The sequence below is a fragment of the Ornithodoros turicata genome, chromosome 5, assembly GCF_037126465.1.
Source record: "Ornithodoros turicata isolate Travis chromosome 5, ASM3712646v1, whole genome shotgun sequence".
Lineage (NCBI taxonomy): Eukaryota > Metazoa > Arthropoda > Arachnida > Ixodida > Argasidae > Ornithodoros > Ornithodoros turicata.
The window spans coordinates 62892946-63136738 of record NC_088205.1 but is presented as its reverse complement, the minus strand read 5'-3'; the positions used below and the strand labels follow the sequence as shown (position 1 = coordinate 63136738).

The 243793-nt window shown below is 46.2% G+C and overlaps 1 protein-coding gene across 2 annotated transcripts; it reads left to right on the top strand.

Moving 5' to 3' along the window:
- The first annotated feature begins 716 nt into the window (after positions 1-716).
- Positions 717-214734, top strand: LOC135396128 (uncharacterized). 2 transcript variants are annotated; one of them, XM_064627166.1, is made up of 9 exons: positions 155322-155391; positions 164341-164445; positions 172801-172873; positions 177182-177270; positions 184228-184320; positions 191752-191811; positions 195940-196023; positions 199107-199304; positions 213761-214734. In XM_064627166.1, exons 2-9 carry the CDS (start codon positions 164374-164376, stop codon positions 213776-213778), a joined length of 687 nt encoding a protein of 228 aa, XP_064483236.1. In that variant the 5' UTR covers positions 155322-155391; positions 164341-164373; the 3' UTR covers positions 213779-214734. The 2 variants fall into 2 exon arrangements, with proteins under 2 accessions (XP_064483235.1, XP_064483236.1); XM_064627165.1 differs by lacking the exons at positions 155322-155391; positions 164341-164445 and adding an exon at positions 717-807.
- The last annotated feature ends 29059 nt before the right edge of the window (positions 214735-243793 follow it).

Genomic DNA, 243793 nt, shown 5'->3' with positions numbered 1-243793 from the left:
TAATTGTCGCAAAAAAAAGGCGTACGCCTCCTGTTTTCAATAAATCAGGGCAGAGAACGATGTCATTCAAAATGATGGTTGGACTACAAGTAAAGTGACGGCCGTTCCGCTAACGGACTTAGGTTTGCAGTCTGACTAGGGTATTAGATTGGCACTCTAGGCTGCCATTTCCTGTTTGCATATTAATATATTTTGTTGATGTGTGTCTGTCGCGAATTAGTGGCCGTTAAAATGACTGTAGGAACCAATCTCACCTTTGTCTATCAATCCCTATCATGCACACGTGACGCTATGACACCTGACGTGCTATTACCCGTTGCAACAAAATAACACTCTCCTGCTCTCCGATATCCTTTCCCTCAACGTACTCAGAGAACGAAAAATAAAGAAATTCATGACGGGTTCGACTCGAGTGATTTCTTCATGAGTCCTTACCACCAGCTCGCTTGCTTTATCGCCATTCTTCCAAGAGGGACTGTTATGCAGAACCACCGCCTCACTAAAACACTTGTTTTGAAACCATCGTAGTAAAAATACTTCCGCCGCGCATGTTGTGCTTGCTGGATCTCTCCAACCAACCATCAGAGGGTAAACAGAAACCTAGGGAAGCGCGCTAGGGAATGTTTAGGGAAATTAGGGAAAGGGGAGAGAAACGGAGAAGGCCGCAAACTCAGACCTCCAACAGCGACGAAGTGAACACACAGTCGATGAACAGGTGCTCTTCGCGACAGCATGGCTATCCTCAAGAGATGTTGCTGCTGGAAGTCGGTGCGGAAAGGAAGTTTTGCAAGCGGCATCTTCACTCTGGTAATGTGGACAATTTCATTTTATCCAGCGTGTACCCTGGTAAAACGATGGAAACACAACGAAAATTGGGGAAAAGTCAAATGTTCTGAATAACCTGAGCTACTGTTATTCGAGGAAGAAAACTATAATGTTCCATAAAAGACCAGACTACTGGGCAAGTTGGTACAATGACTGTACAATTTTTGTCCCGTCACGTCCCGCCCTCAATGAGCGCTAGTAGTAATAGGTCTTGTCCATTTGACGACATTGCCGCCAGGGCAGCGCCACCGTCGCGTCTGCGCCGACTTTTTTCGCGTATTTTTCCCCGCGCGGCGCCAGTGCGGAGGGTTGTCCGCGAGCTTATAACATGCAGAGACATGCAAAGAGGGGTCATACACAAAAAGTACGAGTGAAAATATATTTATTAATGCCAATTGTAATGCCAATCAAGTTGCGATATATTTATTAAAGCCAATTGTGCTGGGAATTGTGCCAATTGTGATGCCAATCAGGTGAAGGAGAAAAACCCAGCCGAAAAACCTTCACGACTTGTAACAGAAGAAACACAATACACATAATAAAGAACATACTTACTCATTACCAATTTCACAGCTTCCATATGGGTATGACTCAATGGCGTTAAAGAGGTATCTCTACTTCTTTCGTCATTTTCCAATCCACACCGAATTTTTTCGCGACTTTTTCCTGTGCGCGACAGGCGGCGCTCGTGTGGAGGGCTGCTGCAGTGGGTGGAGCGTGGCCGGATGGTTGCGTGAGCGCTTACCAGCTAACATTTTTCATCCTGGGCCGACTTCTTTCGTCATTTTTCAATCTGTGCCGAATTGAATCGCAATTTTTTTCCAGCTACAACAGGTGTGCAGTAGGCGATTTACATGCAAAGGATAGCCGTACACAAAAGTACAAGTGAAAATATATTTATTAAAGTCATTAGTGTCAGGAATTATGTTATGACTCTATGTGAAGGAGAAAAACCCGGCCAAAAACCTGGAGCAGAAGAAACACAATACATGTAACAAAGATTATACTTATTACAGGTATGATGCAATAGCATTGAAGGGGTGTCACGGATCAAACGCAATATTTTTTATTAGTGGTAATCACGCGTTTTCAATGAATCAGAAGGGATAGCACATTTTAATCAAAGAATATATTTTTAATCATTATGATTACAATCAAAATTACAAGTTTTATTATAAAAATTCTGAGACTTCAGAACCTGATAGATGTAAGTAATTTCGAGCACAGTAGCTAACTTTAATATTCCAACATGACACAAATAATCAGTTTCTTATGATTTGAATAGCGCAGACACAAGGAAATAATTCGAATCAGCACATAACATTAATAGAGAACCAATCCTCCAAATGTAGAGAAGTAATAGCTACACCATATCAAAACGAGAAACGAGCGCCACATTTAATCAAAGAAGATATTCTTAATCAATATGATTACAAACAAAATTACAAGTTGTATTATAAAAAGTCTAATTTTCCTATACGTGAGAACCATCAGTGCAATAGCAGGAAGTTCTGACAGATGTATGTGAACAGCAGAGAACCTGGAAGACCATGGGACACGAACACAAGAGGAAATAAAATCTATAACATTACATTGGTTAATCAAAACAACAGAGGAGAATAATCTATCACTTTAACTATCATAAAATCATCATCCTGACTTCCACAATACAATTTTCATTCTAAGAGACACTACAAGCTTTACTTTGTTTTATGAATCCGACACAGAAAATATGTTAAAAAAATTAACTTCACCACATAGCACGCTCCTAGCCAACAATCAGCTCTAATAATATCTGCCCTGATTTGTTGAAGACGGGAGGCGTACACCTGACAGTTATGAACATTTTCGAGCGCAATAGAGAAGATTATTCCAACATTACACAATTAATCATTTTCTTATTAAGTAAACAGCATAGACATACGGAAATAATGAGAAACACGATCAACAGCTAATAGAGAACCAAAACAAACATATCACATAAACAACAGACACATGCAGGAAAATAAATGAAAAAGAATCTATCAAAACGATAAACATGCACGGATGAATGGCAGAGAAACACTTTGAACGCCACATGATGAATAATTTAATACAGCACAGAGCTAACGCTGAATAGCAGAGAAACAATCTAAACGGCGCATCTACCAACGTGTAAACAACAGTCAGGAAAATATTACTGAAACAGCTAATAGAGAGCCAAAATCCAACACGTAAACAAGAGGTACACAAAGGATAAATAGTTGAAGAACAATCTAACAAAACAAGAAACATGCATGAATGAATAGCAGAGAAACACTCTAAACGGTGCATCTACCAACGGTAAACAACAGACACATGCAGGAAAATTGAAAAAGAATCGATCAAAACGATAAACATGCACGGATGAATGGCAGAGAAAGGCTTTGAACGATGCATCTGCCAACATGTAAACAACACACAGGAAAATAATAGCGAAACATTACAATTTGAAATAATATATCTTTTGAACTATCATAAAATCAACCTTGCGAGCTAACAATATCCTACTCAGGCACTATAAACGTTACCTTGACAGAGTTATCCAAACACGCACCACAGCTATACTTTCCACAGTACAACCAGACTCGAGACACGGTGGGGTCACTCTCTCCATCTATGCAGACCGGTGGGGTCACTCTCTCCATCTATACAGCCCAAAAGCGGGGAACCTGTTGGGTGGGGAAATCCTCTCTCTTTTTCAAATTCTTTCCTCCAAAAAGGAAATATTCTTAGGACCGGTGTACAGAGGCGAAATTTTTTATTGATCGCAAATAGACATTGGAATTATTCGATTCTAAAGAACACAATAAGAATTCTATCAAAAAAAAAAAAAATCTAAGAATAGACTTTCTAAGCAAATGAGAAATATTATCGACGCAAACAATACCAAATGAGAAACGATGTATGTAAACGTATTTCAGATCAGACAAAACTATTAGGCATACATTATTCTCAACTCACAAATATCATTCGATTGAATATCTGAAGCAAAGAGAGAAAGTCAAATTTATTCAATGATACAAACAATACTCGTTCGAAAACGAGAATCAAATTTAATTACATCGTTTTATGTTAACTTTGCAATACACGCAGAAGTCGCAAACAACTCATCTGAAATGCAAATTATTGTGTTTGCTATAGCGGAAATCAACGCACACAACTAGTAGAATATTTTTATTAATATCAATCGAGTGATCATCTGAAACAAAGTCAAAAGCAGTAATTAATTTAGGCAAACATTTTTTCATAATCACACAGCGCAAATATACATCACAGAAACATGTCTTTTTTCATTCAGGACCCACTAGTGGAAACGAAGTGAGAGAGTTCCCGTACACATTCGTTAAGGTTACGCCCGCAGGGAGTAGGGGAATCCAAACAACGGTCTATGTATTCAAAGCCATAAAATCGCTCCTACAAGTCAAGTTAGGGAAGGAGGGTCTCTTGCGCTGTCTTGTACATAGAATCACTGAAAGCAAACGTTTTTCCTTTACACATCACATCTTTTTTGTAAATTGACTTTCATAATTCTAACGCCAGGTGGAAGATTATGAACCTGATAATAAAATTTTAATAAATAAAATTAGCACCAATATGATTTAATTAAATGTCGAGGCGCACTACAAAACAGAACAGACAATTGCTATACATTGAAGAGATGGACGGATTTTGTACTCGTTACCATACGTCATGGGAGGACCTGATAAAAAGCTGCTTCGAAAAGGAGGAGCCGCGAAACGATTCATTTATCGCTGCATTTCAATACGTCCTAGACATGGTCGTATTCGGAGATATGGCACAAATTATGGAATTCAAGATGCGAGAACTTGTATGCCGAATCTACAATAGTTATAAAAATATTTGCACGTCATCATCGGAAGGACCACTTGGGTTGATGGTGGAGTTTTTGAGGTTTGCTAACGAAGAATTGAAATACACTAGACCAAATGTAATTGTAATCATTGCAATGGGTATTGCATTAATCAAGAAAGCAATCAGATCAAATTATCATATACAAGCAGTCTATATCGCACGATTCATTACGGATTTGTTGAAATTACACGTAACGGTTGAAATGGAAAGTACATAAAAAATCTTATCACGTGATATATTCCACTAGAGCCTCTACACATTTATTTTATTCTACCAGTCAAGGATGTCGAATGAACAGAAGTTCAATATTGTCGTGCAAGGTCTGATGTATCATCACTTATTGAAACTCAACAAACATATCAATTGTGGTGGGCCACCGGACGATTTTCATCTAATACTCTCTTGTACGCCATTCAAGAATCTTCATACAAAGAAAGGAAGCATCAATAAGAGACTGTGCAAATTCGTCGCAACAAAGTGCAAGTTGTTGAAGCAATACAAACACGGCGACAACATATCACCTGCGTTAATCAACGCTGGATTCAAGTGCCCAATAATCAGAATAAATTACTTGATGTCTTCGGAATTCATCAATCAAGACAACAAACGAAAGCTTCGGAGTTTGGAATAGAATTGTAATTTATCGAAATAAACAAGTGTATAATTGAAATAATAATTGTATTCTTTGTCATAATTCTAATGTATTCTACACAGCGCAACGAAAACAGCTTATGACTAGATTGAAGATTGCTAAGGAGACACTACATACAAGGATCTTCGCATGGAATCAGCGCTGGCAATCAAAGAGATTTTTTTACACGACCACACTCTATACAACACCGACACCCGAAGGAAAGAATTGTAGAAGAATCGATAATAGAAATTTAGAGGCATGTTACATCAATCTTTGTTTACAAAGAGGATCACTAATATTTTGCGAAAGCTTATTTTACGAATTAAATTGCACAGTGTATATATTTTCTCAGACTATTGGGCAGTTGACAATACTATATTGAAAGGAATCTATTATCAAATGACGCGAAGGTGGAGTCTACAATTCTAATCATCATAACATGCGGCACACAATTCCAATAATATTTTGGGAGAATCGAATCACGCAACTGTCATCAGAAATGTTTAACTAATGAAGATGAGCACTATGCATAAGATATGTAATTATAATAAGTAAATATTCCTTTGCAAACATAACCAAAGCAGCACACATAAACGTAGCTTCAATTCACAGAATGTACCCGAGGTTTTTAATTAGCCATACTGAAAAACTATGACTCTATTCGATATGTCACGGCATATGGGGCACTACAAATGGAAGGACATCCATTAATTTTAGAAGATTTTAGCTCATAATGAATCAAAACGCAATCTCCAACACCAAAGGTTCGTGTTTAAATTTTCAAAGTCAAAACTGTACACTCTTTCTTACAATTTTTTTTAAGATGTAGATTAAAAAGCTGTCTATATAGTCACACACTGTATACAAGATATTTGTTTGTACATTAATTGATAAAATTTATCAGATCACATTCCGGAGCAGTGGAGACTATCAGTAAGTGTTTAATTAAAACTGCTGCCGCAATTTACGAACTGAGTTGTAGAAAGCGTAATTTCACAGCTTTAGCTGGCTCACTTTGATACGCGAAGGTTTTAAGAACTCTTTTGCGATGACAAAGAATTTAATCGAGTGTATTGATGTTTTCTATATACTCTATAACGTAATGTGAATTCTCCACGACGTGGATAGTAAAAGTTACGAATATTTTTCGAACAAAATTTACTTAAAACTCGGAGAAAGGGTCACCCGCGTCGACGAACCCGTTTCCGGAAGAAAGCAACACGCTCGCGTTGGGGTGCCGCGTTAACGCGTTGGGCGCCGAATCGCGTTCGGTTTCGGAAGGGTGTCCGGGAAACGCTGCCCGGCGTGTTGCCGAAACGCATTCGACGACGTGAGTGACCCTTTCTCCGAGTTTTAAGTAAATTTTGTTCGAAAAATATTCGTAACTTTTACTATCCACGTCGTAGAGAATTCACATTACGTTATAGAGTATATAGAAAACATCAATACACTCGATTAAATTCTTTGTCATCGCAAAAGAGTTCTTAAAACCTTCGCGTATCAAAGTGAGCCAGCTAAAGCTGTGAAATTACGCTTTCTACAACTCAGTTCGTAAATTGCGGCAGCAGTTTTAATTAAACACTTACTGATAGTCTCCACTGCTCCGGAATGTGATCTGATAAATTTTATCAATTAATGTACAAACAAATATCTTGTATACAGTGTGTGACTATATAGACAGCTTTTTAATCTACATCTTAAAAAAAATTGTAAGAAAGAGTGTACAGTTTTGACTTTGAAAATTTAAACACGAACCTTTGGTGTTGGAGATTGCGTTTTGATTCATTATGAGCTAAAATCTTCTAAAATTAATGGATGTCCTTCCATTTGTAGTGCCCCATATGCCGTGACATATCGAATAGAGTCATAGTTTTTCAGTATGGCTAATTAAAAACCTCGGGTACATTCTGTGAATTGAAGCTACGTTTATGTGTGCTGCTTTGGTTATGTTTGCAAAGGAATATTTACTTATTATAATTACATATCTTATGCATAGTGCTCATCTTCATTAGTTAAACATTTCTGATGACAGTTGCGTGATTCGATTCTCCCAAAATATTATTGGAATTGTGTGCCGCATGTTATGATGATTAGAATTGTAGACTCCACCTTCGCGTCATTTGATAATAGATTCCTTTCAATATAGTATTGTCAACTGCCCAATAGTCTGAGAAAATATATACACTGTGCAATTTAATTCGTAAAATAAGCTTTCGCAAAATATTAGTGATCCTCTTTGTAAACAAAGATTGATGTAACATGCCTCTAAATTTCTATTATCGATTCTTCTACAATTCTTTCCTTCGGGTGTCGGTGTTGTATAGAGTGTGGTCGTGTAAAAAAATCTCTTTGATTGCCAGCGCTGATTCCATGCGAAGATCCTTGTATGTAGTGTCTCCTTAGCAATCTTCAATCTAGTCATAAGCTGTTTTCGTTGCGCTGTGTAGAATACATTAGAATTATGACAAAGAATACAATTATTATTTCAATTATACACTTGTTTATTTCGATAAATTACAATTCTATTCCAAACTCCGAAGCTTTCGTTTGTTGTCTTGATTGATGAATTCCGAAGACATCAAGTAATTTATTCTGATTATTGGGCACTTGAATCCAGCGTTGATTAACGCAGGTGATATGTTGTCGCCGTGTTTGTATTGCTTCAACAACTTGCACTTTGTTGCGACGAATTTGCACAGTCTCTTATTGATGCTTCCTTTCTTTGTATGAAGATTCTTGAATGGCGTACAAGAGAGTATTAGATGAAAATCGTCCGGTGGCCCACCACAATTGATATGTTTGTTGAGTTTCAATAAGTGATGATACATCAGACCTTGCACGACAATATTGAACTTCTGTTCATTCGACATCCTTGACTGGTAGAATAAAATAAATGTGTAGAGGCTCTAGTGGAATATATCACGTGATAAGATTTTTTATGTACTTTCCATTTCAACCGTTACGTGTAATTTCAACAAATCCGTAATGAATCGTGCGATATAGACTGCTTGTATATGATAATTTGATCTGATTGCTTTCTTGATTAATGCAATACCCATTGCAATGATTACAATTACATTTGGTCTAGTGTATTTCAATTCTTCGTTAGCAAACCTCAAAAACTCCACCATCAACCCAAGTGGTCCTTCCGATGATGACGTGCAAATATTTTTATAACTATTGTAGATTCGGCATACAAGTTCTCGCATCTTGAATTCCATAATTTGTGCCATATCTCCGAATACGACCATGTCTAGGACGTATTGAAATGCAGCGATAAATGAATCGTTTCGCGGCTCCTCCTTTTCGAAGCAGCTTTTTATCAGGTCCTCCCATGACGTATGGTAACGAGTACAAAATCCGTCCATCTCTTCAATGTATAGCAATTGTCTGTTCTGTTTTGTAGTGCGCCTCGACATTTAATTAAATCATATTGGTGCTAATTTTATTTATTAAAATTTTATTATCAGGTTCATAATCTTCCACCTGGCGTTAGAATTATGAAAGTCAATTTACAAAAAAGATGTGATGTGTAAAGGAAAAACGTTTGCTTTCAGTGATTCTATGTACAAGACAGCGCAAGAGACCCTCCTTCCCTAACTTGACTTGTAGGAGCGATTTTATGGCTTTGAATACATAGACCGTTGTTTGGATTCCCCTACTCCCTGCGGGCGTAACCTTAACGAATGTGTACGGGAACTCTCTCACTTCGTTTCCACTAGTGGGTCCTGAATGAAAAAAGACATGTTTCTGTGATGTATATTTGCGCTGTGTGATTATGAAAAAATGTTTGCCTAAATTAATTACTGCTTTTGACTTTGTTTCAGATGATCACTCGATTGATATTAATAAAAATATTCTACTAGTTGTGTGCGTTGATTTCCGCTATAGCAAACACAATAATTTGCATTTCAGATGAGTTGTTTGCGACTTCTGCGTGTATTGCAAAGTTAACATAAAACGATGTAATTAAATTTGATTCTCGTTTTCGAACGAGTATTGTTTGTATCATTGAATAAATTTGACTTTCTCTCTTTGCTTCAGATATTCAATCGAATGATATTTGTGAGTTGAGAATAATGTATGCCTAATAGTTTTGTCTGATCTGAAATACGTTTACATACATCGTTTCTCATTTGGTATTGTTTGCGTCGATAATATTTCTCATTTGCTTAGAAAGTCTATTCTTAGATTTTTTTTTTTTTTTGATAGAATTCTTATTGTGTTCTTTAGAATCGAATAATTCCAATGTCTATTTGCGATCAATAAAAAATTTCGCCTCTGTACACCGGTCCTAAGAATATTTCCTTTTTGGAGGAAAGAATTTGAAAAAGAGAGAGGATTTCCCCACCCAACAGGTTCCCCGCTTTTGGGCTGTATAGATGGAGAGAGTGACCCCACCGGTCTGCATAGATGGAGAGAGTGACCCCACCGTGTCTCGAGTCTGGTTGTACTGTGGAAAGTATAGCTGTGGTGCGTGTTTGGATAACTCTGTCAAGGTAACGTTTATAGTGCCTGAGTAGGATATTGTTAGCTCGCAAGGTTGATTTTATGATAGTTCAAAAGATATATTATTTCAAATTGTAATGTTTCGCTATTATTTTCCTGTGTGTTGTTTACATGTTGGCAGATGCATCGTTCAAAGCCTTTCTCTGCCATTCATCCGTGCATGTTTATCGTTTTGATCGATTCTTTTTCAATTTTCCTGCATGTGTCTGTTGTTTACCGTTGGTAGATGCACCGTTTAGAGTGTTTCTCTGCTATTCATTCATGCATGTTTCTTGTTTTGTTAGATTGTTCTTCAACTATTTATCCTTTGTGTACCTCTTGTTTACGTGTTGGATTTTGGCTCTCTATTAGCTGTTTCAGTAATATTTTCCTGACTGTTGTTTACACGTTGGTAGATGCGCCGTTTAGATTGTTTCTCTGCTATTCAGCGTTAGCTCTGTGCTGTATTAAATTATTCATCATGTGGCGTTCAAAGTGTTTCTCTGCCATTCATCCGTGCATGTTTATCGTTTTGATAGATTCTTTTTCATTTATTTTCCTGCATGTGTCTGTTGTTTATGTGATATGTTTGTTTTGGTTCTCTATTAGCTGTTGATCGTGTTTCTCATTATTTCCGTATGTCTATGCTGTTTACTTAATAAGAAAATGATTAATTGTGTAATGTTGGAATAATCTTCTCTATTGCGCTCGAAAATGTTCATAACTGTCAGGTGTACGCCTCCCGTCTTCAACAAATCAGGGCAGATATTATTAGAGCTGATTGTTGGCTAGGAGCGTGCTATGTGGTGAAGTTAATTTTTTTAACATATTTTCTGTGTCGGATTCATAAAACAAAGTAAAGCTTGTAGTGTCTCTTAGAATGAAAATTGTATTGTGGAAGTCAGGATGATGATTTTATGATAGTTAAAGTGATAGATTATTCTCCTCTGTTGTTTTGATTAACCAATGTAATGTTATAGATTTTATTTCCTCTTGTGTTCGTGTCCCATGGTCTTCCAGGTTCTCTGCTGTTCACATACATCTGTCAGAACTTCCTGCTATTGCACTGATGGTTCTCACGTATAGGAAAATTAGACTTTTTATAATACAACTTGTAATTTTGTTTGTAATCATATTGATTAAGAATATCTTCTTTGATTAAATGTGGCGCTCGTTTCTCGTTTTGATATGGTGTAGCTATTACTTCTCTACATTTGGAGGATTGGTTCTCTATTAATGTTATGTGCTGATTCGAATTATTTCCTTGTGTCTGCGCTATTCAAATCATAAGAAACTGATTATTTGTGTCATGTTGGAATATTAAAGTTAGCTACTGTGCTCGAAATTACTTACATCTATCAGGTTCTGAAGTCTCAGAATTTTTATAATAAAACTTGTAATTTTGATTGTAATCATAATGATTAAAAATATATTCTTTGATTAAAATGTGCTATCCCTTCTGATTCATTGAAAACGCGTGATTACCACTAATAAAAAATATTGCGTTTGATCCGTGACACCCCTTCAATGCTATTGCATCATACCTGTAATAAGTATAATCTTTGTTACATGTATTGTGTTTCTTCTGCTCCAGGTTTTTGGCCGGGTTTTTCTCCTTCACATAGAGTCATAACATAATTCCTGACACTAATGACTTTAATAAATATATTTTCACTTGTACTTTTGTGTACGGCTATCCTTTGCATGTAAATCGCCTACTGCACACCTGTTGTAGCTGGAAAAAAATTGCGATTCAATTCGGCACAGATTGAAAAATGACGAAAGAAGTCGGCCCAGGATGAAAAATGTTAGCTGGTAAGCGCTCACGCAACCATCCGGCCACGCTCCACCCACTGCAGCAGCCCTCCACACGAGCGCCGCCTGTCGCGCACAGGAAAAAGTCGCGAAAAAATTCGGTGTGGATTGGAAAATGACGAAAGAAGTAGAGATACCTCTTTAACGCCATTGAGTCATACCCATATGGAAGCTGTGAAATTGGTAATGAGTAAGTATGTTCTTTATTATGTGTATTGTGTTTCTTCTGTTACAAGTCGTGAAGGTTTTTCGGCTGGGTTTTTCTCCTTCACCTGATTGGCATCACAATTGGCACAATTCCCAGCACAATTGGCTTTAATAAATATATCGCAACTTGATTGGCATTACAATTGGCATTAATAAATATATTTTCACTCGTACTTTTTGTGTATGACCCCTCTTTGCATGTCTCTGCATGTTATAAGCTCGCGGACAACCCTCCGCACTGGCGCCGCGCGGGGAAAAATACGCGAAAAAAGTCGGCGCAGACGCGACGGTGGCGCTGCCCTGGCGGCAATGTCGTCAAATGGACAAGACCTATTACTACTAGCGCTCATGCTCAGTATTATGTTCGAATGTGATTTTGTCGATATAAGGTAAAAAAAAAATCACTTCCTTTTCAGATCCAAGTAATCTGTTTTGCTAAGCGCTTTTAGATGTCTTTCAAGTTTGAGCCACTGTGGCGCTCTATCTCAAAACGTAGTCACTACAGCGATAGTACTACTGCTGCCATCCATGCATATATAACGATATTTTATATTTTTTTGCGAAGAACGCATAATAAATCTGGACTTGGACTGGATGACTTTATCGAATTGCGTACTTCGACCTTTCATAATAATAATCCCGCAATTGTAGAAGGCTTTTATTTTCCCTGAAACATAGATTTCTCTTTAGGCATTCAGTGTGAGTGATTTCGCAGTACTGATTTCTCTATGTATGCGAAGGGCACGCCAAAGTGCTATTTAATGGGAGCATCTGCGAGCTGTGGCCGTGAGATTGGCCTCAAGTACCAGCACGGCCTGAACGATAGCAGCGAAAATGTCACGTCTTGGCTGGTAATCCCAAACTTTTCCATTTAACTGATTGAGTTCCCAACTTCTGGCTTGGCTGTGGGTACATTTTACGTGCGGATAACTTAACTAGATAGCCCACTGGATTCGCACGCATAATTTGCCCTAGAGAGCGAAAGCAAATAATAATGCGTTTACCCTCTACTTTGGGATCTATTGTGGCTCATAAAACGTCGAACTACGCCCTAAACACGGGTGCCACGTGCGTAACAAAAATTACCGGGGGTGGCCAGATAATTTAACGATCAAGACCTGCTGTCAGCAAATCGCAAGCATCAATGCAGAAGCCAAGTGGGAACAGGAAGAATGATTACGACTGATAGACGATCTGCGTTCGCGTTTAGTCTTCATTCAAGTAATCTTATTTCAGAGATGCTCGGCAAGCATTCGTTCGCTTCTACTTTTCTTTCTCAATACAAGGAGCTGTTTCTAGTATGCCAAGAGAAAGCTTTGTTTTTACCCCCACACCACGGATTCATTCCCTGAATATACTACTTTCGCTAATGTCGTTACTTTTGTTGGTTATACTGGGCGTATAACTTTGTAAAAGTATGAATACTCGGGACTATTTCTTGTTTAGTTTGTCCGTACAGTTTATATGCAAAAAAATGTCATGGCGGTGAGAATTCATCACGTATGACAACGTGTTTTGTTATTTATGTATTTCGGTTTCCACAGTGTTTGTATTACCCATGCTCAATTACGGATATAGCGTCCTTCTCTCCACTTGCGACACTGCTCGTGTCGCAGAGTTCCTTTAAGTCGCTCGCAGGGAGAATGGCTTGTGCTCCATATAGGGAATTACTGGAGGTATAATCAAGTTAAGATCTGTTCGGTAGAGGCTAACCCGGATAGCGGAAAAGCCCAGACGGTTCTCCGTTGATATGGCCTACAGCGAAGTGTCAGGTGAAGTGATGTAATAAACATAATAATGGTGTTATTGCGATAAGTGACGGAATTTGAAGTCTAGCTGAGATTGCCTTTCAAAATGTCACACACGATTAGCTTGAAATATGGTGATAAAGCATGACCGGAAGTGTACAGTCGTGGAGCGGCACGCGCATCTGAAAAGTATTAAGGAGTATTTACCAGTGTTTCTTACGCTAAGTATATCTAAACAAATACGTTACAAACAAGAAACAAATACGTTGAAAGATGACGATGTAAAGCTGTAAAATGTTTCGCGTGAAGAAATGTTCATTGTGCCTCTTTGCATCGTTCGTTTCCTGCTAGTTTTACTTTCAGACTTCGAGAGAATCAATAATATATATCATACTTAGATGAATGAACGCGGTGTCGATCCGTCACATGCGTCTTGTACACCGTGAGCACGAAATTTGTGTTTTGATGGCAGACGTTCCTACAACAAACCGCCTTCCGACGGCCATGCGGTTGCCAAAGAAATATTATCAGTCATATATGCTAATGTATTCTGCGGCAGGGAACACTCTTCATTGTCTTCGTGCACCATAGCGTTACTACGGAAATCTGTCCTGCTGTTGTATGTCACATTATCTTCCGCAATTGCCTCAACTACGCCTGACAATCAGGCTAAGCACACCAAGATGAATCGCGTTCCATCTTCGTGTCAGAAACTCCTTCCAGGTCTATTGATGTATCTCATTTCTCTAGAAAGCTGTCTCGCATTCAACGATCCACCTAAACGCTTTTGGTTGTTTACGGGTGTCTAGAATGCTACATTTTGTAAACGGGCTGCGCGGTTCTATAAAGAGTATAAAACGCAGTGTGGTGTGTAACGAATTAATCATCTCGGTAGTTTCAATCATCCCTCATGCTTTAGCTGCAAAATGCTGACATGCCAGTTGATTGGTTTTCGCTGAGCGGAAGCATTGAGGGATGCTGCAGTGCAACAACTCTAAGTTTGTATTCGATGAATTTGAAAGATGGTGACTTGCATCGCTGTGACGTGTATTCGGAGTTTTACAGCAGATGGGGTAGTAGACGCTTTCTAGTAGAAAGCGGTCTGTTTTGTGTAATTGCAGTAAAAATGACCTTCTTTTACCTCATTCATTAAGAAATCAAACTTACAACCCTTTGAAAACAGAGAACAAATTGCAGCTTCCCAATACCAATGTCACCTAATTGACATAAAGTGTTATTGTGTGACACTGCAGTCAGGCGGGTTGCCGGATTGGCTACTTTCTGAGTGTTGTAGCGCTGAAAATTTGGGCGATGACGACTTGGCTATTTTCTGGCTACTTTGCGGGCATACTTCTTCGCGCAACGTTTGGGACTTCCGTGCACCTAAAACCGGATAAGAGTGCGAGATAACGGGATAGTTTTCATTGTGGTGACCCATTTAGTGCCGAAGTACATACTCCGCGTTCATTGCTTAAAGGGCAACCTCCATGGAGCGAATGTACAGCGAAAAAGCTGCGAACTTCGCTCAGCGTCGGACGCCCTGCGCGAGGCGTCAAAAATGTGAGCGTCCGCCGCCGATCTGCCCATGCTAGATATTTTCGCCCAGCGTCCGCGATTCCGGAAGCGTCAACTGCAGATGAACCAATCAAAGTGCTCTTCCGCTACGAATCTACGCCAGATCGTCTGCACGTGGTCGTCTGCTCTCGTGAATCATCGTCATCGTCGTCTTCTTGCAACTGGATGCTGTCGTCTGCTCGCTGTTTCGCCAACTGCATCGTTAGAACGTGAGGCATTCTCTGCCAAGAAACATGTTTTCTTTTCACAGTAGTGAATATGCTTTTCGGTACGTTACTGGGCGCATCTTTTCAGACAGATGTTAGATTTAGTTGCAAAATTTGTGACATTAAATGCACTTTTTCGAGCAATTGATTTCACTAAGCTTTCACCTTATACCCTGGCAACAGTGACATCACAGCATGACTTCCCGACGCCGTCCGCTGGTTTTTCGCTCCATGGAGCTGGTGCCGGCGAACAACTGGCGTCGGAACGCGCGTGGCAGTCTGCCGCGCGAACTTCGTTGCAAAAATTCGCTCCATGGAGGTTGCCCTTAATAGCTGGATGACCTGACTTCTCTCGGTCGGTATACGGTGTCCATGACTGTTGTTTTTTGCTGACTGCTGGGGTCTTAAGAACTCGTTAAAGGTCAACCGAGTGGGTGAAATTAATCCAGCTATACCATGCGCTTGTCGCCTCATGAACGCAGTTTCCCCGCGACGAAGAAGCGCGGATTATCCTTATACGAATTATCATAAAGTTTCCCTCCGGTTATGCTCTGGCGACTAGGCTGGTTATTTTTCGTTCTCTGGCCATGTTTAACGTAGGATCTGAAATCATCTAGACACGACCCTGGTCATTTTCCCCCCTTGGAAATATGGTGTACGTCAAGAATTTGACCCGCAGATTTTACTAATTGGTCAACACGTATGACACGTGTTCTTATACAACTGACAGTTACGTATTCACAGTACGATTACATTTGGGAAGCTCTGCTCATTCCATATGATATGATGCCTCGCACCACAGGCTACACAATTGGCTACATACACGGGAAACTGGCTACTTTTGGCTAATTTCTCAGGGCCGCATTGGCGACATTTCAGGATTTTGACCTGGCAACCCTGCCTGCAACGAACATACCGTAAAACATGACAGAACGACGGAGTGTATGTTTGTACACGTATGTGTGCGCGCGCGTGTGTGTGTGTGTGCATGTGCGTGAGTGTATGCTCCTCTGGTTCTTCTGTCATTCTTCATTAGACCCAGCTTCATTACCATAGGTGCTAAATATCATCGGGATGAATGACGAAGCCCTTCCGAAAACATTTATTCAGGTGCCTCTCTCGGTTTCTAATCACTGCCATTCTTTAGCACCTATGGGCGCGGAAAGAAGCGAGGTAACTCTTTTCAGGAGCCTTTTGCTTGGTATACCTGGCTTCATTGCTTAGCATAATGATCTCCAAATTGCAAGCTGTGATGGGTATTTTACTTTGTTCCGGAACAGTTCATTAATCAGCATGCAAATTGAGGCCCAATACCATTACCCAGGGAGTCAGGGGTATAAGGTCATACGTGAAACATCAGGTCACCCACCTCCATCCGCGGCACTCAAACAGAGCACAGCCAACGGTCCCCTTGCATTGGAAGGGACGTCGATAATTTCCAGAACATATACGCGAACAATCAACGACGACTGACCGACCGTGCACAAAAGTATCTCGAGATAGATGCTCTGACAAATGACACAAAAGCTACTGCACTACCACTGCCAAGTCATGCGTAAACGGCGTCAGTATTACTTTTACAAAGAAACCGTACGCCGTTGCGCAGATATGGTCGAATCACTGCAGAACTCTCCATTCTTCGTCAAGAAGAACAGTAAACAAAAAGAATGGGACATCAGCATTCTTTCGCTGGGAGTAGTTATTTTTAGTTTTCCTTTCGTCGTTGGATGGATAGGGAACTTGTTCGGACCTACGCAAACAGATAGACGTGACCGGCTGAGTTGATTGAGTTCCCAACCTGTACGAAAAAACAGTACGAAAAACGAAAAACCTATTTGCACCGCTGAAACCTCGTTACAAACATCCCGCCTTCATACCTACGATGACAGATGCCCTGTCGGATATGGGAGGAACTCCTACGTTGTTTTTGAATGAAGGCTCGGACATTCATGAACTGATACGAATAAGGAGGGAAGCATCCAGTTCAAAATCAATATCATTTTGTTATTCACCGTAGAACACCTTTAAATAAGCTATCCCAGAATAAATTGTCCTTCTTTTTGTTTCCTTTCTATACCGTCTCCTCGTACTGAGGCAATATTCCTATTCCGTTATAGTAGTTGCGGGCACTCCAACAGCAACTACACAATTTGATTATACTAAATGCCCGGCGTATTGCCTGGAAACAGGAGTAGAGAGACAGTCAATCAGAAAGACGTGAGAAATGGATCAGTTGTGTTCCTTGTGGCCGCAGCAGCCATTCTCTGGCACAACAGGCACTGACAGACGTCAGAGTGGTAGAACGTCCAGGTAAAAAAAAGGGGGGAGGGGGGAAGCACCTCCGCAGAAGAACAGGTGTGTTCCTTCCAATGTATGCTAACATCTTCTGGCTGTATATGCATTTGCACTTGTACAATGCATCTTTAGTAAGGTGTATGCCTATACGTATGATGCAATACAGAGACGATATTTCAATGCCGCATATGTATTGCATCGTTCCCTTCACGATTGCCTGTGAGTGCCTGAATGCCGTGTGAATGCCGTGTTGTTTTTTCTTAATTTTTCTCTTTTTATCTTATTTTTTTTTTTAATAGCAAGCCGACCTTTGTCTGGCTGACCTTCCCATTTTCATTTAATAAACTTTCATCCCCTCCTCCCGTTCACGTCGCATGCACGCGACACCAAAACCTGTCCTTCGATGGCATTTGCGACTCCGTTTTAATTCGCAAAGTAGCAATGTCTGAATTAAAATAACATCACTAACATCCTGCATTTGCTGAGTTGTCGATTGAGAAATGAGCAATATCGGCCAGTATTCAAAAACATCCGTATCGGGATTCTACATAATCACGTGCGACTGCGAAAGGATGGGTGGCATTGTTTAAACACGGTAGGGAGCCGTTGGAAGATGACGGAAGATGACACAATCGCAGTAATACCGGACTCTTTCTTGCTTCGGCGTTAATCAGTGAACGCCGTTTGAGCTCGTGCAATGGTGCTTAATAGTCCATGCTGCGCGTGCATGTGCGTGCCACTCCATGGAGCAGTCCCGGTGAGAAACATAGAGCACTTTGCGAAGCGGACTGGCGTCGCTGTCCGAAGGACGTGAAGATAAATGTTGTCAGTAGAACATTAGCGAGAACTGTTGTGGTCTACAATTCAGTGAATCGCTATCAGACTTGTACGTAACGGGTAACGGGTAAATGCGTTACTAGTAACAATTACTTTTTTGAGTAATTTGTAACGTAATCGATTACTTTTGGGGCCCAGTAATTTTTTGAGTAATTCAATTACAATTTTCAGTAATCGATTACCAAGTAATCGATTACTTGGAAACTAAAGAATCCACATTGTTCGGGACGCACACACACATATATGGGATGATTCACCGCCGCGAGAAGACAAAACCAACTGCCCTCTGCAAGTTCGGTGCAAGGCAGCTGTCTTATCTCTAGGACTTTTCCCGCAACAATTACTTACCCGAGGACCCCGAGGTCAATTGCCACAGTGTACCGCACGTGTAGTGTATTTTTGAGTCCACTGTCCTCTCCCCATTCATGTGTAGTATCTATCCGTAACCCGGCCTGTATGCAGTAAGTTGGACTGTAGGTTGTACCGTGAACCTGCTGAGTCATTTGTGGGCGTTCCAGTTGGAACTCTTTTCTGCTTTTGCAATTCTGCTTCAATGCTGACTTCGTTTTTGCTTCGTTTCGCTTCGTTTTTGCTCAGTTTCCTTTTTTTTTTATATATTTTTCTCTCTATCTTTTTTTATATCGTTTTCTCAGATATCGAAAGTAATTGGTAAAGTAACGCGTTACTTTTCAAGGCGTTACTTCATTACTTTTTCCGGCAAGTAATTTGTAACGGTAAAAAATTACTTTTTCGTACAAGGTAACGGTAACGGTAATCAATTACTTTTTTTTAGTAACGTGTACAAGTCTGATCGCTATTGAAATATGCAGCAGCGCGCATCATGGCGCGCATATACGAAACACCGCGATGGGACCCGTTCCAAATCCACACGCCCCCTATAGGTATGCGCGCGCTTCTCCTGCTGTCTCATTGGATGCCACCAATCTTTGCCTCCTGGGGATCAATTCGTTGCCGCCAAGGACGGCTCTGTTTTCATTGCGTTTTTCTTCTAAACGGTAGCGCTGTGTGAACTAATTTCGATTGTATTAGACTGATTGAAACATGACTTTTATTTGAGAGCAAATTGTTTTTGCATTTATGTGGCCATTTAAAAGCGTTAAAAGCAGGAGAATAATAAGTTGAGTTGAGTTTGAATGTAAAAAAAAAAAAAGAAGAAGAAACTGAATTCGTCACCTGATGAATACTGCTTCTCGCATAAAGAACCCCTAAATGGATGAACCCCACAGAAAGCAAAAAAGAAAAAGAAATATGAAAAGAGAAATAGAGGTAGACATCACCCCTCCCGGTCACTGAACTGTATGTGCACATGCGTATAGCTGTCCCCTAAGAAGTGAAACGAACTGCGAGAACCTATAACGAGGATCTCGAAGACATATGCCTAGGACGTGGTCCTAAAATACAGATTCGGCATCACTGCTCACTATGAAGTAGACAAGTGCTGACAAATCTGAAACTTTCTTGTTGGGTTCCCATACACCCAGCACCTTGGCTATACCGAAGGTTGTATTGTCCAAGCAGTCTAGAGCAGACTTCAATATAGCTCTTTGGGATGCATATCTTGTGCAGTGCATGAAGATGTGTTCCGTGTTTTCCACAGACGCACACACTGGACAGCTTGCTGAACTTCCTGCCCACTTTATGGAGAAACTGTTGACCATACGGAACGTTAAGGCAAAACCGACTCAAAAGTGTTTGTATAGCTAGGTCGCAGAATGCTGGACGGAAGACGGAATATCAGCTCCGGGTGTATCTGGTGAAGCAAGGGGGTGGGGGCAAACCATTGAGGCCCCTATCAGAAAGGATAGAAGATCGTGCCGAAAGCAAGAGCAAGAGAGCGCACATACAATATTAACAACTCTTTATGAGGCTAAGGCAACGATCAGGAGAAAAATTACAGTAAATTATTTTGTTTCTGTAGAGCATTCGTTCGCACATGTAGAACGACTGTTCAGTATTGGGAGTAATGTGTGTTTTTTTAAACGGGGCGGGCCATCACATAGCAATTTTGAAAAGAAGTTGTTCCTGCGAGCTAATAAAGCTTTTCGGTAATGCAATTTTCAAATCCATGCTGTTCGTATTTCTTTGAGAGCGAATTTCAACTCTGACGTCAATGTATCTTGAAAGCAGACTTGTACGTAACGGGTAACGGGTAAATGCGTTACTAGTAACAATTACTTTTTTGAGTAATTTAAACGTAATCGATTACTTTTGGGGCCCAGTAATTTTTTGAGTAATTCAATTACAATTTTCAGTAATCGATTACCAAGTAATCGATTACTTGGAAACTAAAGAATCCACATTGTTCGGGACGCACACACACATATATGGGATGATTCACCGCCGCGAGAAGACAAAACCAACTGCCCTCTGCAAGTTCGGTGCAAGGCAGCTGTCTTATCTCTAGGACTTTTCCCGCAACAATTACTTACCCGAGGACCCCGAGGTCAATTGCCACAGTGTACCGCACGTGTAGTGTATTTTTGAGTCCACTGTCCTCTCCCCATTCATGTGTAGTATCTATCCGTAACCCGGCCTGTATGCAGTAAGTTGGACTGTAGGTTGTACCCTGAACCTGCTGAGTCATTTGTGGGCGTTCCAGTTGGAACTCTTTTCTGCTTTTGCAATTCTGCTTCAATGCTGACTTCGTTTTTGCTTCGTTTCGCTTCGTTTTTGCTCAGTTTCCTTTTTTTTATATATATTTTTCTCTCTATCTTTTTTTATATCGTTTTCTCAGATATCGAAAGTAATTGGTAAAGTAACGCGTTACTTTTCAAGGCGTTACTTCATTACTTTTTCCGGCAAGTAATTTGTAACGGTAAAAAATTACTTTTTCGTACAAGGTAACGGTAACGGTAATCAATTACTTTTTTTTAGTAACGTGTACAAGTCTGCTTGAAAGTATAATGAGTTACTTTTAAGAGTATATTTAGTTCTCTATCGTAATTATCAGGATTGGGTATTCAGTATTCTACTCGGTTACTTTTTGCCCGATACTCAATGACTTAACTAACTTAAATAAATAACTTAACTTAAATAACGTCAACGTAACTTAAATACTTTTCGGGTGAGGAAAACCTAATATAACGCTGTGTTAACATGCAAGTATGAATAAGACAATGTACAGTTCAGGATATGTAACCTCTCCACCGGCGAAGTGCAACGGCAAAATATTCAGCCATATATTTACGGCAAGCCTCACAACTATGAAGAGCACAAGCCAGTACATACGAAGCAGACTATATACAGTTCAGGACATGCAACCTCTCCGCGAGCGAACTGCAACACAAAATTGTCAGCCAGTATTTACAATGAAAACAACAAAAAGGGTACACTATGTACAACAAGACATCCACCCAACTATGTGCAACAAAACCGCAACAGAAAGATACAGTACGTACAGCAAAATAACGATTTTCTAACAAAACACCATATGAGGTACAACATGTTCAGTTAGGGAGGAGCGCCTGCCACGATGATACGTCCATCAACGACACGAACAGAGGGATGTGAACACCACAGCCGCTCGAAGGTGACCTGTCCCAACGCAAAGAAGTCACTCTGCAGGATATTTGCAGGATGCAGGACTTTCTGTGAGTCTCTTGTACAAGTCAGCAATTGGGTGTTCCGTGACAATGCTACAATGCGCACATACCAACTTGCACAAGCGACTATGCCAGAACGTGACTTTGCAGTATTAATTCACCTTCCCTAAATTCTTGCAGAGATTGACTTCCCGTTCATTCTTGCCGTTCTTCCCGAAGGGCCGTAGTTGAATAAACATTTATAGCGTGAGGGTTCTTGGACGAAGGACCAAGTGCTCGCGAGGAACGGTAGCTAGAATCATGAGGCCCGTAAATGCTAATACCCCTAGGCCTAACATGGAGATGCCGACGTTGAAGCTCCAGAGCATAAGATAATTATACCTACCCTACACACACTATAGGGTATTATAGGATCGGCTTGTATAGGCCGACGATACTATGTTCACGACTTGTAGATCCCCTCAAGCAGGTAATTACCAATAATGCTGCCGCCCCGTTTAGAAATTACTTACTCAATTATGTTGGGGCTCTGACTTTGGAGTCAGTCGTTCCGAAGCAGAAATTGTTGGCGAAAGAGAAATTATCGACAATAGGCAAGAAATCTGTAATTGTTGACCCCAACAAGAAAGCGATTACCATAAAGAAACATCAGTTGCTAAAGGATGCTTCTGATGTATAGACGAAGAACGCGTCTGCCTACGACAAGGTCGACGACACTGCAAGGGAACTATGGAAGCATGCCCTCTTTGCTCGAGTGGAATCCACCCATCGCACTGTCGTCCTAGAGCTGTACAGTGGAACCACAATCGGCGGTTTGCCCCACTTTATATGAACATCGTGGCATACAAGGGTCTCCTCGCTACACCTAATAGGCCTAAAAATAGCCATATGCCATCAGCAACCAAAACAAGGGAAAGCCGGCGGCTTAGCAGACCTATACGACGAGGAGATACAAACAGAGACTCCCAATTCCCGAAGCCAAAGGTGAAGCCCCATCACCACAAGAGAAGTCATCAGCAGGTGTCGCAGCAGACGTCTCACTGTCGGAACGGAACATCGAATGGAGATCGATGGTCCAGTGCGAGACGATACGGCACCGGAGAAAGCACAAGAGGTCGAGGAACTGGGAGACAGCGTCAATCAAGCAGAGAACGAAGAGGATACAATCGTGAGTGAGGTGCTGGGCTCGCTCCAGCAAGGAAGATGGCAGTGCGTTGCTCAGGGTGAGGCCTATCCGGAGGAAAACGAGTGAACTCGAATGGAATATAGTTGTGAAGCGTCAGAATAAGCGTCTTCTAAACACACCTAACATACTGATAGAATAGTTAGGAAGCAAGCGAGCTGGAGATATATATCTATACTGAAAAAGCCCCGAGACGAGGGACACGGAAAAAAGGTCGTGTTCGTTGTGTTTGCCCTCCTTTTCTGTGTCCCTCGTCTCGGGGTTTCTTCACTATACACCTAACATATCCTGCACGCACGCTAAACATTTGCAAACATTGCAAATATTGAAAACCACAATGTACGGTGTATATATAGTGTTCGTACAAACGTCGTAGCAGTCCTGCGTCTTCACGGAAAATGTTCAGGAACAACGGCGAGTCTCACCATGCCACTAGTTGACATTCGACCACCACATGCAATGCATGTCAACTAGCATGAACGTGTCCAATGGCACTTGCACATTAAAAGGAACCTGCGGTAACCTAATGACATATGTATTTACAAAGATTCGTTTTTTTTTTCGTTTGTTGGAAGACGTCCCAAGAAAAGGCAGCCACATGGCATGAAATAAAGCAGTGCGGCACCCAAGGTGGTGCCTGGTGGATTGCAAATCTGCGCAGCGCTGTTTGTCGATCCGCACCGGTATCATAGACACAGCTGTGCGGATTACAGGTACGTCTATACAGCACCGTTCGGTTAGGTTCTATGAACTTCACAGTTATTTCAATATACCCTCCACCGGTGACTGCTTACAATACAGACCACCTTGGCGCAATGTTGCACACTCTTCCGCATTCTTGCTTGATATGCGAGGATATGCTCACCTACCTTGTGCAGTGCACCGCTTTTATGCAATGCGATTGCAGGTACTCTCCGTGCCAAAGCCCGAAAACATCACCCTCGCCACCCTGCAAGAAAAAAGTCATTAAAAATGCAACAGCCCTATCGCGCCGCGCTAGCAGGATTGCGTGATCACCTCGTGTTTTTTGTACTTCGCGGGCCCTTTTTCTAGATCGTGGGAAAAAGCCACACAAAGGGTACCTCGTTGGAGACACTTCGTTAGGGTATCTGTCAACTGTACAACTCTCAAATCGGTAGGGTATCGCTCTACAATCGCTCTCTGTCGAATTGACGGATCAGCCGTTAGAGTGCCACATAACCGACTAAAAAAATATATTACAGTCTAAACTCGTTAATATGACCAAGTCCGTTCCCGCCGATTTTGGTCATAAAGCGAAATTGTCATATTAACGAGAAACACACGGAAAAACCGACCCCCGACACACACATACACCTGTGTGGATCTACTGCTACATGCTGTACTAAAATGAAGACGATTCAGTTGCTGATTTACAATTTATTTGCGAAAGAAATCCGTTAGAACTGTATGTTTCGTAGCACTTTCAATTTGCAAGCTCTCCACTGTCTCTATTGCGTTACAAATAGCATGCACATTTTGAATGTCCTTCTGCTGCTCGAAGAATTGCAAAGCCATCTTGAGCGCTTGGGTGGCATGCCTTACGTTGACGAGAGCAGGTGCACATAATTCCTCTTCACTGCTTGTGTCTACAGTCGCGTCTCCGGCGTCGTCCTGGCCTTTTAAGCGCTGCTTCTGGACACAATTCGGACAGAACACTGGGGTTTTCCGCTGTTCGTTATCGAAACTTTGTTCATGGTCGACGAGGTCAACGGTCGGCGGTCATAATAACGAGGGCAGAATACACGTGTTCTCCTTTGTCCGTCCTCAAAATTTCGTTCACAGTCAGATTAACGAGTTGTCATAATAACGAGGGTGAGTTACATGGTGTTTCTATGGGGGTGTTTTTTGATGATTGTGCTTATTAAACTAGAGCTGAAAAAAATCATGGCCGCCACTCTTTCATCAGCCAAGCCACGCTATACTAGTGCCCCTTCATCAACTGGCATTCTTTACGCAGGCAACTCGGCACTGTGAAAGTTTTGTGTTCGTCCTATGTTGCCAGAGCTACTACTGTGATACATGAAAAAGCCGTTGTGTTGTTCTCCAGGAGATATTGCATCCTACCCGGCCATTCGAGCTGTTGCTTTCCTTCCTTTCTTTCTTTCTTTTTTTTTTTTTTTTTTCTATCTCTCGTCCTCGTCGTTGCGTCCTCTTTCGGGGACGATCTCATCACCGTGTGGAGCAAGCGCTGATATCATATACAAAAAGAACGAAGAGACAGACAAAACGAGTCACGAACGCGAGAACGAAAAGGCGGTCATTATAGCGGCTACGCCGCAAGGGAGACGGGCTGAAGAAGGTGTTGAGAGAACCATGACGAAGGTAAAGTAAAGACTGCAAGACGTCGAGCAAATGGGGATACTAAAGTGTGGAGGTATATGGCTCTATGAAAGGAGATAGGTAAAGGGAACCGCAACTACGAAATCAAGTGACCACGTGATATCCTCAATCATGGCCTCCGGGAAACTTTACGACACTCAGAAGATTCGTTACACGTAGAATCTTGCAGCATGATTGTTCACGTTATCAACTGCAGAAACGAAACGAGACCGTGACCGCAAAATGTTATTTCAATTCAACCGGTGCTCTAGATGGAACATTATCGTAAAGCCAGTGGCGGATCCAATGGGGCGGTTGGGCGATCGCCCTCACCCCCCCCCCCCAAAATGCAGTTTATACATTGGATTTCCCTCTCTCCCCTCCCCCACTACGCACTTCGGCAAAGGAACCGCCCCCCCCCCCTTCTAACCGAGGGTCTGGATCCGCCCCAAGCGAACTCTACCTCTTGGTATGAACTCTACCAAGCTAGCCCGCCGACTGTGTCGGCTCCGACCAGTGATTTTAACTTGTTGGCTGGGGCACCTTTTGTATAGATGAATCTTATAGGTCCGTATCTTCACCATATGTATATATAGCACGCTGCTAGCCAACCATCATCTCCAATGACAACGTTCTCGCTCCTGATTTGTTGATAACGGGAGGCAGAACTTATTATGTACCATTATGTACGGCATTATGGCTACGAAATAGGCTCCGCCTCACGTTTTCAACAAATCAGGGACGAGAACGTTGTCATTCGGAATGATGGCTGGCTAGGAGCGCTGTGCTATGTGGAGAAGTTGGTTCTGGTTCTTCTGCCGAACGTTCCACCAAAGCAAGAAACCTCATTCTCTTCCTGCTGAAGACAGGCCTTGCTCATCGACCCACCTGATACTCTACTCTCCCCGATGAACTCGTGCGTCTCACCGCCATCCCCATCCTTCAACCTCCTCTATCCTCCATCCGTCCGTCCTTCCTTTGTGTTTTGTTTTGCTTTGCGTTCTTTGTCTTCCTTTTTTTTTTTTTTTTGCTATACACTCTTAAAAATGAACTTCACCGCATAGCACGCTCCTAGCCAACCATCTACTCGAATGATATCGCTATGTGCCCTGATTTGTTCAAAACGGTAGGCATACGCCTTTTTTGTGACACTTATGCTGTTCATAATTGTCACAAAAATGGCGTACGCCTCCCGTTTTCAGCAAATCAGGGCAGATAATGATATCATTCGAGATGATGGTTGGCTAGGAGCGTGCTGTGCGGTGAAGTTCATTTCGAAGAGTGTAGTCCTGACGACGCCCACTTCTGTGTGGCCAACAACGGCGAGCCTATCCTGCTATTACCCCCCCCCCCCCCCGATTTTGAAGAGTGTAGAGCAGAACGTTATGTGTACCTCCGCGTTGGCGTCTCATTGGGTGCTACAATTCTTCAAATGACGTAACAATGGTATCTAGATGGCTGTACGTCTACTCCCTCGTATTCGAAAAAAAAAATGCGTTTTTGTATTAACCTTGCACACACTCTTAAAAATGAACTTCACCGCATAGCACGCTCCTAGCCAACCATCATCTCGAATGATATGGTTATCTGCCCTGATTTGTTGAAAACGGGAGGCGTACGCCATTTTTGTGACAATTATGAACAGCATAAGTGTCACAAAAAAGGCGTACGCCTCCCGTTTTCAACAAATCAGGACAGATAACCATATCATTCTGGATGATGATTGGTTAGGAGCGTGCTATACGGTGAAACTCATTTTTAAGAGACGGCAAGCCCTATCGCCATCACCACCACCACCACCACCTCATTTTTAAGAGTGTATGCGTAAAGTACAGGAAAGTATCGATGCGTAAAGCTAAGGCTCAAGCTGATATTAGAAGTACTCTCACAAAAGTACAACACTCATTTTCTCATAAGGCTTGGCTTGGTATTGCGTTTCTTCATCTCAATTAGAAAAAAAGAAGAGGGAGAAGAAGAAGAAAGGAAACGCAAAATACGCGCGTAATTTCTACGCATTCATGCAAAATCATTTTCCTAGCAAAGTTTTTTTTTCTTCTTCTACTTCTTCTGGGCATCTAGGAGGCGAATACACTTTGATGAGTTCGTCATATATCGATATAAATCGATCATTTGCATGCTTATGCCCAAGGCGTACATTAGTAACCTACAAGCGCCCACAAAGCTTTAAGAGCGAGCTGTTCTACCCATCGGTTCATCCGCTCAACACGCCATCGTTTTTACTAATTATAGCTGAAGAGAAACGTCTGCGAATGAACGCTTCTCACCGACGAAAAGTGCGCGACCGGCACGCAATGCTCAATAGCAGGCTTAGATTATTTCCGCACTTTCTCGCTTCGTTTCCTCTGCAAGGGTGTTAAGCGCGCCGTAGCGTAATTAGCGCATTTATAATGACTACAGCCATATTTATCTGCCCATACATGTATACACGTGTGGCTCTCCGTGTGAAAGTGTTAGAGCTTAAGTTCATTTTTAAGAGTGCACCTTATGAAGGAGAAGTATTGAACAATGAACTGTAATAGAATGACGAAGCGTAGAAGAAGAATATTACACCCGTAACTAAATACCTGCAGATAGAAGTTCTGTTCCGACATACGTAGAGTAGCGTGCTAATATAGCGCTACAAAACAGAGCGTAAAAACAGCGCTTACTGTTATCGGACGGTGCACACGCAAAATGCGGCGCTAGCGCTATAAGTTAGACGAAGTTCGGTAGTCGTTTCCGGTCCCTCCTATCATAGAGCATCCGGGGTTCGACAGCATGCGGACGAACAAGTTCCATCAACTGAATATATGAGATGTCACCAGACATTTTGAATGACAGACCCGCCGGTTCCAATGCGGTCGCCGTGCCGTGAAATGCGGAACCAAAACAACTCCACGGCTTCCGCGACGTCATTGCTGAGGGACATTCTCGTTGGCCAACACGAATGCAGTACTAATATTAGCGCGGAAAAAGTTGACACGAGCTCAACTCCGGCGAGCACCAATTTTTAGCGGTTTGGAGCACTGCGAGGAGGAAAATGTCGGTCTATTTTCGGCGCTTGCTATTTGCTAAAGCGCTATACAGGGTGTTCAAAATTAAGCTTTCACTAGCACTTTATAAATAGGCGAACAAAAGAAAACTGGTGCTATTTTTTCTGTCCCTTGAGTAGGAAACAGGTGCTACATAATTAGCAGCACCTGTTTGTTACACAAGTAGCAAGTAGTAAAGTTATCATCCGGTTTCCTGTCATCGCTGTGTTTGCGTACCGCTCGTGAAAGCTTAATTTTGAGCACCCTGTATAGCAAATCGCTATATGTCGGAACAGGCCTTTAGTGGTTCACTGTAATGCTTAACAATGCCAAGAAATTCGTACGACTGTCTGTAGCCGTACAAAGGGTTGTGACATTGACATTGCGTTTTTTTATATTATTTTCGAATTTTTGAAATATATCTATGGGAGCCACTTAGGTGGATTATGCGGCCAGGTGAACATCCTGTGGGAAAGCGTAGGTAACCACTGGGCGACTAATTACCTAAAATTCACTAATGAACTTATTAATTAGATGCTTCCGGCGGAATGCGAGACAGGAAATTAATTTTGAGTCAGTTTCTACATAAATCTACGCTCTCATTTTTTTAATATCCTAGAACGTGCACCTATACTGAGGTATCAATTTCTAAATTTTGCTATCGAAATGACCTAAACGACGTACTTCTCCAGTCCTGACATAACATCTGCTCTTAAAAATGAACTTCACCACATAGCACGCTCCTAGCCAACCATACTCAAAGAAAAAAGGGTGTGAAGAGGTGGTAACTTGCATAGTTACCACCTAGGTCAACATAGAGTCTGATAATGGGCGTAAAAGGTTGGTAAAAGCAATTATCATATACCCAAATTGCTACAAAAAGGCGTACGTCACCCTCGCTCACCGAATCAGGAGCGGAAACCCTACACTCTTAAAAATGAACTTCATCACCGCATAGCACGCTCCTACACTCTTAAAAAAGAACTTCACCACATAGCACGCTCCTAGCCAACCATCACCCCGAATGACAACGTTCCCGCTCTAGATTTGTTGAAAACGAGAGGAGGAGCCTATTTTGTGCCGCGCATAATGTCACAAAATAGGCTCCTCCTCCCGTTTTCAACAAATCAGGGGCGAGAACGTTGTCATTCGGGATGATGGTTGGCTAGGAGCGTGCTATGTGGTGAAGTTCATTTCTAAGAGTGTAGCCAACCATCATCTCAAATGATATCGTTATCTGCCCTGATTTGTTGAAAACGGGAGGCTTACGCCTTTTTGTGACAATTATGAACAGCATAAGTGGCACAAAAAAGGCGTACGCCTCCCGTTTTTGACAAATCAGGGCAGATAACGATATCATTTGAGATGATGGTTGGCTAGGAGCGTGCTATGCGGTGAAGTTCATTTTTAAGAGTGTACCATCAGCAGGTAGACCTTTGTAACCTTTTTGAACACAACATGCGACAACTATTACTTCCTATAAAAGGTCTAACTGCTCCACCCTTTTTTTCTAAGAGTGCATCATCCTGAACGAAAACGTTCGCGCACGTGATTTGTTGAAAACGGGAGGCAAAGCCTATTTTGTACCATTATGACGTTGCTACATGGTGAAGTTCATTTTTAAGAGCGTGCATAAAACGTTTGATCCAGGACGTGGTCTTCCATCCAGTATGCAACGTAGAGTGTCGTAGAAAGAGGTAGACTAGACACAGGTTGCCGTGAGAGCCAGGCCAGTCGAACTAGAGTCCGAGCTGGCCGAGGCAAAGGTTTTTATTACCCGCGCGCCTAGGTTATTGGTGCGCGGGAATGGTAATGGCGATGCCGCTACAAGAGTGCTCACGACACAGCTCGCACGCCCTTAAAGGAGCAGTGAGACTTCCATAATTTTTTCTTCCATAAATACCGCGTGTTCTTGCACAAAAACAACGATCATAGGTGACGCTGTGGCCCACATAGGGAGCACTTTGACCTGTACCCTACAGTACCTCCAGGATACCTCCTCACTCTCCTTCCTGGATCCCATAACAGAATGAGTAAGTTTGACGCCTCTCCGTGATGCAGCACTACCCGATATACGAGTGCCGATCACCAGGCGTTGATGACGTCACGTGGGATTGGTACGTCACTGCAGCAGCGCCTCTGACGTCGCGCCGAACGATAGACGGCTCATTTTTCAGGGCATTCCTCTGAATTGCACGGTAATAAAAGATCGCTCAGCAAAGATATCTTGCCGCTCCTGTTTCCAATAGACCTCTACCGAAGAAACGACACCGTGGCGTTATGATGACGTTGGTAGAGACGTAGCGAAACCGACACAGCGCGGACGGAGAACACCGCCGCTTCACTAAGCCGTGTCCCTTCACCAAGGTCAAGGGTCGCTTCGTTGTATTAATGGTACACACACTAGGTCACGTTTTTAGTCACTTTGGTGTCTTCATTCGCGTTCCCAGTCCACGGAGGAAAGAAAAGAAGGCTCCACCCAATGGTTGGTTGCGTCGTCTCGAAAGTCAATGTCGTAATCCTGTGCGGAATGTTCCCGCTTGCACGTGCGCTCCGAGAGTAACCGGTGCCCGGTACACTCTTAAAAATGAACTTCACCACATAGCACGCTCCTAGCCAACCGCCATCCCGAATGACAACGTTCTCGCCCCTGATTTGTTGAAAACGGGAGGAGGAGCCTATTTTGTGCCGTGCACATGGCACAAAATAGGCTCCTCCTCCCGTTTTCAACAAATCAGGGGCGAGAACGTTGTCATTCGGGATGGTGGTTGGCTAGGAGCGTGCTATGTGGTGAAGTTCATTTTTAAGAGTGTAGCCATGTTTAGAAAGGCCTTCCGAAAAGACAGGGCTATACTGGTATAATCGAGCAGAACAAGGGCATACAAATGATGCTATGTAAGGAATTACATAAAAATATTACAATATGAAAAGCTATGTCTAAACGGGGCTTTCTTTTGACTTATTTACTTTTGCTATCATACACTCTAAAAACAGAACTTCACCGCATAGCACGCTGTGCGCCAACCATTGCCACTAATGATAGGGTTATCGCTTCTGGTTCGAGGAGATAGGAGGGTGTACGCCTTTTTGTGGCAATTATCGTATATCCAAATTGCCACAAAAAGGCATAAGCCCACCACTTTCCTCGAATCAGAAGCGATAACCCCATCATTCGTGGCAATGGTTGGTGCACAGCGTGCGTTGCAGTGAAGTTCTGTTTTTAGAGTGTAGTTCCAGTCTACCAAGTTGGCGGCGCTGTTGTACCATCTGACGTCATTTGTTTGTAAACAGGAAGAGGTCTATTTAAAGCAATCCTAAATGACACCTCTTTGCTCATTTAAGAAGGGTTTCGTGCCCCGTACCACCCGCGTCTGGCGTGCCAATGGCATTAGGCGTCGGGTCGTGCTCACAGTTGTTGTTGAATAAATAATTCAAAGTTTTCTCCTTCACCTCTCTCTGCAGATGTATCTCAGTAATTCTTTCCGCCGAAAGACGGATCGGTCAACGCAGGGCACTATTGTGCTTCCTCTGAAGTGGTTGGTTCATTGTTCAGATGGTTGTGTCAGCTGCGATCTTTCACCCGCTCGAAATTGGGAAAACAAAGCAGGTCATGCGTGCTGTGTTTGTCTACGTGTCTTTGCCCATTGCTGAGGCCTGCCTGGTGTTTATCCACCAGCTAGCCTTCATCTACGCCATTCTAAGAGATTTTTCGTTCTCAAGCACACCTTCAACAATGTAAGACGTATGTGAGATGGCCACTTGTACGGGACAAGGAAATGTCCTCTAGAATGCGAATTGGAGAATGGATTGTCAGTTTTTTCAGGGTTTTGTGAAAAGAGAGGAACTGACAAGCAAAGCTAAAAATGTACACGTCAGTAATCTACGCAGGTCAAGGAAAGGGTATCAAGAGGACAGCCTCCGATATTTCGAACAGGGACTGTTCTTCGCGTGCTATTCAGAGAAAGGTTTTCATAATATGACTACTTCTAAGACAGATATCTTAGCTACGTATATTCCAAAATTGATAGTCCGCCGTAGACAAACATTGACTGTTACCAACAAGGTATGCGATTAGGCAATTAAAACAATTACGAGAATAGGCGCGCGATATACAAGAGTAGACACTGACGACTGGGAAACAACTTCAATGAAGAATTAAATTTCACAAAAGCCCGTAAATCCAATTCAAAGAGTTACCTGCCTTTTTTTTCATTTTTTCTGCAAACTGGGAGATGCTGACCCAGAGCTCCTATCCATAACATGATAGGAGCTCCACAGATGACATTCCCTGTTGTCCAATGTTCTCGCAAGGTTATCTGAATGCACAATAAATACATTCGTATCATAATCGCTACCAAAACTGCTTTGTCCCTGCCCAAATCCAGCCCACCAACGCTCCGCTCTCAAAGCCGTTTCGATCTTGGACACCATAGGTCTTCTTTCTTTATTGTGAAGGGGCTGATTATTTCATTCCCCACATCACCACCAGCAATGGGGTAGAGTATCGCCTCTGGCGATGAAACTCCGTATTCATCATCTGAAAATAAAGTTGTTGTTGTTCAGAAATGAGCACAAAGTTACCCTCCAACAAGTTGTAGTCATCTGTACAGGGAATCTCAGTCTTTACAGACAGCATAGAGAGTTCAAAACAACGACATCTGCGATTTCGTAGTGACACATATGCAGCAATCCATACTACTCCGACAGCTGCGAAACATCCCACTACATCATCATTACTTATTTGTTGCATTTACTACTTTCCAAATTTCGACCACATTTTAACGACCACGCTGCGCAACCGCACATAAAACATTTGTGGCCAGACACGTGATTCACTAAGCTTATGAGGCGGCTTAGCGATGTGGACTGTTTGTTCCGCTGTGCTCTTCGGAGATGGCTCATCGGACAAATCCCATGAATAAGGGTGAGGGCTATCTGGGCTATCTGGTGAAACTTTGGACTGAGTGAAACCCCCGAGACACGAGTATTCCACATTGAAACCCCCGGGGGGGGGGGGATATGTTTAATAGAGTGAAAGAAAAAGGAAGAAAAAAAAGGAAAACCTGAGTATTTCTCAGATGGGTAGAAATCCAGCGAACCGGTAGAGATGTAGGAAGGGAGTTGCCTCAGGACAGAAGCCGCCGATATTTCGAACAGAGACTGTTCTTCTTCTGGGCACCGTCCTCATCATTGGCGTGGTATTTAAAGGGTTAGGCGTGACGTGTTTAAAGGTTCGTGCGAATTGTGGGTCAACAGCCCGGAGGGAAGAAAAGAACTTTGTATTACAAATATTTAAAAAAAAAACCTTTGCTCGTTCTGGAATTTTCCCCACGTAACCACTAACCTCCTTATCTTTCGCTATGCTTGCCAATTCTTGCCTGTTGTCCCGTTTCGTCCACGTGTTCGTGAACCTTCCATTTTTCTGTAACCGGTCTGTAGCCTAGATCACTACGTTCACATAATCCCCTCCACACTCTAACAAAGCATCCATTCACTCCGGCCGTCGAAGCCCGTACGGAACCTTTCTTCCCTCCGGGCTGTTGACCCACAATTCGCACGAACCTTTAAACACGTCACACCTAACCCTTTAAATACCATGCCAATGATGAGGACGGTGTCCAGAGGAAGAACAGTCTCTGTTCGAAATATCTGCGGCTTCTGTCCTGAGGCAACTCCCTTCCTCCTTCCGAGAATTTCTCAGTATGTTGAAGTGCACGAACACTGCTACGGAAGGTTACAAAAAAAAAAAAAAAAAGAAACAGACAGAACGAGAATGTATTGTGTCGTTATTTTTTTTTTTCGCTCCCGTGTCTCCGGGATTTCACTCAGTAGGACAAATCTCTTTGCTTTCGTACGAGGTCCACGAAAATTTTCGTAGCGCAGACTGCCCTGCAAGCCATACTGGTATTTCTTTGACCTCAAATGCAATTTCTCAATACCACCGGAATGAAAATGTGCTTCAACAGCACCGCTTGTTATCCTCTTCACGCGTCACTAAGCAAGCGAATGCGCTACTTCCGTTTCCGACTTTCAATATGTGTAGAAAAGAAGGAAACGAACCTCAGCCGAGTTTCAAAGGGAGCAGTTTGTACGCCATGTGGAAGCGTACGAACACTGCCGCGGAGGGTTACGAAAAAATAAAAGAGACCGAAGAGAGGGGGGGGGACGGCACATATTACATATTGTGCTGTAGTGACGTTCCCTCTTTCTCTCTCATGAGCTCTCAACTGCGCCGTTCGTACACTTTAGCTTTAAAAGAGAATAGGGAAGGTGAAATTCGCGGAGCTCGTTTCCTCTTCCCGACAACCTCTGCGAACGCAGGCTGTTTTCCACCAAAATCCATTTACTAATTATGTGCTCAGGATGGACACTCTTCTCTGAGCACTTCTACATTTGATCGGAGGGGTCGCCACGTCACGGATGGTCACTCGCCTTCGTGTTGTGTGATTTGTGCTTCGTGTGTGCTGTATGACCTTGTGCAGAGGGTCAAGAATTACTCAGAAAGGCTGACTTGGTGCGCAGAGGTGGTGAGTAATGCATTACAAAGTAATGTATTACCAGTAATCCATTACTTTTGAGTAATGGTAATGCATTACATTTCGACTGAGTAATGCAGGGTGGCATTACCCATTACTTTCATCGAATGTTGATTGTGCCTCGTGAAGGTTGGGCACATCGATGGGGGATTTATTATTGACAGAAAAAGAAAAAAAAAAAAAAGGAAAAGGAAAGATAAAAGGGGGAAAGGTCAACTATGCAGCACGCCGGCTTGCCTAAACAAAATAAACAATTCCCTAAACAAAAATAAACAATAAAATAAAAAACAAAAAATAAAATACACCCGTCTCACAGGGAGCCCAGGAAGCCCATATCACGCAGAAAGCGAAGCACCGCCGTTGTGACACTGCACTGGCTAGCTTGCTGCACGGGGCCAAGAAGTGTTGCTAGGGAAACGTCCGTGAACAACGAGGCTTTCTCAACCCGCCTTTAACAATGAGCTATGAGCAACAAAGACAGTGAAGGGCTCAGCCTGGGGAATTCTGCAAGAGCTCAGCAGTCGGCGGTGTGTGTCCCAAGTGTCCACATGATTATATCTCTGATTACACTGATTTTCTCCTGTACGTATTTGGGGTAAAGGAGAATCAACGAAGAAAGATAGCCTAGCTATGAGGGTAACAATTAAGTGACGAGTCCACTAGTGATTCGCTGTCTTGGTATGGTGCCCTGTTAGTTTCTCTTTTGCTGTCAGAGTCAGTCATTTTTCTGCCAGGACAGAATTGTAGAGCTGGGGGGGGGGGGGGGGGGGGAGTTCGACGAGCCGTCTGCATGCCTAGGCTGGCAGCTGTGCATAGCGAAAAGGCATCATGGAACCGGCGGGTGAAGACTTGTACCATTCGTGGGCCGAACTTGGTGCGTATATCGAGCCAGTTGTTATGGGAAAATTTATTATGAACGTAATACACAAGACATTTTACGGTTCGGTGCAAGTTATAATGATCGCAGCCTAGAATCGGCAGGTGGGTTCCCAAAGATCAAGAAACTGTTCGTGCAGTACAACAAAGAAAATCCGCCATCAGCTTCCGCTGTACGTACGAGTGTTAAGTATTGCAAAAGACGTCCTGTCGCCGAAGCCAGCAAAGCTAACGAATGACAACTTGAGCAACAACTGCTACTACGCTGCAACAAATCGTATCTCTAGTTTTTGCCTATCATCCTCGTTTCTGCAAGGATTTAGTGGCACCGATTTGGGGGATACTCGGGTGTCTATCCCCTATAACACAAAAAAGCAAGGAAGAAAACTCATGCATGGCACGTTACGGCTTATGCCTTAAAACATAAATGTAATGACAGAGTAATGCCATTACTTCGTTAAAGTAATGGCGTTACTAATACATTACTAGACTCGAAAAAGTAATGAGTAATGGTAACCCACTACAAAATAAAAGTAATTTCCACACCTCTGCTTGGTGGCCTCTACACTCTTAGAAAAAAGGGTGGAGCAGTTACACCTTTTAAGAGGTATGTAACAGTTGTTGCATATGTTGTGGCTAAAAGGTTGCAAAGTTCTACCTGCTACCTACGAATGATAGGGTTACCGCTTCTGATTCGGTAAGTGAGGGGGGCGTACGCCTTTTTGTAGCAATTTGGATATACGATAATTGCTTTTACCACCGTTTTACACCTATCAGGCGCTATGTTGACCTAGGTGGTAACTATAGAAGTTACCACCTTTTCACGCCCTTTTTTCTTATAGTGTATACCTGGTATAGCTGGGTTTTCTACGTCGAGCGCGAAACAACCGCCCTATCCTACTTACTTCACACCCTCATCATCCTTTCTGATCATGGCATGCTCGCATCTTCTGCTATAGTCGTGACCAGTCTCCTGAAGCGTATTTCTCTTTCTGCGTGTCTTCTTATCAAGACTAAACGATATGGGCCTGCTATGTAAATTACCGCGTGCCACAGTACGCTACACGTGCAGACACACCACACAGACACGAGTACTCGAACAGCTCTACAAATCGACAGGACGGCCCCATCTATCAGGACCATTCCGCCAGCGCGCACCGTCTTCATATCTTCTGTTTCTTTCTGCCTAGGCATAAAGTTTGCCTTGCTGAGCGAGGTCTCATGGGAACGCTGGCCAATATTTCCTGCTTCGGCTCCAGGGCAGGGTTCATCTCCTTGCCGCATAAAGCAGCATCCAGCTAGAAAAAAAGAAAACGTAATATCGTCCTGGGAGCTCTACAACGTCTATGAGAACAGGGCGACAGCTTGCGCCTATCGCCCTCTGGAAGCAGTCGTTCGATTGGTTTCAATTAAGCGAAGATATGATGCTCAGAGCCTCGGGGTCAGAGGAGCCAGGTTATGGATCATCCTTTGCGCGATATTCATATAACCTGACTTGCAAAGAATGAAGAGGAATGCGTGCGAGGTCGATCGACGTGTCCCAGTATTTCTTTTCTCTGTACTTCACATTCCTTTGAACAAAAGGCCTCAATGAGAATAACATATACAAAAAAAAGTCGAAGCTTTCCTTGGTTTGTTCGGGTATAAGCTTTGTAAGTGAATCTTCAGTGTGTATTTTTGTTACTACTGCCTGTTCCCACCTGGACTAGAATGAAGTAGTGACACCATTGTTGTACACAGCGGTAGCGTCGCTACCGTATTGGCAACTTTTTTCAGTAGTGGAGTAGCGATCGCGCTACATTTTAAATGGGAAAAAGTATTTCCGTTACAAATATGCGTAACGGTGGACTCTTTCTCCGCTGCCGCTGCCGCTACTTTTCGTAATATGGAAGACGTGGAACACAGAGAGGAAAATAAGTAAGATAATAGCGGAGCTAAATCAGAATTTTTTCTTGTTATTCCTTTTAGTTACTTGTTAATCAGACAGACTGCTGTGACGATCTTCTTATGTTTCACTAACTCTCATAAGCTAAGTGCAATATCGAATAGTTAGGAATATAATTTGTGTTAATCTGTAATAATTAAACGTTTTTAGCTCTGATTTGTCAAACACAAACAAGCTGGTGTAACATACTGCATGATATGTGCTGTGAACCTAGTTACCGTCAAAAAATCAGTTGCAAACTATTGTAAGCGTGTTGATTGCACATCTAACACTGTTTTGCAACTCTGTTGTTCGGAGCAGATAAACAAAGCGTCGTGTCCTTTGGGACAGAAAATATAACGGAAACGCAACGAGATGCCACTACAGTTATTGCGCTCCAAACCTACCGCCGAGTTTGTTTTAGGGTGTTTGTGCCACAGGTGAAGCATTTCTGCCAAGATAGAATTACCTTAGCCTACACAGGTTACAGAAGTTGCGACCTAATTATTTTTTTCACACTAAATGCGTTACACGGTAGGTATGTGAGCCACATAAAATGAAAAATGAACAAATAATAATAATATTCGGGAGTCAGTGTATGCCAACATGCTTGTTAATGCTCTTTGGACACTTGCTTGGTAGCGGTACACAGGCGATTAACTTTAAAGCAGTTCGTTGTTTACAAGCGTTTGATATGTTTAGGGAAAAGTTATATGATGTTCTCTTTCTCTCTAAATGCTTCATTACGGAGGTAATGTCACAAGGGTGGACGCTCCCTGAGAAACTCATATCCCGGAAAACAAGCGATTTTATTTGCGAGTCTGCCTTTTTCATCGATTTTAACTCTCGGAAAAAGCGTGTCAAACGTAGTTTATCGTATAGTCAAACGCTCTGTAAGAGAAGTCGTCGTGTGGCTAGCAGAACGGAGGCAGTGGGTAGGGGTAGTAGCTCATATGCACCAAATGCTCATAACCTCCAAACGCCCATATGCAGCGAAAAAAAGTTGGTGGTTTTGAGCGTTTGGTGGAAATGAGCAGGAGAGGGAAAGCTGCTCATAAGCACCAAACGTCCAGAACATCCGAACGCTCATATGCACCGAAAGGCGGGAGACCACAAAGGTCGGGTCTTCCTCTCCCGCATTTGGAACAAGGTCATTTGGTGAGAAAGGTTGAATGAATGGCGACTACCAAGGCCGTTTAATGTGTCAGTTTGGATGTTTATGAAGTTTGAATTTGGCTGAATGGGGTTATCGTGAGTCAACGGGTGTTTGAACGTGACAAACACGTCCGCCGTCACTCTTCTATTGTCATGCGCATGCAGCATGTTCCTAATTGGTGGACTTACGTCGCGAAACAACTGTGATCATGAGCGATGCCACAGCTCGCGTGGCTCACTGGTTAACGTACTTGCCGTGTCACGTCGAGACTGGGAGGTACCCGGGTTCGAATCCCGGTGCCGGCTGTGCTGTCTGGGGTTTTTCCTGGGTTTTCCTCAGACGCTTTCAGACATATGTCGGCACAGTTCCTTTAGAAGTCGGACCAGAATGCACATTCCCCCAGGCCGTCGCGAGACTGGACGCCAGCCATTTCAGTCACAAGCCAGAGCCACAAGCCAGAACGCCTGCTCCGAACATATGTCCGGGCTCACTTACAAATTAGGGAGTGACTTTTTCGGGTTAAACCCGATTCCGCCCGGTTATTCCCGCCCGAACTGACCTCCGACCAATTCGGGTTAAACCTGATTTCTCCCCGAATTCCAGTCACTATGAAATCCTCAAGTGACGTTTCCACTGAAGACGAACAAAGGTCGTCACGTGTAAAACACTGAAGAATGGGTCACTTACTTTCCAAGCAATACACCCAGGTGTCGTGAAGCAACATCCACATGAAAGGAATGTATGAATGAAGGAATGGAATGAATAAAGGAATAAATCTGAAAGGAACGCGTGTTTGTAAAACCCGCTGCGTCGTTGCAGATAATATCTCTTTCGAACACTCCTTATTGGTAAAATTATAGTGGACTACTGCCTTATCTATCTATACTTTTTATCTACAAGCACCAACCGAGCCTAAAACAAAATGACATAACATCAACCTACGGAACGTGTCTGAAGTGGCATGTTGTATGTCCATATCCTCCATGTATCCAGTTGCTCTTTGCGACCTTCTCCTATCGCACCCTAGGCAGCACACCAATATTGGCCCAATATTGGACCAATGTGGGCTGCCAGGTTGGCCAATACTGGTCCCATATGAGCTGCCAATATTGGTTCAGCATGAAATGTGCAACCAGGCTAAAGTGCAAACATTGGCTACCTATATTGGCAAGCCCATATTGCCCATATTGCGCCAATTTTTTCCGTGATAACGCCAACGATGAGTGCGTGTAAAGCATTGTCCGATATAATATCCACCACTAACAGTAATAATATTGCTGTCGTATTTTTCTTTTCTTTTTCTGCAGATCTTTTAATTGATCCACGTTGCATCGCGTTACAAAAACAACAATGCCTCGTCCTAAAATCAAAGAACAGGTGCCATGCCAGTGATGCTCAAAGGTCAGGGCAGTCCCAAGAACTACCAATGGCAAACAACCCTCAGAAACCTTCATTGGGATTGCGTTACTTATATGACCCAAAAAGTTGTGTGGTGGATGGGGTGATGTAGGGGGAAGGTGCAGTCAGCCTGCTCTGTAGAGGCGGCTGGGTGCACCCAGGGGAGGGTGAAAGAGGGAGGGGAGAGATGGTGGTGGCACAGCAGAGGGAGAGGGTGTGCTAACCCTCTTGCTCTGGGATTGGGTAGTCCAAGAGAACTATCCACCACAGAAAACATTCGAGCATCCCTCAGTAGTCTTTATTGGCGAAGTTACCCCATCACCCCCCCCCCCAGAAAAAAAAAAATTGTAGCCCGCTCCTAGAGTACAACGGAGCGAAACATTTTCGTGACGGTGACGGACATACTCCTCAACGACTCGCACTGCTTCTGTAGTAACTTGAAAGCACCTAGCGTTACAGAACAGACACCCCTTCCTATCAAACATTGTGGTTTTTGCTTGGCCTGCCGCTTCCGTTGTCATTAGAGAAACGAACGACATTTTCGCCCGAATGAAACGCGCGATCCGGGTGTCGCGCATGGTTGTAGGACGCGTGATTTCGCTTAAACTACCACGCCCTGAGTCGGTTCGACCAATTGGCATCGCGAAGCAGGATGACGGCTGTTTACAACACGTGTGCCAGTTAAGTTATAATGCATGTTACAGTGGGATTGCCAGATATGTTGACTGGAACGATGTGTGTCATCTGCGGGAAGTTGTTGGATGTAACGACGTATTGAGTTGGGCATTTCACGCGCTTCAACGTCCAATCTTGCCGTGTTGCTTGGGCATTTGGTACAAGTACTACGGGTACGTCCCATTTTCCGCATTTTCAGTCAATATGGGGAGCACAGCCTGCAATCAATTCAAAGCATCGTGGTTTGCGCAGCCGTGGTGTCTTGCTGCAGGACGGAATGCACTCCCCCACACGGCACGTACGACAGCGGAAAAAATCATGGGTCCGCACTTCGAGTTCATTCCGCATCCGCCATACTCACCGAAGCTCGCACCCAATGATCCTCATCTGTGCGGACCCATCAAAAGAGCTTTCGGCTGAATAAAATTCGGTACAGACGATGACCAGAAAGCGCTTGTGTATGGCTGGCTTCGGGGTCAGTCACCGACTTTTTTCCCTCGCGGCGTCCATTTATTGTTGAAGCGTTGGCACACATGCGATGAAGAGTTTTGTATAGTGTCTCATTGTGCAAATAAAGCATCATTTGTGGTTAGTTTTTGACGACACCTCACAATATGCGCGCATCCTTCGCAGTCTCTTTAGAATTAGATTTTCTTTTTCCATAGGAAAGAGACAAATTTCCCAAATTAGCCGGTTTCTCCCATGACCTCCATTTCACACTCAGTAGTGAAATGCAGTGGGATTATCACGAATTAACAAAGACGTCGCCTCATTCAAGCCATTTCGTCCAAAGTCACGCATCCTGCTAGCATTTACAATCGTCATCTTCATCTCTACACAAGTGATGACTTTGCCCACTAATTTGGGGTAACTTCAGCAAAGCCGAGTAGAACATGTCCCCCACCTAAGGGCTGCCATCAATCCCGACCGCATGTGCGTTCTACGTGCGCCGGAAATCTCCGACACATGCTATACTCGAAGCAATGTTACCCTACCCACATTGCTACTGCCCGCAGCCAGGATCGAACTCGCAATCTTCAACTCAGTTAGCCAGCATGCTACCCAAGAGGTCGCTTCGGTAGCGTGCCGCAAGTCGGTCGAAATTTCGTGAATCCCGACAGTACGAATACCATGTCAATGCACCAGACGCCGGTGCGGTAAGCGCCGTTGTCGCTCTCGTAACTGCAAGGACAGCTCGCTGTGTTCGGCGACACTCATCTTGGAGAACAGCGCAATCTACGTCTGCCACTTGACTGCGTCGCAAAGGCCATGAAACAGGCGCATGGCACGTACCGTGGCGCGGGGCGGTACTCGAGCACGCTGCTCATGCTTTCGCTCCTTTCGGTGTCTTGGCTGGTCTCTGTTTCATACTTGAGCTTATTAGAATGCACGGGCATTGATCTTGAACTTTCTCTCGAGTGGTATAACAGGGATCTCATTCAATCTCGATCTACTCAAGGGGAGAAGGCAACAATAAGGTTGTTGTGACCTGAGCTTCTGCATGAAGGACACTTGCTTACGTTTGCAGACTGCTGAAACACATCGGTGGAGGATGGCAGGTTTCGATGACTTCTGCGGTTGTCCCTGTCATTTCAACTGCGATAGCCACCTCGCAGAGGCGGAGAGTTTTCATTTTCCCGGGGGGGCAAAGGTGCACCGCGAAGTAAGTACTCTTTCGGGGGGGGGGGGGGGGGGGGGGGGGGGGGGGGGGGGGGGGAAACAAAAGAAAGGAAAGGTAAGCCAGATGGATGTCGGCTTGTTATTCCAAAAAAAGTGAAAGAGGAAGACAAAAAGGCAAAGAAAGAAGAAATCAAAAGAAAACAAAAAGAAGGAAAGAAAAGGAAAAGAAAAATGAAGAACACAAAACTAAAGCTGAAGAATCACACACTCTGGCGGGATCCTATGAGGTATGCAGAACTGGTATAGAAATAAGAGGAATTAAGGAATAACAGAAAACAGAAAAAGCAGAGAGAACGTAAACAGTGAACATGTGCACAACTGAAGGCATTACACCTTTGAGAACTGAGTGCAAAAGGAACAAAATGCATTGAATCCTCGGTGTTTGACCAGAAATGCGCGCAATATAACGAATATGGTCAATGAAATGGAGCAGCGGGAGTTGAACCCGCTCACAACGGATAAGCGTTCTGAAGATCCTACCCCGTTACACCTCACTGGCAGCTGCTGGTACCTTTTCGACTGCTTCGTTTCATTGATCTGATTGCTTTGGGCGAAATTCAGGCAATGTGTTGTGTCATCCCCTGTGTTTCTTCGCCTCACCTTCTACTGTGATAATGAGTACGGTGGGAGGATACATATTTTACAAATTGCAAGATGCATTTTTGGGGTGGTGCCTCTTCGCTCTGTGGACCCGGGCGCGCCGAGCCCCAAAGGTTGGTGTCAGTCTCTTAGCGGGACTTCCCGGGGGAGGCGGCGCCCCCCCCCCCTCCCCTAGTTCATGTTCCGGCAGTCGGCACCTATGCCACCTCGTATTACAGTCTCCCCGCTGGTTTACTGCGTAGCTTCCAAGTCTTCACGGCCGTGGACTTTTAAGAGGACGAGGAGTTGTGTAAACCATGGCGATGTATAGCGACAGTCCGGTGAGGTGTTGTGTCCCCACCTTGCTGCGGACTGGATACCCATGACTTGTCTGCGCTGCTCATTCGCGATCCACTTATTAAAATCGACTACAGTGTCTATTGGTAGTGTCAAGGTCCACTGCACAACCGGGAACAGCAAACTACCTGTTTTCTCCGAAGTGTTTTATGTCATCTGACGTGTCCAGTCTCATCTCATCTCATTTAATAAGGATGTAGGAGACCCGAAGAGCACACCAGGTACAAATCGATAACTTGTCTCGTGCGAGACTGAACGAGCAAGTCTTCGTCTCCGAAATGTCGTTCCAATAGGTCTACGGCGTCCTTATACCATTTCGTTGGAGGCAGACCCGGTATCACTGCTGTTAGACATTCCCGCCAGATGGTTGAATTTGTCCACTTCCGTTCGTCCTTCCACGTCGTTCTTTGTGTACGAGCTCGAGAACCCAAAACTGCTGCCAAGTACTTCTTTCACCATTGAACTTGGTCAGTTCCAGCTTGGGCAGTCCCATCCTTCTTCGAAGAATGAAAGATGACGACCCCCAATCACGTGTTGCATACTGATGTCCCCCGTGTACTTGATCGGTGGAATATTTATTCAAATTCGGTACTATTACTACCTCTGCACTGTCTGGAAGATGTTCGATTTCGTCATCCACGACGTTCAGCTGAACGTTACGTTTATCTGTTTGTACGTTTCCATCCTATAGTCTCCCTTCTGTTTTCTACTGAATGAATTGTATTGTATTGGGAAAACAGAGAAAAAGTTCACTGAACGAAATGGTGTATTTCCCTCTGCTGCATAGGATAGTACACGCCCGTTATTTGTTATCACGCCCCCTGCTGCCAACTGCGCGCTTCTTTTCTCTTCTGACCTTTTTTTTTTTTTGCATCGCGACACGTCCGGTGGGGAACATATGGAGTAACTGGGCGTATGCGTGAAGCGAACCACGAAGGTATGATGTCGGTAACGGAACGAGAATATTTCCGATACTTACGCATTCCAATGATGTTTACGGCAACGCATTGCGCTAAAGCGGGACTACGTCGATAAACTCGTTTGCTATGCGCGTTCTCGTTCCCGTACGTGCCTCAAACTTTCTTGTTGCCGTAGAACTGCAATTGATTGCCTAATGTAGCACGCCCCTGTCGCGTTCATTGGCATTTTCGTGCTCTTGGATTGCTCTTTGCTGCAAGTTTGTGCGACAGCCTTCCGCATTCAGTAGTGTTTCGGTCTGTCTTGAGGTTTTTCGGCTGGTGCGCAAAGAAACGGTGTGGCTTCGAGGCAGCTCGTCCGGACGGACTCCTGTCCTGGAATTTGGCCTTGCTAGATGAGGGATACAATAAACCAGTTCATTAAAGCCTTTAGCCGTTCAATTTGAAATGACAGGGTCGCCATCGCCACGAGGGGAAATAATAGTTTCTTTGGATTGACGGAGTCCGTCCACAAATTCACTAACGTGCATGCACGCTTTCAAATTTTGCCGTGGTGCCACGTTTTGTTAAGCATTGCGCATCCGCGTGTGATGCGATGCTGAGCGCATAGCCAGTGTACTATTGCTAGTACGTTATAAGTGTCCTTTCTATGAACATATGTAAAGGAAACAAAATATCTCGCTTATATACTGCACCCAACGTACTCTACAGCAGTAATTCCCAATAATGTGGCCCGCCGTGTTCGCGGGAGTCCGCGAAGATCGAAGACCTCGCGAAGACCGTCTATAGGCGAGTGCTGGTCACGTCATCTCTGATGGGGACGATATTGATATATGACGATATATGATACTAAAGAAGGGAGAAATATAATACCTTCTCATTTCCTGCATGCCGGTGCCTTTTTTTCTTTCTTTTTTTCTTCACATCCTTTATTTATGTTAACACGAATCGTACTTAACGGGAGTCCTTGAATGGATCTCAGAGGTTTTGTGGGTCCGACACAACGAGAAGTTTGGGAAACGCTGCTCTAGAGGGCACAGCTTATCCTACACTTCATAAGTATGTCACATCAGTATGTCGCTCTGCACCTTGTGCGATATTAATGGGACTGTTGGTGCATTTTGTTCCTTATCCCATCATCATGCATCTCTTGGTTTCTGTACCATATACGTCATGCATGTAGCTGCTGCGGCTGGTGTTGATGTGGTTACTTCTTTCCTCTGAGTTTTTGTCAGAGCCGAAAGATATTTCAGCAAAAGCCGCTTGGCTACAGACCGTGTTCGTCGTCGTTGCAGCCCGGCAGTGAATACAAATAGACTTCGTGTTGTGTCTGTCCCTTCGTTTCCCTAGTCTCGGGGTTTTTACATTATGCATCATCTTCACCAGCTCGCTTGCTTCCTAGCCATTTTTCATTGACAAATACGTGCTCTGTCTCTTAGATGCGTATCTTTCCAGTCGGAGGACTGCTTCGTACTTTATCAATGCACATTGTGCTGTGAGAGCATCACAGTATGGTTTATTGATCCGTGCAAAAACGAGGGCACAATCTCACTGGCCTCTCGTCGGACATTAAAGAATGCATGGTGCTTTAACGAAAATATTCAGATGGTATGTGGAGCCGCGTCTACCAAACAGCAATAAAGGTTCACCGCTCAGCGACTGCTTAGGATTGAAAGAGAATTTCAGAAAAATTGAACATCGCAAGAAGAGATAAGCTAAAAAAAAGAAAAGAAAAGGGGAAGAAAGGGTCATATTACTGGCGCGCGAGTTTGTGAAACCATAAAACGTCGAATCCGGATAAGTTCCACTTCACTCTCTCGCAATCCTCGGATTGCGATTTCTGCACCAAGAGATTGCGGAGCAATTTCTCGGAAATCCTGTCACGGAAATATTTGAGTAGGAGGCGTAATGCTCGTTGCCTGTCGTGCTGACGCGGCCCTAGAATTCTGTCGACAATGAAGGGTTGCCAACTCCGATCGTAGGCGGCGCGACGGGATTGAGTGTAACGTTCCCTCGTCAAGTCAACCTTGGGGGGGTGGGGGGCACAGAAAAGACACACACACACGCGGACGAGGAAACACACAAAGAGACCGGCTCAACGCTCAACCGGACATCGGCACCCCCCAATGCACAACAACCACAACCACACAACTCGGCGAGCACCGTTTTTTATCAATTTTGCTTTCCAGCCAAGGTGAGACAGTAGCCAGAGCACATCCGCGGAGCGACAGATTCTTTCCTCTCCGCAGACGCAACCGACAGTACAAAGTGAGACTGCGGCGCCCTCTGTGAGGCGCGGGCGAAAGCGCTTCACTGGGTGCTTCAGACACTCTTCCGCCGACTCCCGAATCTCCCCCCCCCCCCCCCTGTGCTCCCTACGTTCCTGGTTGCCGCGGTTTCGGTTTCGGCCCCTTTGTATATCAAAATTTGGTATTTTGATGCATGTGCGTGTTTCAGGATTCGTTCAACGTGGAATGGCTTTCAACGAGGATAGTCTCTCATTCTGCTACCTCGCTTTTGCACGAAATCCCCTAATTAAAGAGTTAATTAATGAATTTTAAGTAATTAGTAATATTGTAGTTGCGTACTTCCTTCGAGAGGATATTCTCCTGCCCGTATAAGTAAACTGCAAAAACGATATCTGTGCTGCTGTCATAGCTTTTTTATATAAAAATTCTGTGAAGGATAAAAATAAACACTCTGCATAGCCAAACAACGTGAGTGTGAACATGATAGACATCATGGAACGTTACAACAACGGCACTCTATTGTAATGTTAACGATTGAGTTGTTTAATCGCGGCAGATGATACTGGAACATTACCTGAAAAAGGCAGCACTCTTCTTCTTCATTTGGACATCTATTATGTTTACGTACTTACAAGCCTTAACATGACGTTGCCCACCTCTGTGATGCCCACAACGGCGAGTCCCTTCATCATCACCCCCCCCCCCCCTCCCAACAGCTTAACGAAATGCACGGACCAATTTAGCCCTTAGTGATCGCAGGTTGCGTTTTGGCATGATCCGTTAAGAATCCTCTACCTAAACATGATACGTACGCGGATATGCAAATGATACAGATTCATTAAAAACGTCAGTTGTCACGTCACGATAGACTGAAATACGGCAGTCGTCGGAAAAGCCAGACACCACTTGATCACAGCTCAAGTGCGTTAACCTTTACGCTACACAGAGACGGTTTACAGAAGACTAGGGCCCTACTTGGTTGGCCTCGTGGTCAGCACACTTGACCTGTAATGGAGAGGCGCGGGTTCGATTCCAGCCGCTGTCCGGCTTATCCATTCATCGCCCATTGTACCTTACTATATGACAGAATATACCAGTTATTCCATTGCTACATCAAGTTGCATGATAAAAGCTCTTATTCCGATGTCACTACGTCCGTTACGCATGACGATCCAGAGACTCCCTCCCCATTCTCTCCCTCCTTCCCTCCAACATTTTTAGAAACATCCTATGCCTCGGCCAAACGAATTACTTGGAAGCTTCACTAAATTTGTCTAGGCTGCGGAACGCTTTCAAGGCCGGATAGCAAAGACGGCACAGCCAAGCCTCATATATAGCCACGAATAGCGAAATACACTCGGCTCAGAATTATTCCATGCCAACGAAAGCAAAGCTCAGGGGGACAATAGCCTCTGGTTGTGTTAATCCCCATGCTTCTTTCTTCTGAATACTGCAGACGAAAGATATATAGTTCTCTACCTCACATTCGAGTGTTCATACTCAATTGTAGTAACACAATGGAAACTCTTTCGTTTTACGCTATTCTTCGATTGTTCCGATAATATTACGTCTTTCTTTAATGACCGACTATTTGTAGAAGGAATTCTTTCGAGATGCGAGGTTTGTTCTTTAAATCACCTTTTCTTATTGCCACGCGCAAAGGAAGATTAATTGTTTCTTTGGTGCGGAACGGGGGAGTGTATCGGGCAGCGCTGCATTCAGTACTCAAATTCGAAATGTACAAAAAGGATGACTTGCGTCAGAGGTTCAATTTGCGAGAATAATGGCTGGTTTACACCGGCGTTCCAGAAGTAGCCACGAAAGCACAATTGCTAACGATGGGTGTATGGATAGACACAACCTATTCATTACGAAACACAGCGTGAAGGTTATACGAATGAAGTTCCAACTGATGATTGACTGTGAAAGATACCCATGTTACTGTCCTAAGGGAACGTGAAAGGGTAAGCTATGACACTTCGCCCCAAATTGCGCCTAGCACACACGGCGTTCTTTTTATTCTTTAAAAGGGAGACAACACCAAAAACGTGTTGAAGTAACAGTGCAACATCAGTTCATACCTTATAATGTTCCAGTGGACACAATTTCTTGTCGACAGGTGGCACAGATAATTAGAAAACGAAGATTTTCCTTTGAGTGAATCGGCGCTCCTCCACGGAAGAGCGGTCCAGCAACACTGGGCTTCACTTCAGCGGTACCCTTCGCGTGTGCCTTTCTGTAGGCTCTGTTCTACAGGTGGAGATTATACTTTACAACGAAATCGAGGAAGCAGGTGACTCGTCATTCATATCCCACGAAGAAGTAACCAAGCGCGTGTGCCCAAAACTAAGCAAACAGCCCGCACGAGAACACCTGTGACGTCACGCGTGGTACAGGAGGCCGGAGAGGGAGCTTCAGGAGTGCCGCGGTTTCGATATGAGCTTCCCAGCTCGTTTGGCAACTAACGAGTCCTCGACCGCAAAACCAACGTTGTTTCTCATCTTTGAAGAATGTACCGAACTTATTTACGCAGTCACTATAAGGATTTTGAATAGTCCCGGAGTCTCCCTTTAAAGACTTTTTTTTTTTTTTAAATTAGGATAAAAAGCCACGAGAGCTGCGTAGATACCGTTTTTGCAGGTGGGTTATACTACCGAGCGGACGGCCTCTCAAAGTGAGTATGTAACTATACACTAGATGCCTGATTAGTTTTCGGGAAAAGTTAGAACGCAGAGTGGGAGACGATCCTCTTTGAAAGCATTTCTATATATCTGGCCAGTAACTATAACAGTGATGAAGGAAGGAGAAGAACATAAGCGAGCTGGTGTAACGTGGTTCAAGGTGATGCTTCCCACTTCCACTATAACAGTACGCTGCCTCCAACACCGTCCTTCGTGGTGTCACACCCCAGATTCGTCCCCTTAAATCAAGGTCAGGGATGCCATCCTCCGATGACATTGTCACTTCCCCCCCCCCCCCCCGATATACACACGCAAAACTCCCAATATTTCCATACATCAAGATATTCATGATCACAGAGGTCGGGCTTTCCTCCGCCCACACTTGTAGCGCTTTTCATCTATCGATCCACATCCATATGATCGTGTCTTTTGGGTGATACAAATATGGACAAACGTGCATAAACCATACGTTTTGTTCCGTGATCAGTTACCAAACTGCCCAAGTTGTAACCATTTTTTACGTGCGTAAACCAGTTACAGCAGACAGTAGGATTCGTCAGAAAGCAAATAGGTGCTAATACTGACAACATGTGATATGGGGCGATGAGGTCCCGTTACACTGGTATCTAGCTCAGCCTCACTTTACTCGTCGACACTATATCACCGTGCATTGTGTCACAGTGCCCCAATGACGGCAAAACGACAGCCCGCAGCTTGGGAAGTGACATGCTTAGGAAAAAAAAAAAGATGAAGAAGAAGAAGAACTAGATGAACTAGCCGGTTTGCAAATGGGTGCGCGTAAGCCATTTCAAGAGGTAACAGATTCCCGATAAGGTTACTCCATTTCGGGGCAAGCACAATTGAGAGGCTCGACCCAGGGGTCGAAAAAGATACGATGGGACTATATTTGTACCAGCCAACAAATGCCATCTTCTCTCTCCAGTTACTACAGTGTCCATTACTTTACTTGCTCTCTTGCACGGGATAGAATCCACTATGAGCAAGAACAGATACGTGGTGACGATGACATCCATGATCCATAATAAGAGAGGACATAGCAATAAATCGAGGAACATGTCGTGTATGTTTAATTTCATATACTGAAACCAATTATACTGATCTCTTTCTCGCTCTCTTCACCCGAACCCTTTAGCGTGGTTCCGTGGTTCGGAAAGTTTTGCTGGTTTCGTGAAGGCTTTGGGTCCTCTTTTGCAAAAACCCTTGTCACAATCGAATATTTTCGATGCTCCGAGAGCTGTGGTGCTGATCTTCCGCCTTGTCTGCTCCACTGCGCGAAATAGGCTACGTAGGTTCAAGCAGTGCCAAGCGCACGATCAGCTCGGCGCTCAACGCTTGGGCCCTCTCGTGACGTCGAAGTGGTTGGCTGTGCGTGCGTGGTAGATGGGCCTTAGTACAAAAGATGGTAGTCCTTCGCCATTGTCTTTGTCATTAAGTGTGTCGAGCTCCCTTTCACGCGCAAAGCTATGGCCAATTTCCCTCTTTGGCTTGGTACAAAGAAGCTTGTGCCGGTACGCTTCCACCGCTTCCTTGGCGTGGTAATCGACTCGGACTTGCGCTGGGCTCGGCACATTAAACACCTTGAAACTAAAGTGCAGCGATGGCTCCCCGCAATTCAACATCTTTCTGGCTCAGGATGGGGCTGTGATCAGCGTTCCCTGCTCGCGGTTCACGTGGCATTGGTGAGGGCGACTGTGCTTTACAGCCTTCCTATTCTGCACAGGATATCAACAACTTCATTGAATACACTTCGGTCCCTGTTTGCTCGAAGCCTTCGTCGATGCCTCGGAGTTCCAAGAATGGCTGAAACACGGGAAGTACTGGCTGAAGCTGGTGAGCTCCCGATTGAGGTTCTCCGTGAACGTGAAACGGCTCGGCCTTCCTCCGGTTGCGTGCTCACATTCCCCGCCACCCGCTCCTCAGGAAAATTTGATACCGCCCTGAAAGCGACTTCCATCGAGTAGCGCAGAGGACACGACAGACTCTCACTGGCTTCATTACTAAGGACACTATACCGCCGGAAGCACCCTGGTCTCTACAGGTACCGCCCACTTTTGTACGCCTTCCGAACCTTCTGGAAAGAAGAGATCAGGTCCCCCCTCAAGTCCTCCGAGCCCATTTTCATGTTCTGGTTGACGAGAAGTTTTCTACGTTTAAGGCAGCATATACCGATGGCGCATCCCGAAACAACAAGTTCGCCTCAGCATTCGTCATACCATCCGACGGCGTAGTGCACGGAAGACGCCTTTTACATCCAACCTCCTCCACAGCTGCGGAACTCTATGCCATCCTTTCCTTTCTACAACACTAGACCGGGAAAAAACACAGCGCGAAAACGACAACCACGGGAGGAACATAAGACACACACGGGCGCTTACTCCAACTAAACTTTACTGCACTGAAGGGTGCGCAGCTACAGGAAAGAAACAGGAAAGAGCAAAAAGGAAAAGCAGGTAGATAAGAACTACCAAAACAACTTAAAAATTTTCACTAGACTTTTGCTCTTTCCTGTTTCTTTCCTGTAGCTGCGCACCCTTCAGTGCAGTAAAGTTTAGTTGGAGTAAGCGCCCGTGTGTGTCTTATGTTCCTCCCGTGGTTGTCGTTTTCGCGCTGTGTTTTTTCCCGGTCTAGCAATGAATTACCAACTAGCCCAACAAAGCATTTTGTTGTTCTGCCACATCGCTGATTTTACACCGCGGGAATGGGCAGTCTTCACAGACTCCAAATCTGCACTTCAAGCAGTTGAAAATTCCGGCGTACGAGGCCCATCCGCACCCCTCGTCACAGATGTGTTAATGACTTACCACACTATCTACGCAGGAGGCCACAGGCTAGTTCTCCAGTGGGTTCCAGCCCATTGTGGTGTCGTGGGGAACGAGCAGGCCGACAGCGCCGCAGAAGCAGCACTCTTGTATCGCAAACGGACCAGTATTGTTCTGCTGAGAGGAGACCGCCGTTCCATTCTGCGACGCCAAGTGACACCCCTGGCTTCCCGCCAATGGACAACCGACATTCTTCCCCCCTCTATGTTGAGCAGAGTTGATCCAACGCTCGCGTTCCGATGCCACGAAACACCTCCCGTCAAGATGGTGCATTAATCCACCGAATGCGGCTCGATGTGGCCTTTACAGCTCAGTGGCGTTACCGCTTGAGACAAGTTGACTCTCCCACCTGCTGCCACTGTGGTGTTCTTGAGGATCTGGAGCATATTCTTCTTCATTGCTCCCCCTACCAACCTTCCCGAACCACATTCTCCGGGTCTCTTCGTCAGCTGGACTCTCGCCCCTTCTCCCTATGGAAATTGCTTGGTCCCTGGCCTAATCCAGCCCAGCAACGCTCTGCGCTCAAAGTTCTTCTGACATTTCTGGACACCATCGGACTTCGATCGTTATTGTGAAGGGGCTCGTTAATTTATTCCCCACATTCCCACCAGCAATGGGGTAGAGTATCGTCTGTGGCGATGAACCTCCCCACTCTCCAAAGCCAAAAATAAAGTTGTTCTTGTTCTTTGTCGTTACAAATATGGACGGCGTTTGCATTTTGATATCACAGTAGTGCCGAAAGCAAAGCCTCGAGTTGCGTGATTTATATCTGTTGCACAAGCCTTCATTGTAGGATGCACCTGAAGGGGTGCTGGATGCTCCTATACTGTTGATGGCGGCTTTATTTTACCGTGTGATCCCTAATAAAATGCTGACATTTTGTCAAATACCGTATGCGTTCGACGCGTTGCAGAACAAGGAAACAAGGAAAAAAATTGCATATCTTCAGAGATTTTAGTGTATATTTCGAAGATTTTAGTGCATAGTTGCGTGCATATATACAAGGAGTTTTCAGTGCATATTTATCCGCGCTCTAGTGATAAAATGCCGCCATAGTTTCAGGATCGATGGTTATGAAGAAGACTATAGCCTGAAATGGCGACGACAGTTCATGACCTTTCATTGACTATAGCTTTAGTAATAGATACATTGATAGAGTGATAGAGTGATTAAGCTTTAGATAGTAACTAGCAAGTAACATTACCTATAGTGGACTCAGAAGGGCGGCAGAGACATGTCTATAGGTACTGCAACAGCAAATCTTTAGTTCTGATGTGCTAAATGTACTGTAGAGCGTACAACACATAGCACTGCCAGTTCGGAAGATTATTTTCGTTTTCGTGTCGACATCATCTGGGTATGTTGTGTCAAGAAAAGTGCTTCCAAAATGTGAACGGCTCCAGATTAGCTTACATAGACCTTAGACCAAGTTTTCTTCGCTAGTGGAACCGCTACAGGGGATATCGCATTTTTGTAATCAGTAAACACCGGCAAGTTATTCACACCGTTTTCATTACCGCCACCTAGTAATCAGTAAATGGAAAGCTTATGAAAAGACTCACACAGGAAAAAGAATCGACTTCATTACTTACAGTGCCCACCATTCTGTATCATGGGTGTGTACAAGCGGGGTGTTGTGAAGCGGTGCAGTCAATATTGACGCAAAGGTAAACAGAGCTATGCAACCGTTTTCCTCAGATGGTCCTGCTCCGTTGCGATACAGAACTACATATACAGCCTTTTTTTTTCTTGGTTACAGTGATGGAGATAAACACTGGTTCTTTGTCACACGGAGTCTGAAACATTGCAATTCTGAAAAAGTGCATGTTGGAAGTATTGCGCGTTTGAAATGCTAAGTTTGGAAAACTGGTAGTGTGAAACAATTGAAGTTACAATGCAAGTTTCGAACTTTGTAATTTAGAAAATCTGAATCTTTTGAATATTTATATATTTAGGTTGAGTCACCATACGTACAAAATCTACTCCCAATTATTCTTACTTCACGGTGTATCAAATACTGGCAGATTGAAACGCTGGATGTTTTAAACCCCCTACGTTTGAGACATTGTAAGGCTGTGAGACTAGGAACTGTGAATACTGGAAGATAAAAAACAGACAGTTCGAAACATTGGGAAACACTGCGAGTAACGAAGATCTGTGTATTTGCCTGTGATCATGTAAGATATATGGAGACATACGGCGAGTTATTTAAAAATTTCGGTAATCAATTAGTTGCAGTTAATTATTAATAAACATACTTAGTCACTAAGCAGTTAATTAACTGCTTGCTAAATTATCAGTTCCAAGATCACAAAAACAGGAAATGCATCACGAAAGCATACCTTATCGAACACATCATGCATGACACATGAATCAATAAACAAACATTTAACCTTAACAAACAGTTGTACTTTTGTGTACCAGCCAAAGAGATGACGTAAACTCGAGGTTCATCAAAGCGCTTTTCGGCTTAGGTCTTCCATGTTCAGCGACAGAGACGAGCTCCGCCTTTTAATTTTTGCACGGCTGATGCGCTGTTTGATCGCAGGAAATTAGTATACCAATTAACGTAAAGTACGCTTTCAAGAAGCGTAATATAAAATGGAATTTCGTGGGTAGCATGTCTGGAGCGCTAATTACGCTAATTATACGAAGCACCGTAATTACTAAAGGAATATTAAAAAGTTGCGGCAAAATTTTAGCGAGGAATGTTTCCGACAAACAGGACTTGTGCACCTTGATGCGTTCAGAGTCAACATTCGTGACGCTTGCGTGGGTTAAATATTTTACCCAGTGTGGAGGGTCCTGTTTCCTTTTCTCTTTCTTTTTTTTCTTTTCGTGCGCACTAAAAGAGACACTTTGGAACTGCCGACTGATCTTGAGATTGGAGCTCCCTACGACTGTAAAAACCCGTTACACGGGCAGTCTGCGACGACCTGTTCAAACCAACCAAAAACGCGCATAGCGCCAGCAAGCGTGTATCGTGTCAACCTGTCAAGCAGCATTGGATTCAACGCCCTTTTAGAAGTTCACACATTACACGCTTGCCGGCGCTACGCGCGTTTTTCAAAAGGCAGTTGGTTTCAACGGTCGTCGAAGACAGCCCGTGTAACTCGGGTATGGTCTGTGCAAGATTTCACCCAGCAGAGCGTTGCAGTTTTTGAGATGAACGAAAAGAACGAACGGCGAGGTCACGTCCGGTATCGTTTTAACTGTGACGTAACAATTATACGCGACTGTCGGAAATCACAAGGGTGTGCGAACCAGATATATGGGCGATTGAGAACTTTTTCGGGACATATGGTAAAACGTAATCAGCAAAGTAATATCTGCGCCATACGGGCAGAACTAATGTCATCGTCATCTAATGCCGTTCAGGTGGCCGAATCGCATTATCCACGGAGGTCGTGCCACACATCTGTCTGCAATGACGCGGAACCCCATGATGTCGATGCCGCCCGTCAACTCACTATAGTTAACTATACTTTATGAGACCTTTTAAAGACTTCAAGGTCATTAAACAAGTCGCAAGTGCACGCAATATTCTGAAATTTAACAATAGTAGCTTTATCTCCATGTGGATAAGCTGTCATGATATAAAATAAAATCAATCAATCAGTCAATCAAAAAATATGATATAATAGATTGTTCACATGAATTTTTAAAAGCCTAGTTTGATTTTACCCATCCACGTACGCTGTTGACATCGAATACCCATGACGCCGTTAACACATCGTTCTTCCAATACCACGTCAATGCTGAAGACGGTGCCTAGAGTTAAGAAGAACAGTCGCTGTTCGATATGACGGCTGCTCTCGTCCTTAGGCTCATTCCTTAAAGTAGCACAGAAGTCATTTTTAACACCCAGTTTTCTTCTTATAAAACTGTTAAGTTTGCCAGTAAGATGCACCATGCGAAGTAATTTACACCACAGAGTCACAATTATCGCAGAAACTGAATTTAAAATATGCCGCAAAAAGCGACCGTGCGCAACGGTGGTGAAGAGCAGTACCAGCCTGTGATCTGCCTAGAACCTCGCGCTGACGCTATAAGGAGAACGCTCGCTGATTGGCCTAGAAAAATGTTGTCTGCTACTCCGCTGTCGTCTGCTACTCGGCTGTTCGGGGTTCTGATAAAGCCTTTCTCCTTGCTCGGTAATGCTTCGGGCGCTCCTTGTATCCCCAATTCTCCAGGAAAACTGGCAAAACAGGTTTACGGCGGCAAAGGAACAATGCGCTGACCCCCACTGATCGGCAAACCAGAACGAGTCTCCTTATGCCGTCATCGGTGACGTGCCATCATACCTCCTCATCCTCGTTATAGCTGGAGTGGCGAGTTAAGGGTGAAGGCGCGGAGCTATGTTTATGTGAGTTTTTTTTCTGGGAAACAAATTGCACACATCAAAACCTTTCGCGCTATTCGGTATAATGACACACACACTTTCATCACATGTCTTAATCTGAATTTTTTTTTTTGATGGCCCTCTGTACTCCTTTAACCCCCCCCCCCCTCCTACTATACTCTACTACAGTCTTTTACCTTCCGTTGTTGACTAAGCGCCGTTAGGATAACGTCAACAATTCTTTTCCACCCTGCCCTCTTGCCTGGAAATCGCCAAGAACATGGTTTCGCCGTGCAGGCATGGATCGATAGGGGAGAACTGCTTTCGTTGCGTGGAGCACATTTGGATCGGAGGCAATTGCCGTCCTGCTTCGTTAGAGGGCAGCGACAAAGTAAAAATTACCAACTCCTGATGTTACAAATCCCCGCTTTAGCCCCGGTAGCTTGTTCTGTCGTGGCTCTTTCCATCATGGGAATGCTACAAACTCTCCTGGGCAGCAGTCGTCCTGAGCTGCGCTTCTAAATTTCGAGGGCTGCGTGATTTAGCGAAAGCGCTAATGCGGTTTTAACGTTGTAGTGGACGAGGCAATTAAGCGCAGAAGGACAAACACAACACAGACTTCACAACGTCCAGTTGCATCAATTGAGTGACGGCAGTTGAAGAAAAGGCACAAGCAGTGGGATTCGAACTCACACCCTCTGAGTGCCGGTTATAGATGCCGGTTAACTTTCCTCTTCCGCCTTCACGCGGGAACGTTGCCGCTACGCGCGTGGCTTCGTGACTGGGGCTTCTGGGCTCCTGGAACAAGTTCAGCTGCCGTATCCAGGGACTGTAACCGGAACGGAACTGAAAACCATCTGGAAGCCTTTTTTTTTTCAAGAATCGTACCCGGAACGTAACCGCAATTCACCAGCGGCAATTAACCGAAACCGTATCCTGAACCGAAAAATGGATTTCGGTTACCGGTTCGTACGAATCGGTTCAAGCTTTAACGCGAAGAACTTTGGATGCGATATTTGTATCGCTTTACATTGTGTATGCTTCTGTACCTCTTCGTCAAGCGTTTTTCATTCAGAAGGTATGTGGACAACATACGATCTTATGCGCTTTTGGACCCATAATCGGATGATATAGGCGTCGTAGGACGTGTATAGCGTGCGTCACTTATGAGTTATGAATTGTATCATTGCGATCACTTGAGATACCATGCGTTGCACGTTGTTTGTTCCCACAAAGAGGGAACCTTTCTGAAGACGCTCGAGAGGACATAATGATGGTTCGTTGTAACCTGCAGTATATGGAGAACGATGTATGGGCTTCCTTTTGGCGGCCTGTTCTGACGTCTGTTATGTTATTTCTGTACGTTACAAAAGTGTGCGTTATTGTATAGATATGATGCGTTGTGCTCTTCGATGGCTACACTTCTCCTCAAAGTAAAGGAGAAACAGTTCAAGATGCTTTCGCAAATATATAGTTATAGTGCCGTCCTGCTAGACTTTTCGAATAAACTTTGCTGCAACAGATAAATACGTTCATTTTACCCGTTTGCACCCTGTAGCTGACTTTGCGACATCCACGCAGCCTGCAGATGCATCATAGAGAAAACTTAAAAAAAAAAAAGATGAAGAAGAAAGAATAGCGGTTCAACTGTTTGATACCGGTAACCGCAAATATTATAACGGCGAATCCCGTAACCGTAACCGAAACCACTTTGAGGAGCTCTGACGCTGAACCGTAACCGTAACCGAACCGATATTCGTTTCGGTTTCAGTCCCTCGCCGTATCTGCACGGAGGAGGAAACAATTAAAAAAAAATGAGTGTAGGAAAAGGATGAATCCACGACCTGTGTGAAGTGAATGTTTAATTAAGAACTGAACTGAATTGTGCTGTCCTGAAAACGAAAACAAAACACGCGCGCAGATGGTGGCCGCAACCTCCACTTCCTTTCTTTTCCGAATCCCTTACACTCCCGGAGGCGAGACGAGGATGGTGGAATCTATGTGCGTGAAACTGTGGAAGGGATGTCGGCGATGCTATGCAGGAGTTGGATTGGTCAGCGAATTGTCTTCCCATTTCCCTTTCCAAGTTTGTTGTTTGAGAGGTGCCACTCGAGCCTTTGCGATGACAAAGATTGTATGACAGGTTCTCGCATTTCTCGGGCATATAACGGAACCGACTTGCGGACTAGCGTCACAGAAGATTCTGTTGTTCAGCAGTTCGCGGCGAGAACCCGATTATCCAATCAACGATACACTGTACGTCTTACATAGAAGGGGAGCATCAAGACTCTGGCTGATAACCTCTCCGGCTCTGAAACGACTCGACGTTCTTACCCGGAAACTCCGTCAAAGGAAAAGCAGAACTAGCAATCAAAGGGCTTGACCTGACCGGATATCTTCTGGGATTTCTTCCAGAGCACCGTCAGAGAAGATATTTTCTTGCCTCCCCTTTCAATACGCTACCTTCCTGTGCAGGGCGGTAGCGCGGTGCCCTTTGATGTTGTTTTAATCCTATTGGGATTATATGCGTTTTAGGTCGCACGTAAAATATATGACGCCAGTGAACCGCCTGTAGGATCGTGGCCCATATTTTGACGAATGCTATTTTCGCTGAGTGATTTTTTAATCCGCACGTCTTGTGACGAGACATCCCAAAAGTGGCTGCATGTGATTATACCTCCTTCGGGATGGACCCGTTGATGACCGAGGCAGCTTTGTGTTGTGTTTCCCTTTGTATTGTTCCCGGTGGTGTAGTATATAGGATGTTTGTTTTCGGAGTGTCGCCGGAAACTAGTGGTGTAATGTACACAGTGTGCATACCTGTTCTTCTACGCTACCCTTCGTATATACTATTGACACATTAAAATCAGTTATGAGAAAAAAAGAAGAAAAATTCCGCTAGCACGGTTGTAATTGGTAGCATCTTTGGCCGGCCACCAGAGGACCGTGGGCTCGAATCCCACTGCTCGTGCCTCTTCTTCAACTGCCATCATTTAATTGATGCGGTTTTGTTTCGAATGACTTTTGGCTTGAATGGCTTTGAGAATGGCTTATGGCTGAGACCACCCGGACATCGTGAGTGAGAGGCATAACCAACCCGTGTTAGGAAAGGATCAAACTTTTTTTTTAAACTGTAAGCAGAAACACTCCGGCACGCCTTGAGAGTTAGTGACAGATAGTTGTAACAATATGCCTTTGATTTTTATGGTAAATACAAATCTCCAACCAGTGTTCAGGAAAACCCGTACCCAACGCTCCTTCCTTCATTTACGCTAGTTGGAGATTACTGCGTGTACCACAAGTCTGGCTTTCAGGTATATATGTTCGCACAATTCCCTTAGAAGTCGTCCCAGGATGCACATTCCCCCAGGGCGTCAGTCGTGACGTTGCCCACCTCTGTGAGGCCGACAACGGCGAGTCTTTCACGACCATCACCACCACCAACCGGAACAACACCTGCGTTGGGGATGTTGACGCTTAAACAGTTATATTGATTCTTAGTTTTCTTTCACTTCCAGTTCCATTCAGCGCCCGTTTTATGAGGCCGTTCATCACGACAATATTAGAGCTTTCTCAATGCAAATGTCGGTTGGTTGCTTGCTTGGTGGAGCGATATTGCCGATGCGCCTGCCGGTGTAGGGACATGTCGTTCTGTTTGTTTGGTTACTATAGTCTAGCTCTTATGCGGCTTCGTAGGAAAGTTTCCTCATGCATCGTCGTACGTGTTGTTGTTGTTGCTCAGCAGCCTATTATATTACCGAAATACGGTAACCCCCCACGTAACTAAATGCAGGCGGCCCTCAAAGTATCCTGATACAGTTATACTGTCTATTAATTATGTGGATTCAGACAAAATAAATGAGGGATAACGAGGCATGTGCGAATATTCAAATTTTTCGATCACAGTATAGCGAATAATTCCATACTCAATTGGATTTCCGATTCGAATGAGAAAGTCTATATTCGAATTTCGGATTGAATCGATGTTTCTTTGAGACAGAATATTTTCGATTAGCTCCGAGGCTGCACACGTAACGCCGAAAACGGCCGTACACGTAAGGCCGTAACACGTAAGGCCGAAAACGGCCGGGCACAAAAGCACGACAGGGCACAAAACAAAGTGAGCACTGCTTTATACTGTGATCTGTGTGAACATATCGCGTATACATGCTGTACACAAATGTAATGCGTGTGTATCCGTTCCGGTTTTATGACTATTCACTTCGTATTCGCTTCGGTTTTCAAATAATTATCCGCACAAGCTTACTAATAACGATTTATTCTACGACATAACCACTGAGATAGAACTTCTTCAGTGCGCAGCTGGCCTGCTGAGCGATGATATAAGAGCAACACAAGCTCATACTCACGCTGCCATGTGCTAATGAAGCCCTACTAATAACTATAACCTACTAATAAATGAAGTCCAAGACCAGACCACCGAACAAAGCCCAGCTTAATGATGTGCTTAGTGAGTCTTTTCTGTATGTACTCTGTTGTCTCATTTTCAATGGATGTCCTTCTCACTGCCTTTTGATGTACAATGGATACAAATTGTTCCTGAACCTTACTAGGACAGATCATCAGCAAGTTATTTGTAGGGCTTTTTGACCACTTTCCAGAACACAATAAGTCCAGGGAATGAAGCACTCTTTGGAATAAAACTCTAATATTCACAATCTTTCGTGCAGATCCTGCACTTCATCAGGTTTTTGTGTTTTCACCTGATGAAGTGCAGGTTCCGCACGAAAGCTTGTGAATATTAAAGTTTTATTCCAAACAGTGCTTCGTTTCCTGGACTTATTGTGTTTTCACTACTACGTGGACTGTCCATTTTTTTTCCTTCGTCGCCCAAGTGTCCAGTTTCCGGGCTATGGCCGAAGTGATATAAGCATGGACTAGATTCTGTATTGTTATAGAGAAATTCATTAAAGATCACGAACACACACATTATAAGGCACTGTTTACACACTAAACACTGTGCGACAGTAACTTCGCTTCTTCGTATACTTTTTCTTTTTACTTGTTCACGTTTTAAATTTTCTGAACTTCCTCTACAATCCGAAGCGGTCGCTGAGCACTCATTTTTAGATAGTGTTATGGAGTAGACATATCCACAATTGTGGATCCACAATTTCATTATTTATTACCAATTCATTATGTATTAATATCATATGTCCAATTCGATCACTATCCACTGTTCTTCTTGTGACCATGCGTGGAATATACGAGAACCTATGTAGACGTAAGATATGTCTCTAGGCGAGACCCTGCTTGGTCTTTAGCATGTTCTCTTGGTCTTCTTGGGGTCGGTTTTTCTACTTTCTTCTCTATTCAGTCTGTTCCGGAGTAGCCTGACCCAACTTGGTCGGGTCTCACATCTGCACGTTTTTTTAATCAGTCAAACAATCTAGGCAAGACGGATGCACAATGAAAGATTACAGATGTGGTGATGTCCTCTTACGGTGGCACGCCAGCAATAATAAGCCAATTTGAGTGGTGACATGCTGCACGTGCGGTGTGGAAAGCGGTCTATCTGCCGACGAATTACACTTATTCCAATCAGCTCGGTCGCTATAAAATACGTGACGCTCCGATGCGAACGTCCTTTCCCTTGAACATGAGAGAACTGATGTGCTGAGGCTGGAACAACATAGAAGGGACAATCACATACAAGGCCTCAAGTTGCCTAAGAAATTAACGATGAAAGATGAAAGTCACTGAAAAGATAAGATCCAGACGATGTGGGTTCGAGTCCTACAGCTGGCTAACCTTTTCAGTGACTTTCATCTTTCTTCATCCTTTCCCTCTTTGCGAGAAGCGCGTCGTTTCAGTTTCGGCCATTTGCGTAGCAAGATTTGGGGATTTATATGTCAAAGTACTTACTCATTTGAGGATAGCTCTCATCGCCCTGTTCCACCTGTATTGAGTAATAATAATAGTAATAATAATAATAATAATAATAATAATAATTGTTACTATTATTATTATTTTCCACAGGAGTTGTGAGAAAAGAAAGGTCACTGGGTGACTTGACGGGCTCACAGCTCCCTATTTCATTATGCATATATAGTACATAATTTTAATATCTGAGGAAAGAGTTGGAACAACATACGCAAATGAGTACTAAGAGACATAGTTATAACGAAACTAGAAGCACATATCGCGAATGGATTTGCTTGACGCGGATAAAGGATCAGCGGGACAATCGTTCAGGATGTGAGGCAATAGGTAATATACTCGCCGCTGTCCATAAACGGTTCTGCAGCGGGGAGAGTTATAAGCTCTCTGGTTTCGGTAATCATATATCAACATATATTTTCCTCTACGTTGAACGTGGACAGTGCATTTGTGAGCATTTCTCCGGACACATTTCGGTAATAGCAGAGTTCTTTGTATTTGTACAGACTATGTATTGGCATAAGACTATGTTATTTGAAGAGTCCCGCGGTACTATGAATATAAGGAAGACAATTCAAGATGCGAAGAAACTTTTTCTGTATGATCAATCAATTGTCGAAGTTTGATCTACCTGAAGTACCTCATACCAAAAAGCAGCAACTAAAATGGGAATAAATTAGTACTTGATAAAATAGCATGACAACACTCTTTGTCATGCATCTTCGATATCTATACAAGAAGCAAAAGATACGGGATGCTTTAGAGTGGATGTCATTAATTTGTAATGACCATGTGAGTGCTACCTAAGGTTCTAACGCTGTCGACGATTTGAACAGTTGAGTTGAAGATGTACTTTGTGAATTGCACAGACTTGTTCGTAGCTTTAAAGAAAACTGCTTTAATTTTTGTAGCATTAATGATTAGACAGTTGTCATCCGCCCACGATTTCGCTTTTTCAAGTACTCGACCTGCGTTCTGAAGTATTGGGTCGGGATGCGACCCTGTGAAAAATAAGCCACTGTCGTCAGCATAGATAATAAAGTGAGCTTCATTACTTGTTAGGGCAAGATCGTTTATGTAAATTAGGAAAAGTAGCGGGCCCATCAGACTGCCTTACTGGACACGATAGCGAATTTTGTACAACGAGGATGAGTAGCCACTTATGACAACTCTCTGGTAACGACTTCCGAGACAGGATGTGAACAGAGAGAGTGGCTACACCTCGAACCCCCCCCCCCCCCCAATACGCGCCAGCTTTGCCAACAGTATATAGTGTAATGTGTATTGTAGTGTAGTGTATGCAGTGTAGTAACCGCCAAGCATGCCGGCGCGGGTATAGACCTTCATAGGGTAACACCCTGTGTTTTAAGCACGTTTTGTGAAATTTATAGACTACGAAGAATACATTAGAAATACATGGTATGACTATTGTTAGCATGAAATCGCCTCGTGAGAAAGGAATAGACACAAGGGAATAGCATGCCGACCTTTGTCTGGCAGACCTTTCCTTTTAATAAATGTATATTCCTCCCCCCCACCCCCCCAAGTAGACACAAAAAGGTAGTTAAGCCGACTTCAGTAGCCATGATGTGAGACTGGTGCGCTAGCGCTTTGTGTGTCATCTTGGCGGCATTCTTCTGTTATTCCTTGGGCTAAAGCGGATTACGTTGTTTGCTTTCGTTCGTCACATGGAGTTTTTTTTTTTTCTTTTCTTTACTACTGTCTCTTTAAGATTTTGGCCGTTGTCAGCTATTGAATTTCCATGTTGACGCAATCTGTCCCTGTTATGTATGGAAACTGCATGCATGTTATGCAGGAATGCTGATGTTAACGGCCGGGACATTGATTCGCAGGCCATGGTTTACAATAAATTATTTCTGTTGTTGGACACTCCGAACAAAAACCATATCGTGAGACCTTTAAAGTAGCACAGAAGTCATTTTTAACACCCAGTTTTCTTCCTATAAAACTGTTAAGTAGGCCAGTAAGATGTACCATGCGAAGTAATTTACACAACAGAGTCATAATTATCGCAGAAATTGAATTTAAAATACGCCGCAAAAAGCGACCGTGCGCAACGGTGGTGAAGAGCAGTACCAGCCTGTGATCTGCCTGGAACCTCGCGCTGACGCTATAAGGAGAACGCTCGCTGATTGTCCTAGAGAAATGTCGTCTGCTACTGCGCTGTCGTCTGCTACTCGGCTGTTCGGGATTCTGATAAAGCCTTTCTCCTTGCTCAGTAACGCTTCGGCCGCTCCTTCTATCCCCAATTCTCCGGGAAAGCTGGCAAAACAGGTTTACAGCGGCAAAGGGACAAGGGGCTGACCCCCACTGACCGGCAAACCAGAACGAGTCTCCTTATGCCGTCATCGGTGACATGCCATCATACCTCCTCATCCTCGTTATAGCTGGAGTGGCGAGTTAAGGGTGAAGGCGCGGAGCTATGTTTATGTGAGTTTTTTTCTGGGAAACAAATTGCACACATCAAAACCTTTCGCGCTCTTCGGTATAATGACACACACACTTTCATCAGATGTCTTAATCTGAAATTCTTTTGGATGACCCTCTGTACTCCTTTAACGTTCTCGAGCTCATAATTTTAACGAATCCGCCGAATCCGAAAATTGGGGAATTCGAAGGGGACGCGAAAACTTCGAGCAAAATATGACACTTCCACACTCCCATTCCAACGTTGCATATCGATAAAAGAAACCGCTCCTTTCTCTACGTCTCGTGTGTCTCCCCTTTCGGAATCATTTTTCCAAGATAGAAGCGGCGGCACCCTGAAATCACGCTACGCAAATTTGTAACGGAAGCACTTTTGCCCGAATACACAAACTGAGGGCGTAACGGGACAACGGGACCGTTCCTCCGAAAGACGCACGAGAAAAGGCAAATACGCAGCGTGCGCGAGATACGGCGCACCAAAGAACAAAACACCGCGCTGTATCGCAAAGGTTATTTTCAGGGTAAACATTGAGCACGTCCTTATGGAATGTGAGCCCTATACGAAACGGAGCGGCTGATACTTAGGCTCAGTTGCATAGTATCGGCAGGAAGCCATTCTATGACCTGGCTATAAATGGAGGTCCTTGTCAGAACCGCGTGCAAAACTGTCGAAGTATGACGATCACCGGTTTGCTCCAGATGCCCGAATGTTAATGCGTTTGTTCATACGACGTCACCCGTATGAGAACGCCACTGTCGCTAGAAGATTTTCCGCCATAATATGGGTACTCAGGTTTTGATCGTCCAGGCCTTCATCCACATCGCATTCACCGTATATTTTGTGTTTCAATGTTATTGTACTGTGTGAATATGATTTGTACCATAATCCAAGTAATTTCCATGTTTTCAACGTTAATATAGTCCTCTAAATAACGTATGGCAGCCAACGAAAACCGAAACCAAACTTCGAGGGACCTATAACATCATGGCGGCCATTTCGCCTTTTTGGAAGTTAGTGCACTCTGGAGGGGTGACGTCAGTGGATAATCTCTATACTGTGCTTTCCAATGCACCGTACTTAACTCATTTCACTCTTACCACTTATGCAATGTTTCACATGTAATGGGATAGAGCACTGCACCCCAGCGAGGTAGAGCTCTCTCGCGTAATACAAGTGGTGTATGTGGCTCTGGAACATGTGGGATGATTTGGCCTTCGTTCGGACGCATAACAATACACGGTGACTTTACAAGGACAATGGCTTTACGCGTGAATACCGAACGGAGTACATCCGAGTAACAGCAGAGATGCCTATATGCACGCGCCCTGCAGTCAATATAAATGTCTAGATATACCCCTGATCCACAGTACGGCAAACAGTATTTTGGCAAACTGAAAGTCTTTTGTCGACCAATATCTAAAAACAGTATTAATTGTTGGCAGTGCGCTTCCTGTTGCATGTCTTGATCTATAGTACCACGGCTCCTATCCATTGTTTGTTTGTTGTACTGGTTCAGTCGAAAGACCTGAAACGCCAAGAGCTTCGTAATCGATGAAGTTCTTCCGGAAGCCACCCATATCCCAGTATGTAGTGAGGAGTAAACTCACTTCGCATCGTTGTCCCGATATGCATGAACTTTCTTCGTAGTCCTGGAAACTTTTCCGGAGTTCACCTGTGTTGGAACTGAGTACACTGTCTATATTCCGCGCAACCGCATACGCCAAAACGCCTACGGCATGCGAAGAATAATGCGCGTTAGAATCACTTAGAGCTCGCAAGAAACCGCATTAGCATTCCACGAAACACAGGAAGGACGCCTGCGCTGGCGGTTGGCGTCTCGCATTCCTGAAGGAAAGCTCCCAGCCTTTACGACTCGTGCACGGCTCCTCCGATTGGTACGACGTGTCGACGTTACTGTTACTGATGCGGCCATACGAACTCAGTAGATCACTTCAGCAGGATGAGGATGTATACACCGTCGACGGATAAAGAGCAACATTGTGTGATAGCATTATATGAAGGGTTTGCGTAGGTCGACTGCAGCGGTTGTTGCATGCAGTTGCAGATATGAAAGCAAAAGTGTAACAGCTGTGGAAAGCTGCAAATTACGCGGTCCTTCAAGCCTCAGGTGTATCGCTGTTTCACTGTATTCCTGTTTTGCGGTATCCGATTTATACGTGACGCAATCGTGACCGTGATTGAAACTCGTGGTCACTGGCCGCACTTCCTATAGCGGTCGTGTATGTGGTCAATTATCGCAAAAGTCGGAACATCATCTGTTAAGGGTTGATGATGCGTGATAGTCAGAGCTGCAGGTCTATTCCTCCAAATTGAGCAGTTCCAGTGTACGATGTGTGCTTGATATACTTCAGGGGATGATCCAGCACCCGCAACCATCTTTCACCAGGCTCATTCCTTTCATTAGCACTGAGAGAGATAAGCTATTGAACGTTCCCAGTATGTAACGACCATGTATCATGTTGATGTGTTCGATCTTGACAACGACACATCCAACAGTCGCAGGTTGTCTGGATTAAACAGTAAAAGTACTTCAATTTAAATAATCATAAGCAAAATTAAAATACTAAAATTCAAGGCATATATTTCCGCTTCTCTCTGTCTGTGTGTATTCGTTTCCGATGTACTTTTCCGAACACAGAAGCAGATATAGCGTAAAAAAAATCACAGTATGCATCACTGCGACGGAAATATGCTTTGGCTCGTACTGACTGTGCATGCAACGGCACCGTTATTCCGTTAGTCACAACGGTTACTCAGAAAAATATACCATGAAGCGCAAATCCGAAACGGGCACATGATATTGCGTACCAAAAACCAAAATACACGACAAAATATGCTGCATGCTAATCACATACAAAGCGATAAAAACCGGGCTGTTTGGTGGTACATCCTAAAAGCGATAAAACCCCGGTGCAGGGGACACAAAGAGACAACACAGACGAAGCACTGACTGACAAACAACTTTAATGGCAGGGACACATCTTAAATATACCAACTGCACACCCGACCCCTAGTGGCAGCCAAGGCCGTCATGCTGTAATCACAAAATTATCACAAAGTTATCAAAAAGCTATCACGCAAACAAGGCACCAAGTAAACGCCCCCCCCCCCCCCCCCCCCCGGAACAGAATTCGCGTTAGTTATCAATAAATTGCTGGATTGTATCCGTTACCAACACGGAAGGCACGCTAATGCAACTATCTCCAGCCTGTTTTATCAACAAGGCTTCCTTATAAAGAAGAACACCTAACTTATGACTTTTAAACAACACTTTAGTGTTTTTGAACAGCGGCTCGCACCCGGAACAGGTTCTTAAGTGTTCCGCCAGCTTACCATACCCCTTTCCTCTCGAAGCTCTATGTTCCATCAGACGTACGTTAACACAACGTTTGGTTTGACCAATATACTGGCACCCACAAGACAAGGGAATTGAATAAACAACACCAACACTGCAAGTCACAAAAGGATCTACGTGTTTTACATGACAACCCCCAGTTAAAGTTGTTTGTCAGTCAGTGTTTCGTCTGTGTTGTCTCTTTGTGTCCCATGCACCGGGGTTTTATCGCTTTTAGGATGTAATCACATACTACAGTTGCGTACTTTTGACACATAATTAAAGTGACCAGACGTCGCGATTTAGGCAGGACAGGTCGTCGTCGGGTTTACAGTCGTCCCGCTACCCCACCAGCCTATCTGTGGGACGGCGTTTTGTCCCATCTGACAGCCAGGAACTTTGAGTGGAACTTTGGAACTTTGAGTGGAACTTTGAAACATTCGGCTGGACAGCAGAAGCGCTTTTGACTTCAATGTGATCCTCTCCCGGCTCGCATCTTTCCACGACCTACCGCACGGAACTTTCGGCACTGCTCTATACTGTTGGCTAGCGAGGCGTCCCGTAGCCAGAACTTTGTCCAAACCAAAGCTCGCTCGCGAACACTTGGCTCATCAAGATCAGGGATCGGGACCGAAACTGAACCCGAACCGAAAACCGCTAAAAACCCGTATTTTTCCCTGAACCGGAGCTGAACCGAACCGAAATATTATTTTTCTCGCGTTGAACCGAACCGGAACTGAACCGAAATAAATTTAAGCGGTTACCGGTTCGCGCAACGGTTCAGACGTAATGTGCGTTGTGAGTGATCGGAAGCATGATTTACGTAGCGGATTGAGCCGCGCTGCCAAACAAATACGAAACCGAAACTGAAGAAAAGAAAACTACCATCCAATTGCGCTATGTATTTCATCCTCGCAGCCATTACGTTCATTCAGTTGTGTTAGGTCTTCCTTTTGGCTGTTGTAGGCTTCCTTCTGTCATCACCACCAACACCTTGTACGCGAATTGTGCGTCCAGCAACCCCAAGTTTTCATTTTGGGCTGTGAAAATAACGGCCAGTCTCTGAGCAAGTTGTAACAGGGTGTGTGCGATGAGTGAACACACAGTACGGTATTACAGTACACTACCGTAACGTTGCACCTGAAATGCGGATCTGTAACACAGCGTTGAGGTCAACCACTGCTGTGTTGGCAACAACAACAAAATTATATTTGTGTTATTTGAGAATCGTAAGGTTCTGCAACTCATGGCAATTTGTTGCAAATTCACTTTCCTGAACCGGCTTAAACCGGTTCAGCTCCGCTGCTGCGGAGCTGAACCCGAACCGAACCAATATGCCTGAACCTGAACCCGAACCGAACCGAAAAAAGTAACGGTTCCGGTCCCTGATCAAGATGCCTCCGTGTGGACATGGTCTTAGTTTAATGCCAAGAAGTAGAATAGAAGTAGAAAGAAAAAATGGAAACGTAGGTCCCACTCTTGACCAATGGCTAATGAGTATAATGAGTAGTCGTCGCGAACGCTGACTATAATACTGAAATCGGAGTGCAAGTTCAGCGGAGAATTCGGGGGGAGAGTTTCCCTCCGCATCTGCAATCGTGACACACTGAAGAGAATACATTATAGGCAAAGTCGTTCATGTGTCCCTGTTCAGTTGTCCCTGGCCACATCCAGCACACCATGGCTCTGCCCTCAAGGCTCTCTTCACCATTCTGGACACCACAGGACTTCGATCCCTATTGTGAAGGGGCTCATTATTTCATTCCCCGCATCACCACCAGCAATGGGGTAGAGCATCGCCCCTGGCGATGAAACTCCCCAGCCATCATCCTGTAATAAAGTTGTTGTTGTTCTTGTTTGTTCCTGTATTCGCTAAGCGGTACCTAAAATACAAAACAGAAAACAAAATAATGGCACAGGGTGTAGGCGAAATAAACAAAAATTTGGTCTGTTAACTGAAAGCCTCTTCTCCTCACCCCCGGATGTCCCGCCTCGGGGTGGGGGGTGGGCGCGGGTGGCTATGAAAGAAATGCGCTCTGCCTGCTGGGAAGGGCGGAGGGGCGGGTGTCTTGGGGTCGGAGAAAAATGGTCACATTACACATACTGCAATATTACACATAACGCACGCCGCATCCCACTCGCATATTCCACAACAAAATGCTTCCCCTGGCCACGTGCGTATGACGCAGCGATATAACACGCAAATAATGTAACGTCTCGACTATATTACGAAACTACATACGTCATGAACTTCGTTCGACGAGCGCTTTAAAATGTTGTCATTCCCTGACCAAACCAATAGACACACCTAAACGAGTGCGCACAAAGGGTGTTTCAGAGCGACGGTGACAGGATATACGGAAGAGAAAAGAGCCATACAGAGAGAAAGGGGGGGGGGGGAAACTGACGGGCTATGAAACAGGCTGCGGCTTCGATTACGCAACTGTACTGATATAACAGTTGAACCAAAGAAACAAGGAAACTGGACAGGGGTTGATTCCACCCAAGGTCTCTGCAGAAGGTGTTGGTTATGAGAGGATAGAGAGGTTACAAGCGAGCTGGTGGTATAGATCCATAACTTAAAAACCCGAGACTAGGGGACGAAAAAAACGACAAACACAGACAAGGTCTCAAACACAGACCATGTCTGTGTTTGTCGGTTTTTTCGTCCCCTAGTCTCGGGTTTTTAAGTTATGGGTGTTGGTTATGTCAAGTGGGCAATGCAACACACATGTGAAATCGGAGCCGCATGGAAGGGGCACGTTTTCCCGCTTTAGACCATGACATGCGGAGAAATTTGAGCTGTTACCACTGCTATCTGATAACACGTTTGGAACCTATGTGCGTCCAAGACGCTCTCCTGTCGAGGTGTACACTACCCGTACGCTCTGCCTTCATCAGTGTACACTTTGCCAGTGTCGCAGTGCTTTCAAAGTACGTGAATCGTATTGCAACTGAGAAGAAGAAGAATGGCACGTTTAGAAGAGGAAAAACTAGATTCAGCTTGCACGAGGGACAGTGCAACAAACGAAGTTGGACTAGCACGGGTGTGCTTCGCCCGTGTTTGCAGACACTATAGCCCGCCATACAGACACGCGATGTTCATTGCTAATTGTTGCTCGATGTTTGAACGCCACGTTGTTTGGTGAACAACTGTATGATCATTATGCTGCGATAAGCGTGCGTATTCGGTAAAATTTCTTTTGTACCTCAGTGCGTATGTTTTCAATGCACGCAATGCACGCCTTCAGCTTCCTTCACGGTTCTCGACAAAACCAAGTCGGCCGGCGTAGTCGCCGGCGTGTACGGGAGATGTCGCCTTAGATTTTGCATATCCCCCGTGAGTTGTGGGCTGACTTCAGAATAGGAAAATTTTTAGTGTTCCTGGATTCGTATATTGCTTTTTTTTATTATTATTGATGCGCAGCAACGCACACTGACTGCATAACAACCTGTCAGGGTAGAAAGCGGAAAATTTATGGAGAGGGCTTTTACCGCAACATTGAGATGGCCTATATAGTATACATATGCGTATGACACTATGCATTGTGAACAACTTGTGCCCTTTACTACTAAGGACAGATAAATTTAGTATAATACACGGTACGTGTTCTAGGTAATACGTACTGCTCATCAGAATGTGCTTGATATAGTATACTCGTGAAAAAACGCAAAATCATCTCAATATCCCCACATATCGTCTACATCGAGCGTGTTTGAAAACTGAACCGATACTAAGTAATAGTAAGAGGTAAGAACTCTGAGTGAATGGAAGAAAGTCATTTCAGATCCTATCCTGTCGCATACGGAAGCCAACAGCAAAGGGATGCACGACCGTACACCAGCAGTTGAGAAAAACAACTTCAGTGAGGACCACTAATTGCGTCTCTAGGTGCAGGACTATCTGCTAGTGGAGAGACAAGGCAAGGGGCTACATAGCACGAATACCTTCCCCCTGGGCAACAGCTCTACACCGGTTGCTCCACAACATATCACGGGCAATAAAAGCGACTAAACAGATAAATTTATCTCTGTGGCGCCTTCCTGGTTCCTGCCAAGGGAACAATTTTGCGCCTTGCCAGAGCAAGACTGACCCTGCACTGCCAATGGAATTCGTAATTAAAGTTTGTAGCGCAGCTAGAACGGAAACGAAGAAAGCAACAAAATATATGCAACAGGAAAAGTAAGGATTTTCTATGAGGGTTTTACATAAGGGGGTAGGTAGCAGAATCCATGTATCATTGCAGAAATTGCACAGCGTGACAGATAATAAGTGCAAGCACAAAAACATAAACATGCATTAGGGTGATCTGAGACTAACCACATTTATGTAACATCAAAAGCGTTGAAGGCGCATGACAAGACTGGAGAACAAATATGTCTGGAGAACTAGAAATTAGGATTACAAGCCCTGGGACACACATTGGCACAAAAACTGCGAGCGCAGCGCGTTATCTTGGAGCGCAGGAGAGCTTTCAACCTCGCGGGTCCTGCTCTTTCCCTGCTCTACTCCCTTCGGCTGCCACACAGGGGTGGCATCCAGTGTATTGCTCCGTAGACGAAAGCGTGCTGGGTGAACGCAATGCATCCTGGACAGGTCCTGGTCGCACGTCACAGCAAACGTCAGGGCGTACGTGACCTTAAAGATGGCAGCGCCCGTGATCGGCGGCCAAACTGTTTGCAAACAATGCGCTTGTTGTTTCTGCGCGACATTTTGGATGTCTCTGGATCACGGTAATTATTTTTATCCGATAATCTCGCAGTAAAACGCGTAGTTTTACACATAATGCCTCATACTGTTGACGACTTCCAAAGATGTGGTGATGACCGCGCGTTAAGACCCACTGAGCCGATGTGGGGCTACCACGCATAATGTAAAACCTCTCGGGGTTTTACATTATGCATCATCTTCGCCAGCTCGCTTCCTTCCTAGCCATTTTTTCATTGTGGGCTGCCAGTCCGCAAGTAGAGCCACTAAATACGGAGCAGGGTAACGACACTGAGCCACGCCGGCGAGCGAGCCCGCCATCTTGAGTCAGGCGCGGCTGCGTCGCCTAGCAATGGGACGCCGATCTCTCCCTTCTCCAGTGGAGAACAACGCGCAGTCGAGTCCGCTCGCAACCCAGGAAACCGGTTTTGCATGAAGGTGGCTCAACGTGGACGGCGAGTTCTTGGAGGAAGAAACCACGTGACACGAACGGCCCAATCGCGGACACTGAACGGCGGCTCCGCCGCGGAAAAGGAATGCGATACTCTCTACCCCTATTTAGTGACTCTATCTGGAACGTCATATGCCTCGCCTATATACTGAGACGGGCGCCTTCTTTTTTTCTTTCTTTCTTTTTTCAGCGCCGCCCATGTTTCGACTGGTCGGTCTTGGCATTAGATCATTCTTGGTGGCCAATGAAAAACGCTATGCCACCTACCGTGACGAGACGCGAGGAGCGGTGGGTGAGGTCGTCGCCCCTGCGCGCTCTCTTGCAAAGCAATTTTCTCAGTAAATTCGCACTTCTCAAATGAGATATTTTGCGTGACGGTTCCTGAAGGTAGTATGCTCATATGACGCAGTAAAAAGAAGTATGTTCCAAGTGCCTTTCATGCTCCTTGAATAGACGTCTACGGGCGGGGGCACAGTACAAAGGGTGGGGAAGAGAGCTAGTGTAGTAGAGTTTATTAAAAAAAGGCGAGGCTCGCAATTTTTCGTCTGGTCTTCAGTGTAGGTAATGGAATATCTTCTTTTATAGGCTTTCACATTGGAATGAGTGCAATAGTGAGTGAATCTTGCCGCTTTGTTTTCCGTATAGCCTCAATTTTGTTGTCTATCACAGGTATGTTTCCGTAGGATTCAAAATAATGACTGCGTACTCCAAGAGGGGACGGACCAATCCTGTATAAGCAAGTTACTTTGTGTTCGGGGAAGCTAAATCCAAATTGCGTCTCAGTAATCCCAACTTTTATTAAAGTTTAACGTCATGAAGTTGATCTGCGGATTCCAAGAAAGGTTATTTGATAGAATAACTCCTAGGTATTTGTACTGATCTACTCTTTCTGAGGAGGTGTGCGGGGCTTTGTAATCATACATATACGGAGAGGTTCAGGATGTAAAAGACATTCATTTACACTTGTCGCTGTTTATCTGCATCCGCCACATACGTAGAACACCATCCAGGTAAGTTTATAAGTCCCAAACGAAAGCGGTGTGGCGAAATGCTGGTGTGGCGACGTTTGGGACTTATAAACATATGTTCAACGTGCAGCCAAAGAGCGTATGCTATTCTTCTTCACCATCCAGGTAAGCTTTCCAGATCGGACTGGAGGACGTTCTGTATGTTCCGGCATATTACGCAGTCATCAGCCTATAACCTAATGCTTGATGTTAACGTGGCAGGCAAATCATTGATATACATAAGAAATAGAATTGGACCAAAAGCGGTACCCTGAGCGTGCGAACCCAAATCTGCGAAAATACAACAACAAGAAAAAAAGAAAAAAAAACTTGCGCCTTTCTTCGTATAGTGAACGCCTTTTATTCGGCTCATGCTTCTCAACGATAGGTGATAGTATCGTTTGTGACCCAACTCGCAAAAAAGGGAACGCGATGTATCCATACGTGTCTTTCACGCTCTGGAGCGGGGATCTCAAACACGCGGCCCGCAATCAGCTATTCTGCAGCCACACAGCCACATTATGTTAGGCAGTACATACCTATGTGAGCACTGGCTCACAAACCTCACCGACAAGTTACGGTCACAGCAACCTGGTCCTGGCGTGCACGTTGGTAAACTCCTATTAACTAATGGGAGGATGAAGATGGGCTGATCTAGGTTGCCTGAAGGGTATTTTTATTTATTTATTTATTTAAATACCTCAAAGAGCCCATTGGGGCGATACATGAGGGGGATACATACAATATATGCAACATTAGTACATGAAACAGCACAAACACTGCACCAAATAGTTAAGGTAATAACAAAATTCACACACATAAAAGACATGAGATAATGCTTCTCCACTAAATGTGTAGATATGATGCCAAGTTCCTACGGAAAGTTTCATGGTTAGGCGAGGTGACTAAGGACTGAGGAAGACCTTCCAATCGGCAATCGTAAGTGAAAAAAAAAAAAGAATACAAAAAGTGGGAAGCGTGACAAGTGATTGGTTCTACCTTACACGGGTGGTCTAATCGGCCTGAGATGTAAGGTGCGGCTGTGATGAAGGATGGCCGTATAGATGGGCTGGAATAAAATTTGTGAAAAAGCGAAAGACGGAAGAAACTTCTGCGAGTTACGAGAGGTGGAAGGTCCACAGAAGAGTGAGATACTAGAAGGATAGGAATAGTCTGAAAGGATGAAACGAGTGGCGCGGTTTTGAACTGACTCAAGAAGGCTGATGAGGTAGCTCCCTGGCTGATGAGGTAGGTAGGTGATGATAGTAGCTCCCTGTGTGTACACAGAGGGACATCCATTAGGCTCATCTGAATCCCCATACTCAGAGTTTACAAGCTGATAGAAGAAGTAGCCTCTCGCGAATCCAGATGTCATCGTCGTAGAAGGAACATTTAGAGAGGTAAAGCTGAACTAAAATGGAGACGGGACAGTTATGCACAAGGGTCATTATATGTATTTCATTTTTTAGGAATCATATTAAAATACAGCGAAGCCGAAACTACCCAGTGTCAGTAAAATCAACGTGGTATTTCTCTTTGTTTTTTTTTTTTTTTATGTTGAAACAGAAAGCCATAGAAATCCTGCAAGCAAAGATAGTGCGCGAATAGCAGGTAGTTTCAGATACTCCTGTCATGATCGTCTCTGAAAAACTACGCAATTTGCTCGAATCTTTTTCATGTTTTCAATATCTCATTTGGAAGAGCAGCCTATTTATTTCTCTGGCTGTGTGACGTGGATCTTTCATTTGGTAACGAATTGTACACGCGGCGTCCGTCTACGAAATAATTACACCGATCCTGTTCTTTCTGTATCTTTTTATGTTATGTCAGGACAGAAGCGGCTTCTGACCTGAGGCAACTCCCTTCCTACATCTCTACCGGTTCGCTGGATTTCTACCCATCTACTTTTTATGTTATGGTATTTTATGCTAATTTGGGTCATTTCTTTTCGATGCGGCCCTCCATTGCTCAAAGGTCAATGCGGCCCGCGACTTCAGTTTGATGCCCCTGGTCCATAGAGCAATCCCCTTCAGCGGTTTCGCCTTCCCCAACCACACCATTAGATTACAACATCGTTGGAGACCGGCGGTTTGCTTTATGAACGCGAATCCCATCACCTGACAAAAGTCATCTCAATTTTTCTCAAAACGTTAACATAACAAAATGCCCATACTCCCGGAGGCTGTGTACATAATGTTTGATGTTTATCAACATGAAACGGCATAGTAATGGCAGTCCAGGTTTCCCATTGTTTATGGATGCCGCCCTAACAAGATAACAATTTCTGCTTGTATATCTTGACGGCTCTCCATCGCCAGAGGGGATGCGTTTCCAGCAGTTATTCGCGAGTTCGATTGGCAGAGGTGGCTCAAAGTTTAGCGCTGGGAAGCTGCAAAAATTGTTCCCTCGGCAGAACTCGGTCACACGCGGAATGTTCTATTGGGGGAGGAGAGGAAAAACGTCTCGCTCCAGGAAGCAAAACTTTTTGATCCCATCTATTTTGTTGCGTTGGCACGAGGCAACGCCAGCGGAACGCGATGGGAGAGGCAGTGAAGGGTATAAGTAAGAAAAAAGTAACTATGTCACAGTTACAGTTAACCTGCAAAAATATAGTGACTGAGTTACAGTTACTGTTTTTGAAATCTAACTAGTTACAGCTATAACTACCACGTTAAAGTAACCAATTTACTTTAGTTACTTTACAGTTACAGTTACACATTTTAAGGAAAAAAGCCGGATAAAAGTAACTCTCGAACGCTTTGTTTTGGCTCTTGTACCATCTAAGCACCGTGTTATAAACAGATCATTTCCCATGGGCCCCAACAGCACGATTGGCATGCCATGCCATCCTGGCTGCGTACGAGATGACAGGATTTTGGAATTCCTGCTTGCCTCAATTGCCCCCCTGCTGCCTATTCCAAACCTCAAACTAAAGGACGCTACAGGGGACAGACGCGTGGGAAATATTCCAATGCCTGAATAACTAACCGGTAGCTAGTTACAAGTTGCCCCTGTAGAAAACTACACTAATTACTACAAAGAGTAACGAGTTAGAGTTACAGTTACAAATTATCTGTAGCTTGGCCACTACGCAAGACTGGGGAAAGGTATGCGCACGACAGGTGAGGGCAGTAACGTTGGAGAGTTTAGCACACAAATTGTTGGTGCGCCAACAAACGAGAACTATAGACCTTTCTAGCCTACACTCGAATCGTGTTTCTGTACCCTCGGCAATAGATGGGCTTTCTTTTGTTCTGGGCTGCTACGAACCGTGGTTTCTGCCGTGTTTGGCAGCGAGCGAGAGTCTAAACTCTGCAATTTCCGACTACTTGGAGCGCAGAGTGTATAGTACGCGTTCAAAAGTGTCAGCAACGCATAGCGCGTTCTCCGTGAAAAGCTGCGGGTGGCAGCCCAGCGTGGGCGAGATGGCGGATGCCATGATTTTAGGAAACGTTTCGTCTACAGTACCTATAATACAGGTCGAAGTTCCGAGTAATCCCCGCGTGTCCACGTCGCTATGTACACGGCACGCTCAATACAATCTCAGTAGAGAGACTCGAATTGCAGCTCTGTGCAAAATGCGAGACACGCTGTCGCTCCCGCGGAAGGGATATTGCATTCCCTTGTAGACTCCAATCCGCACGACATCACTGGGAGTGCGCACTTGACCGTCGCCCGTCGTGGGAGTAAGATTTGTTCTCTCAGTATGGCATATGAATGGCATGTGTTTCGCAGGGGTATTACGACGACGTCGACAATGTCGAGAGAGACGAATTCGGGGTGCCCTGGGATAATCGCAGGATTTCCATCTCAGAGGGCGTTGGAATGCCGCGCTGTGTAAAGCCCACGTTTGCTAGCTTTTTGGTGTCTTTTTTTTTTGTAGGTATTGTTTTGTCGTGCTTCTTTTTTTCTTAGAGGGGGAAGGGACTTGTTGATCTTTGGAGGTCGTTGTGGGGTGCATGCAGACAGTGGAATAGACCTGTACCCGAGAAACGTCATCATGACGTTGGTAGCCAGACTGAAACGGAAACAAATCGGAAGGGGAGGACTTCGGTTCCATGAATGGGCACTTGTTCGCTGCCTCCTATTGAAAGAAAAGTAGGACCGAAGGTCCCGTCCCTTTTAAGCCCGAAACGCATGGGACGTTTTCCCAGCATGAAAACGTCGAGCGCACGCCATGGCCTTGCACACACGGCGAAGAAACGCCGGCGAGGCGGCCAACCGAGACGCATGGGACGCGTACGGAGCGAGTGACGCGCGCCACTGTTGCTATGTTCGTCGACCACAAATGTCTGCTAGAACGTACCGATGCTCTTCTTTTCAGTGGTCCCTGCGTTCATTCATTTCAGATATCATTAAAATGTACAAGTTAATTTTTGCGTAGTGGACAATGTCCCAAAAACTTATGCGAGCTGCTCATACGCAACCTTGTCTCCCGCACGGCGGCCATGATTCTGTCTACTTCTCGGAAGACGCGCCCAGACGCGCGCGAATATCAGTGGTCGACACATCCCGGCGTAAACTCTCCGCGCGCGTTTTTTTCTGCGCGGTTTTTCCGAGGTCACAGAGACGCCGAGCGCGCGCGCGTCCTGGAAATGTCGGAAAAACACTCCATGCGTTCATTTATCCAGACCCCCCCCCTACACCTCCCTAACACCCCCCCAAATCTTCAGTGACACCCCCCTAACTTTTTCAGCTCTGTACCCCCTAAAGGGAGTGTTCTTGCGGTTTCAGCTTTAGACACATGTCGGTAATGATATGTTAAGCTCTAAATGACGTAACTATAATAATGACCCCCCAGTTTTTTCTAACACCCCTCCGTGCTTGGGATTCTGGAAAAACCACTGCCAGTGATTTATCCAGGCCCCCCTCTACACCCCCCCCCCAAAAAAAAGAAATCTAGAGGAGACCTCCCTAAAATTTTGTGAGATTGCACAATATTTCGTCAAAAGCATGTAGATACACCCGCTTGCGGAGCTCCCCAGGGGGCGAAATTCTGGGTGGACCACAATGTATGAAGTCTTCTAGCTTTGGTTAATGTGACGCTTATTAAAGTCTTGAAGACGTCGTCGAGTCGGTCGATGTCTATTATATGTTTAAAAAGCACATGTTTTGGGTATCTTTAGGACGTCTATTATATGTTTCTATGTTGTTCAGGACGTTAACGCAGTACACCTTTCCCCTGCGCAGACAGAAAATTCTGTCAAGTGGATATCCATCAGATATAGCCTTACGGAGATCTGCCACTTTTTCTTTTTTTTCAATCTTCCATGGCCGTTTTCAAAAGGTAGGAAAAATCTTTCCGGGAACAGCACGGCAAGTGATACTGCCCCAAAGACCGTTTTATGGGCCGCGCATTCAAGGAAACGGCCCACCCGGGGGTGGACCGCGCTATCAAGGGACCCTTCTTCAATATATGGAGGTCCGGTTCTGATTCAGGTCGGAGGTCCGGATTTGAAGGGAGTACTTGCAATACTTGGGGAAACAGATACCATCGAGAGTCCACGCTCGCCTCTAAGCCAAATGGAGGGTGAGCTGTGTATGTTTATAATTAAATTACACACAAAAATAACACCGAAATGAGGTATTGCAGGGAGTATTAAATCGCGATCAACACACCGTCGGTGTTTCTTACTGCTTTTGGTTTGAGACAAGCAGTTGGTACCATCGGAAGTTAAGTTACGCAGTGCACACCATCGTCTTCCTTTAAGATACGTTTTGAACAGGGATGACGAAGACTTATTGTAAACGGAAAATCGGTACGTCTTATAATCGTACTACAAATTACGCCTTCTAGACGATAACATCTTGATCGTCTTCTATCCTAATTTGACCAAATAAATACCTTTTTGCGACCTATATCGATCCCGACCGCTTCAGTATGTCGCGTCACGTCGCCGTCTATCGAGCAGCGCCTGAACTGCTCCTCGCAGCACCACCGGTTGCGTGAATTGAGGCAAAAGCCTGAGGTTGGAAGTCGCTGATATTTCGAAGAGTGAGTTTGAGTTTGAGTATAGAAGTCTACTGCAAGGCTTTTGCTTCAATATAACTTCATCGGGTCTCTGGACTTTCCGCTTTACCATTCAGTTCCCGTTGTTTTGACTACGGGATTGTGATGCTTGAACACTTTGAAATTTGCCGCGATCGGGTGGCCTTCAGTGCTTTATGTGCAGACAACACAATGCTCCACCTGCACGTAGTAACTGCTGTGCATGGCATGCCGGCACGGCCACACGTCCATAGGTCGTTACCCTTGTAGACGGCATATTCCGTTCACCCGTCCTGACTCTTCGTGGTATGCTACCTCTCTGCAAACACTTCACGCGTACATCATACTCTGCAATAAAACTTTCGATTAACTTTGGAAACACGACGTGTATATATATCCCGTAAAACCTTTCCATAGTGATCAGTCTAACCCTTTCGCACAACAGAGACGTATGAACGAAACCGCCAATCTATCATCCCTAACTCCCAGCATGAGGGCAGTGACGCGGTCACCGCAGTAATTTATTACCGCAAACTATGACCCTCTTCATGCCACTGGGGCGATAATTTACTAGACCTCGCTGCATCGTTACGAGATTAATGATGCAATAGCACACTTCCCCCAGTCTGTGCTCGGGCATATCAGCTCGCTTAACCCTTTTTTTCATCTTATTGCGTTCACTTATGGGGAGACACGAAGTGGTTCGGCGTGCATACCACAAAGGTGCAGGTAAGTTCATGTTGGTTAAACGTCAGAAAGTTGGTAATCGACTGCTGCTATTGCGCTGTCATGTATACGTTCACAACGGTCAGGTGAAAGGTTTGTTGTACGCATCACTAACGTGGGTCGACCGATCAGCACTAACAAGCATAAAACCGAAGGCGGGTGCCGGCGTGGGTCTGACCTGTTTGGTGGGTTACCTGTAACGCTGTATAATGTACGCCGTTTGTCATGGATGGATATAGAAAGAAATCAAATGGAGACGAAGTGCGCACCGGTGCGACTCCATGACGCTATTGCTGTCTGTTAGCACAGAAAACCTACCACTGTCAAGCAGGGAGCTCGTCTTAAAAGATGGCTTCAGCGCGTCTGACCTTTGTCTGGGGGAAATTAATAACTACACTGTATCCAAGCTCTGCAATACTTGGGGAACGTATTATTCCGTAAATGTTCATATAAAAACTGTCATTCTGTCCAATTTTCTGTTAACAAATTGTGGTAAAAAAAAAGACCAAGAAAAATGATGTCTCCTAACATGTACACGTCACAGGGAACGTTACACTATAGTGTATGCTGAACAGGGGCGGATCTAGGATTTTTCTGAGATTGGTGGGGGGGATCCTGCATTGGACTATGTGACGGCAGAACTTGAGGGTGGGTGCCCCCAGATCCGTTCCTGATGCGGCCAAGTATGCAGCAGAAGATAAGACGGCGATCTCGCTCGAGCCGTTACTACAAGGACATATTAGAGAACCAAAAGACCGATATTGTGTCGACTAGAGTCTCCGAATAGCGTCAGAGTACTGCAACTGATGTACAACTGCAAGTTCCACGCCAGGGGGACCCCATATTGGTTCCGTTAAGTTCGTCTGCTATGATGATGACGGATCCCGTCTGTATAGACGTTCGTTCTTTCTCTCTTCGACCACGCGTTTGCGTCTTCCTTGACAACAATGGATCAAGGCCCTCTAAACAAAATCGAACGTGCTGTTACGGTCAACGCGCTGCAATTCGCGATGTGAATAAGTTTGCCGCAGCATACGGTCGTTTTGCCTGGGCGGAAAGAAACTGCACTCTTAAAAATGAAGTTCACCGCATAGCACGATCCTAGCCCGCTATCATCCCTAGTGACATGGTTCTCGCCCCTGATTTGTTGAAAACGGGAGATATGCGCCTTTTTTATACCGCTGATGCAGTACATAATTGGTACAGAACAGGCGTACGCCTCCTGTTTTCAACTAATCAGGGGCGAGAACCATGTCACTAGGGATGATAGCGGGCTAGAATCGTGCTATGCGGTGAAGTTCATTTTTAAGAGTGTGCGGTTCCACTGGCGTCAGCCATCACTACCCCTCACTGGCGTGCCAACAAAATGCCGCCGAATTGCAGATTTTGTCCAATGGGAGAGCGGCGCTCTCAATGTTGCCAGACGACTGTCGGCATAGTGCCGGGGAAAAGGTATGTAATACTGTAAACATATTTTTATTCGCGATGTATTAATTTTTGCGAATCACGCACTCAGTCATTTTCGAAGTTATTCGCGAGTATTTAGTTTCGCGATTCCAGGGCTGCTGCCTTTCGTGGGATCTCCAAGCTGTGTTCGCGAATAAAATTTTTGGCGATGTTTTAGCGGTCGCGAAATTCGCGAAATTAATACATCGCGAATAAAAATACGTTTACAGTCTGAGCGAGGCTATTCAGTGACTCTAGTGTCGACGAAAGCGAAAGTTGCAACGAAACGCAGCGCCTCGGCGCACTACCTAAAGGCGCGGTCCTTCTAGCGGCGAAACACCCTTCGACGTCGTCTACTTCAAATAGGCAGTATTGACTATAGTCTGTGGCCACTCTGCTTGGCTCCATCTTGCACCCCAACCAGTGCCTCAGAACAAACGGACGGTCCGTAACATTGTCACGTTGTTGTACTCACTTTTCTATATCTTTCTTCTCTTTTTCATTTTCTTTTTTTCTAAGGAGTAGCAAGCCGGCTCTTTGCCTGGCTTTTATCTTTCCCTTTTCTCCTTCTCTTTTTGAATAAACATACGCCCCCTTCTTGCGGAAGCAAGATAGAAAGGATTGTTTAAAATTTAGCAGAACATTCGCTTTCGAAGGGAAATTATCGTATAAAAATTATGGCCTAAATCTCTTGTCTTACTAAAAAAAATCGACCTGTTTTGTGTGATTGTAATCTAGACGTGTCTCTCACTGTATTTTTTTCCAAAAATAATAGGGGGTATTAGCGCATCGTATGCTATCGCCTTTGCGTACGTTAGCGTGGTTGTTATCCGCACTGCGCGGAGCTCTGGGTTTGCGTGTGTTTTGGGCGTGCGCAGAGCCACCAAGGCCATTGATTGATCTGATCTTATTCTAAAAAAAAAAAAAGAGAGAGAATGGAGATTTTGGCTTCACTAGTGTCAGGCCCGCAACTCCACATCACTTGCACCAGTTACTTTGGTAGAAAACTCCTCACTACCAACCAGCCAACCACTACACTACTCTGCACCCAACGCTATTCCTTACGTACGCAGAGGCGATAGCGTATGATGCACTAAAACCCGCTATCATTTCTCCATGTGACAAGGGAAGTACACATGTATTTTGCAATATAAGGGGGAAAATCTGGCATGCGCTTTCTGTTTCTGTCAAAAAATAAAAATAAAATAAACCGCGCGGTTGGCTTTTCAAATTTCGGAGTTTAATTGGGAAAATGCAATTTCTCGTGAATTAAATTCGATAAATGCGCTCAGAAGTAAAGGCAAAATCTCCCCCAAGACAAATAGCGTCGATCCCATAATGTTGAGAAAAGTATGTTTTCATACGATTTTTTTTTTATCACGCTAGGAGAGACACCCTGTATATTATGATTTATTAGACCAGGGACCCGGGGCCGAACTGAACACACACGCCTCGCTATTTTTGTTTTTATCTTTTCTGAATTTGGCGCGCTCCAAACGTCACGTTGCGGGACGTGAAAACCGTTTCGGTAGCTTGATGTTGCACCACTAAGCCAAATCATGAAGAAAAACGTTAGGTTTCCCCTCTTCCCTCCCACGCTAGGCGCTTCGACAAACGACCTTCTACCCCCCCTCCCAAAATGAGTGTCTGCATGTGCTCCGCTCTGCGCTAAACTTTGACGAAGCGTTTCAGGCTCATTCACACATGCGTTTCAAAAAAGTGGCGCCGCCTCAGCGTTTTCAGAGCGGCAGAGAGGAGCCTGTCACACATATGGCCCAGCCGCCAGCCTGCAAACGCGTTTCGTTGTTGTTGCTACGTACCGACACTTCTTGCGCTCTTCGTTCAAAATTACATTGTGAAACATTTCCGCTCGCATTATCAATCGTCGAAACGACAGTCGGCACACAATATAATATACAGATACAACGAGGGAACGGCTCTGGGGAAAGGCAAAACAAGCGAGACACATGTTTTTTACCTGCCGGCGATCAACACACATTATCACACGCAAGTCGTATTTATTTTCGTTTATTCTGTGGTTTGAGTAAATTCCCCGAGCGTCGTTGACAGCTTAGACAACAAAACAACTTTTGCCGACAATACACAGTCACACCAAACACACAGAAAAAAGGACAAAACATCTCCGCGCGGTGTTGCTGTTGTATTGGGAGACCCACCGGCACCAAAGCGCTTCGACTGCCTGGATGACAAGCGTTTGCGGATCCGCGCTCGAGAGCTGCAGAACTGCGAAGCGGACGATACCCGAGACCATAGGTCGGCGCAATCATGATCGCAATGCCTTATCAAAGCCTGATGACCGCGATCACGAGTGCGATCACGAAGCACTGGCAAGGCTGCCGCGATCATGATCGCGCCGACTTATGCCCGAGACACAAACACACAGAACAATTAGATTTTGATAAGATGAGAAATGAGATTTGAGAATTTTTTTCTGTCGTCCCTGTCTCGGGTATCGTCCTCTTCGCAGTCATGCGCCAGCTAGCCAGCGCCCTTTTACTACTTTCAAGCGGCAGCACGGAATGATTCTCGAAAAGCGGCTGGAAACGCTCCGCGTCTCCGCGGACGCTGTGCCGCCTCAAGAAACGCATGTGTGTAGTGCAACACCGTGCCCTCATACCAACGGGCCCAGGCTTCTACGTTGCTTAGGTAGATTTCAGTCGGGATTCACATAAACGTCCCGATTGGCCATCTCGTGAGGCACGTGATGAATCATAGAGAAGCGATGCATTTATCGCGCGATATGGAATGACGAAAAGTTGAGCATCGAACTCCTGTACACAAGCAAGGCTCCTAGCAACGAGGTAGTAGTTCTGGTGGCCGCCGTTTGAGCAACGACCTGGGTCCCGCTTACACTATTCGTTATCACGTGATTTTCAGAAAGTCCGCCACTGTACTACGAAGAAAGGGGTTAGGCACGCGTAGAAAGCAGCAGACGAGTGATGGTAACCAGGATTATGATAATGGAAATGTCATTTCCTCTCCCCAATGTTGCGAAGTAGCACTTCTAGCGGCCACTACGGTACTGACGACTAACCCGCCTTTTTCCTAGAAGAGAACTGCCGCATGTTCAAATCCACATCTGTACTAGAAAGTCGTGTCACTTAGAGATCCGAAGCCCCGGAAAAACCCGGAAGTTTTGGGAAAAACTATTTTTTCGTTTTTTTTTCCTCGTCCCGGGAAAAATTGCCCAAAATTTCCAGGCGACAAAATTCAAAAATGTAAATTTTCGTGCCGTCGATGCGTTCCAACCCGCCAACAGTGCCTTGGGTGCCTCTAATCCGCCCACTACCACCAACTTAGAGCTCCGTCTGGCTGTTCCAAGCGATCGCCGTTGCGTTCACATGATGTCGGAGTTCTGGTCGTAGAGGACGGGATGTTCCAATTACCTATCGCTGAGTAGACAGCAGTCTCATGGGACGCTCTGCTCTGCATTTATGCCTAGAGGGTGAACACTACTCAAGTTTCTAGCTCATTGTATGCTGTGGCTTGGCCTGCAATATTTGACTCAGCAATAACCGCGTTTGCTTCCATTTTTTCCAATTTTCCGGAACCCCCCCCCCCAAAAAAAAACCGTTTTTTTTTCGAACGATTCAAAATTTCCAGATATTTTGCATCTCTACTCCTCATATGCCGGGCTTATCCGCTTGCATCGTAGGGCTTAAGCGCAGTCAGCCATGTGCGCGACCTGCTGCTGGCTTACTGCTGGTACCTTTCCATCAACGAACAATATCTCATTATTGCAGAAATTAATTGAGTATTGGTCAATTTTCGTAAAGGACAGCCTTGAGGATTTTCCTACGAGCCCGCGAGAGTCGTTCATTATGCAGGATGCGACACCATGGGTGCTGCATGAGAACATTAGTCACTTTCTGTTTACATTTCAGTTTTAATGATTAACTTATAATTTTATGACATATCCTTTATTGTTTCATCATTACGTTTCTTTCCGGTGGTTACTATTCGCAGAGCAAGGGGCATCGGCAGTGTTGTTCTTATGTTGAAGACGACTACTCTATGGGTGTACGGTGGTTGCGCTTCTTTCCTGTTGCAGTGATAGGTACCCTCTCCCGAAAGGCACCGTAAACATGCATCACAATATTGAACTACATGACGCACGCTTTGTAATTAACACAAAGGTTTAAGAAAATGGTACAGGTCGTCTGGACAAAAGCTTGCAAGACACGCGAGCGGTGTGCTACACTCTTAAAAATGAACTTCAGCGCATAGCACACTCCTAGCCAACCATCATCTCGAATGAGAACGTTATCTGCCCTGATTTGTTGAAAACGGGGGGCGTACGCCTTTTCTGTGACAATTATAAACGGCATAAGTGGCACAAAAATGGCGTAGGCGTCCCGTTTTTAACAAATCAGGGCAGATAACGTTATCATTCGAGATTATGGTTGGCTAGGAGCATGCTATGCGCTGAAGTTCATTTTTAAGAGTGTAGTTCTTCGACATCCTAGAGGCGGGAGGAAGCGGGTGAGTTCACTGCTTCGGAGGGGCCGAAGAGAGCGCTGTTAGCGACTCACAGCGCTAGCTTCGGTCACATCCCAACAATAGTGCACTCTTAAAAATGAACTTCACCACATAGCACGCTCCTAGCCAACCATCACCCCGAATGACAACGTTCTCGCCTTAGATTTGTTGAAAACGGGAGGAGGAGCCTATTTTGTGCCGTGCGTAATGGACACAAAATAGGCTCCTCCTCCCGTTTTCAGCAAATCAGGGGCAAGAACGTTGTCATTCGGGATGATGGTTGGCTACGAGCGTGCTATGTGGTGAAGTTCATTTCTAAGAGTGTGGAACTACCGCTGTGCTGCTAACAGTGCACCCTTCCACCATTCCGAACCAGTGAACTCACCCGCTTCTGTCCACCTCTAATGTGTCGCGCCGAAGAAAAAGTACGCCGTGCACATGTTCTGTAAGCTTTTTGTTTGTTTGTTTATTTGTTTGTAAGGAAAAAAAGAGAGGAGAAATTGAACTCGTCTCCCGACTTGTTCTGCTACGCCTAACATAAATTCTCACCTCCCCCACCCCCCAAAAATACCTCTCATGTGCTCTACTCGCAGGTTCGCTATTCACTATTCACATGTTCGCTATTCAGAAGTCTGCAAACGTTTGTCCAGAGCTGTTCCATAGCATGCCGTTCTTGATAATAGTGAGTTTTAGTGCATCGTACGCTATCGCCGCGCGTGCTCAGAACCACAAACCTTATCCCTTACGTACGCAAGGGCGATAGCGTACGTTATACCAAAGCTCTCTAATGATGGCCTTCTTGAAATATCGGCGGCTTCCCACGCAAGGCTCTTGCTCCAAACCGCCTTCCACTGGATTTTCAATTCGTCGATATAAATAATATAGGAAGATATTAGCGTCAAGAAGTTAGTCTTGATGCACAGTGTCCTCGAGGGAAAGATACCGACCATCTAACGGTACAATATTGCGTTGTTGATGTAGTACGCCTTGTTCACTCAATAGGAAAATAAGCTCTACCCGGATTCTTTCTACCTCGAAACGCTTCAGTCAATATGTTGTGTTTGCTCACTATACTGTTTCGCATGCTAGATATTTTATTAATGCTTCCGTTCGTACACACGCGTGAGTCGCAAGCTCTGCGTGTAAGTAATCCCGTTTCCAGTGCTTTCGAGCCGAAATGTCAGGATCTACGTTCAACAAAGGAAATGAACTTCGCGATGCATCAGCTAGTTGGGCTCGCATATAGGGGCTTACATGTCTCCCATTCGCAGAATCCTTTGAGCATTTTGCGTGATGATGACAAAGCCTGTAACACGATGCATGAGCTCTGGATATGCGTTCCTTTGGTAGACACAGTGCTCAACATCCACCCAGAGATTACAGAAAATAAATCACCACATAAAAGAGAGTGGGGTATATGTTTATTAATAAAAAGAAAGAAAACAAAGGAAAAGTTAGCCAGGCAAAGAGCCGGTTTGCTATTCCAAAAAAGAGAAGAAGAAAAAACGGGAAAGAAAAAAAAAGGAAAAGGAAAGAAAGGCAAAGGAAACAAAGAAGGAAAGAGACACTAGAACGACCTCACATGCAGTTCGCGATTCCTGAGACTTGGAGAATACCGAGGAGAGCGGCAGTGACAGCCCACTGGTTGGGGTGCAAGACGGGGCCAAGGAGAGCTGCCAACGAAAAGTCGCTACAGCCAATCTGTAGGAGACGGCAACGAAGAATGTTCCTATGGTGAAGGTGCTGCTGACAGTGTAGGAGCTGGTGTGGGATGTCAGCTTCCACGCCACAGATATTGCAGTTTGGTGAATTTAGCCGACCCATTTTAAAAAGAAGTGAGGGTAAACGGGCAACATTGAGTCGTAGGTGGTGGAGAAGGGATTCTTCTTTACGACTGCGGTGGCAAGTAATGACAAACTCCATGAATGGGTCGATAGATGGTAGGAATGGGTTGTAAGTCGTAGTTTCGGCCCGGAACTGCCGAGTGCATATGGCTCACCGACGGCGAATATGTAAACGTCATGTGGAGGCTGTAAGCGGCAGATGTGCCAGGGCCGAAGTGACATCACACCCAGCGCGTCTCGCCACTGCGTCTGCTCGGGTATTTCCATACAGGCCTGTGTGGCCAGGGACCCATTGAAACGGGATGTTGTAACCAGTGGCTAAAAGTTGATTGCATTTCTGAAGTGTCATGGTGTGCAAATCGCTTATTATGCTGCGGCGAGATGACGACAATATAGCTAATGATGCCTTGCTGTCGGTAAGAATGACCCACGTTTCGTGCCCTGATCCGACAGTATGCTCCAGCGCTGCCAGGATACCGAACAGTTCGGCTTCTGTCGAGGAAGGTAACTGTGGCAACAGGATAGCTCACTTGTTGCGATATGCAGAACTGTATTATCTCCAGCGTAGGCAATCCCGTTCACGCCTATGGCAAGAGTAGGATTTCGTACGTCAAGCGCATTGCCAGACCACAAAGTTTCTATCGCATGATCTCGAACGTTGCTCCGCACGCCCATTTCACGCGTTTGATCCAACTTTCAAAGCAAAGTGCGCGCTATTTCAGTTACGAAGAGAGAAAGACATGTGGCATCGGGTTACCGTAAACGGTGCGACCGACCCAAAAATGCCATGCCTGGCCTCGCCGCAGGGGGTCGAGAACAACCCGGAGTACACACCCATAGTTGCGTCGAAGTGTCCGGTTTCTTTACTCGGACTGTCCCTCCAACGCGTCTTACAAAACATCTGGAGGTAGTAAATTCTGGAATCCCCGAGCTGTCATGGCCAGCCGAACAAGTGCCCGTTCTAATTCTTGTCTAAATTAACTCGCAAAAACGGAGAACCGAAACATGTTTAAACGCAAACTCGCACAACAACTGGTTGCCCTGTGACACGACCCCATCGCTAAGAATATTATAACATAATATTCCAAAACCCAAAAAACAGGGCAGACAAAAGTTTTGCGGATAATACCTGACACAAATTCCACACTCCACAAAAATCCACACTCGCAATTTAACCAACACTAAGACAAAGACCGCAGAGATGGAGTACAAGGGTATAATAATCACATGCGATATTAACAATAATTACCCATTCGGTTACATATACAGCAATATGGATACAGAATAGATGCAAACGCAAATCACTGCACGCTGACTATAGCAACAACAACAGTAACACAACCTTTGACTTTTTGGTCTTCACATATGTACCCGTATATTACAAATAAGGCCAAAACAGAACCGCCTGTAACAAACCACTCTTACATGCGGCTTAGATAGTCTGCACCGACATTGTCTCTGCCTCTCACATATTCTACCCGAAAATCATATTCCTGGAGCTGGAGGCTCCAGCGCATCACGCGCGCATTTGCGTGGCGTGTGCGATTGATGTGAAGAAGCGGCTGGTGATCCGTCTGAAGAACAAAGGGCTTGCCGTACAGGTACGGATGGAACCGGTGAATTCCCCAGACCAGGGCAAGACCCTCTCGTTCGATAGTAGCGTACGCCGCTTCTCTGGCCAGCAGTTTCCTGCTTGCAAACGCCACCGGATGCAGCACGCCTTCGTGTTCTTGGAGAAGGATAGCCCCGACGCTCTTTTCCGATGCGTGGGTCCTGAGCACAAACTCCTTCTCTAGATCGGGTAAACGCAAAATAGGGGCTTCGGTCAACAGCCTCTTCAACTCCTGAAACGCATCCTCATGAGTATCTTCCCAGGTCACTTTGTTGTTCCCTCCTTTCTTGGTTAGGCTCGTTAGTGGTGCTGCTATCTCTGCGTAGCGTGGAATGAAGTCCCTGTAATAACCCGTGAGCCCGAGGAAAGACCTCACTTGTTTCTTCGTTACCGGCCGCTTTGCCTCCTGAATCTTTTCTACAAGCTTTGGCGATGTAGCCACCCTTCCTTTGCCCACCTGGTGTCCAAGAAAGTTTACTTCTTCATGCCCGATCTCACACTTGGTAGGACGCACTGTGAGTCCCGCGTCTCTGATTCTTTGGAACACTTCTCGAAGCGAGTTCATATGCTGTTCCCATGTGCCGCTTGCGATCAACACGTCGTCGTAGTAATGACGAACGTCCGGTAGGTCACCCATGAGCTTGCGCATTAGCCTTGTAAAGACGGCGGGTGCGGTCTTTAACCCAAACGGCATATACCGAAATTGATACAGGCCGGATTGTGTAGCAAACGCAGTTTTCGCCTTGGACTCCTCTTCTAGTGGTATCTGCCAGTAGCCCTTACTAAAATCCAATTTCGAGAAGAACAGTTTTTCTGCGATGTCCGCAAACATGTGATCGGCTCTGGGAATTGGCTCAGCGTCTGCCGTTAGCAAGGCGTTTAATCTATACACAGTATGTGCGTATTGTCCGGCTTCCGCACTACGAGAAGCGGTGAGTTGTAGGGGGAGGTCGACTTCTCGATGATGCCCATGTTAAGCATCTGCTGGACTTCCTCCTCTACAGTCTTCCGTACAGCAAATGGCAACGGGTATTGCTTTGTGCGCACCGGGTTTGGAGAATTTAGCTCCACGCGACACGTTTCCAGGTCGGTCCGACCAGGCACGTCCGACATTATCCTCTCAAATTCGTGGATCAACATACTTGCATCTCTCCGCTGCTCCCGAGTCAATCTGTCGGCCAATACGACGTCTCTGGAGTCCTCGTTCTGCTCAAAGTTGAGCATCGCGACGCTGTTTTCCTTCTCACCTTCCCCTATGGAGATGATGCTGCAAACTTTGTCTTGCCTCTCTTCCGCCTGTTGTGCCACTCTCCTCGTACCTTTTTAGGAGGGTGACGTGGAACACTTTCGTTACGTGGCCTAGATCCACAGCGTAATTCATATCCCCTTTCCTCTCGACTACGGGGTAAGGACCCTTCCAGTGGACAAGCAGTTTGTTGTGGTCAGTGGGCAGAAGGATTAGGACCCTCTGTCCCACTTCAAGGCGTCGCTCGCGAGCCTTTTTGTTGTACTGTTGCCTGTATCTATCACCCGCTAGTTCGAGCTCCTCGTGCGCTATCCTGCAAGTCTCTTCCAGCTTGTTGCGCAACTCGAAAACGTGTCCGTACGTAGTCTTTATGTCATTCTCTAGCTCTTCGTTCGTCCAGCACTCACGCAGTACAGACAGTGGACCTCTCACATGGCGGCCATATGGCAACTCGAACGGCGAGAACCCCAGACTTGCCTGAGGCACCTCGCGGTATGCAAACAGCAAAGGGGACAAGTAACGGTCCCAGTCCCTCGGTCGTTCCTCGCACATTCGCTTTAGCATGGTTTTGATGGTACCATTGAACTTCTCCACCAACCCGTTTCCCATAGGATGGTAAGGTGAGCTGTGGAGTTGCTTGATGGATAACAATCGGCTCACTTCTCGCATGGCTTCGGAAACGAAAGCTGGTCCGCGGTCGCTGAGAACTTCTCTTGGTATCCCCGTTCTCGTGAACATTTCCACGAGGCCCTCGGCCACTCGTTCAGTCGTGATACTTGGCAGTGCTACCGCATCAGGGTAGCGCGTCGCATAGTCCACCATTGTAAGGATGTACTGGTTCCCCTTTGAAGTGGCCGGCGAGATGGGTCCGATAATGTCGACGGCAACTCGCTGGAAAGGGGTCTCGATGGTTGGCATCCTCCCCAACGGTACTTTCGCCACTTTGCCTTTCGGTGTCGTCCGTTGGCACTGATCGCACGACCGCACAAACCGTTTCACGTCCGCCTGGACACCGGGCCAAAAAAAATCTGTTAGGATCCTGTCGGCCGTCTTTTGTACACCCTGGTGACCCGACATTATACCGTCGTGTGCCAACTTCATCACAGCTTCCCGAAACCTCTTCGGTACGATCATCTGCTGAAACTCCCTTCCTGCTCCCATTTTATAAATTCGGTACAGGATGCCCTTCTTCACAACGAACTCGTATGTGTGTTTTTCGTTACGACATTGTAGAGTCTGTCCTACTCTACCAAAACAACAGGTCAACGTACTGTCATCTTGCTGCTCTTTCCTAACTTCCTCCGGTTGCGACGGCCATCCCTGTATTTCTGGGACTCGTAGCGGTACCTGTTCTCTCTTTCCACGTTCTTTTTCTTTCGTGTGGCTCCTCGTCTCGACCGCAGCACTCGCATTGCCCCGAGCGTCCCCACTGGCCCCGTGCTCCTCCGGCTTATTGTTCTCGGCTGCACTATCCTCTTCCCATTCACTGTCGGGATCGCTCGGTCCTCGCACACCTGGGATGTTACCCAAGATAACATCATATAGTGGGTTGTCCATGCACTTTGCTATTAGGGTTCCTCTAAAAAACGGGGTCTTCACGGTTATCTTCGCCTCTGGTAGATTCCTAACGGTGCCGTCTACGAGATAAACGGGACTCTTCTCCCCCGTCATCTCCTCTTCTCGGACTAGCCTCCTCCGTGCTATGACCGTGTTGCTCCCCGTATCACGTAACACAGTAACCTGACTTCCTCCAAGCTTTCCCATGACAACTGGCATGCCATCTACCGGGAACACGTCTTTTGGTGATACAAAAGCGTTCACCACTGGTACTTTCACTCCGTTCTTTAGCTCAACGTATCCTTCTTGGATGCAATCCTCTGCGGTGTCGCTTTTGTCTGTCTTCGGAGCCACAATGCACGATGCTTGCGGTTTGACGAATGCCTTTTCGGAACAATTCCGTGATGTGTGCCCTGTCCTCCCACATACGTAGCACGTGATGTTTGGTTGTCTGCCCGGTCGCGATCGGCATTCGGACGCAACATGTCCTATCCTGTTGCACAGGAAGCACCTCTTTGGTCCCCGTGCTTCTTCCCGTTCTCGTGCATGCTTCATGACCGTTCCCCGTCGAGGTTCCTCGGGCACCTCCACGTCATCTCTTCTACTCTTCCCCAGGTGGTTCTGACACTGAGCCTCTAATAATCGATCTGCTAGTTCGGCTAGACCTGTCAAGGAGCCCGCCTTCCTTTCCCGCAGGAACATTGCTAACTTCGGTTGGCAACCTTTCATGAACTGCTCTATCAGCAGTAGATCTCGTAGGCTGTCATAGTCGTGTTTTATTTCGGACAGGTCAACCCAGCGATCAAACAAACTGCTCAGGCGCGCCGCAAACTGAGTACCGGTTTCTCCGTCCATGGGTTTTCCGCTGCGGAACTTCTCCCGAAACCCTTCCGTTGTCAGACGGAACCTCCGCAGAAGCGCCTTCTTGACCTTATCGTAATCGGCAGAGTCCTCTGGAGTCAGCCTTGCAAAGACTCCCAACGCGTCGCCGCTCAAGCATACGCTAAGCGCTGTCGCCCATTGGTCTTTCGGCCAGCGCTGTCCTGTTGCCAATCGCTCAAAACGCATCAAGTACGCGTCTAAATCATCACGCCTTTCGTCGAAGGGTGCGAGCCATCGATGAGGTGTGACAGGTAAGGTGTTCGTCACCTCTCGCACGACGCTAGCGGTGGATGCGGTCGTTCCTTGATTTTGTAGCTCTTGCAACTTCATCTTTAGCTCTAGTGTTCGCTGCTCATCCTCCGCTCTTGCCCTAGCCGCTTCCTTTTCCCGTATCTGCTCTTGTTCTTTGGCAAGCATCTGCTCTTTTAAGAGCTCTCTTTCTCGCGCTCTGCGCTCTCTTTGCTCTACCTCTACCCACTCCTTCAAAGCGCCGCCCTCGAGGCCCAACTCCTTTCCGATCGCAAGTAACTCGTGCAGATCCATTACTCTAACGTTTTTCGCACACTCAACTCCGAGTCTCACAATCAGCTCACTCACCCACGCACGTACTCAGTTCTCCACTGCTACTGCCGAGTCCTGTCGCGGACGCCAGTTAATTGTCACGGGTTCGAGTCTAAATGAGTGGAATAAACCTACACCCGTGATCAATGTATAGATTCGGACCCGGCTAGTGGAGAGACTGTGGCCAGTGCGGTAATGAATGAACCCAGACTCATTTTCAACAAACAATGAAACTTGCACTTTTACTGAATACTTCACGACAAACACAGAAATGAAGGTATATCACACGCTAAAATATTCCACCTCTGCGATCCTACAACTTTCCCGACGATACTCTCTGCTCAATGATCCTAAAATCACACTCGTCACCCAGGCACCAACCAAAATGCACAAAATGTATCCCGGCTTCTTACATTCACAATCAAAACGACTACTCAGACTACTTGACAAAATGCACTACGCCAGTCTCATAGAAATCACTTAGCTGTATAGGGGTGGGGAAGTCCGAAGAAACTTCGAAGAGCCTGAGACGTCTTCTTGTTGTGGCGGCGTGTCTTCTGCGTTTCCCTCGACGTCACACCGTGGCACACACTCTTGCACACTTCACATCGATCAACCACTTTCTATGCAACAACCTGCATTCGATACTACAAACCGATCGTCGACACCGTTACTTGAAACAGAACTTAGTGTCGCCGCCACTCTTCCCAAACTTCCCCGGCGGGAAAACCGCTACTACCCCGTTCGCGTTGTCTTTCTTCTCCTTCCCAAATCGACTACCGGACTCCCCTAATTTCTTCCAACTATCTCCTTATATAACCTCGTTAAACGGGGCTTCCAAAACTTATTTCACGGGGTATCCCTCATTTCTTGGGCGGGAAAAAGGGTCACCACGCCCCTGCCACCCAACACGACTGGCTACTTAACATAAAAAACGATAATGTACTTTTTAACTTTCCAAAAGACAAAGTCTGGAGACAATTCCCAGAATTTGGGAGCCAAAAGATTCTGGACGAAAAACATGTGGCATCGGGTTACCGTAAACGGTGCGACCGACCCAAAAATGCCATGCCTGGCCTCGCCGCAGGGGGTCGAGAACAACCCGGAGTACACACCCATAGTTGCGTCGAAGTGTCCGGTTTCTTTACTCGGACTGTCCCTCCAACGCGTCTTACAAAACATCTGGAGGTAGTAAATTCTGGAATCCCCGAGCTGTCATGGCCAGCCGAACAAGTGCCCGTTCTAACTTTTGTCTAAATTAACTCGCAAAAACGGAGAACCGAAACATGTTTAAACGCAAACTCGCACAACAACTGGTTGCCCTGTGACATCGTGTACTACACTCTTAAAAATGAACTTCACCGCATAGCACGCTCCTAGCCAACCATTATCTCGAATGATATCGTTATCTGCCCTGATTTGTTGAAAACGGGAGGCGTACGCCTTTTTGTGACAATTATGAACAGCATGAGTGTCACAAAAAAGGCGTACGCCTCCCGTTTTCAACAAATCCGAGCAGATGACAATATCATTCGAGATGATGGTTGGCTAGGAGCATGCTATGCGGTGAAACTCATTTTTAAGAGTGTATGCGTAAAGTACAGGAAAGTATCGATGCGTAAAGCTAAGGCTCAAGCTGATATTAGAAGTACTCTCACAAAAGTACAACACTCATTTTCTCATAAGGCTTGGCTTGGTATTGCGTTTCTTCATCTCAATTAGAAAAAAAGAAGAGGGAGAAGAAGAAGAAAGGAAACGCAAAATACGCGCGTAATTTCTACGCATTCATGCAAAATCATTTTCCTAGCAAAGTTTTTTTTTCTTCTTCTACTTCTTCTGGGCATCTAGGAGGCGAATACACTTTGATGAGTTCGTCATATATCGATATAAATCGATCATTTGCATGCTTATGCCCAAGGCGTACATTAGTAACCTACAAGCGCCCACAAAGCTTTAAGAGCGAGCTGTTCTACCCATCGGTTCATCCGCTCAACACGCCATCGTTTTTACTAATTATAGCTGAAGAGAAACGTCTGCGAATGAACGCTTCTCACCGACGAAAAGTGCGCGACCGGCACGCAATGCTCAATAGCAGGCTTAGATTATTTCCGCACTTTCTCGCTTCGTTTCCTCTGCAAGGGTGTTAAGCGCGCCGTAGCGTAATTAGCGCATTTATAATGACTACAGCCATATTTATCTGCCCATACATGTATACACGTGTGGCTCTCCGTGTGAAAGTGTTAGAGCGTTTTGCATGCTTCGCAGATCACGATATGAGGCGCCAGATGAGGCCAGTAAACAACATTATACGACCACAACGGATGGTCCTCATCGACCTCGACGTGCTCGTAAGATGAAATGGGAGGCATTCGTTTCTGTGCCTCGCAGAATGTTAGGTCCTCTGCGAGGAGCACATGTAGAATTATGTCTTTTTCTTTTTTTCAAGAATGCGATGCCTTTTCGTTTTTCACGTTGTGTTACAAACATGCGTACAAAGATGAATTCCATGCTACACGAACTTTTATGCGCATGCTTCTACGAACTCCGATCTGAGTCGTATTTTACCCAAAACATGAAGGGAGTGTATGCTACCTGTCAGCGGTTTGCGAAACACATTAGTTAATTCACATTTGTTCTTGCCGTCCGCAGATTTTGGTCCTCTTCTTCTTCTTCTTTTTGCTTTTTTTTCCCATCGGAGACAAAAAGCATGACTCCGAAAACCATGTAGCTGCAAGCTTGTCTTTCTTGTGGAAAACGCGGTGAAAACGGTTCAGGAGCCCATTGCGCAACTTTTGAATTCACAGCGAGCATCTTTCAGAGTTTCTTTCTCATAAAGGCTGTTCGTCAAGCACAATGAGAAAGGTTGTGTCACGCAAAAAGCAGCGCTCCAAATAGTCAACAGAGGAGCTCTGGTGGGCAGAAGTAAGCTTCTACAAAGATGCCCAAGGAAAAACAAACAAACAAACAAACAAAAACTACCTTGTCGAGCTGTTTTCCCTTGCCATGACCGTCCTTGCGTTTAACGAATTCTGGCGTATAGAGAAGAGTTCTAGCGACAGTTTTAGTGTACCGTTGGCATGGTTAACGTGCCCATCGGAACCAATCGCTGTCGTGCATGACTCAAAATCTTATCGACTGATTCGTTCCGGTTATCACTTATGACGTTATCAACGGTCAGCTAAAACTCTCTACCGTTGAGCGTTAAGATGAGCGTTCAAATGCCCCGAAATCGTAGATTTCGTAGTGCACTTGGGAGAGGCAGGAACGGGGGGTCGGATCCTCCTCTCCCATGTAAGCTTCCCACTGAACCCCTCCCGAAATGTTCTTTGGGAAACGCCACTGGAGTCCGTGACGGGTTTCGAAGGATGAAGGAATGAAGCAGGAAGATAGCAGGAGAGCATGAGGGTCAGTATATGTCTTCTAGTTGCATCACGCTGTATACAAACACCTACTTTTGGAAAAGGATTTCCCAGTCTCTGATGGTTGCTTCTTAGTTCGCGTGCATGACCTTGCGTGGGTTAATTACCGATAGATGAAACCGGTTAAATGCTCTAAAGCGCTATAAATGCACAGAATACGTTTGAAAGGTCTTGGGGAAAATTTAGCAACTGCTAGCACCTTTCTTTACGGCTTGGATACTTTTAGGCACTTTTAGGTGGGTTTTCAGCTCTCTTTTTACACATAGAGTTTGTCAGCACTGGGATGTGCAGATCAAAGTGCTTCGCAAAGTGCTTGCAAAGTGCAGTGCAAAGTGCAGTCGCCCCGCGCGTTGCTGGCATCACCTGAAGATCGCAGCGTCGTAACGCCGCCCGTGCTCGTGCAATGAGCGCCGTTACGATGTTGCGATCTTCAGACGATGCCAGCAACGTGCCCCACTCGCGCGCGCGCAGTACGTCAACTGTGCTCACCGTTCCTTTGATGAGCCCATGTTCCTTCTTGAACAACACGAAATGCTTTTGTTATATTCAGCGTGCACAACAGCACATCTATTAATTGCATTTTAATTAATGCGTTTGGGCTGTAATATCAGCCCGTTTTAGGAAAGCACGTCGCAGCGAAGTATTTATGGCCATCTGATGCACTGCTCCTTTGAGCTACATGGGACACAATAATAATTAAGAGAAAATAACCTTCCACTTACAAGAAAAGAAACACTACGATCGGTATCTGTGTATGCTTAACTGGGAAAATAAAGGTGATAAACGTGAACGAGAAAGGACAGCAATGTTTGAAGGCCACAGCCAACTCCCAGTCGTGCAATGGCGCCGCAATTTTTCTCCCGCAGCAACTTACGAGTATGCCCTGTTCTATGCGTTATATTAAAAACCAGTCGCCCGTCGCTCAAGATTTACATCGCAACCGAGGACCGTAAGGTGCCGTAAAATGAAGCTTCCATGGCAACGTCATCGAATCGCAACTAACGGAAGAAATCCGACAGGGCTCGGTGATCAAACCTTTAGTCAGGATAAAAAAAGCATTCTATTGATTTACAAGCTATTCAGAACTATGCAGAAGAAAGCTGCTTGGTTGGTCCGACGAAGTAGAGAGTACAAATAGGATGCTTTGGACTTTAATGCCCAACCTGCCAACAACCTGCGCTGTGTGCCCTGGCGAACTACCTCAAGGACACACATGCTGAAGTAATCTTTTAAATCATTCAGTGCTTTCACACATCAAGCGTCATGGAACAGCTGGTCGCACCAGTGTGACTTACGTTTTCATGTTTTTCTTGCTACTTCTATTCTATTCTATTCTGGACTTTAATTCCGCAACTGAACAGAAGGAAGAGCAATGCCATCTTTGTTCGTGGGCATCTGACTACGGCATCATCTTCTTCAATTTGCCATTGTTTTAAACGCTCGTGGGAGTTGTGACGTACAATTTACATGTTTCCGATAGGTTACGTAACTGACACTTGAGAAATACCACGCAACGTTTTGGCGCTACGATGCTCAGCGTGTTCCAGAGCATACTGTCAGAAAAGCTGCAGAGCCACCTTCGAACGTCGACGGCTCTTTCACCAATTTCGTCCCAACGCTCTCAAACGCCCAATCGCCAAGCAACAGCCGTCAACGTCGTCTGCGAGCAGCTGTTTCAGAACTGTCAACTATGGCTGTTAGCTCGTTAGCACAATCAAAATCACGATAGTCACCAATGTAACTTCCACGCCCAATATATTGCGGACCTCTCCAACAGTTCAGACCAGTTGAGTTCCCTGTGAAATCGGCCCAGGACGCACGATCTCTCCCCCCACACTTGGTTCTTGGTACTTGGTTCACACTCCATTGTGTACTTGAATTCAGCCCATACGCGACTTGCACACCCGCAAGTTCAGACTCGCCCGCGTATCTGGCGCGCCGCCAAAACCGCTTCCGCAGACGTGCTCCTCTCCGTGCCGTCACCCGCCGCGGCGCGCGTACATTGGCTTCTGCTCCGTGACCTACTTTTCCTGACTCTCAAATCTCCTGCCGCCTCCCTCCTCGCGCGGCGTACTTCCCTCTCCACGTTTTGACCACGGATCCACACCGGCACTTTTCCTTGAAACGCCGCTTCTAATGCTAACGCATTAAAATGAATATGTAAAAAGGGAATATATACAAAATCGCATGACATCGAAACAATGTTGTCTACAACGTGTCATCAGGACAAGATGGTGATTTTGCCACAAGCGGCCTACTGCACTAAAGGTGGCTACAAAAATGGCGGTTGTGGAGTGCATGTGAAATACGCAGAAGCTAAAATGGCGTCCACCTTCTTCTATTTTCTCTATCTCTCTCGCGACTTGTGTTTACCGATCGACCTCCATGTCCAGGCATGCTGCTAGTTGCTGAATTCGTTTTCCTCGGTGCCGGTACTACGAAGAGAAACTTATTTCGTTAGTATAGTGCCGGTGCCACCTTCCGACCACGGCACCATCGGGACTCTAGCAATTTGGCTACGTGCTGCAAATTGCTTCCGTGCGTCGTCTTCCGCGAGGAAAATTAAGCAAGGCTCGCTGTGTTCAGATGTCTCAACACAGGCTGCGCAGCCTGCATAATTTGCAAGTAAGGACTAATTTTCTGGAAGAACCGAGAACATAGTGATAGTAGACGTCAGAGCAAACAAACGTGTTAATGCCTGCTGTAACGATAAACAATTAGGACCACACGGCGAAAGCTTAGCATAGATTATTTTGCCTCCACCTGGATTATTCTATTTCTGAACCAGTGTTAAAAAAGAGCAGCTCTAGCGCTTGATTCTTGATGATGTAAGGTAGTTCACTATGGTGTTCTATACTTATGTGTGCTATCATAGAACACCTAAGTATAGAATACCGTAGTGAACTACATTACATCATCAAGAATCAAGCGAGTTGAAGAAACATTCTGCCGTTCAGTATCACGTAGCCGTCGTCTCAACCTTTTTTCTTGTCTGTCTCATTCATTCAGTGTGCGATGTTATTTTGCTCGACTACTCGAGTTCACCTATACATCAACGTCTGTACACCCCTCACTGCTATTAAACCCATTTATGATTGTTCCTGTTTCGCAATTCCTGATCGTGTCACGCTTAGTACCTCGTCCCAACCTTCAGTGATGGTCGCTTTGACAGGCCACCCTACACAATAACATCACACAGTGTCATGGGTCGATTTGCGTGTCGAATAGGAATTTATCGCTATTAGGAGTGTATGTCAGAGTCTTCATATATGTGATGCCTTACTATACAGGGTGTTTCACTTAAAGTGATAAAAGAATTCTAACTGGCGGCGTACTCGCCCGAGGAATGTGGGACTTTCGGCAATTGCCTTCTAGAAACTTTTACATGCATTTAGGAAGGCTTTGGATAATTTTCAATTGAGGGAAATTTATGTTTTCAATTGAACTTTGAAAATTGCAAAGCGAACCTCACTTTTTTTTTTTTTTCACAGAAATATGAAGTCCTCCACGGATAATCACAGACCCAACAAAAGCTATGTACAGTATCGCAACAGAAATAGTCGAAAAAAATTAGTGAAAATTACGCTTTAGCCCCGCCTGTTTGATTTTCGCAAAGAAGCGCGCGCGACATGTCCCAAGCAGCAAAATGTACTGAAAGACGAGTGCAATAGGGGTGGACGGGTAGGTGGAAGGCCTTGAACAGACTCGTGAAACTAAAGAACATTGATAAGACACATACCGTCCACCCCTATTGCACTCGACTTTCAGTACATTGTGCTGCTTGGGGTGCGTCTTGAGGAGGAAGTGTCCCCACATCTTGTTCTTCCCCAAGCAGCACAATGTACTGAAACTCGAGTGCAATAGGGGTGGACGGTATGTCTCTCATCAATGTTCTTCAGTTTCACGAGAATGTTCAAGGCCTTCCACCTACCCGTCCACCCCTATTGCACTCGACTTTCGGTACATTGTGCTGCTTGGGTCCTTTCTTTCCCCCCTTTGACCTTGATGCTGGTGACTACCGTCTTATCACAAAGAGAACAAAATAACCGTCTTATCACAAGGAAGGAAAAACAAGTAAAGGCGTGGACACTTCCTCCTCTAGACGCACATGTTGCAAGCGGTTCTTTGCGAAAATCAAGCAGGCGAGGCTAAAGCGTAATTCTCACTAGTTTTTTTTTCGACTATTTCTGTTGCGTTGCTGTGCATAGTTTTTGTTTTATACGTGGTGTTAGTGTTCGTTTTGGGTCTGTGTGTCCGTGGAGGACTTCATATTTCTGTGAAAAAGGGAGGCTCGCTTGGCAATTTTCAAAGTGAATGAAAAAATAAATTTCCCGCAATTGAAATTGCCCAAAGTCTTCCTCAATGGTGGTAAAAGCTTCCAAAAAGTAATTGCGGACAGTCCCACAATCCTCTGGCGAGTGCATCACCAGTTAGAATTTTTTATCACCTCAGGTGAAACACCCTGTATGTATGATTTTACAACGTATTTTGCTATTTTATGCATACGCCCATGCTTTACTGTTTGTAACATATTTTTTTATTCCAGTACGCAATGTTAAATGCAGAATGTGCTCATGCTAGGCACTGCTACTAGGGTGCTGTTGCATGCGCGACTTTGCGCTCATTTCCCCCTTCTTGACTTCATCTCCGATGAAGTCAAGGCTCTAACGCAAGGCCAGAGTTCTGTTGGTTTACTTTGGCTTTGTTGCAGGAAAAATAATCCGGAGAATGTGGATTCAAGTGTCTTGTTATTTCACACCGGCTTTTTGCGTGTTCGATGTCCTATCTTAGTGAATAAGAACAATTAAGACTATTCGAAGCTGATGTGAGAAAAAGGACTCTTTCATGAGAACGTCGTCCCAGAACTAAGTGCCAGAAAAATGATAGGTAATAAGGATTGTGAATGCAATTTTCTGTAATTTTACCTCAAATAGAGATGACCCACCTTAAGTTTTAAAGTGTACCAGGGAAAGCCCCCTATTACGAGGAATCTGCAGATAATAATGTAATAATCATCACCTTACGAATCTGATCTCGCCTACACTTTAAAAGTACTTGTTATAGTTATCATGCGCAATGCTGAATCGTGACGTCACGGATTATTATTATTTGTCATCGATTTTTGAGCACACACACCGGTGCATATTTCCGGATGGTTTAATCAACGCCACTTAGATACAGAAGGTCTGCTTATTGCCTCCTCTCCCTCCTTCGCTACGTGGACATACGAGGGGCGTTCAAGTCAAACCGGGACTTTTCATTTTTCGCGAAAGTAAAATGAACTTACAGGCGAGAAATTAGTTTTATTTTTCAACGTAATCTCCAGCTGCACTAATGCACTTGTCCCAGCGTTTGACGAGGGCTTGGATGTCAGCACTGTAGAAATCCTTACCGGCGCGGTGCAGCCATGATCGGACCGCATTCTTGACCTCGTCGTTGCAGCTGAAGTGGCGGCTCTCAAGGAACGCCTTCAGTGGCCCGAAGAGATGGAAATCGCTGGGGGCGAGGTCTGGACTGTAAGGGGGTTGTGACAGCAACTCCCAGCCAAGTTCCTGTAAGGTGCGTGTCGTGAGATGCGCGGTATGCGGGCGTGCATTTTCCTGTAGGAGGAGGACTCCTTTGGTGATGAGGCCCGGCCTTTGCTTCAGCTCCTTATGCACATCCCTGTGAACCTGGCAGTAATATGCACTATTGATCGCACTATTGATATCGAGACATGTTATCCGTTGGTCCTTGAGGATCAGGCGCGCCACAAGTTGGATGTTCTCAGGAACTCTGACACTGGGCTCTCAGCCGCCCAGGCCGGGATCGCCCAGCACTGATGTACGGCCGTCTCGGAACCGTTTGCACCACTCAAACGCTTTGCTGCGGTTAAGTGTATCGTGGCCATGCTGAGCCTGAAGTTTTCTATGAATTTCAGATGACTTTACGCCTTCATTCACGAGAAACTTCATGACAATTCGCTGTTCGATGTGCGCGCTCACATCGCTGTCGGCCATCTTGTCCAGCACGTGTCTTCTGTTTTGCACAAACTTTGGACCACCACGTGGTGAACGCGGCGGCCTGTCGCGTGTGAAAATGACGAAAAAGAAGTAGCGCGAGCCATTTGTACAATCAGGAGACAGAAAGTCCCGGTTTGACTTGAACACCCCTCGTATATAGTCAGAATTCGTCCGCTACTGCGATTCGCCGTTATGCGAATTCAAGAACCTGCAAATGATTGCGGCTTACTTGGAACCCGCAGACCTGAATATTTAGACCAAAAGTGCAACACGCTTTCCAGAAAATCAGTCTTGAGAAAGATTGCGACCGCTTTGCGCTTTATTTCCAAGTTTTCCCTTTTAGTACGCGGGGACGTTCAATCGCCACTCGCAGACGACGGTGGTTCGTCTTATGGCCACGAACAGCGAATGCACGTTCGTGATTGGCTGATACCGTTGAAAACACGATCCTGTTTGGCTGAGTATTAGTTGTTACGTCATGTCGACGAGCAAGCAGGCTTTCTGTGTCTAGGTGGCGTTGGGTTAATGCGCAAACCTATGCTGTCCTCATATCCCAGATATCCAACATAACAACATACAGGTATGCCACTAAACTGCATCCTTCTGGGGGTCTAGAAGATAGACAGGTAGCTGCTTTTCCACACATAACCTCACGAACAGTCCGCGCATGGTGGAAAGCAAAAACTTTCACATGGGATCCCCGCACCGAGTTGGTCTAACAAATCCCTTTCTGTCATCCCTATGAGAGACGGCTGTTCAACTCTTGCAGACAAGTCGCTTTGACACCGGACGTCAAAACAACTCACTGGCTTAAAACGCTCCCAGTATAGTACAGATATACGTCAGAAAAGGGTGATTTCTCGACTGAGCAACGTTCTTCAGTAATCCTAGGCTACATCACAGTAAGGCCCCCCATTAAAGGGGTCCCTCAACGTATATTTTCTTTCAGAATATGACTCCTTCAGGGACTCGTTAAAGCTCACCGTCGTTATGGCGACATCACGCTTGCAGGTTATACGTTATTCATGTAAGAAAGTGCAGTCGGTTCCGGCCTCATGCACCATAATGCGTTATGCCATGTTCTGTGTAGTTATGGAACTTGTAACTTGAGCGTTAAATTTCAAAATACATCGACTCTCGTGGGTAGCGGTGATTCAGCTGAGTGCCGATAGGGTTGCGATCGTTAATGGAACGCAGGGAACGTGGTGTCGAATGGCGCATTTCACAAAAGTAGGACGAGCGTGTGTGGGTTGAGATTAACGTTTTGTGTGGCTGTTGTGACAAACATTTCGTTCGCGTACATTACTACGTCGATTGGAAGTATAGGGCTTGCGCAGGTGGGTGTGAATGACGTCACCGGTTAAACTTTTTTTAATTTGAAATAGCGAAGTGTCTTTGTAAGAGCAAGGACAAAAAAAAAGTTATCTGATGCACACTTGTCTGCGAGTTGTATGCTCAAAATTTTTGTTTAAGTTTTGTACCGTTTCGCCATGTTAGTAATGTCCTCACCGGCAACCAGGCTCGAAGCGTAGCTGCTATTGCAACTGCTCAACAATAGCACGTCACACGTACGCAGTGCTACATGTCGCGTTGTTGCGTGCCAATTTCTGTCGCGGTAGTAAGCTTCGATTCATAGGTCGCGGGTTCGATCACGGCAGACCACACCACAACTTGTTCGCAAGGTACAAGTTGCTTAGGCACCGAGTCTTGCGCGACGGAAATTAAAAACTGTGTGCCCAGTGCTGCGACTTTGGGCGCACAACAAACTGTGCCGCCGCTCATAATCATAGTTATTTTCTTGCGACGGAAGCCACAAATGAGTCACAACGAATTATTATGATGTGGTGTTCCCTTGCTTACTAAGCATGAACACAGACTGGCCGAGCTTGTGCGCGCCGATACGCACTCTACGCGGTGCGACAGTCTGCGACAGCCTAACTCTTGTCTGATTCTGACAGTCTAATTCTGCGACAGTCTAATTTCCGGTTGGTGCGCGTTATCCGCCGAAAATTACGGTAAGTGTGAAATACAATTATTTGCATCTATGCGAACGTGCATTCCAAGTAGTACAAACAGGGTAGAGTGACGCGTAGATAATAGGCATCCCAATTGCTGAAACTCATGCAGCTCACTGCAGGCATCTCCGCCAGTCAGGCAGCACGAGAGACGCCACGTGCTTACGAGAACCAATGGGAATGGCCTCTGGCCTCTATAGCCTATATTCAAGGGTTTATATCTCGCGAACCACAACATGCAGATGTTTTTTTTTTTTTCCCACGATGCTCTGACGTGCAGTACATTGCCTGCATGATGGAATTTATGCCGCACCTATCAGTGTCACAACGCTTATAAGGAAACCAGACGCGCTTATAACTAAGCGTGTGTGTGTGCGTATGCGCACACACACACACATGCCTATGACTATGAATCACCTTCTGTAGTCGCCTCGCTTCACTTTTGTCGACTGGGAGATGTGTGCTGCGGGAGCGTCGCTCGGCGCGGCGGCGAATAGCGCGCAGCCTCTCATACTCCGCGTCGACGGACGTGAACTTGGCGGGTATACGGTGCACCTGGGTCGCAGCGCGTGCCGCATTAGCAACCACGTCGCAGAAGTCAGGGGCATTTTGGGGCATCCAGTCTAAAAGAGAAGATTCGAGCATGCATCTGTAGGACTGCCAATCCGTTCTTTTAGCGGTGTGGGCTTGTACTCGCGCACCTTGCATGCTGATCAGGACAGGAAGATGATCACTTCCAAGGGTATCAGCGCCCACCTGCCATCTGAAGCGATGTACGATAGGAGCTGACACAACTGAGAGGTCCAAGCAGGAGGAATGGTACGTTGTCTTCAGGAACGTAGGGGAGCCATCATTGACCCCAGATGACATTGTGGACGTTGAAGTCACCACAAAGAAGATATGCAGGCGGGACGTTGTCCAGTACTGCGGCCAGGTCACCAGTATCGTAAGCGACCGCCGGAGGAAGGTAAAGTGATACCACAGTAAGGACAAGGTCGGCTATGCGCACGATGCAACATACGTATTCGCCCTGTCCGCCCGTAATAATATCCTTCTTGATGGCTGGAATGTCGGACCGAACAAACAACGCGGAGCGGCATCGCCCGCCACGGGGACTGGAGGTGAATGTCACGTAGTTCGATAAACGAAACTCTACCGGAATTCCGCATTCCGATATACACTTAAGAGGAAACTTGTGTCGCCAGGTGAACTGACGGAAGTCGGACACTTTGGACAGGAGGCTTCTCGCATTCCATTGGAAGACCGTTGTCTCTTGGAAGTGCGTTGTCATTCCGACGTTATGTTCTGATCGGTGAGGCCGAGGCTGGATGAGCTCAGTTCCTGCTCTGATCCGCCAGGAGAATGGGGGCAATGAGGTTTTCAAGGCCTAGGATCGATTGAACATCTGGGAGAACGGTACAGTTAGGGCACGCAGTAACTATGGCCTTAAGTGCCGCGAACAGCAGTTTTAATATGACCGATGCGACGTCATCGCCGCGTGTTCGGTCTAGGGCGGCACGGGATGAGGGGGACGGGGACTGGGTGTTGCTTGGCATGGCAGGTGCAGGATGCTTAACCGCTGTGCGCTTTGAAGCGGCCGCTCGAGGATCGCCCGGCGGGAGCGGAGGGTAGTCGCTGTCCGCCCACGAGGGATGCTTCTCGGGGGTAAGGCTATTGGTAGGCGGATGGCGTGAACCCGTTATACTTGGCGGGGTAGGCGCACGCTTCTTTTTTGGCTTCCTCTTGCGTTCAGCCTTCCTGACTACTACCAGGGCATCTTTGTAGCTGCTCGTAGAGCGGGAGCGCACCCGGGCTACGCGTCTTTGTTCCCTGAGTTTCGGACAGTCTGCCGACGTTGCAACATGACTCCCCTTGCAGTTAATGCAGAGCGGTTCTCCATTGGGGCACTCAGCGTTGTCGTGAGACGTCCCGCACGTTGCGCACGTCCTCTTTCGGGTGCAGTACGCAGCCACATGGCCATATCTCAGGCAATTGGTGCACTGTACTGCATGGGGTAGGTAGCTTTGGACCTGCATCGTGAGGAGGTGAAGGCTGATTTGGTTTGGCGGCTTCGAACCAGGGAAAGTGAGCCGCACAGCTCCCCCATCGTTTCTGATTCGTCGAGCCGAGAGGACCGGAGGTTCAGATCTGATGGCACCCAGTATTTGCTCGTCCGTAAGCGAGGGGTCAATCCCTAGGAGCACACAGTAGCACGAGTTCGATGGCCGTGGTTCATAAGCGCGCACAGGGACGGAGCAGATTCGCCCCAGTTGTAGGAGTGATGGCTTTGCGGACGGTGAAACAGCGTCCACTGCGATTATGTTCTTCGAGTAATTGGGGCGGATCTCTCTTATTCGCCCTGGAAACTCGGAGGTGAGGAACTCGGAGATCTTTAGTGGTTAAGACGAGCGAGGTTGGAGTTGCGGTCAGTAGGAGCAAACAGTACTGTTGTGCCCTCTAGAGCGGAAGCTCGTGCGGTGTTGCGGCAGGCAGCTTTGCGGGGACGCTTTGTGACCTCCTGGAAGGGCGGCTCATCGTCCGAAGATGGGGGACCGGGACCATCGCACGAAGGAGGAAGACTTCCCTTCCCAAGGAGCACGGTTCTGCAGCTTGCGGATGAGTCGCTATCAATGTTACTTCCCTCTTCTGTGGAGGATTTGTAGTTGGGGTGCTCAACCCCCTCCATGCTCAGAAGGGGGGAACCGCGTCGGGAATCCCAGTTCGCAGGATTCAGCAAGGCGCTGCTGGAGGTGATAACGGCTGGCTTGAGGCTTAAAATTTTCAGCAGGTACCAGCGAAACAGAAGCGGAGCAGAAGAGCCGTGCGTGCGCACAGTTCAGTGTCGTCGTCGTCAGAACCAGTTGTGTGGAGTCATACATTTCTCTCTCAATTAGCTTTCGGAGTCTGCTCTGTTTGTGTTTGTTTTTTGTTGATAATCCCCTAGGCTCGGGGAAACAACTTAGAGTGACATCAAATAATAACAGTATCAATAATCCCAGTAAATGAATGAGCACGCAATGCACGTGAAATGCGGAGTGAAGCGGATAAAGAAAACGTAGTGTGGCGCCACCTCGCAGTAGGTTTTTTGTATTCGGAACGCTGCAAGGTGTCGCAGGTATACAGTGTGCGTCATTAAAAACTGACCAGAATTTTTATAAAAAAGCTGTGAGAGCAGCATAGATGTCGTTTTTGCAGTTGAGTTGTACGGCGAGGCGGACATCCTCTGGAGGAGAGTATGTAACTACCAGATGACCTGAAATTCATTAATTAATTTTTTAATTAGCGAATTGCGGGCAAAAGCGAGATAGCAGATTGAGAGACTATCCTCGTTGAACACCTTTCTATGTTTAAAAAATCCTGAAACACGCACGTGCGCTGAAATATCCATCCCCGAGTTTCGGTATGCAAATGAGCCAAAACCGAAAAAAGCGCGCCTGAGGAGCGCATCATCCACACCGACGGAGGCTTATCTGGGCCGGAGAACGGTTTATCTGCCCAGCTGAGCGGCACCTATACTCCAATTATCTCCACCGCTCCAAATCACGTGGCCCTCTGACGTGAAATGAGCGTTGTACTCTCCGCGTTCCCTGTCGCCACGGTTTCGGTTTTGGCTCATTTGCATACTGAAATTCGGGGATGGATACTTTAGCGCACGTGCGTGTTTCAGGATTTTTTTAAACGTGGAAAGGTGTTCAACGAGGATAGTCTCTCAATCTGCTATCTCGCTTTTGCCCGATATTCGCTAATTAAAAATTAATTAATTAATTTCAGGTAATTACTCACCTGGTAGTTACATGCTCCCTTCCAGAGGACGTCCGCCTGGCCGTAGAACTCAACTGCAAAAACAACATCTATGCTTCTCTCTCAGCTTTTTTTTTATAAAAATTGCGGTCAGTTTTTAATGACGCACCCTGTATACGCTTGCATAATATACAAGAAGTAGCGCTCACATTGTTGTGTATCTTCTCTTGTGGCGTTTCCAGGCTTATGCGTGCAAATTCTGAACCATTCGAATATAGGATTTCGTGATGGAAAGTAATTGTTCCGAGGCTGGAAACTGGTATCGAATTGGTCAAGGCGCTAGACCGATAGTCGAGAGAGGCGTGGTTCAAATTCCGCCGCTCTCTGGCTTTTTCGACGACTGAAATATTTCAACTGTTCACAGAATTTCATATTGGATTGATAACTCCAACCGGACGCACAATTATTAGCTTCTGTATTCGAAATTCAGCCAAACCTTGATTCATGAACAGCGAATATTCCCACAACCACACACAACAGCTAGTCCAGTGGCAAGATTTGAACTCAGATCACCCTCTTTTCTAGGTACTCCGTATACAACGCGCGATGCGTCATTCCACCCCCACCCCCACCCCCAATCCTCTCACTCAACAGTCAAGCATGTAGCGATAATGTTGTAGCTTACGTACCTGTACGAATAAATAGTAGAATCCAATTCGTGTCTACAGCAAAAGCCAGTCCAAACGCAAAAAAACAACAACAACAAAAAAACATCGATATGTGCAAACCAACAGTCAACATTCTTCTTCTCCTTCTCATAAAACAATGTTTCCCTAAAGCTATAGCCATAACCACAGAATTCATCCAAAAGACACGTTCTAGAACTTTGCCATTCACGACCGCGACGAAGGCATTACAACGTACGCACCAACAAACTCCCTCATTACCGGAACGTCAGGCTCAAATAATGACGTAGATGCCGAAGTAAATGGCCCAACTTTTCTTACGCGCTTTTCTAACAGCTTCCCGTTAAATAGGATAACGTCGACATAAATCTAAACGTTCCAAGTGGGAGTCTCACCCGGCCTTAAGGCATCGTTTTTCCCGATCTCGTTACCCTCCCGAAGAGAACGAATGGAAGGACACATTATGGACACTGAGCGGCGAACTCATAACGACACAAATCTCACCGGCACAAAACAACATACATGACCTACAAGAAGAATAACCGCCCCGTGCATTTACTCCAAAAGGATTCCTCACTATGCAATTACTGGCGCAGAAACGCGCGGAGTAATCGCTTTGTGCAGATATATCGTGCGCTTATATCTGTATTGCGAATCGAATCACTATAACGGAAAGCGTTCAGAATGAAGTGTTGTGAGAAAAAGATGTGCTATCGAGGAAGATCCGATTCCTGGCGGGACATTGGAAGAAGTGTTAGACAGTCAGTTCACTCATTCGTTCAGGTAAGCATTTGAAGGTATTTCATATTCCCTAAAATGGAGGGGTAGGAATATGCAAGCGGTGATAAGAGTGGCGTGCACACAGAAGAACGAAAGAAAAAGGAATGCTAGCGTATCATCAGAGCTTCCAGAAACCCTTTACACCATGAATGACCCCACATATTCCCCATGACCCCATGACCCCCGGCATCGAACCCAAATGTACACCGATGCTTCAGTTTCTCTAGTTGGGTCGTTTGCTGCCTTCTGCATCCCAGAGGATGGAGCTGAGCACGGCTTCAAGCTCCCTCTTATGTCATCTGCTGAGGCCGAGGCATTCGCACTACTGGCCGCTTTGAGACATGTCTCCTCGTTGGCGCCCAGGGCCTCGACGATCCTCACCGACAGTAAAGTGGCTCTGGAGGCGCTGGCCTCTTACTCTGCTGCAGTCATCAGTGACACCTACACCACCATCATCGCCCTGCACTCTGAACTTGTATCCCTCGGACATGAAGTGGTGTTCCAATTGATTCCGAGCTATGTCGGAATTTCAAGCAATGATCGTGCTGACGCTCTTGCTCGGCAAGACCACGACACTGAGGAACCAACTGTCTTTCCCCTTGCGCACTCTATGTGCCACCTGAAAATCCGCCGCTTCACTGCCAACCGCATTCAGCTATTTCAGCAAGAAGCTATACGAACCCCAATGACTTCCTTAAGTTCATTCACCCTTTAATGACATATGCTGTGCCTGGCCGCATCCCGCGCATCGAGGAATCGTTGCTTCATCGGCTGAGCCTGAATGTGGCACGGACTCCACTCCTTCTATTTAAGATGAGTCAGCATCCATCACCTCTTTGCCCCACGTGCCACGTAGAAGCTGACGTGCCACACATCCTCCTTGCCTGCCAGCGGTACGAAGATCACCGGTCGAGTCTCCGGCGCCGCCTTGCTCATCTAGGCTACCGAGAGCTTTCTCTCGCGGTGCTACTTGGGCCTACTCAGCACGCTGAAGTGACGTCTGCGCTGACAAGATTCCTTCGGGAATCTAAACTCCTGGGCATTCTCTGATACGTCCTATGCGCAACGATTTGTGAAGGAGCTGTTTATTCTGTATTTTTTCATAATTTTCTGTGTCTCAGCTGCTTGTATTTTCTTTTCTTCGCTTGATAGCTTTTGGGAATAGCAAGCCCACACCGTGGCTAACCTTTCCCTTCTCCTTTTTTTTTGCTTTGCATTAAACATATCCCCCCCCCCCCACACACATACATGAATATTGCCCTTCCCTTCTTTTTTATTTTTAGCAGCATTAAACATACCCCCCAGCCCCACACACATACTGCAGTATTTTTCCTTTTGATTCCGTGTTACCGCCGCGAAGCAACTGTGGCTATGAGGGGCGTACACAGATGTCGACAGGTGGACAGAGGACAGCAGAAAGGAGTGGGGGACAGGGGAGTTAGTATGCGTCTTGGGCACACTTCAGGGGAAATGTGCCGACATTTGCCTGGAAAGTCTTAGGAAAACCCAGTGAAAACCTCAGACAGCACAATAGGTGGTAGGATTCGAACCCACCATCTCCCAGCCTTCAGTACGACCTTGGCTACCACAAACAAAGGGGACGCCCTAACCCGCTTGGCCGGGTTGCCGCTGGTATTGCAGTGTTTGCGCGAACCAAGTCGAGCATGAAGAACATGCCTCTGAACATGAAGAAATTTAAGTACAGTGCAGAACCCTGTTTTGCTGCAAAAGTCGTAGTCTTAAATTACACTTCGAATGAACGCTGTATATGCAGCAAGGATTACAAGATCATCGCACAAATACTGACGTACGCGACGAATCACATAAACCTCACAATGTCTTAGTCAGACTTAATGAATACGTTTCCACTTACATACATTTTGAAAAAAAAAAAACGATATATATATATATATATATATATATGATGATATGATATATATATATATATATATATATATTCATATATCCAACCCCCATTTCTCTTCTCGAATATTCACGAAACTTTAACACGTAACAGCAGCCGGTCTTTGCCCTCAGCTATAGTGTAATCTTCCTCCCCAATATAGCTGTACTTGTTGACACGTGACAAGGTACGACCTGAGCCGAGCCTGTGCATGTCGCGTTCTTCTCACCAGGATATCTTTCAAAGAGGCAAAACTCATGCCCGCCCATCAAAGCACACACTCGGGCCAAACAGGGATCGAGTCGAGCTTTTCCTCATACGGTGACAGTTGCATTATCACTTTGTACCACGTATCCATTAGCGCGTGCAAAAATACTGCTGTCACCGACAGGAACAGCTGTCGCACTTATATCCGGTCGAGTGGCTGTACAAAATACGAGAACGTTAGGTCTAACAGAAACATAACGTACAAAGCATGAGGTCTCGGCATAGCAGCGGGCACGGAAAAGCGATACCGTAGGAGGGCACATATCGCCTTACTTTTATTTTGCAGGTGTAGCGATGTGAAGGAATGTCATTTGACACTTCCATTTGTTGCACTGTGGGCGTGTTTTTTTTTTATTCAAGTCGAGAAACCCGCGGGTTAGGTATCCGGTAGTGTCACGTGACCCCAGCCACATTCGACATGATTCCTGAAACGTCTGGAGTTACTCTGCGCCGCAAGATGGCGGACGTTGAAGTTCGACTTTCGAGCGCTGCTTTGCGCCAAATTTTAATGAGCATTCAGAAAGGGGAATGGGGACAACAATCGGGCTCTGTTTTTAAATCTCTAAAATTCAGGGTGAAATCGGCTGCTATTAATGCATTTAGGTGTTATCGTTTGTTTTTTATTTATTTATTCTTTTTGCCATTCTCTAGAATACCATTCCTTGATGTTTTGACCTGTCTATTTATGATTTGTTTGTTACATTTTTTTAGTACATTGTACGTTTGCAACCTAATGTATATATATATTACACACTTTGCTTACTGTGTACCTTATACTACTGGACTTCTTTATGTAATATGTTCCTTTATATAATGTGTTGCTTTCTCTTTATTTGATACATTTTGGCAATCTAACACGCCGTATATGTCAAGTGCAAAGGGGGATTAGGCGTCGTCAAGCTACTTTTTGTAGCTTTTTGTCCGTTCCTCCCACCAAACTTTTGGTGAAATAAATAATTATTATTATTACTTGCTGTGCAGCAACCAGCCCTCAGTAATAGTTTCATGTACCTGATGGTTGCAAAGTAAACTGCTGGAAATAAATGTCTCGTGACCCCCGATTGAAAATGAGCCGCCTAAAATGCACATTTGCGCGCGGGAAAATGCCAACAGCGAACCTAGACTAACCTGGACCTAACCAATATGCTGTGCCGTCGTGTCCGCCCTGCTAAGCATAATGGCCGCTAAAATGTGGCTTTCATTAACTAAAAAGACTTGGACGGACATCGAAGCTTCGTGAAGACAAGAGGTCAGTTAGTGATATCGGCTAATTAAGAGCGGCGTATCATATATTATGAATCACTCAAGCATTTTCTTTGTTGCGAGACCGTGTATTCCGAAATCAGGAACTTTGCAACCGGGAATATCGAGGCCCTTCCAAATCATCATACCTTAAGAATAGGAACCACGTGCTATGTGTAACCTGGCCTGCAGTATGGGCCTGTTTGACGACGTTCGGGTGCGCTGCGAACCGTATTCCGCTATGTTCCGCAGCGCCAATTGCGGTCGTGTATAGCCGGAGCGTTTTTCTTTACGCAGGCATGCATCGCAAACGCTGCGACTCTGAAAAATCGTGACTCCGTGATTTACACAACAAACACGGTGTTCACCGTACGGGGCTAAGGCACGGAGGACACGACCGTCTAGTAAGGTCACTAGAGGAGGGCAGATGGGGTTGCGGCCCTGTGCTGCACAGAGCCGTATATCACACATATTCACCACATAGCACGCTCCTAGCCAGAGCCGTATATTAAAAGGGAGTCTAGCCATTAATGGGTCATGCCTATACCTGAAGCTCCACCCACTTTTTCAGCTTTCCGACCAATGAAGTGTTGAAATATGGGGCGCTATCAATCAGCCTATCCTCACTATTTGCCCCCCTATCCAACATGGGCAGTGCCATTTTGGGTGGCAAGTGGATTGGATGGGATTGAAATGGATACCTCTCGCAATCTGCAAAAGTAGTGGATTGTTGGTGCAAATTTGATAAGCGCCACCTAGGGAGCGTAAGGCACGTCGGGAATTGTCGTCTGCTTCCGTCGTTGTACCGCTGCCGGCAGAACCACCTGCTGGGACACATTCTGTTGTCGGTATGATTTTTAAACAAATCTACATGAATAGTTGGAATATAAGAGGCAAGAATGTTTATATCCATGAAATCCAGCTGTTAAAAATAATATTGTACAGCACAGCGCAGTTTTTGTTACGATTTCGTTGTGATCGCCGTTCACTAGGCCTAACACCGGCGACAAAACCCACTATTTTCAGTTAGATATTGATGGATGAGCATAAGTTGAAACTGATTTCTGAGAAATTTATATTATGATGTACATTTGCAGCGTAAAATCAGGTTAATCTGTGAAAATTTTTTGTCACGAAATCCCCGCTTCACTGTGTTTGTTTTCGTCGCCATTTTGGGTGGCAGTATGGTGTCATGGCGACCCCCTTGGTAAAAAGCAAACCAATCAGAGGAGCGAAACTGTGATTGACAGGTCGAACCTCTTTTTGTGACTCCTCCCAATGGCCAGACTCCCTTTTAATATACGGCTCTGGTGCTGCAGTATTTCTGCTGGCGCGCTATAGCGTATATCTAACGGCGTATGTAGTTGACTGACTCAATTTTTCTTCTTTTTAAGTTGAACACGGACATTGCTGGGAGGGGGGGGGGGGGGAGGTCCGCCTACCTAGACTGGCGGCACGTTGCCCGCTGAGAGGGCCCAAGCAGCACAATGTACTGAAAGTCGAATGCAATAGGGGTGGACGGTATGTGTCTTATCAATGTTCTTTAGCTTCACGAGTCTGTTCAAGGCCTTCCACCTACCCGTCCACCCCTATTGCACTCGACTTTCAGTACATTGTGTTGCTTGGGGGAAGTGCTGACATGTTGTCGTATTCGCCTCCCACAAGTGTATCTCGCGCGACACCACTGTCATTCACAAAACAAAGAAAGTTCAACCTTGTATGCTTCACACCGAAGCACGGTATTTTACGCGATATACGCACACGTTCTTCTGTACCATATATGTAGTTTTTTTCCAAGTGATACCATGGAGCAAGCTACCACAATGCTTTGCGGGTGCGCGAGACAACACAAGACACGGTCAAACGCTGGGCAGTTCAGTAAGTCGTTTAGTAAGTTTATTAAGTAGAAAAAGAAAGTAAGAACTAACAAAAGTAAAGAATAATCTTGGTGCAGAACAGAAAAAAAAAGGCTTGTGGATGTTACCGGCAATGCTCACACAATTGTTGCTAAAAACCGTAGGATGACAGCGCCATGGATGGACTTCAAATGAAAAATGCACGGGAACTATTGGATGATTGGGCAACGACAAGACACGGCATGAGTGAAATGGTGTTCTAGCCAGAACTCGTTTCGTCGAGAGGGAATCATTCCGAGCAAAGCCCTCGCGCGTCCAGCAAACGACTTCGGCACTTGCCGAGACAATTTTCAAGATGAGCTTACAGGGTGTTATTTGAAGCTGTGCTAACGTAAAACCCGGCAATAAATTTCGTGGCATCGACGCTCCCGTTTTATGGGTAGCGCTGCTGGTGACGGTCGGGACCGAGAAAGTTTGTCGAGGTATGCGCCAGAAACAGCCTCGCTCTTTTGCCCACTCTGCATTTCCAGTGGTGGAGTATTTAAAGGGGCGCTGAAGAGCAAAGATTTTTCCTCCGCAGAAGGAACTCATGCCGTTGCCTCGATACCAACGCCAAATGAACTGGATTCATCCGTTGCGTCGTTCGAGATTTATGAACGCTTTCCCACTCCATCTCTTTCTCAAGATACTACGAGAGATACGCTCTCCCATTCGCCAAGGCCCCTCCATGTGCGAACCAGAGAAAGAAACAGTAGGGAACCTGCCATACGTTTTGTGTGTTTTCCGTTTCGCTAAATGATACGGTGTTAAAGACCTGCTCTATTTATGACTGTACTTCGTCGCCTTTGGATCTAGTGTCACCTTTTTATTTCCAAAGCCCACACCGCTTCGCCGACCGTTTTGGAATGCGATTAACTGTTGCTGCTGGCGGGTCCAAACGGCATTCTACGACTGGGTGTGTGTTTGCGTGGTGTGCAGTGTTTTATGGTGGCTACAGAAACTGTTCAAACACGGTGCACTACCAAGGCTCTGCTTTCGTAGCGGAAACGAAGAGCACCACGGCAGGTCACAGTTTAACGTGTTGTTTTGGGTGGCCCCACGGAAGTTCTAACGTCTAATGATAGTGGAGTCTCACACTTTACCAGGCGAGCCTGATCATTGTCCGTTCGGGTGCCACGCCGCAGTATCAGGCTCCAGTTGCCTCACAGTGGAAGATGCAAGTTCGTACGCGTGCTGAGGCATGGTTGTCCTCGTCCTGTCGTTCACGGTAGTTTAGACATTTGTAGCTACCACGTGAGTAAACTTATCGTTTCTACGAGGACACTCGCAGTTCGCCCTAGAGAGTTCTCTACTCCGCGAGAGCGTAATTTGAACACAATGGGAAAAACGTTTGCAGGATGCTCGCCCGGGCGAACTTATACGAGAGCCGAATAGTTCAAACTTCAGCAAGCATGTTGCGGTAAACTTCCGTTTGTCTTTCGTCGATAAACCCAAGACCATCCCCAACGGAAAGTGGGACCTCTAATAGAGAAAGTGGAGATGTTTTAGCCCTCCCGGGGGCACTCTGTGCATGGAATGTTTCTTTGTTTACCTTCTTGAAGCGCGCACATGGTCCCCCCGGCCAATCAGGAGCGTCCTAGAAACGTCACCGTGACGTCATGCGCATTGACCTCGCGGGCTCGCGGATCGTATAGACAACTTTGGAACAACAACAACAACATAGATGAATGGATGATGATGATGATGATGATGTGGGATGTTTCCATGCGTTGAGTGCAGGACCCTACCCCATTCCAAAAAGGTTCACATGAAAGGATGACGAGGGAAGGAAATCCCCATAGTTCGTGAAGGAGGCCGGTGGCCCTCAGAAAGGAAAGAAAAGCGCCAAGTGCACGGCACTGATGTCCAGGGTTACTCCATGAGCCGAGAACTTTGCAGATGTTGAATGGCCTCTGATCAAGCATTTCAAGTTGAGATTTAAAGGCCCGTCGCTCGCGTACGTACTGGCTGCAGTCTTCGAGAATGTGTCGGATTGTTGCCGGGAAACCACAAGTTGTTACAGCGCCGTGTTGCTGTGGCACAGCCTATACCGGAGTGCATGGGTGAATGCGACACTAAGTCGTAAACGACGTACGAGAGACGTAAAGAGGCGAGGGAAAACAACTTTGGAATGTCATTGTAATTGTCCACATTTTGCAAGCGAGATGCACAAGTAGGGTTGCCACCTTTCGCAGTGAAAATACCGGCTGGGGGAGAGGAGGTGGAGTAGAGGGAAAGAGCAGAAAGTGAAAGTTCGTGAGAAAGGGCAAATGGGTGAGGGGTGGACGAACACACAGAGAGAAAGAGAGTGCTTGCTCGCTCAAATACGAGGAAACATATGTTCCTGTGTGCGGCTGGATTATCGATGCGGCTTAAAGATCTGGAGCTCAGTCTTCTTCATTGCCCCCACTACCAACCTTCCCGAACCGCACTCTCCGAGTCTCTTAGTCAGCTGGACTCTCGCCCCTTCTCCCTATCGAAATTTCTTGGTCACTGGCACAAATCCAGCCCAGCAACAATCTGCGCTCAAAGCTCCTTTGACATTCCTGGACACCATCGGACTTCGATCGTTACTGTGAAGGGGCTCGTTATTTTATTCCCCACCTCCCCACCAGCAATGGGGTAGAGTATCGCCTCTCTTGTCCCCTTTGAGCACAAGACTGTAATGAATAACTAAGAGAACGACTGGTGATCGCTGAGTTGGGTCTGTGCTCCAGAAGCTGTAGTGGAATGTTGCAGGGAAAACTCCGAAAAAGCTCATGTGAAAGGTGTTGAGCCACAAATGCCGGCAAAAGGCTGCCGGTATAATACCGGCCTGGTGGCAACCCTATGCACAAGTCGTATTCCGCAAATCCCGAGAACTGTAACTGCCAATGTGTGTTTTTTGATATCTGAGCCCAGCGTTGCGTAAGCCTTGCGTTATATTCGGGGTCTCGGTATCGCGTTACTTTTTCGGCTTTATAGCGACTCTACTATTGCGCTACTTTTTTGTTGAGTAGCGGGAAGCGGTATTTGGTTACTGAAACTAACCAACGTCGCTTCGTTTTGTGTTTCTCCAGCGCGTCCGCCCTCCCATAGGCGCCGCTAGGATTTTTTTCAGGGGTGTGGGGCAGGGCAGAATGTTTGGGGTAGTGCGTTTCACGGCACGGGATCTGATCTAATTCTGTGTGTTAACTGCGATCGCAACTACATTAGAGAGTTTTAGTACATCGTACGCTATCACCTTTGCGTACGTAAGGGACAGCGTTGATTGTTCTGCGCACGCCCATAACTGAAAGAGAGCTTCGCGCAGTGCGCAGAACCACCAACACTATCTTTTACGTACGCAAAGGCGGTTGAGCACGATGTACTAAAACTCGCTATTGTCTTGGCTCAGAAACCCTACGTTTCTGGAACGTAGAGAGAGAAAAAAAAGTCATAATTTGTTATGTTGTTCCAACATTGTTGCCCCATCCCCCGTGACGGCGCAAGGCTGGCACTCTTAAGCCTAACCTTCACTAAAATGTGAATTGCGTTCGCTAAAACGACTTTGACGAACATCGAAAACACGCGAAGCTGATGTTGTGGGGGTGATACGCTATTTTGAAGCACGGTCATTCTCAGACTTCGCTGATATAAGCTTTGACATTGGAATCCTGGATTTTCGTAATGTGGGTTTTGTGACCTGGGATATTGAACGCTGGGACGTCGTTGCATATCCAGTCACAGAATGATGGATCAGATTTCATCCTAAATCCATGAATGTTCTTGTCTTATTTTGTTCTTTGTCATAGGATAGGGGGCATTTGTCATAGGGGGCATAGGATGCCCCTTGTTTATACTTCGTTGACATCCACTGACGTGTTATTGACCTGGGCGATCGTAACGTACTTTCTGCGTTCATAAACCCAGGTAAAAAAGGACGGGATCTTGAAGGCTCGTCTCTGAAACGTGTGTTCACTATTCGGAAATCGAGGGCTCGTAAACCGAGATGGGAATTCAAGGCGAGCTGTCTTGTCCCAAGATGCAGTGTTCATAAAGCCAGGAAATTTGTAAATCTAAAGTTGGTTGTATACCGCTTGGTACTTGCTGTATGAAGATGTCTTGACTCTCCACACTAATTAAAGGTAGTGCCCGCGAGGAATACGGAATTGTAAAGTTAATGCGATATCCACTTGGCGAGGCCTTCCAAGAAAAGAAAAAAAAAACACCAAAAACTTTCGCAAAATTCGTTCGTGTTTTTTTTATATAAAAATATCAAAACCATCGAATTGGAAACCAACCGCTAGGTTCCGCTTGAAACGGCCCTCCCCTGCCTCCCTCTTGCGGTGACGTAATTAGCATTGCCGGCGAGATCCCCAATCGCTCAGCTGACGGCCTCGCCAGGCTGGTTGCGATCCGACAAAACCGAAGGCATGAACGCAGATGTTTGTAGCAACTGTTCGGCAGCAGATTGCGAGTCGGAAGACCGCATTCCGTGACGGACAGCCTGCCTTTATAGCCGAATCCAGTGACGTCGGTCCGCACACTGTTGCCTGAATTCAGCCTGGAGCGCGCAGCCGGTTGCAAAATATGATTAAATTCATTTCCTAATGTTTCCGGCTGTTTCAAAACGAAATATTGCGGTTACATGTATTTCAAGCACCCACTATTCGGATCGCACATTCGCCTTCCGGTGCATTTTTTGTCCGGATACCACCTTTAAGCCACAGCAGAAGTTACCTAAGCCACGATAAAAGGAAGGCGAAATCACTTGCGGCTCCTCCCCTGACAGACGACACCGGTATCAGACTACCAGATGATACTGTGTGGGACCGCACCGTATATGTGTGTGAGGCATAGACTGGATAACTATCCTGACCGGTGTATCATTTTTTGATGTCACCAGCACGTTACGATAATGGATGATGGATAATGGAGAGTCAGGAGAAAGAGAAGTACGGCCTTTAAAACTTCTGTATCGCTCATCCAAATTTACGTTATAGACATGAACAGTTCAACTGCCTACATAAAATGACCGATAAAGGTCGATAGCGAATGATATATTTTCAAGACGCCTTCCGCGATCTACATTCCAAGAAAGAACAGCTGAAAAAAAAAAGAAGAAAAAAGCGGAGGAGAGAGATTGGAGACACCACATGATTTCCAAGGACGTAGTGTCCTTCTCTATCATTCATGTGCGGAAGCCGGCACGATAAAGGATCCACCACGGCTGTGCAAGCCTAGATTGCGACTGCGAAAAGTTCAGTTCACCAAAATAATAAAATAACCAGCTACCTTCAGCAATCCTGGTTTCTAATCCGGGTCATCTTTTCCCAGCGGACTCTGTGTGTTAGTTGTGTTTGTGGTGTCCGCCGTAATTGCCTGCACTTGAATTAGTTCTTTATACTTTAGGGAGGGAATTAGTTCCATGTAAGCCATCCACTTGCAGAAATTGGAACTTGTATAAGAACAAGGAGGAGAAGGTTTTCGTGATCCATTTGTGCTATACCGTATTTACAACGGCGGTTCAGTTGCTGACACGTTTCTTTCTTATTCTTTTGTGTATTGTTGACTGATTAGATGGGTCACGAAAAAAGTTAACTCATCTTCCTAAACGTTTTAGCCCACTATTTCCTTCCTTTTGTTTTCTTTTCTTTTTACAGATGGGACAAGTCGATATGCTACCCTGGTTTTAGGTTGACGAGAGCGTTACGCCCTTATATCGCTTGAAGACATGTACAGCGTTACATGGAAATATAGGCTAGGTAGTGCGCGATAAAACTTAACCGGTGTCGCCGTGCCGTTCACAGTAATTCCTCAATATAAATAGAACATTTTGTTGCGTGCATGTGAAACTCTTAAGGCGTTTCAAAGTGATTAAAGATTGCACAGCTATAGATAGATATGCAGAGAGTAACAGTGCGAAATGTGGGAACACTCCGTACACTCTTAAAAATGAGGGGGGGGGGATGGCAGGATAGGCTCGCCGTTGTTGGCCGCACAGAAGTGGGCGTCGTCACGACCATAGCAAAAAAAAAAAAAAAAAGAAAGAACACAAAACACAAAGAAAGGGCGGACGGATGGAGGATATAGGAGGACGAAGGATGTGGATGCGGTGAGGGAGCACGAGTTCGTCGGGGAGAGCAAAGTATTAGGTGGGTCGTTGAGCAAGGCCTGCATTCTGCAGAACGAGAATTAGGTTTCTTGCTTTGGCGGAACGTTCGGCAGAAGAACCAGTGGGGTAGAGGATGTCCGCTAGCGTGCCCGAGGTGGAGCGATGGAGATGGGCTTCGCGCGCAGAATGCTCGGCAGTCTCGCAGGATGTGTTCGATTGTTTCGGGTTCTTGACAGTGGCCACAGCAGGCGTCACCCCTAGCGCCAATCTTGAATAGCTGAGAGTTGGTGAACGCACACCCAGTGCGGAGCCTATGGAGCATGGTCTGTATGCTCCGAGGAAGGATTTTCATGGGAAGAAGGGGGCGATGATGGTGCATGATGTCCCGTATCCCAGGGTGGCGCTGTTCAACAAGCTGCTGAGCGGCCTGTCGGTGTCGTCCGGAGTTGGCAAAATATTGATGCAGCCCAGGTGTGGCGAGGACGCCAGCTGGTCCGCCCTTTCGTTGCCGCCGACACCGACGTGGGACGGGATCCATTGGAAGACGATATCGCCTCCGGTTTGTTTATGCTGAGCGCACGAAAATGAACTTCGCCGCATAACACGCTCCTAGCCAACCACCACCTCGAATGATATCGTTATCTGATTTGTTGAAAACGGGAGGCGTGCGCTTTTTTTTGTGACAGTTAAACAATGCAAATGGCGGTGTTGCGAAGAACAGTGTACTGGTGGTGCTCCTCAGACGTTGGCGTGGCGCCCACTACACTGAAGCTGTTGTGCATGAGTTGGCTTTCAATTGCAATTGGCTCAAAATCTGCTATTTCAGCGTTTCTTCATAAGTCTAAAATACAAAAGTTTAATGATGAATTTCAGTTCATTAGTCATCTGGTCAGTTAGTGTCCGCCTGCCGTATAGAACCCACCGGCAAAAAGGCATCTCTAGAACTTTCATAGCTTTTTTATACAGCCCCGGTATTTTTTTAAATAAAAAAGCCATGAGATCAGTATAGATGTCGTATTGCAGTTGAATTCCACTGCCAGGCGGACATCCTCTCGAAGAAAATATGCAACTACACGATGTCCAATTACCTAAATTCATTAATTATCTATTTAATTAGGGGATATCGTGCAAGAGCGGGATAGCAGGATGAGGGATTATCCCAGTTGAAAGACATCCTACGTTTAAAAAATCCTGAAGCACGCACTTGCGTTAGGATATTATTTAAATTACATATTATTTACATTCATTAACGTCGACGATCAATCTTCGCCTACGATAATGACACTTTCGTTACTTATACGTGAATATTGAACTATTTCCTTTTTTTGTTGTTGTTTGAAATTCTCAATAAACCACTTGATCAGAGTGAACTTGCATGCCCCATCCATCACACCAGTCAGAAATTTTGTAAACACAATTATACAAGATTATTTTATCGTTGAGCAACTTAATTCCGCAGTTCTATACGGTTCGCTGCTCTGCAATTTCAGCCGCTTGCGTCTGAACTGCTCCTCGCAAGACTGCTGTCTGCGTTGTTTTTGACAGCGCTATGCGCGGAGCGGTGAAGTTTGCTATCATCTGCTAAATCAATCAGTCTAGTGAAACGTAAACACTCCGCCATATTACTCACAAACATAATCATTGGAAATGAGTCTGTATTCCTGAGGCTCATACGACCCAGCGAAACCACGACGCAAGCATTATTTAAAGCATTGACAATAAATGAAATGAAATGAATGAAATGTTAATGTTAAATCAAATGGTTCTCATAGCATCGCCCATCCGTGAAATATTTGCGGGTTGCTGATACCCGATCCAGGCAACGGTTTCCCTGATTACCATTGCCTACCTTCTGAACTATATCACCTTCGTCTCTATAAGCCCACAGGTGCTAAGAGCCGAGCAGCTATTTTTGTTAGGTCGGACATACCCTCTCTGAGCAGGAACATCGGGCAAACCGATGGAGGGGAATACGCCTGCTGCTCGGTTCGGATGGGCACTACCTACCTCACCGTTGTTTTTGTGTATCTGCCCCCAGTCGTCCCCTATGGTGTGAACGACTTGGGGAGCATCCTAGACCGCCTCCCGCCTCCATATGTACTGTGTGGGGACTTTAACGCGCACCCTGACACCTAGGGTAGCACACGCTCTGACTTGCGAGGGGAACGCCTTGTAGCGCTGTTTGAAGAAAGAGACCTCCATCCCCTTAACGACGGTTCTCCAACATTTGTACCGTCGTCTCCTGTCTCGTCATTCCTGGACCTCACGGTTGTATTGGCCTCGATTGCCCGGCAGTTCACATGGCAAGTTGATGCTGACACGCTTGGGAGTGACCACTTGCCGCTGTTAATCAACATCCGTGGAGCGCCTGGTACCCAACTCAGGCGTACCGTCAGGTCGATGAATTGGCACCGTTATAGGGCTGCTGTCGGATCCGCCCTCACGGACTCCGTGCTCCAGCGTGCCAACCACCAAGACTTCTGCCGTATGGTGGTCGGCGCCACGCGCGCTTGCACAAGCGTCGTTCGCCTCCCTACGAAGTTCTTAGCCGTTGATGCGGAGTACGCGCCTGCGTGCTATTACCCGAAGAGCTGAAAGGCGCGCTCGTCGAGCCCGCCTCCCTGACGACAAACGCGAAGCACAACGGGTGCAGAAAGCGGTCGATAGGCACCTTCGCAAACTAGCCAGGAACCACTGGAGAAGCGTTGCATCGTCGCTGTCCCCACGCACATCTCTCTCCCGAATATGAGCGGTGATGAAGGATCTAGCCGAGCCGGTTTACTCAGCGTGATCCGTTTCGGTCGCTATCCTTAGCCACAGGTCGTTCGGAGATGGAGCTTGCGGAAGACTATTGCAATAGGCTGACCTCATCACCCACTGTCGACATGACGTCAGCTGCCATATCCCAGTTGTTCCTGATCCGCCAATGGAGCCTTCCTTAGACCACCCATTCTCTTTCATGGAGCTAGAGTCGGCCTTAAGACTGTCACCAGTGCACACCTCTCCTGGGGCGGACCAAGTGACATACAAGGCCCTTCGCAACCTACCCCTCCGGGGACGCCAGCTGCTCTTGCGGCTCCTTAATGAGTCATGGCGCGCCGGTGTTGTTCCCGCGGAATGGAGGTCGGCAATGGTGGTCCCCATTTTAAAACCTGGAAAATCGCCCCACGTCATCGATTCCTTTCGGCCGATTGCACTCAACAGCTTCGTGGCGAAGACAATGGAGCGCATGGTACACTCGCGGCTAACCTGATACTTCGAAACTGTGAGGTACTTCCCCAAGGCCATGGCAGGGTTCAGACATGGAGGTCGTCCATCGGCAACCTAATCGCCGTGATATCCAGTGTCCAACAAGCACAGTCGGAAGGACATCTTACTGATGCCGTCTTTTTGGATGTCATGAAGGCATATGATAGCGTTCTGCACAGTGCCGTTGTTGCTACCCTGCAAGAGTCAGGCGTGGGATCTCGCATGGTTTCTTGGGTCCGTGACTTTCTGTCCGGCCGGACGCTGTTCGTGCGCACTGCATCAGGAGATACGCCAGCTTTTCCCGTCACCCGTGGAGTGCCACAAGGTAGTATACTGAGCCCGCTGCTGTTCAATCTGATTATGGCATCACTCCCGGCGTGCCTCTCTGAGCATGTCCGCATCACAATCTATGCCGACGACATCTGCATATGGACGGAGTCCGACGGGATGCCATTCAACAACGCTTGCAAGGCGCTCTCAACACCACCGCGTCTTACCTGGCTGACAGAGGACTCCGTGTGTCCCCTTGCAAGACAGTCGCCATGGCATTTACTCGGGGGCTTACCCAAGACCACGGAAACTTATTCGGTACTTGCAGAGGCACGGGAACCACTTGTTACCACCCTGCGAGGTAGAGACCCTCCGCATTTACACGCGGCTAATGACTCGGCACCCTTTCCACTGCCTCAGGACCATCGACCACGACAACTGCGCGTCTGCCTTTGGTAGTGCAGTGCGCCGCCTGAAGGGTGTTGTCCCACCTCCCACATCCCCCGTATCGTATGCTCCCCCAACGTGGGCTCTCACCCGACCTCTCCTATGCACATTCATCCATGGCCTAGGGAAAAAAAGCGACACCCCAGCGGCTGTAGCACATCAACTTGCCCTGGAACACCTAGCCTCGCTGCACCATGGAAAGCGGACCATCTATACTGATGGGTCTGTGATACCATGTGGAGCAACTGCAGCCTTTTATGTGCCCCATGAAGATTTTGAGAAAGCGTCCAAGCTCCCTAGCGAGACGTCCTCAACGGAAGCAGAGCTGTTCGCCATCAATATGGCGCTTCAGCCCATCTCGTCCTCCCCACCTGCAGAGTGGACGGTCCTCACCGACAGCAAGGCAGCCCTGGAGATCCTGAATTCTCACGCAACCAAAATCATCAGCGACCTCCGAACGGCTATCACCACCGCATGCGACTATGTTTGCGCCTCTCGCCACAGTGTGCAGCTACAGTGGGTTCCCAGCCACATAGGCCTCAGCAGAAACGCCCGAGCAGACGCCGCCGCGAGGCGTGCCCATCGAGACGTCGGCCCGCCAGCTAGTATACCGCTCACATCGTCCGCCTGCCTTATAAAGATCCGCCAGTGGTGTGCCTCCGAAATGCGCCGCTCTGCCAAAGACGCTGTACGCGCCAATGTATATATCCAGTCCACCGACCCACCAATGCAATTCACCCCATCCCAGCAGCTCGTCCGCGCAGAAGAAGTGCTGTTCCATTGGCTCCGACTCAACGTCGCATATACACCGCAATACTTGTGCAGGGTCGGAAAGCGTCGCTCAGCTAGCTGCGCTACCTGTGGCGCAGTTGCAGACGTCGAGCACCTCCTATTAACCTGCTCTGAGTACTCTGCAGCCCGCACTGTCCTCGCCGATCGCCTCCAATGCATGGGACACGGTTCGCTCTCACTGGCCGTGCTTCTCGGCCTCGTAGCACGCCAACAGTGGGGAGCCGTTACAAGGGCTCTCCTGCAATACCTACAGGACACCCAGCTGAGGGTTACGCTGTAACCTGAGAACCGCGGCCATAGGCGCCGACTGCGGGGGGGGGGGGGGGGCTTGCCCCCCCGGAACATGAACTGGGGGGGGGCGCCGCCTCCCCCGGGAAGTCCCGCTAAGAGACTGACACCAACCTTTGAGGCTCGGAGAGCCCGGGTCAAAAGAGCGAAGAGGCACAAACCCCAAAAATGCACCTTGCAATTTGTAAAATATGTATACGCCCACCGTACGCATTATCACAGTAGAACGTGAGGCGAAGAAACATAGAGGATGACACAACACATTGCCTGAATTTCGCCCAAAGCAATCAGATCAATGAAACGAAAGCAGTCGAAAAGGTACCTGCAGCTGCCAGTGAGGTGCAACGGTAGAATATTCGGAACGCATATCCGTTGGGAGCGGGTTCAACTCCCGCTGGTCCATTTCATTGACCATATTCATAATATTGCGCGCATTTCGGGTCAAACACCGAGGATTCAACGCATTTTGTTCCTTTTGCACTCAGTTTTCAAAGGCGTAATGCCTTCAGTTGTGCACCTGTTCACTGTTTACGTTCTCTCTGTTTTTCTTTTTTTCTGTTCTTCCTTCCTCTTATTTCTATACCAGATCTGCATACATCATAAGATCCCGCCAGAGTGTGTGATTCTTCAGCTTTAGTTTTGTGTTCTCCTTTTTTCCTTGCCTTTTTTGCTTTCCTTCTTTTTGTTTTCTGTTGCTTTCTTTTTTCCTTGCCTTTTTTGCTTTCCCCCTTTCACTTTTTTTTTGAATAACACGCCGACATCCATCTGGCTTACCTTTCTTTTTTTTCTTAATAAACATATCCCCCCCCCCACCCCCCCGCCGCCAGAGCACCTATTTCGCGGTGCGCCCTTGCCCCCCCTGGGAAAATGAAAACTCTCCGCCTCTGACCGCGGCCTTGGGCGCTCGCCTCCACTGCGACGAAGCCGGCCGTTTTTTTTTTCTTGCTCCTCCAGGGCGTAGCAAGCCGACATAGGTCTGGCTGACCTCTCCCTGCGTGGACGCCACCTCCTGTTCATTAAACTTATATACCCTCCCCTTTCTGATTTACCTCCGTGCGGTATCTCGGATTATCGGTAACCCACTAACAAGAAGCTTGCTGACACGGAGTAAGTCGTCCCACGGAACACACACACATACATACTCGTACATAGGATGATTATAAAGTGGGGATCGCACGAAACAACGCAAGGAAACAAAGGGAAAAGCGAACAACGAAAGGAGCGATGTTATTTTATTTCCCTTCACGTAAATGCCCTCACGTTCCAATAACGATTTCCTATACAGTTTTGTATGTGTTGCTGCCGTCATCTGTTACCATTTCGTGAAACAGCTTACAGTTTACCCAGCAGCGACAACATATTTCCACAAACATCGGCCACAGAAAGGTGTCGGTTGGAAAGATCCATCATTCATCTTCTAGCACTCAACTGTCTGAACTTACCCTGCATAACGAAAAAAGAAAGAAACGGAAAGAAAGAAAATGCTGGTCGGAGCTTTTCTTTAGTTTGTCCCTTTTCTGTTCTTTTTATTTTTATTTTTCCGCTGTCATCATAGGGTTGTCACGTTTGTCCTCGTTTTTCCCTGACTTGTTTGATTGCACCAACACTTTGTTGGGTACCTTTGACATGCCTGTTCTTGAATGCGCTGGTTCATATTTTATCTTCGCCAAAATCTCACTATCTCCTTCCCGATATCTTCCATGTCCAATATTTCATAGATCACTTACAGAACGTACGTTTCGTTAGGAAGGATGTTTTGGTTGATTTTGTTAAAAAATGGAAAGAAAAATGCGAAGTCGTAATTTCGCGATGGGCCCGGCTACTGAGAGAACAGCGCTAAACTGGTTGATCTCACTCAGGTCCGCCCATGTAGGGCACGATGGACATCGCTGCACCAGTCCGTAGTTATGACCTACGGTCTTTGCCCTTGTGATGTTCGTTCTCAAGAATCGAAGGTGAAACGGTATCAGGGATGCATTACGTCCCCTCCCCCCACCTTTCAGGAGGTGAAACACAACAACTTGATTTTGATCAGGTTCATTGGGGTGTTTCATCCCCGTTGGCGATACTGCACCCCGTTGCACTTGGTAATTTGGAATATTGGTGATATTTCTGTGGTGGTATCTATTACTGCGTAATACAAAATTTTATGCAGTGACCCTGTACGAACGATCTTCCTTTATCAATGGACCTTTTTTCACAACGGCTTATGCGCATGCGCATGACCTTGAGGCGCCGAAGAGGGTTATCTCCGTCTTCATTAGATGGCGCAGTATGGGGACGACAGAAGTGGGGACCACTGGAGATACCGTACGGACGGCGCGAGCTCGTCGGTCCCACTCTGGACCGGTTTTGGTCCTTTGTGCTACCCACATGGATTTGTTCTGACGCGTGAGCCGAGCGTGGTTCGCTGGAGTGCCGCTAGGATACGACGCATATGTGAAAAAGGTCCATTCCGGCTATGGTAAGATCCGCCGATTGGCGGCCCCTTATGTAACCCTTGCTTTTCTTTTCTTAGTTTTTCTGGGACGTAACAAAGTAATGGTGCAGAATGTCTCGAGGACGTTGGCTGCAGATATAACATTTATGGACTATGAAAACAAACGCCGTCTGTACACGACGTCTATTCGAAACAAACGCAAACGAACGACGGATAATGGAAGATCCGATCTTTCGTGTTTTTTGTTTTGTTTTGCAATAAACCTATATCCCCCCCCCCCCCGAAAGTGAAAAGTGAGATGAAAGTGGCGCAACGCCAAGAGAAGTTCGGCCTCGTGCTTCTTTCGCTCTTTTCTGCCAATTCCAGCCCGTGGTTATGAGTGACACCCTTCCAATCTACGACGCACATCAAGAGCAAAGGGAGCACAAACACTTTACGAGCGTACTTGACAGTTCCCAAGAGTGTCCACCATCAATGCATCTGTATGCTGAAAGCCTCGTCGGAAGTGTCAAAATATTTTATGTGCTCTTCACACGTTTCGACGACGTGCTCGTCGATGAATCCATTTGGGGGGGGGGGGGGATGATGTTCAATAAATAAATAAAAAAAAGAGTGGGGTCTGCCTGCTCAGCCAAGGCGGCAAAGGGGGTGAAAAAGAAGGAGAGAGAAGTTAAGACAGTCCTACTAACGAAGCGAAGGCCAGCAACGTGTGTGTAGGTACAATGTGTGTAGGACCTGGCGGGAACAGGATGTCTTCCAATGTGACACAGGGTATTGGAAGATCTTCCAACTGCGCCATCATTACTTCTCGTGCGACCTAGTGCTCAGTGCAGTCCATAACGATGTGCGACAGATCGCCGCAGGTGTTAGTACAGTCCCGCATCTCAGTCTGTGAAGCAGGACAGCCTGGTCGCAGCTGAGGTCTTTGACGGGGCAGGGTTGCGCGAAATGATGCAATCCATTGGCGTTTGAGATGCTTATCCTTAGACAGCAAAAACACGTGGCGCACTACTCAACATCGAATCCGCGCGTCGTTTTGCGTTTACCATCGCTGCACGCAGACCGTTTCCAAAGATGTCAAGACCCGTCGAGTATACAGGGTGTTTGCCCCAACGTCTCCGGAAATTATATTTAAAGCGAGCGATAAAAGAAAAGCAAGTGGTACTTTTCTGCTACTTGAGTAAGAAACAGGTACTGCTTGCTTCACTAGTAGCAACTGTTCCTTAGTCAAGTAACTGAAAAGTAGCGCTCGTTTCTCTTTTATCGCTCGCTTTATATACAATTTCAGGACACGTTAGAGCAAACACCCATGTAAGCGCACATGCTGTTGGGTATTGCGTGTGTGCGGGATGTTCTTCTTTTCCTTTTTCTTTTTGAGTTTCGAACAACCACAGTATAAGATGATGACGATGACATGGGATGTTTCACCGCTCGAGTGCAGTATTGTACTCTACCCTAATGTAACATTAGATGACGAGACAGGTCTCAGGTAGGCCCCGTTTATATACTGTTCTTATAAAGGCGTGTACAGAGTTGCCTGACTCCCGATACATCACCTTTTCTTTGTAGTAACATAACTGGTCGTTGCCTGATAAAACAAAATTTACTTCGCAGTCAAAGAAAATCGAAATTAGTACAACGTCACTTGGGACACCTGACTGAAGTTCCTGTCATAGTGCAACTTCTGCGGTAGTCTTGACAGTCTTGAGGACGCTCTATACGTAAGCTGTGGGCACTCGTGACCTCTTGGTCATGTGAGCCGTGTGACCCATCTGCTTCTATCTCCAGGCGGTTTTCTCGCTGGGTCTGAGGAGAAGTTGGTTTTTCTGTGGTACTCAGCCCGACATCGTCCATATATTCTTGTAATCCGCCTTCCACAATGGGTTCGTTCCTGCGTAACAAGTTCTGTCGGTTCCTCCGGAATACTTGGCCATCTTCGCCATCCACTCTGGCCTTTATGCTCCAGTTTTTCCCATCTCGTATACGCACCGTCGAACCAGGATTCACGGCTGGCAGTGGTCGACCATGTGGTCTCTGCGCGTGATTTTTGACTCGTGCCGCATGCAGGGTGTTCGTCGGTTGAAGTCTGGAAGTAGTGAACTTCCTCTCCGGCCCACGAGCAGCTACATTGGAGATTGACCGTCTTGTGGGGGTGATACTCTGTAATTTAGATGAAACAGACGTTCCACGAGCTGAACTTAGGCAGGCAGCTGAAGCCAGACTGGCCCCGTTTATTCCTGTTCTTATAAAGGCGTGTACAGGTTTTCCTGACTCCCGATACAAATCAGTGACATGAGGATGACGTGAAGTCAGTTCAGTACGAGTATAGTTCATAAACCAATTAGGGAGTCTTGTGTGGGTGTGCTGTGCAGAACGAAAGGAGAATCACATACAGCGGGAAAGCACCAAGATACAAAAATGTTATATGAAATGAGTGAAAATGATCTGTGTGCGACAAAGCAAATAATGATTTGGTGTCATGGCGCACATTGTTTGGTGCTGCTTTTGGTGCTCCTGGTGCTGACCTAGTTAGAGTAGCAACAGGGCCTATGCATTGTTATAGTATCTTTCAGATAAACGACGAAAGAGTATGAGAGAACTGATGTTCTGAGGCTGGAACAACATAGAAAGGACAAATACATACAAAGCCTCAAATTGCCTAAGAAATTAACGATGAAAGATGAAAGTCATTGAAAAGGTTAGCCAGCTGTATACTCGAACCCACATCTTCTGGATTACCGGTCCAGGGCTCTACCAGAAGATGTGGGTTCGAGTCCAACAGCAGGCTAACCTTTTCCAATGACTTTCATCTTTCATCGACGAAAGAGTATTTCGCACATATGAGCACTTCACGTTGAAGAAAGAACATGCTTTTTACCATAACCAATTTCCGTAAGAAGCGTTACAATTCGTCATCACCCGTGCCTTCCAAATCAGTGACGCAACAACACGTTCTGATGTAAGGGTTTTCTGGCCCCATTTATGGATTCTACGTGCTGGTCGGTGTACCGCTCATCACCTACCTAACGCCCCCCCCCCCCCCCACACGCTGACTTATTGAGACCTACAGCATATCATCGAAACTCTAACGCTGAACCCCCCACCACACACGCTGATTTGTTGAGGCCTACATCATATAATCGAAACTAGGAAACGATATACGAGCGCTCGAGTATAAACATTCCAACGGCAGCCAACGGCAGGCAACCTCGTTGCGCTCGCTCGCTCGACGACGTTACATCGGAGTGTAAAGAGCCCTTCAGAGCGAACTACAAGAGCATCGAGAGGTTACCCGTAACTTTAATGCGTGAGCATTATAGTCCTCGCTACGCAAGAATTCCGGCGTGGTCTGTTTGTCCGCACATCGCGGTGCGCATGCGCGCTGAGTAGAGAGGGAAGGAGAGGGCGCCTGGAGAGAGTGACGCGGTCACGGCGTCGGCGCGTCGGCACTCCGCAGCGCAGCAGTACTGGTCGACAGCATGGATTGAGAAGTTACCCGTTAAAAAAAAACTCGTTACAAGTTCAGTTACCGTGTGAAAAATGTAACTAAGTTAATAACGAAGTTCTTCAGCCTGAACTGTAACTCGGAGTTACTGAATTTAAAGAAAGAACGAGTACTTCGAAGTTACTTCGGACACAAAATAGCATTACGCACGTGCAGCGCGCGTGAGCATTTGAGGTAGACCTTGTGTTGCCCGCTGAGGAGTGCAACGCACTTAAATCGTTTTCGTTTATGTCCAACAATAGACCTCTCCCTGTTTGTAAGCAAATGACGTCATAGTGTTTTGCAGCGCCACAGATTTGGTGGAATTGAAGCTCGAAGCTAGAGGTGAACAAGGTCGTGCCCGAAAGCCACGGTCTTGAGGGGATTACGATATGATCCCTCAAAGGGATGCGGCCCTCGGTCCTGCTTTTCTTTCAATGGGAGGCAGCGAACAAGTGCCCGTTCGTGGAACCCAGCCCTCTCCTTCCGATTTGTTTTGGTCTGTCTACCAATGTCATGATGACGTTTCTCTGGTAGAGGTCTATTCGAACGCTTTGCATCTTACTTCCTGTGGGCGCACAATGGTTCAGCTTCATTTCCATGGCAGCGGTTCTTACTTCCCGAATAAAATACTGTTATTGATTGAATATCACGTTTTATGGCCAAAAAATGCCATGAAAGAACCGGAGAGAAAGCAAGAAAATATGTGGACGTGAGTGAAAAACTTGGAACTTAAGTTACTTTTGCAAATTTCCCTGTAAAAGGAACGAGTTCCTCTGAAAGTCACCACGGCGCAAAAGTACCGAGTTAAGTTACAGGTTCAAAGAAAAAAAAAAGAACTTAGTTACAGCAACGAGTTACCTCGAACTCTGGTCGACAGGTTCAGACATGTCTGCGTGGGCACGCCATGGGCTGTGAAAGCTGCGCGAAGGAGCGGCAGCTAGAGTCACTAAATAAGCTTCGCTTCAGAGTATCGTCACTGAGTTCCTATAGGGCGAGCATGCGCCATCTCGTTTCGGCGCCCCGGTTGCCATGCGCACTTCACGTTAGGGCACGATGCCATCTATCGTGCGCGGGTGAAATGTTCCTTTCTCTTGCAAGCAGCTCATCAAGGTTGACGGCCTTGAGCTCACATGACATCCTCGGCACGCTTTGGTGGACTATACACAATCATACACACAATTATGCAACAATCATACGCGCTTCTCCATCCCACAGCGAGCATTATGTTATATCCAAAACGCACTATCGCACACGATCTGGATCGGCCCGCAATCCTGGTCGGCACAATCCAGCTGGACACGGTGCGCAGTCCGCACTTCACGTTCGTGATCCAAGTCTTCATTTGACGCCGTCTGGTGAGAGCTTTGCACAATACCCACTGAAGTTTGAAATTAAAAGAAAACGTTGGTCCAGGATGTCTACTTGAAATATATTCACATTAATGCAACTGTTTCTGCGTTTGTCGATGTTGTTTTCTTCGTTCGCGCCGCTGCCATCACCGCCATCTTGCCAGCCCGGAACCGGCAGTGCGAGTAGAGAGAAGACGAAGAAGTGAAAGAAAGCCATTGCGCCTGTGCCAACTCACCTTGAAGTGTGTAATCATGTTCGCGAACGCCGGACAAGTGTCTGCGTTGTTGATCTCTGTCGCCGAGACTCGCTTTGTCCCCACCTGAGTGTGATTGCAATCGCTGCCTAATCACGATTGCGCGCGATGTGGATCCTGCGTCAGTGCGTTTTAGGTATTTTTTATTATTTCCGTGTTAGCGCCGCGAAGCAACTGTGGCTATGAGCGGCGTATAGACGTGGACAGATGAAGAGAGGACAGCAGAAAGGAGTGGGGAACAGGGAGGTCAGCATGCGTCCTGGGCCGACTTCAAGGGGAACTGTGCCGACATTCGTCTGGAAAGTCTTCGGAAAACCCAGGGAAAACCTCAGACAGCACAGCCGGTGACAGGATTCGAACCCGTGTCACCTCCCAGTCTCGGCGTGGAAAGCGATCACTCTAACCACTATGCCACGGGAGCTGGTCGTTTTAGGTATTAGCCTCTTTGATCCACAACTGGGGATGGTACAGCTCCCGTCAAAGTTAATAATGACACCGGGAAAAGTTCCGTCTGATTTCCGCGCATGATAACAGCCACCCTGGGGGCACTGGGGGAATGTTAAGTGAACAAAATCCTTGCGTTAAACTAACAGAATAGTTTTGTTTGTGAAGGGGCGTTGAAGGGTTGCGTAGCGTTGTGTAGGGGAGTTTCCAAATGGTTTTCAAGGCTTTTTCCATCCAGCTTACAGTGAAACCAGAGGCACCAGCAGTCGTCGCCATTCAATAAGTCGGCTTCATGTTACGCTTGTAAATGGTTTTTGATGCAGCTTATGTGTTTATCCATTAGGTAAGCCACCTTTACAAGACCGACACGCAAAGAACATGCCGTCGCGCTTGAGCTCATGTTTTTTTGATATCGTGTGACGTCCACGGAGCAAGTCGGCTTCGTATATCTTGCTTGAAAGCCTTAGTTGAGACGCGCTTTAGAAGAGTGACTTGCAAAACAGCAAGCCGGCAGAATGGCGGAGTAGTTTAACAGCTTGTTTGCTTGTAAACCAAGCGCAACAGGTTATGCATGTGACAGGGAAAGCTAAATATTTTAAATTCGCTAGTGAAATTGCTGTAAAACTGCTGGTGGGAAATATTCCCTAGTACGTCAAGCAACAGTAATCTATGTTTCCGACTCGCTTGCTGCTCCTGACGGCTACGAAGCCGACACGTAGCAGACTTCATTTGTTTTAGACAGAGTGTTATGCGCATACAACGTAGTCTTACCGCCGTACTTGTCGAGCACTGCGCAGGTGGTGGGCGACTTCGACAGAGTGTTGCTCACAATTTTCCATTTTTATTTTCTAAAAAAAAAAACTATGAGCGCAATTAGGACGAAAATTTTGACGAAACAGTGCTGAGGTCTCAGGCTATCGAATAGACGCATTTTCTGAGATTGCAGCTCTACCGCTTTACAGTACCTTTAATTAACAGAAAGGATGCCATACAAGATATTTCTCATTGAAGATGATAAGTGATGAAGTGAATGACTGAACGAGTGCATTCAGCAGGGGTGGTGCATACTGATTACCAGAGAACGTTACAATGAACTACGAAATCGGGCGAATGCGAGAACGGGTAGGGCGACTATAAGTTTAAACAGGCACGACTGGAATTCGCAGTTCTACTGCTTTCGTTCGTGCATGTCGTTACCGAAATATCGGCAGCTTTCAAGTGGAGAGGTGGCGCTACGCATGCTGGGACTTCTAAATTCTGGCTTAAACTGCTCTACTACTACTCTACTACATCTAAAGTAGCTGGTCCCGCGCTGAGCGGGCTCACATGTCCATTTTTTTTCTCCTGCCATCATCATCATCATCTGATTTAAACGACAACAAAGATGAGTTAGTTTGGGAAAGCTTGCCCCCAAACAAGTTAGCTACTTTAACAAATACTTCAGAGGCACTTTTCTATTGGCAAATTTTAGATTTCGTGAACGCATGTTTCGGTTCCAATTTGGCGTGCATTTTTGAATTCGCGATCTTTTGCTGTGCGAAATGTTCCGTTACAACGCGGTCAATTTGATGTTTCAGATAACAACGATAACAATCAATATTTCAGATATGGTACAGCAAAATGTACAGGTAGTATTTTACGCAGCAATCTTCCGCACTCTGAGGATCATAGCATACAGTCGTTACGTTTTAGTTTGAGATGGTGTTGTGACTTTAATTAAATTCGTTTCACACTACGAGGCTATAATGCTATCACAGCCACGCACAATTCAACATTGTAAGTACACAGCACGGCATTTGGTGACAACTGCCTACATATCTCAGTTCAATTTTGTTTTACACTGATTACAATAGTGATATTTAGTATAACGTACGCTGTCGCCTTTGCGTACGTAAGGGATAGCGTTGGTGGTTCTGCGTACGTGCAAGACACGAGCAGAGCTTTGCGCATTGCGCAGAACCACCACGCTATTCCTTGCGTACACAAAGGCGACAGCGTATACGTTACACTAAAACTCACTACTTTTTTCAAATGCGCAGGATCCCAGGGTACGCGATACTTCTTGTCCTTATTCCGCAGAACTAGTGCAGTTAAGCGCTAAACATCCGCCCATTTTTGCCTTATACTTATACTTTGCCGCTATACGACTCCAGCATAACTTCGAACCGGAAGCGTGTACCCACGTGACATTGCAACTTACCTTAGTCATTTTGACAGGAAGTTGCAAAGCGCCTATTGAACAAGACACAGACGGATACATCACGCGTCAACAGAAGTCCTTTACACCGGAAGATCGACTTAAGAGCTCAACTGTGGCGGTCACACTCGGCCGAAAGTAGGAAGGCAAACGTGCTGTTTTTATGTGAGTTGGACTTCGAGTCTGGTACCCGTACAACCTGGGAATCGATTAAAGTGATGGCGCACAAATGACACAGAAAAGCACAGGGGTAGACGCTCAAGGTAAGACTTTGCTATCACAGGCAATACTGCGCTACTTTTGTTACGATAACACATAGGTTAACGCAATAGATCAGCCTTCCGGAGCAATATCATTAAACAAGAGAAGCAGAAGACACATAAATAGAGTAAAATCTTCTCAGGCGATCTCAGGTTCCATGACGTTATCGCAATAGACAGAGGCGACGGGATGACGGACGACGCTTTGAGAAATTGTGGCAACTGGGGAAAAGGACCTAATAAAGAGACCCTCGAACTGTACAGCTGGTTCTGAAGTGGAAGAGCTCAACTGCTTTAATTTTTTTATTACGTGTTAGCGCCGCGAAAGCAACTGTGGCTATAAGCGGCGTACAGATGTGGACAGATAGAGAGGACAGCATGAACGAGTGAGGGTCAGGGGGTTAGTATGCGTCCTGGGCCGACTTCAGGGGAACTATATCGCCATTCGTCTGGAAAATCTTCGGCAAACCCAAGGAAAACCTCATACAGCACAGCCGCTGGTAGAATTTGAACCCACCGCCTCTCACTCTTCAGCACGATCTTGGCATCACAGAAGCGGCACAGTGGCGCCCCTTGTTAGGGTCTCGCCGCCAATATGGCGGCGAGACCCTCACAAGGGGCGCCACTGTGCCGCTTCTTGGTGGGGATCCTCGTTTCGGTTTCGTTTTTGTTACTTACAGTAAAAACTGTCCTATTGGAATGAAAATGTGACTTACTTGGAACACATATGTCGTTTTCTTCGTGCATTATCAGGAAAGATCACCGCTGGGCAGTCTCTTACACGTGCAATGCCTTGATACACAATGCAACGTGCGAATACTGCCCGGGAATATCCCCACGACACCGTTCGTTCAGTGAGCACCAGGGGGCGACTCCCAAACTTCTCGGCGCCAATACTACAAACAAGCGGGACGTCAATCTCTCCCATCATGGCGCCTCCGGAGTTCGACAGCATGCGGACGAACAAGTTCGGTCAATTGACTGAGCGAAAAACTACTAGACATTTTGAATGACAGACTCACCGGTTGCAATGCGGTCGCCGTGCCGTGAAATCCGGAACCAAAACAACTTCATCGACGACGTCATCGATGAAGGGCCCCCTCATTGGCCAACACAAATATAGTGCTAATATTATCGCTGAAAAAGTTGACACGAGCTCAGCTCCGGCAAGGGGCTAATTATTAGCGGTTTGGAGCACTGCGATGAGGAAAATATCGCGATATTTTCTAGCGCTATATAGCGAATCGCGCTATATATCGGAACAGGCCTCCAGACTCACATTAAAGCCCTTGTTACCCTTACTCCGTCGCCTCATAACACATAACAATACAAATCATTAATCTTGTAATCTTAGTCTCGAACGGGAACGTATTCCAACCAGTAAATTTATGTTTTAAATCTATTCCAAAATGTTCCGTCACGCTGTAGCACCTGTAAACGAACATGTCGTACATCCTTCCGAAGTACCTGATTATTCCCTTTTGTTTCAACGTCAAGCGCTGCTCTTGTCGGGGTAAAGGCCTGTGCTTGTAGTTGTGAGGTTGTTCAACCCCCACAGCTGTTTTTCCACGAAAAAGGTTCCTCCAGCTGTGATACCTGGAGCTTGCATTTGTAAGCAAAGGATGAGGAGTTCCCATGATCTACAGCTTTTTGTGTGTGTTTGTCTTTTAACGACATCCTAGTTACGTTTCATGCATAAATTTCTGCACGCGAACGCGTACCACATATGAGATGGGCTTCCAGTGGTTGAAGTCCATATTTGAAAAAAAGTAATGAAAGTTACCGAGACTGACTGCCACATACTTTTTATCTGAAGTTTCGTTTTTTGTTATTGAGAAGTACGCCTTTATTATCCCCTGTTCCACTTATAAAATGTCTTGCAGAGCCGGTGTAGCGTGAGACAAGTCCAAGATGGCTGTATAGAACACTCAAAACAATAACACGGAAGCTCTACAGAAAATGCCTTCACAGTAGCCCTCTACAGTGACTTCTCCGCTTCTCTCAGCTTTTCGTTCAGAAGCGCGCCTGGACACTAGAAGCCAAAACGAGCACCGACAAGTATCGCACGAATCCTATTACTAAGAAAAGTCTCCAGGGGGTGCTTATAATGTTTACGGTTTTAATATGATACATCTGAGGAGTACTCACACGCATAAAAGCGCGGGAGTTTTGTGTTTCTTACCCTCAGGTAATTAGAAATAAACGATATTAGCGCTGATGAAAGGTAATACTAAGAGGATTATGAAGATCCTTCGGAGGGTCCTTCGGATTTACAGCGGGAACAACAACAATAACAACTTTATTGTGAGATGATGGATGGGGAGTTTCATCGCCAGGGGCGATACTCTACTGGAAACTACACATGCTACGGGCGGGATACGTTACGGTTAGGGAAGATATGCATAATGCGTTTAATAGCTACATATCGAAAGATGCTCCAGTTTACAACAACAACTATAAGAAGACCAAATGTCACCAAACAATACATTAGGTACGAAAGGAATGACCTCAGGACGAGAGCCGCCGATATTTCGAACAGAGACTGTTCGAAATATCGGCCTTCATATATCCCTTCGTATCCCTTCATATATATATCCCTTACTTCATTACCGGTTCGCTGGATTTCTACCCGTCTAAATACATTAGGTAGTTAATTACAGGACGGTTAGGTAGTTAGGTACATTGAATTGGGAAGTTAATGGTAATGTACAGAGCGGCTCTCCCGGCTCACTCTGGCTTGTTGTGACGCCATCTCATCGAAACACCTTTATTGGCTGCCGAGAATCGTCTGCTACAGCACCCGAGCAAGGTGACCGGTCGACTGCTCTGTGTCAGACGCAGGACATGCGGCGATGAAAACAACTGCAAAAAGAACCGCTAGAGCTACCGTTGGTAGTTGTTTGAACTACATGTTGAACTCTATCACTTTACTCGTTCATCTGTTTGTATTTTATGTGTGGAGGCGTCCTGGGGTAGCCAGTTCTACTTCAACGCAACTCACATCCCCATTTTTTTATTTATGACATCTCCATCGCCATTGTCTGGGTTCTCTTCATTATGGAGCGCAAAGTGCAAGCCTATAGATACGTGATTCCAATATAACGTTCCAGGGTTCCTACACCTTATCGGGATAGCACCACCACCAGACTGCACTCAGTGCAGAATGTCAGAGGATGCCGATAATATATTGCCCAACTACGATTCACGACAAGTCGTGAAGAGCTAACGAATGCATTGGAGAGGTACGTGAACGGTCCTCTTCACATTAATAACGTATACTCGGTGACCGGTCAGTCGACTATCGGCAACTTGTGTTCCGGGGATGGGGAGGGAGGATCTTGTCGCTTGTCTACCTTGGATAGACAAGCGACACGTTGCTCGGCGGAGAGGGGAGGGGAGGGAAAAGGAAGCTGGTAAGCAGCATTGTCTTATAGCCGTCCTTGAGTGTAGACGAGAGGTTGCCACGAGGATCTCCTCGATTGGGGTTCAGGGGTTCAGATGTGCCGGTGCGCTGCACAGCTTGCTGAAGCCTGCGTCTAGCATCCGATGTGTCTGGGCAGTCTATTATAACGTGCCTCTCCGTTTCTGTTTCCCCACAGTGGGCACATCCAGGGCGCTCGGTGTACGGCCGAGCTTGAAGCCGTGGGCGCGTGTGTAAGCACTGCGGGAACGGATGCAGAGGAGGAGGGAAGCCTCAGCCATGGAGAGGACACCAGGTGCACCATAGAGTTAATATAGGAAGGCTCTAGAGAACGTACTTGACGCGCCGTCAATGGGATTCTCCTATCCCCGAGCGTGACCACCCAGGCGCAGCCATCCGTTGGTCATGGACAGTGTTAGTGGACGAATTTGAGCCCCCTACTTACAGCGGAGCTGCTCCGTTTGTTGCCAACGCTGTACAGTCACGTTGTATGACAAACAGGGGAACGAGCCGATTGAGGCAACGGCGTCCACCGTAGGAAGCGAGGCCAGTCGCGTATTTGCGTTAAGTACGCACGAATATTCGAGATACGTGCAGAATTGAGTAGTGCTATCGGAATCACAAGATAAACGTTGTCATATCAAACGTGAATCACATCCATGAGATTACCTGCGACACCGCGAACCCTTTCCACCGACACGAATGAAGATGTTTACCACCTATGACGTGTTGAAGTGGCGTTTGTATGCTTTGCGGGCCAAATTAATAAATCCTTACCCATCGTAACAAATGTGGGCATGTATTTCCGAAGGCAACAGAAATCCAAAGATAAATACACACGATAATCCGCCATTTTCATGCTGCTCTGCGAACCAACCGGAAATGGCAAAAACGAAACAACCCGCCATTCCATGCTCTGGTCTGCGAGTTTCGTAGTAATAAAGTGACGAACGAACGGCAGCACACAAGCAAGTGATGTGTGGGAAAATAATAACTGCTTATTTGTTTAACGAATACATGTGAGATGCCAACATAGTACGTCCAATTTAGATAGCAAGTCATGAGTTTAGGAAAACGAGCACGTCAGGTTTAGCGGAATGAAGCAGCCGGAAGGCAACGCCTTCCATGACCAACGGATGGCAGCTCCCGTGTGGTCACGCTTATGTGAGCGAGTCCGACCCCCCCCCCCCCCCCCCCCCCATGAGGTGCACAGAATGGTGGTGCAGATCAGTGTCTCGTTTCGTTGTCAGGGATGTAGCCTTCGCACGTGCCACCTGGTTGAATTTGAGCAGCAAAAATTACTTGGGGGGACCTTCGGCCTGGTTTTCGCAGCTGTCTTATCCAGAGCGTCAGCCTGGCCATTGCCTGCTATGCCCTTATGGGAAGGCATCCATTGTAGCGATACCGTGGTGCGCTGGAATTCATCCGTGCTATTTGCAGCCGTGTCTTTCCTGGGAAGCAGCATCCTTTGTATGATGCTTCATACGAAAAGTAGCGCCCCCGTGAGTCGGTGATGATGACAATGTTGGTTAAGTTCGCGTCTTCTGCGTCTGTCGATGTTAGCACCCCGAGTAGACTTGAGCTTGAACTTGGTTCAGCTTGAGCGAGGGAATGCAGTATGCGGTGACAGATGCGATGACAGTGTGTTTATCTACATCGGCATCTGTGCAAACAACAACAACAACTCCGTACCACACGGCAGCAAACGGCTTGGCTGAACGCATCATTAGAGACATCAAGTACTACGTGGCATTAGAAGGCCATCGCGCTGTTTATAGACAAGCTAATAAAACTATATACACCCAGATGGGCTACACGGGTCCGAATGGCACACTAAACAGCCCCCATACGTAATCGTATCTTGTACCATCCACGGAGGGATGAGTCACAAAGTGGCGGACCATGTAGTAGCTAGTACCTTATTTATTGACTCTAGTAGTAGCCCGCGGAGCTGGTAGAAAGAAGAGGGAGAAATGGATGGGTGGCTCTCGAGGGTTTTCCCCATGCAATGATGCTCCTTCATGCTTGTTGATCTGTTCTGTTGATCTGTTACTGTATCCGGCTTGCTTACCGTTGGTATTGTGTGCGGCTTGCTTATGGTTGTTCAGGAGGCACTCCAGATAGTTCGCTTGTCTTCTTGACACCAGCTAGGCGTAGTTGGCTACGGATTTTAGTATAGATCCAAGGAGGTTCCTTGCGAGGCATAGCAGGGGGTGTGGGCACCACCTCTGTTAAGGTGCAGATGGTGGCCGCAAAGTGGGAGTGTGTGCGACTCTGCTATCTGGCAATGAGGGCTTTACCTCGTGTGAACTGCTTGAGTAGTTGTTGGTTGACCATCGGGAAAAGGGGCAAGACTGCGACTTCCGTGTACACAGCATCGTTAGTTATGATCCACTCCGTGATTTCATTCCTTAGGACTCTATTGGAAAACACATCCTTCTGGAAATGAGACAGATAAACCTTGCTACCCCAAGCATACCGGAGTAGCCGCCCCAATCTAGGGGACCTCTGCGTTTTTTTCTTACCAACTGACCTGACCTAACCCAATGAAACCAACCAATTCAACGTATTTTTACTACTGCTCTTTCTTACAGTCAAATTAAATCACTACTGCCCGCCATTTACATATTGTTATTAAATGCTTCATTAAGTTATGCAGCTCTGCTCTAGAAGCTAGCATTTTTGTAAGAATGAATTCAGCTATGTTGCGTTATCTTCCGGCTGGCAAGGTAAAAATGTACAGCCTTATTTCATGAAATTAACGAAGAGTACATATTTACGTACACTATTGCATTCAGGAGTCCATTCGCGGACTTCCGTGACTGCTTATAGCCCTGGGGAGTAAATTTCGGAATTAGGGGACTAACATGCGGAGTAATTGCACTCTAGCGGACTAGAAGCTGCAGTTACTCCTCATTATACTCCTTTTTTCAGAGTGCGGGTGAAGGAGATCCCATGGCACTCTTCTAAATTGATCTGGAACCAATAAGAGAGTTTTTGCTTTACCGAGAAACTAACCGAGGTTGTTTTACTAACGTTCTATAAATGGTCTGCTGCGAAGATGATCTGCTATCTGATCACATAAGAGATATTCGATTCAGAACGACTATTCTTTTTCCGCATTTTTCCTGTACTTGATGGAATTCGATTTGCATCCTGTTCGCACGGAAAACAGATGTACTGCAATGTGGTTCGCGGCAGATTATCTAATGAGAGGCAGAACCGAACTCTATTCTCATCTTGCTTTCGTTACCAAATACGGTTAGGAAAAACTGTAATGAACCGTATCAGTGAAAGCCTCATTGAGTAACGCAACCCACATGCTGCGCACTGCATACTGCGAAGATACGTCCAGAAGCATGCCTGGGGTCCTGCATATAATCGATGACTAAGTAACATCGACGCACCGGAATAGGATAAGCGTGCATTCATGTAGTCGTCTACCGGCGGAGTTCTGTAATCCAATACACGCTGCGAAAATTTTGAACATGCTTCTTTTTTTTTTTTACCTCTCCTGATCATAGTGGATTCAGTTCTAATGGAACGTAATCTGAAGCCTCAGGCAAACATTTCGCTCGTCACACATAAAAAAAACTAAAGCATCTAGATACGCAACAAATAGACCATAACGAGGACACGGGGTGTAGGTTTCATCGCACGGGCGGAGTACATGTGACCCCATTTTTTACAATACCGTGTTAGCGCCGCGAAGCAACCTTGGCTATGAGCGGCGTAGAGATGTGGACAAATGGAGAGAGGACAGCAGGAAGCAGCGGGTGACAGGAGCAGTGGCGTCACTAGGGGGTGCGGGGGGTGCCGTCCGCACCGGGTGAAGCGACGGAAGGGGTGACGCGCCGTACCAATACTGCCGCTTCCTCCCATTTCTCTGTGGCGCGATGACGCCAAAAACAACATAAGGAGCCTTCTGCGAGGCATATATATCTAATTTTTTTTTTTTTGAGTGTGGCGTAATATGCGTATTTGTCGTGAATCGCCTGGTAGGGAAAGGTATCCGTTAATGGGGCATGGGGCGGGGTGGGGGGTGACGCAAAGAGCTTCCGCACCGGGTGACGCGTACCCTAGCGACGCCACTGGACAGGGGTGTGCACTCTTAAACCCGTACCTTTTATTGTAACTTTTAGAAACATGTAACTTCTGTATAGACGGAGATTTCGAGATTTCTTATAGGTTACACCACTGTAACGTATATTTAGAGGTTAAAAGCGACCAAAGTCATGTCTTTACAACACGAATAGAAGTTACATCTCGGAAAAAAACAAAAACATCTTGTTGTAACTTATAAATGTACCCTCTACTCCGACACTGTAACTTCTAAGCGAAATCTCCAACGATAATCTCTTTGTTAGTTTCTTATCGTTTGTTTTCCTTTTGTTTTTCAGCATAATGCCGCGTTTCAGCCTCCCATTCGAGACGACAGTTGCGAATTTACGCTGTTATTTTTTATCTGTTTCAGCGTCACCTATACGTCAACTACATGTTATCAATGCTGTATGAACACAGATTATAAGTTCGCAGTCTGAAATACAGACCCAAGCAGCAAAATGTACTGAAAGTCGAGTGCAATAGGGGTGGACGGGTAGGTGGAAGGCCTTGAACAGACACATGAAACTAAAGAACATTGATAAGACACATACCGTCCACCCCTATTGCACTCGACTTTCAGTACATTGTGCTGCTTGGGGATAGTATGTTTATTTCTAAAGGGTGGGAAACAATTGTCAATGCCGCAACCACCAAGATTTCCGATTTCGCTGCGTAGCCGAGCCTGGTCTAGGTCTATCCACACTGAGAGCGGTTTCCTTGAAACGCTTAACGCTCGTCGTCCGTCCGTTAACAAGTGTAATCTGTTTTAATCAGTGGTTTTCCTCGCGTTTATCATAGTATCGTCAGGAACACCGGAAAAGCTAGATGTCGCTAGCAAACAAGTATATTTTCGGTGTTCTGAGGGGAAAATGTAGTGAGTGCGAAGATTGCAAAGAATATATAACCGAAAACGAACGTCACCACCGCAGCCCTAATTCACACACTTCATACACTGGGTAAGTGTACATTTTGTGCTAGGTACGTGCGTTAGTTTGATAGCAAGAGCTCTTAGCGCATGTTTGTTGTGATTATGGCAAGCGTTTTGCGGTCCTGCATATGAACGCCACTTACGCTTGCTACTTTTCTGCTCTTACTTGGTCGCCAAGTCAATACACCGGCGTGCATTTTGCGAGCTGCGGATATATGCATCGAGATATATAATTCGCAGCTTCCTACTTGTTGTATTCTTACGATATTCTAAGACTCAATCGCGGAGTGAACGCCTTCCCGCATTTATGCTGATTTGTACCTTGTGCTTTGTACGGATTTGAATGGTTCCGTAAATGTTACTCTCATTGCCCAAACTTTTGTTCCCAGGATCCCACATGCAGGTTCACATACCGTCACCAGCGCAATGCAGTACCTCACAAACTCGTCCCAGAGCGCCTCCAACGCTGATAACGCAGTAATGTAGTGTCTCCTGCGTTACTGTACACTCATATTCCTCAAGGTTGTGTGCGTTTTATGTAATACTGTATTGCCATTTGCGCTCGCCTCTGCAGCACGAATGTGGAATAAATTTTTTTCTGTTGCAATTCTCCATTTCGTTGGGTGTGTTCAGTTTAGCAAACATAGGTCAGTTGTTTTGACTCGCTAGCTTCCTCGCACTTTTATGCATTGCTTCTCACTTAGAATATAGTTCTTTTTTCCACATACATGGTAAAGCGACCATGGTTTCTCCTCACATCAGAATCGCACTTGTGCACAATGTGTCACCTCTCGACAGACTTCTGTTTTTGTAATATACATATGTTCAAGATCTCCTTTTCTGCGGGTTCATTTTGGTACCTTGGTGTGTTCTGTAAATGTCTGTCCATATCCCACGCACGGGGTGTTTGTTTTTATTCGCATCACACCAGCGCTCATTTGACAGGTGGGTTACGTTAATTTTCGCAAATTAACCCATCCGTAGTTACAAACATCTCCGACATTTCCTGACGCATGTGTCTGTAACTACGGACCGATTAATTAGCAAAAATTCACATAACCCACCTGCCAAATGAGCGCTACTCTGTTGCGAATAAAAATGAACATCCTGTATAAAAAGCCGCGCGTTGGCGTACCCTTTACGGGCAGGTGCTGGATTGAAGGCCGTAACCTCTAATTAGTGGGTTTCCTTGTAACTTTTATAAAAGGGGTCGCTCAGAGGGTACCTGGTAGCTTCTGAAATAGAGGGTAATATATTGCGATTTTTTACCCTTTACTAAAGGGTACGGAGTTAAGAGTGTGTGACCCCATTTCCCGTGAGACGTTAGAAGGGTGATTGAGCATAAAGTAAAATGAGTTTAGGTAGATCAATAGTTGAATAAATAGTGACGATTACATGGGAGGCTTCCCTGCGGTGGAGAGGGTAACAAGAGAGGATGAGTTAGAAAGGAGGAAAAAGAGTTGACAGGTCGGAATTTTGGAGTTCTTGAAGGAGGCAAGTAGTTTGAAGGAAAGCAAACAGGGAGAGAAGAGCCGGGCACTGATGCGCAGGGTGCTTCATGGGCCAATGACATTGAGGAAGCTGAATAACCTGTGTTCTTGGAGCTCAAGTTGGCACTTAAGAACTCGTCGTTCGAAGGTGTACCGGTCGCAGACCTCAATGATGTGGTGAATCATAGCTGTCGAGTGTGGCAAGTTGAGCACAACATCCTGTTATTGTAACGCAGCCTATATCCAGGAGCACAGGGGTGAAGGCGACGTTGAGTCGTAAGCGACGCACAAGTGACGTGAATCTGCGAGGGAAGCCATCTGGCATCTTGAATGACAATGACGGATCCTGCATAGAGGACTGACCATTCAGTGTTGGCATGACACGATTTCTGGCGGGCCAAAGGTGACTCCAACGGAGACAAATGAGGAAAGCGTCTACCCCCGTTGGAGAGTATGTTCGGTACGTTGGGCCGCAGCAGCCGTCAAACCAGCCACTTCATTGCTTGAATTCCAATATAGGGTAAACCAGTGTCTTTTTCCCCGAGCACCAAGAAGATACTCGCGACCACAGTAGCCAAGGAACCGCGGATGCCCATGTATCCTGTGCATTGCGGGCGCATTGCTGATTTTGTGTAAGTGTCCCACTGACCCAGACGCGAAGATAATAGTCAAAAACACACGTGATGAACAACAAGATGGCATACAGCTGTACAGAGGTCGATGAAGTACGTTACGACAGGCGAAACCTACATGATATGGACTCTCCTGGTATGACAAAGGCAGAGGATGTTTCATCCGTTGTGAAGGAGACATCTGTAAGCTGTAATCTGTAAATACAGCTGTGCAGCCTCTGCCAGCCTGCTTAACAACGGGAACAAGGATCTGGCTTTCCGGCCACTTGAGGTTTGAAATGTGGTTCGAGAGGTCTATGGTGCCACTGAAGGGGTTGTCGGGGCAACGGTTAAGGCAGGGATGCTGCCCATTGCAGCTTGAAGACACATCGATAGTTTACTGTGTTCCCGCTTATATAACTATCGCACCAGAGAGTGATGCCTGTGGTGATCGTCCAATCGCAAATAGTGAGGGATTGTTTCTCTTCTACGGAGAATATCAATTGGAATTTGGGGCTTCGGCAATCACCATCCGCGTCTCAGCCCTGGCCCCTGCGGGAAACACAAAGGCACGTCCACAGGCAGCGGGCTAGTGTGCACCGAAGCTTGCGTTCCGACGTGGGTGATTTGCTGTGCTAGACGGGCAAGGTGTATAACATTTAAGCCACGAACAAGCGCTTTATGTATAGCAAAAGAAGGTCCCACTCGGTGCAGCCCCATCGTGTACCGGCGAAATGGTGAATCACATTTCTTCATTTCTAGATACACACTTGAAACAAAGACGTTGGCTTTTCAGGTGCAGCGTGCCTGTGTACCGATTCTTCATATGAACGTGTGCAGTGAGAGCGCGAAACGATTGCCAATACTATTCAGCAGCGTACCGGGCTGCAGTGCACTGTAACAAACGAAGAGCGAACGAGCTCTGAAAATGTTTCGCAGCAAAGCGGTCTTTCCTTTTGCTTTTTGGTTGGTAATATTATGCTGCACATGTACACGCAAAAAAAAAGGAGAAGAAGAAAAAGAAAAGTGATCATTCTGTTTGAAGTCCTTATGCAAATAGCTATCTTTTTGACAGCATTGCCGCTGCCATCAGACGCGGTTATTACTTCTTTATCAGACCGTGCAGGCTGGCTATACTCCTTGTCATCTTTTACTCGTACACTTCGATATTCTTCAACATTTGCTTTGGTAGGCGTTAACAGCGAAAGTAATTTTCTTCAGACGCTCGAATTTCTTCCTAACAGCGTATCTGCACATGATTCACGTTTCCCATAGCCCAGTACCAATCTTGAAATAGAGAAAACAGGCAGCCTATTTGATGGTCACCAAATTAAACCTATATAGGGAAGCGAACACTTCTTATCGTTAAAGGTACACACACACACAAACATAAAGAAACGATGATGAGATGGGATTGTTAAAGGTACCATAAAACTGCAGACAGGCAGGTTATGTTGGTGGCGTAGTTTAACAGCCGTGTTGCTTATAAACCCGGTGTATCAAGTTATAAATGTGACAGGGAGCGCTTAACATTTCTAATTTGCTAGCAAAATGGAGGTCAAACGGAACCGAATATTAATATACAGCTCTGAGGTGACGGCGTAGGGCGACGGCGTAGGGCGACGGCGTAGGGCGACGGCTGATGGCAAATGATCACCAATTCGCTACGCAACAGTAAGCAACAGTAATCTAAGGGCGTGTTTGTTTGTTAGTTTTTGTTTTTATTGAACTCGAGTATCCCGTGAGTTGGGTATGACGTAGCGTCACGTGACCCTAGAGTAGCCACATTAGACAGGATTTTTCGAACGTCTGGAGTTACTCCACGCCTCATAATGGCGGACGTTGAAGTTTCGGGGGCTGCTTTGCGCCAAATTGTAATGGGCATTAACGAAGAGGAATGGGTACATGTGTGTGTGTGTTTCCCCCTATTACTTGCTATGCAGCAAGCACTCCTCAGTAAGAGTTGCATGTACCTGGTGATCAAGCCTGTATTACTGTTAGAAGAGGGCGACAACAGCCTTGTGGCGCATGAGCACTGTCTCTCGCGCACTCATTCTAGCTTTGCTGTTCGCTCCCACATTAAACCTGTTGTTTCGCACTGCCGCACTGCGCTCTTACTTCTTCAGGTTATGGGCCCAGCACGTCGGTAGTCAAGACTGTTCCTGTCACAGAAGTCCTTTACGTGCCTTCTCTGGAGGGTAACCTCCTTTCCGTGAAGAGATTAACTGGTCTCGGCAACGTGGTGACCTTCCGGGGAGACCGGTGCACGGTTGCTAAGAATAAGCAGGTCTTGGCTACAGGAAAGCTCGAGCGGGACCTTTACCGGCTTGTGACAGCTAAGACCGAAGTGGCTAACATTACACAAGCTTCGCATCATAGGAATTGCATCCACATTTGGCACCATCGGTTAGGGCACCGAGATGCACAAGCCGTAAAGCAATTGTACAGGGATGGTTTGGCAGACGGAATCCTTATTGAAGACTGCGACCGGCTGCTCAAATGCACAAGCTGTATAAAAGGAAAAATGAAGCGGGCATCCTTCCCAAAAGTGAGCGGTTCAAGAGCGGAAGGCGTACTGGACCTGGTACATACGGACGTTTGCGGGCCCATGAGGGTTCTTACGCCGAGCAAGAACAAGTACTTTGTAACGTTTATCGATGACTACTCTCGGTACACTGTGCTATACTTGCTAAAGTCCAAGGACGAGGTACCTTCGAAACTTAAAGAGTACCTTGCATTAGTAAAGACTAAGTTTGGCACGTACCCGAAGGTCCTGCGTGGGGACAACGGAACCGAGTACACTGGCAGTACATCTCGACTGATTTTGCGAGACTGTGGGGTTAAGCTTCAGACCACCGTTCCGTATAGCCCTCAGCAAAACGGTGTAGCAGAAAGGAAAAACCGCACACTGTGTGAGAGTGCCAGGAGCATGCTTTTTGGAGCGGATATGCCAACGACTTTTTGGGGCGAAGCCATCGTGACGGCGTGCTACCTCCAAAACCGACTACCAGGCAGAGCAGTTCACAGAACACCTTACGAGCTGTGGCACAGCAAAAAGCCGAGCTTGGAACATCTCAGGATGTTTGGGAGCCACGTCTTCGTGCATGTTCCAAAGGAAAAACGGTCTAAATGGGATGCTCGTGCTGTCGAAGGGAGACTGGTTGGCTACGGAGGAACTCAGAAGGGATACCGAGTACTTCTCAAGGGGAGTCATAAGATAAAGGTGACTCGGGACGCGGTAATCGATGAAGCTCCAATCATACAGAAGTTCTGCTCGGAATCGTCTCCACCATGTCACGAAGAATCAGGAGATCACCGGCTACGTCATGGAGCGGGTGCAGATAGTCCCAGCGAGATAGAAGTAGAGATGTGGCCGAGCATATCTTCACCCGGGGAAGAAGAGGTCAGTGGTACACCGGGAGAGGATCGAGGGACAGCCGTAACTGAGCTTCGGCGTTCGGCTAGGAGCAATAAGGGCGTCCCGCCAGACCGATTTTCCTACATCGCTCAGGCCGCGCCAACTGCTGATCCTGGGAGCTGGAAAGAAGTTCAAGCATTGCCAGCTTGTGAGAGAGTGAAGTGGATTGAGGCTGCAAACGAAGAGATTGCTTCACTTCACCAACTTAACACGTGGGCTCTTGTGGAGCTTCCCCCTGGAAAACGACCATTCGGTTGCAAATGGGTTTTCAAAACAAAGAGAGACAAAGACGGCAATGTTGAGAGATACAAGGCAAGGCTCGTTGCCCAGGGGTACTCTCAAAAATACGGAGAGGACTACGACACTACTTTCGCCCCCGTTGCAAAGCTTACGACCTTGCGGGTTCTTCTCACGGTATCAGCATCACGAAAGTTGCAGGTTCGTCACTACGATGTGAAGACTGCTTTCCTCAATGGAGTGATTGAAGAAGACATATACATGAGACAGCCCGAAGGTTTCGTTTCGGTGGGTAAAAAGCATCTAGTCTGCAAGCTGCAGAGATCCCTCTATGGGCTCAAGCAGGCCGCAAGGGCATGGAACATCAAGGCAAACGAAGTCTTTCTTGAAGAGGGCTTCAGCCGTAGCGAGGCAGACCCCTGCCTCTACTTCAAGACAGAAAAAGGCAGTCGCATATATATCCTTCTCTATGTTGACGATATGCTGATTTGCCACAAGGATGATTCAGTCATTACTGGAGTCTGGAAAAGTTTGAACAAGCATTTCGAGCTCAAGGACCTTGGGCATGTCAGCCGGTACCTAGGAATCGAAATAGAGAGATCAGAAGATGGTTGCTTCTACATCCACCAAGCTAAAAAGATCGACACCCTTCTGGAAAAATACCAGCTCATGGACGTCAAGCCTAGTCACACACCTACGGACCCCGACTACCTGAAATTTAGTGGGGATCACAGCTTACTGCCGACCAACGATCAGTACCGTCAAGCTGTCGGGGAGCTGCTGTACTTGAGCACAACTACGCGACCGGACATTGCTTGTGCCATCGGAATTCTTTGTCGTCGCGTGAGTAAGTGAGTAAGTAAGTTATTTGAAGTACACCAGAAGCTTAAAGCTGAAGCTCTCCGGGCAGCCAGGTATGAAGCTGGAGTGCTACGTGGATGCGGATTGGGCAGGAGATGTGTCGGACCGCAAATCGACTAGCGGGTACTTCGTCCAGCTGGGAGGCAGTCCCGTCTCCTGGTCCACGAGGAAACAGATGTCTGTAGCATTGTCATCTACAGAGGCCGAATATGTCGCAGCGGCACACGCGTCACAAGAAGTTTTGTGGCTTCGACAGCTCTTACAAGTTTTTGGTTATGACCAACTTCAGCCGACCTGCCTTTACGAGGACAACCAAGGCTGCATCAAGCTTGCACTTCGCGAGGGACACAGCGCGCGAACAAAACATTGACGTGCGACATCATCATCTCAGAGATTTGGTCCAACGCGGAGTCATACACCTGCAATACTGCGAAACAGCCAGGATGGTCGCCGACGCATTAACCAAACCCATCCCGCGACCGCGACTACTGCTTCTGAGGGAGCACATGGGTCTCTTTGAGCATTAGTTGTCGAGGGGGGGTGTTAGAAGAGGGCGACAACAGCCTTGTGGCGCATGAGCACTGTCTCTCGCGCACTCATTCTAGCTTTGCTGTTCGCTCCCACATTAAACCTGTTGTTTCGCACTGCCGCACTGCGCTCTTACTTCTTCAATTACTCGAGAATTATAGTCAGGGGTTCCAAATATAGTGACATCAAACGTGCTCCTCGTAACTTAATTATTGTTGCACTCCGGTAATAGTTACATCAGCCACGAGAGATCGAATTAGAGGACGAATTATTACACCCGATTATTTCGGGTCGAGGGGTGTACCTCGAAATAAATGTTTCGTGGTCCCCCGATTGAAAATAAGCTGCCTAAGATGCACAGTCGCGCGTGCGAAAATGCCAACAGCGAACTTAGACTGACCTGGACAACAAATGCAAGCACCCAACTTGAACTAACATGAAAATAAACTAACCAATATGCTGTGCCGCCGTGTCCGTCGTGCTAAGCATGACTGTCACTAAAACGACTTCGGCAGACATCGAATACTCGTGAGGCTAAGATGTTAATCAATGACATCGGCTTTTTAAACACGGCGTATATATCATCTTACGAAGCAATCTTCTTTGTTTCGTTTTTCTTTCTTATTATTTTTTCTTTGTTTCGAGACCGTGAATTTTGCAACCGGAAATATCGAGGCCCTCCCAAATAATCATATCCTATGAATATGAACCACGTGCTGTGTAACCTGGCCTGCAGCATTGCAAAATACATACAATTCGAGTTGAATAAAAAAACACGCCCTATTAATGCAGACGCCGGCACGTCGTACACATTTTGAAGGTGCTCTACAGTTCTGCCCTTCTATGTAGTGGTAATCTTCTACTAGGTCACAAAGATAACCCTCGAACATCTACTAACTCGAAATGTAAATCTTTCAAAGAACTGGGTCGATACCAAGCACGAGATTCCAACTGTCGCGCGTAGCAGACGACAAAGGCGCACGCGTATGTGTGTGACGTCACAACCCCAGATTAGGAACAGAGTAGAGAAGAGTTGTTACCAGATTAGCTCTGGCTATTTTTCCTCCCAGCCTTATGACCTCATTTCTGCTACTCAGGCTATTTTTCGGCCGCTTAGGGTAATAACTCCGAGTAGAAACAACGAAGGGAAACCAAGAAAAGAGGTGTTGACGACAGCCATCGAACTAGGATCTTCTGATCTCCGGTGAGATATGCTAACCGCTACACCACACCAGCACGCCTTTTCCCTTGAGCTATATTGCCTCAAGTACAGGGGGGACGGACAACCAACCAACCAACCAACCACGCTATTGCCATTCTCTCTTACACCTTTCTCACTCACTCTCTCACTCAGATGCGATGCAGGGCGATTTGTAAGCCACGTAAACAACGAAAATTGGCCGTGGCAGACTACAATTGAGGACGACGCAGACACGTAAACCTCAAACGATCAGAAATTAACGAATTCACATTCGATTGCTGGCGTCAGCACCTCTTTGCCCTGAGTTGTTCTAATTCGCTAATTTCTGGGCGTTTGAGGCTTACCTGTCTGTGTCGTCCCTAACTGTGACCTGCCTCGGTCAATGGACTTTTTTCCCATACGCGACGTATCCTAGCGGCTCTTCAACTAACCATGCTCGGCGTGCGTCAAAACAAATCCACGTGGGTAGCACAAAGGACCAATACCGGTTCGGAGCAGGGCTGGGCAGGAATACTCAAAATTTGTATTATAATACAAATACATAATAGTTGCTAAAAAAATTATATTATAATACTAATACACAACACATTTTATTTTCAAGTATTATAATACATAATACTATTACTTCCCTGTATTACTCAAGTAATACTAGTAATACTTTTGTGCCGTGGGAGGCAGACAGTTATTAGAAAAGGAATCACAGACATATTTCTGAAGCCACCGGTCCGGTCACCGAAGTGACTAACTGACAGCTCTCAGGGCATTCTCTCGCGGGACGCAGGTGTGTGTGTCTATAATCCCCTTTTTTTCTGCCTTACTTTCTGACGTGCCGACCCCGGCTCCATTCTATGATATTACCCCCTAAGGGCTCCGGGTTGTTCACCCAGAGTGGAGAAGTTTCTCAGAAATTTGAGTCAGCCAGCTCCTGTAATCGACCCTTTGTTGCATGTTGAAGTGTGATTCTCTGTTGGCAAACTAGGTCGTGTTCGTAGGACTGGAATGGTACCGAAAGCATACACGTGTAAGACCCATCACCTCAAGCAGGACATGTCATAAGTATTACGAGTTTTGCAGTAATACAATGCAAGTAATACTCGATTTTTTTGTATTATAATACGTAATACAAATACACTTATCGGATGGGTATTATAATACGTAATACAAATACTCTAAAGTATTACAGTAACGGTATTATAATACACTGTATTTGTAATACTGCCCAGCCCTGGTTCGGAGTGGGGCCAACAAGCTCGGGCCATACGCGCGGTCTCCCCACTAGTCCCCACTTCTGTCATCCCCATACTGCGCCATCTAGTGAAGATGGAGATAATCCTCCTCGTCGCCTCAAGGTCATACGCATGCGCATAGGCCATTGTGAAAAAGGTCAATTCTTTGTTGTTAGCTCCGAGTTGCCAGAGTTGAATAAGAAAACGCGCCCTAGCGACTGACTTGCCGATCCGATACGTATAGCGGACACGTATAGCTAAACTACTTTCACTTTTCACCCAGTGTCGTCCGCCTGCAATATATAGTTTTGCCCCGTCATTGACTAGCAATGCGCATTTCGTTACCACATTTCACACAGTGCAGTCCGTAATTTTTAGTTTTAATGTACTAAAAATTATGAGTGCAAGGGTGACGGAAATTGTGACGTAAGAGTACTGAGGGCTCAGGCTACCGAATAGGTAAATCTTCTGAGATTACACATCTACTGCTTAACGGAGCCTTTAAGGTTATGGCTCTCATACCCTTCTTCTCTCTGACAAACTCCGAGTCGAGAGGGTGAACAGAGAGTGAGTGAGAGAGAGAGAGAGAGAGAGAGAGCAGAAAAACGAGCATGAACCTTAATTGAAGTTCCTATAACAGGTTCACACTCTGAAATTGCAAATTAGTTCGAGTCGTAGAACTGACACCGAGCATTCTTCCGCTCTGAGTAATTAATGCTAGTGGCACGGCTGCACATGGATATTCCAAGGGTATGCTAACAAGTTCGGTGCTTTGCATATAAATGAGCAACCCATTGCTTGTCCGGTCTCCTATGTTCAGCACGTTTTTTTTTTATAGCCGACATTTAAAGGAGGCAGCTCAGCTTAATTGGTGTCTACTGCTCGGCACTTATTTTTCGATTTATTCGTAGTTTGAAAAGAAAGAACATGCAATTCTTCTATTTGATTTCTTGCGTGGTACAGCATTGCACCTGAACATCACACCAGACTTTGCTGGTGATTGCACTGACCGATGACGATGATGATGATTATGATGGTGGTCGTGTCGATGAGCTGGCGTTTAATGACGCATGAGCTACTGCGGCCATGCCAATAAGCCATATGTTAGAAAAATAAAAACATGATTTGCAAGCATTTTGCAAGTTAAAACTAGTTGGCAGAACTAGTGAACGTAAAACTGAAATTACAATACATACAAACATAAATGAACAGGATATTAATTAATACATGTTCTACTTATTTCGGGCTTTATATATATATATATATATATATATATATATATATAGTCTTAGTCTTAATATAGATAATATAATATGTTTTAGGACACCATGACGGAGGCATCACGTGCCACATTGACCTTCTGACGCCATCCGCTCAAACTTTGCCTGCCTGCGTACTGCTAATGAGGCCCAAGACGGCCGAAACAGCTGTCCTGTACTGGCATGGCGACGTTTGACTTACAAACATATACATCATATATAGATAGATACTCATGAAACGATGCGACAGCACCAGAGGACACGTGTTTCGCCGGTTTGCGGCTCGTCAGCTCTGGGTAGCTGCGCATCGTTCGGAATTGGCAAACAAGGGGTCGCTCAGCGAGCGATATACACCTGGGAGGGTGACTGAGCACTCCTCAATGCCACAGTGCAAGCCAGTGAATTATAATGAAGGGGAAAAAAGTCATTAAAGAAACAAGTAAATGACACTCGACGTATTTGAAATTAAAAATTACAGATTAAGATGGCTTCTATGGCTGCACGCAGAGAAACAGTATACATGTGTGTGTGTATGCATATACGAGGGGGGACCCAAAAGAAACCGGAATTGTCCTCGTGAGGGCGGATCCCTTGTAATACAGGCTTCCACCACTAGGTGAGAGTTTTACGAACTGTTTTGCATCAGTGCACAAGATGGCGTTGTTGTGCAACGCTGCGTTCGGCTTCAGTGAATTCTATTGTTAGACCCCTTCAATGCGTTTGCCTATTTCGCGATGGCTGATTTGCACGAACAACGTGCGGCAGTGACATTTTGTTTCCTGTTGGGCAAAAACGCATCAGAAACGGCAGTTATGCGACAGACGGCTTACAAGGAGGCTGCTTTGAGCAAAACACAAGTGTAGGAATTGATTTCTCGATTTGAACGATGCGAAATGTCGATTGACGATCAACCTCGTTCCAGGCGGACTTCGACCAGCCACACTGAAGTAAATGTCGACAGAATTCGTCAAGCCGTCTTGCAAGACCGCAGTCGGACCATTGATGAGCTTGTGGAGTTGGCAGGGATGTTGTAGAGCTCATGTCAGCGAATTTTATCGAACGATTTGCACGTGAAACGAGCTGCAACGAAATTTGGCCTCGACTGCTCACGTCCGAACAGAGAGAGCTGAACATGGCTGCGTGCCGTGCGTTAAAGGACCAGTTGGAGACGGACTCCGAATTTCTTTCTAAAATCATAACAGGAGACGAATCTTGGTGCTACAGTTACGAACCCGAAACCAAACAGCATTCTAGTCAATGGAAAACAGCCAGTTCACCACGACACAAGAAAGCACGACCAGTGAAGTCGCACGTCAGGACAATGGTAATCTGTTTCTTTGATGTGAAGGGCTTCTGCACTTGGAATTGTTCCGCCGGGTCAAACGGTCAACCAAAGCTCTTATTTGGAAGTTTGAAGAAGGTTGCGCCAAGATCTACGGAAGAAACGTCCCCAGCTATGGCATTCAGGTGACTGGTTCTTTCATCATGACAACGCACCTGCCCACACCACGCTGAGTGTTCAGCAGTTTTTGACCAAAAATGGAATGACCCCTGTGCACGACCCTGCCTACTCATCTGATCTCGCCCCCTGTGACTTTTTTCTGTTCCTCTGGATGAAGAAAGTCTTCAAAGGGAAACATTTTGCCGATGTCGAAGAAGTGAAACAGAAAACGGCACAAGCACTAAAAAGCATCAACGTCGACGAGTTCCAAAACTGTTTTGAGCAGTGGAAAAAACGTCTGGACAGGTGCACTGCATCAAAGGGAGATCACTTTGAAGGTGTTTGAAGTTAGAGCATGCAACAATAAAAACATTTTTTTAGAAAATAATTCCGGTTTCTTTTGGGTCCCCTCTCGTATATATAGATAGATAGATAGATACTCATGGAACGATGCGACAGCACCAGAGGACACGTGTTTCGCCATGTTTGCGGCTCGTCAGCCCTGGGTAGCTGCGCACCGTTCCGAATTGGCAAACCAGGGGTCACTCAGCGACCCCTCTTTATGTATAATTTATATGTTTATAAGTCCCAAAGGTCGCCACACCAGCATTGGACAGCTGTTTCGGCCTTATTGGGCCTTCATCAGCAATGCGTAGGTGTGCGACGTTTGAGCGAGTGTCGTCGGAAGGTCACGTGGAACGTGATGTCCTCCCGTCAGGGTGAGAAACTCACCTCTGAAAGCCCAGTGCGAAGCCATTAACTCGCTCAAACGTCGCGCACCTACGCATTGCTGATGAAGGCCCAATAAGGCCGAAACAGCTGTCCAATGCTGGTGTGGCGACGTTTGGGACTTATAAACATATGTTCAGCGTGCAGCCAAAGAGCCTATGCTATTTTTTTTTCACTTATATATATATATATATATATATATATATATATATATATATATATATGTATATTTATATTCACAAATTCACAATTGATAACCTACCAGCAAACAAGAATGTTCAGGAGCATGAGGAAGAGCGCCACGCAAACACTGTGTAAGGTCACAATTTATTTTCTAAATAGAATGATATTTATCACGCGGGAGTGTTTTTTGGTGAGAAAGAACCTCATGAGCCTTTAGAATGGCGTATGAATACATATGATTTCTCCCAAGTTAAATCTGTGTTATGTTGAAGCAATAATGTTTGCGCATTGAAACAGATGATGTTGACTGCCATATAGAAATCGCAAAGCACGAACGTGTTCTGTCTGTCCGACGGTTATTTAAGGCGAATGAAAATCGCGGACAGGCTCAGCGCCGCCTGTTCACTCGTACTTGGTACTCCATCGGGTACTTTTTTCTTCATGTCATCCTCATTTGTTCTGTATAGCACAGCCACGCGGGGATACCTCGATTGTTCTGTAAACTACTTCACTCATTTCCACACAATTCTCATATCGCTCATTTAATCCCAGCGATGACACACAGTGCCATCGTCGTCATATACCTGTTGTTTTTGTTGTTGCTGTTCCAACACGTCGTCACACATGTTGATCACTGATGCAACGAAGAACAAGTACAGGCGAGCTCGCATACATTGTGGTGTTCATAACCGCCCCCGCCGCCGTCTACCAGAGGAGGCGTTGCGAGGCGTGTTTGCGCCCAGGACGGGGTAAATCTGAAGCCCCCAACTCTCCCGCTGCCGTCAGAAACCCTGTAAACAAAGAAAAGAGAACGCTTATTTGCACTGTTGGCGAGATTGTAAATTCAAATTCTCTTCATTCCCGCTTTATACTGTCCAAACAACCTGCCAGGGCCTGCCGTTCGGCGCCCGGGGCAGATGCCCTTCTCCCCCCTCCCCCCACCCCGTCGCTACGGCTCTGCCGTCCGCATAGGTTTGATCTGTGATATTCAGTCAGAAACTGTGGTGAACTCTGCTGGATCAATAAGCTAACCTTATTAACTTAAGTGACATTTTTAACATGCAACATACCCCCCTCTGATATCGGCATAAAGTAGCGACTTATACCTCAAACACGAGTTGTATAGATTAATAGAGAATCCCAACAGCGTCCCTCAGTATTCATGAGAGACAACAATAAATGGAAAAGCGATGATGACATGGGAGAATTCATGAGAGAATTCAGAACAACTATGCGCCAAGATAGCAAGCAGACGACTACGTGCAATGCATCTTTCAGAACATGGTGATGCCGATTGAGGTTACGGCGAACCTGTGCTTGACATGCAAGTTTTGGATTGTTGACGTTGGGCCCCTCGGCAACTCTTTTGTGTAGCCGATTGTGTCGACGCCGTAGGACATCCCTTGCAAATGCGCTGTAGAGCAACTCGAACATGTGTATCTCTCGAACGAGCAAGTCTGATGGTTGCGTGAGAAGATTGGGATCTCGAGTGGAAGCAATGTTTACATGCACCTTCTTCGTATTATCATTCGCGTTGTCCGCTAGGCTCTTGTATAACAGGACAAGCTACATTGTTGTCATGTGGCATAAATGTTGGAGTAACGTGTAAGTGTTGCGAGTAAGCAGCAATATGTGATCAACGAAAGTATACTCGCCTGGACAGACTCGAGATAAGACCTTTCGATGTCGTGAAAGGCGCTGGGCGACTGACCTGCTCACCGTGGAGAGACTGCGTAACGTCCTCTCATATATTTTTATCAAGGATCACATTAATTATATTTAATTTTATTAAATCATAGAGGAGGTGACACCATTTAATGGGTGTAATAGCCATGTGCTTTTACATAATCGATCTGTAGTATAGCAGGTCTCACGCTAGGTGGGACAAAAAACACCGCAACTCTCTCTAAGATCACTGTCATTATATCATCATCTTATCATCAAGCGCACGTGCACTCGAGAAGCCTGTACGTGTACGTGTACTGTAGAGCACCTGAGAAGTAGTTTTTGGGGGTGGGGTGGGGTGAGAATTTTTGTTAGGAGTAGCAGAACAAGTCGGGAGACGAGTTCAATTTCTCTTCGTTTTTTTTTTTTTCCTTACAAGCAAAACAAACAGAAAAACTCGAGAAGCCTCACGAGATATACATATATGAATCTCTTCAGTGACAGTGCGGGACGCCGTATGTTAAGTCGTTCTGAAGGCAACCTTCAGTTGTGAATCTCTCCAGTTGCACTTCAGCAAGTTCAGATTTCAAGAAATCAGATTATTGGACATCCAGAATGTAGATATGCCGTTTGAAATGAATGCAGATGCTGTTGAAAGAATAACTGTCGCCCTTTCACACTACAATCAATGCAATGCGATGCTGGTGGTCATGGAACTGCTTGCCGTAATCAGTCACGCTCAGGCGGGCAACGTCACGGGTATCACAGGGGCGATCCTACGTCCTGAGCCGACTTCACGGGGATCTGTGCCGACATTTTTCCTAAAGCGTCCGAGGAAATCCCAAGACAAAACACCCAGAAAGCACATCCGGCGGTGTCAGCCCTTTTGAAGATTCCGGCCCCAATAGTTCCACCTGTAATTACGTTTATGCTATATGAACAAAAACGAGCGTTGTACTGTTATGACTCAAGGTCAAGCTCGGAGAATTAATTGGGAATGTGGGACGACCTAGGTGAGAAGTCTTTTGGGAGCAGCTACGCCAGGGAAGAAAAGGAACCATCTCGAAAACAGATCGGCCTCCTTCGACAATAAAGCTGAAACGCAGTGGCGCTTTTTTTATATGCATATTTTTCCAGGAGCGGGGGGGGGGGACTGTATATGGGAGTAGCCAAATTCGTCATGTGATGAATACAATATCTACCTTTTATTTTTTCCCGCACTATCAACATCATCCTTCCATTAGCTGGTCGCCCCGGCGCGACCTCCGTCTTCATTTGTTTCTCATTCCTCCGTCCATGCATCCATAAAAAAACATCGTAAAACCAAAATTTTCCCTCTACTTCACCAGATTGCTGGGTCTTGCTTGTGTCTGCCTATAGACGTATCGTAAATATTCCCCAAAATGTTCACATCATAATTTCGAGACAGGGTGACATCCTGTTTTATGAGTGATTTACCCAACTGTGGGCACGTAAGACATTACCTGCTGTGTCAGGTGGAATGCGACGAGAACTGAGTCTAGCATGCGAAGATTGAAAGGCGTGGTACAGAACACGGGAACACAAGAATGACGACCACAAGCGGTCTGGGTGTCGGACCGCGCTCGTGGTGGTCCTTCGTGTAGTCGGTACCGCGCGCTTCGTCTGTGTGTCCTACCAACTAGCCCAACTCCATGCTTTGACGCTATAGCATGCACAGGCGGAAAAGCACAACACTTCTAGCCCTCATGCCACAGAATAACTAAATAAAGCTCTCGTCAGAGAAGGTAACGACCACTACCCGCACACTTACTTACCTCATGTCATCGAATAATTGAATCACATTCGCCAAGTTATCTATACCATCTTGAGATTCACACCAGCTTGCTCGCCTCCCTCTACCATATCCTTCCTTATGAGAACAGTTGATATCGAAGCCGATCACCAGACGTGCCTGTCTGAATGGCACGGAAAGAGTCGTTAAAAGAATATGGCGGTACCGCTACTGCTACCAAATAAATGCAACAAATAAGGTTTTCAAGGATGTTATAGTGCAAGAACAGTGTTATGTTAAAAATATCCGCAGTTGCCAAACTTTGCCCTCTACATCCTGTCACCGAATTTATATTCACCTTTTACGTACCACACGTATAGCGCACATTCCCCGAAATAATGATTGCGGGAGAGGTCGATTCCTCTTCTTTTCGTCTTTTTGCGAAGGTACCAAACCGTGGGTTAACGAGGTGTTTACCACTTGTCTCAGTTGGAACTGAACAAACGCCGAAGCTAGCACAGACATGTTGGCAAACGCGGTTTTTAGAGCTCCCACGCCATGCAACAACTAACGAAGGCAATCATCAAAGAGGACAAAGTTCACTAACTACGGGCTTACATGTCTGATGTGAAACACTGTATCCCATTGTATCCCATTCGACGGCCTACATCGTCTAAAGTAATTTATGTTTGACAGAAATGCACCACCACGTCTGTTTGACATCCGAGTATGGCAGGGTGCCTCGCAACAAACCCGGACAAAGAGCTCTACGCTTCTGCAACCAACTGGATGTTGTTAAAGGTACTGCAGACTTGAAGACACGCAGTATGCGTTGGCGTCTCATCGTCAGCACCTATTGTTGTTGGCGGTGTAGTTTAATAGTTTGTTACTGCTTTAGTTAGTTAGCAATTCTGCGGGCCTATCGCAAGCCCGGTACATTCAGAGTTTACACTGTGATGTCTTTAAATTATAATTTAAGAAACTTATATGCATACAAACGAAACACTTTGAAGAAACAAACGATAGAAGAAAAAAAACTCTTATAACAATGAGAAGGCATCAGATAATCACCAATTCAATCAACCTATAAGGGAAGATCGCGTCTATGAATACGAGGATTGTATCTACTTGACAAAGTCCTCAACATATTCATGGGACACAATATCGGGGGGGGGGGGGGCAGTGTGTTCAATTCTTCAATGGTCGGCAAGAGACAGAATACTTGAAAATATCGGTGGTTGCTTTGTACGGAAGTAGGTATTGGTACTGCTTTTAAGTGATTGAGCCTCATTCACTGGCGCACAGGATGAGTGCAGAGAAGACGTAGGATCTATACCTAGAAAACCACCGCACACTAAGTGGACGAACTTCAACCTGTACATTTTCTTCTGACGTCCAAAGGGTCGCCCTTCAGAGAGGTTCCGAAACGGAATGCAATCGTTTTTCGACTAAATAAATCTCTCTGGCAATCTCTGTATACGTTCCATTTTGTCATTATTTGTTTGCGTTGAGGGGTCTCAGACAATTGCGGCGTATTTGCAGCATCTGCGAAAAATAGACTTCGAAAAACTGGGAATCCTAGCTATGCATTTAATTTTGCTAACCATGTAGGCCCCGTTCCTTTGCCGATCGCCCCATCTCGGGACAGTGTTGCGCCCGCTACCTAAACTAAAGTAACACAATACCACTACCCGCTACTTCACTCAAAGTAGCGTAATACTAGCGTCGCTACAGAATTAAAAAAAGTAACGGGAAATAGTGCTGCCGCTACCAAATAAAAGAAACGCGAGTACTCTTCTTCTACACTTCTTGCTACTCCCCGGTGCTCAGGTATATCACTCTCTGATGTATCTATTGCGACGGTGGGCTATTTAAACTCCTCGAATTAAAGCCAACGTGCAACATAAAATGCACCACAAGTTGCAGCCAAGATAATTGATGTTGTTTCCGACATTACACAGTTCGCAGGTTTAAAATACGGTACCTATGCGCTTTGAGTCCCCCAAACAAAGACGCTGTTGTTGTCAGTGCGCGTGCACAGAACCCAAACAGTATTACGCGCAATCTCCAGTTACGGCCCCTTATTTCTTTTGGTCTCAAAACGCATGGGTATCCCTATTCGAAAACTGCCTGTTATTCTGCAACGCAATAATTTTTGAAAAATGTTGTTCTACGAGAACAGTTCCCTCCACTTACACCGATACACGCAAACGCTCGTGTACGTGAATGCACGCAAAGAAGATGAGCTCTATGAGATGAGCCACAAAAGAATGTGTAATAATCTTCTTAAACTTTCCCTAAACGTTTAGCTCGCTCGTTAACCGTATCTTGCGTATTGCTAGTCAACAACTGAGTCAACAACATTTTTCATTACATTCCGCGGGACTAGACTTATGAGAGTAGTTGAAAACGGAGAGGAGTGCGATACATATCTTCTGCTTTTGTATGAATGTTAAAAATATGATATGATTTCATCTCTGATGACGTGAAAAGGAAGAGCGCAATTTCTGAGCCAAAGCTGCGTCGTAGGAGGTTATTGACATGTACAGAAAATCTCAGCTGCAGCATTTTCAAAACACGTTTCTTGAAACCGGTGTAGAAGAGCAGATAGAAAAGCTACCGCATTTTTTCCGGAGCGCAACACCGCAAAAGGTATAACGAATAAGCAGGGCGCATGCAGTATGCGTTAGAATTTGTCCGTGAGGGCCGTTCCATGTCGTACAACCTCTAGCTTCGCACCTTGGTCTATCCTCTTGACATACGCGTGAATAGCGCGTTTATGTCCCGGGTTTGGGGAATGAAGGGAAACTGGGTTATAGACAGCGAGAACCAGCACAAGAAGAGCAGAGTGAGGCGACGTGCACCGTATGTCGAGGTTGTGAAGTGGGTACGTCGAGGAAGCATGGGACACGTCGAGGTGCAGTGATCCTGAATGAGAAGGCTAGCGTTGTCCAGCAAGATTATGAAACAGAGATACCCCATGCAAGTGTGCAAACACAGGCGGCTCCGACGACCGCGTAAAGATGGCGGCGAGCGCGGGAGGAGGCGAGCCGCTGTGACGCATTATGCGTCGTGCATAACAGGCTACTCCCAGTGACCGAACTCTTGCAAACAAAACGGCTCGGATCGGAATTTGTCAAATTCCAGAAATTTTCGGTGATGCGCGCTTACACGCCACCAAACATGGCATGTCCTTGTAGTCTCGGGAAGATATACTACATTCACGAAGCATGCAAGCAACTGAAAGTTGCCTCTGTACACCGCAACCGTTAAACGACCACCACACTACCACACACTTCAGCGTCGTTCATCGTCTCATCATGTCATATCTCATTCAGTCTTTGTGCCTTGGGGTAGTGGGCTGTACCTCATCTGGCGAATTTCCCCATTCATCATCATCAATTTATCTGTTGTTGTTAAAGGGACACTAAAGTGAAAAAAATTCTCCTCATCGAATAAAAGGTGCCGTTACGTTCACATCCCGCTCACAAAAGGAACGTGATCCATTCGTTGCGTTCCTTCATGATTTATGAGCGAACGAGAGCGCAATATACGATTTCTCTCATCCTCTCCTTCTCGAGAAGGGCCACAACGAGGTGCGGGTTCCCATTGGTCTCCCCAAACTATTTTATCCAATCGTCGCTGAACCTTATTTGAGGAGGCCAGTCCGAGGCGTCTCTGCATTGCCACGCTTATTGAGAATTCATTCTCTCAGGCTCCATTGGTGCTCTGTCACACGCCTTACCTCGACCAAGCATGCCCCTATAGTATCGCTACATCCTTTACGAACAAGCCAATGTGACTTAGGCAGAACAAAGCTATTTTCCTTTCACATCCATTCTATTCCATGAGAAGAGCATGCCACCAGCGCTTCAGAGAACTCGAAACTTGTCGTTCCATCCTTTCTGGGTCACAAATGCGCAGTACGCAGCCCACACAGAATCCAATATGGGAGAACTTGTCTCAAACCCCTTTTCCCTAGGGTGCAGAGACCAGTATATACTGGTTCCGCCATTTCGTGATGCACTTATTTCGCGTCCAGGGGACAAAACGTCACGATATATACTCGACTCAATTTAAATGCGACAACCAATAGGAAGAAGGGAGAAGGAAAGATGAGAACACGGCCAACGTCATTGTACGCTGCAGATTTCAATGACAATTTTAGATGCCCTTATATCCTTCCGAGACAGGGAAAACAGCATGGGACGAGTGCACTTATTGTACGAGCATAGCGAGCTCACTACATCTGGAACAAAACCTATAGTTCGAAGCTTCAAGTCCATTTCAATTTTGTAAGATGCAGGGTACATGGTCTTCTATTTTATTCAATGAAAATTACAGAGCAGCATGCCTGTAATCTGCAGTCTATAGTTCGCTCCATCCGTTGCATTCAATTTATAGAGCAACCTTTTGTTTAGGTAGAGGATTCTAGAGATACATTACGAGGGGAAGTCGGTATTGCGAAGAACTGAAGTGCATCCTTGAAAAACGTGCTGTCGAGTTACATCCCAAAAATGATGCAACAGTAAGAAGAAACGGAAAAGGCGGGACGCGACGCTTCGTGCGCTGACTTCAGGAGCGTACCCTTTTCTCCCCCCCCCCCCCTTCCTGCCTGTCATTCTTTCCTGATAAGTTTTTGAATCAGGGAACTTAGAAAAATAGCCAATGATCTGCGTGATTTAGATTCTTGAGCGTTTAAGCCGGGAGTACCCTTTAATCACAGAGAGTCGTTTAATCTCTTTTTGAAACTACATCAACAACAACTTTATCTTGATGATGATGATGATGATAGGGGAGTTTGGTGAAAATCTAATGATGATCATCAGAGTTCTGTACATTTCTAGAACGGAAAGCACTCTGCCTTTGGGCCATAGTCTTGGTGAACTGGGGTGAGGGGAGTTCAAGAGTTGTACTTGCACACAACTTCATTTTCATATTTCACATCTCATGTTTCTCGTGTAATGGGGTAGTGTACTGCTCTCAAGCGGTGAATCACCCCAGGCCATAGTCATGATTTATTTGTTGTTGTTGTTGTTGGGTTGTACCGTGGACCTGTCTTCGAGAAGTATATGCTCGCAACATAAAGAAACTACACATGAGTACTCAAATACCTGAGAGGGATCACATATCCATATTTTTTCTCTTACCGTCACAGTGGACGTAAACAGTGGACAACATCTCCTCCGCTGCCGTACATGAATATGTAACTTGTATTCAGCTGCACATACTTTCTACCTAGCGGTTTTGAGCGGCACGTAAGGCACTTCATCTTTTGACCTAATAGGCTAATTCCAGCGAGTTTCGACCAAGCAAGGAACCTGACCATCTCCAATTTTTTTGGAAAAAATATATTCCTCAGGGGACGGGAAATGATGAAAAATGCGCCTATATTTAAGCCCAACCTTAAGCCATTTTCGACGGAGAGGGGGAGAAAGAAACTGGTTAAAGTGTGACCCAGTCGTTTCGGACTACTTTGCGGGCTTCTCAATTGAGAACTATTCAGTTCTAAGAGCCACAATTTTTTTTTCACCTGCTCACTACTGCGTGGGCAACATACTTTCATCTTCCTACCAATTTGTAACTGAAATGTTTTTCGTAAAAAAATGACAAAGTCGCAAGAAAACGTGGAAAACACCGTTTTTCGGAGGCTTCTTGTACTGAAGCTGTTTATCCGAGAATAATGAAACCTACACCATTCGTTTCGCCATTGCATGCCCTATCTGTTGATATTATTTTCATTGTTCCAGAGTTAGTCTGCGTGAAGCAGATTGTAATAATCCCACAGGCGGTATCCCGATTTAGCTGTATATCGGCCGGCGCTAGCAAATCGCTAGCTAAATCGCGATACCGCCTGTGGGATTGTTACAATCTGCTTCTAGCAGATTAACTCTAGAACAATGAAAATGGTATCAACAGATAGGACATGCAATGACGAAACGAATCGTCTAGATTTGATTATTCTCCGATAAACGGCAGCAGCACAGGAAAGCTCCGACGTTTTTCGCGTTTTCTTGGGACTGTACCATTATTTTACAAAAAAAAAGTTCCAGTTACAAAGAGGAAGGAGGACGAAAGTATGTTGTCCATGTACTAGTGAGCAGGCATAGTTCTCAATTGAGAAGCCCGCAAAGTAGTCCGAAACAATGAAAGATGAAAGTCACTGAAAAGGTTAGCTAGCTGTAGGACTCGAACCCACATCTTCTGGATTGCCAGTACGAAACGACTGGGTCACATTTCGACCAGTTTCTTTCTCCCCCTCTCCCTCGAAAATAGCTGAAGGTTGGGGCTTAAATATAGGCGCATTTTTCATCATTTGCCGTGCCCTGAAGAATATTTTTTTTTTCAAAAAAAATGGAGATGGTCAGGTTCCTTGCTTGGTCGAAATTCGCTGGAATTAGCCTATAGGGAAATATTCGTCTTTCATCCTACGTTTGCAATTGGTACCATTCGTAAAACGGTTTTTATTCCGCCGTACCGAATGCCAATTCCCCGTTTCCTTGGCAAAGCACGGACGGTTGTTAGGTGCCCTCCGAGCAAACAAAAGACGGTCTCTTGGGCAAGAATGGTCGGCGTTCCTGTCTCCTGCATGGGAATGGCTCGGTTGGCACCAGCTGGCTCCATCTCAAGAGAATAAGCGAAAACAAAGACGGAAAAGCCACTTTTCCAACTCCATTTGAGCTGACATAAGTCCATATATGAAAGTGCCCGCTGGTTCAGTGACGTCAATCTAGAATAGCACACCAAGTACCGTTTGGGGTTCTTCTGGGAACACTATTACTGAGGCTAAGAAAAAAAAAAATGCCACTGAGGTGAAAGTCGTACATTCTTGCTTTGTTATTGAGACCGGGAGCAAAAAAACGAGACTGGAACCTTCAAGTGTGTATAGGGTAATGTAGCGTGAATAAAAAGTATTTTGCAGCTGTGCAGCAAAATCCGTGGCCACGCCTCGGTACAACAGCGCCTAAGATTTTATTTCAGCAGTCCAAAGTTACGTATCGAATTTTAACGCACACCTGTGGAAATCCAGCGTTTGCCGTATCTCAGAGAAATAACTTGGCGTTGTTCGTGAACTGACGCAAGGCAGACTGGAGCTTTACAGCGCTGTGGGCGGTGAGAAAAACGAGCATAGGTTATCCAAACGAGTAAAAAATGTGATAAGTGAAAAAAAAGGCGTAAACCTTTATTAGATTACCGGAACAGACTGTGGAAGTTTATCGCGAAGCGTTGGCATATTTTCGCGATCTTTAATAAGGTTGGCTTTCCAAGAAGTCGTAAATTTTGCGGTTACGGAAGACATACTATTATATCTCCTGCGTGTTACGGATATGTGCACGAATTTGCGTGCTTCCGCGTTTTTGTTCTTATTCTTTTCCTCTACATTCGAGGGAAAAATTCTAGCCCGTGGTTTGTGCTCATAACAGTTATTAGACATCCCGTTTCGTGTCTGTGCGGTTCCACTAAAAGGAGAAGCACACACAAATCCCTCATATCTTGGTTTATTTTCGTGCATATTTTTCTTGTCTGGTTATTTTCTTTGTTATTTAAACCACTTTTACCGTTTAGCCTTTTGCACACTTCTTAAGCGAAGCTGCAATATTTTCACTTTTGTGCACCGGCCTTTCTTATAATTTAAATGGGCACAGTGCAGCAGATAATGTAGTTGTTGAAAACATAAGGACTCCACAGTACAACTGTCCGTAGACTTATGACCACGTTTCTGGTATATGAGCGTGCGTGCATGTGTATACGCGTACGTGGTTTCGTGCGTCAACGTGTATATTTGATTTTTCCAAAGAGGGGTAAGCTGCGAAGGGTTGCGCCTTGTCGTCCTGTGAGATTCCTTTCTACGCTCTAAGCAAAAAATGTGTGAAAAGGTAGTAACCTGTATAGTTACCACCTTGGTCAACATAGCGTCTGATAAAGGGTGTAAAAGGGTGGTAACAGCAATTATCATATATCCAAATTGCTACAAAAAGGCGTGCGCCCCTCTCGCTCACCGAATCAGAACCGAATCAGTTTTAGACACACCATATGCGACAATTATTACCTCCTAAAAAGTGTAACTGCTCCACCCTTTTTTTTTTTTTTTCTAAGAGTGTACTTTCCCTTCTTCTTCTTTTCTTTTCTTTCTGTCTTTCCTTCTTTCCTGTGAGATTCCTTTCTTCACGCTGATCAAGATCTCAGCATGGCCTAAACTACCCCACTTATCTACCAAAACTACCACAATTACCCCACCTACACCATCCATTATTCACCCTTATACCATGGCTGTCAGCTCACCCGCTTTCGCCGTGGCCACATACCACTACGCCCAAAAACACAAAGCTGTCGCGCCATTATATGAACGATTCGTACATGTACATCATCTTACAGCGCTATGCACACGATACCGGCGATGGAACCATTTTCATTACAGACAGGCGTCCGATATATTGCGGGTAAGGATCAGCTCACTTCTCGTTAGGGGGCAACACAAGCACGGCGTAATGCAGACCTCTCCTGCATAACAAGACATACAAGTGAAAGGACGATTGCACCGCACTTGATCCACGAACGATTAATGTGCCGGATCAGGGAGTAATCATGACATACGACCGTTCGCCCGCAGAAAATAAGCTTTTCCAGGCACGGGCTATCGTCTTCCCTTCCGTCCATTCCAGGTCGCATTCGGGAACCTCACCGTGGAGGTTATTTCATTTTCGTCTTATATTTTGAGTTCCGTATATTTGTGCATGTACTGTTCTTACTCAAAAGAAGTATACCAGCGAAAAAAGGCGAAAGCGAAAAAGGAATGTGGACAAATGATGACACGTAGAAAGGCAGTTTGCACTAGCATCGAGGAATAAGTTCCATAAATAGCGCGTTTAAAATGTGCTCTTCCTCTTCTGCAGCGATTTGACGCCCCTAAAAAAAGAAGTTCTCTGGAACGTAGAAGGACATGATGAATACTACTTGTTCCCTGGAAAAGCGGTTTCTCGTGGGCGTGTTTGAAAGGGAGAGCAATCTTGAGAGAGAGAAAAAAAAAGATGAGGGAATGAACCTGTGTTTTATGCGCCTGTTCTCACTTTGTATGCAGGAAAAGAACCTTCTTATAGAGGTGTTACGCTGTCTAGCTTTACTCTCATGACGCATTTATCTTCATTACCTTTGCAGCTCTTCTACTCGTTCCACCTGTGCACGTGCATTCTCCAGTTCAGCAGCATAGATGACATCATCGACAATGGCAGTAAGCATTTCATACTTCGCCTTAACGTTGTATGTGTATAACGAAAGATAAGATATTATGCGATTAACATGCAGGACTAGGAGTTTAAAGCTAAATGGAATGACGGCTCTGATCATCCTCATAGGCCGCGCCTTGCGATAACAGGAATTTCGCTGACGTGTTTGCCTTCGTTATTGCGGCGACGGTTGGTGACGGCTTTGTGATGATGTCCCGTTTGTGACACCGGAGACGCACATCTCGGCCGAGCACGGCAGCAAGCTAGAGAAGGAAAACATTGCTTCCAGCACAGTGTGTCGCGGTTTTCAGGCGCATTTTAAAGAACCCCAGGTGGTCGAGATTATACGCAGTCCAACCCTGCGGCACGTCCAGCAAGTCGCCACACAAATAGGCTAACGTACCTCACGTGTAAATCTGCTTCCAATATTTCATTGACGTGAAAACGTCTGTAAGTTCGGTTTGGTAGCCATGTCAAAATTTACGAGGCAACGAAATTATGCCGAATTTCATGACGCAATAACTCGTCAATAACCGATAGCAACCAACCGGCTAAATCCAGATAGCTTACACGTGTAAGATTCTACCCTAGCACACAATGTACTGAAAGTCGAGTGCGATAGGGGTGGACGGTATGTGTCTTACCAATGTACTTTAGTTTCACGAGCCTGTTCAAGGACTTCCACCTACCCGTCCACCCCTATTGCACCCGACTTTCAGTACATTGTGCGGCTTGGGTACCTAACAACGTCACTGCGGCGACTGACGCAATCGCTGGGTGTGGCGGGCGCGTGCCAGAGAGACGGAAATATAGGGGTACGCGTACCTGCGGGTAGTCTATCTCGCGAACGCGCTAGGACGTCGATCGAGGTGTCGTTGGAAAGCGCTTGAGGGTTTCTACCTGGAACTTAAGCAATATAGGCTCCAACAACCATCACAAAAATTTGATAGATGTGTTAGTGCAGGATATTCTTTGTATATATTTAGTTATTTAAATCACGGAAAAGGATGGGTGGTATATGGTGTATTTATAAGGAATGCAAAATTGAAATATCAAAATTTTTGCTAGAATGTCAGCATGTATGGAATTCAAATATGATTAGAGTCGAAGGAAACGGGAATCAGAAGAAAGGGGTGCTCGAGAGGAACACAAAAGGCCCCCAAAGTTCAGCGCCGAGCGATCGAGAGCGCTGCGGCAGCGCCGAAGGAGATTAGCGGCGGAGGCAAATTCGATTGGCGGCGCGCACAGCGAGCCCTTACCATCTACCAACGGCGCAACTTCGACCTGTGCGAGTGTGAAAGTGACCTACAAAGACGATGGAGGACATCCAGAAGGGGGGGGGGGGGGTGCGAACCCCAGGAGCAGCGGCGATGGGAGGCAGAACGCACCGCCTCCTTCGCCGTGTCGTCCAAGGCGGACGAGTTCGGCCAAGCGTGCCGTTCCTTTTACTAAAATCCCGCAAGCGAGCCAAGGAATCGGAAATCGTGACGTTTTCATGTAAAACACTACACCTGGGACACGCCTGAGCCCGCCCCAATTATTTTATGATTATCCGTGACGCAAAAAAAGTAAATAAATAACTGGGGAAAATCCACTCGCGTGGGACAAGGAAGGTATATATACAGTGAGTGTTCTTGTGGCCCTGGTGCATGACTTCAGAACGCGCTAGGAGGAAACGTTATGGCTGAACTATGCTGAGCTACAATTCACCTTTTCTAGCTCACCATAACTGGACTACAGGGAGATTCATTCAGGTTCGAAACATCTCACCGAACAATTTAGAAATTTCAATACGGTTAAACCGTATTGCGTTACAAGTCTTATTTGATTAAACAGTTGAGAAACTAATTAGTGGAACTCCACTAACTAGTCAGCTAAATTACATTTGGTACAGAAAGATGTCTCGTTGTCAATAATGGATTAAGGTTGTACAAGAAGTACCTTTCATAGAGTTCGTGGCGGAACACGAAGTACGATCCTATATAAGAGTACGAAGTCTAGGAGTGCGAGTGTCAGTCTTGGGAAGCGACCAAGTTACAATTAACTTGAGACTGTAACCATATTCACTTTTATTGCAGTAACTAGTTACATGAGTGAGTTACTTTCCTACAAAGGTAGCTTCTAAATGTAAATAGTCACCGCTTTTGGTTAAAGTAACTGTAAAATGTAAGTGTAACTGAGTTATTCGGCTGTAGCAACGCACGCATCAGTTCCCTGGTGTCGATTGCGTCGTGGCTTCAAGCACACTGCCTTTTGACCCAACCAGTATCAGAGTAACCACTTGAACGTAACTGTGACTCATTTACTATTTTTGCAGGCTAACCGTAACTATAACTTAGTTACTTTTACAGCGGCAGGTGCTAACGGGAAGGTATCGGGAAATCGCTGTGGTTGTATCACAGAACCCTCCGCTTCCTTGCGCTTTTTTTGTCTTTTTTCTTTATCTATTACCCCCCCCCCCCCTCCGCTTCTTCTCTCTTCTTCTTCTCTGTCTCCTACTGTCTTCGATTTCGGTGATGCAAAACAAGTCAAAATAATCTAAAACGAATCAAGGTATTTTGACATGCTCAGAGAAGGGTCCAGAAAGTGCCCCGATTTTTCAGCATTTCCTGTCCGGGTTTTGTCCCGATTTTAGGAATATTTTGTCCCGCTATTCCTAGCTCTACACATCCCCACTCACTTCACAAATCACAAGGCAGTACTCGTCACTCTAAAGTAGATGTGCATATATCACTGTCATATAGGGAGTTTTCACATACGTCACATTGTGACGTGGCAGTCACTTGGCATGCTCGTAAGGTCCTCGCGCTGGTGGTCACTTTTCGTGCTAGCGGCATTGAAAGATAACAAACTGCGCTGTTTTTCAAAGCGACAACCATAGTTTTCATAAATAAATGAAAATGTGAGAACGACAATGACGAAGTGTCTTCGGGATAAAAGAAGGGTACGGCCACGACCGGATTTCAAAACACCATTCGAGGCTTCGTTTTCGAGCAAAAGTGACCACCACCATGGCGGCGAAACGCGTTCGTTTGACGTCGTGTGAGAACACCCTATATAAAAGTGTCAACATCCACACACAACAGCTACCGCTGAAATTCGCGTTAAACAATCATAACCGTCCCGTATTTTTATTTTTATTTTTTTTAAAGTAATTCACCCATGACCGATGAGAGTACGAGTATGCGCCTAGAGTACGAAAGCAGACAAGCAATACGAAGTGCTTGTCTGTCCTCTTGTTTCCTGAAACTCGTCTTTTCGTCTTTTTCACCTACACACCAGCTAGCTTGCCTCATCCTAAGGCTGTAACTCATCTGCGGTTGTAAGTCTCCTTCCCAACTAGCACGGATGTGGCTACATTAATAAAAATCATCCCGAAAATGTAAATACTCATAAATGTCGTTGCAGATCAAATACGTCGATGTTAACAAAGCTATTCGACGCCACAGCAATGAGCGTCGACCTTACCATTAAGCGAGTGCGGGTTAGTCTATAGGGTTGGACCCTTCTCTGACACAAGTGTACTGTGCAGACCTCCAGAGACGAGGAGGTTCGTAATCCAGCTCCATTCAGATCTGCCAGCTGCATCCCTCCTCAGTTCCATTCAAATAGACTCCACGATATTCAGACTCACTCCAGATACTCGACTCACCTTTCACTGACTCTGCAGCCGCGTCTACAAAGGTGTGGCGGCTATAGAGAGTTCTGAGAACGAGATTCCCGCGAAATTAGTCCCGGGTTCTGTTAGGAATGATGCGGTGCCTTGCACGGGAACGCAATATAATATGCGCAAGAGCGATGAGATATAATGCTCGCACGCTCCGATATTAATTAACATTTACTGAATTATTCTGCATACAGATACATATTAACATGGATGATAGTGTCTTGGCAATGGCATAGTATCTTGCTCCCGTTTGCTTCGCCACTCTTACCTTTGCAAATACGGCTGTTGTCACCGGCAGCAAAGGTATAGATAATTTTCTTCGATAAATTCAATTGATTAGAGAGAATACAGGAGACGAAACCTCTGTAATGGTTCTGATCAGGTAAATGCAAAACCCTTATTACTTTGTTCATGCTCAATGGGCCGCTACGTTCCCCGAACCCATTAGATAGGTAGATATTTTGAATTATATTAGTATTAATTAATTAATATTAGAATTATGAATCTATATTTAGCGGACGAACACCTTACGATATCAAATCTTCCATGTTGTGTTTTGCCATGTTTGCCAATGTTTTGATTGCAAAAGTAGCATTGATGTGCCAGTAATATACTGAGAAGTGTACTCTCTTTTACGTTTAAATAGGCTCCATGTACATTTTCGTTCTGCTCATCATGATCTTCTCCGGCCTTTCCGTCCTAACTTCCGTATTGATGCTCATCGGATTATGTATGGTAAGTCGCTCATGTCTGGTATACTGTTTATTCTAGAGTAATACATGTTATTCGTTGTTTTACATCGCGAGGCTATAACGTATCATTGCAGTTACGTGGCACTTTAATGTTTGCTTCGCGCAAATACAGCTGTTATTAAACGATATGCGGAGCTCGGAATCATTACATGACCAGAATTTAGGGACAGCACTGAAAGCTGGCTTCGCTTGATAGCAATTGTGCATGTAATAAAGCCAACTTGATCTATCAGCGCGAAGAAATGAGAGGAGAGGTATAAACTTCGAAAGAGACAAGGGAAAGATGAGAAAGTGAAGTTTAGTACGTCCCGTATCGAGGAAAGCGAGTGCTTGGGAAACAAACATGAATACGGACACGCACAAGCCTTTGTTCTTTTAATCATTAGTTTTAGTAGGTCGGCAGCACGTCGTGAAAATGATCCCATAAAGGAAACTGCGAAACAAAGAAATGCAGCGTGACGTCACCCACCTCAAATGAAAAGGGAGATTAGCTTCTGTTTCCGGAACGTTATCGTGAATATCCACTTGATAAGAATGCGTAGAGCAACATGCGGTGAACATTTTCAGATGCACTTGTAGAGGAGGTAGTGTTCCTCTACATGAGTCCTGACCGGCGATGATGAATGTCCCAGCGGGCCGATGTGTTGGCCTCACGCTAGGACGGTGCCGGTAGAACTGGCTGGCAGGCGCAGTGGCGCGCGCCAGCAGAGGCACGTCGTTGTCATCGTCGTCCACGGGCCGCCACATCACTCCCCCCCCCCCCTCAGACGCGGAGCGGTGCATGCGGTTGAGGCTCGCGTCGATACCATGAAGAGGAAAGTGATGACGGCTCGCAGATGGTGGACGACCGGGCACACGGCTTGTGCTTGTGGCTGTTGATGCAGCAGCAGCGGGATGGCGGGAACAAGAGCGCTGCGATCCGGGCGGGTTCCAGTGATATGAATGCCGATTGGATGAGTGGTTGGGTGCTTGAGTGGTTGCGGATTGTGTTGAGTGTCTGCTGAGTGCGTTGAGTTCTTGTTGAGTGCGCTGAGTGGTTGCTGCCGAGCTTTGATTGTTGCTGAGTGCTGATTGTTGCTGGGTGAGTGCGTTGCTGAGTGGGCGACAGTACCGCGACCGGTACGACAGCGTGAATGCCGGTTGCCGCCAGAGAAGTGCCGGGGAGGACCATCATGAACTAGGTGGAGGCCGGAAAGTCACCTTAATGTGCTCTCCCTGCGGGTCCCCGGTGGAACAGTGGTCCCGGTGCGCCTTGCCTTCTACAGGGTTCGCTGCTGGTTTGCCGAAAAATTTAGGATGTTGCATGGCCGAATTACGCCGAACATGGTGTTCGTTGTTCGGGTCACCAAGTGTAGAGGAGGTAGTGTTCCTCTACATGAGTCCTGACCGGCGATGGTGGAATGTCCCAGCGGGCACATGCGTGTGGCCTCACGCTAGGACGGTGCCGGTAGAACTGGCTGGCAGGCGCAGTGGCGCGCGCCATCAGAGGCACGTCGTTGTCATCGTCGTCCACGGGCCGCCACATACTAAAGCTCCCTATTATTATGAAGCATGGTCTGATAACTCAGTATTACACGTGCACTTAAAATAGCTTCCAAAGCTGCGTGACACGCCCCACATACACGCTGTCACGTTGAGAATGTTCGCCCAGCGGAGTGAACTGAAAAGAACTGCACCGGAAGCGTAGTTGTAACACTGGGCTACCTTCTTTGTGAGGTGTCCACGTTAGCTCACAATCAGATGGTCCAATAGTTTACAGCAGTAGTACTTCCGCGGAACCCAGAGGTTCCGTGAACCTTTCCCTGGAGTTCCGCGAACATAATACTGTTTAGTCCACGCGAGTGAAACTTGCGTGCTTGGCCTCGGCCAGTTTTGATATACGGCGGTGCTTCATATCTCACCGTTAGTTATCAGAACTGGCATCGAGACTTGCTATCCAACTCGACAATCGCTCCGTACCACATGAAGCCCTTGTGGTTTCTCTTGCGTTTCGAAAGCATGACAAGCACTTGAAAGTTCAAAGCTACTTTAGAAGAACTTGGGAGCTACTCTTCTGGCGTACATAGACTTGGGATTTGCAAGCGTCACTGGGTAACCTACAATGCGTTATCTGCGGGGAACTACTGTCAAACGGTTCAACGAATCCGATAACACTCAAACGACATCGGGACGAAACAATAAATATTAAAATAAACTATAATTAAGCAATTAAATACATAATTAAAAGAAATGACTTGCTCCTTGTACGACATATAATGCGCCTGAGGCACATCTATACACTGTGTTGAAGTTGTGCTTTCACGGGAATTATGAAAGGACAACCTGTAACAACATACATTTATCCTGGACATCCCAACTCGCAACGCTCGATACCTCGCTAGATCTCTTTACAACGAACAACTTTATAACCCACAGAAAAAAACTCTTTTGCAGTGTATCGTTAATTATCGCAAAGCTCCGTTTTCGTTGATCGTCAAACAGAGGGGAGGGCGGGAATCAAGCTGCAAGGTTCTCTAAAGTGATGCATTACTTCGGTGACACTGTGTTGCCTTTTGTTTTCCATTAGATTTGTATGCTTTGAAGAGTACATCCGATTTCGTGAACACAAACAGATACTACGTTGCACCGGTTCGATTTATTGATTACTAGTAATGAAAGCCAGTGTCTTAATTGAAGCGGAACCGCTGAGACGAAGTTACCCTTCTAATTGGAACGAAAGTTGCCTATGGTGTGATGGGCTTTGGAGTTGCGTTTCAATGATGGGCTATATGAACTTTAATTTCATTGATTGGTTTTGAAGTTATTATTTATTTATTTGATTACCCAAGGGCCCTCAGGGTAGGTCATTACGTTGGGGGAGGGGGAGGGACAGGGATGGACATAAATAAAGTGGTATGTACGTAAGTAACGAGATACGTAGGTACATACGAGTAAATACTTATCTATATCAGTCCCACGTGTTGCAAGTCGGAGACGAATCTTGGGTTCTGATGTTAAAGGGTTGTGCTGCTGGTGTGGAACGATGGATAATGATGTTGTGTGTTGATGTGGCTCACCATGATGCGATGCTCAGCGAATTTCCGGATGGGTGCTGGCTAGGGCTGCCACCTTTTCCTGCGGCAAAAACACCGGGGGGGATGTCGCGCTTCCCATTTCTCTGCAATGTATGTTATGTAAGCGAAAGAAGACGCTCATCCCGAAGTAGTATGCACACATGAGAGTCGCTGCTACATCGTGTTCGTTTTACAACTTTGGACGTGGTAGCAAGCAAAACGCAGTGGGCTTTGTTGAGCATACGTTGACCTTTGAATCAATACGATCTATGACATGTCGTTTTCAACCAAAAGTTGCTTTAGTAATGTGAGACTACAAATAAATGGGCGTCAGGAGGAAAACCAGTAGAAGTCGATGGTAGCGCCGAAAGGCGAGACTAGCAGGAAGGCCCCTGATTGGCCTGCTGGAATGCGTAACGTCGCATTTTGATTGTCCAGTCAATTTAATTTGCATTATGCCCAGTCAATGTCACCTAGATACCGAATGCCTGCAAAATGTCTCCTCCCACTCCTTCGCACGCACACATATAAAGTCCGCCAACCGCAGCAACCAGCCAACATGGTATCCAATCCCCGAAGACGATTTTGATACTCAGATTTTTCTTGGCTACGAGTGGTTGCCCATGCGGGAGGTGGTTGCTCGTATCCATAGCTACGGCCGCTGAAAGCAACGTCGTGATTGGCGGGCTCTTAATTGTTACAACACGTCGCTCAAGCGATCACCTCGACGTATGGGTTATATGGGGTGCTGTTAGTATTGCGCCCAGTGACGCCTCCTTCCATTTTTTGCCTTGTCTTTCATTGGACAAAGTGGACTTTGAGGGACCATATCAAATTCTTGAGACTTGAAAGCTGAGCGCTCGGTAGGGAGGGTTCTAGATGACAGGTTCTCATCAGTATCTTCATGTGGCTTAACGTAGCATTGATTGCTCATTTCAGCTATCGGTCAACCTTCGGCAACGTTGACGCAAACGAAACACTCAAGTTTTTTCGCCGACTTGGCTAATTTCCGAACATTTTAGGGACGGATTCCACTTTCACCCGGACACCGAGCGCAAGCCTTGAATTTCCGAACTGTTCGGGTGAAATCCGGACAGGTGGCAACCCCAGTGCTGATCTGTGCCGTTTACTGCACCGTAGTAGCCAATGGGCGTCTACCAAGACGCACACTCTAAAAACTGAACTTCACCGCATAGCACGCCGCATAGAGAGGGGGCGTACGCCTTTTTGTGTCAATTATCATGTATCCAAATTAGGGCTCGGGATCTAACACGTTTTTCCGATTTTCGTTTAAAGTGTTTCCGTTTAAACGTTTTATACGCCGTTTAGATTAACGTATAGTCGGGAGAGCCTTTCCTTATGAAACGTTTAAACGTTTTGTTTAATGCGAAACGTTTAAACGTTTTGTTGAATGCCAAACGTTATGCCAAATGTTTAAACGTGTCGTTAATGTGAAACGTTTAAGCGTCTTGTTAAAATGAAGCGGTTGAACGTTATGTCAAGGTGAAACGTTTAAACGTCTTGTTAATGCGAAACGCAATGCCTTTCGAAAGCCTTTTGGACAGCTGTTTAAGCAATTTAATTTTTTTAAGCTATTAAGCTATTTAATGGGAAACATGGACGCGCCAGGCATTACGGGGACAGAGACAGAAGTTGTCCCTGTTATGCCTGGCGCGTCCATGGTTCTCATCAGTAATTACCAACTACGCCAGTTTCTCACTTGCTTATAAGTAGCTTATTACTTCAGTTCATATTTGGCTTTCAAGCAACCCTATTTGTGTTCATTTTCGTCGTAAATTTCATTACAAACCGACGTGTTTCACTACGGTTTGAAACATGTTCAGCTCGTAATGACGGTGATGACGTTTGAATCTTTTGGGTAGTTTATACTAAAAATTCCGTATTTATCTTCTTTACACGAGTAGTATTTTGGTGAAAAGACCAACGCGGAAGATTGTGACCTTGAGCGACTACTTCAGCCTGAAGCATGTAACCTGCTCTTTCCTACTGGTTCCCATGTTTTTAATTCAGGCAATTGTCTATAATGTGCTTACCTGCTGAGTGGAGCTGTAAAAGTGATCGAATTCCTCTGTTGCTTGACGAGTGTTACGGGCACAGATCAATAATTTGCACGGATAGCAGCACGCGAACGATAGAAATATATAATGATTCTACTTGTTCCCCGATATCTAGTAAGGTTCACAGAAGTTTTTGCTTGCTCTCAGCTGAAGAAAAACGTTGCTGTCCGAACATGTCCAACATCACGTATTTATCCGTATATCTCCAGGTGACGTCCTGGCGATGTTCCTCTGACGTTGAATCAGTGCTCAAAATATAGTATACCGGATCTTCCATGGATATCCCTGCACTGCAGGCTGCTTCCTTTCAAGCATCCAAAGCGCGATATCCTGCAGACGTACCTGAGACACATGTTATTCACTAGGTAAAACCGAAACGCGAATGTCGTTCTGGAACATCCTACAGATATCGCATGGATGCCCAGATATTCAGGGCGTTCACGACCTTGTAGGGATGTCATGGGGATATTAGTGGTTTGCTGGGCACTATTGCACTCTAAAACTAGAACACTTGCCAATTACTGTCCCGAATGATATCATTCCTGCGCAAGAGTGGGAAAAAAGGGATGAGCACGACTTTTGTGGCATCATGCACCGACGCGAATTCCCACAAAGAGCCGTACACCTCCCGTTATGAACAAATTGGGATGGAGAAAAGGGTAACACCCAAAATTGTAATTCTGCCGGACGATGTCGATGAGATAGAGCTCCGTTTTTGGAGTGTCATCGATCCCAATGCCAGTGCACGCAGAGCGGAGTTCGGTGTACGCTGCGAACGAAGTCATGGCAACGCTCTATTATACCACCAAGAAACGGAATAAAATGCGCCCTGCGCTGTGAGTGTTCTTTATTAAACATAAGACGATTACAAATGAGCTGGACAAACTAACATGCCACTTCAAGGATACCCTGCACTGTCTTTCAAGGAAAGCTGTAGTGTTTAGAGGAGGAAAGAAAAAAAGAACGAAAATTTCCAGTTCACTTCTTCCTTATAATAACCCTCGTGGTCATCGTAACACATACAAATAACGAACAATAAGGGACCGTACACGCAAGGGAACGCACGTGTGGTGTACCGCTTATAGTAACCCTAAAAGGAAAAAATAAAGGGGGAACGTTTCCTGAAAAAACGTTTACGTACGTATTCGTACCGTGAGACGTTTTATGTAAAAGAAAACGATTAAACGTTTCCTAGGAAAACGTTTACATACGTATACGTGCCGCTGTACATTTATGCAAACGAAAACGTTTAAACGTATCATGGGAAAACGTTTAAATACGCATATGTGCTGTTGAACGTATATCTAGCAGAACACGTTCAAACGTGTTTTAACGTTTAATCTGTGAAACGTGTTACAAAAGGCGTTTCTTAAGAAAACGTTTAAACTTTTCTACGTTTAAACGTTTAATAGAGAGCTCTAATCCAAATTGACACAAAAGGGCGTACGCCCCCCTCTTTCTTCGAATGCAGAAGAGATAACCTCATTCGTGGCAATGGTTGGCGCAGAGCGTGCTATGCGGTGAAGTTCAGTTTTTAGAGGGCAGCCCTTTGCTGAACATGTTCGGAGATCGAGCTGCCACGCGCATGGTATTCCTCGCCCATTGCACTGACCACCTGTATTCTTCATTTAGTTCTCTCAGTGTTCGGTTCCGATACTAGCTGCCCCCGCGATGTTCGGTACGAACTGCTGGAAATGCAGACGTCGGGAAGAAACCTTACCTTGCAATCATTACGCGAATCTCGCGCCTAAAACGGCGTCTCTTATCAACCTGTGTACCTCTGATACGCTTTGTACAATTATCATGCAGGAAAACCGCTTCTTTCTCTTACCCTGGGTGATGTGCGTGGCTTTGACAACACTGCTGGACATCCTGTTATCTTTCAGTATCCTTGCAGATGCGGTGAGTATATCGTAGGACTTCTGTAAGATGTAAGTCACCAGCCTCACATAAATGAATCCCTACTGCAGCAGACATGCTAAGTAATAAGAACATCAACAAAAAACAAAAAACAAAAAAAGGACAATGATAATTATGTCGAAGTCGCACCGCAAGGGTGCGGTACCCTATCACTTCACGTGAGGGAGTTATAGATGTGTGATATGGGAACGAAGTGACGATAAGTCATGTAGGTCACATGTGAGAAAAAAAAGGAAAAACGAAAAAAGGGGTGGGGGAGTTGTAGTAGCAGAACGCACGGCATACGATTAAAGCGTCTAGACTAGAACAAACTGGTGAGCATCAAGTACTCCATAAATGTTAGGTAAACAATGGCCAAGTTTAACACTGGAAACGCATTGTTTGCATCGTAAAGTGTGATAACAGGCTGTGAAGGAGCGTGCCTTACACCAAAAAAGCAGTGGTATTTGATAAATATACTGATAAAACTGGAGTGCTTCTTCGGCGCCTTTTTACTAGGACAAACCTCGAAGCGGTAAATGTACTTGCCTCAGATCCGTGGGAGCCGTGGTTCGCGATATTCTATGTCGCGCGTACTGTGTATGGACACCTGAAAATAAATAACGTTGAGCAAAACATGAATATAATTCACACACAATACCATGCGTATATCTTACACCTGTCACCTTATCTGCCACCTCTTGACAGACAAAAAGAATTACCTCTACTTCCGACGCTGCTTGTAAAGCAGGGCATAATTTAGGGGGAGGGGGGTGATATGTTTGATAGACAGAAAAGAGGAAAGGTAAAATAATAATAATTTAACCGTAATGATAACAATAATAATTTAGGCATCCTACGAATCGTACGGGTAACGAAGTGTATAGAGACAATTTGTAGCGAAACTGCGGAGACTCGCATTGATGCGACATAAACCTACAGGGAATTAGTGGCAATTAAACTCTGCGTAACAAAATAAATATAGCGACGCAAACTTAGACCGCCCACTTTGGAACAGGCTAAGCCGATGTCAACATGGCGGTTTCCGAAATGTTGTGCACAGAAGCCGCGGCTGCGGACCGGTTGCGGACTTAATTTCCACTCTTTTGCTGTAGACATAGGGCCAGCTCTCACTTGGCAACGCCCGACGCGACGTCGTCAGCTGGCGGCGGAAATAGACGCGCATTTCCGGCGTTTGGTGAGGAAAGACGTCGAGACAAAAAAAATTGCCATGCCGGTCTCTTTCACGACGTCGGCGAGAGTTGGCGAGAACGATACACCGGCGACCAATAAGGTGACAGAGAAAGGCCACGCCTCCTGAGTTTTCAATAATAATAATGGTACCGTGATGTTACACGTAAGGTTTGTCTGCGCAGTGTGGCGACATGTTGCACGTGCCGCAGGGTAGGACTACGGATAATTTCGACCACCTGAGGTTCTTTTGACGTGCGCCGGAAATCGCCGACATACGGTGCTGGAAGCAATGTTTACCTCCCCCACATTGCTACCCCCTTCGGCCGGGATCGAACCCGCCATCTTGAGCTCAGCAAGCCAACACGTTACCGACTGAGCTACTGAGGACGGTACTGAGTTTTCGTCTGATTTGGGCGGGGGAATGGCACTGTGGTTGGAACATGAAAATCGTGCGCGCCAAGTGAGGGATGGCCCTTAAATTACAAAAATTCGTCGTCGTGCGTCACCGGAAATACGTCCGGTAAGTAGACAGCGCGTGACGTGTGCAGATGCGACCTAGGCTTATCTGCACACACGTTGCACCTGAGTGTATACCTCTGCATTTATAATACAATATTCTATTACTTCTAGAGGCGTATATTAATGCGACGTAGTCTTGTTTCAGAAATCGATAGTCGTGATGCAAAAACCTACATCTCAATAAGTTAGAATATTAGTGAGTCTTAGTATATTGTACGCTGTCACCTTTGCGTACGTAAGGGATAGCGTGATGGTTCTGCGCAGTGCGCAAAGCTCGCTTAATGTTCTGCGCGTGCGCAGAACCACCGATGCTATATCCCTTACGGATGCAAACGCGGTAGCGTACGATATAATAAAACTCACTATTATACGCGACGCTTGGTACAAACTCGGAGCTCATAACCGCACTGCAGGAGCATATAATATACATTTACTCGAAAATAAACCCCTGCGAGGTCCTGCAAGCCGTATTGAAAGTTGCGGAAGAAGTCACGGGTAACGGTCGATATCGCCAACCTTATATGGTGCTACCGGTGCTCAGGTAGGACGCCTCATCCTAAGGCCTTTTAGGGATGCACCTAATTATCTTTGACGGATGACGTTGATTTCACCTCTATCCCAGCTCTACCGCTGTAGTAGCATCGTTCCAGAATGTTCACGCACCCTCGCGTTACCCGATATCCTGTACCTTCCTGTGACGATAAGAAACCTTCCTCGAACGCAATGTGTACGCGCCAAAAAAGCAAACATTGCGAGCACCAGTCCTCTTCTTGCGCAAAAGGATGTTATCGAAACAAAGAACGGTCAGGGCTTTGCTTGAAAGGTTCCGTACATCCATCAACACCTCTTTCATCCTGATTATCTCGCTCAATCCTGGAAACGGCGCTCCCAAAGGAAGATTAAAGGAACACGCACGTTACACTGTAGCTCTCAGGCTGTTGAGTGAGTTTCTGCGCGCAATAAAGGATTGTATTCCGCTGAGTGCCACGCTCTTCACCCCCCCCCCCCTTTTTTTTTATTCGTTACATATTTCTTTATAAGAAAACCTGTCACTGCAGCGCAGATACCATTTCGGCAGGCGGGTTATTCGGCAAGGCGGTCATCCTGTAGGACGACGTATACAACAATTCCACGGCTAATTGGCTAAAACTCATTAGTTAACTTATTAATTACATGTTTTCTGGGGAATGCGAGATAGCAGAATTGGAGCCTGTCATTAATCAAATCTATCATCCTTGTTTAACATCATGAGAAGCGAACGTACCTTGATATATCAATTGCCAAATTTCGCTATGCAAATAAGCTGAAATTTGAACTATAGAGCTACCTCAAATGATACCATCAATATCGTTACACCACGTTTTAATGCTTTGTTCAAAGGAATGAGGCTTTGCGACTCCGGCGATTCAACTAATGTGGGGTCTTACTTCTTGCGTGGCGAATGTTCGACTGGACACGAACAGCAAGAGGTGTGGACAGGCACTGAAAATTCTTGGGACCTCCACGAGAGGTCTCCACGAACATCTTAAACGTAACGTGAACCACTGGCTTGGCAAATTAATCATACGGGGTTCCGAAAATCATCTTTTTCTTCAAGATTAGGCAACCGGGGGCATTGACTTCCCGTCTCTTGAATGTTTTCATAGTCATTAGTGGACTTGAGTTAGTTGAGGCTTTGTTTCGTCCTCGGGGCCACTATATGAAAGTAATGGATGGGCGTTACAGGCGCGGCCTACGAATAAAACGAAGCCTCTTATTTCAGGAGACCATAAAAGAGAAGACTAGTCAGTTTCTACTGACTCAGTAGTGTACTGCTCTCCAGCGGTGAATCAGCCCATGTCATAGTCGCGATTTATTTGTTGTTGTTGTTGGTGGTGGTCAGTTTTTTATAAGAAGCTATATTTAAAAAAAGGACACAACCAGCTACGACAAATGTTTTGAGTACAGATGTAGAGACAGAGTGCCGAGCAGAAAGACACACAAAATGCACACAAGGAACAGCAGAGTGTAAAGCTTGTGGTCAAAGCTTGTGTAAGCGCGCTGCTGCCGTTTGATCTCAATCCGGAAATCCCATCCCGGAATACCGGTATTCGTCAAAACAAATCCCGAAATCCCGGGACTGATTAGCACCTACTCCAATCAGCTCCATCGCTCCAAAACGCGTGGCCCTCTCACGTGGAACGCCTGTTGCACTTTGCGCGCTCGAGCAGCGCGTGTAGTTCTGGTTTTGGGCTCATTTGCATAACACAATTTGGCAATTATTATCTCAAAGTACGTTCGCTTCTCAGGGTGTTTGAATTTGAAGAATGATCGGCTTGAATTCTGCTATCTCGCACTTCCGAGAAAACATCTAATTAGTAAGTTAAGTCATTAATTTTAGCTAATGAGTCGTCCAGTACAGTTACAAGCGGTTTCCGACAGGACGCCTGCCCGGAAACATAACTCACCGGCATAAAAGGCGTTTTTGCTCCTTTCACAGCTTATTTAAAAAAAAGAAAGAAAATATCTGACGAATAATAATAATAAGAATAGTAAAGACCCCGTATAGAAAGGTAGAAAAATCCAGCGAACCAGTCAGTAAATGTTAAGGGAGGAGCCTCAGGACGAGAGTCACCCATATTTCGTAATGAAACTGTTTTTCTTTCTTGGGACCGTCCTAATCATTGACATGGTATTTCAAGGGTTTGGGATGACGTGTTGAAGGTCTCAAGGGTTAAAGCTGCATTCATCCACTCAACACACTCCTGCACCCCAATAAAGCGCCTCAAGGACACGCGTTGTCCACCTCAGTCGTAAAAGCCTAGCTGAATTTTTCCCATCCACGCATGCTACGGATCCACAACACCCGTGAACCCTGTAACACGTCATCCCTTAGCCCTTTAAATACCATGGCGATGATGTGGACGGTGTCAAGAAGAACCAGTCTCTCAAAACAAGGAAAAGACAAGTAACCTTGTCTATATTGTAGTAGTGGTCAGAATAGCCTTGAGCTTCAGGTGGAAAAGCTGAGGCAGACGGTTAGGCGTCATATCCTCCAAATGCCCATTTCCACCGACGTCCCAAATCAACCAAAAGCTCATTTCATCCGAAGAAATGTTTGGAGGTTCCGGGCTCTCGGTTGATCTGGGCACGGGGGTGGCAGTGACCCATATCCCCCAATTGCTCCTTTCATCCGAGCGCCCAGAACCACCGAAAGCGGGATACTTGAAATAACACCTTCCCCCGTTTGTCAGGGAGAGGAGGAAGGGTGAGCGGTTCTTGGGTGTGCGGGAATCCAATGTACTTCTTACAACTGACTCAGAAGTGAAGTTTGCCAAGGAAAGGTATTATCGATGTCGGTCGCGTTCGAGCAGTGACCCGATCCCAATAGAGGTATTTTCCATATGAGTGACTGGAGTCCAGGCACTGTGTAGGTCATGATAGTGGAAAACAAATAGTAACAAAGCGCCCACGGCACAGGTCCCGAAAAAGGTTACAAAAAAACCTCCTCCTTTACTTTTATTTAATGCTTTCTGTTAATACAGTTCAGACGTTCAGAAAACACGCTATTAACCGGCTGAAACAACCCCAAGAAAAAGCTTGCAAGCAGTATGAATGCATGAAACCAACATATCGTCTGTACTGTAAATCTCCTCAGAAGGCGCTTAAGGTTTGTGTGTTTTCCGCCGTCCCGCTATATGTTCCAGCCCCAGGACATATCATTCCCATCATGTTCTTTTCCGTGCCTCATGACGCGGACCTCCATGAGCTTCCGAAGAGATTCTCCCGTAAGCAACGTGCATACGAATAAAATTCATTTTCGAAATATCTCTTCGTTCAGATCACTTCTTGAACGCGATCTCATTTGTACACAACGAGTGTCGTGTCATTTCTACCCACCCAAGCTCAGGCTTCTTTGATATAGATGCCGTGCATCAGCTCTTCATACAACATACAACTTCACATAATCGCCGCAAACACAAACAAACATCGCGATGATAACCGCAGCTGAGGGTAATGCTGAGTCATCAGTTCATGGCAAAGCGGACGCTCCAGCAGCAACAGTGGGACAGTCGAAACACTGTTTGCCTTTATTTCTCGTATGAGGCGCTAGGGTTGCTCTCTCCCCGACATTACCTCCGCCAGTCGAAGTGGCGTTCCAGTTAGCTCTGCTTCTGGCTGTACATCGGATACCCCCACACTTAGGATCCGCTCGCCCTTCCTCCTTTCCCTGTCAAACGGGGGAAGCGTGTCCTTTCAAGTATCACGCTTTCGGTGGTTCTGGGCGTTCGGATGAAAAGAGCATTTGGGGGATATGGGTCACCGCCACCCGCGTGCTCAGATCAACCGAAAGCCCAGAAACTCCGAATATCATTTCGGAGGAAATGAGGTTTTGGTTGATTTGGGACGTCGGTGGAAATGGGCGTTTGGAGGATAGGAGCTGCTACCGAGGCAGACACAACGAAACAGACAGGACAAGGTTCAAAACCAGTAAAAAGTGTCCGTTCAAAAATACCGGCGGCTCTCTTCCTGATATTCTTCCCTTAACTCTCCACCAAACAAAACCAGATTTCCCACTAAGCAAAAATGCCTTGTCACGTTATATCGTGCGACACAGCTTAACTCTGCAATGCCCTTGAAGTGGGATATCCTTAGTTTTCCCTAATAATGCAAAAAATGGGCGGTCAAAGCGGTCAAAGTTTAATGAGCAGCTAAGTAACGTCTTGCTGTGACGGGAGGGAATCTTCCCGTTTTCCTGTGACTCTGTTGAACAAACAGACGGGCTAACGGATGCAGTTTGCTACCCTATAACTATGAACGTTTTGCCCTTAGAATTTTAACTGAGGTTTCATATGCATAAGCGAGAGAAAGAGAGAGAATGTATACACATATTTGTGCATGACATCACTGTAAAACCGTTTATTTGACTGGTTGTCTTTTAGGATAGCTTCCCATTAGACGATTATCACCATTTTTGTGCACACTCATTCTGACATGCAGCGCTATCAACGCTCCAATAAGTACAGTTACAGCATTCATCACATGAACACAGCTTAGAACACAGGACCCTATGGCATGCGACAGGAAGGAAAAGGGATTACACTTTTTAAGGACAATTGCTAACCGATTTTTGCACACTTTCATGTCCGAAGTTTGCTCGCATCTGTATGCCTCTATGCTGTGTCTTGACGTCTTGCATATACTGTCCGAGCCATGCTATGTACAAAACAAAATATGAAGAGCAAGGGAAAAGACTGGGCACGATCAACGTATGTGAACTGCGGAGCAACTTTCGCGTGAAGAATTCTCCCGATTATAGGACGCAGTATCGAATAAGCGCTGGCGATGATGTGTTATTAGGGCACAACTCGCGCACACTAAATTATCGAACAGGCGTAATTATGAAAAACTATGCAGCGTGCAGAACAGGATACGTCACCTGTTCCACCCCACCGAACTCGTAAATATCATCAGGCCTTATAACCCCTCGCTGCATAATGATTATTATACTTAAAAAAAAAAAAAAAGAAGGAAGGAAGTGGTCCAGGAGGCGTACACGGGCGAACGTTCTAGCGCATTTGCGCGTTATAGCGCATCAGGCCTTACAACCCCTCACTGCATAATGATTATTATACTTTAAAAAAAAAGAAGGAAGGAAGTGGTTCAGGGGGCGTACACGGGCGAACGTTATAGCGCATTTGTGCGAGTACCATATTATTAACACCTCACTTCACCTTTCAGCTGAGTGACCTGGTTACAATAATCTTCTTCATTGTGGACTACGTCGTCTGTGCTCTAAATGTGAGTAGCTTTTTGGTGGTGGATGTTGTTTCTTATACGGCAGTTATGTTCAGAATATCACTCAGACAGAAAACGAACGATCGCGAGAACAAGACTGCGTTTAACGTAAACCGTGACGCAGATCGTGTAAGATGGGGCTAAAAATTGTTGTGCTACAGTTACACTGTGTCACTTGCATTTGCATGGGACAGAAAAGAATAAGGAGGATGACCAGGAAGAAAAACGTGTGGTCATCGCGTTGGACGAAATGCCTATACCTGGATTTCGACTGTGCTTTTGTCATCTGACGCGTTGTGCTAGCTCGCGTGGCCCAGTGGTGGCTCGCGTGGCCAGTCGCGTGGCCCAGTGGCCGTGCTCGGCATGTCACGTCGAGACTGGGAGTTGCCCGAGTTCGAATCCCGGTGCTGTCTGTGCTGTCTGGGGTTTTCCATCATACGGGCTTCCAGACATATGTTGGCACAGTTCCCTTAGAAGTCGGCCCCGCCACACATTCCCCCAGGACGTCAGTCATGACCTTGCCCTCCCTTGTGAGGCCGCCAACGGCGAGCCTTTTCACCAGCACCACCTGACGCGTTGTCTTGCAATGGCATAGCAGGTGGCTATGGCGGTTGTAATAGTGACTGTAAAGCATGGTTCACACTAGTGCGTTCTGCTGCGTGCGGATGCGTGCGGGCGGTGGTTACCGTGGCAACAGATACGTGCGCGACCTCCCGCAGCAGAACGCAAGGAGTTCGCCCGAGCTCAACTTTTTCCGACGCACGCAGCAGCCCGCAAGCGGAGAACGAATCGCGAGGCCGCCTTCCGAGCGTGCACAGTAGGTTTCTCTCTGCGAGACTGTTTTCAACATGGCGGCAACCGGAGTGGGAATCCCGCTCGGCGCTCATTGGCTTACAGTTTGGTGACGCACGCATTCGAACGCAGGTATGTGAACAGCGGAACGGATTGCTTACAACGCACGCAGGCGCCCGCACGCAGCAGAACGCACTAGTGTGAACCATGCTTAGAATTCAATGTGTTTTAGTTTTCGTGTGCTAACAGACGCTTTAGTATGCGCGGAAAGTCTAGCTCCCCAGCGAGCTCCGTCTATCAGGCATGCTCTCACTGTGCACTTAACTTTCATGTCCTGCTTACGCATTGCCGTATCTGTCTCCACCAAAGAACCAGTCGTGCGTTTGCAGGGAACCTTTGTAACTCAACCTTTGGAACTCAAGACATTGAGCTTTAGCCTCGTTTACCTTAGCGATATCTATACATCCCACTGACACCATGAAGATAAGGGAAGGAATGCAGCCCATGCGAGGGGTGAAACGCTGCACAACCTTGCGAACTCTGTACTTCTGCCACAAATTGTTCTGCCGGTTTGATGCTCGCCACGAGATAATGTCCTCGCACGTGCACTGCTCTGTACTTGTGTAATAATGAAACCATAATAGCACTACTCCAACGTTTGTAATGAGGGGATAGAACACAATCCTGAATCACCTGAAGGATCGTGCAACAGACGCACACAAACTGGTCTGTAGCTCAGTTTCTCATAGTTGCCAATAAAGGTAATAAGTTGACCTGGAACAATAGAAATAACAGTGGAAGCTCATGCAGCTCGTTCTACGCAGGGCAGATGATGGCTGGATTTCCTTAACGGAATGTTTGAGATCCTTGGCTAATTATGTTCTATACTTCAAAAAGAACGCGCGATTTAGAAGTGTGTAAGGGTAAAAGCGAAGGGTCGTCCGATAAGACAAACTGAATTAGGGAACTAAAGGAAGACTGCATGACCTAGGCGTCCATGGTCCACTGCCATCTAGGTGTATCTTGATAAGGTTAGATAAGATAACACATGTTAGATAAAACACAATAAACAGGATATATGAGGATATATGAAGGACACAATAGACAATTTTAGAATAAGGTGCACACCAATGCGGAACCCAAAACCCCAGTGCCCGTAAGTGAAACGTACGCAGCGGCCTCTCCCCGCGCACGGCTTGTTCAATAAAGGGTAGAGCGGTGCACTTGCGCTCCTCGATTGTAGCGCCGCTACGACCAACACACAGGGCTTACAAACGTAAAAGAAGTCAAGAAATATATATAAAAAAGCGCTCATCGCAATGTTTCAAACACCGCCTAGAATTCATATCCGATAGAATTCGTTATTTTATCATGTCATTGCGTACTCTCTCAGGTGTTTCCCAGTTGGGATCATGTCACAGACTTCGAATCAAACGAGTTGCACTGAAAACTGAGTCACTGAAAACAAATTATTATTTTTAACCTGAATGCTACTACTGTCGTCGCATGTACATTCGCATGCCAAGTCACGTAAGAATGTTAGGCCAGCACCGCCTATACAACCGCCAGAACTCACTAACATTTTAGCACGGAACGCTGTTAAAATGCAAAACACACACTGCTTTAATGTCGCAGAAACTCGCTGAGCTTTCGAAACCCTAGAGACTACGCGAATCGTTTTCATCGTCGTCATAAACCCAGCAGTGACTAGACGTGGGACGCCGCCTATCTCTGCATTCATTGGCGCGCATTAGCATAAGGGTTATCCGTGGATACGACGGCATGCCTTCTAACTCGGCATTTTTCATCGTCCAGGAAGGGCCGAACGGAATAGCGAAGCGCTTATAGCTCTGCGCATAACGTCTAACGCCTGACTGAACGTGTCAACTGAAGTTTGCATACAGACAATCTGAGCTGTGCTTTTAGTATCCTTTCGGGGACAGCATATCGTAAGATGGCATACCGCGCAGTGCCCTTCGACATCATGTGACTTTGATAGCAGTAGAGAAGAAAGAAGTGGACAGAGTGGAACGTCTCGCAGTCAGATTTCTAGTTAGCAGATTCCACGGGACTGACTCTGCAAATGTGATGTGTCAAATTTAGAATCAATAGAACAGTGTCTTCGAGGGAAAGGTCAAAATATATGCTTTTACTAAATGAAGGTTTCGTTAACTGTACTCTAACATACACCATCATTGGAAAAGGGACAGTCACACTTAGAAGTCGTCATATGTGCTCAATAAAGGAACTCAAAGGCGCAAAGGCCAGATGCCAAATGCGCAAGGTAAAGTCGTTAGCCACAAGTAACAGGGCTTGCCCCACGGTCCCGTTTATTACTTGTTTTCTTGTGCTTGTTCCTGAATAAAAGGACTTTGAACTTGATAACCGTAATACGCGATCGCGTGGTCCGCAGAGACGCCAGCGCCGCCAAGCGTTGACGCTGGGTGCGAGACATTATGTGCACGGACCCAAGGTCTCGAACCTAGGATCCGGAAAAATCGTCCCCGGAGAAAACGTCCCCGGAAAAACAAAGACCACGGAGAAATTGGCCATGGTGGGAACCTAGGTTAGAACCGAGTCCAATAGGTTAGTTTTCGAAGGTTAGGTTAGTTTAGGTTAGTTTTTGACAGTTCACCATGCTGTTGGGGGAGGGGAGATACCCACAGCTGGGCACTCGCGCAACGCTACGCTATAGCGTCGTTTGTTAAAGTGATTATGTATGACTTCACTCTGGCGTGTGTGTCTTTCTGCATTTTTCCTACTGCTAATATAAGTCTAATAGGAGGTGGGCAGCATTTTTTAAATGAATAATAAATACATGAACGTGGGTCGCGTCAACAACGTGACGCGTACTTTTTCGCGCATCCTCTGTGGCTCCGTTCTTTCTCAATGTAACGGTGAAGTTGGTCGAACGGAGTATTTGCGAAAGCCCTTTCTTTTGAAAGTGACAGCGTACGCATAATGATCTGCATAGATATCAATCAAGAATCGGGGACCGACAGAACGTAATGCCATGGGCGATGTACACGACAGCACGTTTAAGTTCTAAACGTTGAGCACGGTTGCTCGAGCACTTCTCTGTTTTCCCCATTACGTGGTAAAGTAACTAAAGCTGTCAATAGATGAATAAACGTAAGACATTTAGCAGTATTACCATGCAAGTTAGTGATTTTGAATCGTCTAGCGGCATGATCATAAGACACACTTTTCGTTTACCAATACTGCTTCCAGGAACTTTTGCAGTTTTGCCCTTGATTACTTATGACTCATGCCAGACGATTACATGTTAAATTACTTACGATTCATCTCTAAGATAGCCTCTCCTGTACCCCGTTTCAGATCTACTGTGTGTTGTGCGTGATATCCCAATATCAAGAACTCTTGGCCGGAAGAGGTCGCTCCCACACCGTTGCAGCTGCACAGGTATGTAAGCCGTCGTTTAGTTTGCACCAACTCGCATTCCATCGCATCACGTATAGGTCATTTCAGACAGCATCTGTCAAATACACATAGTTCCAATGCTCGCTATAGTTGCATTACGGGCACTTTGTAACGTCACTCGGAAAAGAATAGCACATTCTGCATCGAGCAATTCCAAAACACGCGTTTAAAACTATATTGCAGGCACCAAGTCGATTTTTCCCGTAACTGTGTTTGAATCGAAGAAATTGATTGCGTTTGAAGAATACTCGAAAAGGAAGCGAGCTGGAGGAATAGACGAAAAACGGAAAAAGAAAGAAAAAGTAGGGACGACAAGAAGATGCTGACCAGGATAGACTTCTCTCTCGAGAGGGGCTCGTTGTCTCCTCCTGTGGGAACCGTGTCAGCAAGCTTTCCGTATGCCTTCGGTTCGGCGTTGGGGAACATTATGGGGAAGCTGGGGAAGCATTTCCTCTCCGCCGTATTCGAATCCCTCCGACCTGCTTTAATCTGTCGTCTGCAAAACAAAAAAAAAAAAAAAAGAAAAAGAAAAGAAAAAAAAAAGACTAAAAAGACGTCGTTATAGGTTGGAATGTTGAGACGCTCGGAGGCGTGTACAATTGATGATTCGCCTGTTAACCGCATGTCGCCTATCTGCCTTATCTGTGACTTCGCGATCCATCTAACGCAAAAACAGAATTTGGGAAAGGAAAGGACGACCTATACGTGAGGTGTCCTGGTGACGACAAAACGCATCCTAAGTACAGAATTTTTGCGAAGGATCAATCGAAGTGGAAGCAATCTTTCCGCGAGGTGAACGGAAGAGTCGCCTGTGCTATCTAGCACGTGAGAAGCGTATATGGAACACACATGTCCGCCCTGTTCTTCATGCCATAGCGCTTGAAATTTAAGTACTTGTAAAGGAGGTCCACCTAACATTCGCTACCAGTACGACCCAATAAATTGAAAATATTATGACAACAGGTCTACAGGGCGCTTTTTTTTTATCCGCGCAACATACTTTTTAAAGCTATATCAGAGCAGCACGGATGCCGTTTTTGTAGTTGAGCTAAAAGGCCAAGCGGACATCCTCTCGAACAGAGTATGTAACTACTAAATGACTAATTACCTAAAATGCATTAATAAACTCCTTAATTAGAAGCTTCAGGGCGAAAAGGAGATTCCAGAATCGGACACAATGCTAGTTGAAAATCATTCTATTTTTCGAAAATCCCCGAACGGGCAGGTACGTTGAAATATCCATCATCGAATTTTGCTATGCAAATGAACGAAAACCGCGTGGATCAGGAGCGGTATAGGTGCTAATCTGCTGGTCAGATCAACAGCTCTGCGGCCCGTATAAGTCTCCAGCGGCGAAGGTCGTGCGCTCCTGAGGCGGGTACTATTGGTTTTGGTTTGGTTTCAACGTTTCTGCTACTCTAGCCGAACGCCGCAGATTAATGAGTTCATTAAGAAATTTTAGGCAATTAGTCATCTAGCGTAGTTACATTATCTCTTCGAGAGAATGTCCGCTTGGCCGTATAGCTCAACTGCAAAAACGGCATCCACGCTACTCTCATGGCTTTTTGATAAAAATATGTTGCGAATAAAGAAAAGAGCACGCACCCTGTATATTCAATATTGTGTTTGTCAGGAACCGAAGCCTTGATATCTTGAGGAACTGAAGGTGATTGGCAAGCAGGGTCGCAAGCACACACATTCCCTGTTTACCTTCACAAATTGCAGAATGCACGTTTCCTTGAAGTCACAAGAAAATTTCGAACTTTCGCACACAAGATGGTCACACGGTCTTCAGTAAAGCCGTTTTGTTTTTGTCTCCCTCTACTCTTCGTTTAGCGCGACACAGAAACTCCATTCCCGCCGTCCCTAGCGCCAAAGTTGTAGCCGTACCGTTACGAAATCACTCTAAATATGCTGCGCAATGCCTCTAAACGGCTTTTAGCATCTTGCAGCCCATTCTGGGGACCTATGCTGCACTGGAGCATAACGTTCGCTATCCTTACGTTTTTAAAAGCGTCATGCGATGGCACGTGCAAATCCGTTCTGGTAGGCTGGGGGGGGGGGGGGGGTATGTTCCATGATGATAAAAGAAAAAGGAAGGGAAAGGTTAGCCATGATGTAAGCTTGCCATTCCCAAAAGCGAAGACAAACAAACAAAAAGGAAGAAGAAGAAACAGAGACACAGAAAATTATGGAAAGAGTCACAGAAATTATGGAGAACTACAGTAAAAGGAAGCTGGGATTAACAATGAATGGTACGATTGGCTTCGCGCAAGAACACGTACGCGACGGATCACGGGGAAGTGATGCATTTTTCGCGCCGACGCCATATCCGATTAGTATCAGTAGCTGCCATATCAGATTAATGTCAGCATCCAACTTTGGTGTAGTGTCAGTCTAACACTAATGTGCTGGCGGGCCCCTCGACCCTTCCACCAAGTGTATACTATGTAGCTGTGCGGTGACGTGAACATATGGCGCAAGGGATGTGGGGGTACTCTGGATAAAAGCAGTTTCTACATGAGCTTCACAAAGCGCTGTCTTTATCTTATCTCTTTATGTCCTAAATCATTGCGATCTCTTCTACGTGGGTAAAGGAATCCTAATACAACAAGTTTTCAGGACTAGGAACCAACTTTAAGTCACACCGACACGGACATTATGTAATTAGTTTAGCCTAATACTCCTGTTGCTGCGACAATCTATTGTCTACCGGTAACATGTAATATATTATGTGAACATAGTAACATCAGTTTTGTGCATGCAGCACTAATAATTTGGTGTTGCGTATAACTCAACTAACCGACCTAAATACTGAGGTTAGTGTCCAAAGCTGTCAAGTACGAAAAATGCACACTTCCAGGGTCTTTTTTTTTCTTTTTTTGCTACATGCTACTATGATTACATATTTGACATTATTTGACATATGTTCATACAGCATGCTACATATTTTTCATTTGTAAAATAACCACAATTCATTGTCATTCGCAGCCAATGGATGAAGCAGCCTCAGTTTGTTAAAAATATTACCGTGTTATTTGGCTTACAATGTCCTCTCTTTTTAGTACCGCCAGGGAGGCAAAGGAGTTCTTTCTCAAGGCAGCGGGTTGACATCCTCCGTTCAGCTGACGGTTCCTTCAGCAGCATTGACAAGCTCCCGCGGCTCAACGGATATGAGCTCCATTTCTGACGATCCATTATCCTGTCGCCGATTTAGCAGGGACGAAGCCAAGCCTGAATGTCCAATAGCATCACTAATCAAGGTATGCGCGATAAAACTGCTCTACATTCAAGGGTAGACACAAGGGCAGACATAGGTACGCGCGTATGATCGATCGCCCATAACCAGGAAACACAATAAGACTTTTTGGGAAACACGTGCATGAAACACTGGATGGCACTTGTACATCGATCTCTCTCATCACTGAATCACGGTGTATCCAAATCACCTTTTCGGTCCACTCTGGAGCCCTACTTCAGTAAGGCTTCAATGCAGGAATATTATTGCTTTTACAAAGACTTAGGCCTCTTGAGGAAAGTTCAACACCTACTTCAAGGAAATGACTTGAAATGAAAGGAAATGACGCAGGCACTGGTCCCGGAAGATTGAAACGTCAGTGGATGCGAGATCTGCCGTGGCCGTGAGGATACAACGACCGCCTCCTGCATCGAGACCCGGGTGTGGCTCGCTTTCGAATAATCGCTCACTCTGTGGTGTCTGCCGTTTTGTCCCGTCATGTCCTCAGAGTGTACAGTTTCCTACGGTGTCGGCTCAGGACAAAACGAGCTACCCTATCATACCACAATAAAGACTCAGTAGGTTGACCCCCTTCGCACCGCGTTTACCTACCTGTCAGAGTACTCGTACCTCGAGACATGTTATAAAGAATACGGGATAAAAATCAAAGAAAAGAAATGATGCACTTTGAAAAGAACATCTTCTAAATGGCTCACACTGCCATACTGCTTCATCGACCAATACCTAAGAATATCGATTGGCTAATTGCCAGAAAAGCAGTATACGTGTTGGTATCAAAGTGGAACATCACCCACAGGGGCTGGCTCCCTAAAACCTCTCTAAACTAACACAGCAGTAACAATCTGAATGCCAGCCCTCGGCCAGTACCTATATCTACACAGAGGGTTATGTACATGCTAGTTGTCTCCGTGCAACATCCATAACTTCAGAGAGCAGCAAGCGGGATAACGACTGGAGAACAAGGACGGTTCAGGAGTTACAACTTACCATGGTCCACGCGGAAGAGGACATTAGCTGTCACCAACCGCCGCTCGAACTCGACTGCACCCAGAAGGGCTCTTCTCCTGTAAAAACCTCTGCGGACGCCGGTATGTACGGGTTGAATCACCTCTGTTATATATATAGGTGTTATTCCCGTGCACGCTCAAGAGCGCGTAATCCACACGTGGTACTTGATTTGAGTTAGCAGGAGAACAAATTGCCGCCGATCCTGTCGTGAGACTGAAAGCAGTGAAAGGCACTGAACAGGCCAGTGAACGGCTGGAAAGCCATACATAGAAAACATGGGCTAAAGGCGTTCTCTGCCGTCACACGGCAGGCGCAAATGGGGCAACAATGTGTCGTCAATCCAAAGAGGGAGAAGTTGTCGCGCAACGGCAACACCTCTTGAGCTACTGCAGACTTGCACGGCGAGCATCCACCGACGCAGCCGTAATCTGGCGCCACGCTATCTGACGTTGGGCGCGCACCCGACCAGATGGCACAGGCTAAAGCGAAACAAGAGAAAAGTGTAGCGGAACAACCATCGTCGGCTGCACACGTTGTCATCTTGCGCCGGCACGAACGGCAGTTGAACCCTTGCTGCCATCCTGAGTGATCGTTCCAACTGTTGGTGCTCCAAGCAACGTGGTCCAAGGGGCGAATTAAAGGAGGGGGGGCGACCGCCCCTCCCCCCATGAAACCAAGGCCGCCCTCGCCACATAAAAATGCAAGGTTTTTCACGGCCCATGTCGTCTGGACTTTGTACATATTTGGTTCAGCGGAAGAATAGAGGTTCAATTGCTTTTGTGCAACAGTGAAATTTGTCATCTTTAGTAGTCATTTTTCTTTAATTTTATTTGAAGTAACTTCAATTCCTTGAATTGAGCTTCGAAATTTGCCAAGTCAACCCCACATCTTCTTGACAGGAATGAAAAATCGATGTCAAACTTCGTCAAACTGGCCATGGACATCGCTCGTAATGAAGTCGTTTTTGTATGAAGTCCAAATGACATGATGATTGAAACACACTGTAGTGCGACTATTTGGCAATATGCTCGGGAACTTAGCGTTCTACCAGTCGATGTGCTCGGCGACTCACAGAGACTTCTCCTTACGTTGCGAGCACAAACCGACCAGTGAGTGCTGTCGAGGCTGCTTCTTCAGGTTATGAAAACAGATTGTGCATATGCCCGTAAATCGCATCTCTGCTGGCCTATGTTTTTGTGGGTTTTCACACATTTCTTGAACCATTGTGAATGCAACGCACCTAGCTATCCGCACTAGACCTCACAGACGTCATTTCTACATTTTCTCTTGTCTGGTAAGAGTTACGAAATGCAAATAAAAATGTTCGTGCTGAAAGGAGTTTGCAAGCAGTCTTGTTGCATAGTATACCCTTTTGCCTGTGGCTGCTGGTCCCGCCTGATATGATTTATGCGTACAGGGTGTCCCACCGAAAAACGGCCAGGGGCTAAAGAAAAAACGCATTGCTCTACACAAATGGAATCAACTGTACGTGCTTGGCAGTTGTGTCGTCTATCAAAAAATATTTCTTTCATCGCCCCTTGTCAATTAATTAGCGGTAATTAATTTTATAGCTTTTTAATTATCGGTTTTAGCTCTCAGATGTTAATGAGGAGGTTGTAGTACATGTCGAAAAAGACACAACTGAAGTGGCTCGAGGTCGCTATGGCTTGTGGTTTCGTTTTTTCCCGGGTTTAAAAGTTGCTTTCAGATGCCGGGCGGACCGCAGATCCCTGCCCACAATCCGGCACCCACGCGCGACGATTCCAGCGCACTCCGGCGTACATTGACCGTGAGATTAGCGCTTGGAGACCATCCTTGGGCCACGTCACACACTCCCCCCTCCCTTCAGACGCGGAGCGGTGCAGAGCTTGCGGTTGAGGTCCGCGTCGGTACGCGACGAGGAGAAAGAATGGTGACACGTGGAAGAGGGACTGCTGGACTTGTGTTTTGTGATTGCAACTTGAGGTGCTGAACGGGCAGTGGCAGCCAAATGAACGGTGCGGGCAAGCAGTGGCGGGGCTAGTTCCAGGGGCGGGCCGAAGGCAGGTACTACCGAAGGGGTGCTGTGAGGGGGTGACAGAAGCGCGACCTCACTGTGGCCTCCGTGCGGGTTCTCGGTGGAACGTAGGTCCCGGTGCATCTTGTATCGAAGTCAGGTGGAAGGCAAAGTGGGCAGGGTTCTTGAGACTGCCATGGCACTGCGTATGGGGCCGTGCAGTCGCCAGCGGCGTACTGCGACCGGTATGGGAGCGTGATGCACGAAAGGGTGCCGCTGGTGGAACCCGGAAGAGCGCCATCGCGAAGCGTGTGGCGACGTGACGCAGAGTGTGTAACCATGGCGAAATGAGCTGCGAGTTTGGCGAACCATGGTGTTGAGCGGCCAGGCGTTTCGAAGGAGTGCGTTGAGTGAGCCGCAATGAACTAGCGGTTTCTCGGAAGAATGATGCCCTGGAACTTCAGTGATTGCTTCGAATGTAGTCTTGAGAAAATTTGGGATGGTTAGGCAGAATTACACCTAACATGGCGTTCTTTGTTCGGGTCACCAAAAGTGTAGTAGATAGTCTTCCTTCACACGAGTCCTGACCCACCGTGATGGAATGTCCCAGCGTGCACATGTCAGTGGCCTTACACTTGGACTATGGTGGGACTCATTCTAGTCCCACCATACTTGGACAGTGCCCAAGAATTGGCTGCACGCGCAGTGGCGCGGGGCACTACAGGCACGTCTTCGTCATCGTCCACGGGCCGCCACAATCTGAATGATGGCAGTTGACGAAAAGTCAGCAAGTGTAGGTGGGTTGAATCAAACCCACACGTCTACAATTGCTGCCCTTCAGTACGTAGTGCTGGCCTAAAAACGACGAGTTGCCGGAAACCTACCTGTGGATTCTGGTAATGCTAGTCCCAAATCCCACTAGGGTTCTAATGCCCACTTGCTCAACACAGCTGTCAGAGCACACTGTCCGCATTCTCAAGAACACAGTATAGAAGTCCCCGGCTGCCATCTTCCTTACTCCTTTCCTTACTCTTTTTCTCTATGACGACTGGCCTGGTTCCCCTTGCAATACCCTTTAAGCTGGATTCACACATGCGTTTTTTGAACGCGTTTCGCGTTCGCGGCGCCGAGAAACGCGAGCCGCGGAGCGTTTCCAGTCGCTCTTCGAGAACCGCTCCGAGCTGCAGCTTCGGAGGGCAGAAACGCGAACGCTTTTCATCTAGCCAATCGGAGCGCTCGGAGGGGTGCAGGTGGCTTCCTTTTGGCGCCGGCGTGCAACAGCGGGCCTCCCGATACCGCGCTGGGATCTTTTGTCATTTGTGCGTGTGTGTGTGTTTGGTGCTACCGCATGAGTAAATTCCTTGTCACCAATAGTTGTTTAGTGTCTGAGGTATCAAAGATAAGCTGGGAATTTGTGCAAACCACGGAATCGACGAAAATAAGTACGACTTGTGTGTGACCGTGTGTTGGTCGTCGGTAGGTCAAAATGTGTCTCGCTTCATTTGCCGTTCTTTCTCTGCTATTGTGTCACGTCTGCCGTTCCAACGATTGATGATTCCACCAGAAATGCTTCACGATAACTATAAAATGGATAACATGCTTCACAATGTAAATTTTGAGGAAGAGAGCTGGAAGGAGTCGGTACGATTTTGACGTAGAAACAACAACGAAGCGCGTTTTCTGGATGGCGACACGGCTATGTGTGACAGGCCCCTTTCGGCGGCGCCGCTTTTTGAAACGCATGTGTGAATGAGCCTTTAGTGTTTGTAGGAGCTGATTGAAAGCCAAGGTCGTACTAAAGGCTAGGAGGTGGTGGGTTGGAATGCTTCTACCGGCTATGCGGTCTGAGGTTTTTCGGGCTGTTCAGCAGACTTTTCAGGCTGAAGTCGGCCCAAGGCCGCATACTAACCCCCCTGTCTCCCAGTCCTTCCTGCTGCCCTCTCCCCATCTGTCCACATCTGTACTCCGCTCATAGCCACAGTTCCTTCGCGGCGCTAGCATGGAGTAAAAAAACATAGGATCCACGTTTCAGAAAAGGGAGCTGTATGTGCGGCGCTCATGGAGCTGTACCTGTAGAACGGCGTACATACATCTTTTTTCAATTTTTTTTATTGTATGTTAGCGCCGCGAAGCAACTGTGGCGTACAGATGTGGACAGACCGAGAGAGGACAGCAGGAAGGAGTGGGGGACAGGGGGATTAGTATGCGTCCTGGGCCGACTTCAGGGAGAACTGTGCCGACATTCATCTGGAAAGTCTTCGGAAAAGTACATACACCTGAACCTACCGAACGTACATGCGCATGCATGTGAACGTTATGTGTGAGACAAGCTGTGTACATTGTTTCCCCGTCTGCTGCGCCAGCATGGGATCCTGAATGTCTAATAACGCCTGTGGCTTCATAATCTCGTCTGCCACGTTGAAACTGGTAGCTCAACCCCTCGAGCAAGCACGTGCAGCACGCAGGTTACACACGTTTATATCCCCAGGGAACGATCAGAGAGAGAAGAGGAGAAAAAGTACCCACCCCCGTACCACACGAAGTATAACAGGGGTGAACACCGATAGTGACAGAAAAAGCTAAGAAAAAGGGGAAGATCAGGGAATAAGCGAAAAGAGAATGAAAATGGGAGAAAAGTAGACCATATCCCTACCAACAATCAAGCGGGACCACAGCCAGGGGAACAGATCAGGCAAACCACGGTGTTATCAATAAAAAATCAAACTAAAAAAAGAAAAAAAATACAATGAAAGCATCTTCTCCCTAGATATCTTCGGGCTGTCCCTCAGTTATACAAATACAAAGAAAAACTACGCAGCCGCATGCAGCCCCGGCCCCAGCCTTCTTGCCCAAAGGTCCAAAGATGTCCAATAATACCACTAAGATGTACGCAGGAAACATGTAACCCGTAACGACTAAAACACGTCATGAGAAAAAAAGAAAAAAGAACCCAGAAATAATAGGCCCAATTAATAACAGAAGAAAAAAAAAGTAAAGAAGAGTAAAAAAAAATAAGTAATACACGAGTAGTAGTGGTAGCACACCACCTCCCCTCAAAGTAGTAATGAGTGACCAGTAGGAACAGCAAAATTAAGGAACCAGGCAAGCCATGGCACAAAGTACACCCGGGAAGATGACGTCGCCAAAAGACAACCAATCGGCGGCCATGAACCTGGGACACCTAGGTATCTAATACGAGCCCAACTGGACAACCCCGAAGAAACCAGCTCCGGTGGTGCAGCGGTAACGCGTGCGCTTGGAGACTGGGAGGTCCGCGGTTCGAATCCGCGGGCCGGCTGTGCCGTCTGGGGTTTTTCCTGGGTTTCCCTCAGATGTGTAATAGGCGTATGCCGGCACAGTTCCCCTGAAGTCGGCCCATGGACGCAGCTATCCTCCCCCCGGATTCCGCTCGGTCTTCCACTTCACCCTTTCCTCTCCTCCTCTCCACCACCTTTCCCTTCCCGAGAAACATGCCGCCTAATCAGGCAGGCAGACCTCTCGGGTTCCTCCCAACGACACTCCTCCTCCTCCTCCTCCTCCTCCTCCTCCACCCCGAAGAAGCGAGACCCCCATCTCACCTAACCACCAAGACATAAAACCGCAGAAAAAAAACCTTCAAACGGAGTCGGGACGCCAGGCAGGCGACACCGCGCCCCCCCTCGCTCCGACGGGCTGTAGCTTCCGCATAACCACCCCCGGTAGAGGTGCCCCCAGACCCCGTGTCTAACCCATTCCGCAAAGGTCCCCCCAATATACATCTCGCACGGATGAAGCACGGCCACGGCCTCAACTAAAAGGCTGCAGCTCACAAGTAACCACTCCCAGCCGAGGCCGCCCCGTTCCCTATCCATGCCGAGGACCAAACCCAAACAATAAATAATTTGAAATGAAAACAGAATCCCGCCCCAGAGTCAGCCACCAACACCATTAAGAAATTAATGTAAGCGTAGAAGCCCCAAACACTAAACTAACTGCTAACTACCCATGCCTCAGGACTACCCAGTAGTCGCCATCACACTATAACCACGTCACGCACCAAACAAATCCCACACACAACAAATCCCACACACAACACAGGTCCACATCATTAAGGTTGCCCACCACGCCAGAGCCACCACCACGGGAGGGCAGGACGCAACGGAGCTACCACTACATGATGACCGAAATTGATCCAAGTCCCATGCACCCCATTAACATTGAAAACCCCAAACACAGACCAACCCCCCGCAGCAAGCCCATACAAGCACAACAGAAGTGATACACAGCGGGGGTGAGCAGTATAGATTGGTTGAACACGTTCCACACAGACCACATCCGGCAACCCGGCCCGCACTCCATCCAAGACCACGTGACTGACACCGAGTAACCCCCCGCCAACAGGGGACCACCCGCGGAAGATCCCCACCGACTCCAGGATCACCAGCTAAGGCCAAGCACAACCTATGTGGACACCACACGCCAACTCCCCGGGGGCAGGAGGGCATCTACAATGCGCAAGTCTTCACCTTGGCCCTAAGACAGGGCACCAGCGCTACGTGGATACATACTCAACAAAATCCCTGGCCCTGATCACAGCAGGAGGCCCCGCCACCACCACCACCTGGCGACGAGCCCGCTGAGGCCGCGACCCCGACACCCCGGCGACGACCCACCGCTAGCTAACCACACAGCAAGGAGACCCGGCAGTCAAGTCAAGGACTCCACCCAACCCAGCTTACTGGGCATGCGCAATCTCCACCAGCTGTTTCCAGCTTGAATGGCTGCCATCCATCCGAATAAGGTGGAACAGCGATGAAGGCAAGACTGGTCCACCGAAAAGCGCCCGCAAGGCCGCCCTCTTCACCTCAGTTAAAGGACAGTGAAAAACTATAGTGAGACACATCTCTGACTGGAGCACCACAAGCGCATGCCCCGAACGCCCGAATCCCTCTGGCACTTAGGTCATCTGGAAACCCTCCGTGCCCACTGACCAGCTGCTTGAGATAAAAGTCCGATACGAACCCCGGTTCCCTTTCAATGTCGGGAATCCAATGATTAGCCCAATACGCATAGTCCCACCAACGTCCGGCCCACACCGTGATAGCCCGCACTCTGATCCAATTCTTCAGTGTTACCTTAGAAGCTCCTGGGTCCCACGTGACTGGAGCCCGTCTAGCCAGATTCGCAATGGAATCCGCCAGTTTATACCGTCCAGATGACCCCGGGGTTGTCGCACACGCCAGTGTGTGAATGTACAAAATAAAATGAGAGCTTGATCACTCCCATTACCTTCCTGATCAACTCCTTAAGACCCTGCACTCGAGAATTGTTATGTGTGGGATTCGCCAGGGCCTGCAAAAGGGAGAAACTATCCGTGTACACTCGCACTGGTTCAGCATTGACATGAACATCCACGTAAGTGATCCCAGCATACATTGCGGCCAACTCCGCCTCGAAAATGCTCGAGTGTGACGGTAACCCAAGGCGCCCTTGTCCAATAAAGTCATAACCATACATAATACAAAACCCTGCCCCAACCTCTGTTTCTGTTTTAGACCCATCAGTGAATAATGTGTAGCCACGGTAAAGTACCTCCACCGCCCTTCCAAACTGAACAGAAATCCAGCTCGACGGGTGAATCCGCCAAACCTCCAGAGGAAAATCAATTTCCGGAACTGTAATATTGCTGTCTCCAAATCTGACATCCTCTCTTGCCGGCCAAATCCGAAAAAAGACTGCCTTCTCCCAGGCTTTCAAATCCAGCAGCAACACGTTCACCAAGGCCGGCAATACCATGTTAGGGACACCCGTGTAAGCCCTACACCATCTTAACATAGAGATCCGCTGAATCGAATGCAGCTTTCTAACCATGTGCAAGTTGTCCGTATCTCGATACCAAGCACATTAGGCGTAAAGAGCCACCCTCTCAATACATCTCGTATATAGGGCTCCAAAGAGAGAAAACCTATTACGATTACAGCCGCCCACTAAACGAGACAACTCCAAAGTCAACCTCAAAATTTTGTCCCGAACGTCATTTAGATGCTGCCTAAAAGATGCTGGTTAGATGCTGGACGGCCGTACAGCCGTCCGTGTATATCGACAGCCAGAACGGCTAATAAACTGGAGAACATAGTGGATTGGTTGGTGACATTTCACACATATTTCGGCACAGTTCCCTTAGAAGTCGGCCTAGGAGGCACATTCCCCAGAGCGTTAGTCGTGATGTTGCCCACCTCTGTGAATCGGACAACGGCCAGCCCATTCACGCCACCACCACCACCTTGGTGACATTGCAATGTCACCAACACGGCTAGTAAATGCAGCTAATAAACCTCTAGTAGTCCTGGACACGGGTGTCTCGCTATATGTCGAATGTCCAAGGAAAACCAACAGATTTGAGCTTATACGCACACTGCGATGCTGGCTTGAGGTTCGGAAGAAAAAGTACGAAACTCTACGACTACATATTTTCCTGCTTGGCAATGTTCACGAACGACACCTTTCACACACGCTGTCTATGATGAAAAGCTCCAGTGAACTCAGTTCATCCCAAGAAGATATTTGCTTCTTCAGACTTACGAGCCACAATCCTTCGTTCAACTCTCCAGCCGAAAATGCCTTGTTGCTTGGTTGGTGGCATGGTATCGCGATCTGCCTGCCTTGCCTAAAATGTCTTTGGGAAACCAAAATGCCAACAGCTTGGACAACGTGACAAAGAACTTGATTGTCGGAAATGACAGTGGATTATTGTGTGCGACACTCTGGAAAATCTCGTGTCTGGGGTTCAGACAACTCACGCATGAGGCATTCATCATCTTAATAAGGCAAGGACTTGTTGCGTCACGCATATGACAACAACATGAACTGGCGGGTAGAACCTCAACATCCGCTCTACGAATTCAATAACAGAACTGTATGGGGGGAGTTGGTACAGGTTCATAATGATACTGCAGCAAGAGATTAAACATGAAGTAGAGAAGACTCCTGCAGACTCACAACTGCTGAAATTTTAATCGACAAACCATCTGCATAGAGAGTTCTAGATAGGTTACGCCCACATGAATAAAATACGAGCACAACAGTGTCACCCAAGGGAAAACACGTGTGCCTCGAAAGACAAGTGATAAAAACAAATAACAGGAAATCACACCACGAATCTCCGATACCGTGAATGCGATTTGCAACCGCGCTTTGGGGAACACCGAAGACCATGGTAGTTAATCTCCTATCCTGCTGAGACACGAGCTGTACAGGTCCCAGTTGTGACTACGTTTGGCGTGGGCGGGAGACACGGGAATGACAAACAATAACTTTATTTGAATCATGATGAGTGGGGAGTTTCACCGCCAGGGGCGACACTCTACCTTATTGCTGGCGGTAATGTGGTGAGATGGAATAATGGAGTCGCCTCACAGTGAGAACCGATGTACTACGGTGCCCAAAAGCTTTAGAAGTGCTTTTAGAGAAGAGCGTTGGTGGGCTGGATTTGACCATGGACCAAGCAATTTCGACATAGCCAGAGAGCGAGAGTCCAGCTGATTTAGATAAGCAGAAACTGTGGATCTTAAAGGTCGGTAGTGCGGGGCACTCACCCCGTTTACATGGGACCTCTTAAAGCGAACCGAACCGGGTTAGCGGTCCCGGTGCGCTCATGTAAACGCCTTGGAGCACTCCCAAATGTGGCCCATTTGGGCCTTGGTCCCATATGGCCCAGCGGTCTCTTGGTCCCTTGGTCCCTTGGCCTAGCGGTCCCATGTGGAATCGCATCCGATGAACTAATGCAGCGCCTTGACGACGCACACACACACGTAACGTTAGATCATGACGAGGTGTGCGTCTTCACGAGATGTATTTCGTTGCATCCGGAAACCGAACACTTATCAACTTGTGCAAGCATAGATGGGGGGAGAATGACAGTTGTCAATTGGCGGTTGTCACTGCCACCAGACGTCGAAGAATGGATCAACGGTCTCCACTCAGCAGTGCAATACTTGTTCGTCTCCTAGATGAGAGAGCTGCTTCTGCAGTGCTCTCAGCTTCTTCATTCCCCACGACACCACAATAGGTTGGAACCCGCTAGAGAACTGCCCTGTGTCCTGCTTCGTACACATGCTGATAAGCCATTAAAGGGGCTGTAAACAGGCCACCAAACATTTCTGAAATAATGATACCCCATGAAAGAACGCAGATAATAATACCCAAATATACATTTCGTTCGGCTCGTGCCAGCTCATTGACCCATACAACTGTTTTCAAAGATGAGTAACCAGCGAGCCTCTCTCCACCACGCATACGTCACATGGCTACGCAGCGTTTTGCCGTCGAATCGGGGGGCCGAGCTGCGCACATGACGTTTCAAATTACCAACCGATAAACATACTTCGTTATCAGCTGTGAGTCTGAGCGCTCAGTTTGTTTGTGTGAAACGACGTTTTGCGCTCTGTGGTTCCGAAATTCAACGTCATGACATCTTCAACATCTCCGGCTGGAGCGAACGTCAACAGTTGGACTGCTATCACTTGACGCGATTTGAACCCGGGTTCCTCCCAGTCACGACGTGACATGGCCAGCACTCTATCCACTGTACCACGCGAGCTGGTGACGCGATGCCGCGTGGCTCAAACCAAATTTGGTTTGAGCCAACTGAGCCAACTTACAACTGGGCTGCATTACTTAAGTACGGCAGCCCAGTTGTCTGAACCATTCGAAGATGACAAAGATGTTCCATCGCGCACCTACCTAAGATTCCGGAACTGTAGTCCCGGATATTCATTCGCGCTCATGGTGTGCTGCGTGCTACTGCCCAGAAAACGTAGTGCGCGTATGATACCTAAATTAAACGCATTTCTTTTTCAGCTTGAGGCTGTAACTGTTTATATTTTGAATAGAAGAGGATTCACGTTCATCTAGTCCAATTCCGCATTTGATATAAAATCGTACGTGGAACACTCGATCGTAATTGGTGAGGAAAGCGCTACGTCAAAAGTTGGAGCGCGGGGCGGAGCTAAAATGCAAAAGGGTGCAGTGAATATTTCATCCGTATGCAAGCGCCTTTTGTTTTTGAGCGTTAGTAATTGCAAGGAGTTTTTACTCCATAAGTTTCAATAATATAACACATAGAAATGTGCACCTTTTGTACCTGCTTACGGCCCCTTTAACACAAGGGTGTGGACGAGGCTCGTATGCCATGCGTTCTCAATAGCTTGCAGTGTAGATTTCGAGTTGGTTAACACTATCCATTCTCGTGGGCTAAAATAGACTATGTCCTGCACAATGAACCGAATGGCATAGTGTCCTGCAGCTGTTGATGGTTAGACGCGAAAGGCGTCGTCCTTGCACCATGCCTTCGGATCGTATTACAAAGGCCGATGCAGACTTGCCATTGATGGCAGCGCCATCCGTGTATACTGCTGCAGAAGTGGACAATTTCTCATCTACCAGAGCATAAAAATGGACTCGAAGGACTTGGGGGGGAACATGGTCTCTTCGGTCCCAAAGATCCAGAAGACACACGAAGATGGGCAGCACCGCTAAGAGATCAATGAGGCTTCCGGCTGTGTTACGTTTTTAGCTACGAAGCCAGTGGGGCTCGTGCGTGTCTTCTGCTCTACTCGATAAAAGTCACTTTCGGGGTGTTGTCAAATTTTCCTGACGAGTGGGTGAGGGCGATCGTACGCACAGAAACGGAGGAAGTGACGAGCGTTTTTTATTATCACATAGAACCTTAGTCAGGAGTTCTCCAGTTTCAGTTAGAACCTGCCGTGTTTCCGCCATTCTTGGAACTCCATGGCAGCGACGAAGGCTACGAGCAAACAGGCTCCGAAGAGCATTTCATGATGTTGCGAAAATCCTGTGCAGGACTGGAAGGCTCTAAAGCACATTCGCCCACACCAACGTGTGAACTGCAAGAAGGGATCACTGATCGCAGCCCAATCCTGAGCCAGAAATATGTTGAATAGGGGGGAAGCCATCGCAGCACTTTGGCGAGTCCAGCGTATATCTGAGTTCATGACCACGCCAAGGAAGCGATGCAAAAGAACAGGCCCAAGCTTCTTGGCACCGACCCACCGAAGAAAATTTGCCATACCAGGCATGACATTAGCTTACTGCACGCTCAAAAACCCGTAGACTTGCACTGACTGCCGATCCACAACGGGGTCAAACGCTTTTTGTATAATGCCTGTTTGATCAACAGGGATCTTACGATTCTGTGGCCACGTAAAAACGCGGATGTTAACGTTGGTCGCGGAGAAGCACGGATTTGGATTTTGGGAACGGAGAAACGCGGATTTCGATGCCACTTACGGAAAAACATGGTTTTATCATTTGTAAATGGCCCGTAAATAATCAGTAGTCGCAAAACTCGTTCTGTCTGCTCAGAACAGTTATTTTGAGGTCGAACCGTGAGGCCAGGTACGGATAACAAGTAACGATTTTGATACTCTGAAATGTACACCACACTTCCCTGAAGAATGTCGGCAGGAACAGACAGTCTACAAACAGGCTGCTGGAGACCCCAGCCTGGAAATAATTCATCCGTTAGACCGTTTGGACGGTGTTCGCAAGCACACTGCAACACTATAAACTTGTTCTGACTTCCTCACTGGTGTCCCTGTCCCATCTGCTGATGTAGAGAGAAGCTTCAGCAAACTGGGAAATTTGTTCCGGCTTCAACACCAGCGCCTAAAGCAGGAGAGTATCGCCGGGATGCTCCAGATATATATTAATGTGCTGCCTAATCTTTTCGTTCAATGCTTTGAGATAGTGCCTCCAACATTTTTGTGCTGTGCGCGCGGTTGTATATTCGTGGAATGTACTGACGCTAGTAGCGGTATACATGAACTGAGCTTGAAAAACAAAGCATATTTAATATCACAAGCCTCCGTAACGACTCTCTATTTTAACGACCTTGCAGGTTTACAATATGCGGGCTAGGGACGGACCGTAAGTTATGTATGTGCCTATCGCTGACTCGGAAGGAAGTCACTGAAAAGGTTAGCCAGCTGTAGGACTCGAACCCACATCTTCTGGATCGCCGGTCCAGGGCTCTAACAATCGAGCTAAGCTAGTACACCTCCCCAACCACTTCCAAGGCTGCGTCATTTGAAGGAACAAACCACATCCACTCGCTCACTCATTCCACTTTCTCTCTTACACGTTTTCTCACTCACCAACACATTCATACTACAGGGCGATGCAGACGGCATCTTTTTTTTGAACAGGATTGAAATTGGAAAAATGGAAAAACACATAGGCTTTCTTCCAGCCTCAGAACATCAATTTCCATCCTGCAGGATCCCTGTTGATCAACTTGCATGCGAGCAGCTTTTATTCCATTTCGAGCTACAGTTTCAGTAGCTGATGTTCGGTGTTTAAGTGTAGCCCGGTTTCCCACGCATTCAATACACAATTTAGTACACAATATGGGCAAGGCCATAACGTTGCTAAAACAGCTTCTTTCCCTCCCTTTACAGATCGAGGCACCGTCCTGAGCCGTTGGATGCAGACTCCCATCCTTCACATTCATCGCAGGGCATTCCATTCCTACTAGTGGTACTACAGACGCAGTGAGGTGGATCGGGACGTCAGTTTCAGTACCACAGCCACTCGTAGTGCCTTCCTACGTGATGCCCAATTCGTCCAGCTTCAGTTAGCCCTACACAATACCTTGACGACGATGCTGTGTGCAGCGATTTATTCTTAAAATTGTTGAGCGAGCATTGTGAGGACATCCTTACATGCGCCGTTGATGAGCCACTGGGCTCTGTGGCAAACTTTCGTTGCTTTGCCCCGTCTATACGATGTTCTACCTTAGCCACCGAAGGGAAACGATGTTTACATCGCTAGACAGGAATTTTTCGTCGAGCACTTGGACTAGCATTCATTGACTGTACAGTGTTGCACTCTAGCAAAATCTTGATTACATCATACACAGGCTGCTTCGACAAAGGCGGTGCGCTGGATGAACGACAGAAGCTCTGACAAGAAAACAGGCCTGAGAGTTCTAGAAACGCTCATATCCCAGAGGCGACGTCATATGTTGGTGCAATTCAAAGAACTAATCGTGCTTGCCAAAGAAAAACTGACAGGGCTGCGGTTGGAGGATCCGGAAATCTTGCAGGGTAAACCCTAGCAACCCGGTTGGTCCTGGACACTTCTTCTGAGTGCCACCCCGCCCTCGTGCTTTATTGACATCTCACGGACGTCACAACGAGGCCGCAGTATGGCTGTCGCTGTGTACTCTCAGCTCCACACATCGTGCGGATATCAATTGCATGAAGTTAGACTTAGTTAGGGGTGCTAAACAGAAAGTAACCGAAAGCACTGGTCACTTGAGTCTATGTCAGGCTGAGCTGCCGACAGTTCAGCTTCTGAGCTTGTGAAATATTCAACCTATCCAATACGACCGAATGTACCGCATTAAAATCATACTATTCTTCTCACCTCCCGTAAGTCGTATTCTTGCATCCTTCAAATGTTCAGTGGGAGGAGTTGAACACTACTTGCTGGATAATTAATGCGCTCAGGCTGGTGGCATTGGGTTGAGAGGTACAGTGCGTGGGGCGTTGCTGCCAGGTCAAATTATAATTTACTATGTTAAATTACTGTCACAGCATTGTCTATTCAGGAGAAACACAGTGTGAGATTTCTATACAGCATACCTCTACAAGAATCACAAGAAAAAATGCAAATCCCAGTAAACTGCATCCATCAGTGCCTATTTCTTGCTTGAACACTGTACTGGTAATGCCGAAACCTTGTGGTAACACTGGATGCCGCTTACCTCAAAGAAGTTAACCATTAACAGTTGAAATATCAGTGAATGCACCAACATCATAAGCAGTGCCATTTGAAAAAGTTCCAGGGAGAAGCGCGCGCCCTAGTAGGGCGTGCCGGGAAATGCTGTGCAAAACGACAGCGATTTGCTATCGTCTCCGATCGTCGTGGTCTTCGTACTGGTGTATGCACCGCCGCTGTAGTTTTGCACAGCATTTCCCGGCGTGCCCTCCCAGGGCGCGCGCTGCTCCATGGAACTTTTTCAAATGGCCTATTCGCGTCATCCATGGCGCCAATTTTTAGGAGCATCGAGTTAGTAAGCGCTAACCTGCATGGTTCAGAGCCAGTGGAGCGTTGTTTGGATTTTCCGTGGGATCTCTGTCATTAATAGAACAGACCGACGACTTACCAAGGACTTATCAAGGATTCGAGGGTACGCTGCTTGGACCAGTACTTTGACGAGCATATATGCCTGTCGCTGTCATTGGGTGTTGGCATATACCGATGTCCCAAGAACGTCCACATAATATTAAACTCAGGACGATGAAAACATCCTAAGGAAATCCTGAAACATTTTTTTGACATACTTGGGATGTACTCAGAAGTGCCAAAATAACATCCGCGCACGTCCCACAGAAATCCCTCGTACGTCAGAGGCGACCTTTGACGGACCTCAAGTGGACCTTTTCCCCGTGCCTTAGTCATGCTTACTAGCGTTCTCTGAACATTACATCAACGCTGCACAACAGTGCATATGAGCGGCACTCACAAGCGACATGAGATCCATAGACTGAGAAGTTACTGGTAAAAAAGAACTCGTTACAAGTTAAGTTACCGTGTGGAAAATGTAACGAAGTTAATAACGAAGTTCTTCAGCCTGAAATGTAACTCGCAGTTAATGAGTTACTTAAAAAAGAAGAACGAGTTACTTCCAAGTTACTTCGGACACAAAATAGCATTATGCAGGTGCAGTGCGCGTGGGCAGTTGAGTTAGACATTGAGTTAGACATTGAGTTAGACCTTGAGTTAGACCTTGAGTTAGACCTTGAGTTAGACCTTGAGCTAGACCTTGAGCTAGACCTTGAGCTAGACCTTGAGCTAGACCTTGAGCTAGACCTTGAGCTAGACCTTGAGCTAGACCTTGAGCTAGACCTTGAGTCAGACCTTGAGCTAGACCTTGAGTCAGACCTTGAGTCAGACCTTGAGTCAGACCTTGAGTCGCCTGCGGAGGAGTGCGGCCGGACCAGAGCGCAGAAGGGCAGAAGTACTCCCAGAGGTCACCTCCACCTGCCCAGGCGCTCTCCGCACTATGGCAAGGGAACGGGAAATCACGGGAGGACGGGACCAGGGCTATCGGAAAGCGGCCGTTTTCCTCGTCAAAAAGAGACCTCAATCACCTTCCTACGCCGACAAGAGCCCGAGATCGAAAAGAATGCCCCGGCCCCATGTATAAGAGAGCCGCCATTGCCACGGTGTCCTAACTCGAGAACGGAGTGGGATAGAAAGGTGCCGCAAGTTTCTATGCGTTGCCTATGTCGAGTGCGTGTACCCATTAAAAGGAAGTTCTGATCCGCCGCGAGCTTCAAACTGGAAAACGGGGTCAAAAGTCGGGCAACAGGGGTCGGTGTCAGGAATTTCGAGAATGACGCTTTCATCGCTGGAAATCGAAGGCTGGTCTGAATCGGAAAGTTGTAGAGCAGGGAACAGAGCACGCGCACACAAAATTTAGGCTGTATCTGACATCGGGTAAGCGAATTACGACACCGAAAAGTGGGAAGCGTTTCAGGGTTGTTCTAGTCAGCCGGGTCAGCTCGTCATACTCTTAAACCAATATCGAGAGAACCGGACGTCGCGCGCCTACGGGACAACCTCCGTTGGAAAGAGCACATTAAGACCTTCATAAGGAAGGAAACACGACCATGTAGCAGCAACGGGAGAGATTTTGGGGGGGAAAAGCCACCGGCCCCATGTGAAGGAATGTAAACGCGGAAACCTGTAACTCGAGGACCGCTAAAGTTAGAGAGATGCGGTAAACTTTGCCACGTGCTTCGCGTTCAGAACAGTACGATCTCCAAATATAAACCCTGCCCAACGCGAGCTTCTTTCCAAAACATGACCCCGAAGTATGAAGAAAACGGATTTTTTTTGCTAACGCGTCTCCGCCTACAACTTCCAAACCACTACAGATCAGCTTCTGCTGGGATTTGAGAGATCGTAGAGCTATTCCAGATCCGTTGGGACCTAAATTTTGCTCTCTATCTGACAAAAGGGGGTGCGAGTTACAGGACTTTGTAGGTATCGGAAGCACCGACGAAGGCCTAGAATTTTCAAATATCTCGACAACCGCCATGATTTCTCCCAAGCCGCGAGCGCGCACGCGAAGGGGCAGGAAAGGGTCATTCGTCGCAACAAACCGCATCTCGATATAACCGCTGCCGGCCGAGATATTAGACCTGGAAACCCATCGAGCGTCACCGCGATGTCGTTCGGCAGGGTTTTATCCATAACTGGACGGTTAAAAAACGCCGGTATCAACCGCCACCTCAAGTGGCATGTGCACTGCTCAATTGAAATATCTATGGATAGCTAATGTAAATAGTATTCAAGTACTGTCATATGTCAAATGTGTGCCTTTCAAGGAATGCACGCGTCATTGTATGTTCGATGTGCGGTCGGCTTATAATGTAGTCGTATGCATGTTAGAAACTAAATGAAACATCAGCTCTTTAAGCATTAAAAATCTTATTACGCTCTTTCTTGTTTCGGGTTTTCAGGAACACACAACTGGGTGACATAGGACAACTCCTGTGTATAGGACACTGCATGACTCATACACTACCTATATACAGGACCCCACGTAACTTCCACATTCTCCATACAGGACCTTATGTCTCCTGCATGGTCCCACATGACTCGAGCGTGGGCTCGTATAGGATCCCATAATCACCTAAACGGAAGTTGTATTGGTTCCAGCATTATATTATTGGTTCAGCAGATCTTATATTATCCTGTACCATCCTACATAATTTTATGGAGGATCTATGTGAATGACTTAGTTTTGTTTTTGAACAGGTCTCCCATTCCACCAGACACATAACTTTCGAACACCTCACGTGTACGCATTGAACGAATTAGCTGTGTGATTTGTCTTTGAATCTCGTTGGAACTGTGGAGATTATTCAATGATATTATGTCTTCTAGTTCCGGAAGAGAAGCACATCTAGACATGTAGTTTTGTGTGTTCTGTTCTACATGTAGTGGAGAGATTACAGGAGATATCTCAGAACCTGTTAGCCTTCCCAACCACCTCTATGGGGACTACAGCAAAAGGAAGCAGAAGCTATAGACTTTGCACATCTGCAAAGCTCAGACCATGCTGGCATTTTTGGCTTTGTAAATTCAGATGAATAATTTTGGCGTGTTGCCACTCTGGTAACACTGTTAAAAATTAGCCTTATACGGTTTTAGTTTCTTGATGCATGCTGATGAACATTGTCGTAAGGCTGCACAAATATAATTAGCATCGAAAAAATGCTTGTATTTTATTTCTAAATAAACATCCGACCGGGACGCAATTTCGAAGTCCCAGTGATATCATGACAAGATATCCTGGTTAGACAACGCAAGGACGTTTCGCATGACGTCTTTATTTACATCAGTGGGACATCTCTTAGGGATCAGGACATCGGGATCATTTAAGGACGTCCATGGGACATCGGTGGTTTACTGCGTACTGGCTGCAGCAGACGTGGTCTTCAGACGCCAGATGGTTAGCATGTTCGTTGCCGCTGATCCCAACATGCGATGGGACCCACAGCTATGAAATCTCAGCGCTGCACGATGCTAGTTGAGCACACAATCTTATGAAGCAGCGTGCCAGGATATTGTCACACATTATATACTCACTCCGCTGTCAGACAATCACAGTGTAGTCTGCTGAGTCGGAGTCTGGCATATTTTACGGGCAAACGATTTCTTATGCCTCAAAAGGGGCTCCTTTCTCGAATCAGTCCCGTGAAGTCAAAATGAGGACTCCCACATGTGCGATTGCAGAGGAACGTCAGGAATTTCACGCAATAGTTTCACGAAGGATGGAGACTTTTTCCTTCTTGGTGAAGTGCTCAGTAAAGACCCGTACGACTAACAAAACGGTTGACGAAACGGTTGGCCCCACAACCCAAACAGAACAAAACCTCCCGGGGTGTTCCTGTGTATATCCCTTCACGGAAATTCTGATCTCCCTGGGAGACAGACATTTTTCCGACGGACGTCCCCCACATCTCCGAGTGGCCACGGTTCGGACTTCCCACATATATCCGTCGTCTGTCCTCACAGGATGTTACATGGAGATGTCTGGACATTGCACGGACCTACTTATGTACATGCACACGTTGTGTGGATATACAAACATCCGTAGAGGAGATAGACATTTATCCTCAGTTTTCGTAGAAATGAGCATTTTTCTGCCTGCCATTTTTTTTACCCAGCCTCCGCACTTTTTAATTTCTGTTGCTCCTCTTTGTTTCCCGTACATACCATGACGGAGAACGAACACAACGTTTTAATCAGAAAAAATATATATACAAAAGCTCCGACAGGACCACCCAGCCCCAGAAGCTCAATTCCAATGGCAGTGCCATTTCCTTCCAAAGAGAGAACAGATACCATGAACAGCTTGCCTCGCGAGCATCCCCATATATCAGATACCTTCTCGCCTGTGAATCAAAATGATGGGTGAGTTGTCTAAGCTTAATTCGATTACGCACGCATACAACAACGAAGTGAGAAATTGCTCGGTTTATTAACTCGCTATCAAGACAACGTCTGTGTTTCCTACTGGTTTTGGTTAGAGACATTCATCTGGTACATCGAAAGTCAAACTTCCCAGTGCTACATTGCCACCCGTTTCTCTCTCTCCCGCAATAAATGATCCGTGTAACATCCCGACAGGGATCTAAGTTGGACAATTCTTGAAACAGCCGAGACCGGACATCCTGTGGATACAGATCCTGGGACGTCCATGTAAGAGGCTCCCAGCGATATCCGACGGATATAGATTTCCGGAGATGGACCTTGGGATCTGTTTCGGACGTCCACAGGAGAAAGTGTTCTGTCTGGGAAGGACCTGCTGTGCATATCAACGTGCCCAGCTTAGCCCAGCTCAGGCTGGATGCACTTCACTGCTCTGAAGGGCGATCCTCACAAACGCATCACGTATGCACTCTGGATCCGCCTGCGCATACGTAGTTCCTTAGTTGTCGTAGGAGAAAAGTGCACGCCTGTCACACCTCGCGTCGCAGCTGTGGCCGAGTTACGCGCCATACGCCCTTACCTTCATTGCGTCCTGCCCATCTCCTGTGTTACAAGTACCGAATCTGTTGTCTGGTTGCAGTGGCACACGACGTCTTACGTGTATACACTTCGTCAGTCGCAGTGGGACGTGACATCCAGATGTGACGTCCCAGTGCGACTGACGAAGTGCGTAGCTGGCCAGCTACAGTGGGTCCCTGACCACTGCTGTGTACTCGGGAACGAGGCAGCAGCCGCAGCCGCAAGACGAGCTAGCACGAGGATCGCGGCGCGGACATGCTACGCGTACTTTACTAAAGGTGCGCAAAGAGAAACGTCGGTGCCCTTGTGAAAAGCCTATGCAACGACCACTAGCAAAAGAGCATTCCACATACCTCACTCTTGCACAGAGTTGACCTTGAGTGTAAGTTGCTAGCGAATGCCACCAGGACTGCCTCGGAGACTTGCACCCATCATCTATTGGCTGCGCTTCAATGATCCCTACAGCAGCCAGCCACCTCCTGTTTAAACTCGGAGGAGTTCCCTCCCCAAAATGTTGCGAAGGCGACGTCGTAAAGGACGCTGTACACGTCATTCAAGACTGAACTAAATAGACAGACCATCGCCGTTTCTTACAATCGTCACTGATCCACCTGGATAACCGTCTCTTCAGCACCAACAAATGGTCACCAAGTGCAAGCTGGCCTGTGGGTCACAAAGCGCAGGTCACACAGACAGTTGTGCAGTTTCTGAAATAATGCGACCTTCTCGACACCCTCTGAAGTCTCCGCATTTCACGGCTACGGTCCTGACGACAGGGCGGTACATTGTTCTGTGGCTTGAGGACCATTGGTGTATCTGGTCTAAGGACTTCTGAACTATTGTCTCGTTAACAGGACTCATTCATTAATTTACCCTTGCCTGTTTTGTTATGGCATCATCATAGGCAGAGGATTGACATGGTCGAAACACCTCAACTCAATTTTGACCAAAACCAACAACTATACCAACGTGCTACGACGCGTCGCTGGAGCATCCTGGGGGTTGACGTGTGCTGACCTGCGTCAGCTACACTGCTCCCTCATAATAGGAACCCTAAGGTACAGCTTGCCGGCACTACACGGCCTCAGTAGAAACGGAGAGATGGAACTCCTACGGATCCAAGCACGTAGTCTCCGAGTATGCCTAGGAGTTCGTAAGACAACTGAGACATACTCCGTCTTAGCTGAGGCGGAGGAACCACCGACGAATGTCCTGCGAGACAGAGAGACACTCCGTACCTACACGCGATTTCTCACCCGACACCAATCACATTACCTCCAGTCTATCGAGTCGAACTGCCCCTCGTCTACGTTCGGAGCTGCAGTCTCCCGTCTAAAAGCTGCGTACCATCGTCCACTGCACATTTCTCATATGCTCCACCTATGTGGACCCTTTGTACCCCTACAGTCCACACGGACATCCCTGGCCTAGCAAAGAAGAGTAACGTGCCCCTATCACCGCGCCCCAACTTGCGCTGGAACGTTTAGACACTGCGCACCACCACCGAAGGGAAGTGTACACTGACGGATCTGTCGTACAAGGCAGTTCAACGGCCGCATTCTACGTGCCGAGTTGTAACATCCAGCAATGACTTAAGCTTCCTCATGAAACATCTTCCACAGAGGCAGAGGTCTATGCCATCTACGCAGCATTGTCATACATATCGCGTTCATCAGCGGACAATTGAACCATTCTCACTGACAGCAGGTCAGCATTACAGATGATAGCCTCATACTGTGCTAATACGATTAGCGACATCTACACAAGGATCGCAAAGCGCTACAATGAATTACTCGCATCAGGCCACAGTGTCTGGTTCCAGTGGGTGCCAAGCCATATTGGCCTGCATGGAAACGCATATGCTGATGACGCTGCGCGCCGCGCTCATGAGGAATGTGAGCTAATTGCATCAGTACCGATGTCGTCGTCCACCAGCAGAATTCAGGTGAGGCGGCTCTGCGCCCGCAATACACTACAGTTCATAGAAACTGCTGTGCCTGAAAATACTTTCCTACACTCCATCGACCCGAAGATGGAATACACGACCACTCTGCGGCTCACCCGAAGCGAAGAAACTATCGTACACCGTTTACGGTTAAACGTGGCCCGAACACCGTCACTGCTATACAAGATGGGCCAACTGAACTCCTCAGCATGCTCAACGTGCAGGGTGGAAGCAGACACAGCGCATCTACTACTACACTGCAGACGTTACGACACTGCACGCGACACCCTCAAAAGACGCCTGACTGCTCTGGGACACACACACATAGACCATCCTTTATTACTTGGTCCTGTCCGTCACTCCCGTCAGTGGTGCGTCACTCGAGCTTTCCTCTACTTTCTCCACACGACAGACATCATGAACAAATTATGAGTTGACCTTTCATGTCATCTACACATCACGCCACCCTCATCATCTTGTTTTACTTCATCTTTGTAATATATTTTGTTTTAGGAATAGCAAGCCGACCTTCGGTCAGGCTGACCTTTTCGAAATAAACGTATATCCCCCCCTCTCTTGGACATCTGTGGTTGCTTTTGTTTCGTTTTTCTAATTTTCTTTTTATTTACGTGTTCTGGAGTAGCCTGTCCCGGCCTTTGCCGGGACTCGCATCTCCATATTTTCCTGTTTTCAATAAATCAGGCACAGCCTCACGACAGGCGTTCCCCAAGGATGTGTATTGAGCCCTATGTTCTTCAAACTCGTTTGACCGATGTGCCCATTTGGACGACAATTGTAATAGGTCTTCTTACAAGCAATGGCCGGCGACATAATCGAGTGTGTGGTTCTCTGTCTTACGGAGCCAGGAATGGACGTCTCTCGGGAGAAGACGGCATATCTTCATACGCTCGCAGATGCCTGCCTTACTTTATTCTGCATATCAGTCGCAACATGCCGCGTAGGGTAATCCACCATCCGTTCCTGGAGTCATCATTGACCGTACACTGTTGTGGAACGGCGACGTGCGGCGCCTAAATGTTCTCGCAGATGCCTGACTCAGTCAGCTTGGGAACTAACATGGTACATGTGGGTTCATACTTGGTTTCCTCTCATAATTAATTCCCATAATTCGAGCGTTGTGCACCTGCCTTGAATGACACGTGTCCTATACGGATAAAACAGCACTTCAGCGCATCCTGACAAAAAGTGTCACGAGGTGTATTGGAGTGCAAAGCACAGTATTCACTCTCACGGCAGTATAGCTAAACCCAGAGAGCCACATGTGACTGCACTTCGAGGAGTAACGTCGCGACTAAACTCCCCTTCCAGAGTGACATCGGCAGTGCCAGCTAGCTCGCGGGCTATCCGTCTTAGAACCGAACCAAGTGTACGTCAGACTTGTTCTTGGTTATACAATGACACAATGACACACACACGATTACAATGACACGCATTCAAGAAGACCCAATACATAAAATGCTGCAAGTTGCGGTTTGCCCCCTGTAGAATCTATGGCAGCAGACTGTTACTATCGACATATCCAGAGCCATGGAGAACACTGCCTGAACTTGGACAGCAAACAAATAAAGATGACACAGATGGGAGGTCAAACCAGCAAAGTGGTTTATAACCAAGAACATGGAATAGGATGACTCTAGGAGGACTCTCTTAGATCAACCTGTGCATTTGTCATACAAGGCTTCAGTACGAAGCATACTCTCTGACTATCACACAATACATTGTCCAGGGCGACCGAGCGAACATCTAGTCACCTAAAACTGAACGTAGAACTAGGTCATCCTTTGCGGTACGTATGGGGTGTCATGACCGACGAGGCTGCGTGACGAAATTGGAAGTAATTTGAAACGCTCATAATTTCAAACTATTCAAGATATCGAATAAGTGAAGTGGCGTTGTATTGATAACAGATAAAAGTTTTATGTGATAAGGCACTCGCCAAAGGCAATACTGCGGGGGAGGGGGAATGTTGCGGAATAGAGGGAACGAATGTCGTCAGTCGCCCAACAATCCTCGCGTGCAACACACGTACCGTGTGTCGCACCACAACAAATGAGGTGTCAAACGATTTATCTTGGCTAACTTTAAGAATTTAACCGTACTTGTATATCACGTAAAAATTTTCGCATTTGAATGTTATGCAGGAATTAGTTCGCGGAAGTGCGATTTTCTGTGCAATGTTCGTACGTACGGGACGAAAATACAACCCAACATAAAGGAAAACGTGTACTGAAAGAAAGGGCAAACTGTAAACAGCGAAAAAAAACGGGGAAGCTGCTCGCGCTAACAGCGACATTACATCACCAAGGCATCGACGTTGGGCGTTACGGTCAAAATAACTTCAACCAACGCAGATAACATGTCCGTAGCTCTACGTCAAACCCTGATTCCTGTGACGCCGAACACAGCCACCGCCATCATTTTTAGAGCGCCGCTCTTAGGCGCCGGATCCTGCGTTCAGCGGCGTCGGCGTTGTAACCGGCAGAGCGAACGAGGAGCGAAGCGAAGGATGAAAGTACGGGAGAGCGTCAGGAGGAAAGCAGCAGGGAAACGTACAGCGAGATGAAGAGGGCGCGAGGAGGAAAGCGATGAAAGACGGCACGCTTGACTTGGGAAGCCGAAACTCATCTGGTTGCAGTTCGGTGAGCTTGGCTTCAAACTTGCGAGTGGAACCGCGGCGTCCGCAAGATCGCAGCAGTTACGGGCGCTCAACGGAGACATTCAGCAAAACTGGGTACCTATCGAAAGACTAACCGTCGTTTGCGTTATCGATAAGACGACGAAGATATCGGTGAGGAGATGCGAGCTACCCGTTGTGCAGGCGAGTGCCATCACCATTGACAAATCGCAGGGAGGCACGTATGAAAAAGTCGTGTACTCCAATGCGAAGAGTCATCCGCAAAAAAAGTTGGTATACGTGTTTTGTTGTTACGTGTCTTGCCCATCGCTCACGTTTGTCTATCATGGAGTTTATCCACCAGCTAGCCTGCATCTACAGGCTAGCATCATTCTATCTATGGCACTGAGCCCCGCTACAGACATAACCGGGCTGCGGACCAACCGCAGACCGGGCAGACCGCAACCAGGCAGACCAGGCTACAGACCAACGTGGACAGCGACTTCGCAACGACTTCACGAGCTGGGATAGGAGTGCTACCTGAAGAAAGTACTATGTGTGGAAAATAAAAACAGCTGTGTATAACTAAACCTCTCATCTTAGCTTTAGTTTATCTTATTTTAGTTTATAGTTTATCTTATCTTCTTATAGTTTATCCTAGTTCATCTTAGCTTTGATCTGCTTGATCTGCTCGAGAAATACATAACAATTGTAGAGGGAATTGCAAATCTACTGTGAGCGCGTTTCCCCACGACATTTCCATGTCTATAATATTGCAGGCTGGTATCTGGAACTCTATGGTTTGGTCGGGTTAGCAAAATATTGTGCCGAGTGGACACCTACCTGCATGAGTTGTCTCGCGACCTAAACACCCAATTATTATTACCTACCTGCATGAAAGCGAACAAAAAATAATTTCACTGTCATTTTCTCGGGTCAGCCTTTTCTGTACCGGTTTGTGCAGAACATTTCTGGGTTTTGCAGTCTAACAGATGTGGGTGAAGCGTTTCTACTGAGGCAAGAATATTTTAGCTGATATACGTCGGTAATGCTATTCAATTTTCCTTTCACGTAAGGCGTGTAAGCCTGGTTGTAGTGAGCTTCACCAAAGGCACAAAACGCAGCTATAATATACTCTTCGCGCGCCGAATAGTCTGACAGCCTAACCAGTTGCTGTCAACAGGTCCCGGTCAACCACGAAGTACATCAAGACAGTAATCTCTCGACTGAACCGTCATGTGCCATGTCTCACGAGTTCATGGTTCCGTGAACTTCTGCTTCTCGCACATGCGCGGCCTTTTATTGGCACACCTGTGTGGCGCCGCAAGCATGATCACTACATTCTTTCCCCCTTTATAATAGCTATGAACTGCAGCCTTTAATTAAATCCCAACAAAAAGTAAACACTACCAACACATTCAACACGAGTGTCGAACTCCACGACAGTTCAAGGTTGGTAGCGGTCCACCGGTCGTCGGACGCGGGTAGACCTCCACAGATCTGGTGCTGCGGGTCGACTTGAGGCTGCTAATGACGACTCCTGGGAAGTCGACTCGCCGAGCTTCGAAGATGTGCTGACCGCAGACGATCTTTGTTCCGGTGCGGGTGCATCAGTAGTGGACGTAGGAGAAAAAGTGGCACAGGCGCTGCATATTGCTCGGTGTCACGATGTACTCTACTGCTTGATAGTTCCCGAGCGTTGCCTCTCAAGAAATCTGCGTGTCGGTGCCACTCCGAGCCGTCAGCCAGTCCAGATTTACGGACGAAGAGCTCATCCTCTGTGTAACCTCGGCAGGAACCCAGGAGGCCTTTGTCTGAAATTGCGGGCGTAGACTGTGTCCCCCGGTATCAATTCCTGAAGATTTCGAGAATGACGGTCGTGCCATATCTTTTGTTTTAGCTGCTAGAATATCACATTTTCCCGCAGCTCAGGTTTAAGCCTGTCCAACGCAGTCTTCAACTTTCTCCCCATCAGAACTTCGGCTGGTGTACGTCCAGTGACTGCATGAGGTTGTGAACGGTAGTGTAGTATAAGAACCTTGCTACCTGCGCTTTAAAATCTCCTGCTGCACTTTTCTTCAGCTGAGACGTAACAGTCTGCACCACTCTCCCAGCTGCTCCATTTAACGCATGCCTCGACATACCTCTCGTCAAGATGCCGCATTAGTTCTTTTTTATTTATTTATTTTTTCGTTTCCATCAAAAGATGGCGGTGGTCCCAGACAAAAAGCTGCCATGATGCAGCTTGAAAACGCCTGGGGACCGCGACGTCAATAGCAGTGCTGACACATACCATAGAAAGGAAAAGAACTGGCATTCACATACGCGACACTTCAGCAACAACGAAATAAGCACATCTGGCATGATTGCGAGCACCAATAAATTCAAAGCTAAACAATCTTGCAGAAAGCACCACAATAACAAAGACAATAATAGCTTTGCCGTACGTGCTTTGACACATACCAAACAAAGGAAAAGAACTGGCATTCACATAGCGACACTTCAGCAACAACGAAATAAGCACATTTGGCATGATTACGAGCATCAATAAATTCAAATATAAACTATCTTGCAGTAAGCACCACAATAACGCAAACAGTAACAGCTTTGCCGTAATTACACACACGCATGTCTCTCCTATCATCAATAACGGTTTGAACTCGCGACAAAAAACACAGCTACCTGATAATCAACCAGCAAAAACAGAAGAACGCAAGAAATGCCCTCGTAATAACCCAAAAGCGAAAGGGAGCAATAAAGAGAAAAAACATTCTAATGTAATTGAAGGATATTTAGGTAGTGTGCACGGAGAGCTTTTTTCGAGACCTTTTCGAAGTCAGGGTGTTCGAACAGGTAACAGTATTTGTATAATAACGTTGGTAACTGGTAGCGTATCATTTGTGTTCCGTATGTGGTCCGGCATCGCGGAGTCAGCCAAACTTCCCTGGCCCGTGTACGAGCAACTGTATCATTCTTTGGTAAGTGCGACAAAGTGTGCAATTCGTGAATAGCAGCACGACCAAATTTTGACATTACTAAGACTCTGTATTCATATAAATATGTGACTGAAATTATGCCCAGCTCAAGGAAAATGGGCTTGGTATGTGCAAGGAAGTGTTCGTTATAAATAGCACGAGCTGCTCGTTTTTGGATTAGTGCCAATTTATTGAGGTTCGCCTTTGTGGTCGTTCCCCAAATCAAGTGTCCGTAACAATGGAGAGAAAAGAAGAGCGCGTTATAAAGGGGTAGCTTAACTTGCGTAGGTAGTATTGCCCTTGCACTTCCACAAAGTACCAGACACCTGCGACAGTCTACTAGATAATTTATCGACGTGTATATCCCAGATCAAGTCATAAGAAAAAAAGACACCGAGTGTCTTGATGTCATTCACTAGCTCTATTTCATCGCCAGATATAGTCCAAGGAACATTTGCTATGACACATTTGTTCTTTGGTCTGAACAAAACGCCCTTTGTCTTTGTTGTATTAATGTGTAGGCAGTTATTGCGTGACCACTCATCTAGTGTCTTGAGTGTCATATTTGCAGTGCGGATTATTTCATCTGCATCAATGCCAGAAAAGAAAAGACTGGCGTCATCGGCGTAAATTACAAAATGTGCACGGGGGCACATGTTTACAATATCCTTAATGTAGATATTAAATAACAATGGCCCCAATATACTGCCCTGAGGCACGCCGGAAGTGATCTCAAGAACGGAAGATAAGTGGCCATTAATTTCAACTGACTGCCTTCGACTGCCAAGATATGACTCTATTAGAGTGAGTGGGGTACCACGTACACCATAAGAGTGCAATTTTTTAAACAATACACTGTGATTTAAAGAATCGAATGCTTTTTTGAAATCTACATAGACGCCTAGTGTTAACCGCTTATTTTCGAAGTCAGTTAGAATAATTTATTTTTGCCTTAGTAAGGCGAGCTCTGTGGATCGACCTTTACGAAAGCCATACTGCGAGTCAACTATAACCGAATGTTTTATGAAGAAGGAATCCAACTAAATAAATATCAGCTTTTCGACTAGTTTGGAGAAAACTGGTAAAAGCGATATAGGCCGATAATTTCCTAATAGCTGCCTTTCTCCACCCTTGTGAATGGCTATCACCTTCGCTATTTGCATCCTTTGTGGAAAGACAGCACTCGAGAAGCATTTACGAGGCCGGGATCATGCTGCGCTGATGTACGACCGTCTCGGAACCGTTTGCACCACTTAAACGCTTTGCTGCGGCTAAGTGTATCGTGGTCATACTGGGCCTGAAATCTTCTGTGAATTTCAGATGACTTTACGCCTTCATTCACGAGAAACTTCATGACAATTCGTTGTTCGATGTGCGCGCTCACCTCGTTGTCGGCCATCTTGTCCAGAACGTGTCTTCTGTTTTGCACAAACTTTGGACCACTACGTGGTGAACGCGGAGGCCTGTCGCGTGCGAAAATGATGAAAAAGAAGTAGCGCGAGGCATTTGTACACTCAGGAGACAGAAAGTCCCGGTTTGACTTGAACGCCCCTCGTATTAACGATATCCGCCAGCACACACGCGATTATTTCGCCAACGTATTTAACTGGTCTTATCTGAATGCCAAAAATGCCACAGCTCTTACTATTGCGCAATTGAGACAGTGCAGATAAGACATTGGTTGCATTTACTGAGTTCATCGAATTCGCCTCGATGTGGCTTTTCCATCGCAGTGGCGTTACCGCTTGAGACAACTTGACTCTCCCCGATGCCGTCACTGCGGTGCTGTAGAAGATCTAGAGCACATTCTTCTCCATTTCCCACACTACCAACCTTCCCGAACCGTACTGTGCGGATCCCTTAACCAGCTGGACTCTCGCCCCCTCTCTCTCACAAAATTGCTCGGTCCCTGGCCACATCCAGGCCACCAACGCTGTGCCCTCAAAGCTCTCTTCACCTTTCTGGATACCATAGGACTTCAATCCTTATTATGAAGGGGCTCATTATTTCATTCCCCGCATCACCACCAATAATGGGGTAGAGTATCGCCCCTGGCGATGAAACTCGCCATTCATAACCTCGCATTAAAGTTGTTGTTATTCCGCTTTAAAAGCTTGTGGTACTCACTGCTCAAAAATGCTGCACCGTTGCCAGACACAGTGAGGTATGGGATCTCATCCTCGTCGCCAATGTGACAGCCTAACCAGTCGCTGTCAACAGGTCCCAGTCAACCACGAAGCACATCACGACAGTAACTTCTCGAATGGACCGACATGTGCCATGTCTCACGAGTTCATGACTCCGTGAACTTCTGCTTCTGGCACATGCGCGGCCTTTTATTGGCACAACTGTGTGGCGCTGCAAGCATAATCACTACAAATAGCATGTTCAGATATGCATGTTCTTTGCATCATTTTTTTTGTGCCGTCTAAAGTCGACAAGCTTTGCAGCGGTTGACTTTTTATACTTTTTATAGCGGTTGACTTTATGCTTTCTTTGTAAATAAAAAGTCATGTTAGATTTATCGTGTAAGTGCTTCACAGCAGCGGTAACTTCGCGGCAATGTTACACTCTTCTGGAGTGTCTCCCTCAACAACACTGACTATCCCCTGGACGTACGAATCCATTAGGACATTATTCGTACATCCAGAGGATATTCGGTGTTGTTGTGGTCATTTTTTTCGGACAAAGGGACCAAACATAGTTCTCGGTACAGTAGTAAACTAAAGAAGCCCAACCCTGCAGATAGCATGGAAGTCTGTGTGAGCAGTGGCAGTTATACCTTGTACTGTATTACTGCTCATCTAAAACTATTGCGTGTTTCCATCGCATATAATGATATTGCTTCTCAGGCGTTTGTATTTGTAATTTGTTGTTGTTGTTGCTGAGGATGAAAACAGGGCCGTGGGTTTAGACAACGTGGCACCGGCCACCCTAGTGCACCTAAACTAGAATAACTAAAAAATGCAAATAGAAAAAGTAGAGAGAAAGTAAAAATTCAGTCGTGAGAAATGGTAAGTGAGGAACACTTTCCGAGATACAAGCACTTTGTCAGAACCAAGGCGAACGCTCCGCAAGAAAGCCGTTTGTGCCAAATTTCTTACTCTTGTAGGAATTGTGTCACCTGGGTTATGCTGCAGTGTGACAAATGTACCTAACACAGTGTCTGATCCACTAGGTTAGATTGACTCTGGAATCGGTCAGACAAAGAGTGTTTTGAATTAAGAAACGAAACATAGCTTCTATATATTTATACATATATATATATAGCTTACACGGTTCATCATGGACTGTGCATGTGTGATATTGTGCGTATACATACATATAACTTATTGCAGATAGAAATGTATCAATATGATTTTTTATCCCCTTATGCGCTTTTATGTAGCGCCCCACCACGCCACCAAAAACCGATGCACAAAAGCAAAAAGAGAGGTGCTAGTGCGATGTAAACAGTAATGCTCGTGACAGGTAGTCAATAAATGTGCGTCCAACTCCTGCCGGCTAACCAGCCTTTTGGAGCACTACCCTTTTTAGTTATTTTATGGGCCCTTTAAGAGTGGGATTGGCCGGCTCACATTTGCTAGCCTCGGCATTTATTACATTTCCCGTGAGAGATTTGGCAATATCTTACGTACGCACAGTTTGTAAATCGTCGTAAAAAAAAAGGATACCCGTACGTCTTTAACTCGATATACAGAGTGTTTTTCTAATTATTTATATATGTTTTACGAAAAATCTATGAGAGCAGTATAGATGTCGTTTTAGCAGTTGAGTTATATTGGCAGGAAGGACGTCCTCTATGTAGCTACAAGATGGCTAATTACCTAAAAATCATTAATTAACTCTTTAATTAGGGGACTTTGGGCAAAAGCGAGACAGAAGAATGGGAGACACCCCTCGTTGAAACCATTCTATTTTTATAGAATCCTGAAATGCGGAAGTGCGTTGAAGTGTCCTCTGTCGAATTTTGATTTGCAAATATAAAACAACCGAAACCGCGCAGACAGAGAGCGCAGGGAGCACAGCGCTCATTCCACATGAGTGGGCCACGTGGTTTGGAGCGATGAAGATCATTGGAGTAGATGCTGATCCGCTGGCCAGATCAACAGCTTCGCCATAGAAATAGGCTGACCCACCTTACGTGTAAATCTACTCCAATTACCTTACCCTTTTTATCGCTTTGCGGCTCAGATAAGCCTCCGTCGGCGAAGGTTATGCGCTCCTCAGGCGCGCTGTTTTGGTTTCGGCTAATTTGCATAGCGTAATTCAGCAGTGGATATTTCACGGCACACGTTAGTTTCTGAATTTTCACAAGATAGAATGGCTTTCAACGAGGATTGTCTCCCACTCTGCTATCTCGCTTTGGCCCGTAATTCTTTAATTCAATTCAATTAAAGAGTTAATTAATGAATTTTAGGCAATCAGTCATCTTGCAGTTATAAACTCTCTTCGAGAGGATGTCCGCCTACACTCTAAACCCGGTGGCGGATAAATAAGCGGTATTTTTTTGCAAATTTATAGCGCTTGCTCTGAGGCCGGATATATCCGCCACAGGGGTTAACCGCCACGGCTGCTATGCGCCTCCGTGTTACACGCTGCGTGCTGTATGCGCCGCGGCTCCTATACGCCCCCACTGTTATACGTTGCGCGCTTTATTCCCTTCAGCCGGTATGCACTATAGCCGCATAACTCACCTGCGAAAGCGGCGGTGATGGGGATGGTGATGTGATGAAGAAAAAAAAAAAGTGGCGAAAGCGGCATTTATGCTCCTCGCATAGCATTTCTATAAAAATTATGTAAATGATTAAAAAAAACGACCTCTATAAACATTTTAAAGAATATGCGATCTATTTAACATACACAAACAATGGAAAATCTAGCAAGCCATCTCCATATTTTTCTTTCTTACACCAATCAACCAACCAGTGACAGTAAGTACAGAGAAAACTTCATGGTGGCAACTGCGGATATTTCGAACAGAAAACTGTTCTCTGAGAACAACAACCTTGAAGGATGATTTCGTTGATCAAGGTGACGTAAACGCACATAATGTGAGGGTCGGAAACAACATGAAGTATCTGGGCTGCGGTGGTTTTCATTTCTATTCCATTTTATTTTTGTGCTAAGTGTTGCTAATTGAAGCATGTCGGAGTAACCAGTTGAGGTATTACGATGAGCAGAGCATTAAAATGCAGGCAAACAGGCCGGTATCGATGTAGACGGTATCATTTCCTTGAGCTTGAGGAGGTGGTACAGAGAGAGACACGAGAGACAGGTAGACAGGACTAGACTCTAAATAGCAATGTATTAGTGCATGGTATTAACCACTAGTTTCGATAGCTGGTAACAAGGCCGGGTGAGAAGCGACCCGGTGCCCTTGAGTTACTTCACGTCACTTTGTTGGAGGTGTACTTTCTATTTTATCGCTGCAGATAACGAAGACTGGGAAGATGGAGGAGGAGGACGAAATAACCAATGTGACAGGGGCCTACTGCGTGCCTTTTTTGTATCTCAGGTTCCCTTCAAACATATTGTATCGTCTACATGAGGCACGGCTCCAACGCAGTTAGGCGAGCACCTCCACATTTCCCCTGACTCGACTTTGTGTGGTGTCACATCTCTATATTTTTCATATCTCATACAATCAATCGATCGATCCCCTCTTTTGACTATCCAGAAGCTGTTGCTTCCATGTTACCCGATATATACCTGACGTCACGCCGATGGACTGCATAGAGTGGGAGCGCATAAAACATTTCCAGAGCAACGCTTACTATCCAGTACAATAAGGGAGTGACTTTTTCGGGTTAAACCCGATTGCACCTGGTTATCGCCCCCTCACCCCCCCCCCCCCCCGAACTGACTTCCGACCAATTCGGATTAAACCGGATTTCTCCCCGAATTCCATTCATTATGAAATCCTCAAGTGACGTTTCCACTGAAGATTAACAAAGGTCGCCACGTGTAACACACGTGAGAATTGGTCAATTGCGTTCTCAGAGACACACCCATGTGTGTGAGCACTGTCTACGCCTTCGGGGAATAGCGCTCATAGGTCACAAAAAAAAAAAAAAGAGAATTAGGAAATGACTTAATAGACAACAGGAGAAACAAGAATACCCGATAACACCCGACGGCCGATTTCTCCACGAATTATATATTTAAAAATAGCGCCCGATCCCCCCACCCCTCGAATCTGAGAACGGCATTCAACCCGAAACAGTCACTCCCTAAATATATTTGATCTGCGCGTTACTTTATTGAAACTACGTTTCAGCTGTGTCCGTATATGCTTTAATTTGTGTTTCCAGATCCATTTGTTCTCTTTTCTGCTTTCTAGTTTTTGTATTTGGTGTCCGTTATTGAATCAATGTAATGAATGTTCCTTACTTTTCGTTGTACTTGACGAACCACTTTCTCCCGTTCCTCGTGGATACCCGTGCAGTACTGAAAGAGTGCGGGGAGGCATCGTGACTAAGCAGCACAAGGATGCGGACAAAGAACGAAGACAGGACGACTGCTAACTCTCAACTGACAGTCTTTACTAATCGAAACATGTTTATATACACGAATCAAAAAAAAGGGGGGGGGGAAGCGTGTTCCTAACAAACTGACATCGTTGGATTGAACTGGAACATGTTCCCCAGATAACTTATCTCCGAGGGGGAGAGGTTTAGTGACGGAGCGCTTACGCATTGATCATCCTCGTGTTTAGCAATGAAAAGGGCATCTACTATCTCCCTTGTAAGCTGCTCATTGTGTACTGATAGCACGTGTGTTCGCGTGAGGTCTGGTTTGCACTCACAGTCTTCCTGTCTTCGTTCTTTGTCCGCGTCCTTGTGCTGCTTAGTCACGATGACCGTGCAGTACAACAGATGTCGTTCGTGGAGCAAGCCAGCCGAATGACGTGGTTAACGCACGAATGAGTTATACTACGTTCTGTATGTATCCAGATATGGAATTACCTGAGAGCGCGAGCCACTGGGCCGATACTTAACGCTCGCTGCCTTCCATCCCGTACACCCCACTCCCACCCCTTAACACACCCTTTCTTACTTCTGAAAGGGATGTTTCAAGAGAAACGTTCGTTTCTTCCTTCCTTAACGACCATAGGATGATTGATGGATGTGACGTAGAAAGAATGAACACATATCGCTTAATTCGTTTATTTCTTTTCCATTTTATCCACTTCAACGGTTGTCTCGTCCAATTAACGAGGCATTTAAGTTCAAAAAAATTTTCCTCGCCCAATGAAAGGCGACGTTACCTCGACACCAACATAAAAGGAACGGGAGTCAAGCGCTGCGTCGTTCGAGCGTTATGAGCGAAGGAACCTGTAATTTACTCTTTCTCTCTCCCTTTTACGTTCCCTCCTTTGAGCATATGAAGAACGAGGGTGTCAGAATTGAAGTGTGTTAAATCAGTGAAGCGGCCAAAAGACATGAAAATACGGGATGTCACTGTACGACAGCAGGCAGAAAGAGAGCCGTCTAGACGATAGATTATCCCTTGAGGCATCCCATCCCCAAAGGGGACTATGGCCTTGGCAAAGAACACCTGCTGCAGACGACCAGCGGGAACAAAGGGTTCCGGGCAGACGGCTGTGAGCACCCACCCTTTATAAGGAGGACCCAAGGTCGGCAGCGGGAAGCTTGAGTTCGGACGTCGTCAGGAAGACACCGGCCCAACGCTCACTTGTATATTCTCTTGTGTATTTGTCTGTCACTGTATATAAAAGTTGTTTTGTTAGTTGCCGACTGCTGCATTCCACCTCACCCGGAACACCTGGGGAAACTTCACTGGCGCAGTCGACAGGATGCAGAAACCACCACCATCGGCAACGCAAGCACTTGGACAACGGAGGCCGGCAGTACAACAGTGAGAGAAGAGGGCCAGCAAAGCCATATCCACGTGAGAAGCTTTTGAATTGGCAGTTACATCGAAGTGGCACCTAAGCGGGAGACTTCGACGGGAAGATTTCTGTGAGACGGCACCTACGAGGGAGGTCTTATGAGAGCTACGGCCAGGGAAGCGAAGCAGCACCTGCGTGGGAGGCTTCGAGGAGTACAGCTGAATTGGAGCGGCACCTAAGTGGGAGGCTCCAAGGACTACGGTCAGAACAGCGCAGAAGGAACAGCCATCACGGAAGACAACAAAAGCACGTAGGACTTTGTCCTGTTTTCTCCGAGGTTCACCATGTCGGTAACAACCAGATCAATGGATAAAAGGGATACCCCAGGCTTAACTCCGGAGGAAGTTGTGATTGACGAAAATGGGGCAAAGGGCATTCGGACAGACGCAGATGTCCGACTGAAAGAAAAAGAAATGGAGCTGCAGGCATTACAGCTGCAGATTGAGTTGGAAAGGTTAAAACTTGCGCGAGTGCAGGCGGGTAGCGGGAGTGACGTGCGCGCTGGCGGGACGCGGAGCAAGATTGGGGAATACACGAAAGAATTGAGAGCAGCATTAGCCCCCATGCCAGTGTCAGACGCCATGGTGCCCGCATGGTTCAAAAACGTGGATACGCTTTTCGCATCGCTTGAAATTCCGGAATCTGTGCAGGGCACAATTATCTTGGCTTTTCTAAATGAGAAAGTAAGAACGCTCGTCGCTAGTCAATCAGATGGCGAGATAATGCAGTACAAGGATCTGAAGCAGTTGATTCTGAAAGAGCTGAAGCTCACTGCTAATGAGTACAAAAGGCGGTTTAACACGGCTCGAAAAGGAGAGGGCGAATCTTGGAACCAGTTCGCAACGACGCTAGAAACCCTGTTTGCGTATTACGTTAACAGCCGAAAGATAGAAACGATGGGGGATCTAAAAGCATTGATAGTGGCGGATAGGATGAAACTCGTTATGTCCGAAGACATGCGCACTTATGTAGTACAGAATGAGACAAAGGAATGGCTATAGCCTAAGGAAATTGCGGAACTCGCCGAAAACTACGAAGAGAGCCACCAAGGCCGTAGGGGATTAAAGCGAGAAGGTGTGGTAACAACAAGGGGCACAAGCGAACGCGAAGCAAATTCTCAAAACGCGTCAGTAAGGTCGTTGAACAAAGGAGATAGGAAACCCCCTAGATGTTACAACTGTGGTACACTGGGTCACATGGTCAGGGACTGTCCACAGCCAAAACAAAGAAACACGCACGAAAAGACTGCGGAAGCAAAGGAAGAGGCATCAAAGCTAGTTGCGAGGGTCTCGTGCCTAGACATGGAAGGGCGGGAAAGCACAGATAAGGCAGACGCAAAAACCGTGAGTCTCAAGGTCGGGGACAAAGCAATAGAAGCCAGGTTGGATTCGGGTGCCGACATCACTGTAGTTAGCTTGGAGGATCTGCCAGAAGGATGTTTATCAGATAGCAGCGGTACAATCAAGCTTAGAGGTGCTTTCGGGCCCGCGATCACGGCTGATCTGGTGTACGTTCCGCTCAGCTTAACAGGGAAAGAGGGAAATGTAAACCAACAAGTGCTAACTCTATGCGCAGTTACAGAGGAGTTAGCTAAGGGTGTTGGGGCATTGCTAACCCCTGAGGATTATGATGAATTAAGCAGAAGGGAGAAGAAACTAGAAACAGAGACCGGCAGAATTATAACTATGGAGCAGGAAGTAGGCCAAAATGTGGCACCGGCGAAAATCCTCGAGGACGTTGATGAGGTAGAATTTGAGGAAGAACAGCCTGATGAGATAAATGCGGCCAGTGTGTTAGCTGTTGAGATACAGGGCAGTGAGGAGGTAAATCAGCTACAATCTGACTTCTGCAGGGAACAAAAGAGTGATCCTACGTTAGCTGACGCGTGGGCACAGGCTCGGACGGGCAGCCACGGCATGAGAGTAGAAGATGATATGCTATTTCATGTGGAGGAAATAGATGGCAGGAAAGAGAAGCAGCTGGTCCTTCCCAAGTCACGAAGGGAGGAGGTGCTACGCCTAGCCCACGATATGCCATGTGGAGGTCACTTCGCAGAAAAGAAAACTAGACAGCGCATCCGTAGCGGATTTTATTGGCCTACTATGGTAGCGGATATTAGGTCCCACTGTCAAAGTTGTCACTCTTGTCATGTGTCGTCAGCTCCTAGGACTAAAGACCGCGTGCCCATTGCACCACTTACAAGGCCGCAGGTGCCATTTCAAGTTGTGTATATAGATTGTATCGGACCGCTCGAACCCCCTTCCGCACGGCGGCATCGGTATTCTCTGTGTATAGTTGATCTGTGTACGCGATGGGCTGAAGTGATACCGTTACGAACACTAACAGCAAAGGCAACCTGCCAAGCATTATTGGATTTGTTCTCCCGGTACGGCACACCGGAGACGATTTGTTCTGATCAAGGAACAAACTTTGTATCCAAATTGACCGTCGAACTGCACAAATGCTTAGGAGTAAAGGTGCGGTTCTCCACGCCGGAGCACCCACAAAGTAATGGGGTCGTCGAACGCTGGAATGGCACCTTTAAATCCATGTTGCGGCATGTAATAGCGGAACATGAGCGAGAATGGGACCGGTACATCCCATGTGTATTATGGGCATATAGAGAGGTACCCCACGACATAACTGGAAAATCCCCTTTTGAACTCATGTACGGGCGTAGCCCAAATGGTCCGCTGGGCATTCTACAAAAATCGTGGACAGGACAGTGGACGCCCCCAACTGGTCTCAATAGATCGGCGACACAATACCTGCAAGATCTGCGAGAGAAAATGGCAGAAGCTGGGCGCATTGTTGATGAAAGGGCAGAACACGTTCAAAGGAATTATGTACAACGGTACAACCTAAGAGCTAAAGTAAAGGAGTGTAAAGTACCTCGGGCACGTAGTGGGATCGGGCATGCATGCCCCTGATCCCGAAAGGGTAAGTGCGATAGTTAACCTCGAGCCGCCAAAATCAAAAACGGAGTTGCGCAGTGCCCTAGGCTTGTTCAACTATTATCGCGACTACATTCCCCATTACTCAGAAGTAGTCCTGCCGCTAACCAGTCTGACGAATAAAAGGGTACCAAATAAAATACCGTGGAGCAAAGAAGCGGACGATGCGTTCCGCAAAGTAAAAGCTGCTCTTGCAGCGGTTCCAACGCTCGCGGCACCGGACCCGGAGAAGGGATGCATATTGACTACCGATGCGTCCGAACGGGCAGTTGGAGCGTGCCTCTCACAAGGGACAGATAGTGCAGACAGGCCAATTGCCTTTTTAAGCAAGAAGCTAACTCCAACGCAGTCGAGATGGTCGACTATAGAACGCGAAGCGTATGCGGTCGTGTGGGCACTAGGGCGACTTGACACCTGGCTTTTTGGGACGAAGATCAAAATCATAACCGATCACAATCCTCTGACGTTTCTCTGTCGGTCGGCGTCCCCCAGCGCCCGTCTCACACGTTGGGCGCTTGCTCTGCAAACGTATGACATTGAGATAGCTCACATCAAAGGGATATTAAATAAATGCGCAGATGCTCTGTCAAGGCTGCATACAACTTCCGAAGGAGTGTCTGGAGAGGTTTAATGTAAATGGTAACGAATTCAGTGATATGGCCTGGTGGACCTCTGGAACGTACAGGGCGGGGTTCTATGCTGTGTATGTTGTATTCTGTGCAATACGTAGACTGACGGGACGTTGTGAAGTGACTAAAGAGCCAGACTCAATTCTTCAATGTTTGTGTGATGTTCCTCGACATCAAGTGTCTCTAACATTCTTGGTGGGGAGATGTCAGAATTGAAGTGTGTTAAATCAGTGAAGCGGCCAAAAGACATGAAAATACGGGATGTCACTGTACGACAGCAGACAGAAAGAGAGCCGTCTAGACGATAGATTATCCCTTGAGGTATCCCATCCCCAAAAGGGACTATGGCCTTGGCAAAGAACACCTGCTGCAGATGACCAGCGGGAACAAAGGGTTCCGGGCAGACGGCTGTGAGCACCCACCCTTTATAAGGAGGACCCAAGGTCGGCAGCGGGCAGCTTGAGTTCGGACGTCGTCAGGAAGACACCGGCCCAACGCTTACTTGTATATTCTCTTGGGTATTTGTCTGTCACTGTATATAAAAGTTGTTTTGTTAGTTGCCGACTGCTGCATTCCACCTCACCCGGAACACCTGGGGAAACTTCACTGAGGGTTGCTGACCTCTGTTTGAAAATAGCACTGCCGAACAACAACTTCATTTAATGATGGTGAATGGGGAGCTTCATCCTCAGCGGCCATACTCTATCCTAGGGTTCGGAATCCCGAGCCGTTTTCACAATCCCGCGATTTCGTGATTCCGAAACATGGCTCACGAGATCCCGGGAGTGGATCGGTATTTTTTCGCAACTATACCCAGGATGTCGTATAGGACTGTATCCACTTGCACAACCATACTATCACAAATTGCGATATAGTTCGCATCTTCTATCATCCCCACGGAACAATCTAGTGAGAAAAAAAAACGCAAAAAACTGCTCACTGCGTATTACATTGAGCGTTACATTAAAAGCTGCGTATTACATTGAGCGTTCGCACCGTGCCGGAATGTCGACTTTGCAATGGCGTCTCTTCTTGTCGTCTGCTGTGGAATATCTTCTGGCTGCGCCCCAGTATATTTCCCGCAGTTAGTAGTGCACGAGAAGATACATACTTATGACGTACAGCAATTCTACTTACGCAGCCGCTAAAATCAATGACGTATTTCGCATCATCCGCTGGAGTATGTAAATGACTTTACTTATTTCTTTAATGGCTTTTTCCCCTCTTTATATATACATATAAATATATACGTATTCGTGCGGATCAAAAGAACGAAAAGAGAGTTTCTGCAGAGAGAGAGAGATTCTGCAATACTTCTTGTTGTAGGATTGGAAGTCTCCTTCTGATTTCATAGGTGTTTTATGCTATTTGAGGGCCGTTCTCCGCTATGGCTTGCGTAGTTCACACGAGTCTGCAACTAACGTCGTTGTAATGTGGACATGGACGATAAGGTTGGTTCGGTTTCGGATTGCAAATGATATTTTTCGGGGAAGGAACGCTTGAAACAAAAAGTCGGTTGGACACCGTTCTTTCCCTCGTACCACCGAATATTTGTTGTCAGAAAAGCCGAAATTTATAATCCCGAATAAGCGGATGAAAACTGCAGAATATTGTGAGAGGTCGCGCGTTCTAATCGCCTGCATCGTTTCATGGTGACAGATTAAGTAATGAGGGGCAATTAACTAGTTGACTCTTTAATTATTCGATTTAGGGCCGTTATGTGAACTGGAAAGTTGTAGAGCGTGTCGCGTACGCCTTGCGTGGAGTTCTTTTTTTCTTTTCTTCTTCTACTTCTTTTTCTAGTATGCGAAAACGCGCGCTACATCTGAAAGTGTACCACGTGACACGAGGCCAGCGCACCTACGCGTGCGATGCACCCGCCAGCTCGCGTTGCACCCACGTTAATGTTTAACACAACCAAAGGGGTAGGCCCACGCTAAGGCGAGGAAAAGCGAGACGAGACCGCTTTACAGTTATAGCATCTTTACTTTCTAGCCGTACAACATCGCATCATGTGTGACAGGCTCACCCTTCGACGTGGCTTTCAGGCTGTTCTGGCTGACAGGCCTTCGTTTACGACGACACTCTGGGCGACGGTCTCGGTCGCACCACGTTCAGTTGGTGTTCAGTTCAGATCCGGGGACGCAGACATGTCGGCTGTGACGCAGGGCCTGGTCGGCGCTGTTCCGGGAGGTGGCTAGTGTCTGCCGGCGGACAGGCGATCTCGGAGCTCCCAATCGTCAGGGGATGTTTTCTCGTCGGATGTCGGGTCCCCTCTGTCCACAGTCAATGCCCTTCCTTAACGCAAAGGCTCCGTCCCTTTGTTTCTCGCTCGCCCGCTTGTTTCCCTTCGAACACTCCGCACATATGGTTTTCATTCGGCTCGAAGTACGCGCCCCTTTGATGCCGCCGTCAGGTGCCGCGGTGTCGCCGGAGGTGATGGGGTGCACTAATTGCTCCCAGACCCGCAGCCTTGTCGCGTCGCTTGCTCCTTTTTTTCATCACCTGGTCTGCATTACCTGACCCACCCAGCATATTGTTCATGTCCCATGTTCACCCGAAGGGTCCGTCACACGCGCGCGCATCGATTTCAGAGCTCTCAAGCGTATAGAAGAACAGGCAAAGGTTTCTCGTAAGCTTGGAATGGACCTTATACGTTTAACCATCATTGAAAAAAGTGAAGAGAAAGACGAGAGAAAGAAAACCAACTACAACCGTTACTACATCTATCTGCCGAGAAGCGACCTTCGGGGGAGTTCTCAGGTGAGGTGAGTTCGCTTCTCAGCAGATAGATGTAGTAACGAATGTTGTAGGCTTTTATCTCTCGGCTTTCTCTTAACTTTTTATATGCTGGTTAAACCTATCAGGTGGATTCCAAGCTTGCGAGAAACCTTTGCCATAACCCTCTCTACGTTCCCGTGCAGGTCACTGCAACTCATTGAATCATATCAACCCACATGAACTGTGGTAAGGCCTACACCCCATGACATATGGCATCGTTGTTGATGTTGTCGTTACGGGAAACTGGCGTAAGTATATCCGAAGTCAAATCGACCATGTCGACGCTGCAGAGCGTCTCCCTAAATTAGCACCGACGGATACCAATGCCCCAACGCTTTCGCTAGACAATAAGCAGGCCACCGCGGACACATTCAGGTTGCATTGTGTCTGGAAGAACGCCCTATTTTGAGCCGGGAGTATTGTTCACGATTGATCCGGGCATGGGAATGCAAGTTGTATGCATACAATTACGGTGCTGCTGTGTATCAAACCAACCCTTCACGTACGGAGCGCACTAAACGTATTTCTGGGAATCCAGTTAATGTTCCTTGGATTCCGGGGTATCCCAGTGTGTGGAAACAATTTTCGGAAGTATGCGCAGGAAACAAAACCATAAGTATAGGAACGATTAGGGGAATTCGCTCCGTTCAGGATATGGGAGCCTCAGTGAGGAAGGTATTCAGCGTAAGGTGCGTCCGCCTATATTAAGACTGTTGCGTTATATGGAAAAGCAAGTGCACTTTAGTAAAATGGCACTACTAACGTAATACTTCGTACTTCGTAATAAGGAACTTTTTTGAAGTTATGTTACCGCGTAAAACATGTAACCACACACATAATATGTAGGCAGCAAGAACGACACGGACGGAAGAATTGACTTCCACGTGTATGTAACTACGTTATAAGTAAGTTACAAATTATGCAAATTAACTTCAAGTTCCCAAGCTACATTGTAACGGGTTACTTTCAAGTTACATCCTAAGTAACATTTATAGCAATATCGCTTCAAAACAAACCGCTTACGGTACTCATTTTTTCCTGAAACCATCAATGAATGGAACAGGTTGCACCAGATGACCATTGATTGCGACACCCTCCCTTCTTTTGTCTCATGTATTACTGAGCTTTATTGGGACTCATAATCGTGTTTCCTTTATACGCATACTAGGTGGAAGGGGTTCGGACAACCGCGAATGTATGTAGCTGAAATGAAAAATTAAACACAGACTACGAGGGTACGGGAAGTAAGAAAAAAGGGGGATAATTCATTTACAGTTAAGATACTTGGAAAAATACGTGGATAAGAGTTGTCTACGTTACGGCGGAAGCTTTGACGGGAAGCTTTGGAAGGGTCCTGACGAAGGCGGAGCTTCCGCCGTAACGTAGACAATCCTTTTAGCATTCCAAGTATCTTAAATGTAAATAAATTATCCCCTTTTTTTCTTACTTCCCGTACCTTCGTAGTCTGTGTTTCACTTTTCATTTCAGCTATACAGGGTGTCTCAGTTAAATCCCCGGGCTAAATAATTCGCGAACGGGTGCACCAATCGAAGAACTTTCTTTTT

Coding starts and splice junctions, on each gene's coding strand:
- LOC135396128 (XM_064627165.1), top strand. CDS start 733: ATGGCTATCCTCAAGAGATGTTGCTGCTGGAAGTCGGTGCGGAAAGGA. Junction 808..172,800: donor CAAGCGGCATCTTCACTCTG/GTAATGTGGACA, acceptor TTACCTTTGCAG/CTCTTCTACTCGTTCCACCT. Junction 196,024..199,106: donor ACACCGTTGCAGCTGCACAG/GTATGTAAGCCG, acceptor CTCTCTTTTTAG/TACCGCCAGGGAGGCAAAGG.